At 37.7% G+C, this 288,358-nt stretch overlaps 1 protein-coding gene across 10 annotated transcripts; it reads right to left on the bottom strand.

Moving 5' to 3' along the window:
* Positions 1-71,616: 71,616 nt before the first annotated feature.
* PDLIM5 (PDZ and LIM domain 5) lies at positions 71,617-285,974 on the bottom strand. 10 transcript variants are annotated; one of them, XM_065878295.1, is made up of 16 exons: positions 282,218-282,313; positions 214,212-214,363; positions 166,043-166,085; positions 163,991-164,082; positions 155,487-155,504; positions 155,052-155,224; positions 154,653-154,689; positions 130,459-130,575; positions 128,241-128,387; positions 127,376-127,507; positions 118,394-118,581; positions 86,692-86,866; positions 78,701-78,881; positions 75,950-76,070; positions 73,381-73,496; positions 71,865-71,954 (listed from the first exon to the last, which is right to left on the bottom strand). In XM_065878295.1, the coding sequence occupies exons 1-16, from the start codon at positions 282,311-282,313 to the stop codon at positions 71,865-71,867; spliced, it is 1,878 nt and encodes a 625-aa protein (XP_065734367.1). The 10 variants fall into 10 exon arrangements, with proteins under 10 accessions (XP_065734374.1, XP_065734367.1, XP_065734368.1 ...); XM_065878296.1 differs by lacking the exon at positions 155,487-155,504 and having other exon boundaries at positions 128,241-128,378; XM_065878298.1 differs by lacking the exons at positions 130,459-130,575; positions 155,487-155,504 and having other exon boundaries at positions 128,241-128,378.
* Between the last annotated feature and the right edge of the window lie 2,384 nt (positions 285,975-288,358).

Here is a 288,358-nt window from a genome sequence, read left to right as displayed (position 1 = left end):
TGCCCTGATTGAGAAGCATGAGACTTGGGATAGGAACGTCTCAGCCAGTGCACTCAAGACCTTTGAAAATTCAGATTCTGCTGAACCCTTTGGGCCTGTAAAGGTGGCCCACTCCTCTCCTTTGAAGGCTAATGCCCCTCTCCTTTCTTAAAGAGGATGCAGAAGTCTCCGTCTTGCAAGATACATATACTTCAGAGGATGGGAGAGAGTTCCTGTGAAGGTTCAGGAGTCTGCCTCATCGGTGACATTTTTTAAGGGCATGCAAGGAAACCCCCTCAAAAATAAATGAAAAGTTATTTCATCGTGCGTCTGCCACCACTGAGAAAGAAGCACAGTGCTTTGCAGGCTTTTTCAGGTTTTGGAAAGAGCTCACCAACTCCCTCAGCACCACTGCCCCTTCTTTATATAATACACATCATGTAATGCCCCATTTAGGACCCTGAAATTAAATAGATAGTATATCTTCACAACACACATGTTTAAAAACATTCAGTAAAATCTTCTAATGTAAATGAGAAGAGAATTTATAATAAATTAGTACATATTCCAATATGTAAATACTTTGATTCAACAGCATTATAAGCCATAATTAAGTAATCAGATCCCTAAACCTGTATCTTTCATCACCAATTGTGACAATTACAATGTAGATTGGTACAGCTGTGTAACTCAAATACTGTGACTGATGTCCTCAACTGTGATTTTCTAAAATGGTAAGCAACCCGTGGTAAAATTCCAAACATAAAGTATAATTATTTACCGGGTGTTTACATTTCTGGGGATTAAAAAAAACAACGTAGGGCTTCCCTGGTGGCGCAGTGGTTGAGAGTCTGCCTGCCGATGCAGGGGGACACGGGTTCGTGCCCCGATCCAGGAAGATCCCACATGCCGCGGAGCGGCTGGGCCCGTGAGCCATGGCCGCTGAGCCTGCATGTCCGGAGCCTGTGCTCACAACAGGAGAGGCCACAACAGTGAGAGGCCCACGTACCGCAAAAACAAAACAACAACAAAAAACACAATGTGTATTGAAACCGTGAAAAAAAAACCCTCTGTTTACATATAAAATGGGGTCAGGTTCTAGACTCAGAACAAGTTTTTACCTGCATCAGTGTCCTGCAGGACATTCAAAAGTACAATAATTCTTTATTGTGTAGAACTGTCCTTTCATTGTAGGACAGTAAATGCCAATAGTACTACCAGTCATTGTGATAACCAAAATCGTCCACCTTTTAGGCATCAGCTCCCTTCTCCCTTGATGAGAACCATGGCTCTACTATACACCTCAATTCTCTGGATTCCTTTGCCCCTCCTTACATGCTGACTCCTCAGGGGACCTGTTGAATGCTGGCAACTCCAAATCCACATCTCCAGCCTAGACCTCCCTCAAGCTCAGACTTGTATCATTAACTTTCTGCAGGATATAGGGCCTGGATATCACACCCATACCTCAAACTCAGTATGTCCAAATGGGTTTGCTAACTTTTATCTAAATGTGCTTCTACTCCTGTGGTCTTAATCTGGGGTACTATCATATCCCCAATCACACAAGCTAGCCCTTGCCTGTCTCCTCCAACTTCTCCCTTCCCTTACTCCTGCCTCAACCCAAACACTAAGACTATCCAGTTTTACCTCTTCATTCTACCGGCACTGCAGAAGGTCAGGTCCTCGTACAACGACGACAGCACCATCTTTCAACCAGAGTGCAACAGCAGGACTGTGAAGGTGATCACCTCACTCTCCTGCTTCAGACTCATCAGGCTGTACTAATGCTTCTGTTGATCTAATGCTTGTGTTGATCAGTAATGCCCTGTGTGTGTCTGTTATGGTCCATACTACATTGTATTATAGTTATGTTTTCTATCTCTGTCCCACTAAGCTATCAGCTCCCTGGGGTTAGGGACTGTGTTCTATTCAATCACTATATCCCTAGTGCCCAGCAGTGTGGGACACAGCACAGTCAATAAATATTTACTGAATGAAATATAAGCAAGCATGACAGCGATGATTAACTTAATGTGAGTAAAGTAAGAAATGCCTTGATTATATGAGACACAGATTTTTATGCTGATTGTAAACACTGCCAATAAAATGATCGACTGTCCTCCTTTGGAATTATTTTAGAACAATATAGGTATTTAAATAAACAATATATTTTTGGCTTTAAATGAACAAAAAAAAGTTTGGCCCAATAACTTGATGAGCTTATTTTTCCTGTTTGAACAAAGGAGCTGTTAAAAAACCCTCTTCGAATCATAAGAGGAAAGCAGGTATTCTGCTGTCATTTTTCTCATATATTGAAAAATGGTCATTAAACATCAACCATGTGCCAAGCAGTGTGCCGGAAAATGAGAACGATTAGAAGGCGGGGGGATAACAACGGTGACTAAAATATGGTCTTTTCCTCAGGGTTTTCAAAGCAGGACAAGGGAAAGCGTCACGTAAACAAGACTCACCATGTACTCTGGCGAGAGCAATGACGACATTATGTACAAAGCATTATGAAAGCACTGAGAGTCATGACCACTGTGCTTTCGCAGGAGAGGTGGGCAGCAGGCTTCTTAGATAAACTAAGATTTGAACTGGACTTAGTTATGATTATCAGACAGGGTAGGCAAGGTTAAGCCATGGTAACAGACACCACCAAAATTTCTGTTGATTTAACACAGACAGACGTTTATATCTCACTCACATTACACATCAAGTTCTAGGTAGCAGGGAGCTGCTGCTCAACACGGTCATTAGGTGACCAGGTGACAGAGACTTCATTCTCAACACGTGCCGTCTTGAGAGCTGCAGTAGGGGGGCAGGGTGGGAAGGGATTCAGGACCTCTCATTCTCTTAATTTCTACCAGGAAATGTCTGCCTGACACACAGCACATCTGCTCACAACATATTGGAAAGAGCAAATCACATGACCATGTCTGAATTAAAATGGGAGAGGGAAAGAGTAATCCTACCAAATGCCTAAAAGCAGGAGAAACTGATCATCTGTGAACAGCCCTAGACATTGCCACTTATTATGAGATTATAAAAAGGCAGAACACTCTAGACAGAAGGAATGGCAGGCACACTATCACAGAAGTGCGCTGGGTGCTGTATATGGGCAATGGTATTACGTTTGCTGTTGGCTGGGGTATAGTCTACACAGCTAGAAATATTAGAAAAGAGTGCAAAAAGTAGGTTGAGCTCGTGCTGTTAAGGGGTCATGTTAGCAGGTTAAGGCGTTTAGACTTTTATCCAACAGTAATGGAGAGTACTTTTCAAAAGGTTTCAATCAAACCAGTGTATCCCATGGTAACTGGGAAACATTAAAGAAGTAGTAGAGACTGTTTAGAACTGCTATGCTTAAAAAAACAGACCACACAGGAGAGCAAAAAACCTTTGCATCCTCCATAACCTGCATCCATACACTCTGGACGCAGGACCTTGGGCTGAAGAGGCCCATGATGTAGATCACTGCATTCCGGATAGAGGCTCTGACACTTCCCATCAGGGAGTTATAGGCCCTGAAAACAACAGGGTGCTTTGAATGGTTAATTCACCCTGGAACAGAAAAACCACAATTTGCCCTGTGGCTTAAGGGTAACTAAGGTTTTCTTTTAAAAGTAAAAGTACTTTACTTTTAAAATTAAAAGTAAAAGTACTTTTACTTTTAAAATTAAGAGTAAAAAGTACTTTTACTTTTAAAATTAAGAGTAAAAAGTACTTTTACTTTTAAACTTAAAAGTACTTTTACTTTCAAAATTAAAAAAGTACTTTTTACTTTTAAAATTAAAAGTAAAGTACTTTTAAAATTAAAAGTACTTTTACTTTTTAAATTAAAAGCACTTTTACTTTTTAAATTAAAAGCACTTTTACTTTTTAAATTAAAAGCACTTTTACTTTTTAAATTAAAAGCACTTTTACTTTTTAAATTAAAAGCACTTTTACTTTTTAAATTAAAAGCACTTTTACTTTTTAAATTAAAAGCACTTTTACTTTTTAAATTAAAAGCACTTTTACTTTTTAAATTAAAAGTACTTTTACTTTTTAAATTAAAAGTAAAGCAAATTACTTCTACTTTTAAAATTAAGAGTAAACTCCTTATGTTAAAGATGCCCTAGGGACTGACTAGTAGGTACCCATCATTTAAAATCCTGAGATTATTAGAGTTCCTCTAGAGGATGTGTTGGGCTGTCCCCTACTGTCCAATTAATGGCCTGTTTATTAGAAACTTTTGTGAGGATTCTATATCAAATTCAAAGCTTTTTCCACTCAATCATACAGAGAGGGTCTAAATAAATAAAAAAACACAGGAATAACTAACTTATCTTTCCAACAGACATTGATGAGAGATCTCAGGTTCAAACTCCACTATGGCAATACCACATACAGGCTTTTGCTTTTTCCCCCATCTCAAACCAAGTTTAATAAATCAATTGAGACATATATGTGGATATTAAAATCCGGTCACTCATGCATTTATTCACTTACTCAAACTCTAGCAAGGGTCCATGCTCGATTCCAAGCACAAAATCAAACATGACAAGCATCCTTAATAAATAGATGCTGTAGGGTCCCTAAATGGTGAGTGAAAGTTTCTTATGGGCACAGAGAGTCAGGATTAGGAGTGGGGTCAGCAATTCTTTCTTCTCAAATCTCAGTCCCACCACACTTGACTGGGCCTTGTGTAGAATGAGGCTATATCCAGAAGCTGAAGCTGCTGTTTACGGAAGGGACAGGACACAAGCAGTGCTACTTCGGTACTCAGGTGTCCAAGTGTGTCAGAGCAGAGAAGGAAAGAGCACATTCTGCATTTCTGTACTAACACATGCCATTGGCACATTGTGAACTCCAGGAAATACAGCACCATGTTTTTAAACTTTTTTTTTTTTTTTTGCCGTATGGGGGGCCTCTCACTGTTGTGGCCTCTCCTGTTGCGGAGCACAGGCTCCGGACGCGCAGGTTCAGCTGCCATGGCTCACGGGCCCAGCCGCTCTACGGCACATGGGATCTTCCCGGACCGGGGCACGAACCAGTGTCCCCTGCATCAGCAGGCGGACTCTCAACCACTGCGCAACCAGGGAAGCCGTAAACTTTTTATTTTATATTGGAGTACAGTTGATTAACAATGTTGTGTTAGTTTCAGGTGTACAACAAAGTGATTCAGTTACATATATACATGTATGTATTCTTACAGACTGCTATATTAAAAATAGATAACCAGAGCTTCCCTGGTGGTGCAGTGGTTAAGAATCTGCCTGCCAATGAAGGGGACACGGGTTTGAGCCCTGGTCCGGGAAGATCCCACTTGCCGCAGTGCAACTAAGCCCGTGTGTCGCAACTAAGCCCGTGCACCGCAACTGCTGAGCCTGCACTCTAGAGCTCGCGAGCCACAACTGCTGAAGCCCGCACACCTAGAGCCCGTGCTCCGCAACAAGAGAAGCCACTGCAATGAGAAGCCCGTGCACAGCAACAAAGAGTAGCCCCTGCTCACCGCAACTAGAGAAAGCCCATGCGCAGCAACGAAGACCCAATGCAGCCAAAAATAAATAAATAAATTTGTAAAATGGGTAACCAACAAGGACTTACTGTATAGCACAGGGAACTCTGTTCAAATATTCTTTAACAACCTAATTGGGAAAAGAATTTTTTTTTTGATACCTAGAGGTAATGCAAGCAAAGCCTTGTAGCACAATTCCAGGCAGTGCCATTCACAGAGTATATGGAAATGGTGCTTCCTGAGGTTGTGCAGGGCATAACCTTTATGGTCCTACACAGACCTTCCAGTGGCCTTGTGCAGAAGATCAGAAGGCTGCCACTTAGCAAAGATATTAGCACGGCCATGTTGAGCCTCTCAAGCAGTTTCCAATCAGCATAAATCAAGAAGGGAGCTGGAGTAGAGGTCATGACAAACCTTTTCAACTCAAAAATACGTTCCTGGGCTTCCCTGGTGGTGCAGTGGTTGAGAGTCCGTCTGCCGATGCAGGGTACACGGGTTCGTGCCCCAGTCCGGGAAGATCCCACATGCCGTGGAGCGGCTGGGCCCGTGAGCCATGGCTGCTGAGCCTGTGCGTCCGGAGCCTGTGCTCCACAACGGGAGAGGCCACAACAGTGAGAGGCCCACGTACCACAAAAAAAAAAAAAAAAAAACGTTCCTTTCAAACTCCCAGAAATCACTGCATGAGACATTCAGGGAGCTTGAAGGTCCTGTAACTAGCATACAGAACAAGTTATTGCTGTTAGTTTAACAATTTGGGGCCTAGAGGATCTTGGGTTATAATTTATTAAAAACAAATTTCTTGAGCACCTAATGTGCTAGAGTACTGTGCTATAAATTCCTCAGAGAACCTTCTCAAGAAACATAATAAAAAATCCATGCATTCACCCTGGAAGTTTTGTCTATAATCACAGATTTCCCTCTACGTGGCATCCTATTTTATGCTTCCCTCATTCGGAACAGCAGCCATGTCTGAGGGGGTCGGGCGGCGGAGGGGGGGAGCGCAAACGCACACATTCAGGTTTTTCTTACTCTATTCATATTTTCATTTAAACAGAAATAAACCCTAACGTCCCCATGGACGCTCTTTTTTTCCTGACTACACCCAGCATAAGTGATAAAACAGAAAAGATTTTCTCTCTTTCCTTCCAAATTCCAAGTGGTATTAAAAAGAACAGGTTCCAATAAACATTGGTGGTGTGGCCAGGTTTGGTGGAGGCGTAATCATTGCTTTTGTATTGCAATTTATTGCCTACCTTTAATTTGATGTATCCACAGAATGTTACCGCCAGAAATGTGATGCTGAGAAGGGAGGGACTAATTCAGATACATTTTACCCTCAAAACAACTTTACTGTAGGTATTAAGATTATTTAACACAGGTGTCATCTTCCCTTAAATATTCTTGTTTTGTCCTTGGACTTTGATTACTTACATGAATATAACTCAACCTATGAAAATGCCTCATAGAATTGATTTATTTTCCACATATGTAAAATCTCTATTTTACTTTGAAGTCTAGTTTCAGTGCTACAAACCAATACAACATAAAAACAAGAAGAAAAAAAATCAGGACACTCTGCCAGCAAAGTCAACTTTCCCCTGCAAAATCCAAATATTCCAGGTTCACAGCACACATAAAACCTTTTATACTGTTGCATTGAAAAGGATATTTCCAGTGATTCACCCATCTATTTTTTTTTTAACTTTAAATATCGTAATCCCCTGGATCATGCTTCACACTGGAGCTCCCACCCTGGACATGAAACTGTTAAGCTCCAAGTGACAGATTTTTGTTTTAGAACAAGCAGCTCACTACTCAACAAAATAAATTCCTTTCCTCAGATAGATTGAAGTTTGAAGACTGCCCCTCCCTCCCCAAGACTCAGTCTCTAGATCAAGCTAATGCTGAAGCAGCAGTTTACCTGGTACTCTGACAAAAGTTACATCAGAGGGCCTTTGTTTAAGGTCCTTTCAGAGGTGATAAATGAGAAAGCACTTTAACAGAAATTGATTTAAGCAAACCCTTGGCTCACTGAAAGCTTTTTCTCACAGTATTCTCTCTACTGATGTAAAGTCCAGGTCGACAACTAAGAAAAGACAGCGACACCTTAGAGGCAAAAATGTTTCTGACAATATGATAAAGAGAATATTGAGAATTGAGATTTCCATAAAATTAAAATAGTTTTGCTTGATCTAATGACCAAATGGGACTATTTCAGAATGAATTCTAAGCCATCTGTAGGCTTTCTGTTTTAGTCATATTAGAATTTGTTCACCTTCACGAACATTACTTAAGTCACATATCTATGTAGAGGTAAACCATTCATATATTTATGTGTGAGGTTGTTCGCATTTTTCTTTGTTTGATATAAAGAATATATTTTACTAAGTGTTAGTGCCTGTCACTTAAAAAAAAAGAAATCAGTGCTTATTTCACACCTGGAAAAGTGATCTCTTAGTTTTAAATTGCTTCATGGAAAAACAATTATATTTTGAGTAATATTTCAATTATACTTCCCATGAGGCTGTGGAAGTAAATTCAAGCTCTCGTTACTTCCTAACACCTACTGCCAAGCACAGGTGTAATGAGGAACCGAATATGATAATATCGTACCCAGATATTTAAGGTGAAAAACAGCAGCTGTGTTTCTGGCTTCAACTGTGCTAACATAAACTGCTTTACTGTTTGTGATAAAGCAGAATAGTCAATTTTTTTTTCATACACACACACTGTATTTTATTTTTACAAGAGATAAATAAACTGACACCAAGCATTGTAAATGGATGGCCACAACAAAAGCAACAGTGATTGCAATTACCAAACATGAAAGAATAGTCCATTTAATATAAAAAATAACCACTGTGGTCAGATCAGTTAAAACAGTCAAATCGTTTAACAGTATCATCCACATTTATATTAGCCAAGGTTCCCAAACCTTTAATTATCAAATGTTTCTTTTACCAGTTAATGAAGAAAATTTTCAATATTAAGAGGACCTGGGATGAGTGATAATTGAACAGTAGAAAAAAAACTACTGAGAAATTGACGACTGATGTATAAGAACGGAAAGAGTTACATTACAGTGGATGGTAATTATAGCCTGGTTTAGGCAGCATAAAAATCATAATTTAAATGTTTTCTTCTAATAGAAAACATGTGAATAGGCTGCCGTATTCTTAAGTAAACTAACATAAATATGTTTGTATATTCTTACGAAAAGTAAGTGCTAGTTGTAGCAGGTGAAGGATTCATGGCCAATTTTGCGTTTATCACATCTCCCCTTACAGGAAATGAAAGTGAGTGAGTAAATAAATAAATAAAGCAGAAGGCTGCAAATACGGTCAAAGGCAACTGATGCTTATGAGTACATACTTAACCTTCCTGGCTAGCATTTTACAAGCTTGCCTGTATCATTACAAACTGAAATCACATTTACAGACAATTTTGTCCTAGTATAGTGACAGTCTGATCCTTATTTTGGAGGGTGGCTAGAGACAGGGCAAGCAGGGATAAGAAACCCAGCCCAATTTAATAAAATGTGTATATCTGAGTTCGTTAAGTAAATTTTTATTATTCTCAGATATATAATAGTAAATTTAAACTGGAAGTTAGCGCAATTCTTTGATTAGAATGAGAAGAAAAATGAAGTCGGCTTTCATGAGTAGAAAAAGACAAATTTGTAGTTTAGGGGAGAAAAAAAAAAAACTTTCAACAGGGCCACCGATATGATTGCGCACATCGTGGCCTACACAAGGGTGCCCAGCCCAGGAGGCCAGGGGAGTCGAAATCCAGCAGGCACTCCTCTTGCCAAGCCATATACCCCAGTGGGGCCCTGTGTCTGCCCAGAAAAGGGGTACCTTTTTCTGATGCTTACAAAGGCACCCTTCGGACAAGCATAGGCCCTACTTTAAAGAGAACGCTCAGTTTTTGCTAGGGTTCAGGAAAATAGAAACTCGCATATACTGCTATAGGAATAAAATTAGTAGAAATTGTCTGGAAGGCAATTCAGAAATATGCATAAGCCTTAACATGTTCCACACCCTTTGATCCTTCAAGTCCCATCTTTAGGAATTTAAGGTTCGTAAGGTTAAGGACATATTTTAAGTTTTTGAAAGTATGTCCATAAAATTTTTTAAACACTCCTCCCTTCAAAAGATGGAACCTAATTCCTCTCCTCTTGAAGGCGGACCAGATTTAGTCAAGACTCACTTCTAAGAGAGACAATGTGATAGAAGGGCTGCTATACGAATCTCAAGGCTACATCACAAGAAAAACAGCTTCTGTCTGGCTTTCTATCAGATAAATTGCTTTGGACCAGGAAGTCAGTTGCCATGTTGTAAGAATTCTCAAGCAGCCTGCGGAAGGGCCCACATGGGGAGGAACTGAGGCCTACTGCCCAAACCCAACGCTAACTTGCTGGCCATGAGAGTGAGCCATGAAAGTCAAGCCTTCAGCCTCTGGCAAGGCTTCAGATGATTCTTCAATCAGTGGTGTTGGGAAAGCTGGACAGCCACATGCAAAGAATGAAACTGGACCACAATCTGACAACACACAACAAAAGTCAACTGGGGAATTCCCTGGCAGTCCAGTGGTTAGAACTCAGCGCTTTCACTGACATGGCCCTGGTACAATCCCTGGTCGGGAAACTAACATCCCACAAGCCACATGGTGCAGCCAAAATAAATAAATAAGTAAATTTAAAAAACAAAATCAACTCAAAATGGGTTAAAGATTTGAACATAAGTCCTGAAACCATAAAAATCCTAGAAGAAAAGGTAGGGGGTAAGCTCCTTGACATCAGTCTTAGAAGTGATTTTTTGGATTTGACACCAAAAGCAAAGGCAACAAAAGCAAAAACAAACAAACAGGATTACATCAAACCAAAAAAAGCTTCTGCACAGCAAAGGAAACTATCAATGAAAAGGAAACCTATGAAATGGGAATAAATATTGCAAATCATATCTAATAAAGGGTTAATATCCAAAACATATAAAGAACTCATATAACCCAATAGTAAAGAAACCATTCAATTTAAAAATGGGCAGATAAAGTGACTGGACATTTTTCTAAAAAAGAATACAAATGGCCAACAGGTACATAAAAAGGTATTCAACATCACTAGTCACCAGGGCAAGGCAAATCAAGACCACAATGAGATTACCTCACACCTGTTAGAATGGCTGTCAACAAAAAGACAGGAGATAACAAGTGTTAGTAAAGACGTGCAGAAGAGGAAACCCTTGGGCACTGTTGGTAGGAATGTAAATTGGTGCAGCCACTATGGAAAATAGTATGGAGGATCCTCAAAATTTGAGACTAGAACTACCATATATATGATCTAACAATCCCACTTCTGGGTATATATCTAAAGGACATGAAAACAAGATAGCAGAGAGATATCTGCCCTCCCATGTTCACTGCAGTATTATTCATAATAGCCAAGATATGAAACAACCTAAGCACCTTTCAGTGGATGGATGAATGGATAAAGATGTAGTACATATATACAATGGAGTATTACTCAGCCATAAAGAGGAATGAAATTGGGTCATTTGTAGAGATGTGGATGGACCTAGAGACTGTCATATAGAGTGAAGTAAATTAGAAAGAGAAAAACAAATATCATATATTAACACATATATGGAATCTGAAAGAAAATTGGTATAGACGATCTTATTTACAAAGCAGAAATAGAGACACAGATGTAGAGAACAAACGTATGGATACCAAGGGGGAAAGAGAGGGTGGGATGAATTGGGAGATTGGGATTGACATATACACACTATTGATACTATGTATAAAACAGATAACTAATGAGAACCTACTGTAGAGCACAGGGAACTCTACTCAATGTTCCGTGGTGACCTAAATGGGAAGGAAATCCTAAAAAGAGGGGATATAGGTATACGTATAGCTGATTCACTTTGCTGTACGGTAGAAACTAACACAACATTGTAAACCAACTATACTCAAAAAAAAAAAAGATGCGGTGTATTTTCAATGGAATATTACTCAACCATGAAAAAGAAGGACATCCTGCCATTTGTGACAACATGGATGGATCTTGAGGACATTATGCTGAGTAAAATAAGTCAGACAGAGAAAGACAAATACCATTCTATCTCACATATGGAATCTAAAAAAGCCAAGCTCACAGAAACAGAGATCAGAAAGGTAGTTACTAGGGGCTTGGGGTGGGGGCATTGGGGGCAGGAGAGGAAAGAGTGACGTTGGTCAAAGAGTACAAACTTCCAGTTATAAGATGCATAAGTTCTAGGAATCTAATGTACAGCACAGTGATTGCAGTTAATAATACCATATTGTGTACTTAAAAAAAAGAAAGCCTTCAGATAACTACAACCTCGGCTGACATCTTGACAACAGCCTATGAGAGACCCTGAACTAGACCACCCGGTATGCCTCTAATTCCCGACTCACAGAAAATATGAGGATAATAAACGTTTGTTGTTTTAAGCTATTAACTGTGGGATAATTTATTAATGCAGAAGTAGACGATACAGATATATACAAAGCTTTGACTACACGGATATATATTGTAATGTTATCTTACAAAAAGTAAGAAAAAACTTAAGTGCTCAATATCAAAAAGTGAATAGAGTATTATATGACTACCCATAAAATGAAGTAGGTACATAGCAAAAATTATATTCTAAATAAGATTTACTAAGGGAATATTTTAATATTAAATGAAAAAGTAATTTATAAATCATTAGGCCCAATAGAATTCTATTTTGTAAAAAAATATTTCCATATATTTATATCTCTAAAAAAGACTAAAATAAAATGTTAGCAGCAATTATTTATGAATGGCATCGAATTAAAGTTTTTTTTTCTTTTTTCCCTGCTGGACTCTATTTTTCAAATTTTCTGCAATAAGCATGTTACTTTTGTCAAAAACATTTTTAAAACTCGCGGTGGCAGGGCAAGTTAAATGATTAGAACAGGGGCATCCGGATGCCCCTGATGTTTAAATCCCCTCTACAGTACTCCTTACGCTCAGTCCCTCTACGGTGAGGTGGAAACTTACTGTTCCACCAGATAGCCCATTCCATCATTAAGCAGCTTTGACTAAGTTATTTTTATATGATCTGAAATTAGTTTTCCTATAACTTTCATTCAAAGTTTCTGAGAGATTGTACAATAAATACTGTATGATCTCACTTATATGTGGAATCTAAAAAAACTGAATTCATATTTACAGAGAACAGACTGATGATTGCCAGAGGAGGGCGTGGGGATGTGGGGTGGGCAAAATGGGTGAAGGTGGTCGAAAGGTACAAACTTCCAGTTATAAGACAGATAAGACAGAGGATGGAATGTAGAGCCTGGTGACCACAGCTAACGACACTGTACTGTATATTTGAAAGCTGCTAAGAAAATAGGCCTTAAAAGTTCTCATCACACACCAAAAAATCTGTAACTATGTGTGGGGTGACGATGTTAACTAAACTTATTCTGATAATCATTTTGCAATATATACATATATCAAATCATTATGTTGTACCCCTGAAACAAATACCACATTATGTCAAGTATATATCAATTTTTAAAAGATAGTTACTTAAAATTACAAAGCTAAAAACTAGAAAAACGTTTAATTTCCAAATTATTAGAAAAAACACACTTAAAGCAAACAACTGAGGAAATCTGAATAAGATCGGCAGTTGCATCAATGACAATATCCTGGTTGTGATATTGTACTAGTGTTTTGCAAAACATCACCATTGAGGGAAACTGAGTAAGGGGTACATGAGATTTCTCTGTATTATCTCCTATAAATACATGTGAATCTACAACTATCTCAATTAAATTTGCAATAAAAAACGTTTCTGAGAGAGAACACACCCTCTGTGTGATAATAATTTGTGAAGAATTAAAGGACATTTTTGTCTCTTCTACACATAAACTCTTAGTGAAGCAGAAGATCTTATTAACTTTTGGTCATCTCTTTATATTATCAGTAAATCCGGAGCTTTCTGTCAAATACAAATCATAAAAATTTTCCCAGTTTTGCCACAAGCACTATACCCAGCCTCAACTTAATAAAAATAATTGACATTTGTGCAGAAAAGATTTTTCAAATATTTTGAACAAGTAAAGGATTTTACTGTAGTCATTTAAAAGGATTTAATATTCAGGAAGATGGGTCCTGGGAATCCATACCTTTAATAACACGTTTTTCAGATGATTCTGAACCTCAAATTACACTTTGAAAAACACTGAGATTTTTTAAGAGTTATATAGCCTTGCCTCAGAAAAACACTCAAAAACTTTGCACTCAATTTTAGGGGTTTTGTGGACTTTCTCAAACCCACCATTTGTCCTCTAAATTGATGGTACACTGGTCCATTTTAGGGGTCTTACTTTTCAGCGTAATGTACCTCAACTGCAGATTTTCATCCCTTCCAACATACTCCAACATACTCCATATTGTGGCACACACAGAAAATGATCATTGTTGTAGTGCTAAGCAGATAAGGCTGAGGGCAGGTTGTTCCAGTTTTTCAGACTCCACCCGGCTGCCAACAGGAGCCAATGTTACCACCTACGTGTAACCTGTTTGTGGCACACTTGTAGGACCCACTATTTGGTAATCATTGGCAGAAATCAGGTATTTTGAAGTATAAAACCAAAAAAACTATTTAAAAATATACCATGTTAACTTATGCAAGAATAAAAGATAATGTCTAGATAGGAAGCTAAATTGTTTTTTCGTTTTTTGGTGGAGGGGGATGCCCAATATATGAAAGAGTGGCATGGACTCCTAAATGACCCTTAGATGGGGCATAAAAACCCAAGTGTGAAGCAGTTCGTAGGTATCTTTATTTAGTAAACATTGATCAGTGCCTAATATGCACTAGATATTAAGTGCTTAATAAGCTCCTAAAAGTCAAAGTTTTGAGAAAAGGACAAGATGAAGGAGAAAAATTGGCATGTTTATATGATTTGCGTTTGTAAATGGAGAGTTCGGACTAAAGGAAACAACTGGAGTAATCTCATTAGACAGTTTAGACAGGCGACAGGTATATCATAGATTCAAAATTTTAGGAAATGTTGACCTAAAGAATAGAATAAGAGACTTCTGGTTTAAGGTGGTAGATTGGAAAGAACTCTCCCCTACTGAATATTTAACAAAGTTAGCCATAATAAGTATAAAAAGATTACCTGACATTAAGTGCTCTCTATATGCCAGAGACTGTTTTAAAAGGTTTACTTGTATTAATTGATTTCATCTTAATCTTTTGAGGAAGATATCTGGCAGACTGGGAAGCTAACACCACGGAAGCCACTTTTCTGATCCCAAGTCTCAGGATGAGCAAGTACCTGGGACTTCAAGCCAGGCAGGATGGTCCCAGAGTCCACGCCTGTATGCGCTCCACTAAGGTTGCCTTTCATCGTTTAAAAAAAAAAGGGAAATGCAACAAAAAGAAAAATTCACCAAGCCGCCAAATAAGGAAAGAGGTATAATCTATTGCAATAAGAAACAACTGATTTTGGAATGAAACAAGGATGAAAGACATAGCTTGGCTCGGAATCCAGCCCTCAGCTTTCCAGAAACTATGATGGTGGGTTCACAAAAATCTGAGAATTCCCATAAAAACTTCCAAATATGGAGAAAAGGAAACTGAGTTGGTTTTGTTATCCAATTCCTCTTCTGACTGAGGAACAGTGGAAAGGGACTAAAGGGGAGAAATGGGTGAAACAGAAAGCAATCCAAAGCCCAAGAGAACTCCCCAGTGTGAATGGTATTAAGCCCTAATTGACTGAAGTGAATTCGTGTACAGGATATGTAATAAAATCTCAGAAAAAAAAGCACAAGACCCCACATCATCTGACAGCCTGCATGCTACCCTTCCGTTCCTCACCACTCCTTTAGGGTACAGGAAAAAAAAAAGTGTAAGAGCATGTAGAATCTCAAGCTGTAGGTAGGAACTGGAAAACAACAACAAACAGATACTGTAGAAACAGTTAAGAAATCACTCCCACCTTAGCAGAGCAAATAGAGTGGAGAGTCACTCAGGCATGAACAATGCAAAAAGAAACAGCACAGCAACTCTGCAACTTGCAAACATTAAAATGGCAAGAAACAAGAAAAACCCACCAGTAAAATGAAGCAAAAAGATAGGAACAAACCATTCAAAACACGGGGGGAAAAAAATCAAGCCAGAAAAAAATAAAAATTCCAAACACAGGAGATAACTCTTAAGTGCCTTGCATCATTCACCCTAATAAGAATATCAAAACAATAATAATAAAGAGCTTAAAGATGTGATTATACAACGAAGTGAGATGAAAAGAAGCATGGCAGTTGAAATGATACAAAGTTAATAGCTTGGAAACATAAAGTCAATTCCAAAGTAAGAATAATTGAGAGCTCAGAAACAAAGAGCCCAGGAAAAGAATAGAGCATATATTCACAGATAATATAAGAAAATTTCTCTAAAATGAAGGGAAAAACAATATTTGCAGGATACAGACTCAGGAAAGTTTGATAGAGAAATCTTAAGCTTCACACACAACAGTTAAGTTATGGAGCTTCAGGTCACAGATCAAAAAATATTTACAAATCTAGTCAGAGAGAAAATTAGTCTAGACTCAATTTAACTTATAGCAAAGTTTAATGCTAGAAGGTCAACGAAGCAATGTTTGCCAAGTTCTAAGGAAAAGAAAAGCATGACCCATAATTATTATAGCCAGCACAAATGTTTAAATATAAATGCAACAGGCAGAATTCTCAGAGGTAAAGGAACTTAAGAATACAGCCCTATGAGCCCTTCTGAAAAAAATTACTTGACAATGAAATCCAGCTTCTAAGAATTGAATCAAAATACAGAATATAGAAATAAGAAAGTTGTGATAAGAGCTGATGACAGTAAATTTAAACATAGTATTATTAAGAATGCGTTCTACAGAACAGAATGGTAACATTATAAACCTGGGCAATATAAAACAATAACATAAATGACAAAAGTCAGGATGTGAACGAGGGAAAAGGGGAAAAGGTATTATGAGGGTGCTCACGTTCAAACTTTCATAACCAAGGATCAATTTCTACTATTTAAAAGAATTTTAAAAATATCATGACCCTGTCAACTTTTAAAAGTTATTTGTAAGTTATTTTTTAGACTTAGCACAGTTTTTTAGGAAATACTGTCTCCTGAGGTGTGTATGTACACCGTATGTGTGCATATGTGTATGTATGTACTTAACAATTCATTCTCTTCCATTCTCTTCGCATTCAAGTAAATTTAAATGCTTTTATATTAAAAGTAGCTTCTATAGTATGATCCCAATTTTATAAAAGGATTTCTACATATCTATAAGCATAGAAATATTTTGCAACTGATGTCCACCTAATGTTAATGATGAGTATTTCTGGTGTGGGATTTGGGGTATTTTTTCTTTCATTTTGTACTTTTCTGCATTGTTGAAATTCTTTATAATCAACATTTATTATTTGAAAAAACAGAAGAGAGATGAAGGAAGGGAAATAGGAATTAAAGAAGGAAGAAATATGTAAAGATTGGTTAATCCTGGATGGTAAAAATGTGAAACAACATATTCTTTGTGAATTTTCCTTTCTTAAATTTCCAATAAAAAGTAAAAAAGGGAAGTAGAACTACAGGTAAGATGGAGGTTCTTTGACGCACACACAAAAATCAAAGGATTACATGTACATTTTATTCGGTTGGAATTAACTGATTTTAGAATGTCGGGGACTGAAGACCTAATTCAATCCCCATGTTTTATGTTTTGTTGCTAACCACCTCCCACCTCTCCATGGTTCCCAGAAATACCCCTAGAAAGTTCCAAAACTTTGACCCTAGGCAATTCTTACTTTTAAGGTAGTCAGAATGAAACAAGACAATGTTTTAATTCCTTTGCTGTTGGCTCCGAGTCACCAGACCAATGCAAACTAGCAAAAACATGTTTCTTCTATTATATTAAAATCAAACATAAACAAAAACAAACACAAGGTTCATCAGCGTTTCTCCTCCCCCAGCCTTGCCTGGGTTGAAAGTCACAAGTGGTGTCTGAGAAGACAGTTTTTTCCTCCATTCTCCCTTCCTGGTGATTTGTAAGAAGAACCTCACTGCCCCCTCATGTCAGGGGCAGCCATGAAAATGGTTATTTTAATATCCTTTGGAAAACTCTTGAAAAAACTCAGCTGACAGAACAATTACGCTGAAGCTAATGGTTAAAGTGGAGAGTCACAGAGTCAGGATATAGATAGAGTGAACCACTTCCGGCTTTCTAACATTGCTTTTGACTCTTCACGTGTCCTCTGATATCCTACAGCACCTGCTGAGGTGGTAACTTGCTGCTATGCTAACACGCAGAGGGACTACAAAGACAAACTAAGAAGCCACAACAGCCCTGACTAGATTTTTTGTCTGTAAACAAACTGTCAGTAATAAAGTCATGCTTTGATTTAGTTGAACAACTATTTTCAGGTGAAAATACTTAATTTTAGAAAGTACTAAAAATTGATAACCAGGTACAATGCTATTCTCTGATACTACACATTAGACAATTAAAGATATACAATTGGCACTGTCATGACCAGAGGGGTGAACTTGGGCAAAAATACTCAATTTTATTTCCTACTAAATGTGTGTATTTTCTACATACACCTCTCATTTTCCTTTTAGTGGAAGTTAGTTCACAGCCTGAGACTATAAATAATCCTAAATACATGAAGAGAAATTAAACTGTATTTCAAAGATCCATAGCTTGAGAATCAATGGAGTTCCTCTGAAGAATGGAACTCAGATTAAATGAGAGTGAAGCATGCTAATTATCCCCTTTGAGGATCATTCTTCCACTCATTCATTCAATAAATACAGAATATTGAACACTAGTGAACCTCTGGTTCCTTCTCTCTCCTCTTTTTTCAGTTACAGCTCCTATATGTTCCTTTGGGGAATAACTTCTTCCCCTTTCCCACTCAATCTACTTGGTTCTGTTGGTGTGATTTCCATTCTGTCACATGACCCACAATTGGTCCATAGCATTTCCTATCCCTTTGGCCATAAGGATTGGTTCAAGGATGGCACAGACCCAAAGACAGGCCCATGGGACTCAACTCTGGACTTTTATTGGAAATACTGGCAAAGAAAGAGAACTTTTTCCACTGGGTTGGCTGGATTGAAAAAATGTGAACTTGAGGCCACCAGCAGCCATTTTCCTACCTCAATTTCATTCAGTTAGCTGCTGAGGGCCCTTGAACTTGTAAAGTTAGGCCCCTCCTCCAGTCCTAAGGGATCATGATCGGTGTTTTAAGTAGTCGTCAACCTTGGCTGCACTTTAGAATCACTTGGGAAACTGAAACAAATAAACCTGATGCCTGGGTCACACCCAGAACAGTTGCATCAGAATCCCTGGAGGTAAGACTCAGACACCAGTATTTTTTAAGTCTCCCAAGGTGATTTCAATGTGCCTTGAAATCTGAGACACGCTGGCCTATGTCAATCATGGTAATCCCTTTCCTTTCACTAGGGATTGATCTGCATAGGCATGTGACCCAGTTTTGCCTCATGTGTATAGACTGCAGTTCTAGCCAAAGGGATGTTAGCCACAGCTCACTGCTTCTGAAAAATAAATTTTCTACCCAGGTGAATAGAAGCAAAAGCCTTCTAGCAGGACCTTCTCTTCCTGCCTTGCACCAGTTGAGTGAGGAACAGTGACAGCCAAATTATCGTCATGAGAGAAGATGGTAGACTAGAAAAGAAAAAGAACCAGGGTCCTTGGTGATATAGCCAATTCCTTCTGAAACCTGCAACTGCCCACCTTCACTTTTCCTACTGTGTGAAGAAATCAAATGTCTTTATTGCTTCAGCCACAGCTAGTTGGGTACTCTTATTACTGCTGTTGAAAGTATTCCTAACAAAATTAACTGGTAACTTATTTAAGAAACAGGTTTTAGAAGGGAAGTATGTCAGCAATCGTCAAATATGGCCCAGGTCATAGTCTTTTTATATATCAAGTGTTTACAACATGCGTAAGGTGGAAACCAGAAGCAAATTTGGCAGATTTGTAGAATGCAATGCGAAGAAATATGAAGGCATTTACGCAAGAGGATGGAATCAAAGAGGACTTTTCTGACTCTTGCTTGGCCCTCCAATACGTCTGGCTTTCTGAGTCCCCAACTAAGGATCTGCCTATTTCACCCTTATTTTTAAGATCAATCCAGATTTGAAGCAGACAGTAAGTACTTAAACAACCTTAGCCATAATCTGCCTCCCCCTCTGGTGAAGCAAAATATCAACACTTTCCTTTTTCATCTGCAGCGGGGTCGATGCCCCTGGGTCAAAGCTCTATCCCCACATTTTTCCTACGCGTACCAATTGTATGCTTCTGACTCTCCACTTGCATCACTCTTTGCCAAATAAAATTACAAAAAATGTTAACCTCTTTGTCTGATATTTTACCTCATTGTCCAACCTCTTATACGTCCACGTTTATTTCTACATTTACGTTGAGCTTCCTTGTCTGAGTTTTCCTGCCTGTGCACGCCTTAGGCACGTAACTGGGCTTTTCTCATGCCCCTCTTTTTGAGGAATCTGATACCTAATGTAGTATCCCAGCACACTTCTAGTAAAGAAGTCCTATCTTGATCTTATTAATCATCTTCCCTAGGATAAAATTCTGTCCTTATATCCCTGACCAGGGTCTGATTTCTCCTTCTTATGGTTGGTCCTCTCTTACATAAACTTCCAAGGATCCCCTATCCTGGGTTTTCTGTTACTGGGAATTCATCTCTTCCAGTCTCTCATTTCTTATTGGATCTCTATGCATTATACAGTGCATGAGTAAGTGTAAACCTCTTGCCAAGAACTGTGAAGGGTCTGACATTTTGCTCTACTTGAAAGCTATCAAGTTAGCCTGCCTCCATTTTATGGATACGTGCAGAAGATGTGAGTTTTGAGTTACAGGCAAAGGAATTTATTAATCAATAGCCATAGCCAGAATATTAGCATTTTCTTACATCAGTTCCTCAAGCTCCAGTTCCCACAGGGCAATGCAAAGAGGGCCAGGTAACACTTGCACCAGTGGTTTGCTTTCCAAGAAAGGAGACTTGAACTTGGAGAACTCAAATCTTTTGTGATGGCCAATAAGCATGCCTGCCCTTTGTTCCATAGAAAGACACTATCTGTTCTCCAAGATTGTTCCTTACACAGATATAGTCAAGAAAAGATAGTCCAGAGAAAAAACCATCAGTGATTCTTCTTGTAAGACAAGTAGAAATATGAGAGACACAGAGAGAATTGTTTCCCAGTCCCCCACCATACATCACATATTCAAGTATTTCTCTTTTCTTCTCCCTTAATCAGTATAACCATCATCTGAGACTACTGCAGTAGGACTCTAAATAGTCCTCCTATTTCCACTATCATTCTCTTACAATCCATTCTACACACAATACAGTCAGAATGCTATCCTTAAAATGTAATTCAGACTTTGCCTTAAAATCTCTTTTCCAGTGGAAAAGCTTTTTATAATATCCAACTCCATATGGTTGGCACATGTGTTTGGGCCTCCACCTCTTTCTTTGGCCTCAACTTCTACCACTTTCTCTCTCCTCCACTATGCTCCAGATCCCTGGCCTTCTTGGTTTTCTGACACGTAAGCTTATTCTCTCTGCCTGAATACTCTTGCCCTAGAGTTTTGCAAACTCTGGTTCTTAATAAGGCCTTCCCTGACCCCTAACTTCACTGATTCTGTTTTCAACTGTGGCTGCAGTTAAAGTTATCTACTGAGTGCTTAACTCAGTTATCATTTGTCTAGTTTTATTTGGTTAATTTTAAAATCTGCTAAGACTTTTTAAAAAAAGTTTTCTGTTCAGGTATTTTTAGGTTTGTCTTTTCTTTCCTTAAACATGATTTGTTTTAAAACATAAATTTATACTTAAATTTTGGTGTAAATATGTCTCATATTAACCCTGAACATTTCTATAGGTCTGCTTTTGTTGCCTGTTGTTTCTGCTGGTTCTGCTGATGGTATCTTACTTCTTTGGGTGCTTGATTATCTTTGGCTCTGAACTTTTTTTTACCTTGAAAAATTCTATGTGGGAAATCTTCGAGGCCTGGGATGTAGGTGGGTTTCTCTAGAGGAGATTTGCATTTACTTCTGCCAAGTATACAGGGTACTACCAGTTCTGGAGCACTTTCAGTTATATTCAAGGCTTGCACTTTTGGGGGTTTCCCAGAAGATGTGAATTTTGTCTATAAAATTCTTTTAGGACAGTCTTGTGATTTCAGCTTCTCAGGGATTGCTTTATTATTTTTTTTCCCCCAACACGCTTTGTCTAGTAACATTCATAGCAATTCTTACAGTCCCCTGATGTTGAGGGAATGCAAGAAACAAGAGTTTACCATTAGTTCAGTCTTACATCCTTACACATGTAGCATAACACTTTGATATCCCAGGGCTATTAGGAGTTTACTTTTTAGACTGCCTGGCATTACATTAGAAGGGCTCTGTCTTCTACCCTTCACACTCCACAAGGCCTTGATAAACTAAGCTAGCTTAATTTAGCCTAACAGTTCTGCTTAACTTTCTGGTTACTGCCTTTTACGTGGATTTGGGCTTGATGTTTTTTGTTTGTTTGTTTTTACTATTTTTTCCAGCATTTCTCACATATTTTCAGCAAGAAGGTTAGTATAAATACTTTGATGGCCATATGATAGATGTGGAGCTCAGAGGCTACCATTAGTTCCAAAACATTTATGGAATCCCTTCCCCTTCTCTCTATTCCTATGATTCTGCCCTTGTTTAAGTCATTGCTTCTTACCTGAATTGTTGAAAATCTTTTAAACTGTTTTCTCAGCCTCCAGTCATTCCCATTAATCTCATTTTCTACCCTGCTGACAAATACACTGTAAAACAATGAACTGTCATGTGACTCTTTAAAATATCAATGGCTCCCTGTTTCCTATACAAATCAAACTCTACTCTTGTCCCAACTTGACTTGCTTCATGTTCAAACGCTTTCTTCTCCACACACCAAAGTATGACACTCATCCCTAAATGACCGTATACTTCCATACTTCCATGCCTTTGTTCAAACAACCTATTCTACCTTATGTACTGTTCTCTGCTTGGTAGATTTCTTCTCCCTCTACATAAACCAGGTCTCATATCTTCACTTCTAAGGGCAGCCTCTACTCCTACAGGAAGAACTAACCCTTTTCTTCTACTACTCTACCATATTACATATTAATGGTTTGCATGGTCATTTGTTAGAATAGATTGTGAGGCTGAAATAAGTCAGGGAAATGAATGCTATTTATTTAAAGATTTCTAGCCTTTAATATAGTGCCTGCTACAAAGCCAGTGTTTAACAAATAAATAAATGAAGACAGCTGGTTTGGACTTTCTAAAAGTACAATGTGTACTTTTTTGTTTTAAATTCCCCACCTTCGGCAGTGTATCATAGCACTGCAGAGTTAAAAAGCACTTTAAACGCCATTAGTATGATCACTTTTATGACCATAAAAAACTGAGGTCCAAAATAGTTAAGTGCAAAACTACATGGAAATTCAATGGATGTTTGTTGTGAAAATGAGTACTATTTATTCACTGTTTACTGTATATCATACACAGCCATCATTAAGTGTTTTTATCTCATTTTCCCCATGACCCTATAAATTAGGAATACTTACTTCATTTTGTGCACAGTGTTTATCAGTTGTACCAACTGAACTTTGATCCAAAATAATGCCACAGGTTCAAATTATTGTACCTTTTCATGGCCCCTGGCACCTTCTCCTTCAGCCAGTTCCTGGCTGCCATGTAGAGGAAAAGGTTTTATTGCTTCCTTAACACCTTCTAGTTACTCTAGGCTCTTGATTTTTCTCCCGCAGGGCTGATTTAGAGGCTAGGGCTCGGAGTCTCTGTGCATTTTCTGCTGTTATCAAAATGCTGGCAAATAATGTCCAGAAGCTCTCCCCACACTGAGAGCTGCTTCTTCTTGGAACAATTCCTTTTATATCTATTTTACATGTATTTTAAATATATTTCCTCCCATATCATGTCAACCAAATCTGAACAATTAACTCATTTAAACAAGCATCATCTGATTCAATCCGGATTCCTTCAGTCATAAGTTTTCTAATTCTGTGGGTTTTATCTCATTATACCAAATTCCCCTAGCTATAAGTCTTTTGTCACAGAACAGTTTTCTAGTTGTCTCAGATTCTATATGATTTTCAAAATGGAATCTCATGAGGCTACATTAGTTGGAGGCATTCAGTAAACTAGTTGATTAGGCACTGGGAGCCATTAACTGCAGGAAGCCTTGGTAATTCAACCCGGATTTTGATAACCACATCCTGGTGTTAGTAAAAATACTGTTTTCCTAATTATGGGTATCATGATCATGCCCCAATCAAGAACTAAGAAATCATGGAATTCTTAATAAATGGAGAAGGAATGAGAACATCTTAATAAACGGAGAAGGAATGAGAACAGAAAAACACCACTAGGCAAACATTGTTTTAAGGCAAGAATGAATCATCAATAGATGTCACATTTAGTGAGCAAAAGTACAATGAGCAACAGCATATTTGCATCCTATGAAAGTATCTCCTCATAAGGTATTTCTTAAAAACAACGAAAAAATAATTACTTCATAGTAGAGAAGCCTGGCAGACACCAGATTAACCAAAGGTGCAAAGATCACCAGTAAGAAGATAAACTGATGTTAAATAAACACTGATGTGATGCACCTAGAAGGGCACCACAAAGATACATAACCTGAAGCTAATCATAGGAAATGCCAGACAAACCCAACTTGGGAGACATTCTACTAAATAACTGACCAGAACTCTTCAATAATGTCAAGGTCATGAAATACAAGGACAGACTGAGGAACCGTCACAGACTGGAAGAGAACAAGGAGACATGATAACTACCATAATGTAGAATCCTGGATTGGATTCTGTACAGGTAAAACACGTCCCTGAGAAAATTGGTGAAACCAGTCTGGTTTTGATCACTGCACTACAGTTATACAAGATGCTAACATTAGGGGAAGCTGGGTGAAGGGTATACAGGAACTCTCTGTACTATTAGTGCAACTTTTCTCTAAGTCTCAACTATTCCTAAATGAGAAGTAAAAAGAAATGCAATTTCAACAAATAAGATCTCTGGGCTGTTTCTCCTTTTCAGTTTATCCCAGGACAGAGAAAAAGAAGCTTGGACTGGGCCAGTTTCCTGCACTTCAACTGCCACTAATGGTGCCCTGAGGAGACTCTCCAATCATTTTCCTACAACCAGATCTGAGCCTTCAGTTTTTCCTAAGATCTCTGTGAGCTGTTCAGTATCTTTCTAACAAATGATTTCTTTTTTCTTAAGACTGTCAGAGGTGTTTTTAACTTTGTAAAATCTAAAACTTTACTTAAATAGTTACAAAGCATTATTACACCTAATGAAGTACCTGTCTGTACAAGGTGAATAGATAAAATTGACTCTTGTTTTAGTTTACAATATGCTTATCACTGATAAATACTTGCCTCTTAAGAGCTATGCTCATACTCCCAGCCTCCACTGCTGTCTACTTTCTTCACTCCTGTAGAGCCATCCAGAGTTTGGTTGTGTTGTTTGTAAATAGACAACCTGTACATAGACAAGGTTAGAGCTCACCTCACACTGATGACTTCTTATCCAACCTCCACATAATTTTCTCTTATTTTATTTTGGTTTTAACTTGTACAGTACTTTTATCTTAACTAATACCTTTTTTGTGCTCACGAGCTCTCTAACTCTCCCTCAAATTTCTAAGCACATCTTACTGTATCAACTGGCAGTTCACAGTGCAAATTAATACCCACTTTCAGATCTTCGATTTCTGATTTTTTTAATATCTTTATTGGAGTGTAATTGCTTCACAATGTCGTGTTAGTTTCTGCTGTATAACAAACTGAATCAATATACATATACATATATCCCCATATCCCCTCCCTCTGCGTCTCCCTCCCACCCTCCCTATCCCACCCCTCTAGGTGGTCACAAAGCACCGAGCTGATCTCCCTGTGCTATGCAGCTGCTACCCACTACCTATTTTACATTTGGTAGTATATATAAGTCCATGCCACTCTCTCACTTCATCCCAGCTTACCCTTCCCCCTCCCCATGTCCTCAAGTCCATTCTCTACATCTGCATCTTTACTCCTGTACTGCCCCTAGGTTCATCAGAACCTTTTTTTTTTTTTTTAGGTTCCATATATATGTGTTAGCATACAGTATTTGTTTTTCTCTTTCTGACTTACTTCACTCTGTATGACAGTCTCTAGGTCCATCCACCTCACTACAAATAACTCAATTTCATTTCTTTTTATGGCTGAGTAATATTCCATTGTATGTATGTGCCACATCTTCTTTATCCATTCATCTGTCAATGGACACTTAGGTTGCTTCCATGTCCCGGCTACTGTAAATAATGCTGCAATGAACATTGTTGTACATGACTTTTTGTATTATGGTTTTCTCAGGCTATATGCCCAGTAGTGGGATTGCTGGGTCAAATGGTAGTTCTATTTTTAGTTTTTAAGGAACTTCCATACTGTTCTCCATAGTGGCTATATCAACATACATTCCCACCAACAGTGCAGAAGAGTTCCCTTTTCTCCACATCCTCTCCAGCATTATTGTTTACAGAATTTTTGATGATGGCCATTCTGACCAATGTGAGGTTATAGATACATCATTGCAGTTTTGGTTTACATTTCTCTAATGATTAGTCATTTGAGCATCCTTTCATGTGTTTGTTGGCAATCCGTATATCTTCTTTGGAGAAATGTCTATTTAGGTCTTCTGTTCATTTTGGGATTGGGTTGTTTGTTCTTTTGATATTGACCTACATGAGCTGCTTGTATATTTTGTAGATTAATCCTTTGTCAGGTGCTTCATTTGCAAATATTTTCTCCCATTCAGAGGGTTGTGTTTTCATCTTTGTTTTTGGCTTCCTTTACTGTGCAAAAGCTGTTAAGTTTCATTATATCCCATTTGTTTATTTTTGCTTTTATTTCCATTTTTCTAGGAGGTGGGTCAAAAAGGATCTTGCTGTGATTTATGTTATAGAGTGCTCTGCCTATGTTTCCTCTAAGAGTTTTACAGTGTCTGGTCTTACATTTAGGTCTTTAATCCATTTTGACTTTATTTTTGTGTATGGTATTAGGAAATGTTCTAATTTCATTCCTTTACATGTAGCTGTCCAGTTTTCCCAGCACCACTTATTGCAGAGGCTGTCTTTTTTCTATTATATATTATTGCCTCCTTTATCAAAGATAAACCCATGCACATATAGTCATCTTACCTCTGGACTTTCTATCCTGTTCCATTGATCTATATTTCTGTTTTTGTGCCAGTACCATACTGTCTTGATTACTGTAGCTTTGTAGTACAGTCTGAAGTCAGGAGCCTGATTCCTCCAGCTCTGTTTTTCTTTCTCAAGATTGCTTTGGCTATTCGGGGTCTTTTGTGTTTCCATACAAACTGTGAAATTTTTTGTTCTAGTTCTGTAAAAAATGCCACTGGTAGTTTGATAGGGATTGCAATGAATCTGTAGATTGCTTTGGGTAGTATAGTTATTTTCACAATGTTCATTCTTCCAGTCCAAGGGAACAGTATATCTCTCCATCTGTTTGTATCATCTTAAATTTCTTTCATAAGTGTCGTATAATTTTCTGCATACAGGTCTTTTGTCTCCCTAGGTACATTTATTTCTAGGTATTTTACTCTTTTTGTTGCAGTGGTAAATGGCAGTGTTTTCTTAATCTCTTTCAGATTTATCATTGTTAGTGTATAGAAATGCAAGAGATTTCTCTATTAGTTTTGTATCCTGCTACTCTACCAAATTCATTGATTAGGTCTAGTAGTTTTCTGGTAGCATCTTTAGGATTCTCTATAGTATCATCTCATCTACAAACAGTGAGAGTTTTACTTCTTCTTTTCTGATTTGGATTCCTTTTATTCCTTTTTCATCTCTGATTGCTGTGGCTAAAACTTCCAAAACTATGTTGAATAATAGTGGTGAGAGTGCGCAACCTTGTCTTGTTCCTGATTTTAGAGGAAATGATTTCCATTTTTTACCATCGAGAACAACGTTGGCTGTGGTTTGTCACATATGGCCTTTATTATGTTGAGCTAGGTTCCCTCTAATGCATACTTTCTGGAGAGTTTTTATCATAAATGGGTGTTGAATTTTGTCAAAAGCTTTTCCTCCATCTATTGAGATTATTATATGGTTTTTACCCTTAAATTTTTTACTATGGTGTATCACATTGATTGATTTATGTATATTAAAGAATCCTTGCATTCCTGAGATAAACTCCACTTGATCATGGTGTATGATCCTTTTAATGCTTTGTTGGATTCTGTTTGCTAATATTTTGTTGAGGATTTTTGCAACTATCTTCATCAGTGATAATGGCCTACAGTTTTCTTTTGTGACATCTTTGTCTGGTTTTGGTATCAGGATGGTTGTGGCCTCGTAGAATGAGTTTGGGAGTGTTCCTCCCTCTGCTATATTTTGGAAGAGTTTGAGAAGGATAGGTGTTAGCTCTTCTCTAAAAGTTTGATAGAATTCACCTGTGAAGACATCTGGTCCTGGGCTTTTGTTTCTTGGAAGATTTTTAAGCACAGTCTCAATTTCAGTACTTGTGATTGGTCTGTTTATATTTTCTATTTCTTCCTGGTTCAGTCTCAGAAGCTTGCGCTTTTCTAAGAATTTGTCCATTTCTTCCAGGTTGCCCATTTTATTGGCATAGAGTTGCTTGTAGTAATCTCTCATGATCTTTTGTATTTCTGCAGTGCCAGTTTTTACTTATTTTTTCATTTCTAATTCTATTGATTTGAGTCTTCTCCCTTTTTTTTTCCTGGTGAGTCTGCCTAATGGTTTATTGATTTTGTTTATCTTCTCAAAGAACCAGCTTTTAGTTGTACTGATCTTTGCTATTGTTCCCTTCATTTCTTTTTCATTTATTTCTGATCTGAACTTTATGATTTCTTTCCTTCTGCTAACTTTGGGGTTTTTTTGTTCTTCTTTCTCTTATTACTTTAGGTGTAAGGTTAGGTTGTTTGAGATTTTTCTTGTTTCTTGAGGTAGGATTTCATTGCTATAGACTTCTGTCTTAGAACTGCTTTTGCTGCATCCCATTAGGTTTTGAGTCATTGTGTTTTCACTGTCATTTGTTTCCACATATTTTTTGATTTCCTCTTTGATTTTTGCAGTGATCTCTTGGTTATTTAGTAACGTATTGATTAGCCTCATGTGTATTTTTTACAGTTTTTTCCTGTAATTGATATCTATTCTCATAGCACTGTTTACAGAAAAGATACCTGATATGATTTCAATTTTCTTAAATTTACCAAGGCTTGATTTGTGACCCAAGATATGGTCTATCCTGGAGAATGTTTCATGAGCACTTAAGAACGTATATTCTGTTGTTTTTGGATGGAATGTCCTATAAATATCAATTAAGTCCATCTTGTTTAATGTTCATTTCAAGCTTGTGTTTCCTTATTCTCTTTTTGGATGATCTGTCCTTTGGTGAAAGTGGGGTGTTAAAATCCCCTATTATTGTGTTTCTGTCAATTTCCCTTTTACGGCTGCTAGCATTTGCCTTATGTATTGAGGTGCTCCTATGTTGGGAGCATAAATAATTGTTCTATCTTCATCTTGGATTGATCCCTTGATCATTAAGTAGTGTCCTTCTTTCTCTCTTCTAATAGTCTTTGTTTTAAAGTCCATTTTTTCTGATATGAGAATTGCTACTCCAGCCTTCTTCTGATTTCCATTTGCATGGAATATCTTTTTCCATCCCCTCACTTTCAGTCTGTATGTGTCCCTAGGTCTGAAGTGGGTCTCTTGTAGACAGCATATATACAGGTCTTGTTTTTGTTTCCATTCATCCAGTCTATGTCTTTTGGTGGGAGCGTTGAATCCATTTACATTTAAGGTAATTACCAATATGTATGTTCCTATTACCATTTTCTTAATTGTTCAGGTTTGTTATTATAGGTCTTTTCCTTCTCTTGTGTTTCCTGCCTAGAGAAGTTCCTTTAGCATTTGTTGTAAAGCTGGTTTGGTGGTGCTGAATTCCCTTAGCTTTTGCTTCTCTGTAAAGGTTTTCATTTCTCCGTCGAATCTGAATGAGATCCTTGCTGGGTAGAGTAATCTTGGTTGTAGGTTTTTCCCTTTCATCACTTTAAATATGTCCTGCCACTTCCTTCTGGCTTGCAGAATTTCTGCTGAAAGATCAGCTGTTAACCTTATAGGGATTCCCTTGTATGTTATTTGTTGTTTTTCCCTTGCTGTTTTTAATATGTTTTCTTTGTATTTAATTTTTTTATAGTTTGATTAATATGTGTCTTGGCTTGTTTCTCCTTGGATTTACCCTGTATGGGACTCTGTGTTTCCTGGACTTGACTATTTCCTTTCCCATGGTAGGGAAGTTTTCAACATAATCTCTTCAAATATTTTCTCAGACCCTTTTTTTTCCTCTTCTTCTGGGACACCTATAATTCAAATGTTGTTGCATTTAATGTTGTCCCAGAGGGCTCTGAGACTGTCCTCAATTCTTTTCATTCTTTTTTCTTTATTCTGCTCTGCAGTAGTTATTTCCACTATTTTATTTTTCAGGTCATGTATCCGTTCTTCTGCATAAGTTATTCTGCTATTGATTCCTTCTAGAGAATTTTAAATTTCATTTACTGTGTTGTTCATTGTTGTTTGTTTGCTCTTTAGTTCTTCTAGGTCCTTGTTAAACATTTCTTGTATTTTCTCCATTCTATTCCAAGATTTTGGATCATCTTCACTATCATTACTCTGAATTCTTTTTCAGGTAGCCTGCCTACTTCCTCTTCATTTGTTTGGTCTGGTGGGTTTTTACTTTGCTCCTTCATCTGCTGCATATTACTCTATTCTCATTTTGTTTAACTTACTGTGTTTGGGGTCTCCTTTTTGCAGGCTTCAGGTTCGTAGTTCCCTTTGTTTTTGGTGTGTGGTTCGTTCAGCGGCTTGTGTAGGTATCCTGGTGCAGGGGATTGGTGCCTGTATTCTGGTGGATGAGGCTGGATCTTTCCTTTCTCGTGGGCAGGGCTGTGTCCAGTGGTGTGTTTGGGGATGTCTGTGAACTTAGTATGATTTTAGGCAGCCTCTCTGCTAATGGGTGGGGCTGTGTTCCTGTCTTGCTAATTGTTTGGCATGCGGTGTCCAGCACTGGAGTTTGCTGGCCGTTGAGTGGAGCTGGGTCTTAGCGTTGAGACGGAGATCTCTGGGAGAGCTCTCGCCAATTGATATTACATGGGGCCAGAATGTCTCTGGTGGTTGAATATCCTATACTTGCCTCTCCCACCTTAGAGACTCAGTCCTGACACCAGGCCAGAGCACTAAGACCCTGTCAGCCACACAGCTCAGAAGAAAAGGGAGAAATTTAAAAAATGAAAAAAAAAATTAAAATACAAAAAGAGAGCAACCAAACCGATAAAGAAATCCAATGATAACAAGCGCTAAACACTCAACTAAGATAAACATAAAAATAGCACATCAGTCGCAGACAGCAAACCACATGTCTACAGTAGATCCCAAAGTCCACCACTACAGTTTCGAGATGATTCATTGTCTTTTCATGTATTCCACAGATGCAGGGTACATCAAGTTGACTGTGGGGATTTAAACTGCTGCTCCTGAAGCTGCTGGGAGAGATTTCCCTTTCTCTTCTTTGCACAGCTCCCGGGGTTCAGCTTTAGTTTTGGCCCTACCTCTGTGTGTAGGTCACCGTGAGGCATCTGTTCCTGCCCAGACAGGAGAAGGTTAAATCAGCGAAGAAGGTTAAATCAGCGACCGATTCAGGCTGCTGAATCTCCTTGCTCATTCAGGCTGGGGGAAACGAGGGGCACGGTAGTTATAACTGGAATAAAGGGCAAGCCTGCGGTGCCAGAGGCCGACGTGAGATTACAACAGCCTGAGGCCCGCTGTGTGTTCTCCCAGGCAAGTTGTCCCTGGATCACGGGACCCTGGCAGTGGCGGGCTGCATAGGCTCCCAGGAGGGGAGGTGTGGATTGTGACCCTGTGCTTGCACACAGGCTTTTTGGTGGCTGCAGTAGCAGCCTTAGCATTTCATGCCCATCTCTGGTGTCCACACTGGTAGCCGCAGCTCACGCCCGTCTCTGGAGCTCATTTAGGCGGTGGTCTGAATCCCCTCTCCTCGCGCACTCCAAAACAATGGTCTCTTGCCTCTATAGACAGGTGCAGACTTTCTCCTGGACTCCCTCCTGGCTAGCCGTGGTGCACTAGCCCCCTTCAGGCTGTGTTCACCCAGCCAAACCCCAGTCCTCTCCCTGGGATCTGACCTCTGAGCCCGAGCTTCAGCTCCCAGCCCTGCCCGCCCCGGCGGGTGAGCAGACAAGCCTCTCGGGCTGTTGAGTGCTGGTCAGCACCGATCCTCTGTGCGGGAACCTCTCCGCTTTGCCCTCCGCACCCCTGTGGCTGCGCTCTCCTCCGCGGCTCCGAAGCTTCCCTTCAGCCACTCCCTGTCTCTGCCCGTGAAGGGTCTTCCTAGTGTGTGGAAACATTTCCTCCTTCACGGCTCCCTCCAAGAGGTGTATGTCCTGTCCCTATTCTTTGGTCTGTTTTTTCTTTTTCCCTACCCAGGTACGTGGGGAGTTTCTTGCCTTTTGGGAGGTCTGAGGTCTTCTGCCAGCATTCAATAGGTGTTCTGTAGGGGTTGTTCCACGTGTAGATGTATTTTTGGTGTAGTTGGGGAGGAAGCTGATCTCCATGCCTTACTCCTCCGCCATCTTGAAAGTCCTCCTCGATTTCTGCTTCTTAAAGTGCATTTGTATGCACTCCTATATTGGACCTTGTGAAGTAGATGTGCCTGTTATTTATCCTGGGTTCAGACAAGGAAACTGAGTCCCAGAGATGCTACTTCACCCATTAAAGGAGCAAAAAAAGACTGATAGATCCTGAGCAATGAGCCCTGCAGCTTTGAGACCCAGAGGGCTCCAGTATCATGGGGTGGCGGGGGGCAGTACCGAGAGGGCTGTAGCACCAGAGGGGGCAGCAGCCCCCAGTGTGTGATGGCAGACGTCGGGAGCACATCAAGATGCCCCTTCCCGAGTCCTCCCAGATGTACACTTTGCTGGGAAGGACTCCCAGGAAGCAGAGTACTGGGAGACTCAGTACTTCCAGCAGTGGGGACCTGTGCCTTTCACTTGCTTTCTCAGTGGAAAAACTCGCAGCTTCAGAGTCCTCCCCGTAATTTCTCTTTCCAACACAGAAAATTTTCACAACTGTCCTAGTTCGTATTTTCCAAAATATAAAAATAAAGGAAAAAAGTTTCGTTATTCCAGTGCATTTGCTCTCAAAATATACAGTGATTAGAGAGAGCTATGTCGTTTGGCAGTGACTACTGGACCACCCTTTGGTTTTGTCAGTTCCATTCCTGAAGGCCATGGGAATTCTTGGAGCTCAGCTTTCTGTTTTCACAGCTTTGCCCCAGCACCTGTTCCAAAATCAATTGGAAGGGCTCGACTGGATCCTGATTCTTAATTTTCAGCTCACAAGCAAGAATGTTTAGGATTTAAGGTATAATACTATATTTTACAGTGTAAGAACTGAAGCTTTTATGTGGAATTATACCATAAAACACTTCACAATTTAGTGAAAACAGTATATTTAAACAGGTTTTTGTCCTTACTGAAAGAGGAAAAATAAACACATATGATAACCATGTAGGGAGGGGAAAATACATATTTGTATGAGCTTTTATTATTTTGATTTGTCATTAGATTGTAAACATTTCCCTATGGAATCGTGCAGTGTAAATGCCTTATAAACGTTGTTTTTTATCAATGAAAGAATAGTACTCCAGTATTTTTAGATGTTTGCCCACCTACATGGATCCGTGATACTTTCAATATTATAACTGTGTAGAAAGTCTTCATTAATTCATCAAGAATAAAAATATTAAAGTTCTAGTTCAGTATATACATAAAATAATGCTCAAAATTGTTACCTGAGTATCAGTCAAGTTCGTCTAAAGAGGACTTGTATCAGATGGTCTTGGAAAAGCAAGCTTTTAAAGTACTTTAGGTGATTTGGAGACCAGAAGGGGAAAAAAGAAAAGAATTGTGGGGGGGTGTCTTCTGTCCTTTGGACTAAAAGAACTAAACCACTACAAATGACTTTAAAATAGAAGCTCACTTGTCATCTAGAATTCACTCAACTTAAAAGTGATGTCATGATTATAAGGGATGCCAATTTAGTGGGACACTGGACTTCAGTGGGGCCTCTCTTACTGGGTAGGGAGTGACCAGGAAAGTCATGGGGCTGTTCTGGCCAGGGTTAAGTCAAGGACAATTACGTGGTGAGGAGTCCCGGGTGAGAGGAAGGCTCAACCAAAGCTTGGAGCATCAACTCAAAACAAGGCAGAGAACAAGGATAGGCCTGAAACAACCAGTATAAAGGAGTGGGCACCAAAAACCTACAAGGTGTGCTATGAAATTAAGGACAGGAGAGGGGAGTAAAGAGGTGTGTGAGCGAGAACCTGGGTAAAGTCCCCTGGTGACCTGCAGGGGGAGCTGGGAGCAGCAGTCCCAGGGCCTCCTGCTGGGAATGACCATGGAGGCAAGTGGAGGCTGGGGCTAGGTGGCCAAGAGCGGGGTGCCAATGATATGCGGGGTGCTGGTCACAACTAGACTTCAGAGAGTGTGAGCAAGAGACAAAGTGGACGTTCACATTCAGCTTTTCTGTAAAAGAACAGACTGTCATTCTGTCTCAGCGCTGGGCTCTGAATTGTGCATGGAATGGCCTGTCTGAAATCAACCGTGAGATACAGTCACCTTCGCAGCATTTCCCAAAAGACAGAAGAAATGATAAATTCCATACATGAGAAAGCTCATTAAGAATAAACATATTTATGTTTGTTCACTTTACACAAAGTCTAAGTAACAGATTAAGAACCCTTTTACAGTATTATCATTCTGTATTTTTCCCATTTAAAGTGTGGACTTCTGCGAACTGCCTCTTTAAACCTTATTTTTACTAAATTGTTAATATAAATATCAGTAGAAATGACAGTGGAACACAAACTGTTAGAAAGTTTTTATAAATCGATCTGTGAAAGCTGAAGTTACATCCTAAACTTCTAACTTCTGTGCTTGTAAATTAAATAGCCATGAAGAGCAAACTAGTCATTTCAAACAACTGAAAATCTCTCTTTAGTCACTTGCAGGGTTTGCTTCATCAAGTAAACTGTACATTCTAGAATTGTAACAACAAAAAGAATATGTTATGCTCTTTTTCAGATGCTGTGTTCTGATTTTAATATTATAAGATTTTGTTTAAACATAGAGTGGTAGCCTTAAAGAAATTTGGAAGTCTCTGACATTGTCCAAACTGAGGCCGAGGATCACAGAGCATCTAAACGAATGGTGGTGTTATGACTAGAACCTGAATTTCCCGACTTCCACCCTGGTGCCATTTCCATTAGAACATACTTAGGCAAGTAAAATGAAGCTGATTCAACTTATGCTGAACTTTAAAAAATTATAATAAAATGTAGTTCCAGATTTTGCTAGTAAAATCAATGTAGTTTCCTTTTCTTTTAATTCTCAATCTTACTAGTTTAAAAAAGAAAGTTTTCAATTTGTAATAGTGATTTAAATATAAACTTTATGGATCAAAGCCATATTGTACTGTTAAGTTCATATTTTAGACCCTAGAAATAAGAGTATAGTGGAAGTAAGTATATACTAGAACTATGAAGGAGGAATTCTGCCAATGTCATAAAATTCAATACTGTAAGTTTTCAATTTTAACCAGAAATGTTAAAAAGTAAACAAATAAGAACACATTGAGAAATTATGCTGAAAACATACTAAATGTTTTAAGGGGCAATAAAACTGCCACCATCCAATAAATATTCTTAGAAGCATTAGATCAAGAGCCAATAGTCCCAAGTTCCCACAATTAAAGAAAAACAAATTCTACAGGACAGACTTATGGAATAAAAATGGCTTAGTCATGGGTGAGTAAATAAATGTATTTGATATTCTAAACATTATATCTATCTGCACTATTGTGTACCATAGCAATATAATTGTTGCAAGAAGACAAGTGTTGAAGACAGGATGTTTTAATTCAGGATAAAATTAAGAACTAGGAAAAATCTTCAAATTCCCTAACAAAAACCTAAGAATATGATGCACAGTTTGTTTGCTTTAAACAAAGTTGGAAAGGGAACACATGTTGTGTTCTTAATGAGGTAAAGAAAATGAGAACAGGGAGCCCTCCTGCACTGTTGGTGGGAATGTAAATTGATAACAGACGCTATGGAGAACAGTACAGAGGTTCCTTAAAAAACTACAAATAGAACTACCATATGACCCAGAAATCCCACTACTGAGCATATACCCTGAGAAGACCATAATTCAAAAAGATACATGTACCACAATGATCATTGCAGCTCTGTTTACAATAGCCAGGTCATGGAAGCAACCTAATTGTCCATTGACAGATGATTGGATAAAGAAGATGTGGTACATATATACAATGGAATATTACTCAGCCATAAAAAGAAATGAAATTGAGTTACTTGTAGTGAGGTGGGTGGACCTAGAGTCTGTCATACAGAGTGAAGTAAGTCAGAAAGAGAAAAACAAATACCGTATGCTAACACATATACATGGAATCTAGAAAAATGGTACTGATGAACCTAGTGGTAGAGCAGGAATAAAGATGCATATGTTGAGAACAGACTTGAGGACACAGCGGGGAAGGGGAGGTTGGGACGTAGTGAGAGTAGCACTGACATACATACACTACCAAATACATAATGGATGGCTGGTGGGAAGCAGTCGCATAGCATGGGGAGATCAGCTTGGCGCTTTGTGACCACCTAGAGGCGTGGGATAGGAAGGGTGGGAGGGAGGCTCAAGAGGGAGGGGCTATATGAATATATGTGTGCATATAGCTGATTCACTTTGTTGTACAGCAGAAACAATATTGTGAAGCAATTATACTGCAATAAAGATGTATGAAAAAAATGAAGTCATGTTGTGAAGAATGTAAGTGTAATTTGTGAATCAAAAATGATATTAATTTATGTGATACATTTGTGTAATATTAAAGAGAACATTCATTTTATTCAGATATTTCCTGACAATATGAAAGATTACTCTAACAAATTTAGTGAGTTGTTTCTATCAGAGTTGTTGAATTTCAAAGAAAAGAACTCAGTTAAGGAAGCCTTTATTGTTGGAATACATGTGGAATCTCAGTTTTCTGATAGGTGTTCTCAGAAGGGCATAGGGTATATAGAAATAGAGCCAGCTTCCCATAGAGAATAGACTGGTCATTGCCAAGGGAGAGGGGGTGTGGGAGAGGGATGGAGTAGGAGGTCAGGATTAACAGACGCAAACCGGTATATCTAGAATGGATAAACAAAGTCCTACTGTATAGCACAGGGAAATATATTCAGTATCCTTTGATAAACCATAATGGAAGAGAACATGAAAAAGAATGTATATATATGTATAACTTAGTCACTTTGCTATATAGCAGTAATTAACATTGTAAATCAGCTATGCTTCAATTGAAAACAAACAAACAAAAAAAGAAATAGAGCCAGGTTCTACCATCAGTAGGGGGAAGTCTTACTTTGATAGACTTGTGTTTGTACCCACACAACTTATGTAAGCTATGGAATCAGGCTCTCTGGACTTGAATCCTGAGCTCACCACATGCTAGTGCTGTAACATTTTTTTATTAAAATATTGTTTTCTAGCTACAATTAGAAAATATAACACTTAAATATATTTATTGCTTTTGTCTGCAATTCTTCTAATTACTTCAAAATACAATTCACAATTTATTTAAATAGAATAGAAGAATAAAAGCACTTCAACATCTAGATAGTTGCAGTAATATGGTTGATGCCTCTTCCTTTAAGGGTTTCATTATCTATAAATGTTTTCTTAATGGCCTTGCCAGATGAAGTGAACAGAAATCAGACTTGAGTCTATACAGGATAAGGAATCATTTATAGGAGATCTTCCTCACAAAAAGCTGAGGTGCAAATGAGTCACACCTTCAGGATAAAGTTGAACCACAGGTAAACCAGTGATTGCCTGGATTTGCAGTCCAAGTTCACATAACCTGGGTTGTATAGGAAAATAATTGTGTCTATATTAGCAATGTCCCAAGGATAGTGCGACTATATTACAGCTTAAGGCAGAAAAATAAAGAATTAGTAGAAGTAGAGACAATAATTTAAAAGAGACAGAATGTATAATTCACTAGGAAAATATAAATTTGTATGCAGCTCATAATATAGCTTCAAAATGTATAAAGTAAAATGACAGAATTAAAAGGAGAAATAAAGTCAAAAGGAGAGTTCCATGAGTAATTTGATAGAACAAATGGACCAGAAATGAAGATTAAGGGATTATACAAGCCAGTTAACTAATTTGATCTCGTGGCCATACATATACATATATACAACTAAGAACAACTGCTGAATATATATTTTAAGAATATATGGCACATTTTAAAGTGTTAAGCATATCTTGGCCATAAAGCAAGTCTCAAGAAATTTCAGTTAATTGAAATCATGTAGAGTGGTTCTCAAACCACAAGTTCTAGCAATTATGCTAGAAATAGAGAGCAAAAAAGAAAACTAGAATTCTACAGTTTGGAAGAAATTTACCTCTACATAATTTAAGGGTCAAAGAATAAATCAAATTAGAAAGTAACTTTCAAGCCAAGAGCTAACATCATACTAAACAGTGAAACACTGAAAGCTTCTCCTCTACAATTAAGACAATGATGCTTACTCTCACCACTTTTATTCAACATAGTATTGGAAGACCTAGCCAGAGAAATTAGGCAAGATAAAGAAATAAAAGGCATCTAACTCAGAAAGGAAGAAATAAATTGTCTCTATTGCAGATGACAAAATATATAGAGAAAACCCTAAAGACTCCACTAAAAAACGCATGAGAACTAATAGATGAATTCAGTAAAGCTGCAGGATGCAAAATCAATATACAAAAAAGTTGCATTTCTGTATACTAATAACTAGCAGAACGAGAACAGTCCCATTCACAATTGCATCCAAAAGAGTAAAATACCTAGGAATAAATTTAACCAAGGAGGTAAAAGACTTGTACACTGAGAACCATAAGATACTGATGAAAGAAACTGAAGATGGCACAAATAAATGGAAATATGCTCATAAACTGGAAGAATATTGTTAAAATGTCCATACTACCCAAAACAGTCTACAGATTCAGTGCAATCTCTATCAAAATTCCAATGGAATTTTTCAAAGAAACAGAACAAAAAATTCCATAATTTGTATGGGAGCACAGAAGACTCCAAAGAGCCAAAACAAACTTGAAAAAGAACAAAGGTGGAAGCCTCATGCTTCCCGATTTCAAACTATATTAAAGCAATAATAATCAAAGCAATATGGTGTTGACATAAAAAGAGTCATGAAGATCAGTGTAACAGAATAGACTGCCCAGAAGCAAACCTCCATATGCATGGTCAATTAATTTACCACAAAGAAGCCAAGACTATGCACTGGGAAAAAACTGTCTCTTCAATAAATGATGTTGGGAAATGGACAAACATAAGCAAAAGAAAGACTGGATCCTAGCACACACCATACACAAAAATGAACTCAAGATGGATTAAAGACTCAAATGTAATACATAAAACTCCTAGAAGAAAACATAGGAAATTCCTTGACATCAGTCTTGATGATGTATTTCAGACTGACATCAAAAGCAAAGGAAACAAAATAAAAAACAAACAAGTGGGACTATATCAAATTTAAAAAGATTCTGCACAGCAAAGAAAACAGGTAACAAAATGAAAAGGCAACCTACCAAATGGGAGAAAATACTTGCAAATCATTTATCTGATATGGGGGTTAATATCCAAAATATATGAAGAATTTATAAAACTAAATAGCAGAAAAACCCAAATGATCCAATTAAAAAATGAGCAGAGGGCTTCCCTGGTGGCACAGTGGTTGAGAGTCTGCCTGCCGATGCAGGGGACACTGGTTCGTGCCCCGGTCTGGGAAGATCCCACATGCCGCGAAGCAGCTGGGCCTGTGAGCCATGGCTGCTGAGCCTGCACGTCCGGAGCCTGTGCTCCGCAACAGGAGAGGCCACAACAGTGAGAGGCCCGCATACTGAGGAAAAAAAAAAAAAAAAAAATGAGCAGAAGAACAGAATAGACATTTTTCTAAGGAAGACATACAGATGGTCAACTGGTGCATAAAACGGTGTTCACACCACTAATCATCAGGGAAATGCAAATCAAAACCACAATGAACTATCACCTCACACCTGTTAGAATGGTTATCATCAAAAAGAAAGACACAGCAAGTGTTGACGAGGACATGGAGAAAAGGAGACCCTTGTCCACTGTTGGTGTGAATGTAAAATAGTACAGCCACTATGCAAAACAGTATAAAGTTTCCTCAAAAAATTATAACTAGAACTACCATATGGTCCAGGAATCCCACTTCTGGATATTCCTCTGAAAGGAAAAAAAAACAAAACTAACTTGGAAAGACATCTGCACCTCCACATTCATTGCAGCATTACTTACCATAATGAAGACACTGAAACAATCTAAGTGTCCACTGATGAAGAAAATGTGGTATATATGTACACAATGGAATATTATTCAGCCATAAAAAAAGAAATCCTGCCATTTGTGACAACATGGATGGACCTTGAAGGCATTATGCTAAGTGAAATAAGTCAGAGAGCAAAAGACAAAAACTGTATGACATCACTTATATATGGAATCTTTTATTTTTTTAATTGAAGAATAGTTGATTTACAATGTGTTAGTTTTAGGTGGATGGCAAAGTGATTCAGTTACATATATATTCTTTCATATTCTTTGCCATTGTAAGTTATTACAAGATATTGCATATAGTTCCCTGTGTTATATTATTACAAGATATTGCACATACTTCCCTGTGTTACACAATACGACCTGTTGTTTACTTTATATATAGTAGTGTGTATCTGTTAATCCCAAACTCCTGATTTATCCCTTTCACCTCCTTTTTCCTTTGGTAAGTATAAGTTTGTTTTCTATGTCTGTGAGTCTGTTTTATAAATAAGTTCACTCGTGCCATATTTTAGATTCCACATATAACTGATATAATATGATATTTGTTTGACTTCACCCAGTATGAAAATCTTTAGGTCCATCCATGTTCTTGCAAATGGCATTATTTCATTCTTTCCTATGGCTGAGTAGTATTGCACTGTGCATATATACCACATCTTTGTCCATCCATCAATGGACGCTTAGGTTGCTTCCGTATCTTGCTTATTGTAAATAGTGCTATGAACACTGGGATGCATGTATGTTTTTCGAATTCAAGTTATCTCTGGATATATCCCCACGAGTGGGATTGCAGGATCATATGGTAGCTCTATTTTTAGTTTTTTAAGGAACCTCCATACTGTTCTCCATAGTGGCTGTATCAACTTACATTCCCACCAACAGTGCAAGAGGGTTCCATTTTCTCCACACCCTCCCCAGCATTATTTGTAGACTTTTTCATGATGGCCATTCTGACCAGTGTCAGGTGATATCTCATTGTACTTTTGATTTGCATTTCTCTGATAATTAGTGATGCTGAACATCTTTTCATGTGCCTATTGGCCATCTATATGCCTCCTTTGTCAAAGATTAATTGACTGTAGGTATGTGGTTTGGAATCTTAAAATTTTTTTTAAGAATGCACTTACAGGGATAAAAAGAAAGTATCTTCAATGGAACAATCATGAAAATATTAACTTTCAAATCTTGAAAGTTAAAAGATTAAATAGATAAAACAAGGAAATATAGGGCTTCAAATACGTACCTTAGAAAAAATTACATGAGGTAAAAATTAATGAGGTACCTATGCATCTCAAGAAGTTAGAAAAAACAGCTAAATAAATCCAAAAAAGCCACAGAAAGAGAATAAAAACAAGAGCAGAAATCAATTAAATAGCAACAAGTATATAATTGAGATTTTGATCAATAAAACAGAGAGTCCCTCCCATCAGGACACTTGCACAAGCCTCTTAGATAGCCTCATCCACCAGAGGGCAGACAGCAGAAGCAAGAAGAACTACAATCCTGCAGCCTGTGGAACAAAAACCACATTCACAGAAAGACAAGACGAAAAGGCAAAGGGCTATGTATCAGATGAAGGAACAAGATAAAACCCCAGAAAGACAACTAAATGAAGTGGAGATAGGCAACCTTCCAGAAAAAGAATTCAGAATAATGAGAGTGAAGATGATCCAGGACCTCGTTAAAAGAATGGAGGCAAAGATCGAGAAGATGCAAGAAATGTTTAACAAACACCTAGAAGGATTAAAGAACAAACAAACAGAGATGAATATAATAACTGAAACAAAAAATAGACTAGAAGGAATCAATAGCAGAATAAGTGAGGCAGAAGAATGGATAAGTTACCTGGAAGACAGAATGGTGGAACTCACTGCTGTGGAACAGAAGGAAAAAGAATGAGAAGAAACGAAAACAGCCTAAGAGACCTCTGGGACAACATTAAATGCAACAACATTCTCATTATACAGGTCCCAGAAGAAGAGAGAGAGAAAGGACCTGAGAAAATATGTGAAGAGTTATAGTTGAAAACCTCCTTAACATGGGAAAGGAAATAGCCACTGAAGTCCAGGAAGCACAGAGAGAGTCCCATACAGGATAAACCTAACACAAAGAAAAATTATTGAAAGCAGCAAGGGAAAAATGACAAATAACATACAAGGGAACTCCCATAAGGTTAACAGCTGATTTCTCAGCAGAAACTCTTCAAGCCAGAAGGGAGTGGCAGGACATATTTAAAGTGATAAAAGGGAAGAACGTACAACCAAGATTACTCTACTCATCAAGGATCTCATTCAGACTCCATGCAGAAACCAAAAGTTTTACAGACAAGCAAAAGCTAAGAAAATACAGCACCACCAAACCAGCTCTACAACAAATGCTAAAGGAACTTCTCTAAGTGGGAAACACAAGAGAAGGACCTACAAAAACCCCAAACAATTAAGAAAATGGTAATAAGAACATACATATCAATAATTACCTTAAACGTGAATGGATTAAATGCTACAACCAAAAGACACAGGCTCACTGAATGGATACAAAAACAACACCCATATATATGCTGTCTAAAAGAGACCCACTTCAGACCTAGGGACACATACAGACTGAAAGTAAGGGGATGGAAAAAGATATTCCATGCAAAAGGAAATCAAAAGACAGCTGGAGTAGCAATACTCATATCAGATAAAATAGACTTTAAAATAAAGAGTGTTACAAGAGACAACAAAGGACACTACATAATGATCAAGGGATCAATCCAAGAAGAAGATATAACAATTATAAATATATATGCACCCAACATAGGAGCACCTCAATACATAAGGCAACTGCTAACAGCTATAAAAGAGGAAATCGACAGTAACACAGTAATAGTGGGGGACTTTAACACCTCACTTACACCAAAGGACAGAACATCCAAACAGAAAATTAATAAGGAAACACAAGCTTTAAATAACAAAATAGACCAGATAGATTTAATTGATATTCATAGGACATTCCATCCAAAAACAGCAGATTACACTTTCTTCTCAAGTGCACACGGAACAATCTCCAGGATAGATTGCATCTTGGGTCACAAATCAAGCCTAGGTAAATTTAAGAAAATTGAAATCATATATCTTTTCTGACCACAATGCTATGAGATTAGAAATCAATTACAGGGAAAAATACGTATAAAACACAAACACATGGAGGCTAAACAATACGTTACTAAATAACCAAGAGATCACTGAAGAAATCAAAGAGTAAATCAAAAAATACCTAGAGACAAACGACAATGAAAACACGATGATCGGGCTTCCCTGGCAGCACAGTGGTTGATAGTCTGCCTGCCGATGCAGGGGACATGGGTTCGTGCCCCGGTCCGGGAAGATCCCACATGCCACAGAATGGCTATGCCCATGAGCCATGGCCACTGAGCCTGCGCGTCTGGAGCCTGTGCTCCGCAATGGGAGAGGCCACAACAGTGAGAGGCCCGCGTACCGCAGAACAAAACAAAACAAAACACGATGATCCAAAACCTATGATCCAAAAACTATGGGATGCAGCAAAAGCAGTTCTAAAAGGGAAGATTATAGCTATACAAGCCTACCTCAAGAAACAACAAACATCTCAAATAAACAATCCAACCTTACACCTAAAGGAACTAGAGAAAGAATATCAAACAAAACTCAGTTAGTAGAAGGAAAGAAATCATAAAGATCAGAGCAGAAATAAATGAAATAGAAACAAAGAAAACAATAGCAAAGATCAATAAAACTAAAAGCTGGTTCTTTGAAAAGATAAACAAAATCGATAAAGCATTAGCCAGACTCATCAAGAGGGAGAGGACTCAAATCAATAAAATTAGAAATGGAAAAGGAGAAGTTAGAACAGACACCTCAGAAATACAAAGCATCCTAGGAGACTACTACTATGCCATAAAATGGACAACCTGGAAGAAATGGACAAATTCTTAGAAAGTTATAACCTTCCAAGACTGAGTCAGGAAGAAACAAAATATTAACAGACCAATCACAAGTAATGAAATTGAAACTGTGATTAAAAATCTTCCAACAAACAAAAGTCCAGGACCACATGTCTTCACAGGTGAATTCTATCAAACATTTAGAGAAGAGCTAACACCCATCCTTCTCAAACTCTTCCAAAAAATTGCAGAGGAAGGAACACTCCCAAACTCATTCTATGAAGCCACCATCATCACCCTGATACCAAAACCAAACAACTATACTACAAAAAAAGAAAATTACAGACCAATATCACTGATGAATACAGATGCAAAAACCCTCAACAAAATACTAGCAAACAGAATCCAACAACACATTAAAAGGATCATACACCATGATCAAGTGGGATTTATCCCAGGGATGCAAGGATTCTTCAATATAAGCAAATCAATGTGATACACCATGTTAACAAACTGAAGAATAAAAACCATATGATCATCTCAATAGATGCAGAAAAAGCATTTGACAAAATTCAGCACCGATTTATGATAAAAACTCTCCAGAAAGTGGGCACAGAGGGAACCTACCTCAACATAATAAAGGTCACATATGACGAACCCACAGCAAACATCATTCTCAATGGGGAAAAACTGAAAGCATTTCCTCTAAAGTCAGGAACAAGACAAGGATGTCCACTCTCTCCACTATTATTCAATATGTTTTGCAAGTCCTAGTCATGGCAAACAAAGAAGAAATAAAAGGAATACAAATTGGAAAAGAAGTAAAACTGTCACTGCAGATGACATGATACTATACATAGAGAATCCTAAAGATGCTACCAGAAAACTACTAGAGCTAATCAATGAATTTGGTCAAGTTCCAGGATACAAAATTAATGCACAGCAATCTCTTGCATTCCTATAACTAATGATAAAATCTGAAAGAGAAATTAAGGAAACACTCATTTATTATTGCAACTAAAAGAATAAAATAGCTAGGAATAAACCTACTTAGGGAGACAAAAGACTTGTATGCAGAAAACTGTAAGACAGTGATGAAAGAAATAAAAGATGATACAAACAGATGGAGAGATATACCATGTTCTTGGATTGGAAAAATCAATATAGTGAAAATGGCTATACTCCCCAAAGCAATCTACAGATTCAATGCAATCCCTATCAAGTTACCAATGGCATTTTTTTTTTTTTTTTTTTACAGAACTAGAACAAAAAATCTTAAAGTTTGTATGGAGACACAAAAGTCCCTGAATAGCCAAAGTCGTCTTGAGGAAAAAAAATGGAGCTGGAAGAATCAGACTCCCTGACTTCAGACTATACTACAAAGCTACAGTAATCAAGACAATATGGTACTGGCACAAAAACAGAAATATAGATCAATGGAACAGGATAGAAAGCCAGAGATAAACCCATGTACCTATGGTCAACGAATCTATGGCAAAGGAGGCAAGGATATACAATGGAAAAAAGACAGTCTCTTCAATAAGTTGCGCTGGGAAAACTGGACAGCTACATGTAAAAGAATGAAACTAGAACACTCCCTAACACCATACACAAAAATAAACTCAAAATGGATTAGAGACCTAAATGTAAGACTGGACACTATAAAACTCTTAGAGGAAAACATAGGAAGAACACTCTGACATAAATCACAGCAATATCTTTTTTGATCCACTTCCTACAGTAATGGAAATAAAAACAAAAAGAAACAAATGGAACCTAATGAAACTTAAAAGCTTTTGCATAGCAAAGGAAACCACAAACAAGACGAAGAGACAACCTTCAGAATGGGAGAAAATATTTGCAAACGAATCAATGGACAAAGGATTCATCTACAAAATATATAAACAGCTCATGCAGCTCAATATTAAAAAAAAAAAATCTGATCCAAAAATGGGCAGAAGACCTAGCACTATTTACAATAGCCAGGTTATGGAAGCAACCTAAATGCCCATCGACAGACGAATGGATAAAGAAGAAGTGGTACATATATACAATGGAATATTACTCAGCCATAAAAAGGAAGAAGATTGGGTCATTTGTTGAGATGTTGAGATGAGATCCATGTGGATGGATCTAGAGACTGTCATACAGAGTGAAGTAAGTCAGAAAGAGAAAAACAAATATTGTATATTAACACATATATGTGGAACATAGAAAAATGGTACAGATGAACTGGTCTGCAAGGCAGAAATAGAGACAAAGATGTAGAGAACAAACATATGTACACCAAGTGGGGAAAGCCGCAGGGGGGTGGGGGCGGGATGAACTGGGAGATTGGGATTGACATGTATACACTGATGGGGATAAAATGGATAACTAATAAGAACCTGCTGTATAAAAAAATAAAATAAAATTCAGAAAAAAGTGAGACAAAACACAACTTACATACTATTGGAAATTAAAATGGAATATTACCACATATGCCTCAAACATAAGGAAACTAACGGGGATTAAAAACTTTATGCCAATAATCTAAAAATATAGATGAAATGAATGTATTTATGGAATAATGTAACCTACCAACATCTCAAGAATTACTTGAAACATCCTATAATGCAAAGAAATCAAATATTGACTTTCAAAAAAAAGAAGAGAACACCTAGGCCCAGATGGCTTCACCAGAAACATCTACCAAACATTTAATAAAGAAATCATCCTATCTTACAGAAAGCAGTCCAAAAAAAGAAAAAGAAGAAACACTCTAAGTCATCTTAACATTTTTTCACTAGCAAAAAATCGTAAGAAAATGTAATTTTAAAGACATCATATAAAATAATGATAAAATTATTAGGTCCTAGGTGTATATATATTTATATATATATATATATAAAACACAAGCTATACAGAAACTATACAGAAATCTATAGAATTTTACTGAAAAACTTTCAAAGGTTCCTAAATAAATGGAGGGGTATACAATGTTCATAGACTGGGTTGTATTGACTTGGGTATTGACCCAACAGTAAAACGAGCATGGGAAGGTAAGTGATGAGTAATCCACTGCAGTGTAGTAGTGGTTGGCCCCCATATACCAGCCCTAGATCTATCAGTGAAAGAAAGAAGCTTAACCCTTGGAGCTCAAGCAGAATGCCTTACCAGTGGACCCTAGGACTCTTTTCTGGGACTGAAAACAGGGAGTCTGGAGAGACTCCCGTATCCTTAGGTGATTGGTATCTGGGAGCCGGTGTAGGAGAGGTTGAGTCCACAACGGTGGCTACCAGGAACATATATGGCAAGTTTTCTTGATGACTGCAGAGTTCTTGGAGCCGAGTGGTGGTAGGCTGTCCCGAAGCTTATGCTTTTTTGTGCTGCTAAATAGGCTTAGCAGGTTTAGCCCTGCCCCTTCATAACAAGGAAAAGTCATTTCATAAACTAAAATCTACTTATTGATATTCTCAAAATTATGTTCTTCATACTTCATACTTAAAAAATAATCAAAGTTTTCTAAAAGTAATCATCTTTTTCTAATAAACAATTTCTCTGTGGATAAATATTAGTCAAGGTTCTCCAGAGAAATATTTAGAATAGGACATATTGGAGAGAGAAAAGGTTTATTTTAAGGAATTGGCCCACACGATTATGGGAGCTGTCAAGTCTCAAATCTGTAGGGCAAGCCAGTAGGCTGGAAATTACATAGTCATTCAGTTTCAGTTTTCATCTGTAAAATCGCATTGTTAAAAATAGTACCTATCTCATAGATTTGTAGGAAATAAAAGGGATAATCTATGCAAAGTTCTTTGCACAATGCTAAGCACATAGGAAGTGATTAAAAATCGTTGTTATAATTATTCATGATAAAATTGTGGTTTTGCAATTCTTGAATCAGTTTTGTTCAACCTTTTATTTAGAAGGAATCAGTGGGAAGGAAAGGATGAGGAAGCCCTGTGTCCATAGAAATAATTTGAGCTTACACGGATCAAATGAGTAGGAGGTTGGTAGCAACTATTAAAATTAATTTGTGATTTTTCTATGTAGTAAATTTGAAAAACAACCTTATTATAAAACCCATCTCATAACCACAGTTCAACAATATTCATGTTTCATGTGCAATGCAACATATCACAGACTTTAATTTTCACTTAGTTCATATGTAAATGAATTTATAGAGAACTTTAACATTTATAGCCTCCTTTAAAAATATTTAGCCCCTAAATTTATATTTTTATAGTATTATATGTATTTCTTTTCTATTACATACCTACTGTCTATAAAATACACTGTTTCTATTTGTTGATTTATGCTTTGCAAATATTTTCTCCAAGACTGTGGCTTATCTTCTCATTTTTAAAAAATGGTCTTCGACAAATCTAGGTTTTGTATTTTAATGAAAAAGAATTTATCAATATTTTCCTTTGTGTGTATTTACGTGTGGTATTTTAAAACTCTTATGCTACCTACAAGTGAAACATTTTTGTCTATATTTTATTCTAGCGCTTTTGAAAGTCCACTTTTCACATTTAGATCTTTACACACTTGAAATAAATTTCTGTGTTACATATAAAGTACAAATCCAATTTTCCCTGTACATGGCCAACTAATAGCAGCAGCATTTACTGAAAAGATGATTTTCTCTGGCTGATCTGCAAAGCCGCCTCTGATATGGATCCAATTTTCATGTTCATGGATTTGAATCCGGACCTTCTGTTTGTTTCTATTGATCTGTTTGTCTATCCTTGTGTCAATACTATTCCAATTACTGTTTTAAAACATATTGGTTATACAAAAAGATTTACTGCAAGGAGGCTTAAAATAATTAGATCCTTCAGGGCATTAACAACAACTGAATTGTAAAAAAATCTAACTCACATAATATTTCAGGAATGATCTATTCTGTAAAAGCAATAATCTACATTCACTGTGTGATCACGGGGTTTAACATTCACTTCTCACCGGTGAAAACTCTGGTCATTTAACAATATCTGTTGCACTCCATACCTTTAAGTGCAATGAATGAATGGATGACTGACAACCTCTGGATGTAGAATTTCTGGCATGTTTTTTAGAAACAACTTTATTACTCCATAATTGTCCTTTTGATTGCTAACTCTAAGGTAAAGGTGTGAGAGCCAAGAACTGTCCTTGTCCAAAGCTCAGAGCTTCAAGGAATGGCCTCAGAGGCGTCATTTCTTTTATTCTGGCAATTCACTTCTGCACCGGGGTTCAAGGGATTCTTCTTCATAAATTCCTGAGCATATGTGTATGTGTGTGTTGTGCATGGTTATGTATGTGTGAACGTGTGCGCTGGGGGGAGTGCATTTATCGTTCTCAAATTGTTTTTCTATTCAAGTTTTCAAAACATGCTCATAGACCTCAGCTTTCTGCGCAGAGACAGTGCCAGCTGTCAGCAGAGAACAGAGCTCTCACTGCAGCAGGCAGACCTGTTCTTCAATGAGGAGGAGAAAGGAAATGAAAGGATGTAATAGAACTTTGCCTCAAGGCAAGTGCAGGTGGCTGTTCAGGATCTTTTTAAAACTTTTATGGCAAATTGGCATCTCGTTTTGAATTTATAGGAAACTGATGATCCAAAAGTCAGTTGGGAAAGAAGCAGCAGGAAATGAGTCTTATTCTATGGGAATTTAGAAATAGAAGTGAGTAGGGTGTGCACAGTCTAATTTACAAGGCTAGCCCTAAATATGTCATGATGATTTCTAGTAAGAGTCCAGAAGCAATTTCTGTTGAGGCTCAAAGAGAGGAAAGCAGATTCCGATAAAGACCACAAGGCTGATGGGATACTTGAACCCACTGAAATTGGAATGATGTACATTAAAAATACTTCTGAGGGCATACCCAGCCCTTAAATTCTTGTTGGAATTGAAAGCTGTTTTTCAGAATTTGTATTGCTCTCAGTGACTATTTCTGAACTTACTATTGAGTATAACTTCCGTTTATGAGAATTGTAACATTTCAAGTTAACAAAAATCTTTAAGAAAATAGTGACATACGACGGTAAACCTCTGAAAATCTCCCCAAGTCAAAGAGACTCGTGCTATCAAGGATGCCTGCTCAAGGAAAACAAGTTAACAAGGACTATATCTAACAGTTTAAAGTGTTTACTAGGTACGGGCAGTGACCTGTACTATTGTCCATAAACTTCATGATCCTGAGGTGAGATAATATCTTTCCCACTTGACAGATGAGGAAACTGAGGCTTAGACAAATTAAGTAACTTTCCTAAGACTGTATTTCTAGTAAGTGGTAGAAGTGAATGGGAATTAGGTCTAGTTTGACTCACACCATTTTTTTCTATACCAATTGGGTTGTATGCACCATACAGCAGCTGAGGTAGGCAGATAATAGTCATCCAAAGATGGCCACACCCTCATCCTCAGAACATAGGAACATGGGGTCTACATGGCAAAAGGGAAGCTGAAAATGTAATTAAGTTAAGGATTTTGAAAGGGAGAGATTAGCCTGGATTATGAAGGTGGGCTTGATGTAATCACAAGGGTTCTTATGCATGAGAGAGGGAGGCTGAAGTGTGAGAGTCAGAAGATGTGTCCTGGAAGCAGAGATCACAGTGATGCGATTGTTGGAAGGGGCCGAGAGCCAAGGAATACAGGCAGACTCCAGAAGCTGCACAACACAAGAAATGAATTCCTCCCTAGACTCTCCAGAAGCGTAACGTAGCCCTGCCAAACCCCTGCTTTTAGCCTTCTAAGATCCATTTTGGACTTCAACTGTCATACCAGTATCAATTCTGATGCCTGTGTATTTTTTTCCCCCATAGCATCAAGCAATTCTCCAACACCAGCTGGGGTATCCTACAATTCAACTCGACTCCAACACTACCTAAAGATAGCATTGGATTCTAGAGGTTAAGTGCTCAGTTCTAAATCACTGCACCCCTGCCCCCACTTTAGATGTTGAACAAGTCTAGGTTGTCATCTGTGCTTCTGACTGACCAGCTACAGATCAGAGGTTCCAACCATCCCCTCCTTGCGTTCAATTAACTTGCTAGAGTGGCTCACAGAAAACAGTTTACTTACTAGATTACGGGTTTATTAAAGGAGCATATACCTCAGGAATAGCCAGACAGAAGAGATGTGTAGTAAAAGTATGGAGGGAAGGGCGTGGAGCTTCCATGCCTTCTCTGGGCACAACACTCTCCCCAAATCTTTACGTGTTCACCAAACCAGAAGTTCCCAGAACCCTATCCTTTGGGGGTTTTATGGAGGTTCCATGACAGAGCCATGATTGATTAAATCATTGGCCATTGGTGATTGAATTCAACCCCCAGCTCGTCTCCCCTCCTCAGAGATTAGGGTGAAGGGGGGTGGAACTGAAAGTTTCTACCCTCCAATCACGAGGTTGGTTCCCCTGTCAACCAGCCCCTCCCCCTTAAGTGCTTTCTAAAAGTCACCTCATTAACATAACAAAAGCCATCGCTACTGCTCTCCTCACTTAGGAAATTAAACGTTTTAGGAGGTATGTGCCAGGAATGGGGACAAAGGACAAATATATATTTCTTCTTATATATCATAATATAACAACTTATGACCTTCAGAAATGTAAGGTAATAAAGTTGTACTGTTTTAAACCACTAATTTTGTGATAACTTATTATAGCAGAAAAGGAAAATAATACATTGGCTAAACAGAATGACAATCCGCTCTTGATTAATTCAGAGCCTGAGTCAACGTCTAGAAACACACATACTTAGCCAACGCTTGTTGAATTGATAATGTTTAATCTGTAATCTGGTTTGAAACCCAAAATGTGAGATGTAAAAAGACATTAAGATGCTATGGGTCGTGAAGACCTCGGTTCTAGCGTCCTCCCAAATTTAGGATGATGTTGGGCATCTCTCTGCCAAAGCAGCCAAAGCCTTAGTTTTCAGTGGCTGGTGAGTAGCTCCAGTAACTTCTACTTTATTCTTAATGAGGCCGTGAATGGACACAGACTTCCTAAAAGGAACTACAATGACAATGTAACGTCAACAGTTAAAACTGTTTAGTACAGTTTTAACTGCTCAGCCTGAAAGCCTGTTCTAAACTCTCAATGATGGAGTTCACAATTCATGTCTCAGGCACCTGCTCCCAAGGGCTGAAGATGCTGGGGAGCCACTAGATATCAGGAAGCAGCATGACCACTTGCCACGGGATATTAATTAAGTATTTGTTGAGTATATTATGTGAGTGAACAAGACAGACAAGGTGCCTGTCCACAGAGACCTTATATTCAGACTGGGGAGGCAAAGCTTTGCAGAAGTAAGTATGTCAATGGAATCATGCTAAATGCTGTGATGGAGAACGACAGTGATGGGCCAAATCTAGTCTGGAGACCCAGAGTAAGTCAGTTAACCTGTGGGGGAAGATTAGAGAGTGGTTTTGAAGATGGTTTGAAATTATTAACAACTAGATGAGATCTTATTATATGATGTGATTATAAAGTAAAAGCAAAGTTGTAAAGTCATTTGAACACATGACTACATGAACACACAGGATTATTATTTTAGAAGATATGTTTCTGCTTGAAAGAATTCAAAGGTTTCCCTTAGCCCTGGAATACGGTGCACGCTCCTTGACATGGCCCACGAAGTCCTCCGAGAGCTGTGCCTTGCTTCCTTTCACGGCCCATCTCGTGTGCCTCTATCACACACCACTGCCCGTACCCTTCCTCTTCGTTGATTCCTGTTCTTCCCCCCAAGTTACCAGCTTAGCCACGGCTGCCCCCAGAAGTCTTCTCTGATGCTGAGTCAGGGTCAGATGCCCTGCCCTGTGTGCTTATGGCTCCTTTTATGTTCCCTCTACCTGCACCTACCACCAGGTGCATTAACTTATTTAATGACTTGTGATGCCTCTTGAACATGAATTCTTTGAGGGCAGTGTTCGTGTCTCATTCACTGGGGATGTACACGTATGCATGGCTTAGGTAAATGGAATGGTGATGGGAAGAAAGGAGAACAATGCTCGGAGCCTCTGCATGGATGGTAAAGGTATCTGCCCATGGGGCTGAACTTGGTATTAAAGATAAGAAAGGGAAAATTGCGTCTAAACATGTACCTCCAGAGTCATGCTGCCTAGGTCTGAGTCCCAGGCCCTCTACTTGCCACGTGGTCTGCCTAGGACAACCGATGTAAGGCGTCAAAGCTGCAGGGGAAGCTAGGCCACAACTGGAGTTAAAACTCTGCATACTGCTCCCCAAGGCTTATGCCCTGGTGCAGGGCTGTGTCTGCTTTGAGGAAGTAGTATCTCTGTTACAAAAATGATGCCCACACTCTAAGATGTCAGCTGAATCCCTGTTGGGGGGCTATACAGACATAGGACAGGCACCTTTTCATAACTTCACTGCTCACTGGAGTGCCTTTCTATAATTCACCTACCCTTAGATGCTGCCTTTTGATTTGATACAGTGGCCAGATACAGGCTAGGTTACCAGGTTGAGAACTCATGCAAGTTACCAATCTCAGTAAACCTCAGCTTCTTCAGTATCTACAGTTCATGGGGCTCTTCCAAAGCTTATGTTAGATGATCCACATGAGATACTTAGCACACAGGAGTGTTCAAAACTGGTAGCAATTTTAAGTGTTTAAATCAGTCAGGAACCCACGTCACCATTTTGTTTTTAAAAAAAGCCTTACGGGGCTTCCCTGGAGGCGCAGTGGTTGAGAGTCCACCTGCCGATGCAGGGGACATGGGTTCGTGCCCTGGTCCGGGAAGATCCCACATGCCGCGGAGCGGCTGGGCCCGTGGGCCATGGCCGCTGAGCCTGCACGTCCGGAGCCTGTGCTCCGCAGCGGGAGAGGCCACAGCAGTGAGAGGCCCACGTACCGCAAAAAAAAATAAATAAAAATTTAAAAAGCCTTAGGAAAAGTGCCCTCTCCCAAAAGCCTTGTAGGAGGTGTCAGAAGTTTCAGAGATGCCTTCTTATTTGCCTGTCCTGCTTACATTTCTTGTGCATTATGCCCTTCTAGGCCTACTTGTAAAACTGCAGGATGCCGATTTCCTTACACATAATTCTCACAATGGATATTTAAAATTTATGGCCAAATCTCCCACATGAAGGTGGTCTGGCAGCCATAATTTTTTCCTTCTGTACATAAATGACTATTAACTTGGCGTTTTGCAGACAGGTTTTGATGAACTATGATATTTTGCTTAAAATCATTCCAAGAATAATGTCAGACTTCATAATTGCCTTACCCATGACCACCGGCAAGCAAAATTCACCTCAACAGCACAGCTTATATTAAAAGGAATCAAACTACAACCAGACAGAACTGTGAATTCGGGAACACAGGGCAGACGGCTCCTTTTCCGCAAGGTTTTGGAGTATACTCAGAAGTGGCAGAGCTCAGACTATAAATATGTGTCAATTTCTACAAGCAGAGAAATATGCTATGAGCATGGCTTTTGTAGGCTCTTTCAGATTAAAAAAAAACTTGGCAGATGGCTTAACATGAAAACAAAGCAATAATCAAAATTCAGTCACAGTGGCAATAAAAATATTTCAGTTTGTATTGGAGTGCTGTTTACAACAAATGTTCCCAAATACCAGACTATGTTAAAATGTTCACTCATTCAGAGATCAAGATCGGACAAATTTATATACGTAACACTTCCATATATGCATTTGTTTTTACATGTATATATCAGGACTAGGGACTTACCTGGTGGCACAGTGGTTAGGAATCCGCCTGCCAATGCAGGGGACACGGGTTCAATCCCTGGTCTGGAAAAATCCCACATGCCGCGGAGCAACTAAGCCCGTGAGCCAAAACTGCTGAGCCTGTGCTCTAGAGCCCGCGTGCCGCAACTACTGAGCCCATGAGCCACAACTACTGAGCACATGAGCCACAACTACTGAGCACATGCGCTACAACTACTACTGAAGCCCGTGCACCTAGAGCTCGCACTCCGCAGCGAGTGAAGAGTATCCCCTGCTTGCTGCAGCTGAAGAAAGCCTGCGTGCAGCAACGAAGACCCAATGCAGCCAAAAGTAAACAAATAAATTTATATATGTCAGGGCTAGATTGTCAACAAGCTTTACTTAGGAAAAGTTGTCGGTTATTCTGAGATTGTGTCCTTTCAACTTCTTTGATGTTAAAATGTTCTTTTATGTAATGATTTCCATAAGCAAATGATAGCTGTCAATCTGTGACAAGTATAAAAATTGGCAGCCTCTTGGAAACGTGAATACTACAGAAAATCCAAAGGCGTCAGAATCAAAGACTGACTGTATTTTCTATTTTCCCAGCCACTGGTTTGCTCTGACATAGACAAGGCCGACTTATTCTGTCAAAGAACTGGGGTTGGGGGAAGGGTGCCTAGACCTCCTCCATGTTGTCACAGCCTCAGGGCAAACAGGTTTGCATGGAGAGCCCCAGCCCACCATGAAATCCACTGAGAAGAGTTCTAGAGAAACATATGCATTCATATATGGGTTATAAAGAAACACATATGCAAAGAAAAAATATCTGGCTCCTTATGAAATGTATAGTTCCAATAAGACCTTTGCTCAAAACCTGGTACTCTGTATCATTTTCTATCATTTCGAATAAATGGACTTTCTCACACATATTCAACAGAGAACAGCTCTCATGCCACGCAACCTTGGGTAAAATCGCTTTTCCTAGACAGACCTTTCTGTCCTCAACTGTAAAACAAGGGTTGGATTCAGTTGCTAACGTACCTCCCATCACTAACAAATAATTCTCTGCTCCCCAGAATAGCTTGTTTAGTGGGGAGATTTGAATGGAGGTTGCTGAGTATTAAGGATTAATAGCAGTTGCATAAGTGCCATACGCACCAAATTTAAAGATCTATTTTCATGTATCCCTTTGTCCTTTTTCTTGCTTCTTAAAACTCTTTCATCATGTTCCTCTCCCACTGAGAGGAGAGCCTTCCGTAGCTCTTCATTAGTAAATCAGAGGCCTGGCACTCGAGTGTTCGCAGGACCAGGCAGATGACGCAGATGAGTGGATAGCCAGCCTGCAGGACCACAGGAGCAAACTGAGAAAGAAGTGACAGCAGCCACTTGGCTCCAGCACCTTCCCACCAGGAAGGCTGAAAGCCGCCACATCTTCATAGCGCCAAGACACAATTCTGACTTTTGGGTATATAATCTTTAGAGTTTCAACAGTTGCCAACTAGGTTAAAAAAAATTTTTTTTTAACCTAATGGCCATATAGAGATTGCAACTGGCAGGCAGGCTGCTTGTTTCCAATTTCTGACATAAAGGATAAAAATTCTCATTGTCAATACTCTGTCATGTAGCCCTGACTTCTACTGGTGCCCCAAACATTCTCTTCATTATGTCTTGAAATCAGTAAGTGAGTCCAACACTTCTGACTTACAGACGAGGGCTTAGAACAATACAAGGTCTGATTCTGTCCTTTGCTACCTTGTGAAAAATACTTAAGTATTTTGAACCTCAGTTTCCCTAGCTTTAAAATAAAGTCACTAATTCTTCCCTTCTGGGTTGTTAAATGCCCCGCCCCCCGCCCCGCACCCCTTTCCCTATTCCTTCCAGACTGGAAGTATCTTTGGACACATCTTGGGCCTATTCTCCGCATGCCATTCTCTGGGATTCTGTACAAACGTTAAGGTCTGGCCATCTATACCACTCCCCTATGCCGCCCTTGCAGACCAGCTAAATCTGGAGTGACTTATCGGCCTCATCCTCTCCATAAACATTTGTTTTTTGCAATCAAATATTTTCTTTTGGTCTGTTGTTCCTCTGTCTCACTCTGGATTTAAGAGAAGGTGTTGAAAATAATTCCCACTTTCAAATTATAACCTCAGAAAGATTTAAATTATTTGAAAAGAGAACATGCTCAGAAATTGTAGTTTTCAAATTTTTTTTTTTTTGCGGTATGCGGGCCTCTCACCGTTGTGGAACAACAGGCTCCGGACGCGCAGGCTCAGTGGCCATGGCTCACGGGCCCAGCTGCTTCGCGGCATGTGGGATCTTCCCGGACCGGGGCACGAACCCGTGTCCCCTGCATCGGCAGGTAGACTCTCAACCACTGCGCCACCAGGGAAGCCCGAGAGGTATCTTTTTAACAGGTGCTTTTTTGATACCGACAAGGACCAAATTTCAATAGCCACAACTGGGAACCTGTTCTACTCTGCTGGTTAAACACCAATAATTAGAATGTATTGTCACAGCTGCTTCCTCTTGTCCCCCAAAACATGGTCCTAGTTCTGAACTGCTAATAAGATTCTGCTCTAATTCTGCTCTGGGCTATGTCCAGACTTGATGGTGAAATGCTCTGGCTACACCAATGTACGGTGGAAGCCCCAGGAGTGTTTTTTGTCAAAGCCTTGCTTTAGTGATAAACCCTGCTCTCTAAGGAGATAAGTAATGCTCTCCCGCGGCAATCCATTTCAATATCTGTCCAGCACAGGTTTCTCTGGAGATTTATTTGCACTAAGTCCCCATGATGTCACATAGAGGTGGTGATCTGGAAACACAATTAGAGAAAAGTGTTTGCGGGAATCATTCTGAGGACTGATTGGTCAAGGAGGCTGGTAATGGAGAATGCAACACCAATGAGCCTTTCCTACTTGGGCTAAGCGATCAACTGTCAACGGTTCATAACCTTCTGAAGCTCATAAAATGAGCCATACAAATTGGCACACACACGACGTACCTGGATTCCAGAAGGAACAAATACTTTCCTGAGTATAAAACATTATTCTACGTGTTTAGAGGGAACCATCTGTAAAGATGTGAAAACTTTATTGCCTGGCCAGAAAGCAGTTTGAAGAACAAAGTAAATGCTATCCAGCTGGACAGTCACTCGAGGTGACGGAGCCAGGGGCAGGGAAGAGTAGGGCAGCCAAGGAAGCATTTTTCTTGACACTGCTAAACAAGCCACACCACCAGTTCACAGCTTCCACGGCCGACCAAGTCCCACACCGAGACCGAGTTTAAATCCTCATACTCAACACGCACACATTCATGATTTGTTTGGGGGACTCCCTTTTACCTTTAAGCTGCTGAAAGTTATGTCTGGGGTGGAGATTACGGTGTGATTTCCCCAAAGCTTTGCAGGTTTCTAGAACGGTGATTATCAACACTTTAAGAGAGATAATCAATGAAAAACAAAATACAGGAGTCTCCTACTTTTAATTGCAAGTGAAGTTCCCCAACACCTCTTGTGAGGGGTTATGGGAAGAAGGTAGGTTATATTTCCTTCACCTGTGGATGCAAGTACATCCACTTAACCTCTTGGGCCGTCAGCAACGTAACAGCTGGTCATTTCATCTACTTCCCACTCATCCTGGCCCTGAGGAATTCTAGGGGAAGCCCCTTCTCTGTGCCTAAGAGCCTATTTGAGCAGGGAGTTATGGAAGGCTCATGTCATAGTGTGGCAGCCCTGCGAGAATGAGTTTCCTCCAGGCCCAGAAACAGCAAGAAAGAAGAAAAGGAAAATTGGAGACTACTAAATTTTGTGTTACGGAAATTAGAGGAAGTCCGGACTTGTGAAATTTCATCAAGATGAGAACTACATAATTTCTCTTACAAGCCAAAAATAGAGCGTTCAGGAAGCCCTGCCCTGTAAGCAAATCACAGTAAAAGTCAAAGGTGGTTAGTAACACTACAAACACACTCAGGCCTTCATTCACTTAGACATTGGAATGTGGTCCTCCAGTTGCCAAAGATCCACCTCACAAGTGGAGATGTGCAGAGAGAGAGAGGGAGAGGAGAGAAACATGCCATCCTAAAGGACTCGTTAACTATTTTCCATTAAAGTAAAAGCCCAAGTGCCCCCTGCTAGAGCCTTCCCAACCCCCTCCTCTCCCTCCCCAGACCCCTTTCTCTCCCACTCGCTCCAGCCACTTTGGCTCCTTGCTGTTCTCTGAATGTGCCAAGATTTTTCCTTTGCCTGTAACAACCTTCTTCCAAACATCCATGTGGCCCCCTCCCTCCCTCCCTCCCTCCCTGTCTGGTTCACCAACACCGACCCTGCATTTCCCTCAACCCTTCTTTATTTTGCTTCATTCACTAGCTGATATTCTATAGATTCAATTGTTACCTTGTTCATTGTGCCTCTCCTGATTGAATGTGAGCTTTTGGAGGGAAAACACCTGTGCTAAATCTCAAGCGACTAAGGTGGTGCATGCTAAGTGCTAGGTGCTCCAACACGTTTGTTCCATAAACGAATGTGCGAAAGGATGAATGTGGCACCAACGTATGTGGACCATACTCTTTCAACTCCCTTGCAGAAGTATTTTCTGGGATGAGATTTAATATTTTGCTCTTAGAGCTGACATAAACATGACTTTATACACATGATGGTTTTTCCTACTCATTCCGAGATTGAAAACATGTGCAAGAGACCTTGGGTAACAAAATGGCCCAAGGATCAAACACAAATTCCTTTAAGAATCCAGGGCCAGGAGGCTTCCTCATGACACTTATTTGCATCTTTTAAATCTGAATATACAGACCACATAGCACCTTTCTCTTAATTGCCAGGAAAATAATGTAATACGACCGTTGTTACCAATACAGGGAAATTGTGCACACGTGTAAGGGGGCTATTCTAATTTAAATTATCTGTGCTTTTTGTAAGTTTTATGATTTTCCCTTGCTATTACACTCTATATTGATAGGTGTATCTTCTTGTTCCCTACTATGTCGCATAGCATTAGATGTTATTTTGCTGTTTCCTAGGAGACCATGTTCTTAAAATTGCTTCCAAGTCCCTCTGAAATGGATGGAAATCAAAAAATCAGTCCAAATATCATTGTACCGGAATAAACCAAGAGGCGAGTCATTTCCCAGAGGGTGGGCAGAAAGAGAAAGACACAGAGACAGAGAGAGAAACGGGAAATTAAAAGAGGATGACCCTGACTCAACAGTGAAGAAATATCGTGCTGTCTTGCCTCCAGACAAACCTAAATGTAACCTGGAATCTCCATTGCTCCGTTGAGAACTGCATTTACCTTGGCCTCTGGCCAAGAGGGTTTAGTGGGAAAAGTATTAACGCCTGCAAGGTGGTCTCACAGCAAGGTCCCTGAGGACAGAGGTTCCAGTATAGCTGGGGAAAAGCTGGAGGAACAGGCCGATTCCAACATGGTGGCGTCTGCTGCTAAGTGACGAGGCACTCATCGTATAACAAACCGCAGCTTTAAAATGGGAGAGGGTGGAGGAATGATTGAAATCCCTATGTCCCACAGGTGGATGCGAAGTGAGTGAGCAGCGCTGTCCTCGAAGAACATAATCTACACCTGAACAGGCAGGGGTTTGCTTAGGTTTAAGCCACGGCAACAAATTGTAGCTTTGCAGCTCCCAGAGCAGCTGACCTTGGGCAAGGCCAGCAATGGCGGGCCCGGACTCCCTGCTCTGGGCTCTGTTGTATTATATCTTCAAACAGCACTTAAGTGTTAAACCTTCAGTTCATTTGCACAGCGCAGCTAAGAAAACAGAGCAACTCCCAGACCTCCCTGAGTGGCTGCAGACAACCTTTCCTCTTCCCTCCCCCTCCCAGACCAAGTAGTTTTCAATAGTTTGAAAAGAAAAAAAAAACAACAAGAAGTAACAGCTGCTTGTTAGTTTCCGGGGTGGGGTGGGTGGGGAAGCATTGAAGACAAGGATTATGATTAAAAACAAAACCAAAGAACTATTCTTTAGAAGTCAAAGTCATTGCCAAGAATGTGAATGCATGTGTATCCAGCAGAACAAATCCACCATCCTCAAAGGTGGTTGCATGCCCGCTCTGGAAGCAATTGAGGCGGCCTTTCCGTTAGGCGAATTCCAAACCTTGTTCAGAAGAACCTGAGAAGCCCAGAGTTTCTTTGGTGGGTTTGCAAATCAGAAGTATCTTTCGCTTACACAAAAAAAAAAATCTAGGAAATTAACGCGCCAAATGCTTACCTCCGGGATGTTCTATGTGTTAGCTTCTGGAGATGTGTTGAAAGAGTTACTAAAACAATCAAAATGTAGACTCCACTGATCTAGTTAATTTTTATAGAGAAGGACGGTCTGGTCAGGATTGGACCCAGGCCATTTCCGAGATCAAAGAAGTAATTCGCAATCAACCGGACCAAACACCCAAATCCATTACTCCCGGCTCCGTGCATGCCCTTTTATAACTTACTGCCGCACCCACTCGCTCCCCACTTCCCGTGAACTTTATCTTTAAAGGTTGGGGAAATTAACACTCTTAATATGGAATGAGGACGAAAACCCCTACCACCTGAGATTTAATTTAACTCCTCACTTACTGGCAGGGCTGCACGTTGACTGGGGCATTCAGTGCTTCAGCTCCAGCCAACGGGCAGGTCTGTACGGGATCTGTTGTTATCTGCTCTGCTTTCCACGAGTGCCATAGAAATCCTGGAAAGAAAAAAGGGTGAAAGAAACTTGCAGAATTCCCAGAGTACATCGTGTTTTCCTACGTATCTAAATTTTCAGAAGTCGAAGCATGAGTCTGATTTTAGCCACAAGAGGAAAAGCGAAAACGTTGGGTTCTCTGAAAGCCCCTCACCATTTTGTTTCCGGACGTCTAAGCGAGAGAATCCAGCCTCCGCGTGTGAACAGTGAACCAGCAGTGTCAAGAAAGGCTCGTCAGAACTGCAAATATATTGACCCCCCATCCCAGTCCTACCCAATCAGCGTCTCTGAGGGTGGGCCCAGGAACGCCTTTTAACAAGATCCAAGGTTATTTGCATATTAAAGTGAGAAACAAGGGTCTAGATCTATAACAGGTGCTTCCCAAAGAGTGGTCTTCAGACCGTCAGTATCAGCCTCACCTGGGAACTTGGTAGAAATGCAGATTTTCACCTGCTCCAGACCTACTAAATCAGAAACTGGGGGTAAGGCTCAAAAAATCTAGTTTTGTCAAGCCCTCCAGAAGATTCTGACACACACCAAAGTTTGAAAACCATTGGTTTAAAATGTGAAGGCAGACACGACTAAGGGTATTCACGGTAAAAGAGAAAAGATGAGCTAGTATTTCCCAAATTGTATTATGTAGAATACATAGATGTTTTAAAAATATATTTAAGAAATGCATAGTTAAAACTGTTATTTTTCTTTTTCAAGGTAAGGTTACTCAGTTTAAATGTGCACTGTGAATCTCTGAGATAGTTGATGGCAATTCCCAAATTTATTTGGGAACATTTAAGATTTACGCTATAGCAGTCCATTCAGATATTACATGATATGTCTCATTTTCTGAACATAGGACTAACAATTTGAACCTGTTTTTTGAGTAGTATCTCTTATTGTCTCCTAGAAAAAAGGCTGAATAGATTATAGCTCTGGTATGTTCACATGTACTGTCTTATTTGTGTCTCAACAACTCGCTAAGATATTGGAGAATTATCCTCCAAGATGGTGAAGGGACACACTAGTTAAAAAAAAAAAAAAAAAAAAAAAGCACAGACTCAACCAAATTCTGTAGCTTTTCCAAGGTCAGAAGGTTCCTCAGGGAGGGAACACCAGAGAAGTTGGTCTGCTGGTTAATTGCCCAGGGTGCCCATACATGAGAAGCTCTAAACATCACTGGAAACACTAAACATCTCATGGAGAAAACTGTAATTCCTTAGGGTGATTCTTGGGGAGAGAATTTCATGGGGTTGAATGGGATACTTTAATAAGCAGCACGGAGTCAGGGGTTGAGAGTCCTAAGGGAGACTTTGGAACAACACCAGCTAATCCTGGCGGAGGGCTTCTTTGCTGAGGGGGATGGACGAGTACGGGGCAGAGCCAAGTGGATCAGAGCATGTTAGGAAGTTGATCTCTGTTTCCAGGGATCCTCCGCCTACCCCTTTCTCCGCAACAAAGCGCTCAGCCTTCCCTTTACATAAATGTTGAATAAAAATATTAAAAAAGCAACACTGTTGATTGGGGGGTGATCCAAATTATTAGCCTGCCTGTGGCAACCCTGTAAATAAGTTCGACCTGGGTGTAATCAAGATTCAACTCAGAGAGGCTTGTCAAATGCCAGTGCCTGTATTCCTCCCAAAGTTCCCTCTCTTTACACGCTTGACTCAAATATTTACATACAATTACTGCATTCAGTATAACTGCTCTACTCTGACAACAGCTAAAGCTGGTCTTGAGATAAACTGAACTGTGTTCTTGAACCTGTTCCATTGGTTCCCCATCAGATTAGTGTGAGAGTGAAATTTATTAGCGTAGGCGTGAACTTCATTACAATCATTTCAAGAGATTCTACAGTCATTTTTTCCCTCTTTTTTATTTTCAGAACATTTTGCTACAACCTGGAACTCAAGCAAGCACTGTAACCAAGTCAGGGCTCTCAAAGAAGCTGAGAGTAAAGTGGAATCACACAGAATTCTGCATATAATAACTAATCATTAGAAGTCTAAAAGACACTATTTCATCAACGTTCTTTTAGTTTGAACCAGTTTAGGAGCCTAAACACTTAAGACTTAAGCCAGAGGAGTCCGTTCACATATTTCATAATATGTCTCATTCCGTGAACAAAGGATTAACAACTTGAATGTAAGAAGCAGGTGTGAGCACTCTTGATAGGTCAAAACCTTAACACCACCAAGACAAGCCTCTAATTTCTGGGCACAGTACGTGGCATGCATGAATTTTGTTTCAATATGTTTTCCATAGTGATAGCTTAGCAAGTCACATAGCCATATTCTACCCAGACTTCCATTCCTAGTGGCAGAATTATTTGCTGATGATTGAAAGGTCATGTAAAACAGATGTGAGGGCAGCTGGATTTTCCAGCTATGCTTCAGTGGGCTTAGCAGTGGTGCCTGCCATTACCAAACAGCAGAGAGATTTTATTTCAATTGAGCAAAAAAAGAATCTTAGGCAACCTTGTCAGCATAATTGGATGTATATGCAGTTTCTCACCTTTTCCACCTTCCACTGTTCACTCAGGGCCTGGAACTAACTTCATCACACCGCAAAGGTAACAATGAACTGGGTGTCAACTACCCAGACATGTTTTCCAACATGTTATAAATAGGTTATTATTGACCTCTGAGTGTGGAAGTAATGGAAATTCCATTTCCTACAGCTTTCTCATTTGTTTGGTATCACATTGGGTATTATCTCCACTTCAAACTAACATAACTTACTCTCATTATTCCTATGCTTCTTTGAAAGGAAGCAACACAAAGAACAGCAACTGGTGCATTGCAGAGGGGGCTACTGCATCGCAAATACCCTTGAAGAACAGATGGTCCATTTGCAAACCTCCCAAATATTGACATCTGTGTGGCAGGCAACTGTACAAGTCAGAGATACAGCTTTAAGTTTTACACATTCTATCAAAATTAAGTAATTCCTAAAACTGTCCTTTACTAACTGAATATATGGGAATTCTCCCTTATTAATAAGAGGAACTCTAAGGGACTGTGAATGAAATACTAAATTTTCTCTCTAATCTTTTAAAAAGTCTAAGTCTCAGATTTGCCAGTTAATAACTATGTTGTTAGAGAATAATTTCTCTGAGCCTTCATTTTCTCATCTCTAATACTTGAGTTAAAAATACTTGACTCTCCATTTATTAGAACCTGACAGTGTATTAGTGTACCCTAGTGTGAGAGATGAGATAATATGCCACACAAGTTACAATTAGTATACAACAAATATAAGTTATTATTATAGATCCACTGGACTTGATCTTTCATGGTTTATTGTGAAGGGGAAATTATTAATCTCTTTGCTTTCTATTACTAATATGAAAATAATCCATTTTTTTCTATTTGATAGGGGTTTAGGTTTATACAGAAAAACTTCTATTAACTGAAATTCCAATTAACTAACACGAACTTCCATTTAAGAATATTTTAACCATAGGAAAGCATTAGTACAATAAAATAAACTCATTAAAGAACCTTTTGGCTATATCTTAGGATATATCCAACTAAATCTCTGAAATATTCAGAACTGTTCAATTATACGGTATGTTTAGGTGGTAGATCTTGAAAAAAAAACAATCAGTGCTACGTTATGTTTACTTCACATATTGAAGGTATACTAATTATCAGAGAATTCTGACAATGAAGAGAGAAGTTAGGAGAATTTCTTGTTCTGCTTTCCACTTCATCAAGAATAGGCACTGATGTTCTGGATAATGGAGGTTTCCATTTAGTTGAGAATCTAAAGCTTTATTTTGTACCCAGACATGCCAGTTAACAACTTACTGATTTTCAGTTCCCAATTCACCCTTCAGTACCTGCTCCATGATACCGCACCGGACTCTTCAACCACTTCTCCTCTACAGTGAGCACAGCGTTAGGCTTTGTCAGCTGTCAGCCAGGAAGCTGAAGGAACAGGGCAGAAGTCAGGGGCTTCGCTTCCCGGCTCCAGGTGCTGCACTAGGCTTTGTCTTGCTCCAGCTGCATGGTTCAATCACGGTGCAGATGTGTGGGAACGTCTGGTGGAGCTCTGCCTCAGCTGTGTATCCAGCATGCACGGTCCCTCAATGACCTCACGCCCCTGGCCTGGGCCTGGTGACCGCCTTGCCAAAGCCCCCTCGACGTGGATACTGCCTGTTCCATGTCTCGTGTCCCCAGCAGTACCCCATTGCCCTTTGCACACCTACCTACCGGTCTTAGCTTACCTGTATTCAGAGGGTTGTTTCCTAGTTCTGGGCAACTGAGGACCAGCTCTGGTCCAGAGAACTTCTGTGTCATTGTGAGCTGCAACCACACTTGCTTCAACAAGGTCTGACCTCCAGCCATGGGAAGGGGGCCTCCTTCTAAAGCTGGCCTTCCTTGGTCCTCTCTCTCAGCCCAAGGTTACCCCTTAGAGTTCTCTTTGTATTTTCATACTTATGTTCCTATCATAGCTTAGTAATTCTTTGCACTAAACTTCTCCTGTTAAGTTATTGTGTAATATCTGACTCCTGATGGGACTCAGGCTGACCCACCAGGACTAATCAAACACATTTCCCTTGCAAGCTCTAATTTATACTCTGAACATCTATATTATGTTGATATATTGTTAAAGATCATCTACAACTCCCTGATTCAGGCATAAGAAAACTATAATAGATTCACATCGTTGATTTGTATCTTTTCAGGCATTAGTACTGGGTTCACTTCAGTGCCTCTCATCTTGCTTATTAAGTTCATTTTTATTGGAAGTATTTATAATAGTACCAGAAAAATTAGTAAGCAGTACCATAATAAACAGAGCAGAATAAATGGTTTCAGTTGATAAAGCCATAATTACTTTAACTTATATTTCAAATTTCATACTTGAAAAGCACCATGGATTCTTCTGCTCTTCATTTCATTCAACTAAGGAGGCTTGGGATTGCCAATGTTCTCAAGTAAACAGGGTAGAGAAAATTTCCAGGTTCAGATGATACCGATAGGAGGTTACCTAAGCAAAAACTATTATTTATGCAAAAATTAATATTGGTAGAAGTCACTGGACTTCAGTTTACTTTCCTACTTACCAAGGGAACAGTTTGGCATATCAGTGATACACTAGGGGAAAAAAAAAATCAAAAGACATCTCTAAAGAATACTACAGACTACTAATAAAATACCTTAAACAAACAAACATTGAGTAAGTGCATAGAATAGTACCAGCTGTGTGTGCTTTACAAGCAAAAGAAAAAAAGGGAAAAGGAAAGGAAAAAAATTTTAAAAAGTGTATTTGAACTTAGCAAATGTGACAATTTAGAACATGAAGGTGAAAAAGTAATTTGGAACCCAATTATTAAACAGAAACGTTGCCCTTTGGAAAATGGATGCATTAGAGACCACGTCAATCAATTCATGGAGCTAGCACAGAAGTCATTTTCCTTGGGAGCTCAAGAGAAATTGACAAATTATACTCTGTGAATTCTCAATTGTTTTATTTTTTCCCCTGAGGTCAGTGATCAGTGCTTTTCTCACATGGAAATGTTTTCTTCTTTTACACTAAGCAATGGTTCCAAGCATTCTTGTATATGATTAACACAGTTACAGACACAGGAAAAAAAATTCTTTCTTGGCAAACTTTCACTTAATAGGGCTCCTCCAGTGTTTGGCCATGAGTGCCAATCACTAAACACACCTTGCTTTTCCCCAGCTCTGTGTTTAAGGTGTGGAAGCCACACCCTTCCTATTAATCACTGATGCAATCTTGCTACCTACTCAGTCAGCTTCTAAATCATGGACTAAAGAGTAAAAGTTCAGTAATATAATACCACAGACAATCTATTCTTCATAACATTGACAGTTGAGGGGATCGGACACTTGCCACCAAATACTATCCATATCTGCTTAGTATGATAAACAGACAGGCCTCTTTGACTTTTGGAGGGAAAGGGATTCTTTCACAAACTTCTGGACTTGGTGTTTCCTGAGTTAAATGCTCTCATTCATAAATACAACACAAAACCGTATCAGTCTGAGATTTCTGTTGGGTAGCCATGCGTCCTAGCCCCTTTCCTCTTTAAAATTTTAAATACTGCAAAGGAAGCACTTTCCGTGGGTGGCTCCCACAATGGGGATGAAACCTCCTCTGTGGAATTCTGGCACCTTATTAATTAGTGGTTACGAGTAGGAGCTGCTCTCAGCAACTCCTATTCTGCCATCAGTCAAGTGTGATTCTGTATAAATTCCCACGCAGCACACTATTTCTGGTAATTCTCCCTAATTAACACCAGGCCTGCTAATAATACCTCAGGTCCTGTGTGTTTCTGATATAACCAAGATCTTGTCTGAGAGGACTCAGAAACGGAAACCGCCAACCTAAATTAAGCTTTTGCTGGCAAAAAAGATTTTATAGGTAGTTCTGTAAGAAAACCTTTGATAATCTTACATGGGGGACATTTTGGCCAGAAAACATTGAATGACAGGGAGGCTTGTTCTGGTTTGGGCACTGAATGGGGACTTATTGTGAACACACACTGTTGAGTCTTAAGCCTATAAATCTGGTACTGGATTACTGTTTCTTAAAGAAGGAATGACAGATCTCTTATTTTGTCGGTGCATTTTAATGTGCAATGACGTGATTGATAGAAACCAAACAGCAGCTATTAAAATGTCAGATGCAGACGTGATGTTCTTATAAGTTCGGCTTCTGGAGTTTCATATACTGCGAGCAAATACACTTGAATTTGTCTTTTATTCCAATATACAGCCTGCAACAGAAACATTCCTCTCAAATTTACACAGTTGGAAAAAAATCTGAAAGCAATGAACAGACAAGGAATAGGTGAGCCTACCTAGTTACAGAAGGGTTAGCTAATGAGATCAGAATGAGTTAAAAATGAAGCAGCGTACCCTGGCCAATGAAAGACATGAAAATGTAGATGACAACTGATGTTGTTTGAATGTGATATACGATACAATATAATGCTTGATAGGACAGGTTACTCCAATCAATGATTGCAGCAATAAGTATTTTTAAAAGAAAGACAACTGGAGCTTATCTATTCACAACCATTTACTGTGCACATACCACATGCAGAGCATAAATATGGATTAAAATACAATAAAAGTGACAGTATTTCCAAACATATTGTTTCTGGGACATTTTGATAGGCAAATACCATGAAAGAGGAACTCTCCTGAGAATTATCACATCTCAGCCTATCCTGTGAACATGATTTTTTTTTCCCATGACTTAATGGAAACCACTTGCCACCCAAAAAGAAAAACCAGGAAAGCCTGTCTACATCACTTCATACCTGCACATGAAGGTATTACTATACTGATTATATTTCTCATGTGGTTTTTAATTAGAAAACGTATCCAAAAGCAAAATAGCACAGACATATACAAATTGAAAAATGTAAAGAAACAGAAGATGGAGATGAACACATAAGGCAAATGACACATTGAAAATCCAAAACCTTAAAACATTTGAGGGGTGATGGGGGACAAAATGAAGCCACATTAAATTTGTGTAAAATTATTCAGTGTGTTTTCCCTTCCCTTATGTCTGAAAAGCTTCTTTCAGTAGGAATGACTAAACTCCAAATATCACAAAAATGTTAATATAACTCTAGATTCACACTTGAACAGGGAAGAGGAATTGTTTTCTATAAAAGCGGTCCTTGAAAACGGTACCACGAATGCCTCTTTGTTATAGATCATTTTTAAACATAACGCTGAACTAATTATTTTGAAGATTAAACTCTTATTTCTACTTGTCTTCATACAGTGACCAAATGATCAGGTTTTAGTTTTAGGCTCTAACTGTAATCTGAATCAACAGGAAATATGAATGTTACAAGCATATACAGAGGGCATTATTTTTAGGCTGCTGCTTCAGTGAGCAACATTCCGTCCCTGTAAAATGCTGTACATCTGAACCGATCGCTAACATCTCTGGAAACTGGGGAATTCAAGCAGGGGATGCTTTAGAGTCATGTACTGTGATCTTAATCTGTATTACCCTAAGCACAACATTCCAAAATATACATCTAGAGAGACTAAAAGTAATGCTCTACAATAAAGAGGTAATAATTAAAGAATTGCTACTGACATGGAATATTTATAATCAGAAAAATAAATATTCAGGGAGCTCACCAGAAGATAAAGTGCCAGTTATGAAAGGATTAATGCTGGTGTATTAAATATGGCATTCCCCACTGTAAAATACAGAGGTTCTTCTGGGTTATAAGCAATACTTATTTCACAGGATTAACTGTTTTAGGAACAGACAGAAGAAGGCTTTGCCACAGAAGAGAAGGACAAAGCACAAAGACAAAATGTTAAGTTAGGAAGCGACGTTATCCTTTTAGGGATAAAATTTAGAGAAATGCAACATTATGCTCCATGAATAATATGCAGAAAGAGAAGTGTAATAAAAACGAAGTGCTTAATGTAAGATAACTTTACAAGAAATCCAGGTCAAATAAAATTCTTTGAAGGAAATACCCAAATGCCATTCCAATGCCACTGACTTATCAAATACTATCTTGGCATATAGTCTGTAAAGGCAAAACTAAATAACAACAACAACAACAAATCTCTACCACACCAAAACAAAACCACCAACTTACTTTATGTTGTGTAAAGCAAAGGACTGACACTAAGATAACGTGACAATGCACACAGCCGGCATGTCTTCTACAGGTGGTTTCAGCAGCAATGGGAAATAATGCACAATTCAGTTCCAGCTTTTAGAAAACAAACAACAAAAAACTTCCTGCCTCCCTACAGATGCAGGGTGAGGAGGTAGTTTGGGGTTGCTATTGGTGAACCATTTAGTTTGCCGCTTTGTGTCACCCTTCTCATTCTTTTATCCCCAGTTAATTATTATCTGCACGTTAAGTCTGCTAGACGATAATTAGCAGCTTTCAGGACAGATACCTTGAAAAGTTCTTAGGGAGGTTAAACAAATATTATAGCCTAAAACCCCCTTCTCTAACAAACATGCACACAATGGAAGTGAAGTCGCAAGCGACTGATGGGACAGGCAGGGCTTGGGGCTCAGTCTCAACTATAAAAGCACCCTTCCCCGAAGAAACTTAAATGATAACTCAATGTGATCATGGGCTTTTGTCCATTTTGGTAACAAAGAAAAAAAAAACAACTATCAAATGCCATAATCTCTTCTCTCAAATATCAGTAGGATCCACAATTTTACCACAATTGCTTCTCTGTCTTCCTGTGGTATCTACATAATTTTTTCCCTAAAATGAAAAAACCAAAGAAAGGCTGGTCTGAATAATTAATCACGTTCCTCTCTATACTATCAAACCTCTGTGAATTCCAAACTTCATGATTACATTTGGAAGTGGTTCATTTATTACTGAGAAAGAACTACCAAAAGAAAAAAAAATTAAATTTTTATCACATCCCCAAGCCAATCTTTTATTTTTCCAATGTAGAACTAAAGAAAAAAAATTATTCCGCAAAGAGAAATTTCAAACCTTCATCAGTCAGTAGTATAACTCTGAAACTGATCTAATTGATTCATTGTCCAAAAAGGGGGAATTAAAAAAATTTTTCTGATCTAAGCCTCTGATTTACCATAATTCCCAACAGCATTCTTTTCTCTTTATTCTCTTTAAAGACAGAGAAAACTTTCAGAGTCCAAAGTTATTCAACAAGCTCTTTACCTCAGCATGGGGAAGGGAAAAAAAATAGTTTGACTAATACAGGTGGTGAAACATACACAATGAGTAGAAATGGTCATATTTTAATAAAAGGCAAAAATTTAAAGTTTATAAGCTATATGGTAGCTTTTCTGGGGTGGAGGGGATCAGAGAAAAATATAACATCTCTTTTGGGCATGACACATTTTGATCAAAATCTCATTGGCCTTTCCTACTGGAATGATCAACTGTAAAGACAAAAAAAAAAGTATACGGTTTAAAAAACCCTGACACCTACTATTGATAAAATTCTGTTTTAGTGTTTTAAAGATAAACACTATTTTTTTTTAAAAAAACACCATGTTTCACTTATTAATTAAGTGTAAGGTATTTTTATTGCCTTTTATAGATTTACTCAAAGCTACCTAGTAAGGAAAGAAGGTATAATTATTTCAGCATAGAGGTTGAAGGTTTTTATTCTAAAATTTAATTCTTCACTGATTTATTCTAAGATGAATTTAATAGTCAACCAGGAAACTGGCTTTTATAAAAGTTATTTTATGGGCAGAAAATGCAGGAAAAAAAGTAATAATAAACGCCAAACTGTCTCTTTACTTTATGAAGCCAGATATTTCCTCATAGACTTGGTTTTCAAAGCTTGGAATTTATCCCTTCAGGGCCACTATTATTTTTCAAAACTCCATATAAATATTAAATCTAAAAATTAATCGGTGATTTAAATTCTCCTCTTTCTCTTCAAATTTCTTCTCTTCCCCTGCGCTGTTGACTTTCAAATATTCACGGAGTGAGCATGTTTCTTGCAAAGTGGCTTGTCCTTCTTGGAGAAAAAGGTCTGACCTTCCAAACTTTCACAACATACCTGAAAAAGAAGCATTATTTGAGAGAATATCATTATTTTATCAAGTACGCCTAACAAGGGGAAAATGATTTTTTTACCCAATGGATAACATGACAAAGCACTTTAGTTGGTTGTGTTAGACCCCCTAGCATTTCACGATTACTATTATATTCCATGGAATCTTTCAAAAGCAATGAAGAATGACTTTTTCCTGGAATGCATTCTAATTTATTTAAACTCACTGATCATTATTTTTCTCTGTTGGGAATGACTACTTGGCCCTAGTGAAAAAATTAACACATAAATACGTCACATTAAATATAATTTCTCTTCTCAGATTCTGGTCAATGTTTTAAATCTGTCTCTTGTTGTGGAGAAACAAAGCATTCAGAGAAACAAGCCAAAAAACCCAGCACAGTTGCTTTGCCACCCATTCCCAAGCCCCTAAATATACAGTCACAGAATACCTGAGTTATTTTTAATTCATTTCTTTGTTTCTTAAAATGAAAACCCTAGTCAACATCTGGCTGCTGGAAGTTATGTCGTCAGTTAACTATTCGCACTTATGTCTTATTTTTCCTACTGTCTTTGTTAATTTTAATGCTCCTGAGCAGATCTACCAGAGAATAGGAGGCAGCAAATCTGCTAACAGTTGTGGCTTTTTATAGATTTTGTGAAGTCTAAGAGATGGATGAGGTAAACAAGACAGAGTTCAATGGTAATGTTTGAGGAAATTATTTGACTTCAATTAACAAGCCTTTTCCCCCTCCTACAATGGGTATTAAAAACTATTAGAAATATTAAATATAATTAAAAAAAAACAAACATCTGAACAGAATACTTTATTAGATATTTACTTCTAAATTTAAAAAATATATATCTTAGGTTCACGTTAATCTCTGAATCAATACTCATCATTAAAAATAAAGCCCAAAATAATAAAATATCAAATGAAAGAGGTAAATATACTACTACAAGTTTATTATAGTCTCAAAAAGAAAAGAACATTCATAGACTATTACTAAGGAAGGAAATGGATCAACGTACAGTTTACTTCCAGTGTTAAGTCAGTAATAGATTTTTATAACAGTTTACTTCTATTTTAAGAAGTACCTATGTTTTCATAAATTACTAAAAGCACTCCAATAAAACATAGTTTAAAAAAAGTAAAAGGCTCTTATTTTAAGAAATATATAGCTTCTTCTTATAAACAAAAATGTATCAAAAATAGGATTTTCTCTAAAGGGGTAAACATCATAGTCTATTTGAAATTGCCAAACAATTTCAAAAAGTACCGAAAATTTTAATAAACAATTTTCAAAATCACTGTAAAAATATTTCTAGGTTTGAAGCACTGAAAGATATAAAAACTGTTATTTCAATTTAGTGCTTAGGCTAGAACCAGCCATACTGTGCTCCTTCAATTCGGAAACAAGAGTTTACTTACTGAGCATACAAAGCAAGTGTCGTGCCAGGTGTAGGCCAGAGCTTCCAGGAACATGTCACCAGCTTCTATGGGAAACTCACATCCATGGCATATAGTGCCAAAGAGGGCATAATAATCTGTATTGGGGCAGGGGTAGGGGTAGACACAATTTAAACATGACAAAGCTTTAGAATGATAGGTTTTAGAAAAAAGCAACAAAATGGGAATTAAATGAGATGATGAAGATAAAGCTACTAGTAACTGGAAAATTTTCAGATGGCATAAAATTTGGCTTGAGATACACGCGTAGTATATTTCAGGTTACCCCTGGTAAACGTTATATATGCAACTTAACATCCTCTATTATATTTTTCCATATAATACTCCTCAGTTCTGTCCAACTTCTTAAATGCCCAAATATGCATGAAGAAGAACATTGTTCTCTGATAAGTTATCAATAGCCATAATTGTTTCAATAAAATATAAGAGAACTTCCAGCAACTAGTAACAATAAGACTAGTGAACATAAATGAAGAAGAAATACCTGATATTAGCAAATTTCATAGCACATCTGACTTGGTAAGGAAGAAAAACAAGTCACAGGAAACCTCCATGAAGAAATGCTGTGACTGAGTTTCTGGCTGGACTGTATCACAACAATATTAGCCACTGTTTCTTTTGCTGTATTTTCTTTTCCATTTTATGACTTCATGCTGAAAATCCTTAGCCAGAGAACACCTCTTACTTGACACAGATTAGAGTCATAAAATATCAATATCTTCCTTCTGAAGAAAGTAGCTTTGACAAGATGCCTCTGTATTATCACTAAATTAGAGCTTCCTGGCAATTTTCTTTTCTTTTCTGCAGCTGCTCTTACTATGTGTGTTCACTCATGGTTCACTCTGTGACTTAGGACACTTCCAATCCCACCTGGGCTGGAGGAGAAAGTAGGCTACCACCCGCGGCGTGAGTCACCTTTCCAGCCATCCTCAATACTCCTCAGTGCCAGCTGTTCAACACACACCCACAGAGCCCCACTGTGCGCCAGGCGCTGTTCTAGGCACCGGTTGGGGGCACAGGGGAGAAGACAGACGGGGTTGTTCACCTCATGGGGCTTACAGTCTCATTGGGAGCAGGACGTCATCATTTATTATATTTTAAAAATAAATGATAATAAACAACTTCAGATTGTGACAAAGACCATAAGGGAAAGGAAAGAGTGATGTGAGAATAGTTGGGGGAGGTGTATAACACTACACTCTAGAGGAGGGTTAGGAAAGGCTTCCCTGAGGAGAAAACAGTTGTGCTGTGACTTGAAAAAAAGGGGGGCAGAAATCACCTCAGAAGAGCTGGGGAAGGACATTCCAGTCAGAAGAAATAGCGAGTACAAAAGCCCTGAGGCCGGAAGTATCCAGCAGGTTCAGAAACAACCAAGGGGCCAGGTATGGCTAGAATCCAGGGACAGAAAATCAGGTGGAGGAGATGAGGTTGGCAAAGCTGGACCTAGGGAGGAGTATAGTTTTTACTCTAGTGGAGCCATAGGGGTGTCAAGCACAAGCTGATTCACCTTCACACAAGTATTACCGTGGCTATCTGAGGGTGGGGGGAAGAAGATAAACCACTTTGGCTGGCAATTATAATGCCCAGGCAAAGAGTGAGGGTGAACTGGAGTTCGTGGGGACAGTGGAGGTGAGAGAAATGAATGAATTCCATATCCACTGGGGGTAGAACTGTTAGAATTTACTAATTAGATTGGGCAAAGAAGGGTCAAGTCATGTTGACCAGCCTCAAATTAGAAGCTGACTGCTTCTTTAACTTGACTACTATGGACTATTCCCTTTGTCCAGCGCCACCCTTTGAATTGCAAGGCAGCACAACAATAAAATCCCAGAGTGGCAATGCAGGGGTACTGAGTGGAGGCATAAAAAAGGAAAAATATTTTATTCTTTGAAACGTGTGTGGAGTAGTAATATCTAAGTAAGCATAATATCAATAAATAAGTGCTAAGAAAGCCCACTTATAGTCTTTGGGAAGGAAAAGGAAGTGTTCACAGTTTAGGTAATAGGACAAATGTCGTAGACTGGTCTTTAGAGCCTGTTTTAAAAAAAATAATCTTAACCAAGGGAGCAGTCCAAACCACAATTACCCTCCCATTCAGTGAAAGTAACAAAGGATTTCCAATTTGTTGTCAAAGCAGTGGTCTTCAAGAGCATGTCACTAGTATATTCAAAAGTTGAATATTTCTCATTTTTATAACCACTAAAAGTTCACTAGTGGAGCGTAAGGGGTGGCTTTAAGCTACACGATTTGGTAGGATTTATGTCCAGAAGTTATTCGGGATTCAAGAATAATAGTTTTCTAAATTGCTTACATGGTCATTTCTCTCAATGAAGCTGGGAATATGTTTTGACCAAGTCACATACAAATCTTACATATTTTTTTTGCTATGTATTTAAAGTAACATTAAGCGCTCCTAGAACATCCAGCAAAACTATTTTGCCCAATATTTCCTTTCGGCTTTATAGCACTATAAGGGACAATGTTTTGTCTTCATTCAAAACTTAAGAAACTCCTGGCTTTAGGATCTTACCGGTCTCACAGTAGGGCTCGCCGTCCTCCAAGTGAAAGACATTATTACGAATGGGTTTCCCACAGGCCACACACACAAAACAGGAAACATGCCAAGTTTGTTTCAAAGCATTGATGACTTCCTGTTATAGAAAGGAAATGGACGTAAAGAAAGGTGATGATTATTCTACTAGCTGTACCAATACAGTCCTTTTAGACTGACCCAAAGGAGACATACATGCTTTGTCTTTGCCTAAGCTTTTCATCTAATGAACTAGAGATATTTAAGGACAGACTCACAAATCATCTAAGCTGATGCATCATATAAAATATGCATTTTCACAAATACACATCTATAAACTTACTTAAAGAATGAGTAGTGTTATTTAAACATTATAAACGTGGTGAATCCAAGTAAGCATTTCATAAATGTTTGCTACCCTACATTCTGCTTTCCCTGAAAGGGTGTCAGGAAACATTAACTTGTAAAGATTTCACAGTATTATCTTGAAAATGTCATGGAGGAATGGCAAAACACTTAAAAACTAAAACAAGCCTATACTGTGTCACACGATGGAAGCAACAACTTAATCAGTGCAACCCAATCATGTTTAACACATGGTTAGGATCTTGGAAATCAGCTATGGCTGTACTAAGCACACATTCATATGAGTGTCTAAAATTTGAATCATAAAGCATGGATTCTAGTCAACAATAGTCCTATGGTTACATATACCAAGAATCAAAGACCTGGGCCAGATTTTAATTAGTAAAAGAAGTTCTGGGGAGTTGGATTTGCAAGGAATTGTTTCTTTGAATTGACAGAACTAGATGGAGTCATTAAAAATCATTTTTGGGGCTTCCCTGGTGGCACAGTGGTTGAGAGTCCGCCTGCCGATGCAGGGGACATGGGTTCGTGTCCCGGTCCGGGAAGATCCCACATGGGCCCATGAGCCATGGCCACTGAGCCTGCACGTCCAGAGCCTGTGCTCCGCAACGGGAGAGGCCACAGCAGTGAGAGGCCTGTGTACCGCAAAAAAAAAAAATTATTTTTGAAGAATAGTTAACATTATAGGAATTTACTCTTTCCACAACATTTATCACAAAAAGGAGGATGCTATACATAAAGTATGGTTACAATTTTGTAAACGAATTACTCATAAGGAGCAAACTGGAAGAAAACACATCCTAAGCTTAAGAGGAACTCTCTGGGACTGGTAAATATATAGATCATTTTAATTTTATTCTTTATATGTTTTGTATTTTCTAATTGTTGTAGAGTGAAATATTTTCTTTTCTAATAATAAATATTGTCAAAATAAAAGACAACAAAAAAAGAAGATGATATAGATAAGTTATCGGCCATAGAAAATGCCACATTTCACTACTGAAGGGCTATGGGAAGAAATGGAAGTTATTTATATCCAAAGAGATCACCATGAACATGTACAAGTGGACATTCAACCAAATCATTTCCCAAGGCCTCTAGTATCTACTCAACTCTCTATCCTTGAGACAGATTACTATCCCTTCTTTAACAGGTTATCAAACAACTAAAACACAGTCCAGAAAATCTGTCCCTTTAGTGAAGTTCTGGCCCATGTCTGAAGCAATGAGTTTAAGATTTCCATTTCCTAGAAACTCATTTGGTGCTAAGACTCTTACTTAACTTTATTAATCATTCTAGAACTCATGGAATACATTTATACACTAAAAGAGTATTAATGTATTCTACTTATTAATTATTTGTCATTCGAAAAGGTACAGCCTGAATCACTCTCCTCTTGTCCTCTTCATACATTGTACAAATTAAGAATATAGGAATATTCCAGTAGTATATTTATAATTTTAAAGTGTCTTCAAAGTTTTAGACCCATTTAAAGATGTATTCTAAAATTAAGGCTACTCGGTAATTCATACTAGCTTTTCTCTCAATTGGTATGAATTACAGTTTCATTATTGTATTTTCATATTGAGAATATTAGAACTCAGCAATGTAATTTCCAAATTTTGCATGAGTTTCATATGAGTCCAGGTACCTTGGCTGCTTCTAAAGTAAAATTTCAACTCCTGGTCACCCATAGGAAATGCCTTACCCTTACTTCACAACTGCAAATTGGGTATTCCAGAGTAGGAAATTCATTAATTCATCATTATTTATTATGTATCTGAATCCTAAATTACTCCCTTTTTGTTTAAAAAAAAAAAGGTGTGGCTTGATTATTTTTCTATCACGTGTATACCTCATAAAACTGAGGTTATATTTTTAAACATTATATGCATTCAAGAAAAATATATCATTTATAAGCCTCATGTTTTATATATTTCATGAGATCTGTGCCCTGAGCTTGAACCCTGACAGATGGGGAAGTGCTGCTCTTATAAAAGCGATGGAATTTAATTTAAAACAGTAAAGGTGTCAATTCTGAGAACTCAGATGTGTGTGGTCCTGTGCGACCTCTTCACTCCTGAGCAAACAGGGTCCTGCTGAGGTAGCACACCCACAGTAAATTATTTTTTCCCCACAGTGGCTAGACTTTCACCAGACAAGCCAGCACTTAGTAAGACAAAACCAAAGACAACTTAACCCCATGAGTCTGATAGACTTCTACAGAGGTCTATTTAGTTTTGTTTTGCAAAAATAAATAGTGATGAAAGCAGAGAGGGGATCAAGCAAGAAGAAAATAGAGAGCAAAAATGACAGAAGGGTTTCATATCAAAAAATTGTTCTGCTTGAAAACTCACTCGGAGTGAAAAGGTTTCCAATACTTACTCCAAGGATCTTCCTCTGGCATCGACCACATACAGGTGCAAAGAATCTCTCATAGCAGAGCTCACAATACAGGGCTCCCTGCTCCTCTACGAATCCAATGTAGGCCATCGTATTTTTGCAGTGAGCACAGTTAAATTCTTCTGGGTGCCAAGATTTCCCCAGTGCCACTAGGAATGGTCCCCTGCCAAAACAAAAGAGATCAAGTTGGCTTAGGAATAAAGGTTTCTAGTTAGCCTGAAGAGGACCTCTTGTACGCAATGTCCAAACAATTAAATACTTGCTCAACTGTCCTTCGCAGGGGTGCTGGAAATTTACATAGGAACTCTGCTCCTTGAAGTGAAAAGGACAGGAGAGAGGAATAAGCACTGAAGGGATTCCTTCAAGAAAGGCCATCTCTGCCCCCTGGTTTTCTGCATTCAAGGGATTTGGTAGTTAGGGTTTTTGAGCTGCAATGAGTGAGTGCATCATGATTACGACTGAGAATGAGAATATTAACTGTGACGGAAAATGAAGTAACCAGGAAAAATATATATGGGCTAGGCAGAAAGGAGAGCTTGAAATTTCCATAAAATAAAAAAAAGGAAAAAAATCTCAATTTGGTAATGTCAGCATCTTAAAAACAGTAACAATTATTACTGGAAAAAACATTCTAGTCAATTTCTCTTCCCCATACATTGTTTCTTATACTTATTTCTCAACTTTGTTAGACACACCAAATCCTCCCCCTCCAAAATGACTACAGAAATTATAAACTGGGTATTAGAGACGGTTTGAAGCTACTTAGAAAGGTTTTATTTAATTCAAACATGACTGATTTTTAATGTACATTTGTATCAAGGTAAGAAATGTTTGTAAAGTGATTTTTTTCCATTAAATACTATACAGCCATGAACTGATAAGATGGGTTTGGTTTGCTTGACAGGAATCCATTATGAAGATTTATCTAGTCATGAAGCCTGCGGAGATTAACCTTTCTAGCCTCTGCAACATACTTTTCAGTAGCTACATCACACTAATTTTTATTCATAGAGTGGCTTTACCTCCAAGGCACTTTTACAGTTATCTAATTTGTCCATGCAACATTCCTGTGAGACAGACCAGGACAGTTATTATGAACCCAGTTTAACAGATGGAGAAGCTGAGATACAGAATGTTCACAAGGTATGACATATATCATAAAATCACTGATTGAATGAAGGCCAGAAGCTGAATTTCCTGATTTCTATTACACTGCGCTAGTCAAATGATATTCTGTCTCTGATCACACTACCATCAATTATCATCACTGAGTAACCACAGGGTATCTAATTCTTAGTAAGCATAGGATATCTGACTTTTAGATAGATTATTAGTGGGAAAAGTCACAGTAACGAGCATCACAAAGTCGAAACATTTTTTAGCCTTTGACAACAACAGAAACCTTGATATTCAGTAACTATCTTCCATTGGGAAATTCTTTGCAAATACACTGTCATTTTTCTCAGAACCAGCACTTACCTGACTCTGCAAGAGTCAGGTAAGTAGAAAGGCCCTTGATGAATAATTAAAATGTGTTCTGTGGGAATAAGAGGGTATTTTTTACCTACTTTCTGTTAACTTGTTTCTTATTACTAATATGATACCATTTTGTATAAGCTAGTGCATGCAACTCTCTTAACATTTGAGAAAAGTAGTTTATTATTATTATTAAACTTTAGGGTACCATTCTTGTTACCACTAACAAGGAATGCCTTTGTTAACTAATTCCTGCCAGGAAAAAAAAAGGGCTACAGATCACTTATTCTGTAACCAAATATTTTGGTAGGCTGTCCCTCAACTTGTAACTGGTTTATAAACTACAGTCCTACTCAAGAGTTCATTTCATTTTCTCAGTATATACCTGGCAAGTAGTTTACTTTCAAAGATAAGCCAAAGAGTCACAATGCTCAAAGCCAGACAAAGTTTTAGGAGAGCACTTAGCTTTTCCACCAGGTAGGTATCTCGTTATGTAGGCCTGAAAAATCTGCCAGGCTAAATTTACTGTGTAAATTTAGAGTATGGTAGAACTTTAGGGTTTTATGCTATGATTTGCCTGGACATTAAAGCAGGTTCTAAACTATTTACGAGGGTGAATTTATCAGGGCACATCTTCAGCTCATCCACAAGGGTGGATAGCCCCTGAGGCCAGTATCCTTATTGACTCTTCAGTTTGCAAAAGAAGTCAATTCAATCTCAATTTCCACTTTCTGTTAAAGCAGAAGTGTCAGTATGCACTTGGAAGAAAGAGTTTTCCTCCTGAAACATGCCCATCAGTGCTACCAAATATTTAACAAACTTCATCTGAGAAAAAAAAAAGACATTTAAGAACAGCTGATTGCATTTTCTAGACTTTCTAAAATATGTGTTGAGATCAACTCAGAGAACCCTGTTCTGTGAATCGGAGCAGACTGGGCCTGCCCCGTCCCACAGGATAATTCCTTTAATGATGGGTGCTAAGTGTGACACCATCAGTCTGCACTGACACTTGTGAAAGGAAACAGCTCCATGAAACCCACCCCTGCTCTTTCTGGAAGTTCCGGTTGAGAGTGCTGTTCGTTAGATCACACATGGCTGTTTTTACATGGATTCCTTGGAGAAGTTCCTTTCAGGTTTTTGTAACAAGAACGGTTTTGCTTTTTCTGGGCAAGAGATTTTATTTTTTTATCTCACTGAACAGTAATTTGCAAAATTAATTTTATTTGTTTTGTCAGCTGCTAGAAGGCTTACAGCCAAATTCAGTCTAACCATAGGCAAGTATATATGTCATTACTGTCCAGACAAAATGACAAATTTTTCTCCAGGCTTCATTTTTAATAGTCCCATCCATGATTTTCATTCTTCTTTTGCTCCCTTTTGTAATTTAGAAGGTTTTCTTATATTTCATATATTCTTAAAAAGTCTTTTTGAAAGCTTTCTGGGATAGAGTCCACTATACATAAATAAATAAATAACCCACTGAAAGGGTATTTTGAGGTATTTACTTAAGTTTCTTTGTCACATTTGAATAGTGAACAATCTTAACGACAGTAAAGAAATTCTCTCTGCACCTTTAAAAAGTGATTTGAGGGCTTCCCTGGTGGCGCGGTGGTTGAGAGTCCGCCTGCCGATGCAGGGGACACGGGTTCGTGCCCCGGTCTGGGAGGATCCCACAAGCCGCGCAGCGGCTGGGCCCATGAGCCATGGCCGCTGAGTCTGCGCGTCCAGGGCCTGTGCTCCGCAGCAGGAGAGGCCACAACAGTGAGAGGCCCGTGTACCGCAAATAAAGCAAAAAAAAAAAAAAGTAAAAAAGTGAGTTGACAGTGACCTGTGCTCCTGCCAGCCTTCCTTTCTTACATAAACAGGCTCTGTGCAGATACTCCTCGGCTGAACTGAAAGAGCATCTTCCCCATCAATGCCACTGAAGTTATGTATAAACAATAAAATCTATATATAACAGAGTCCTGTCTTGTCTGTGTCAGCAGAGACTAAGTTAACAAATTCATTAACACAGGATGCACAGAATACGCTCTTCTTATCCCAGGTAGGATTGGGTTTCCGTCTGGGAACTGCAAGGCAGGCTTGTTTAACTGCACAGTGGAATGAAGCATTCAGCTCCCTCTCAGAGCCCTCTGCATCCATGAACCTCCCTGAATCCCTGCTGACGGACCAGTGAAGGAAGGGGAGACAGCTGAAGCACTGATTGGCTGAGAGAGCAGAGCTATGGCGTGGAACTTTTCACCCTGTTCATTTTCTGTGAGACTGATGCCAAAAAGAAAAATTATTAATAATGGAAGGAAAGGTAGGGAAGGATGCTAAGGGAATAATTCAGAGAAAAAGAACAGCTTAGTCAGAAAGGTGAAAAGAACTGCTAATTTCAACAGGCACAGCTAATAGGGATTTAGGTTGAAAATCAAACGCTTCTTTCTTTTTTTTTTTTTTTGACTACCACAATAGGTTTATTGAACATCCACCATTCTCATACAGATACAAAATTAAAGAAATAGAAAAAAAAACCTTTTCCTGCTGATGAGAACTCTTAGGATTTACTCCCTTAACTTTCAAAGGTAACATACAGCATACAGCCTTGTTGATTCAAACATAACAAGCATACAGCCTTGTTGATTCAAAGGCTTACTTCTTGCTTCCCTTTGTTATTTAATTCTTAACAGTAACCCTCACTGATAGAACTTAACTCTATAAATAGATGGAGAAAACATCAGAGAAGTTAGGCAACTTCTCTGAGATGATGTGGATCATGAACTGGAAAGCTAGAATCCTCCAGGGCCCAGCCACTGCAGGTTAAAATTTTTTATTTAACCAGAAGTTAAGTGCATCAAAAGAAGTTAAAAAGAAAGTTAAAAAAAATCAAAATAAGTTAATTAACGAAAGTTAAAAATAAAGCCACATAAAAAATAACTCACATGCTCAAAAATAAATACGGAATCTGATAGTTGGCTACAGGGGTCACTGAAGCAGAAGATGTGACATATCATACCAGATCCATATGCATATAAGTATTGAAATCACCAAAATGAATTCCCATTATTAAAGATTTTCCTGAGGCAGGATTAATTTTTGAACTTTACAACTATGACAATTTAGAGCCCTATAGCTATTTCATGACTTTTCCTCAGTGCCGTGATTCAGGACTCCTTACTATGGCTATAAGGGCAGTACATATATATTACTTATATTAGCAGGGTACTATGTACTGCTCATGACACTTACATTACTGCATTATGGTTATCTATTTCAGGTCTCCAGATGATAAAATACATGAAATCAGGGACTGCCTCTTAACATTTATATACTATGGTGCCAGTATGGCAACTTGCACTTGTTTTCTTTTTTTAATATATTTTTAAAAATTACTAAACAAAGTATTGCCGAAATAATACAATTTAGGCAAAACATCCATAATCTTTTCAAGATTCAAATAAACCAAAGAACTATAAACATTAGATGAAAATAAAATGATCTATGGAGTTTTAAGCTAAAAATATGTTCAATAAGAGACAATCAGTTCAGTACTAACATTCAGTGATCCAGGTTTCTGAGATTTTCCAAAAACAATGAACTTTTCTAAAATAAAAATAAAATAAAACATAAAATTTGCCTTAGTTTGCCTTTACTTAAAAATATTTTTGAAAATTTGAAACATTTAGAAAATAAATATAAAACAATATAAATTATAAACAAATAATGTAAATTACACTGTGGAAAACCAAACAACAATATAAATTATAAAATAATCTTAAACTTCTCAGGTTCTGCCAGGTTACAATATTCTATACTGAAAGTATCAAGCCTACAACTGCAGCTTGTTTTTAAAACAGGTGTCCAAGAGAATGTCACCTGACCTAACGCCTCCTTGCTTTGGTAAGTGATGCTGACACTGAGGCCAAGAACTAGAATTATGCTTTGACTAGCTCTCTGAACTGACCACAATCTATTCAAGCTGCTTTAGCATTTGAGCACCAAGCAAATGTGCTATGTTAATTACTGTTATAGGATCTTGACATGAGCTAATACCTGTTCCTGTTAACTTCTCCGGTAAATGAAGCTCTAATGCTTAACTGATAACAAGTGCAGAGATAATCCAGAGTAGTATAAAATTTAACAGATGAGGGGGCAGTAAGTGGTGGCCATTCATGTTTTTAACGTAATATTTATTTTACTTGGCAGAAGACTGTGCATTAAAAACTGAAACCATGGCAGTTAGGGGTGGGGAATGTAATTTCTATTTTGATCTTCATATATTCTCCATACTAAGTTTTTCAGATGTGCTGGCAGTGGTGATAGCAGGATATCACAGAATTTTATAATCAGACAACAAGAATCAGAAACTGATATGGCTTGACATTTTGTTAATCCATCCAGTAATCACTTGCTTATTACAACAGGACACAAACAGCAGTGACTCATGTCTCCATAAAGGGTGTTTTTCTCCAGACTAAAGAATCCCCACAAACCAGTCTACATAACCAAAGTACCATAACTTACAGAAACAATGTTACAAGTCAAAACTTATTTTTATTAATATTAACCTTAAAAACATAACCCTATATAGAGTTAGTAATTAAAAACATTGCTTTATTTATTGAGACAAAGCAGTACCACACTAGATTCTATAATAGTTTAAATATTTCTGTTAAGACCCTATAGTAGTACTTTAAAAAACATGTCTCTAACCAAATTGATACTATGATCTGAAGGGTGAGTGGGTCTACAGTCATGTATGATCTGTTCAGGTCAAACACTCTTCGAATGGCTTTTGTGTGTCGGATACTGTGCTAGACTCTGGAAACTTCTACTGATTTTCTGCTTCTCCCCATAAACCATTATTACCCCTCCCACTGCTGCTGGCTAATTCTTATACAGCAGGTGCTCACTGTGGAAAATACAAACTAAGGGAAAAATAACAGCTTACAAAATATCATGATTTCATTTCTGTAAAACAACATCTGTCCTTATGTGTGCGTGTTTTAAAAGTGTGAACTAAAATACTAATAGTGGTTACCTTGGGATGTGGAATTATGTATGAACTTCTTTTTTCGCTTTCTGTTTTTCTATATTTTGGAAATGTCACAATGAACGCAGACTACCTTTAAAAGGCAAAAGCTATTTTTCAAAAAATCATGTACTCTGTGCTGTGCTCTTGACACATTTATTATTTAATAGTGAATTAAGGAGAAGAATATTTATAATTGGTTCTTAAATAAGATATTGAGACTCCCTGTGCTCCATTTTAAGTAGTAACTAGAAACATTATCCTAAGCAATAATCATGTAAGAGAGGAGGGGAAAATGCAAGTAAGTCTTAACCTTTTTCAGCTTTAGAGGCGCTGTTGTTTCAACTATTACAAAACAAGGTAAACTAAAAATGAGGAGAGAGCTTGAGCAGTCATTTCAAGTAATCATCTGTTACTGCCAACAAGACAACTCACAGAGGCAACAGGCTCCTCTGGTGGGATCCCTGCATTAACATTCACACCTAAACCTCATAACATTCTTCTTCCTTTTTTTTTTTTAGATGTCGGGGGTAGGAGTTTATTAATTTATTTTTGCTGTGTTGGGTCTTCGTTTCTGTGCGAGGGCTTTCTCCAGTTGTGGCAAGCGGGGGCCACTCTTCATCGCGGTGCGCGGGCCTCTCACTATCGCGGCCTCTCTTGTTGCGGAGCACAGGCTCCAGACGTGCAGGCTCAGTAGTTGTGGCTCACGGGCCTAGTTGCTCCGCGGCATGTGGGATCCCCCCAGACCAGGGCTCAAACCCGTGTCCCCTGCATTAGCAGGCAGATTCTCAACCACTGCGCCACCAGGGAAGCCCCCCCCATAACGTTTTAAAAGTCACTTGTTCAGAAACGCTGAGGTTTATAAGTGCCAGTGTAATACACTCACTTAAGAGCTTACTTTTAGCCTTTTCTGCTTATCAGAATTAAAGAAACAATAAAACACATTGGGATAAAAAATATTTTAAAGAAGCAGATTATGACCTAATCTAAAATGTAAAGCATTTATGAATAGATCTGAAGGTAATTATATCCTTTAGAGCTTAGGTATTCAAAAATCCAATCTTCTTTTCTCAAGGACTCAAAGTTCTTTATTTTACATCATTAGTTATTTTTCATCTAAATGAAAGTCCTCACTTTTATAATTTGTGAAATAATGGAGTTCTTTGGGGTCCCTTTGAGTCTTAATATTTTATTATTCTCTGAAAAGCCACATTAATCATTATTTTCCCTTAGATCTGATAGGAATTAATAACTGACTAGATTGGTATTTTTAGTTTTATTATCACAGAGCCCAGAATTACTTTTTATTAAAATAGATTCTAACAAATGTATATATATTCATTTGTGTCTACTTCAATACTATTATATAGAAATACAGCAAGAATATTTTCACTAATAAAATTTCTAATCTTCCAGAATATTAAAAAAAAATCCATATTGGTATTAAGTCCTTTCAAGAAAAAATTAAAATCAAATAACCAACCTGATGACCTGGTTGCAGTGGGCACACATCGGAGTTCGTTTCCCTGCGGGAATGTGCTCGGCCCTTTGCACCAAAGTGTCCTCATCACTGGGCTGGGGCTGCCTTTCGGCTGAGTTGGCTGATGCCACTGCTCCTGTGGATGTCCCACTGCTTGCGACTCTTCCGGTAGAAGGTGCTAGGAGTTAAAACAGAAGAATCAGAATGACAACAAGCCAAATATAAACTTTTCCTAATAATCAGATAATAACATTACTTTAAAAAATAATCTATCCACTCACTTCTTCACTCATTCACTCACACTTATGGAGAGGTTACGGACCACACACTGGACTGCGACTACAGAGTTAAAAAAGAAAAACTCAAGGATTACAACCCAGTGAAAGAGTTATGACAGATGACCGCAGAGGGTTTTGTAGGAAAAGCAGAGTCACCTCTGCTTCCAAGAGGAGATATGGTTAATGTTGAATATTGATGTTGAAATATTTCTAGTCATCCAGACATCTCTGCGAACCATTAATTAGATTTAACTCAAAATATGTCATAGCACATTAAAGATTTCAATGTGTTGAAGATAAAAGCAAAAATGAACTCCCTATATTCTGTCTCTTCCTGTACTGCCTAAGTAGACTGTGAAATCCGTCACCCGGTCATATAAGGCAGATACATAAGAAGCATCCTAGGGCCTTCCTCTCCCTCCTCTGTGGTTATAATGGGTCCTGCTGACTTTACATCACAAATGGTTCTTGATTTTGCCCCCTCGTCTCCATTCCTACAATACTGTCCTGGTTCATGTCCTCAAAGTCTCCCACCTGGACTAACCACCAAATGCCTTGTCCTCCTTAAATTCGTACTCCCACTGCCACCGAGGACTGAAATCTTATCTGATCACAGCTCTGCATAAACCATTTCAAGGATCTCATTCTTCTCTGACCACTGAGCGTAGTCCAATCTTCTAAGCACCACATACAGGTCCCTCCAGTGGTCTCTGCCTGCCGAACAGCCTCATCTGTCACCACCCTCTGCCTTTCTCTTCATGCTACAGTGAATACAAAACTGGCTCACTTCCCCCTGTGAATGGGGCTATCTGTTCACAGCCTGTCCTCACCTCACTTCTCTACCATTCTTCCTATTCACCTACTAACCATCACTCATTAAGATGCAGCCCAGTCTGACTGGTGTGAGGTGATACCTCATTGTAGTTTTGATTTGCATTTCTCTACAATAAATGCTGGAGAGGGTGTGGAGAAAAGGGAACCCTCTTGCACTGTTGGTGGGAATGTAAATTGATACAGCCACTGTGGAGAACAGTATGAAGGTTCCTTAAAAAAACTACAAATAGAACTACCGTATGACCCAGCAATCCCACTACTGGGCATATACCCTGAGAAAACCATAATTCAAAAAGGGTCATGTACCACAGTGTTCACTGCAGATCTATTTACAATAGCCAGGACATGGAAGCAACCTAAGTGTCCATCAACAGATGAATGGATAAAGAAGATGTGGCACATATATACAATGGAATATTACTCAGCCATAAAAAGAAATGAAATTGAGTTATTTGTAGTGAGGTGGATGGACCTAGAGTCTGTCATACAGAGTGAAGTAAGTCAGAAAGAGAAAAACAAGTACCATATGCTAACACATATATATGGAATCTTAAAAAAAAAAAAAAGTGGTTCTGAAGAACCTAGGAGCAGGAGAGGAATAAAGACGCAGACGTAGAGAATGGACTTGAGGACACGGGGAGGGGGAAGGGTAAGCTGGGAGGAAGTGAGAGAGTGGCACGGACATACATACACTACCAAACGTAGAATAGATAGCTAGTGGGAAGCAGCCGCATAGCACAGGGAGATCAACTGGGTGCTTTGTGACCACCTAGAGGGGTGGGATGGGGAGGGTGGGAGGGAGACGCAAGAGGGAAGAGATATGGGAACATATGTATAACTGATTCACTTCGTTATACAGCAGAAACTAACACACCATTGTAAAGCAATTATACTCCAATAAAGATGTTAAAAAAAAAAAAAAAAAGATGCAGCCCAGGAGTCAGCTGCTCCACAACTCCCCCCTGAACTATCTCTCCCTGCTTCCCCTTCCACATAATCCAGATTAAAGTCTTTTTCCCATGTTCCCGTAATTTTCCGAATGACTAGATTATTGCCTCTACTGCATATATTTGTGTCTTTTCTTCCCCAACTAGAGAGTAAGCTCCCTGAGGGCAGGAACTATGTCTTATTCTTCACCATAGCAACTAATACAGTGTCTGGAATGAATAAATGAATGAATGAATGAGTAAAGTGGAATCAATACATAAATGAACAACAGCAAAAACTGCGAAGGACTAAAACCAATAGGCCTGCTACTTACCCACAGGTGATTAAAGTGTAGTGGAAGAGAAAAGGCATATATTCTAATGGTTGACAAGGAACAACTTTTAAGAAAAGCATATAAATAATATAAATTGTGTGTGTATGTATGTGTGTGTGGTATGTATGTGGTACGTATGTACGTGTGCATGTGTGCTGACGGGATTCACATTAAAGGCATGGTTAGAACTGGATAAGGTTAATTAGCATACTTGAAAGGCTATTTCTCCCTCACGAGAATAAAGCCTGTTTGCAATGATGTGCAACTGTAGATCCAGAAACCCTGCATTTATAAACTCCTAGCACATCTCCTCCAGCACCCTGCTTGGCACGTGAGCTGTGAAATGGCACTTTACAGGCCAGGGAGCTCGACTAGTGCCCATGTTTCAAGTGAGTCAACTGGATTAGGAACACGTTTTCACTCTCTTAGACTCACACTTCCTCTTACAGAAATGCAAAAGAAAGTTACTGTAATGTTTGCTTTGTCTACTCTCTTCCTAATTCCCTCACTGGCTTGCATAGCACAGTGCTCCTTCAATTTCTAGATCCAGGCCTGACTGCTCTTGGAGAAATGCAGATATGCATTTTCACTGCCGCAAATCTTGTTCTTATCTTTAAATTCCAGACAGGCAACATGGATTTCATCTGCTTGTGCACATTACCAGCTCATCCTCACTATTCCTGTATGTCTGCATCCTCCCACTTACTCAGGCATGGCCCTCTGGCTCTGCTGTCCCTGTCAGCCCCCAGACCCTAAGAACTGTTCCCTTGGAAATGTTTCCAAGGTCTGTCCCTTAATCCAAACCCATGCTCCAGCATTTGAGTCCTGGCCTTGAACCCCTCAAGTCTGGACGATTACAAGTCTCCTAACCAGTCTGTCTTCAGTCTCTTTTTCAGCCTACTCTGCTGGATTATTTTTCCAAATACACTACTCTGATCCTATTTTCTTGCTTATAAAGCTTCCCTAACTCTTCCCTGCAAACTCTATGCATTCCTGACAGTCCCGTCCCTGCATGAGCTCACTCCAATCTTCTTTACAACCTTGTTTTTTATGTTCACCCACATCCCCGCCATTATCATCTAACTCGGTGATCTTTATTTACCATTTAACTTGTGCCGTCCCTATTTGAAGGCACTATTCTCAAATCCTTACAACAGCCTTATGATTTAGGCATGATTAGTACCACACTTTTACTCTAGCTGAGGCAAAGAGAGGTTAAGAAAGCGGCCCAAGGTCACACAGCAAATTAAGGGCAACCCTAAAGCCAGGCGGTCTGGCTCCAGAGTCTGTGCTCTTAAACACTACGCTATCGTCTACTCACTGTCCCCTGGACATGCCGTGACAGGCCCTGCTTCTATGAGGCACAGTCGATGAAATGTCCCTTTCTCCATGACTACTCATGGATTTCCCATTCTGTAAGGCTCATGGAAATTGCATCTTCTTCCCCAGTATTCCCTGATTATCCCAGTCAGAAGTGTTCTCTTGTCCCTCTTAACTTCTTTAACACCTCCACCTATGTAATATATTTGCTATTTATCAATATCCTGTAAAATTTTTCCTTCCTAAATCAATGATAAACTCTGTAAAATGACAGCTTCCTTCTATTAACTTCTTTCTACCCATTACCAGAAAACTGCCTTAAAAATAGAAGGCAGGGCTCCCCTGGTGGCGCAGTGGTTGAGAGTCCGCCTGCCGATGCAGGGGACGCGGGTTCGTGCCCCGGTCCGGGAAGATCCCACATGCCGCGGAACGGCTGGGCCCGTGAGCCATGGCCGCTGAGCCCGCACGTCCGGAGCCTGTGCTCCGCAATGGGAGGGGCCACAACAGTGAAAGGCCCGCGTACCGCAAAAAAAAAAAAAAAAGAAGGCGGCAAAAAATTAATATTTAATCAAGTAAATGAAAAAGGAAAGGTTCCGAATCACTTTCATTTTGTCTTTTTAAAGAACACAATTGAGATAGCTATTTTTAAAATATGGATTAGGTTCAGGATTTCAAACAGTGGGAAAGTTACCAACTGAAAAATCTGAAAATCAGACCTCAAAGAGAGTCAAACCCTTTCATCTGCCATATGCCTTTATTTCATCACATCTATGCATAAGCCCTAAAGTACTGAGTCACTGAGACATTTTTAGCAATAAAAGAGTGTAGTAATTCCCCATCAGTCATTGTAAAATGGGACAGAATCCATCTGGCCCATGCTTCAAGGAGAAGGTACATGGGAACTAACTTATTTAACACGAGAAGCCATTCTTAAACATGAAACATGTGACTGTGTCTTAAACACATATAAAGAGGCTCTGAGCTCACTGCTGTTCCTTCCTTGGGAGGAAGAAAAGCCTTGCTTTTTGTTACTGCCCCATTTTAACCACTTTGGATAAGATAGAAATTCTCACATCTCCGTTTTGTTGCTGTGTTGCTGGTACATTGGTCCTCACACAAAGCTACACAAGCCTTGTTAATTTTTACCAAGCCCTGAACGTTTCCAAGGAACAGTTATTTCCCTTATGAATAAAGTGCTGTTTCATTTCTTCAGACTGAATTTCTCACTACTCTAGCACAGGAGTGGGCAACTTTTGAGCTGTCAAGTGCCCACTCCCTGGCTTCTGCTCCCTTGGCTTATTGGGGAGAGGGAGGTGTAAGAAGGTGAAGTTTTGGAAAAGGGGAAGCACCACAAAATGAGCCCAGCTTCCTTTATAATTCTGTATAAAACTGCACTACCGGCTTCCCTGGTGGCGCAGTGGTTGAGACTCCGCCTGCCGATGCAGGGGACGCGGGTTCATGGCCCGGTCTGGGAGGATCCCACATGCCACGGAGCAGCTGGGCCCATGAGCCATGGCCGCTGAGCCTGCGCATCCGGGGCCTGTGCTCCGCAGCGGGAGAGGCCACAGCAGTGAGAGGCCCGCGTACCGCAAAAAAACAAAAAAAAAAAAACAAAAAAAACCCCTGCACTACCACACAGACAAAAACAGTCTTCCACAGGGAGTACAGATACCAAAATATTTCAAATTTATTGAACCTGCCATAAAAATAAATTTTATGTAGAAAAAAATATACATCTCTTTAGAGATAGCAGTTTAAAGACCTCAATCTACTTATCTGTAATAAAACCAGATTTTTCTTTTAAGTTCTAATAGAGGTATTAAATGGGAGCATTGAATTAGCCCTATTTCATAATCTAGGAACCTAAGTCACAAAAATTTAAGTGACTTATTCAAACTGAATAATGAGTAAGTCAGTGAAGTGTCACAATGAGAACATGAAGCGGAGGTTAGTTCTTGACTCAAGTTTTCCTTTTTAATCTTAATCTTGGACATCTTCCATTAAATTAGGCTTCTTTCATGGCTGATCTCTATCCCAATGGAACCACATTTAAAAGTTAATGTTTTTTCTTTTGTATTAAATATATTTCAGCATCATAAAACTCATCGAGAAATTTAAAGCCAGTAGCTACTCTCCAAACTAAGTGTTAGTGAGATATCTTTTATTAACTTTAGAATGATAATTTATGAGTCTTAAAGGTTTGGAATGACATACATTCATACTTATTCTAAGCTTTTGTTTTTAGCACTATGATAGTCAAACCTAAGATTACAAAGATTATCATTAAATAAGTTAAAATAAATTAGTGGGAAACCTAGCAGCACACTAGAATACTTTCTCAGTATATAATATGTAAAGTTGTCAAATTAATCAAGTAAAATTTAACCAACGCACAATATGTCGAGTTGCTAGTTTTTAAAATATTTGTCATAGCGATATATCTGAGAATTCTAAGGGGCAATACTTTTTTAAAAAGCGAACAGACCACTGACTTATTAACCATGAAATTTAATTTACTACAAAGAAATAAGGTCATTTCTTTTGGACTATAGACTATAAATTGGTGATAAAGAATTTTAAAGAATTGAACCACGTGATATTCATTAATTTAGTAGAACATGTACCTCCTGTTATTGGGGACATTTTTGTGGTATATCACTTGGAAAGATAAAGTGAAAACTCTTTACTCTAGAAAGACCTTAATTGCATTTTTCCCCAAGCAGATGATTCAAGTTTGCATCATTTAGCAAATTAGTTAACACAAGTTTTACGCAATCTTATCCTGAGGTTTAATTTTCTTTTCTAACCATTCTAAGGCCCTAACTATGTGATTTTCAAGTTTATCCAAGTAACTTCTCAGTAATGTGCCACATAAATGTATTACTGGGGATTTGTAGAGTATTATGTTATAAAGACTATGTAACATATAAGGAATTAGAAATTATCTAATTATTTACTATGTGCTTCAAATATAGCTGAGCTCACTAAAAGGCCCTTGTTTATATACATAAAGTTTCCAGAGAGAAAACAAAGATTAAGACCATTAGAATTCCAGGTAGTACAATGTGTGAATTCTCTGAAAACAGATGTTTTCCAACTATATTAAGAATAAGGTGGGTTAGGGACTGCCCTGGCAGTCCAGTGGTTAAGACTCCACACTTCCACTGCAGGGAGCATGGGTTCACTCCCTGGTCAGGGAACTAAGATTCCCGTATGCTGCAAAATAAATAAATAAATACAGAGGTGTTAAGATAAGAATAAGGTGGGTCATATGATATTTTTTAAAAAACAGCTGTTAACTCTAAACCAATGTTGTTAAAAAAAAAAAAAAGAGTAGTGAAGATTATAATGTATATTTAAATATCTGGCCAGGCTGTACCTGAACAGGCATGAAATTCATCAGTTAACTCTCTGGTTCAAGTCAAATTATTCAACTACCAGCAAAATATTCTTATTACTGGCATATACTAGGTGAAAAAACACTACGTTACGTCAAGCCTTACTTGGAAACTTAACATAAGTCAAATGGGGCTGGGGGATGATATCCCCCTAAACAAACAGATGCCGCTGAGCGTCTTCCAAGGAAGGTTTTACTCTTACTAGATGTAGTGCTTTTGAATTGCTGAACATATCATTCAGTAGGAGAGCAAGTTGGTGTTGAAAGATGAAGTGCCCACGACAATATGAGAAATATATAACCTGATGACTTCTTACAACGTCCAGAGCACGTCCCAGTTCAAGCCATCATTGTCTCCTGCTTGGATAACTTATTGCAGTGACTGCCTGAAGATCCTGCTCTACCCTTCCAAGGACATAGAGGCCAGGAAAAACTAAATCAGGTCACGCTGCTCCTCTGCTAAAAACCCTCCAACAACTCCCTTCGAAGTCAGAACTAAAACCAGAGGTCCTGTAGAATCGGACTCCCGCAACCTCTCTGGCCTGATCTGCCACTTTTCCTTTGCTCACGAGCTACAGGGCACACTGTCTTCCTTACTATTTCTCTAAATGGCCAGTATGCTTCTAATTCAGGGCCTTTGTAGTTTCTAGTCCCTCTGCCTGGAAATCTTTTCCCCAGCTGCTTGCATGGCTTGCTCCCTCATTTCCTTCCTGTTCTCTGCTCAGAGGCCATTTTACCAAGGTGGCTTTCTCTCACCACCCTACATAAAACAGCAACCCTCTCCCTCCAAACCAGCATTCTCTATACTCCTTAACTGGTTTATCATCCCCATCTAACATATTTTATATTCTTCTTATTGCTCTTTATCTCTCTCTCCACACCTTGAGGCCAGGGACACTGTCTGTTTCGTTCATTGCTGTATCTCTGGCACCTAGAACAGTCCCCAGCATGTTGCTTAACAAATCTTTGTTTAGAGAATGAATGACTCTGGCACCAAAATTACTGTCTTCCCACTGAAAGGAACCAGACTCCTTAGAGAAACTGCTGATTCTAGGATTGGGACAAACAATGAACATGGAAAGTCCAGAATATCTTGTCGAAGTAGAAAGCAAGAACGCTATCAAAGAACTAGAGTTGTATCAAATGGACTTAAAGAAGCAGATGAGACAGCCTGAGCATTAATAATAATAATAACTACAAAGGATTGAAATACTTCAAATAAGTTAACATGAACTCACAATGATCCTGGAATGTAAAAAAACCACATTGATCATCTTTAGAGGATGCTACGGAAACAATTCATTATTTTAAAAACCCATAAAATTGAATAAAGAGGAAAAAAATCAAGCTTTACAACGTATCACCTGATAACCAATCATGTTTCGACTATATTCGCTCACTCCCCTGCCGTCTCTGAACTGTCCTGAAGCAAATTCAAGATTTATCATTTAATCCATAATATTTCAACATCATTTCTAAGAGTACTCTTTTTAAAAATCTACCCATAATACCATTATCACACCTAAAATAAAACAAAAATCTCCTTATCATTATCAAATAACCAATTTTCCAATTTACTTCTGATTAACCTCTGTATTAGTTTTCTCTCGCTGCTGTAACAAATTACTAAAACCGCATCGACTTAAAAACAGCACAAGTGTATTATTTTACAGTTTTCCTACACTGATATTACCGGGCCAAAGTCAAGGCGTTGGCAGGGCTGAGTTTCTTCCTGAAAGCTCTAGGGAAAATCCATTTCCTTGCTTTTCTCCAGCTTCTAGAGCTGCCCAAATACCATGGTTCATCCACCATCTCAAAGCCAGCAGGTTGAGTCCTTCTCATGCTACAGCACTCTAACTCTCTCTTTGCTTCCCTCTTCCAGTTTTAAAGGCCCTCGTGATTACAATGGGCCCACCAGGATAATATTCCTATTTTAAAGTCAGGTGATAAACAATCGTAATTCCATCTGCATCCCTAATTCCCCTTCGACATGCAATATAACATATTCACAGGCTCTGGATATTAGGATATGGACATCTTTGGGGGGGCATTATTCGGCTTACCACACACACCCCAACACAATATTAATCAGGATCCAAATAAGGAAGGTCCATATACTACATTTGGTGTATGTCTCCTAAATCGTTTAGTCTGTAATCCTTTCCATCTCCCCACTCCTTGCAATATACATGTAGAAGAAACTAAGTCTCTAGTTACACGTTTATGTGTGTATTTGAACTTTTTTTATAGTAAAAAGTTAAAGAAAAATTTTATACATATTAAACTGAATTGTTTCATCTTTACAACAACAATATAAGGTAATATTATTACTGTTTGATGGGTCAGGAATACAAAGCTCAGAAAGGATAAGTGATTTGCCCAAAGACATGTACAGCAATAAAATGAAGCAAATATTTTTTGAATAACTACTATATACCAAATAATGCGCTAGGCTTAACTGCCGCAAATAAGACAGATAGGATTTCTGCCCTCATGGAGTTTAAAGAAGGTTACAGACCAGTAATTAGTCAATTATGTTATAGTGGGGTTAGTGCTAGGATGATGGAAAGATAATCAGTTTAATTACAGATATCCATTCAGTCAAGCGTATACCTGCAGCCTACGGTGTGGCAGGTACTATGTTATACGCAGGTACCCAGTAGAGTAGGTGTACATGTTTCGTCCTTTCCCTCACAGAGCTCAAGCCTTTTTTTTTTTTTTTGAGTTGGAGGTGCTCGTGGTTCATCTAAGTGTAGACAGTCTACTGAATATATGAACTCAGGAAAAAGATCTGAGCTAGAAGAATGATTCAAGAGTTAGCATACTGATGACAACTGAGGCTGTGGGAATAAATGAAATTGTTCAGGGGAAGAGTGGCATGAAATAGAAAAGCTCCGAAGGTACAGGACAAATGACGGAAATACTTTGGGAACAGAGAGAGAGGTAGGAGAAAACCCAGGAGAGTGCATCATGGAAGCCAAAGAAGCAGAGTAGAGAACATGGGATCCAAAACCAATTCTATCTGACTCCAAAGCCTATGTCCCTAAGCACTCGTTCACCAAATATTTATTATGTGCTTACTGTGTGCCAAGCTCTTTGCCAGGCACTACCTTGACCCAAGAAAATATGAAGGCAGATCTTCTTGACTGTGATCTAAATGTGGAAGTACTAACTTCTAGACCAGTTTAGAAGGAGGGGATAATGATAATGATGATTATCTTCTGCTATTTTAATTTTCCTAATAAGGCTGCTATGGTAAACTTAGGAATAATGTATGAAAGCATTATTTTTTTATTTGCCCTGGTATGCCTAACATCTTAGATTATCACTTTTAAGTCCTTCATGTACCTGTAAAAGATAAGTTTATGGGCTTCCCTGGTGGCGCAGTGGTTGAGAGTCTGCCTACCGATGCCGGGGACTGATTCTGATCCCACATGCTACGGAGCAGCTGGGCCCGTGAGCCATGGCCACTGAGCCTGCGCGTCCGGAGCCTGTGCTCCGCAATGGGAGAGGCCACAACAGTGAGAGGCCTGCGTACCGCAAAAATATATATATATATATATAAGTTTATTACAGAGATCTAACTTTATTTTCCTCGACCTGGCTGTCCATCCTTTTCAGCCATTATAATTAATGGCTTCAAAGTTCTTAAAATATAACATATGGCTATAAAGCTAATTCTTTATGTTTTGAGAAACATTTCAGAGAATTTATATAAACTGCTTCAGAAAGGGAAATATAATTATAGATCTAATGCTTTTGCTAAAGACAAAGAGGTCTGTAGCATTAAATGTTGAATCCATTTTTGTTGTACAAACTATATGGATGTAAATATTTCAACTACTATATTTGAATTAAGAGGAAGCAACAGAGAAAGTTATAGCAGTAAATCTATGGATAACCATAAAATATGTTTTAAGAATCCTGTAATATTTCATTCTCATTAAGTCAGAAATAAGGCTGAAATTAAGAATCTTAACATTCTCCCTCAAAAGAAAAAGGACAGATGTTTACAGCCTGGACCGAGAAGTCATATGTGAGGTTTTATGGTGTGAAAAACAACTGGCTCTACCACAAGGGATATTCCTGTTATAAACACTGAGGCTAATGGTGTCCTCATATAAATAACTGGGCTACATCACAGTGACACTCTGGCACTCTTGGGGAGATACAGCATTATAATTCAACATCTCAGAGAATATGTTCACGAAGGTATGGTAGAAATTTTACACATAATAAATTGGGTAGCAGTGATGGCAACACACTTGCATATTATCACGGGCAGCAAGCGCGTTCTTCTCTGTCCTGTCCCCAGCCGCCTCAAATAGATGGTGGCCATGAGAAGCATAGAATCTGTGCGTTTTGTCTGTCAAGCCCCTTACGTTGAAAGCATAAACAACAGTCTACTCTTCATAATCCAGGCATGAAATCATATCCAGTAGAAATAGAAAAGGTTTAATGTTAAGCCAAGATCTAGGACCAGAGGAAAATACATTCTAGAGAGGTTTGTACAACTTTTGTTAAGTGAAATCAAAAAAATTTTTAATTCAATGATTAAAAGCAAAATTGGACAGATTAAACTATTATCATTTCCCTAAGCAGTGGAGAATGCTGGTATGTACACCATAAAGAATTGGAACAGGTGCACCCAAGCCTCAAAGTATCGAATATTTCCGCAACTTCAGGAGGTTTGTTTCTTCCATTAGCAACCAGCCTTTCAACTCTTAAGAACGCAGATTAAACCAGATCTCGCGTGTCTTAATTAAAGTGAGTGTGGGGACTTGGATTAGGTTTTCTCTTCTTTTTCAATTTTTTGCTTCACACATCATTAAAATTCGGGATACAAAGACTTGCCTTTATCACCCTACTAACTAACCTTACATAGAAAACTTTCATTTGGTCAGAGTTACAACTAAAAGAAACACAGTCTGTACCTTGTAAATAAAGATAACAGATCTTTAAAAAATATCTGTTTTTGCCAACATTCTATTAAAAACCAACAAATTATTTATCACTTACAGAGTTTTCTAAATCATCTCAATACCACTGTTCCAATATCGAATTTTATAATGGGAAGACAAGACCATGCTCTAATCAGGGGCACTCAATGTGCTTCATGCTAAGAGAGAGGCATGGGGGAGGGAGAGAGAGGGAGGGGAGGGGGGGAAATAAAGAAACAAAACAAAATCAGATAAAATAGTTAAAAAACCCCACAAATCTGAGACATGATTCATGACCTCAGGCGTACTAAAGAGGATCACTGGTAAACTCATACAGACTGTGTAAGCTAAGAATTTATTTAAAATATTAAATTTGTAGAATTTTACTCATATTTGAATGAGAAAACCATAAGGACATATATTAAAATTATTTATACTCACATTATATCTAGAGTTCTCACATATTTTATTGCCAAAGTAACATGAAATCCAAATGGGCTTGGCTTTTTACCATTTTCCCACCAATGTTCACCTATTCATTTAAGTGAGAAAGCAACCTAGTCTTAGAAATAAAGGAGAAAGTGACCTCAGACTTGAGTGCTCATATAAATAGGATTCTTTTAAGGTAGGCAAAACAACTGAAGCAGAAAGGGAAAGAAAATTTAAGAAGAGCTCCCCATGTCAAACAATACCAAATATGTCTCTAATGATGAATACAAGTTACTGGAAAATGTAAAACCTGGGATACTCCTTACGTTTCCATGACTACTATTAATTCTCTAAGGTATCTTTCTCAATTAAAGTCATTAGATCTCTAAAATAAACAAAATTATATTATCATTATCCAAAGTTATGCTTGAATTTCATATCTTTTAAAAGCAGAGAACATTGCTCAGCTATTTTATGCTGGAGGGAGCAGTATCTCTAGCATAATGACTGACATTAAGAGACACTTGGGCTCCTCGTTCTTCTAATTTCTAGTGTGAACTTCGAAGTTCCATCATTTGGGGACTTAGTTTCCTCATCTGTAAAACAGCAAAAATAATAACTACCTCAAAGTGTGAGAGGGTTAAATAAGGTACTATAAGTGTTTACTTATAGTTCCTTGAATGTGTAAGAAATGCTTCATAAATGTCAATTATTTTATACTCTGACATAAGATCTTAACATGGTTAAAAGAAATAAAGTATCCACTCATTCAAGAGCTACCTAGCGAGCACATTCAACGTTTTAGATCTAGGAACTCTTCTGGTATGAAAGATACACCCAAGAATAAGATACCTGCCCCCAAAGAATTTATCTTCTTATGGGTGATGTTCTCAATCAAAGTGAACAGAGTGCTTTAGGATTAGTGCCTGTCAAGACTGCTCATGACCCCCAATAAAGTGTGCATCTACTATGCAGAATTAGCAAGCATAGTTTTACTTATTCCTGTGGTTTAAACCTAGGGTTGGTAATTTTTTTTCTGTAAATGGCTAGAGAGTAAATATATTAGGCTTTGTGGGCCATACGGTTTATGTTGCAACTACTCAACTCTGCCACTGGAGCACCAAAGGAGCCACAGACAACACGTAATTGAGCATGTCTGTGCTCTAATAAAACTTTATTTACAAAGACAGGTGTGTAATAATAAGAAGTAATAATTCTTTCTTTAAAAATTTTATCAAAGTAGAGCTGATTTACAATGTTGTGTTAATTTCTGCTGTATAGCAAAATGACTCAGTTATGCATATATATTCTTTTTCATATTCTTTTCCATTATGGTTTATCACAGGGTATTGAACATAGTTCCCTGTGCTATACAGTAGGACCTTGCTGTTTATCCAACTTATATGTAATAGTTTGCATCTGCTAATCCCAAACTCCCAATCCTTTCCTCCCCCTATGCCCCCTCCCCCTTGGCAACCACAAGTCTGTTCTCTATGTCTGTGAGACTATTTCTGTTCCATAGATATGTTCATTTGTGTCATATTTTAGATTCCACATATAAGTGATATCATATGGCATTTGTCTTTCTCTCTTCTGACTTAAGGAAGTAATAATTCTTTATGAAAAGCATATGTGAATAAATCCAGGTATCTTCCCTTACAAAAGATTTAATATTTTAATCCCAGGATGAGACGAAAATGGGGAGAAAGAAGAGCTTTCAACACAGAGCACTTGCATCAGAGCTGGGAAGGTTCCAACATGGGAAAGAATTCCAATAAGAGGACATTTAAAAGAGAAAAAAAAAAAGAGGGCAGTTCATGGCTGCTACTTTTATTTTTTCCTATATCAGAGCCATAATTCTAAACAAAAATATATTTGTTACATAAAGAGATAGAGCATATTTATATGCTTCACACCATGGTTTTGACAATGGACAGCTCCAGTCAGGCCTTTATGGCAAGTGGACTGTTTAGTTTAATGATGTCAAAATGCAGGGGAGCAGATGGCAATAAAACATTATTAGAAGAGATGAAACATACGCAACTGGTAGCAGTTTACTTATTCATATCAAAATTTAAAAATGGAACCAATAAATGTATCCATCTTAGCTAAGCAAATCTAGTTATCTTGATTTATTACTGCAGCCTAAAGCCTACAATGAAATTTGGGATGGTTGTAGAAACAGTAATTTCCTTTCTCACCCCTATCTTCTTTAGGCTTCAAATAAAATATAGAATTTATATCCACTTATAACTGAGATGCACATCACTCAGTCTTTGATCTAATCAGATCTCACAAATACATTCGAGTCTTCCTTGAAAAAAACAAAGAATACATCAGATCTCCCCAAAGCTCTGTCCATAGTGAACAAAGAAGCTTTTGCTTATTGCTAAAATGTAGCATACACCAGAGGGAGGGTATGATAAAGGGTCATATTAACTAGAATCTTAGCTAAATTTTTAAAATGTAATTGAGATGCAATGAAAATGTTACTTGAAACATATCTTAGTAATTGCTAGTTACCTAGTTTATCCGCCCTATGCAATCTTTTCTAGACTATCCCAAAGAGAGTTAGTTCTCCCTAAATATATTCACTGATTTTATCCTGTCATACAGAAAACTGCACTATTTAGTCAAAATAACTGGGTTCAAATCACGATAGGACTCTGAACAATTCTTTTGACATTTCTCAGACTCTGCCACCTCATTGGGAAAATGATGCCCATTTAAAATTTTAATGACATTCTCTTACTGTACACTCTGAATAAAAAGATACTTTTAAAAGCTGAAAGTATTACAAAAACATAATTTTTTTTTTTACTACTAATCAATGATACCCACCATTTTACTGTTAAAAGAGGATATCTGTTCCCTTTGAGTCTACCAACTACAGTCTTGAGTTCCAAATGGCCAAACGATGAGTACTCCACAGACAGGATGCAACAGAAACTAAAGTTAACTAAATATTCATTTTGAAAGCAAGTTTGTGCCTTTTTCCCTTTTTCATTTGACCAAAATAAATTTACTGTGTTACTAAAAGATCTTCCAATGATCCCAACTTTTCTATTTATAGCTTACTTGCACTGTGCTTCTTCAAAACACAATTCATATTTTAAAAAAGAATCACCAATTTTTACAAGTCTCACTGTCAATTATGAGCCGTTGTCTTCACTACGTATATTAAAATTGCTCCATAAAGAAAAAAGCAATTCACTAATAAAAAGCCTATATACATAATACAGGTATCCCTGGCACTGTCCTAAAATGCTATAAGAACTGCTGATGAAAACAGAAAAAGGAAAAATTTCAGCACAGCTAGACAACACTAACTGCTGTGAAAGAAAACATAACAAAGCTTTTCATTTTCAATGGCCCTATGAAATAAGGTCACACTGCTTTCTATAGAAAATGGTGATTAAAGTATTAGCCAAGACTCTATAGCGCCATGATTTTCTGAGTAAGAAATTACAAGTTTTTATTAAAAATTTATCATAATGTTAACACATTGAAGTATTATTACAAATGCTCTCAAAATCAACATATTTTGAAAGTGGGAAAGAAGGAAAAAGCCTGTAATTAATGAAAAAAAACCCTGAAAGCCTATTTACGGACTTAAAGCTTTCAGAACTACATACAAATAACAACATGAGTATTTAATTTTTGATCAGTGAGAGTCTACAGAATTTTTCTTCTTTTGTCTTGGAAGAAACCTCTTTTCCATCTCATAATGTTTATTTCCAGGACAACATGTAGTATAATACATGTGCTTCCTGAAAAGGTAAGCAATTCGGCGAGGATCATGCCAAAGCTACCAGTCTCATACCTGCCACGATAAAGAACTGAAAGAGTCAACATTTACAAAATGCTGACTTAGGGGAAATCAATGCACTCACCTGAGGAAATGCTGCAAAAACAGGCTATGTTATAAAAGTAAACTTTAAGTTATTTCTCAAGTACAATACAAAATGCAATCTACTCAGATTTATATTTTGTAACTACACACATTAAACAAAGCTGTATTCAACCAAATTTTTGTGCCATAGTCTGACTTAGAACGAAGTATAGTTTCTTCAAGCCAAGTACAATCCTCTACCAGACTTTAACAGAGGATACGTGAATACTCCATAAGGGATAAAGTTCCCTAGGGAGGCAATGGTTAGAACTTGCCTCCCCCGCAGATTTAAGTGTAAGTACTTTGTATTCTCTTGGAATTCTCTCGGTTCGCACCGGGTAACGTTCATTATTACCCCTACACTGGATAACCTCAACAACCTCTCAATATTCTGCAGGACTCCAGTCTTAATCTCTACACTGAAGTCATCATAATCTTTCAAACACATTAACACTATCATGATCTTTTAATCATGCAAATCTGACTGTGTCACTTTCCAACTTAGGAATCTTTCGGCATCAATCCACCACTCTCTTACTTTCAAAGCCCCTTCTGACCAGCCCCATTAACCCATCCAGCTTTCTTTCCAGCCACTGGAATATATCCATCCTGGATATATTGCCCTTCTACCAAGAAGGCAAGTTCTCTGACAGCTTTTGCATATGTTGTTCTCTCTCCATCTTGGCCTCTTCCTAAAAATATTCAAGGAACACTGATTTCATACAATTTTACTTTATGCACAAACATGAACACTGTGTTCTTGCATAAAATACGACTCCACTATAAACAAATACTTACTACACCTCGAGACTGTATCACTGGAACATCACTGGCCTCTTTCTCCCCTTTCCATTGATCCAGACCTCCACGCCTTCTGGACCTTGTTATCAGATTTAACTCTTTGTATTTACCTTGAGGTTTGTTTTTTTTTTAATTGATTTCTGTTACTGGCATTTTGCATCCAAGTTAATTTGTCCATAGTGACAAGGCGGGTAAATATCCCTAATATTTCCTCTGCATTCCACTGCTTGGTTCCTTACATGCCATTAAGTTTCCAAATTTTTTGAGAAAAAAATTCCTGTGATACAGCTTTGGACCTATTACTATTTTTTTTTTAATTACTGGAAAATAAAAATAAGAGTACTAGTTACAGTATTGCTAATGTTCACAACTTTTAAGGTTTCTGGGATTTTAATGCTTCAAGGACAGTGGAGTCCCCTTCTCCTTTACCAATGTGTATAGTTCTTGATGGCAACCATTGGCAGACAGCACGTCCACCTTTGTTCAAAGACTGTTGCGGGAATTTCAGGTCTGATAGGAGGAAAGAACAAAGCCTGGGGAATTCCTCAAATCATGTGAAGATGTCCAAAATAAGACAAACTAACCTATCCACCCACTCACTCACTGACATTTACTGAGGGCCTATAAATGGTGCCAGCTACTGGGTAAGTGCCATAAGACAAAGATTAGTAAGACTTGGTCCCTGTCCTTAAGGGGATCTAAAAACAGTGGTAAAATACACATATGTAAACGACCAAAATGAACATGATGAATGTTATAACAAAACAATCATCAAATTTTTGTAGGAACACAGAGGAAGAATAGGCAACTATTTAGAAGGCTCAAGAAAGGTTCACAAAGGACGTGACATCTGGGCTTAAAGAGTGAAGAGAGAATTTCAGGGGTGAAAGGGTGGAAAAGCATTTCAAATAAAAGGAGCCTCTTGTACAAAGCTCAGAGGTGTGTGCCTGAGGAATGGTATGAACTCATGAGCCTGAGTGTGGCTGGGCTGGAGGGACCACGAGGAATGACATGACACCGTGTGGCTGGAGGAGAGGCTGGCACGAGGATGTGAGGGGACGGTAAGCCCTGTTAAGAAGCCACATTTAATATGTGGGCGGCAGAGCGCCCAAAACATTTTCAAGCAGGGAAGTCACATGAGGAGAACTGTTTTATTGGATGGTAACAGTGTAAGTTATTAATACTATCATTAAAAGGAATAAAGGGCTAGAAACTTAACCTTTCTTGAGTACCCTCTATGGACAAAGCACTTCAATATATTTATATCATTTGAGCTTCCCAACAATGCTCTAGTGGACTTTCTGGACACTTATTTTACAAGAAATCGAAGGCTCAGAATCCTCCATCTGGGGAACATTTCTGGCTTTCTGAAATTCCTGCCCCAGAGGGCAGGGGTACCTATTCTTTACGCCCCTCCAATCAACAAACTGTGATGAACAATAGGCCTGGAGGAGCTTCAAGATGGCAGAAGGGTAAGACGCAGAGATCACCTTCCTCCCCACAGATAGATCAGAAATACATCTACACGTGGAACAGCTCCTACAGAACACCTACTGAACGCTGGCAGAAGACCTCAGACCTCCCAAAAGGCAAGAAACTCCCCGCGTACCTGGGTAGGGCAAAAGAAAAAAGAAAAAACAGAGACAAAAGGGTAGGGACGGGACCCGCACCAGTGGGAGGGAGCTGTGAAGGAGGAAAAGTTTCCACACACTACGAAGCCCCTTCGTGGGCGGAGACTGCAGGTGACAGAGGGGGAAAGCTTCGGGGCTGCGGTGGAGATCACAGCAACAGGGGTGCGGAGGGCAAAGTGGGGAGATTCCCTCACAGAGGATCAGGGCCGACCAGCACCCACCAGCCCGAGAGGCTTGTGTGCTCACCCGCCGGGGCGGGCGGGGCTGGGAGCTGAGGCTCGGGCTTCGGTCAGAGCGCAGGGAGAGGACTGGGGTTGGCGGTGTGAACACAGCCTGCAGGGGGTTAGTGCGCCACGGCTAGCCGGGAGGGAGTCCGGGGAAAAGTCTGGACCTGCCGAAGAGGCAAGAGACTTTTTCTTACCTCTTTGTTTCCCGGTGCGTGAGGAGAGGGGATTAAGAGAGCTGCTTAAAGGAGCTCCAGAGACGGGCGCGAGCCGCGGCTAAAAGCGCGGACCCCAGAGACGGGCATGAAACGCTAAGGCTGCTGCTGCCACCACCAAGCCTGTGGGCGAGCACAGGTCACTATCCCCAACTCCCCTCCCGGGAGCCTGTGCAGCCCGCCACTGCCAGGGTCCCGGGATCCACGGACAACTTCCCCGGGAGAACGCACGGCGCGCCTCCGGCTGGTGCAACATCACACCGGCCTCCGCTGCCGCAAGCTCGCCCAGCATCCGTACCCCTCCCTCCCCCCAACCTGAGTGAGCCAGAGCCCCCGAATCAGCTGCTCCTCTAACCCCATCCTGTCTGAGCGAAGAACAAGACACCCTCAGGTGACCTACACGCAGCGGGTCCAAATCCAAAGACGAACCCCGGGAGCTGTGCGAACAAAGAAGAGAACGGGAAATCTCTCCCAGCAGCCTCAGAAGCAGTGGATTAAATCTATATAATCAACATGATGTACCTGCATCTGTGGAATACCTGAATAGACAACAAATCATCCCAAATTGAGGATATGAACTTTGGGAGCAATGATATATATATATATATATATATATATTTTTCCCCCCTTTTTCTCTTTTTGTGAGTGTGTATGTGTATGCTTCTGTGTGTGATTTTGTCTGTATAGCTTTGCTTTTACCATTTGTCCTAGAGTTCTGTCTGTTTTTCTTTGTTTGTTTCTTGTTTTTGTTTTTTTTAAAGTAGATGTTGGGGTAGGAGTTTATTAATTAATTTTTGGCTGTGTTGGGTCTTCGTTTCTGTGCGAGGGCTTTCTCTAGTAGTGGCAAGCGGGGGCCACTCTTCATTGCGGCGCGCGGGCCTCTCAATATCGCGGCCTCTCCTGTTGCAGAGCACAGGCTCCAGACGTGCAGGCTCAGTAGTTGTGGCTCACAGGCCTAGTTGCTCCGCAGCACATGGGATTCTCCCAGACCAGGGCTCGAACCCATGTCCCCTGCATTAGCAGGCAGACTCTCAACCACTGTGCCACCAGGGAAGCCCTGTTTTTTTTTTTTAGTATAGGTTTTAGCATTTGTTATCATTGGTGGATTTGATTTTTGGTTTGGTTGCTCTGTTCTTTCTTTTTTTTTAATTACTTCAATCCTTCCTTCCTTCCTTCCTTCCTCCCTTCCTTTTTCTTTCTCCCTTTTATTCTGAGCCGTCTTGGTGCTCTGGCTGGGCATCAGGGCTGTGCCTCTGAGGTGGAAGAGCCAAGTTCAGGACATTGGTCCACCAGAGACCTCCCAGCTCCACGTAATTTCAAACAGCGAAAATCACCCAGAGATCTCCATGTCAATGCCAAGACCCAGCTCCACTCAACGACCAGCAAGCTACAGTGCTGCATACCCTATGCCAAACAACTAGCAAGACAGGAACAAAACCCCACCCATTAGCAGAGACGATGCTTAAAATCATAAGGTCACAGACACCCCAAAACACACCACCAGACGTGGACCTGCCCACCAGAAAGACAAGATCCACCACATCCAGCAGAACACAGGCACTAGTCCCCTCCACCAGGAAGCCTACACAACCCACTGAACCAACCTTAGCCACCGGGGGCAGACACCAAAAACAATGGGAACTACGAACCTGAAGCCTGCAAAAAGGAGACCCGAAACACGGCAAGTTAAGCAAAATGAGAAGACAGAGAAACACACAAGAGATGAAGGAGCAAGGGAAAAACCCACCAGACCAAACAAATGAAGAGGAAATAGGCAGTCTACTTGAAAAAGAATTCAGAGTAATGATAGTAAAGATGATCCAAAATCTTCAAAATAGAATGGAGAAAACACAAGAAACATTTAACAAGGACCTAGAGGAACTAAAGAGAAAACAAACAATGACAAACAACACAATAAATGAAATTTAAAAACTCTAGAAGGAATCAATAGCAGAATAACTGAGGCAGAAGAACGGATAAGTGACCTAGAAGATAAAAGAGTGGAAATAACGACTGCAGAGTAGAATAAAGAAAAAAGAATGAAAAGAATTGAGAACAGTCTCAGAGACCTCTGGGACAACATTAAACACACCAACATTCGAATTATTGGGGTCCCAGAAGAAGAAGAGAAAAAGAAAGGGACTGAGAAAATATTTGAAGAGATTATAGTTGAAAACTTCCCTAATATGGAAAAGGAAATAGTCAAGTCCAGGAAGTGCAGAGAGTACCATACAGGATAAATCCAAGGAGAAACACACCAAGACACATATTAATCAAACAATCAGAAATTAAATACAAAGAAAAAAATATTAAAAGCAGCAAGGGAAAAACAACAAATAACATACAAGGGAATCCCCATAAGATTAACAACTGATCTTTCAGCAGAAACTCTTCAAGCCAGAAGGGAGTGGCAGGACATATTTAACATGATGAAAGGGAAAAACCTACAACAAAGATTACTCTACCAAGCAAGGATTTCATTCAGATTTGAGGGAGAAATTAAAACCTTTACAGACAAGCAATAGCTAGGAGAATTCAGAACCACCAAACCAGCTTTACAACAAATGCTAAAGGAACTTCTCTAGGTAGAAAACACAAGAGAAGGAAAAGACCTACAATAACAAACCCAAAACAATTAAGAAAATGGTAATAGGAACATACATATCCATAATTACCTTAAATGTAAATGCTCCAACCAAAAGACACAGACTGGCTGAATGGATACAAAAACAAAACCCATATATATACTGTCTACAAGAGACCCACTTCAGACCTAGGAAGACATACAGACTGAAAGTGAGGGGAGGAAAAAGATATTCCATTCAAATGGAAATCAAAAGAAAGCTGGAGTAGCAATTCTCTATCAGACAAAATAGACTTTGAAACAAAGACTATTATAAGAGACAAAGAAGGACACTACATAATTATCAAGGGATCAATCCAAGAAGAAGATATAACAATTGTAAATATTTATACACCCAACATATGAGCACCTCAATACATAAGGCAAATGCTAGCAGCCATAAAAGGGGAAATCGACAGTAATGCAATCATAGTAGGGGACTTTAACACTGCACTTTCAGCAATGGACAAATCATCCAAAATGAAAATAAATGGAAACACAAGCTTTAAATGATACATTAAACCAGATGGACTTAATTGATATTTATAGGACATTCCATCCAAAAACAACAGAATGCACTTTCTTCTCAAGTGATCATGGAACATTCTCCAGGATAGATCATATCTTGGGTCACAAATCAAGCCTTGGTAAATTTAAGAAAATTGTAATTGTATCAAGTATCTTTTCCGACCACAACGCTATGAGACTAGATATCAATTACAGGAAAAAAATCTGTAAAAAATACAAACACATGGAGGCTAAACAATACACTACTTAATAACCAAGAGATCACTGAGGAAATCAAAAAATACTTAGAAACAAATGACAATGAAAATACAATGACCCAAAACCTATGGGATGCAGCAAAAGCAGTTCTAAGAGGGAAGTTTATAGCAATACAATCCTACCTTAAGAAACAAGAAACATCTCAAATAAACAACCTAACCTTACACCTAAAGCAATTAGAGAAAGAACAAAATAACCCCAAAGTTAGCAGAAAGAAAGAAATCATAAAGATCAGATCAGAAATAAATAAAAAAGAAATGAAGGAAACAATAGCAAAGATCTATAAAACTAAAAGCTGGTTCTTTGAGAAGATAAACAAAATTGATAAACCATTTGCCAGACTCATCAAGAAAAAAGAGAGAAGACTCAAATCAATAGAATTAGAAATGAAAAAGGAGAAGTAATAAGTGACACTGCAGAAATACAAAGGATCATGAGAGATTATTACAAGCAACTATATGCCAATAAAATGGACAAGCTGGAAGAAACGGACAAATTTTTAGAAAAGCACAACCTCCGAGACTGATCCAGGAAGAAATACAGAATATAAACAGACCAATCACAAGCAGTGAAATTGAAACTGATTAAAAATCATCCAACAGGGCTTCCCAGGTGGCGCAGTGGTTGAGAATCCACCTGCCGATGCAGGGGACACGGGTTCGTGCCCCAGTGTGGGAAGATCCCACATGCCGCGGAGTGGCTAGGCCTGTGAGCCACAATTACTGAACCTGCGTGTCTGGAGCCTGTGCTCCACAACGAGGGGCCGTGATAGCGAGAGGTCCGTGCACCATGATGAAGAGTGGCCCCCACTTGCTGCAACTAGAGAAAGCCCTCTCACAGAAACGAAGACCCAACACAGTCATAAATAAACTAAAATTTTTTTTAAAATTAAAAAAAAATTATCCAGCAAACAAAACCCCAGGACCAGATGGCTTCACAGGCGAATTCTATCAAACATTTAGAGAAGAGCTAACACCTATCCTTCTCAAACTCTTCCAAAATATAGCAGAGGAAGGAACACTCCCAAACTCATTCTACACGGCCACCATCACCCTGATACCAAACCAGACAAAGATGTCACAAAGAAAGAAAACTACAGGCCAATATCACTGATGAACACAGATGCAAAAATCCTCAACAAAATACTAGCAAACAGAATCCAACAGCACATTAAAGTATCATACACCATGATCAACTGCGGTTTATCCCAGGAATGCAAGGATTCTTCAATATATGCAAATCAGTCAATGTGATAAACCACATTAACAAACTGAAGGAGAAAAGCCGTATGATCAACTCAAGAGATGCAGCAAGAACTCCTGACAAAATTCAACACCCATTTATGATAAAAACCCTCCAGAAAGTAGGCACAGAGGGAACTTACCTCAACATAATAAAGGCCATATATGACAAATCCACAGCCAACATCGTCCTCAATGGTGAAAAACTGAAAGCATTTCCACTAAGATCAGGAACAAGACAAGTTTGCCCACTCTCATCACTATTATTCAGCATTGTTTTGGAAGTTTTAGCCACATCAAAGAGAAGAAAAAGAAACAAAAGGAATCCAAATCAGAAAAGAAGAAGTAAAGCTGTCACTGTTTGTAGATGACATGATACTATACATAGAGAATCCTAAAGATGCTACTAGAAAACTACTGGAACTAAACAATAAATTTGGTAAAGTAGGATATAAAATTAATGCACAGAAATCTCTTGCATTCCTATACACTAATGATGAAAAATCTGAAAGTGAAATTAAGGAAACACTCCCATTTACCATTGCAACAAAAAGAAGAAAATACCTAGGAATAAACCTACCTAAGGAGACAAAAGACCTGTATGCAGAAAATTATAAGACACTGATGAAAGAAATTAAAGATGATACAAACAGGGCTTCCCTGGTGGCGCAGTTGAGAGTTCCCTGGTTGAGAGTCCGCCTGCCGATGCAGGGGACACGGGTTTGTGCCCCGGTCCAGGAAGATCTCAAACGCCGTGGAGCGGCTAGGCCCGTGAGCCATGGCCGCTGAGCCTGCGCGTCCGGAGCCTGTGCTCCGCAACAGGAGAGGCCACAACAGTGAGAGGCCTGCGTACCACAAAAAAAAAAAAAAAAAAAAAAGATGATACAAACAGATGGAGAGATATACCATGTTCTTGGATTGGAAGAATCAACATTGTGAAAATGACTATACTACCCAAAGCAATCTACAGATTCAATACAATCCCTGTCAAACTACCACTGGCTTTTTTGACAGAAGTAGAACAAAAAATTTCACAGTTTTTATGGAAACACAAAAGACCCTGCATAGCCAAAGCAGTCTTGAGGGAAAAAAACAGAGCTGGTGGAATCAGGCTCCCTGACTTCAGACTATACTACAAAGCTACAGTAATCATGACAGTATGATACTGGCACAAAAACAGAAATACAGATCAATGGAACAGGATAGAAATCCCAGAGATAAACCCACGCACATATGGTCACCTTACCTTTGATAAAGGAGGCAAGAATATACAATGGAGAAAAGACAGCCTTTTCAATAAGTGGTGCTGGGAAAACTGGACAGCTACATGTAAAATAATGACATTAGAACACTCTCTACCACCATACACAAAAATAAACTGAAAATGGATTAAAGACCTAAATGTAAGGCCAGACACTATTAAACTCTTAGAGGAAAACATAGGCAGAACACTCTATGACAAAAATCACAGCAAGATCCTTCTTGACCCACCTCCTAGAGAAAAGGAAATAAAAAGAAAAATAAACAAATGGGACCTAATGAAACTTAAAAGCCTTTGCACAGCAAAGGAAACCATAAACAAGACGAAAAGACAACTCTCAGAATGGGAGAAAATATTTGCAAATGAAGCAACTGACAAAGGATTAATCTCCAAAACATACAAGCAACTCATGCAGCTCAACATCAAAAAAACAACCCAATCCAAAAATGGGCAGAAGACCTAAACAGACATTTCTCCAAAGAAGATATACAGATTGCTGACAAACACATGAAAGAATGCTCAACATCATTAATCATTAGAGAAATGCAAATCAAAACTACAATGAGATATCATCTCATACCATTCAGAATGGCCATCATCAAAAAATGTACAAACAATAAATGCTGGAGAGGGTGTGGAGAAAAGGGAACCCTCATACACTCTTGGTGGGAATGTAAATTGATATAGGCACTATGGAGAACAGTATGGAGGTTCCTTTAAAAACTACAAATAGAACTACCATATGACCCAGCACTCCCACTACTGGGCATATACCCTGAGAAAACCATACTTCAAAAAGAGTCATGTACCACAATGTTCATTGCAGCTCTATTTACAATAGCCAGGACATGGAAGCAACCTAAGTGTCCACCAACAGATGAATGGATAAAGAAGATGTGGCACATATATGCAATGGAATATTACTCAGCCATAAAAAGAAATGAAATTGAGTTATTTGTAGTGAGGTGGATGGACCTAGAGTCTGTCATACAGAGTGAAGTCAGTCAGAAAGAGAAAAACCAATACTGCATGCTAACACATGTATAAGGAATGTAAAAAAAAAAAAAAAGGTCATGAAGAACCTAGGGGCAGGATGGGAATAGAGATGCAGACCTACTACAGAATGGACTTGAGGACTCGGGGAGGGGGAAGGGTATGCTGGGAGAAAGTGAGAGAGTGGCATGGACATATATACAGTACCAAATGTAAAACAGATAGCTAGGGGGAAGCAGCCGCATAGCACAGGGAGATCAGCTCGGTGCTTTGTGGCCACCTACAGGGGTGGGATAGAGAGGGTGGGAGGGAAGGAATCGCAAGAGGGAAGAGATGTGGGGATATATGTATATGTATAGCTGATTCACTTTGTTATAAAGCAGAAACTAACACACCATTGTAAAGCAATTATACTCCAATAAAGATGTTAAAGAAAATAAAAAGTAAAAATAAATAAAAATAAATAAAAGGTTAAAAAAATGACAAAAAAAAACAACAGTAGGCCTGATCTAGCAAAGCACTGCTTATATTCTAATGAATTGGTCATTCTCATTTAGTTTATATAATTAAAGTTAGAAAACTGATGTGCATCGAACATATAGTCCTTCATAACTTTAAGACTGGATTTGTGAAAAAACATCTGACTATATTTGCTAAGATAGTAATATTTTATATATATACTTGTGTCAAATGAATTAAATTTACCTAAGCTGGTATCTATAACCTAAACAGAATCTAGAAAAAATATTATATAGCAAATTAGGGCACCTACATAAACACAGGAACATATTTTTAAACTTATATGATTAAATTTATGAACTTTTTAAGAATATCTATCTAACTACTTATTGTATATAATATGAAGATTTTGAGCATTAAAAAACCTATTAGACATACAAATATAGTGAATTAAAATATTAGTATAAAAGTATAAATCCTCAATTCTGAAAAATATCAAGAAGAACCTCACCTTTTATGTATTTTTCTAGATCAAGTAAACAAGTAGACATTTCTCAAGGGACTACTGCATCTGAATTATGGAAGTATTAGCAAAACACAGGGCAAGTAGGCAGGGGTATTGCTAGCTTACTTAAAAACTCAAGCATGGATTCTCACTTCTTTTGTATCTTGATACTTTCATGCAGACTATGAACTTCTTAACACGTTGCATCTGAAAATATTTCTCTCTTTGTCAGTCACCGGCAAGCTTGTGCATGTGTGGTGGTGTACGTTAAAACCACATGCCCGAGAAAAAGAAGACGATCCAGTCTAAACCATAACGCTGTTACATATTCACCTAGTTCCTATTTACCAACTGGTATTACGTTACTGTCTTCTTGAAAGACTTCTGGATACACAGGTTATACTACACCACAAGTGAAATGATCTAAGATTTAAAGTCAGAATTTCAATGGAGGTAATAGAAACCCCGACAGGTTCAGAATACTCTAGTAGGTCTTCAAATTTCAATTAGCCCCTTCAATGCAGTCTTTTTTTTTTTTTCGGTTATCATTTCAAAACTAAATTAGTCATCCCAAATACACAAAAGTATGACTAAAATACTTACTTAAGTAAGTGACTTTCAAGCTTTTTCTTAACTATAAAAAACAATAAGAAATACACTTTACCTGCTGTTCATTTTACCTGCTGATCCAAAATATATGCTAGTACGTGTGTATAGATATACACTTACATACATATATATAATCTAAAACCTCATTTTCATAACATGATACCTACCCTTAATATGTTAAGATACTTCATATAGTAGAATATTCTGATATTTTCTATTCAATTTCATTTTCTAATGAAAATGCTGGCTATGATTCATTAAACTTTCATAATCAACTAAGCAGGCCACAGACTGCATTTTAGTGATTCTAATCCCATCCTTCCCACTCAACTGTAGGAATTACTTTAAAATGACATTATTAGTGGGGCTTCCCTGGTGGCGCAGTGGTTGAGAATCTGCCTGCCAATGCAGGGGACACGGGTTCGATCCCTGGATCTGGGAAGATCCCACATGCCGCGGAGCAACTAAGCCTTGCACCACAACTACTGAGCCCACGTGCTGCAACTACTGAAGCCCGCGCGCCTAGAGCCCACACTCCGCAACAAGAGAAGCCCCCGCTCGCCACAACTAGAGAAAGCCCGCACACAGCAACGAAGACGCAACACAGCCAAAAATAAATAAATTAAATAAATAAATTTTAAAAAAGAAAGAAATGTCTTAAAAATAAATAAAATAAAAATGACATCATTAGTGATAGGCACTCTTGGATGATGGTAGAAGGGTGGGAGGAATAAAAAATCTTTTTTGTCCTCCTACTTTACCCACACTAGAGCACAGGTGTGAATTATCAAGAGAAAGACTCCTGAAGTTCTCAATGTGAGAAGCACTGCCGCCTGCTTAGCACTTCATCTGAGTCCACACTAGTGCAATGACTTGCCTTTGTAGCTTTTGCACCCTTTGGTCGGAACTGTCCTTTTCACGGGTGAGTTGTGAAGAACATAAGAACCCATCATGTGACAGTTACCACCTTCTGAATCAAAATAACTTTTCCCATTTGCATTAGGAAGCCCTTGAAACTATTTATCAAAGGCTAAGAGTAGATTCTGGGGGTGTTGTTTTGTTTTGGGTTTTTTTGAAATATGGTATACTGTTAGGTAGAGTAGAATATAAGAACTTGAGTGACTGGGAATTCTGTATTTATTTTTACAATTTTTACAAAATAGCATAAAATAAGTAACTTTTACATAACATCAGTGCCAGTTTGTGGCACCCAGAGCAAGATAAACAGCAGGAGTTCTGCAAATATTTTCTGATTTGAGCTAAGTATCGTGATGTAATTCAACTAAGACTTCACAATGGCAAAACATTTTCTTTCAATAATAATTAATGCTTTACGTTATATAATGTACAATTTTCTATCCTGTTCTAGTCTTGCTCAAATTAGATTCAGCTATACCTTCTGTAAAAAGATTAATATTTTAAATGCTAACCATGTGAATCATGATTATAGTTATTTACCTGCTTTATTAAATTAGACTGAGAGAAAGAAGGATTCGATCGCCCTCTTGTGGTAATTTTGCTGTAGTGTATCCTCCAGGAGTTCCACGTCAACTGGAATTTTTTCTTTTTACTCTAGTCAGAGTGGTCTTCTGTCCATAGTTTCTGAATTTCCAAAGGCACTACATATACTTTCTGTCCTTCACAGTACATATACTTTGTAGCCTCCCTTCAGTTTCTACCTCTGAAATTTAGCCTTTTCCTTGCTCTTTCAGGAAACATTCTCCTGTTCCCTTCCAATTACCATACCAAAAATTTTTTTTATGAAAGTTGCTTCCAGTATTCTAATCACATACGAAATAATTACAGCAACTCTCCATCGACATAGATAAGCTTTAAGTAAATGGAAATAATTAAAAATGTGTGGGGCTAAGGTGTCAGCATTTTTTCCAAGAGGACAGGTGCTGAGTCAATTAATAGTCCAGAAAGTTCAGAGGCTAATGATATTAGTCTAAATAGTTTAAGTTTTCAAAAGTAATAAAATAGCCTTTTCTTTAAAATAGTCTAGATCGTATGCAGTAGCCTTTCCTCTTTCTCCCACAGCACAAAGCTTTGAGCTTCTTTGCAAAATTAGTAATGGTAATTCAAGAATATACAAAATGACACTACGAAGTATTTTTAACTATATAAAAAATTCATGATTTCTTAAAGATAATTTACAATAAGTGAAGTTAGTATTAATGTATTTAAATGTTATAGAAAATACAAAGATGGATTCCTAATTAATTACAAGTTCACTTTTTCCACTCTTGCGAACTGTAAAAAAAAAAAAAGTTCTTAAATAATAAATGACCGGACTTCCCTGGTGGCACAGTGGTTAAGAATCCACCTGCCAATGTAGGTGACACGGGTTCGATTCCTGGTCCCGGAAGATCCCACATGCCGCGGAGCAACTAAGCCCGTGAGCCACAACTACTGAGCCCGCGTGCTGCAACTACTGAAGCCTGCGTGCCTAGAGCCCGTGCTCTGCAACAAGAGAAGCCCGCACACTGCAACGAAGAGTTAGCCCCGCTCGCTTGCCTGGGCGCAGCAACAAAGACCCAATGCAGCCAAAAACAAGCAAAATAAAAAATTAAGAAAAAAATAATAAATGACCTATTTTTAAAGCTATCATATTTTTCAAAGCAGCCCCTTGTGTATTCAATCAATACTCATCCCAAAACTGATGAGGGAAGACTAGAAATACATAGGGGATTAGGTTAAAAATGTTCCTTCTTTGCAGAGGAACCAGAACTTTCAAAAGCAGGGTAGCATGGCATGTTTCAGTAACTGAAGATACTCTACTAAAACCACAGCACAGATTATAAATTGGGAGCAGCAGGAAATGAACTTGAAAAGTTAGCAGGGGTCAGAGTGGCAAAGGTCTTAATGATTAGTGAAGGAGGGGAAAACAGTCCAGCACCTGAAGCAGGAGAGTGACATGGGCAAGTGAGAGCTTTAGAAGATCACTTGCAGTAAGGAGGACAGACTGACAGGGTGAGAAGGAGATGGGGAAATTAGTTAGGAGCTGTTTGTAAAAACCAGGGCCCAAACCAAACCAATGGCTGTGACCACAAAGAGGAGAAAAGAGATTTGAGAAATGCTAAGATGTGGAATCATTAGGTATTAGTTACTGTGGGAACATGGGGGTGGAGGCGGGACTCTCAAGCTTCCATTCTAGCTTTGGCGCCTGGGTGACTGTGACATCTCCAGAGACAGGTACGATATTTTCAGACACACTGCATTTGAGGTGCCACCTGGAAACAGTAAGGAGGTCAACAAGTTTGAGGGTACGGAGATCAGGAGAGAGAGGACTGTAAATTATCAGTGGCTGGGTAGTAAAAGGAACCTGGACAAGAGATCATTCAGGGAGAGTGTAAAGAGTGTAAAGAGGTAAGACTGAGGGTGGCATCAGCAACATTTAAGTATAGTCCCATCTTCCTCTTACGAGAGGTACTTTTGTCCTATGACCATAACCTTCATTCATGTTGCAAGAAGCATTTAGTCTCCTTCCATTTTGCAGATCAGAAAACTGAGGGTCAAGGTTAAGTGACTTTATTTAAAGCTCTTTATCTGTAGAAGTGAATGAAAACTCAGGTTTCCAGATGGAGCCCAAGGACAGGAAGTAAAAGACCTTTCTTCAATAATTGTTTGACGGCAGCAAGTATTTCTGTTGTTATTTTGTATACATGATCAAAACTAAAACGTTGTATTTCCAAGGCTAACCTTCCAGCAACACAGTTTGTTAATAAGACCCCAAATTTACAATTGAACCCATGCCTCCTGGGTAATCTATGAAACCAGGCAACGCTCTCAATTCTATAATTATAAATAGCAAGTGGCAACACACACAGAGAATGTTTATGAGACATTTCAGAGAGGAAAATAGCTGTACCTACTTTTCCCAGTCCTTTGTAAATCTTAGATCGTTGAGAATGGGTTTCACCAGTGAATTCTATCACATATCCCAGAACACATTTTCATAATTATACTTAAATGCAAAAAGCAAGAGATTTCTTGGGCGTAGTACCTGCTTGGTTGGGCCGTTGCCAGCTTGGTGACTTGATGCCGCCGGTGGAACCTAGAGGCTTGAAGGCGGCAGCAGTGGTGAGCCCGGCCACCCCTGGTCTGGCCGAGCCTGGGATTCCCGGCCCCTCAGGCGTGCTCCCAGCTGCAGCTGCTGCGGCGGCCAGCGGCTGAGAGGGCTCCTGGGCGCTGCTGGAGAGAAAAGAAGGAAACATTTCTGGTGATGCGCTAGCGATCTAACTTAGCAATGATTCGTTCTTTCCTCAATTTATTAAATCTCTAAGGAAAACAAAAATACATATATACACTCCCAAACGTAAAATAGATAGCCAGTGGGAAGCAGCCACATAGCACAGGGAGATGAGCTCGGTGCTTTGTGACCACCTAGAGGGGTGGGATAGGGAGGGTGGGAGGGAGGGAGACGCAAGAGGGAGGGGATATGGGGATATATGTTTATGTATAGCTCATTCATTTCGTTATACAGCAGAAACTAACACACCATTGTAAAGCACTTATACTCCAATAAAGATGTTTTAAAAAACTAATTAATTAACTGATATTTTAAAAAGAAAAACTCTAATACCATGACTGAGGGGCTGCCTTTTTTTTAAAACAGAAAAAAAGAAAAAGGGAAGGAAAGGAGTCAGACTGCAGTTCTTTCAATGCTTTGGAAATTCTCTTTAAAAAGTTCTACCATGAGAAATGAGGCACTGAAAAACTTATACAGCCAATCCTTTTAAATAAGAAGCTAATTTCCTCTATCTCAACATTTCAGAAGGGTCATCTAGATTAAAACAATTAATTATTGGAGACTCCCTGATAATTTCTATGAAATGGCACAGATGCTGTTTTCCTCTTCTCCACATTCTTCTAGTATTTTATGAACCAAGCTTCCCTGACACCTTACCAGTCACTCTTTTCACTCACACACTCAGTCACTCATTCATGCAATAAATACTTAAGCACCTACTATATTCCAGACATTGTGTTACACAGTGGTAAACAAAAGACAACATCCACCGCCTAACGCAACATCCAGTGTTCTGTGTTCAGGATTACAGGAAAACAAGAAACAAGTCTACCGTTGTCTTCTTTCAGTCAGAGCTATTTGCTTAACAGGTGGAACAGGTGGTTCCAGTTTGATTTAGAAGATCATACGGCTTTTATTATCCCAGTCATTTGTTATTTATACTTATATATCATCATTTCAAAAAAAAATTTTAGGTAGTTCAAATTATAAAATATGCTCTTTGGAATGATGCAATACTATAAGTTTCTCTCAAGTGAAGTATAATAATAACAACAGTGACAACAACAACAATACATACATCCTACTAACTTTTCAATAGAAATTTAGCTAGCGCTTGCTAGAAGTTCCACGCACAGAAACTCAATTCCTTCAATACCTGAAATCAAAAGCTAGAGGAATAGATCAATAAAGATAGGATATTATAGAAATGACTTTAGTAAAATAAATAGCCTTAATTATACTGTTAGGTTGAAATTTCAATGCAATTTCAAATGCAATCGTGCCCACTATACTACCAAATGACCAAGATTACCTAATTTTCGCAATGCCTCTTGAACCCTGGGAAACACCTAACAGAGCAGGCCTGAGGCTGCCTGTCCTTAGGAAGGCCCGCTGCAAGGCTGCCCTTTGACTGGCTTTTGGCAACTTGGCTGGTAAACAGTTCCCTATGGTCATATAAAAGTTTCTCTGAAAGATAAACAGTGGCGGGCTTCCCTGGTGGCACAGTGGTTGAGAGTCCGCCTGCCGATGCAGGGGACGCGGGTTCGTGCCCCGGTCCAGGAAGATCCCACATGACGCGGAGCGGCTGGGCCCGTGAGCCATGGCCGCTGAGCCTGCGCGTCCAGAGCCTGCGCTCCGCAACGGGAGAGGCCACAACAGTGAGAGGCCCGCGTACCGCAAAAAAAAAAAAAAAAAAAAAAAAATATATATATATATATATAAACAGTGGCTCATTGTGCCTAAACTATACCAACAATGTGGTTTATGATAAACCCCTGCTTTCCTTTTGAGAGTCTGGAGTTTGGGTATGAACAAGGCACAGCCCCAATTAAATATGTCTTAGGTACTTAGTTTCTAAAGAGCTTCTCTGGTAGAGAACACTTTGCACGTCTTCTCATAACTCACTGCTCTAGGAATCCACACATCCTGTATGACCTCACTGGGACAGGACTTTTGGAAACTTGAGCCTGCTTTCTTCTGGACTTGGCCCTATGCACCTTTCTCCTTGCTGATTCTGCTTTGTACTCTTTCAGTGTAATAACTCTCCGTCAGGAGCACTACGATGGACTGAGTTCTGTCAAGTCCTCTAGTGAGTCATCACACCTTGGGGTGGGTTCTGGGCACCTCTGACACTAAATAGTTTTGAAAAATTATATTAGAGCTATTTTAACTTTCTTGAAATACTGTTCCCTATTACTGTCCCCTCAAATTCAAGTGTAGTAGAGCCATCACCTTCTCCCAACATTTCTAATCAGTTTAATGAAAAACTCACATCTGCTTGATGTTAAAACATACTATACTATGAAGAAGAATAAGCACTTTAATAATTTTTATCATAAATAAAAAGTGAAGGACGGCTTACTTAATGGTAGTGCTGAATACAATTCTCAGTAAAGATGACACACTAAATAATATTAATAGAAACAGGGCTTAAATGTTATAGGTCAGTCCTTATAAAAGATTTGTGAGGGACAGGTTATTTTACTTCTCTAAGCCTCAGTTACCTAAACTTTAAATGGGGATAATGCTTTGCTCATAAGAATTCCAGGGACTTAATTAAGATATTTATGTACAAAGTACTTAACCATACTCTAGGACACAGAATCTGAGCTTAACATATGAAAAAGATAATTAATGTATTCAAATAATAAAGACTTATTTTCAATATTTTTACACATTACAAATTATTTTTGAAAGTAATAGAGAAGTATAGACCATTTTAATTCTAGGGTTAATTACTCATGAGGATTTGAAAAATAAAAACAACGAATAATCCATATAGCCACAATTCTGAAAAGAGAATTTATGACCAAGCAATACTAGAATTTACAGATGAAACACAGAATCTGAAAATAATAATAAAACCCAAATCATCATTTAATGTGTAATAACCTGAAATAGTTAAAATTTAATTACAGGAGAGTTGCCAACTTACTTAGAAGAAAGTGACCAGGATGACAGGAAATCAATGCCAAGCCTAGTGAAGTTAGGTTGAGGGAACTGGTTAACTGGCCCATGGTATGAAAGAAACTCAGAAGAAGCATAAGACTAATGCTCAAATATCTGACGTATGGATTCACTCTATACGGCTATGCTCTCTCTGTTTGCTGAATGTTGAGTCGAATCTATGGTGAGATAGACTAGGTTCAATAAAAGGAAGCATTTCCTAATATGAAAAATCATCCAAAGGAAACACTTTCCATGAGAGGTTTGTTTCCAGAAGGCACTTCACAAAAGATGGAGATGCTGTAGACCAGATCCAACCATTTAGAGAGTAGAGGACTAAGTTACACGCCAGCCTGACATTTGAAGCCTTCTAAGATAGAGCTACAATCTATCTGTTCAGTCATATCTCCTACCACTCTGCTACACAAACTATATTCTTGCCATAGCTCCTTTCTGTCCACAGCTCTACATCTTTGCCAGGCTCTACATGGAAGGTGCTCCCCCACTCTCCCTCTGCACCTGTCCAAACCTTACCCATAATTAGCAATAGGAGTAGTAGCACAATAATACCCATCATGCATTGTGCACTACGCTAAGCAATTAACATATTTTATTTAATCACTCAGTCTTCTAGAAGTAAAGACACCCCTTGCTTCAATGCATGGCAGATATTAGCGGCATGGCATAAAGCTACATTTCAATTTGTAATAGCTACGGTTTTTCTTAATTAATAGTAACTTCTTTATGTATCGTCTCCTCTACTACATTAAAAACTATTTGAGGTTGGTGCATTTATTGTGACCTTGATATGTTACTTAAACTTGGTAAATTTCCTCATTTGTAAAATGAGATTAAAATACTTTTAGGAACACTCTTACACTGCTGGTAGGAATGTAAATTGGAGCAGCCACTACGGAGAACAGTATGGAGGCTCCTACAAACAGTTACCATATGATCTAGCAATCCCACTCCTGGGCATATATCTGGAAAAGACGAAAACTCTAAAGATACGTGCACCCCAATGTTCATAGCAGCACTATTTACAATAGCCAAGGCATAGAAGAAACCTACGTGTCCATCGACAGATGAATAGATAAAATAGGTGGCGTATACATACATACATACACACACACACATTGGAATATTACTCAGCCATAAAAAGAATGAAATACTGCCATTTGCAGCAACATGGATGTACCTGGAGATTATCATGCTAAGTGAAGTAAGTCAGACAAAGAAATACAAATATATGATAACACTTATATGTGGAATCTAAAAAAAAGATGCAAATGAACTTATTTACAAAACAGAAACAGACTCACTGACTTAGAGAATGAACTTATAGTTACGAGGGGGGATGTGTGTGGGGGGAGGGATAGACTGGGAGTTTGGGATTGACATGTACACACTGCTATATTTAAAAACAGATAACCAACAAGGACCTACTGCATAGCACAGGGAATGGTGCTCAATACTCTGTAATAACCTAAATGGGAAAAGAATTTGAAAAAGAATAGATACATGTATTTGTATAAGTGAATCACTTTGCTGTACACCTGAAACTACCACATTGTTAATCAACTGTACTCCAATATAAAATAAAAATTTTAAAAGAATGGAAAAAATGCCATTTGAAGCAACAAAAATGGACCTAGAGATTATCATACTAAGTGAAGTCAGACAGAGAGGGGCAAATATCATGTGCTATCACTCGTGTGGAATCTAAAAAAAAGATGCAAATGAACTTATTTACAAAACAGAAATAGACTACACCGACATAGAAAACAAACTTATGGTTAACAAAGGGGAAAAGGGCAGGGGGGATAAATTAGGAGTTTGGGATTAACAGATACACACTACTACATATAAAATAAACAACTAGGACCTACTGTATGGCAGTAGAGATAATACCTGTAACACAGGTAAGGTATTGAGCGCAGGGCCGAGCAGAGTACATACTCAAGAAACGCTATCATCTTGTAATATCTAGCTAGGATATCCAGGAGTAAATACATGCATCAAATAAACATCCTCCATCTGTACTAATCATTCTGCTCCTAAATGTAGTTTGTAGACAGTTCTGGTCCAGGATTTTGAGACCAGGTACAATCCTGCTTCCTCAATTTTAAATAACACAATATTTCTTAAAATTCCCATGGACTATAATTCATAAGCAATAAAAAGTTTCCATTTTTTTATTGTATCCTTTGTACATAGTCTTGTATATATTCTCTCCCAAAAGGCCTAAGATGTTTACATCTTAAACAGTACTCTTTAGATACAAAGAGTGTGCAGATTATAAAGAATTTATAAAAATCTGAGTTATAAGCAAGAAAGTTCTTCCATTTACATTTATAGTCAGGATTGGTCAGTAAAGTTAATCTCTGGGGAAACAGAGCTCTATCAACTTAAAATATTTAATGTAGTAATGGGAAGATATTAGGTTTTATCTAGACAATCACATATTGGAATATATGATGTATAGGTCTCTAAAAATCCCATGTCTTTTTTTCTAATTTTTAACTGTTAGCTACTATTTAAAGAAAATACATAAACATTAGGTATCGTATACTAAAGATTAAAAAATTAGTAAAGCCACTGGCTATGTAATTTTATATTTGGGGAAAAAATGTTATCAGTAATCACTAACAGCAAAATATTTCAAATTGATGACTAATTTATTAATATAATATGTCATGAATACTTAGATTGGTATCTTATTTCTGAAGTAATGACTCACATATATTTTTTCTAACTTTAAATTGTTTAAGGTATACCTAAATTCTAAACAAAATTAAAATGCTTTCTGAAAGATTCTAGTGAGGAAATCAAAGCAAATCCGTAAATACTGTTGGCTAATACCACAGAAGCTAACAATCAAATATGGTTATTTTCACTAGTCTGCCAAATAAACAAGCACTGAAATAAAATGTTAAATTAATATGACTTCCATCTCAAGAATACTAAAGATTCTGTTTCATATTTAAAAAACTGAAAATGGAGAAAAACATACTGACAGAGCAATGGTTTCTTTTCAAAACTGAGCTAATGAGGACAAAAGAAAAAGGAAGAGAAGTTAACTTTCAGTGTCAGCAACCTGATTTATCTTGAGTTTACATTCTTTTCCCACATTTGTTTAACTATTACAACAAATCAATTTCAGCTGCAGATTGGGAACAGTTGGAAATTTCAAGTCTATTTTCAAAGGAAAATCTCTGTTCAAAGAATAATCTGGAGGTAACTTTTACTCTAATTACACATTTAAATGTTTTTTAAAAAGCCAGCTGTACATTGCAGGTTTAATTATCAGTGTTTAAACTACACAGTTTTTAGCTAAAGTTTTACAAAAATTGATATACATAGATTCTGAAGTAGTAGAAAAGGAGTATTTCTGGAAGGTCATAATTATAAACAACTTTTAATTTCAATAGAATTCTCCTGTCAGAACTCTATGAAAGGACCTAGATGTATAGAGCAGTCATGAGTCTCCTTTGTTCCAGAATCCTATTTACAAGAAAATTTTTTGTATTTTCCTAAGCAAAATTCTTTAAGTTAGATGTTTTGTATCAAAATTCAACATGTTAAATATACTATAATAGAAAGGTACAATTCTGGTATTATACTACACTTTATTATAATTTTAAAGATTACTGTTATAGAAAAGCAAACATCAGAGATAAAATACCTCTGACATTAACCCAACTGCTCTTTTGGTACTCCTCTCACTGAAGTGGCAAGGGTCTCCTCAGGAAACCCTGCACTCCAGCTTTGCAGAATGCCAACTAGCTTACCTTGTTGAGAACCATTTTCCTTTCCCAAATATCGAAACATATTTAGTTTGTGCCTATTGCTGTTAATAAAAAGTAATGTAAATGACTACTAACACTTCCTCTAGAAGTGGGTGCATGGATAAATATTCAGTTAGTCCATAAGTACAGGCATACCTTTTTTTCAAAAACAAAAAGTTTATTTAAACAATAAGACACCTGACTTGAAGGAAAAACTATCTAGGATTCATTTCTTTTAGAGTAAATTTTCCTGCTTACAGATTGCCTTACATGTACCAACTACATACAAAAAAGTTATAAAACTGTCCTCAGTTTTACAAGCATTAAAATTCTCCAATCAAACAAGGTATGCCAGGATTTTTATGTTGTTCTTTTTCTGTTAAAACAGGGAGAACAAAATAACTTACTGGAATATAAAGCTAAAAGCTGAATGAGCATGGTACTAATGGAGAAAGGGAGTATTTTCTCATAATCAGCATCTTTCCCTATCCCATCTCCATTTGATGTCAATCAATGCTTAGAGCATTCCATTAGGTTCTCAAAGGAACCTTTTATTCCAAGAGTAGTTAGTAACCTGTCTTTGTACAGACTTAGCCCTGACAATGTAATATTTCTGCTCATTTAACAATCACAATTCCACAAATATAAAATAATTTCGGGTATATTTTTTCTTAGAGCAAAATGTACAATGACCTCTTGTACATTTTGCTGTTTGTCCCCCTGTTTAAACATCTCCCTTAAAAGTAATCCAGAATTATACAGGGACACCTCATTTTATCACACTTTACTGTGCTTTGCACACATTGCATTTTTTTTTTTTTTTTACAACTTGAAGGTTTGTGGCAACCCTGCAACAAGCAAGTCTATTGGCATCATTTTTCCAAAAGCATTTGCTGCTAACTTAGTGTCTCTGTGCCATATTTTGGTAATCCTTACAATATTTCAAACTTTTTCATTATTATTACATTTGTTAATGGTGATTGGTGATCAGTGATCTTTCATGTTACTACTGCAAAAAGATTATGACCCACTGAAGGCTCAGATGATGGTTAGCATTTTTAAGCAATAAAATATTTTTAAATTAAGGTATATACATTAACTTTAGACATAATGCTATTGCACACTTAACAGAATACAATATAGTGTGAACATAACTTTTATATAAATGTACTGGGAAACCAAAAAATTTGTGACTCACCTTATTGCATTATTTACCTTATTGCAATGTTTTGGAACCAAACCCATAATATCTCCGAGGTATGCTTGTAATTAAGTATAATGAGAATATCCATAACAGTGGATAGGACACAAACACATGATCAACAGGCAGCCTGTGTCATATCATGCTTTTACGAATTATAGTCATAGTTGTACCCTCTGTCATTAATTTTATGTTCTGTCAGAAATAATATAGTCATTTCATTAAGATTATACCTTCAGTAAATACTTAAGATATTTTTATTTTTATGTTATACCTAATAATTTTTGCATAATTGTTAAGTTTAGGAGAAAAATTCATTTTTGTGTTTCAGTATTTCCCAGATATGGAGAAAATTAAGTTGTTTGCCCACATAAAATCTTCATATCTACGAGCTATAAGATAGTAGGCAATCAAAACCAATTATTTTATTATTCTTTTTCATTTTTTCAAAAGGTATAAAGGTATGTTTTATTAAACATTTAACTCTTCTCATATAGCAACATCCATGCAATAAAAAACAGGGTTCTACTCTAAGTTAAATACTTGTACTATTACTTGTAATTTCATACCAAATATCAAATGTGCTAATAAAAGATGTCACAAAGGATTAAAAGGCAAGTTAATAATCATACAAAATAACATGCTTGTGCATTATCACTGCATTGAAATTACTAATTTAAAACTGGACGCAAATCAGCTCTAGGATTTTCTCATCTGGGCTGTTAATATGACACTTCAGTGTTAGAGAAAGCAGTACCTTCCACAGCAAACCACCCCTTGTGACATCCGCCCTCCCAGTACCTGGTTTTCTTAACATGGACAGAGCCAGTTGATTTTCTCGAGGGCTGGAGATACGAAAAAGCTAAAGGCTTGGGAACAGGGCTGATGCAAAGTGCATCCAGGAGTGAGTGATATTTTTCAGGACTGGAGAGCCTGGTGAGCATTCAGAAAGAGTTTTAAGTTGAAAAATCACACTACCAAGTGCAGAAAGTACGTAGTTTTTACAGTTTATGATTTGAAACATTTCCAAAGAAAGAGAGAGATAGGGACAGAGACAGAACAAAGAAGTGGAAAGAGGAGGAAGAGAAAAGTCTATTATATTATTCTACTCATTAATACAGAATTGATTAAATTTTCACCAAAACTGATCAAGGCAATCTTTTGGAAAGCATTTAAAGCTATGAAGACTACTGTAACTTACGTGAAAACAAAACCCCACAACAATAAAAAGGTTTTTACTATTTTTATAGGAGAATGGGATATTAGAATAGTTAGGCTTTAGATCAACCTCAAACATAACCAGTTAGTGGGAGAAGGTAAAACCAAGAGAAACTTAAAATACCTATTTATACTTGACTCTGTTTCAGATATAAAGATTAAAAATGATAAAAAGTCATAAGGCACACAAAATGCAACAATCCACACAACTGACAAATATCATAGATAAATGGTGGTAATGAAAAGAGATAAAAGGATAATTTAAAGAAAAATCAGTAATAAACGCTGTGGGATATATCCGCAACCTAGAAAAAATGTCCCCAATACAATTAAGATCTCATAATAGGGCTGTGACTATTTCAAATGGGTAAGTTTTCTTGGAGGTGTGTTGTAAGACAGTAAAAAGTGTTGAGTTCACATGAGACGCACATTGTACATGTAGTTCTACCTGGTTTTTGCAGCAAGAACAGCAGACACAGTAGCGGCCGCACTGCTCAGAACGGCAGCACTATATCTAGCAGGAGAAGACAAGGTAGACAAGTTTCGAGACCCTTCCAAAGAACTTGTCGCCACATTTCTTGTGGAGCTGCTTAAATTGATCAGTAGAGAAAGAAAAACAGAGGAGAAGAACAAAAAGGAAAGTGAGAAGAGGTAGCATAATAAAGATAAGATAGCAGCCATGCTATATTAATATTTAGATTTTATAAAGGTGTGACATGTCACAAGTGTAAAAGGAGCTTGGGTCCTTTATTTACTGTTGCTAGGATTTCTCTCAGAAATTCAAATCTGATACATAATCCTCCATAAAACTGATGTTCTGAACATACAAACTTTCTTTGAATGTTTTTAAGTTCACTGTCTCTAATCCTATTTATAATGAAATCAGTAAAACAACACACATTTGAAGACTGATTTGTCAACAACTAAGTAGAAGCTAAATCCAAATATGAAGTGTGAATTTCCGTAAGCAGAGAAAGAAGGAAGGTTATGTTAATTTTTTCAAAAAAGTCTCTACATAAACAGTTTTACCTTAGAGATGATATACACCCAGAGCCTCACATTTTAATGAGACCTGTGTTTTCAAGAGAAGCAGGTACAACCAGCTGCCTATTCAAAAGCAGCAATATGTATTAATATGGACAAGAAATAACTTTAAAATACTGAGAGTAAAACTATTTGGGGATGGCAAGCACCTTTGTAAAATAAACAGTAGTTACAGTGAATATGACTAAAAGATCACCTTCTCTGCTGACACTGCATTTCTATTTTCAATTAGCCCTGTAAAGATTCAAAAATGCTGGTATGAAATTTTATCTTCAGAATTCTTATTACTTAAAATAATAATTAGTTTCCTTTGGTCTTTTAGAAAAGGTCGTACACCTAGACAGGACTTAACACTCCATCATTAGGACTGTAATGATTTTCAAGTCTGGTTATCAAATTGGAATTTGAGAATTTCTTTCTTATTAAGTGAAAAGAAAGTCTAAAATGCATGGGGTGAAATCTGTGTCTCCTTCATTATGAGTGCAACTTCTTAATGAACATCCTCACTACACTACGATCACCTTTTCCAAAATTTGGTGACAATGGCCACCTCCAAAACAAAGTAATTATGTACCAAACTCAACCCAGGCTAATGAGAGCTCAGATGTCTAAAACTGTGAGGGGTGACATAAGTCTCTTCTCCCTGTCAGAAGAATCTGATAATCCATTATTCCTAGTTCCACTGGCTACAATTTTACAAACCATTAGAAGACAAATTTAAAAAACAGTGGCAAGCCATTATATATATATATATATATATATTTTATATATATATATATATATATATATATATATATATATACACACACACACACACAGAATTAAGTATAATTTTTTGGTAAGTCTATAATTTAACTGAACTCTATGGCTATGTTTTAACTGTTGTGAATGGCTAGAAGATAAAGAATGGGGGCTGAGAAAGAGAAAAGAAAGATGTTATCAGTGCCAGAGCAGGGGAATATGAGTGTCATGCCAAGTGGAAGAATAAAGTTATCAATGACACAACTTTGAGTTTCTCAATTACTCTGCATCTTTGAGGCAATGGCTACTATTTGAGGGAAGTAATGGTGAATAATAACGAGAAACTGAAGTCTATAAAAAAGTCAGCTAAAAAAATTAATCAGCTAAATTATCCTTCTTCCGTAAAAAGAAAAGGAAACTAATGAATTTCTTTTATCATATTGTATCACAAATAATAATATAAAAAGACTCAGTTATCAGCAGAGTCCAGCAAAATCTCACAAGAAGAATTAACCAGGATACCTTTAGAATATCTGGGCAACTGGAACACATAATCTCTATCACTCTTTTTTTAGAGGGGAATGCTCTAATTCAGTAAAGCAGACTTATGTCAAACTTAAGGAAGCTGACTTTCCAAATCACAGTGAATAAACAAAAGGCACAGATTTCCTGACACTAAAACTTAGAATCTAAACAAAAAATTAAAGATGTAAAAGCGGTGTAAAGCAGTGCTCCAAAGCTGAGGCCAAGCTTTGTCTATATATTAGTGATGTCAGTTCTGTAATCTATGATCACTTTTTCCATTTTAGTCAAACAGTTTTAGTATTTCAATTTCACCACCAGCATTAAAATTTAGACATACCAAGAGGAAAAAACTCTACCTAGGATACGTAGTTACTTTAGAAAGTGTGGCTACTTGGCTACCAATATGTAAAACCTGAGGAGTTGCAGGTGGGTGAGGTCCACTCTCAGGTAGATCTTCCAGAGAACTGTCAAACCTGAGTTTTCAGAAGTAAAATAAAGGCAGAGGAAATATTAATGAAAAGTATAGACATTTATCATGTATACTACCTTAAAAGTACATTGGTTCATTGTACAATGTACAAAAATCTAGTACATTGCTAGATTTTTTAACTTCGTATCTGCATAAGATTAAAACTAATACCAAACACCCTCACCATCACCAAATATGGGCTGTTTTTTCCCCTAATTTTTTAACATGGCGACTTTCATGTGATGAAAGATCATGCTTACAGGGGAAGAAAGGTGGATGGGAATTTCCATCACTGACTATGTATTTTGCATGCTTCAGGGAAACTTAGGCTCCAAGAAATTAATTGCCCAATATCATATACCTAGTAAGACTCAGATGGAATTTAAAGCAAGTCTATCTGTACTATTTCCACTACGTTGTGCTTTCCAGCATCTTGTGGGGCTGAATAGTGCAATACACAGAAGCAACTAGGAATTCCCCTCAAGTCAGAATGACGTATTTGCAGATCCGATATTATATGGATATTGTTTATCTTGATGTAAAGAAAATATTTTATCTAGTCACACAACAAATGTTTACATGCAATTGTGTTGTTTGAATATTATTCACTTTGTTCTTCTGATGTCTCTACCAGTTTTCGTTTTGAATGCCAGAATTAAATTTTAAAACTATTACCAGGTAAAGAAAAGATGAAAAATTCAGTGTTAGGTCTGAAAGAAGAAAGCACCAAGTATAACACTTTTGGAAGCAAAAGATAAACAGGGAAAACATAAAATTACCCATTATTTTTTAAAAAGCCGGTGGATAAAAAAATAGAATGGGTCAGTCATGTCACCTTCAAATGGAAAATGTAGCACTAAGATAAAGAAATAGAAAAGAAGGGGTTATATTCCCATTTTTTATTTAGCATTGGTCATACCTTTACCAGAGTGTTGAAAAAAATGTAGACAACTTAAGAAAAATGTTAAGGTAGAAGTAAAACATCATTTAAGAGGCAGAGTAAAAAAAGTTAAACAAATAAGAAATATAAGTACTATAACAGGGGTCAGCAAACTGTGGCTCTCAGGTCAGCCTGCTTCCTATCTGTGTATGGCCTGGGAACTAAGAATGGCTTTCATATTTTTAAGTGTTTTTTTTTTTTATTAATTTATTTAATTTATTTTTTATTTTTGGCTGCGTTGGGTCTTTGTTGCTGCGCGTGGGCTTTCTCTAGTTGTGGAGAGCGGGAGCTACTCTTTGTTGCGGTGCGCGGGCTTCTCACTGTGGTGGCTTCTCTTGTTGCGGAGCACAGGCTCTAGGCATGTGGGCTTCAGTAGTTGTGGCTCGTGGGCTTCAGCAGTTGTGGCACGTGGGCTCTAGAGCACAGGCTTAGTAGTTGTGGCGCACGGGCTTAGTTGCTCCGCGGCATGTGGGATCTCCTCAGACCAGGGATCTAACCCATGTCCCCTGCATTGGCAGGCAGATTCTTAACCACTGCGCCACCAGGGAAGTCCCTTAAGTGGTTTTAAAGAAATAAAAAGGAGAATATTTCACGACACATAAAAATCTGTATTAAATTGAAATTTCAGCATCCATAAATACATTTTATAGAACAGAGCCAGGTTTGTTCACTTACATATGTCTCGGCTACTTTCTTAAAACATGGAGAGTTGGGTAGTTGCAACAGACCATGTGACCCACAAAATTTATTATATTTACTATCTGGCTTTTTTACAGGAAAAGCTTGCTGCCTCCTGTCACAGAGAATAATGTTTCCATACAGCTACCAGAGTGAACTTTTAACACACAAATCTGATCCTGTCTGGTTCTTAGATACTTCCAGCACTGCTCTAAGGACAGCTGTGATCCTGGGCTCCCTACTCGCCAGCCTTTTTTATGGAGCTTTCTCTTTGGCTTGCTCCAGTCCAACTGGTCTTCCATCTCTTCTTAAACAGGCCAAACTTCTTCTCACCTCAAGGCCTCTGCGGAGTCTATTCTCACTTTCTATACCCACCTCTCTGCCACACCTTTACTATGCTAATTCTTAAGTATCCTTCTGGCCTCAGTTTAAATATCACCTCCTCAGGGAGGCTTCCCTGATTCCCCACCTTAAGGTTGCCCACATCATATACTTTCATACTACCCTGTACTTTTTCTTCACAGAATTTGTTATTATTACAATTATACAATTTGTGTGTTTATTTGTTTGAATCTGGACTCCCTCGCTAGAGTAGAAGCTCCCTGAGGTCAGGGACAGTTATGTTTACTGGTATAACAAAGTGCTTACCACACAGTAAACAACAAGTATTTGCTGAATAAATGCATGAAAGAAATCTATTGTTTTCAAATACAGACTCACTCACAATACACATGTATTTCTCAGAACATATTTGTACCTTCTAGAGACTGCTTCCCAATTCAGGTGAAACAGGTATTACTGCTTAAGAATTGATATGAGATCAACCTCAAAGAAGTGACTAGAACTCCAAAAATACCTTTTAAAATGTCCTTGAAAATATAAAGAAGTATCAGTATCTTGGAAAAAAGAAAATACAGTTATAAAGAATTATCAATACCTATATATTAATATATAATGAGGACAGGTAAGAAAAAAGAGTCAATTGGAGAAGTTGAGTTTTCCAACACCTCCACAAACTAGGTTGATTGGAAAAGTGAATGCCACTTGAGAATAAAGTTCATATAATTCATGAGATACCTTTGAAAGCCAGATCTCCAAGTTTCCAAACAAATGCACTTGGGAGGTTTCCCATGTGTTACACACACACTGATTATCTATTCCTTTGCTTAGCCAATACTAGACTTAAGAAAATCTAAAATTACCTCATTTAATATGGAACAGACATCAATATCTATTCTCATTGTCATTCCCTAATATTTATTCTTTTTAGGGTTGGAAGAAGCTCTGATTAATAGCACCTCTGCAGCAGCCAGACTTTCTGCTTTGTCTGTTACTTGAGTTTCCATTTCTCACCAGAGAGAGGTATGAAGACTTCCCAGATATATCTGGAGAGTTGGGCTTGCAGCCTTTTGGCCTGCTTTTCTTAGGAAAAATGAACAAAAAGCTATTTGTGCATTATCTCTCTCTGCAGTTGTGCCTTTCTTGGCATAATCTCCACACTCTTTGTACGCTTTTCCGTGGGGAAATCGGGGACCCACGTTAGCTATCTGCCCAGGCAAAGCAGGCGTGAGGTTGCCCACCTTATTAACTTACCAACCTGACCATCCTGCAGGAACAGCGTGAGGAACTCTCTATCCACCAGTCCTGACAACTGTCAAAGAGCAACATCCTTATGCTGTGGACTCTAGCTCCTGCCTTTTTCTCAGGGGCCTCAATTAATCAATCTCTGTTTCTCTCACTTTTTCCAGTTCCCCACTGCAGGCTTTATGGAAAGCATCCCCATTCAAAAATGCTCTTAAAACAACAACAACAAAAGTACCTTCACCTTCTATTTTCCCACTCACCTTAGCATTCAAACTCTGTGAAATAACCATTTACTCACGTAGTCTCCATTTCCTCACCTGTCTGCCCCTCTTCCACTGCCTCACTGGGGCTCACTTCCCAACCCCTAGAAAGCCATATCCTTGCTGAGGTCACAAGTGACCTCTCTGGGGCTAAATTCAATTGACAATTTGCATTCCTCATTTTCTTTTTATTGTGGTAAAAAACACAACATAAAATTTATCATCTTAGCTATAACGAAAAACAATCTGAAAAAGAATATGTACAACTGAATCACTTTGTTGTACACCTGAAACTTGAACACAACACTGTAAATCAACTATAATTCAATTAAAAAAAACTTACCATCTTCACCATTTTTAAAGGTACAGTTCAGTAGTGTTAAGTATAGTCACTGTTGTGAAACAGATCTCCAGAACTTTTTCATCCTGCAAATCTGAAACTCTATACCCATTAAATAACAACTCCCCTTCTCTCCTTCCCCCAGCTCCTGGTAACCACCATTCTGCTTTCTGTTTCTATGAATCTGACCACTGTAGATACCCCACATAGGTGGAAACATACTGTTTCGTCTTTTGGGGTTCATTCCTCATTTCACTTAGTCTCAGCAGAGGACCCAATTGACAACGCCTTCTCTTCCTCCGTCTTCTGTGCTCTGACCCTATCTCTACACTTGCCTATTTCTAGCACTATTTCATTGGCTATTCCTGGTGGCAGGATGGTAAAACACAGCATCAGTAATAGAATTCCAAAATGTTACTTTGGCTCATCCATATTTTGATGGAATGACATCCAAACTATGTAAAGATAAATTCTTCCCAAGGGCTAAGCTTGAGAAAGAATGCAGAAACTTTCCTTTGCACTATGAAAACTTCAAGTCTCCAGCTACAAACTTCAGGGCTTTCTCACTTTCCACATCAATGTCACAAAATAATCAAAGAAAGGGACTTATTGCATCCCTACATGGCAGGTTTTCAATAAGAGAAATTCAGATATCTTAAAATATGCATTTTATAGCAGGTAAAGGAGGAAAATGACAACAGGTTGTTGTTGGTATTTTCACTCTTCCACAAAGCAAACATTCACGGAATAATACTGCTAAGCAGAAAGTGGAATATACCAGGATCGTGGCTGTATTTTGTGCTTTTGGGGTTCACTGGTATAGCAAAGCTATTTATTTTAGCCAAGGAAACTGCTTGCCGTCAGGGAAAATGGGTATCTTCCACTGGCTTCCTGACAATAAATACGTTGAGTGCGTTCACTTGTAACTACAATCTCCCCTTTGGAAAATTAAAAAAAACTAAACCTCAGTGGGAAATTTCTGATGCTTTTAATCACAAGCTAAATTTACTAATTAACTCCAACAGCCTTTGTTTCTTTAGCAGCCTAAAAACGTTATTTGAGCCTGCTAATTCTACAGGTATTATAAATGGCATCTTGAAGAGAATATAAAAATCAGCAAGTAGGCGCCTCCTTGATTTGCACATGGAGGGGACGAGGGGACTAAGTGTAGAGGTTAAAAGAAGATTATGAAGTAAATAATATCACCTCACTAAATAAAATGAGGTTTATTTTTTGTGAGAGCAAAAGAAAAGGACTGGCTCAGAGAAACTTCTCTTGGAGCTTTCTAATTTACCGATGCAAAGAAAAGAGGGAAACCTAAAGGGAGATCCTGAAGGAACTGGAACTTACTTGTTATGGGGAAAGAATTTGCTCTTTGTCGTTATATCCCATTTTCTTCAGCGCCTTTCAAACTCTGCCTTTCAAACTCACGCATTTCTCTGCTCTTGCCTTCCCGTAATGGATCTTACGTTATTAAATGTTATTAAATGTCCAGTCTTAATATGATGTGAACTCTTTAGTTATCTATACTATATCTATAGCTATACTATCTATAGTTATCTATACTATCTATACTATACTATCTATACTATACTATTCCTTGATCTCTTCAGAGAAAATGTAGTATGGGGTCTAAAGATAAGATAGGTAAAGAATGAGCATATATTTATACTATATCTATAAAAAATACCAATATACTATAAAGATTTTAAGGTGTAACACCAACTTAAAAATCACTTGTAACAATCCCCTGATAAAAGTATGAGTCCCTCAGTAACAGCAGCGTCCTTACCACTAACCTTAGCCCCTCTCACTGTGCATCATCAGTGTCATCACTGGATCATTCCTATTAGTGATCTCAGTGATTTCTACTAGTTAGGAATAGCTTCTTCTATGGGGCAAAAATCTGCCATTTTCTAGTAGTAATGTAATCTTAACATTACAAAAAGAATTGATATATGATAAAAGTATTTTTCCAAATTCAGATTAAAAGGATGTATTATTCAACAGTGTTGAGTCAATCTGTTACCTATTTGAAAATATAAATAAATCTGTCTGAATGCCTAGTGTTCAACAGCCACCATTGTGAGTCCTTGGGGAAGCCACGTGTCTTGAGAAAGCTGCCACAGCACCCCATGCCCAGCAAGAATGTCCTTCCAACATTAGACAACAAAAGCCAAGGGCCACATGTTTTCTGGCTAAATATTCTGGATCACACGTGCTGAGCTCTCCCATTCAATCACTCATTGCGTCCACTCATTCGTTCAACAACAAAATATCTGAAGTCCCACTTTACCCAGACATATTGCCCACCTGAAGCTCCTCTCATGAAGCTTACAGTCTAGTGTCCACTTCCCTCTAACAGACCACGAGGATCAGTCCCATCATACTTTCCATCCCTGTCTACCTGCCACAACCAGAAGTACAGACCCCTTGAGTCGTCCATCACCTCCTGAACTCTTATTTCCTTACTGTTTTGTGTATCTCCTAATCTGGTCTATTTTCCATCCCTCTCAGCCCTCACAAACCCTCTACACCACTCTGTACCTTCCTTGTAGTCCCTTCAAACAGAAGTCCCTTTTCTCTCACACTGCATGTGTTTATAAACCTGGAGATAGATGTCCTTCTCATTACTGTTTCTGACACCCTCAATCATCTTTGATCCTGCACAATGCCAAGTCCTTGGAGGCCTGTGTCACCAGACGACACCACTGACTCTGCACCCAGTCACTGTCTTGTCTCGACCTCGCCCACCGTTTGCTTGAGCCCCCGGCTCACTGTCTTCCTCTTTACCCCAGTCCAACAATCTTTCTTGATGACTTCAATGTTCTCATGCTGAATCACTGAATGACCAGACTGCTAAATTCTATGACTTCTTCACTTCAAGGATAATCCCTCTACAGTTAAGTTTTAGGCCTGGAATACCCTGGCCATGCACTCCAACATTCAAAACCTTTGCTTTTTCATCAACAAGTATAACATGTCTAAAATCTGGATTTTAAGCCCCTTTTTTCCTAACTCACTCACTCCTCTACCTCTTGATGTCCTTAGCTTTTTTACTGTACTGACGTGACTCATCAATTTCACTGACTCTTACCAACTGAATTAATTCTTACCAAACGCACTGACTCAGCAATTTTCCATTATCCATCACCAATCTCCCCCACCCACGATTCCTACACTCCTGTTAGTTCTTCCTCTAAAATATAAACCCATCCAATTCTCTGCATCTCTATTAGGAACTTCATGGCCTAAGCCACTACCAACTCTTGCCTGAAATAAGAAAATACACAGAACTAGCCTCCTGCTTTCATTATTTCTCCCTTAAAATCAAGTTTCCATAGTATTCAGAGTGATCTTTTAAAACCATACCTCAGATGTTACTTCCATGATTAAAATCCTATATCTGGCTTCCTATTTAACTGAGGTAAGAATCTAAACCCCTTAACATGACCTACAAGGCAGTACGTGACCTGCCCCCTGACTACTTCTTCACTCAATTGCCTGTCACTCTCCACTGCCATCTATGAGGCCTGAGACTGAGGGAGAATGTTTGTGGAAGGAGACACAGCTGTGGATTCAGGTCAAGGAACTAGCTCATATTATCAGCGAAAAACAGGCCCTCATATAACTGCCTCTGACCCAAAGACAGCTTAAATGTCCCATGATGTTCCAGTTGATTTTCTTGGGATTATCTATATAATTGTCAGAGATGAATGCCACAGATTAAACACATATGCCACATGAGCGTTTACTAGCACAGAACAGAAGTATGACTTGCCTTATAATTTTAGAGGCCATATGACATGACAAACTCATATTGGGTTCATTTTCTTCTAAAACCCCTAGTTTTTCAAGTATTAGTTTTTGGTAACCTTATCCCAACCCCACCCCTGCATATGTCCCAGAAGAGCAAATGATGTGATCCAAACTGCACATAACCATATGAAATTTCTTTCGTGTTTTTTAAAACTAGATTTGGTCCATTTTCCTACATGCCCAATATATTTTTGAAGGAGGATCTGGTTATGAAACATGAATGATATACCTCCCTGCTTCATGTCACCCACAAATTTAGGCAGCAAGCCGTAGAGGTCCTCATCCAAGGCGCTGATTCATCTTTAAACAACAGCCTTTGGTTAAACTCCTTCAATCTGTTATGAATCTAAAAACTTGATAATCATTAGCCTCATTTTATTATTAAATTAAATGGGATCTGAAAAGTTTTTCTTTGATAATCTGTTAAAATTAACATTTCCTCCAATCTATCCAAAATGTGTTAGTTGGGTGATTTGTTTCTTGAGAACTTAATTCTCGGTCTTGGCAATCCTGCCCTCCTTTTCTCAGTGCTCACTAGCTGGCTTTTAAGAATGCCTTCTAGACTTTTTTTCAGGTGACCTCAAGCTCAAACTAGTTTATAGTTTAGAAGCTGACCTTTTTTCTTTTTGAAAATCAGCACTATATTTCCTGTTCCCAGTCTTCTACTTACCCATTCTCCAGACTTAAAAAAAGAAAAATTGTGTTACTTCGCAAATCTCATCTGTAAGTTCTCTAAATACTTACGCTATAAATCATTAAGAAAAAGAGACTCCAGGGAGCTCATTAAGAACAACTTTCTACCTGGGGCTTCAATTTCCTCCAGAAGGTAAATAAACCTAAACTTCTTCAGTATTTATCTCTGGGTTTGAGTGACTTTTGTTTGCTTGTTAAGATCTTTCAACAACCAGCATTTATTATTTTAATAATCCGTGACATACCTTTTTTTTTTAAACTTTTTTTTATCTCTTTAATTAACGTTGCCTGGTTGTTTTTATCTTTTACACTTAAATGACTGTTATGTGTATGTATATTTTCTTAACATGCATGTGGTACTGCTTCAATATCCCTGCTAGTATCACTGCTAACAGATTTGCTGATTTTAACAAGAGATATTTGATTCCATTGCTGTAAGCAAAGGATAAGTTTGAGTACACCAAGTTTGTTTAAAAGTTTCACTTCTTTGTATTAAAACCTCATGTTCACCCATTATCTAAACAGTGATATACAACTGCCTGAAGGCATTAGAATCTTTCAGAAATTTATCCTCAAATATTTTTCCTATCCACGAATTACGAGGATATTTATGAGCATATTGGGATACATAAAGTATGTGAAAAGATAAAATACATAGGTACCACTAACTCAAAAATTGATGAGGAGTTATCCTAGCTTTAACATATTCTTCTGTTCAAAGAAATGAATACAGACTCTTCAGAAGTAATTGATTAGGTGAACCTGGGAGATGAATGCCTATATCTAAGGTGGACAAAGAAGCAGCACTCAATGTACAACTGTTAATAGACAGAGAAATACAAAAGAGAAAACATGGACAATTGAGACCGCTTTTAAGATTAATGTAATTTGAAAATAGAGTTCTTTAATTTGACTAAGAAGAAAATTAGGACGTCTAGATGTCCATACCTGTCATATGCTTTATGCTACACTATGTAATATACTATTTCAATTTTCTTTTATAAAATCATACCATCATAATAAACACACCTTCACATAAAGGTAGAAAAACTTGGGCTTCTGAAATTTTCAACATGACTGAAATACGTAAAACTGAATAGTGGGAAAAGATAGAAAATTAAGCCTTCCACCATGGGGAAGACTGTCTATTATCATTACCCCTAATTAATCCTTTTAAGCTGTAATTTCTTTTGAATTAAAAAAGTAAGCTGCAGGAGGTATCTTCAATATTGAGTATTAGTTAAGAAAATAAGTTCCTTTTTTTCTGGTTTAATTCAATAAAGTAATTTTGTTGTTAAATGTACCTCTCTAAAGGTGAAGAGAAAAGAATTTATTCAAACAGCATCATAAGAGAAGCACTGCTGGCCTGATGAAACTTCTAAAGAACTTAGTGCATATTCTGGACTATGAAAGTCAATTTTTGCTTATTATGAATATGGATTTTTATGAAAAAAACTTCATAAATGCTAGTCTTCCCAGTTTAATTTGGTAAAAGTACCCAAGTAATTCCATAATTAAACAGAGAATTAAACAATTTGTGTGTGAAAATACAGAGTAGATAGGAACTATGTTTCTCGCTTCAATCATTTTATAAGTACTTTTCCCACAAGAAACGCAAGTGTAGTAATTACTTATGTTCAATAGATGGCGACCTTTACATTATAGTTACCAAACCAGTATTAGCCTAGGACAGTGTAATCCAACAGTAGAAAATGAAAGGAGATAAATTACAAATACCATATTTTGCAACAGACAATAATTATTGTTTGGTTATATACCCATTTTTTTGAACCTGTGGTCTTTTTTCCAGGTTGGTGAAATACTTTGCAGGAATGCATATGATAATATAGGCTAAGTGATTCTATCTAGCTGTAAATGTTTTATTTTTACTTTTTAAGATTAGACTATGCTGTGAAAGCCTTGGTATTCTGTGTTGGGGGGCAAATCTGATTGTTAATTCCTACCTCATGAAGATATGTGAGAATATAAGCCTAGGGAATGATTCCTGATTTCTCTGCATAGCTTACAGAGGAGAGCTTTAGGTAATTTACTCAAATGACATGTGTCCTAATAAGGATAGGCAACACGAGTCCAGTATATTTGTGAAACAGCAATAAGGAAGACATGGCAGGTCAGCAAACTGTGTTTCTTCATTCATCTATTTTATGTGGATCCTGTGAATATCTGCGAACAAGCTAAAATGTTTAAAACCTTGCTGTAAAAAGAGTGTTTGGAAGCACTTACGTAGGTTCTGCTTTCTAAACTTTCAATGAATGTACAAAGGCGATAAGATTCTGTTCAAGAAGCAACTTAACATCTGTACCGATGGCCTTCAGCTGCAAATCGCCTTAGTGCGATTTGTGCCAGTGGACAGCCTAGAAGAGGATAGTTTTTTCCTATAACTGCTTCAGTTTTGGGTAATGTAACTTGTGACTGGAGTTTGTACTGTTTTCCAACTAAAGGGAGAGGCAGTCACTCCTCCCTTGAGGATTATATTTTAAGTCTTTGAAAACTGGGAAAGCACATCATACATTATAATTCTTAATCATAATATGTGAAAAATCAGAACCCACCATTCCTTGAATGAGAGAAAAGAAAGACTATTAAAAGTATGTTTTGATCATGATAATTTTAGGCATCTTTTTGCTAAACTAAAATGCTGCTTTATATATTTATATAAACCTATACAAGCATAAAAAATTTGAAACTGCCTATTAGCTAAATATTGTACTATAGAAAATAGAAACTGAGAAAATAGTGAGCTCAAGAAAATCACACTTTAACTTAAAATAAATTGTATGGTGCTTGGCACAATGATATATTTTAGGTATATATGCTTTTAAAAGACTTATTTTTAAATGAAATTTTCTATGGCATCCCATAATTCTCTATACTGGTAGGCCACATATCACTATTAGCTTTCAGTATTAATATCTAACTAATAATATGGCAGCTGTTTCTTTTTTATTTCTTAAGATTTTTAGAAATTTCGTGTAATATCTGAAACATTTATATTAACATATTTCCATATAAATAACCCAAAGAAAGTTTAGTATTAGTTGTTTTGCTTGTTTGTTTGTTTTTCTATACTGCAGGTTCTTATTAGTCGTCAGGTTTTGTTTTGTTTTGTTTTGTTTTTTTGTGGTACGCAGGCCTCTCACTGTTGTGGCCTCTCCCATTGAGGAGCATAGGCTCCAGACGCGCAGGCTCAGCCACCATGGCTCACGGGCCCAGCCGCTCCACCAGCATGTGGGATCTCCCCGGAACGGGACATGAACCCGTATTCCCTGCAGCGGCAGGCGGACTCTCAACCACTGCGCCACCAGGGAAGCCCTAGTCATCAGTTTTATACACATCAGTGAATACATGTCAATCCCAATCACCCAATACAGCACACCACCATCCCCACCCCACTGCAGTTTTCCCCCCTTGGTGTCCATACGTTTGTTCTCTACATCTGTGTCTCAACTTCTGCCCTGCAAACCAGTTCATCTGCACCATTTTTCTAGGTTCCACACACATGCGTTAATATATGATATTTGTTTTTCTCTTTCTGACTTACTTCACTCTGTATGACAGTCTCTAGATCCATCCACATCTCAACAAATGATTCGATTTTGTTCCTTTTTATGGCTGAGTAATATTCCATTGCATATATGTACCACACCTTCTTTATCCACTCACCTGGCAATGGGCATTTAGCTTGCTTCCATGACCTGACTATTATAAATAGTGCTGCAATGAACACTGGGGTGCATGTGTCTTTTTGAATTATGGTTTTCTCTGGGTATATGCCCCGTAGTGGGATTGCTGGATCATATGGTAATTCTATTTTTAGTTTTTTAAGGAACATCCATACTGTTCTCCATAGTGGCTGTATCAATTTACATTCCCACCAACAGTGCAAGAGGGTGCCCTTTTCTCCACACCCTCTCCAGCATTTGTTGTTTGTAGATTTTCTGATGATGCCCATTCTAACTGGTGTGAGGTGATACCTCATTGTAGTTTTGATTTGCATTTCTCTAAGAATTAGTGATGTTGAACACTTTTCATGTACTTCTTGGCCATCTGTATGTCTTCTTTGGAGAAATATCTATTTAGGTCTTCTGCCCATTTTGCATTGGGTTGTTTGTTTTTTTAATATTGAGCTGCATGAGCTGTTTATATATTTTGGAGATTAATCCTCTGTCCAATGATTCATTTGCAAATATTTTCTCCCATTCTGAGGGCTGTCTTTTTGTCTTGCTTATAGTTTCCTTTGCTGTGCAAAAGCTTTTAAGTTTCGTTAGGTCCCATTTGTTTATTTTTGGTTTTATCTCCATTACGCTAGGAGGTGGATCAAAAAAGATCTTGCTGTGATTTATGTCAAAGAGTGTTCTTCCTATGTTCTCCTTGAAGAGTTTTATAGTGTCCGGTCTTACATTTAGGTCTTGAATCCATTTTGAGTTTACTTTTGTGTATGGTGTTAGGGAGTGTTCTAATTTCATTCTTTTACATGTAGCTGTCCAGTTTTCCCAGCACCACTTATTGAAGACACTTGTCTTTCCTCCATTGTATATCCCTGCCTCCTTTGTCATAGATTAGTTGACCATAGGTGAATGGGATTATCTCTGGGCTTTCTATCTTGTTCCATTGATCTGTGTTTCTGTTTTTGTGACAGTACCATATTGTCTTGATTACTAGAGCTTTGTAGTATAGTCTGAAGTCAGGGAGTCTGATTCCTCCAGCTCCGTTTTTTTCCCTCAAGACTGCTTTGGGTATTCAGGGTCTTTTGTGTCTCCATACAAGTTTTAAGATGATTTGTTCTAAAATGTAAAAAATGCCATTGGTAATTTCATAGGGATTGCACTGAATCTGTAGATTGCTTTGGATAGTAGAGTCATTTTCACAGTATTGATTATTCCAATCCAAGAACATGGTATATCTCTCCACCTGTTTGTATCATCTTTAATTTCTTTCATCAGTGTCTTATAGTTTTCTGCATACAGGTCTTTTGTCTCCCTCGGTAGGTTTATTCCTAGATATTTTATTCTTTTTGTTGCAATAGTAAATGGGAGTGTTTCCATAATTTCTCTTTCAGACTTTTCATCATTAGTGTATAGGAATGAAAGAGATTACTGTGCATTAATTTTGTATCCTGTAACTTTACCAAATTCATTGATTAGCTCTAGTAGTTTACTGGTGGCATTTTTAGGATTCTCTATGTATAGTATCATGTCATCGTCAAACTGACAGTTTTACTTCTTCTTTTCCAATCTGTATTCCTTTTATTTCTTTTACTTCTCTGATTGCTGTGGCTAGGACTTCCAAAACTATGTTGAATAATAGTGGTGAGAGTGGACATCCTAGTCTCATTCTTGATCTTAGAGGAAATGCTTTCAGTTTTTCCCCATTGAGAATGATGTTTGCTGTGGGTTTGTCATATATGGCCTTTATTATGTTGAGGTAGGTTCCCTCTATGCCCACTTTCTGGAGAGTTTTTATCATAAATGGGTGTTGAATTTTGTGAAAATCTTGTTCTGCATCTGTTGAGATGATCATATGGTTTTCATTCTTCAATTTGTTAATATGGTGTATCACATTGAACGATTTGCATATATTGAAGAATCCTTGCATCCCTGGGATAAATCCCACTGGATCATGGTGTATGATCCTATTATTGTGTTGTTGGATTCTGTTTGCTAGTATTTTGTTGAGGATTTTTACATCTATGTTCATCAGTGATATTGGTCTGTAATTTTCTTTTTTTGTAGTATCTTTGTCTGGTTTTGGTATCAGGGTGTTGGTGGCCTCATAAAATGAGTTTGGGAGTGTTCCTTTCTCTGCAATTTCCTGGAAGAGTTTTTTTTTTTGGCGGTACACAGGCCTCTCACTGTTGTGGCCTCTCCCGTTGCGGAGCACAAGCTCTGGAAGCACAGGCTCAGCGGCCATGGCTCATGGGCCCAGCTGCTCTGCAGCATGTGGGATCTTCCCAGACCGGGGCACAAACCCGTGTCCCCTACGTCGGCAGGCAGACTCCCAACCACTGCGCCACCAGGGAAGCCCTGGAAGAGTTTGAGAAGGATGGGTGTTAGCTCTTCTCTAAATATTTGATAGAATTCACTTGTGAAGCCATCTGGTCCTGGACTTTTGTTTGTTGGAAGATGTTTAATCACAGTTTCAATTTCATTACTTGTGATTGGTCTGTTCATATTTTCTGTTTCTTCCTGATTCAGTCTTGGAAGCTTATACCTTTCTAAGAATTTGTCCATTTCTTCCAGGTTGTCCATTTTATTAGCATAGAGTTGCTTGTAGTAGTCTCTTAGGGTGCTTTGTATTTCTGAGGTGTCTGTTCTAATTTCTCCTTTTTCATTTCTAATTTTATTGATTTGAGTCCTCTCCTTCTTTTTCTTGAGGAGTCTGGCTAAAGGTTTATCAATTCTGTTTATCTTCTCAAAGAACCAGCTTTTAGTTTTATTGATCTTTGCTACTGTTTTCTTTGTTTCTATTTCATTTATTTCTGCTCTGATCTTTATGATTTCTTTCCTTCTGCTAACTTTGGGTTTTGTTTGTTCTTCTTTCTCTAGTTCCTTTAGGTGTAAGGTTAGATTGTTTGAGATTTCTCTTGTTTATTGAGGTAGGCTTGTATAGCAAAAAATTTCTCTCCTAGAACTGCTTTTGCTGCATCCCACAGGTTTTGGATTGTCGTGTTTTCATTGTCATTTGTCTCTAGGTATTTTTTGACTTCCTCTTTGATTTCTTCAGTGATCTCTTGGTTATTTAGGAACGTATTGTTTAGCCTCCATGTGTTTGTGTTTTTTACGCTTTTTTCCCTGTAATTCATTTCTAATCTCATAGCGTTGTGGTCAGAAAAGATGCTTGATATGATTTCAATTTTCCTAAATTTACTGAGGCTTGATTTGTGACCCAAGATGTGATCTATCCTGGAGAATGTTCTGTGCGCACTTGAGAAGAAAGTGTAATCTGCTGTTCTTGGATGGAATGTCCTATAAATATCAATTAAATCTATCTGGTCTATTGTGTCATTTAAAGTTTCTATTTCCTTATTTATTTTCATTTTGGATGATCTGTCCATTGTTGTAAGTGAGGTGTTAAAGTCCCCCACTATTACTGTGTTACTGTCGATTTCCTCTTTTATAGCTGTTAGCAGTTATCTTAGGTATTGAGGTGCTCCTATGTTGGGTGCATATATATTTATAATTGTTATATCTTCTTCGATTGATCTCTTGATCATTATGTAGTGTCCTTCCTTGTGTCTTGTAACATTCTTTATTTTAATGTCTATTTTATCTGATATGAGTATATCTGCTCCAGCTTTCTTTTGATTTCCATTTGCATGGAATATCCTTTTCCATCCCCTCACTTTCAGTCTGTATGTGTCCCTAGGTCTGAAGTCGGTCTCTTGTAGACAGCATATATATGGATCTTGTTTTTGTATCCATTCAGCAAGCCTGTGTCTTTTGGTTGGAGCATTTAATCCATTCACGTTTAAGCTAATTATCGATATGTATGTTCCTATGACCATTTTCTTAATTCTTTTGGGTTTGTTTTTGTAGGTCCTTTTCTTCTCTTGTGTTTCCCACTTAGAGAAGTTCCTTTAGCATTTGTTGTACAGCTGGTTTGGTGGTGCTGAATTCTCTTAGCTTTTGTTTGTCTGTAAAGCTTTTGATTTCTCCATCGAATCTGAATGAGATCCTTGCCGGGTAGAGTAATCTTGGTTGTAGGTTCTTCCCTTTCATCGCTTTAAGTATATCATGCCATTCCCTTCTGGCTTGTAGAGTTTCTGCTGAGAAATCAGCGGTTAACCTTATGGGAGTTCCCTTGTACGTTATTTTTCGGTTTTCCCTTCCTGCTTTCAGTAATTTGTCTTTAATTTTTGCCAATTTGATTGCTATGTGTCTTGCCGTGTTTCTCCTTGGGTTTATCCTGTATGGGACTTGCTGCGCTTCCTGGACTTGGGTGGCTATTTCCTTTCCCATGTTAGGGAAGTTTTCAACTCTCATCTCTTCAAATATTTTCTCTGGTCCTTTCTCTCTCTCTTCTCCTTCTGGGACCCCTATAATGCGAATGTTGTTGCGTTTAATGTTGTCCCAGAGGTGTCTTAGGCTGTCTTCAATTCTTTTCTTTTTTTTTTTTTTTATTCTGTTTCGCAGTAGTGAATTTCACCATTCTGTCTTCCAGGTCACTTATCCATTCTTCTGCCTCAGTTATTCTGCTATGGATTCCTTCTAGTGTAGTTTTCATTTCAGTTGTTGTGTTGTTCATCTCTGTTTGTTTGTTCTTTAATTCTTCTAGGTGTTTGTTAAACATTTCTTGCATCTTCTCGATCTTTGCCTCCATTCTTTTTCCGAGGTCCTGGATCATCTTCACTCTCATTATTCTGAATTCTTTTTCTGGAAGGTTGCCTATCTCCACGTCATTTAGTTGTTTTTCTGGGGTTTTATCCTGTTCCTTCATCTGGTACATAGCCCTCTGCCTTTTCATCTTGTCTATCTTTCTGTGAATGTGGTTTTTGTTCCACAGGCTGCAGGATTGTAGTTCTTCTTGCTTCTGCTCTCTGCCCTCTGGTGGATGACTCACCAGTTAAGAAGATTGCAGAATGGGTCTCATCAATGCTGGTAGGAAAATCCATCCAGTCAGGTCAGGGGTTCTATGTTCTCTTGGATGGGTCAGCAGCTGTAACTTTCAGAGTTTTCCATAGTCCAGCCAACTCCAAATGACTCTAAGCCTGAGGGTCTACAAGCTGCAGGAACAGCTGTTTCTTTTTAATCAATGTTTTATATTAGACTCTTAACTTTAAATGTTTCCTTAGTAATGATAAAAATTTCTGTTGGTTGTTCCAATCACAGCACTAAGCATTTCATTTGCCTGTTTCTAAAATTAGTCAGGTATTGTCACCTCACAGGAGTCACTGAGCTATTCATGTCAAAACAGACCAAAAACACAAAGGAAGATGAATTAAGGAACAAATGGCAAACGGTCATTTAATTAAAAAAAAATATATCTTGCACGACTACTCAACAGATAATACCAAGGGAAAAGCATCAACTTTTGTCAGTTAGATTGTCCAGAGCACAGTTCTCCTTTCAAGTAGCTTAGGTATGATTCCACTTTACCTTCAGTATAGATATTAATACCTTGATATTTTTATGAAATTTTGACCTTATGTTGAATTTTTATTAGATTAAAAGTTACATAGGCCATATTGTAAACAATCTCCCTAAAATTTAACAATTAGGGAATTGGAGAAATATGCAATTATATACAGTTGGTACCATTAGTAAGTGCTAATTAGAACCAAATATGGGGGTGGGGGGTGGTGAAGACTACAACAACTTGTGTTAAAAGAGCTTATACTCTAGTTAAGTATACAGGACATAGAGACAAATACCTGTCACCAAATTAGAAAAGGACACACCACAACAGAGGTAACAATGCTACTTTCAACTGGGTCTAAGTCAGTGACTCTATTGCAGAATAACTTTTTCTTAAATGCTCATCTGCCAAAATGAATATTAATACAGAAAGGTAGCTGGTGTGTATTGTGGACTGAATTGTGTCCCTCCCCCATATGCATGTTGAAGCCCTAACCCTTAATGCAATAGTATTTTTGAGACAGGGCTTATAAAGAGGTAATTAAGGTTAAAAGAGGTCATAACGGTTGAGGCCCTAATCCAAAATGACTGGTGTCCTTGAAGGAGGGGAACAGACAGACACCAGAGCTCTTGGAGGAAAGGCCATGTGAGGACACAGCAAGAATGTGGCCATCTGCAAGCTAGACAGGCCTCACCAGAAACCTACCCCTGCGAGCACCTCAGTCTTAGACGTCTAGCTTCTAGGGCTGGGAGAAAATAAATTTCTGTTGTTTAAGCCATCAAGTTTGGGTATCTTGTTACGGCAGCCTCAGCTGACTAATATAGAATATTTGTAATTTAAGAAGCAGTTCACTAGACATGAAGCTTACACTCCTAACACCCACCTTCAAACTGATTTTGTATATTTATATACAGCTGACCCTTGAAGAACACGGGTTTGAACTGCACTGGTCCACTTACACGTGGATTTTTTTCACTAAATGCGTACTATAGTATTACACGACCCATGCTTGGTTGAATCCACGCGTGTGGAACCACAGAGAGGGAGGGCCGACTATAAAGTTACATGTGGATTTTTGACTGTACGGGGGTTGGTGCCCCTAACCCCCACTGTGTTCAGGGGGCAACTGTATTTACATACATAAATATTTATATTTTTATGGTATATTTACATATCTCTGTGTATAAACGTCTAGAAAGAAGTAGCATGCCTGTTAGAATGCCTTTTCCTCCCAATTTATATTACACGGAGACTCTGGTATTCAAGGAGCTCGTACTCCAGTTGGGAGATTTAGGACATGCAGACAAGTATCCACAGTACAAATTAGAAACGGAGGTGCCAGGCAGTGGTAAAAATGGCACAACTGCTACTTCAGAAGTGAGGCTCTTTCCGCCGTGGGGCTGGGGCTGGGGCTGGGGGCGGGGTTGGGGTAGGTGTTGGGGTGGGGCTGGGGGTGGGGTGGGGTTGGGGCTGGGGAGGGGGTGGGGGGTGGGGCTGGGGTAGGTGTTGGGGTGGGGTTGGAGGTGGAGTGCTGCGGGAAAGGATGTGCAGGCGACGGGCTCAGGAGACAGCAGAGGAGCTGGGATGAGGGAGCATCTGTGCTCGGCCCGCATTCTCTGGGGCCCAGCACTGGCCGTTCAGGCAGATGACGCTCGATCCCATGGGATTACTCAGAGCGCTGCAAGACGGCTGGTCCCCCTGGTCCCCCAGTAGCGCCCTCCTGACCCTGTAAGATCTGTAATATCCCCTTACACATTTCCAAAGGCCACTCAGCAGCAGCGTCTCCCGCAGGAGAGAAGAACTAGAGGTAAACTTTTAAAGACGTGAAGGAAATGGCAGAGGTGCTCAAATAAAACGTATTACATGACCCATTAAATGACTAACACATGTGATTCTAAAAATGGCATATGGAAAATTACTGCTACAGAACTTATCCTGCCACTCACCAGTTACAAGATCTTATCACATTTGTTCAGAGTTAATCTTAATTTTCTGTCTTGAAGCTTCTTCTTTCATTCATTCATTCATTCATAGAGCCCTGATTATATTTGATTTCTTTCTTTTTTCTTTCTTTTTTTTTGCCAGTACACTTGCTTTATTGCAAGGATAAAGAACAAAACCCTACAAACACCAAGGTAGGAAACAAAAGTTATTTATAATAGAAATACCTTTACCTACTCATTACTCCCAGGGTGCTTCTGATGGAATCGACAAACATCCTTTACTCGAGGGAAAGAAAAGTGTCTTTCTTTTGACTTCCATACACGTTTCAGGCTACCCTAAACTGATCTTTCACTTTAATGATCTCCCTAAATGGTGTCTGTGATCTGGTTTCAAAATGTAGAAGGGATGAGAAGTGTCCCAGACAGAGAGAATGATGAGAAGGTGAAGACAAGGCCCACGCTGAAGAGAATGGATACAACTGAGGTCCAAACCAGGACCTAACTGAGCCAGCAAGGTCCTCCCCAGTCAGCCGGCCTGACAGCGACCAGGCTTCCTCTCCACCCTCCCCCCGACCCTCAGTTCACTGCATGTGGGCAGCTACTCACGGAGACTGCGGCCTTGGAGGAGGGGGTGGGTGGCTGGAGCTGTGGTGACATGTGAAAACCAAGACAGGTTTTTATAGAGAAGACTAAATTGTCAAATTCATCACTAAATTATGAAGAGAGCATTGTATGTTACATTTCTACACGTGAAAGTTTTGTTTTTGAGTGACTTCATGTGTGTTTAAGGGGCATTCTGTTCCCTACAAATATGTTACCAACATCTACTACATTTCTAGGACTTCAGTGGGTCTCAATGGGAAAAGCATTAAGTTGATCATTATGCCCAGGGCTGGCACTAACTAGGTGGGTATACTTTATTTAGCAAGTTGATAACCTCCCCGATTCTTCATTTTCTAATTTTACTTGAAGGTGGTTAGATATGATAACTAGACAACTTCCCATTTAAAATGCTGCGGACAGTACTGGGAACGTGTATTATTTGCCTCTACGCATTAAGCGTTGTGTTTTTGGATCATGCTTCCCTTCACATGCCACATTTGGGCCACGCTGTCCTTTTGGTTCTGTGAACCCGCCATGCTCCTTTCCACTTCGGGATTCCCACATTTGTTTCCTCTGCCTTGAGCACTCACCCCAAGCCATCACACGGTTGACCCCTTTTCCTCCCTCAGGTGATGGCATAAAGGTCATCTCCTCAGAAATCCATACAATCTAAGTAATCCCACCCTACCTAAGCCAAACTTCCTCTATATTAACTTATTTTATTATCTTGATAACACAATTATCTTAGATTATCTTGTTTATATATTGATATGCTATTCTTCTGAATTCCTAGCACACATCAGTCCCTGGAATTTAAGCATTCAGTAATTATTCATGTGAAAGAATGAATGCAGGCAACAAATGAATATTTATAAGATTTTAAATACACGTCAGCAACACAACTACTGCAAAATTATTCGTCTTGGGAAATCGACTCATCCTATATTTCAGAAAAAAAAAATGAATAAAAGAAGGGACTGCTACTCTCTTTCTTAACACCACAGTTTTTATTAAACAAGCTCTCTAGGACGTTTTTTACCTGAGTCTTCCTAAAGGGCATAATGATGTATAAAAGGAGTAGGTTTCTGTTTCCACAGATAATTGTTTTTCAAGTAGCAAAAAGACTGACTGTGTGGGAGACATTCTATCTTCTGGCTGGTAAAATATTATACGAAAAAAACTGTTGAAAATTCTGAAGAGTAACTTTCTAATTTTACATGAAAAACAAGCCTGTGATAAAGAAAGTCTGTATAAGAGAGACAAACAAAAACAAGCTATAAATTAGGTCACTAGACTTACAACAATATTTTTGCAAGAAGTTTTTATCATTTTTGGCTAGCTTTTAAGCTTGGACTATAAGATGTCCCAGGAGGCGAAATGAGCACAGGAATTTATCCTCTGACAGGGTCAAATGGAATGTCCTTTGCGATCCTGGCTGAACATTTACCCTCATGTTCAAATGTGGACCATTCCATTTATTTAAATCTATGCTTTCAGTAAGACATCAAGTATTTTATCTTTAATTAGGCAAGGCATTAAACTCCTATTTTCAACTGCACCTATTTCAAGTTATAAAGCTCTACATACATGCATACATACATTCTCTTGTCTTTATTAAGGAAAAATTCTTTTATTTACCTAAAACGCTCTTTCTTTCTCTCAACTCTGAAGTTATTCTAGAAATTTGGTTCTTGGTGTAAAATACCATGTTTACTCTACCCAGACCATTTATTTTCATGAGAATTTGATTCTTCTTTCAAGCATCATCTTTTGAGATCAATGAAGAATTAAAGGGTATAGGAAAAGCTGGTGTAAGTAAATAGATTTTCTCACAGAGGCCAGAGACACAGTGGTAACTGGGATTGATAACAGAAACATAAAATCATAAGGAGCATCTGAAAAAGTACTGATAAAATTAAAAGAAAGACATCGTAATATATTATATAGTAAAAATGAACATAGATAAATCCTAGAATTATTTTAAAAAATATATTTGGCATGCCAAATTTTAAATAGTAATCACTAACTGAAATTAATGTTAGTTTCTCAAAATTATCAGGCAGTTTTCCTACTCTACAGTGACATTAAAATCAAGAAAACCTGGAAAAATAAAAACGGAACCTTGAATGCAAGCAAAGATGCTTCAGTAATAATTTTCACACAAAGCCTCATTCTATGTTGTGCGCCAGTCTAACTGATCTTACTTGTTACTCATATAAGACATTATGTAAAATAATGAAACAATGCAGGAAAAAAAATATGGATCTTTGTCATATTCCACACTCACATTTTAGCAACCTCACAAAATTAAAAACGTTGTCCAAATTAAATGTCAGAAGAATTATTTATTTTACCAAAGTGATAATGTACGTCTTGAAAGGCTTGTTACTAGCTTCAAGGAAACAGAAAACAACTACAAAGCTAAGTTAAAGGCAACTTTATTACAATACTTTTCCAAACTTCAAAATGCATTTATTATTGAATTTAATCTAATATATAATACATTATATTACAAGACAGAAAGCATTTCTGGTCAGATATTTAGCTTGCATGTAAAGCCCAAAACAGAGCTTCCTTGGAACAGCAATAATGCATAATAGTTTATATCACTAAGTAAAATATTTCTCTGATGTTGCATAAAGAATCATTCATATTGCAATTTATTTTATGTTCATTTCCCCTGATTTAGAAATAAAGCAAAGCTATCTTTTCTTCAACTTACTAGCTTATACCTAGAAGTTGTCTATATCCTAAACACATCCACCAGCTTAGAAATAATTGCTTTGGTAGAAAACAGGATTTTTAAAACTAACGAAACCAAACGAACACTATTATTTCCCCATTGCAAACAGGGGCAGAATTCTCTTCTTTCCTTTTTTGGGAGCCAAATCTGGGCCCTCCTGCTCTTCAGACAGTCATCCTCAATAGTTTCTGCTTTACAAAAATACCCAAATCTGTAATGAACTCTATTCTAACAAAGTCATCTCTTTTATCTTGCCTCCTCATATTTGCTTACTTAGAAGCGTTTACAGCCCACTTTGAACATTACGTAATAATGAACTTTACAATAAAGTAACCTTGGGAAATGCAGTAACATAAAGGAAGTATTTTCCAAATTAGACAAGGACATTATTTGCTCATCCACCTCTACTTCAACCAACCAACCAGATTCCACTTACGAAAAGAATTCCTTTTCCAAGGTTACTCCTATAATAACAATAAAAACAGATGTTAATCCACTGAATCAATCTGGCTCCTTACTTCACTCTCTCGGTTTAACATTTGTGAGCTACCAACTAGCACAAAACGTGTTCATCCTGCTTGTTTTCACAATGGCAGGAAGTGGTTAGAGAAGTATAGAAAAGATTCTATTTTGTCTTTCATAAGGCAAATTTAAAACGGATTTTGCTATGAAGTTGGAGGAAAAGAAAAAGGGAACGAAAAGGCATGTGCTGGCTGCTCTTGGGGCAAGGTTCATAAATCACTGTACGTTAAGAGCGCGTGCTGAAACTTCATGGTGCCAGTCACGTAATTTTGTGTATTTGGGACTAAAGACGTGAAGGGGTGTCTTTTCCCTGCGGAAATAAAAAGAAAAGAAAGAAGAAAAGAGAGTGATAGAAGAGTCACAAGAAAGAGAAAGAAAAGGTTTCTACACTTAGATCACCATGCAGAAAACGTGCCTTCCAAAAGCTTAATTTCACAGAGCTGTTTTGTTTAACAGCGAAGATTTCAAGGGTAGAGCATGTTTAGAAGTACAGAAATTAATCTCTAGAGCCCTCTTGGAAACGTCCATTTTTTTTCCCCAAACAAAGCGACTGCAAGACAACACATGAACTCATTCACAAACATCTGTAGTGTTAGCAAAGCACCCCCAGATATACCCTTCTGCCCACTCACTTCAATATTGAAGAAAACAAGGCGCAGACAAAAAATCCAGACAGCATCAACTAATTTAAAAATCTGTAAGTTGTACATTTCAGTCCCACAAAAGGCACCAAAGTTAAGCTTAGCTCCTAGGTGCAAAGACAAAATGCCATACCACTCACTTGAAAAGGTGAAAAAACACAAATTGAGACCATTCATAAAAGGAAAGCATTCAATTTACCAAAAGAAAGGACAACTTACTTTGCCTTCTTTGTATTATCAGTTTCAGATTCTTTCACTGAAATAAAATAAGCAATATCCAATGTCAGTTTGCTTTTTTTTTAACTTTAAAATCACTTAAGCAATTACCTGTATCGATTAGTACCAAATGGTCAAGTTACACAGAGCCGCTAAAAAAGTTCCTTATCACGTTGGCATTGGCTATACGCTATAGTCAGTACTATGACTACTACTACTGCTACACTTTTCAATAACTCTCCTGGGCTGGCTGCTTATTTACAGTACCACTATGCATGGCATAATGTAAAAGAAAACTGTCTCAGGAAAATTACTATTTTCCAATAACTGTCCATCAGTCTAAATGCCACTCTCTGTGGCAGAGAAATAGTCATCCATTAGAACCCCTAGGTATTCACTTACTACGTTCAGTCCCAGTGATCTGGGCTAGGATTCGGAAAGAGCGAGACTGAGTCGTTCCAGTCCTTGGACGCCAGTCTTCAGTATCTTCAATCAGTCTCTTCTTACTGGCATCACTGTGAGTAGGTATGTGATAAAACTCTGTATAACGATCCATAATGTGTTTTCTTGGTGGGCTAGGGTTCAAAAGGGAAAAAAAAGGATTAAAATATTTATAATTATGTTAAGGATAAAATAACTTCTCCCATATTATTTATAACTTATACATTTAATCCTCAATGTTCCTTTTGTGTATTTTGCTTTTTCAAGTATACTCAGTAACAATTTTTCTTAAAAAAAGAGAGTAGACTAGGTTATTTTTTTAAATTAGTTTAAAAAAAGGTACTTATATGCTAATATAAAATAATAGTATAGATGGCTATTCAACAGAAAGGTTACCGTTTGGGTAGGATTTTCCTTTTAATTGACAGAAGAAGGCAGCAGAAGAGAGATTTCAACATGAAGAAAAGGAAAAGAAAAGAATAAGAAAAGAAGGAAAATAACAAGAAATTGCAAAGTCCACAGTAATTAAAATCAAACAATTCAAAATTACTGGTATAGTTCATCTTATGGCTAACGAAGCAGATATGGACTACATCCACAACCACTGTTAAATACCCGTATGCTGCTAAAATATGCTGGCTTTCACAAAATTAAATGATCATTTCTTCACCGGGCCCAGGAGCCATGAATGGTTTAGTACAGGCTAAACCAACAATTCCAAACACAATTTTGAAAAGGGTCAGAACTTATTTTCTACAGTGTTCTCATTTATGTGTACAGATAACCCTAACCCTAAATAAAGCTGGGTGCAGGATCACTGCTGCAAAGAGCTGTGGTCTATCAGAAACCAACAAAATATTTATCAAAAGACCAAGATATGAATTGTGGCTCTATGACTTTTGACTAGTCAATCTCACTGAGCCTCAGTTTTTTCATTTATAAGAATATCACATATAAAGTAGCACTGTTCTCAGGATTAAATGAAATAATATATGTGAAAGGGATGTGTAAATTACGGAGTTCAAGAACTTTGAGTTTGCTACGACTATTCATTTTTCTATTAAGAAAGCATAAATACCAATGTTACGGAATTTACAATGTACATTATTTAAACACTTTAACCTAAGATCTAGGTAACTTTATAAATACTCCTCCCTTCTCAATCCCGCCCCCCAAATAGGATAAATGCAAACTAAATTATGAGTTTCGTTTCAGAAGAGAAGAAGGACTAGCAGACAAGTGGCACAAGATCCAAGCAGAGAAAGTACCCTAAGAGTGCCAGATGTGTGTGGCAACACCTGCTAGGTTAACTTACTGCTAAAAAATCACATTGCTATCAGAATGCCACGTGACTGCTGTCATTGTAATAGGGATACCATCAAAAACTGTCTCAGTACACTAGAACAGTTTGTGCCCAGTGACATGGTAGAATTAACGTTAACACTAGCTTTGCAGTCAGACAGGTAGTAGTTCTAAGCATACATCCTCCATTCAGTGTGTATTTTATGCAAGTCATTTAACTTCTCCAAGTCTCGATTTTTACCACCTGAGAAATGGGGATTGCATCTACTTTAAAGGGTTGTTTTGAGGAATAAATAAGGTAGGTAAAGTATGTAAAAGTGCTTTCCACACTAACACAAAGTAACATAATGTGTTCTTTTATGATTATTAGAAAAACTATTTGCAATGCATGTTCTAAGACTACAAGTCATCATATATGTAAAGAACAGAATCAATAGTATTTACACATAATACTAATAATAGTATTTTAATACTATTTAATGGTATATTTAGTAGCATATTTTAATAGTAATTCAAATTATTATTTATGATAAAATTTTAATATTCCAGGAGTGAAATACCTAAAATAGCTTTTACTGATATTGAACAAAACCTCCTAACCCTTTTTAAAATAGACATAATTTTCTTTAATTACAAAATAATAGACATACGCTATTTCATAAATACACTGTCTCTGGCAGATTCCCAAACAGACAACACTTTATCTTATGCAATTACTTGAAAAACTTTATATTTAAGCTACTAAACTTATAGTTTTAAATTTCTCTATAGTCAGTAAGTGTTTACTCTTAAATGGTGCCAATTTCAGCTATAAGACTATTTTATCCTCTATAAAAGGTTTGGACTATAAAAATACAAAAAAATAGTGTTAAGCTAAGACACCAAGATTAATAAAATGTCACCACTTAAGAATATTTTTTAGCCACAACACACTTGTGAAAAGTACAGTGCGTCTTAGACTCTTTTGTGACATTCACCACAGCTTAAGGTCTGTGTCAAGTGATAGAAAGTTTCTAAACGTTTACTGCCTTTGAAACTCTCATGACTACGATTAAAGAAGGGAATAATCTCAATAATTTGATTTTTTGAAATGTATTTGGGATAGAATATAAATTCAACTATCAAGAGCAAACAATTTATTTCAAAATACAGACATTCAAAATTAGCAAATTTATTCAAAATTTTAAAAAATATTAAACACGGGAGGCCCCAACCATATCTCTAACTCCAGTATATACTGTCTATAATAATAATCTATCTTTCTGAAGGTTTAGCTTTCTAGCATGGAAAACAAGTTTCCTAGGCTCCTAATATATTTGAAAATTCTAAGCAATGAGAAGAGACTAACAAAATTTGGTGATGGTGTTAAGTTGAAAGCCAGATGAAAAGTTGCAGAGAGACAATGATAAAAATTAGAAAAGAAACCACTGATGAGGTACTTACACAGTGCCAGGGTTACTGAAGGAGGAATAACACACACACAGAAAGATGTGATAGAGTAGAGAAGACAGTGATGTTCCCAGGATGATGGGCAACAAAGATGAGGCCAAAAAAAAAAAGGAAGAAGAAAAAATGAAATAACAAAATTCAAAAAAATGAAGACATTACACCAAACATCATGCTTCAAAATAATCATGTAAATGCAGACAAACAAAAATGAACAAGTGTTAGTCAAAATTCTGTTACACTGTTATTATTTGGAGAACAGTTTTATCTGTATTTGTTTGTTTCCAAAAAACACTGAAAAATATTTTATATATTAATGCTAGTTGAAGTCTCAAGTTACTAATACCAAGAAAGATTCACTATTTAAAATTTTTTTCTAGGTTTTTATAAAATTTATTTTAGAGTGAATCCAAATTCCTACCATGGTTCCTAATAAAAGGCAGAGATTAAAATATAAATAAGATGTAAGATATAGAAACAGATCATTTTAGAATCACTTTTAAAATCAGAGCAGACGAAGAGAAAATCTTTCAGTCTCACATAAGATAAGAAGTATACATTACTAATAGCAAGTGTAATCTCACATAAATTATCCTGAGCCATACACTATAAAGGAATAATATGCTATATGAAAATTTTCTCTTATTTTTTAAAATGAAGTGATTATGATGAAAAATATATGAAGCAGTGGGTCATAAATAATAGTCTATTACTCAATTTTCATACTCTCCCCTGTCCATCATTACCACCGCCCTTATTCAGAAGCAAATTCCAGGAAGTTTAGAGCTCACTTGTAGGAACTCCAGAGTTCTGTGTTATCAGCAACCTAATTATTGCCCAGAAAGGCATGTTTGATATGATAAAAGAACTAGGTTAATAACACCTAAAGAGGAAAGACATAATTCATTCATATAGCCTATTAAGCATAAAATCATTAAAAACAAATATATTCACATTCTATTATGTATAGAGACGATGAAAGTATAAAATGCTATACAGCTTCTCTATGCGTTGCTGAATCAATCCTACCACAATGATGTTTAGTCAGAGTAACTAATTACTCATTATAAACGCAGTGAGAAAAGCTGCCTACCAGTTTGAATACTAAGACTGTGCATTGTAGCTAAGCGGTATTTCCACACATCAAAGTCAGTTTCATTAACTCAATAAAGGGCTGAGTTTTGCTGAGTGGGGGTGAGATGCAGGATTAAGTTAATCTCAGTAATTTATGGGCATTTAGTCTTCTCTAAACCATAATGCAAAGCATTCTCTCCTCTGCCTTGCTATTTTAAATAGTAGGGAAACAGTTTTTCAAAATAACCTCCTCTGAATAACCTCAGAATAAAATCTTAGATATATATTTAAACATTTTAAAATTTAGGGAAGAAGTTTTATGTCAAAATGAAGTTGGGGGGAAATATTCTATGATGTGGTAAGGGGTAGCCAGCAGAGGGTTGATTAGTTAAAACCTAAAGATGCCAATTTTAATACTTTGAACAGATATTTTCATGAATTTTAGAAAATGTGCCCAAGTGGAATAGCCCAACATACACCACAGTGGCATTTGTGCCAACGTGACAAGTCAGATGACGTGGCTTTTCACCCTAGCTACGCCACCCACTTCCTCTGTGCCTGGACAAGCTGCAATCCCCAAGAAGCCTCCTTTTCCTCAATGGTGAAATGGATTACAATTTCTTCATCTTTCAGAATTCTTGTAAGGGTGTATGTTTTTGTATTTGAAAGCACTCTGAAAACTATACAAATACAGATTTGTTGTTAGAATAGATCCTCCAGCGACTCAACATAGAAAAAGTATTATCAAACCCAACTGTAGTTTATGCACATTATTCACTCATGTAGCCTCAATTCACTCAACTTATCCTCAAGTCTATAACCATGAAAAACAAATACTAATTCAAAGTAACAGAAATAAGCCCAGGGCACAAACAGGTGACAGAACCAAATATTTGGCAAGACACACCAAAATTTGGCTTCAAAAAACCCTAGGCTTGAATCTTAGCTCTATCACTTGAGAATTCAATCACATACTGCGTTTCAAAACATCTAGCACAATGCTTAGTAATAATGAAAAAATTAATGAATCTTAATCTGCATTTTAAAAAATGTATATTTAACCTAAATGCTTACATTTATTTTTCCAAGTCCCATTTTTTTCCCCTTTATAAGTCAAATTGTTACACTGGAATCTAGTAACTAGTGGAAATCTTTGTGTACAGAATTTAACTTTAAATAGACCAACAATAAATCAGGGCTTGGGGGTGTTTCTCTAGTGCATTGTGCAATATTCTTATGTGTCTATAACATGAAACTCTTCAATTAGTGAGATCGTAGCCACACTGGAATAAAGTTGCTCTAATAATTCAATAGTTAATCCCTCCAGTGTGTCTAAGATAGATATTCCATATTTCCAATTCTACTCTAGAGTATGATGATAAGGAAATTTCAGCACATGCTCAGAATAATCATAACATAAAATTAATTTAAGTTCTTACCTAATGTGATTTTTATCTATTTTTAAAGCTAGTAATCACCAGGTTTATCATCAATACCAACAGACACAAAAGCAAGGTTTTGAAGTTATACCACAGTAATTTTCAATGCCTATGCCAACTACCTGTGACACTTAACAAGCTGGTACTTAACTCTCTTAACAAATTCCAAGGTGCACAGAATTTTTATCATCCAGTGACACACAACTGCATATATAGAGTTCTCAAACTTTTAGTAACACTGGCTGAAAAATCGAAATGGTTCTTAAAGATTTTACCTGGGAAATATTGGGTTTTGATATGAATTTGGAAAACAACTCAGTTTTATATGTACTATTCACTAGTGGTACATATGTTTATGCTTTACATTCTATCTTTATCTTTGTATTCTGATAGTCTTGACTGATACAAATTACCCCGAACATTACCTCTTTTAAACCATTACACAGCAAACCCCACATATATTTTCTGATAAAAGTTAAACACTACTATTTACTACCATAAAGGAATTCACCACAACACAGCAATGCAAAACCAAACTTATTGAAAAGGCTAAATGTGGTTATTCTAAATTACAGCTATTTTGCAAAATTTAGCCTAATTTTGCAAAAATCGGGCATTCATGCTGTTTACTCATATATAAGTCACCATATTTTCTCTCCAGTAATGTGGATACTAACTCTGTCACTTTTGTTTTCTGTAAAGAGAAAAGCATTTAAAAAGATTACTATCATATCATGTTTTGTATCTTCCAAGGCCAGGTTCTTCAAAATCCCACATAAGAACTGTTAGAAGAAACTGCAGTCCAATGAAATTAAAATTAATTAAGGATGCATGAGAGACTTACCTCTTGAAAGCAGTGGCACATTATAATGCAAGGGCATATGGAAAGGGAAAAGGTAAATCAGTTAAACTACTTGATGTAAAATAGACTCCTTTCCAGTTTGGAATATAAAGTTCCATTTTGCTCTAAGTAGAGTAAGGAGAGTAATTAAGAAGACAGTAAGCCAAAACTAAAAATTCATATATGTACAAGATGGACTAAAAATTTCTTAGAAGTACCTTGTTCATTATTATTTATAAGAAGGAATAGGAATGTTAACGTAGTATTATTAAGAAATATTATAAAGATAGCAACACAATCGTTAGATTTCATACCATTAGGATGAATAACTATTTCTCAGTAATGATGCATAATTCATAAGCACTTATTTGTGTCTTACGTTTATTAATCCTAGATAAATTTGGGTGGGTTGCCTATAAATCACTTAAAAACTAATAGTCCTCCTGCTTTGAAGAAAAAGATAACTTATGCATTTAACTTCACATCCTCCTAAACTCCTAAATTTTTGGTTACTGGCATGTATTAGTTTTAAAATAAAAAGTAATTCATAAAAAGTAACAACTCTCTCTTAAAAAAAAAGGAACAACCCTCAACTGTGAAAGAGTTTTGCTTAAGATCTTTTGTCACACTATAAAAATGTGGAAAATTCAATAATCACATAATTAGTAAAAACGCTGACAGTGATTTCAGGAAAATAGTTTGACACCGGATGCAGGAAATTCATCAATATCACAAAACACCTGCTCTTCAAAATGACACATCACCGACTAGTAAATAGTAAAATGTGTGATTTATTTTCGATTTTTCTGCTCTAAATGTAGTAAGAGAAAGAGCACTGCAAATATGTCTCAGAACTTCATAGATACTTTGTTTTCAAGTTTTCATCGTGCTAACGTATCTGGACAACATCTGAAATTAAGCTATTTTTAAATGCAATCAATTTACGAATGCAAAGCAGTAATCTGCTTGTTAATGATGCAAAATATGTAATAATCCCTTCTGTCCTGAACCTTGTGCAGCGCTGAACGCCAGGCATGTGCTCGATAACCACATGTCAACTGATTAAGAAGCCACTGTAGAGACCCTGTAACCATACCTCTGCCTACAGCTTCAGTTGGAAAATAATAAGTTTTAAATCATTTCAAGTTTGATCACCAAAGCTGTACTCATAAAACACAATTTCAGCTTGGTATTTTCACATGTTTTCAATGTAGTACCTTTCCGTAACCTCAATTTGCTTTTATCTCTACAAGTTTCCATTAAGAAGGCTTTCTTATAAAATTTCAAGAAATGTTACCAAGGAGAAAAGATTTTAACTCAAATACTTCCTTCAAAGGACTTTTTTCTACTGAGCCTGGAATTTAACAAACACAATAAACTTCTGCTTTTAGTTTTCTGTGGGGCTAGCATTTGACAGGCAGCATCTGTTTTTTCAAGGTACTATTTTGATTACTCTAAAATCTATTGTCTTAAAAAAGACATACCAAAAAATATATAACCAAACGCATCTCAACACTACATACTACTTCTCTTCCTCACATGAAAGAAGAGATAACTTAGGACACTAGTTTTTCTCAATTTATACATCGAAACTTTCAAAAGCCATCCACCACCACAAAACCGCATGTAGGGCCCAGTAGCTGTCCTTCCAGACCTGCCCCTTCCTCTCAGCAACAGCCTGGAACCCTGCCACCTTCTTTTTCAAAGCCCCCAAGTTGCCATGGCAGCAGTGCTATGAAAGCACAGCCCCTTCATTACATGAATTAACATTCAGAAGGGATTATCTCAGAAAGGACCTATCTACACAATTATTTTAATTATATTTTCCTGGGAACCGGCATTGGTAAAAACAATCACGCATGCAAATTATTTCCTTTTGTTTTCCTTTTAAAAGACACTTTTGTCACAATAAATCTGATCAAAATGATTTTACAAAAATGACTTTGGCTTAAAGTACGGTCACTGGATTCCAAAAAGAATAAAATAACCGTCTATAAATGGAGGCTGTTGAGAACAGACTTCAACCAGTTTTTTAAAAATCTGTACCATAAAGGGGGGAAAATTATTATAAGGAATGGATTTTCAAAAAATTCTGCTAACATTATATATTTAGTGTCCACTGCTTTAAATTTTAGAAATATTTTTACAGTGAAATATCCTCTAATTTGCTTCTGATATTTTTTAAGCATCCTTTAATGTTACTGTCCTCTCATTACTGTTTGATTTTAAAGACTAAATTCCAGCATAAGTTTATCTGAAAAGAATGTTGCTTAGCTAGCTGACCTAAGCTAATGCATCATACATAGACATGAGTCAAAACTAAATTTGTTTTCTGTCTTAAAACTACTTCCTAGAAAAAAAGCTTCTTACAGACTTCTCATTTCCTCTCTTTAGCATGAGATACATAAGCTGACACAACTGCAACCACTCTGTTTCAACTTTTGGTGGCTCATAAAAGGATGGAAAAATTGAGGAAGAAAGATTCAAGGTTTGCCTTGCATTATAAGGGCCAGCTGCTCCACGTTGTGCCAGGACTTGGAGAAAAAGAGTTACAGAGTCTGTTACATGGTTCATAACAGGTCAAAATGCATAATTAGGTCTGGATTAACCTATGATCGCCTTGCAGAAAGTGTTGTATTGTATGTAACATAACGCTACATGTTAATGAAGCAAATGAAACTTCATCTCCCTCCCTTCAAAGAACAGCTGATTTTGGGGGGGATGGAAATTAAGTTTTGCTTGGAAATTGCCTGAAAGAAGAGTTTTGATAAGAGCAGAAAGCACCCTTGGCCACCTACCCATTTTGCTGTTTACTGTCACCCTGGGATCCTCTTCTCTGTCCCTCCGCTAGCTCCTGGGCAGTCTCGGCACACACGCTGGTGACTGTGGGCTGCCGTGGGACATTAACTGCAGGTTTACCAGCGCTCAGTGCAGATGACCGCTGGTCAGCACTAACACTGGCATTAGCATGCGGTCCAGATGCAGCGAATGGGGGAGGAGTGACAGCGGCCCCGGGTGCAGGGGAAGCATGTGATGAAGTGGTCGCATGGGCTGGGGTGAAGGCGGACGATGGTGATGGGATGGATGTGACTTTTGGTGAAGACACAGAACCAAAGGGTCGTGGTGCCTTATTGTAGGCCATGTTGGTTGTGGAAGTGGCTTTGGACACAGCAGGAGATGGAATGGGCACAGGTTTAACTACTTCTTTAGGTTCTCCCTATGTAAAATAAAAATAAACATACACAAAAACAGGCCAAAGACATGCAAAATAGATCCACTGAAAAGAACACACAGCTAGTTTGTAAAAAGACAAACACAATCATGTTAGCAGGCCAAACTTCACACGTTTTCAGATAAAAACAATGAGTTGATATAACACAGTATGCATGCCAACTGGTCCCAGCATGCATAACGCGGACGCACATACTGAGTAGATTTTTTTTTTTAATAAAAATGAAAGGAGTTCAAAATATTTAGGAAATAGATTAGAAAAGTTATCAAAAAGCCTAAAGGCCAAAATAAGTACCAATTCAGACATATTCCAAAGGAAAATTTTCTAAATACCCCACAATAAATAAAACATCTCTAACCAAAATATTTATTTTAAAATATCCAGTCTCAATTATAATTCCATCTTTCAAACCTGTTTAATTACTCTCCAGAGTACAATTATTTGATTCATGCAGAAGCAGCAGCACATTTCTAACTCAATTAAAAACAAAACAAAACAAAACAACTGAAGGAATGTTCATTTTCATCTGACTCAGAAATGTGCACATTCTAATTATTTTGAATCAAGAAATCACTCCTTAAAAAAAAACTCAACAAAAAAAGCAAACAAAACAAAATCAATCCTTTCCCTTTCCTGTAATCCACCTGTTGTTTCTCTCTCTGGAATGTTGTGAGATATCACTAAAGATGGAATAAATTTCTTCCCTTTTCTAAAATAAATATTTAATATTTAGTAGTTACATGAGGGGAAAAAAAAGATCTTAGATGTTTCTTCACTGCCATCAGTCAAAGAAAAAAAACAACAACTAAGAAAGCTCAATTCCTCCTAAAATTAACAGAATTTGTGTTTACAAACCCCTATCCCAGAGTAAGTATGAAGTTAAAAACAAAAAACAAAAAACAACAGCTTAAGCTTCTATGACATTCAAGAATAAGTCCCTACCATCCCCAAAGAAAAACAATCAAAATTCCTTAAAAAGCATACAATGGTGGCTCTATTATGTTTAATTTGAAGGAAAAAAAAGTAATCTAAATTAATGTTACAGAAATAATAAAGCTAACTGCGGGGCATAAAGTACCTTCATGCCTCTGGGAATCAATATAAACAAATTCAATGGAAAGGCACAAGTAAAATTAAGGAGGAAACCCCTAAAAGCGCAAAACCAGATTACATGAATAATGGCTTGGGACAATTTCAGGATATATATGAGAAAAAAAGGGCACTTGCCAATAACCTAATCCAAGAATACTCTGAAAATGTAATTTAAAAACTCATTAATATTACTAATAAAATGTTATTAAAGACTTACTGTGATATTCATCTTTTTAGATTATGTGAATAGAGATAGGCAAATTAAAAGTGAAGGCAAGAAATCTGGATATGAGTTATTGATAACATACGACATTGGAAATAATGTTTAAATGATGAGGAATAATTTCAGATGATAATTCTGTATGTGTTGATTTCCACTTTCCCTCATCATCTTTAAAGAAGAACTGTGCGGAGAACTGCATCGAAACTATAAATTGTCAGTATGACTGGAGACAGGAACGCAAGTTACAGTGGTTCAAGAGGGACAGTCAAATAATATCCTAGTGATGCTAGATTAGAAACACACCTTTTGAACAGGAACCGGCTCAGGCTTGGGTGTAGCAGATGCTCTGAGGAAAAAAAAGAAAAAGGAAAAAAACATGAATTTGTGCAAACTTCTTACTAATGGAATTTTTATTATTATATACCTCAATATAGTAAATCATCAGAATTTACAGTTTCATAATTCATGGTTTTACTATTCACAATCTAATTAGTTCATGCAGCTCAAATGCTGTAAGATCCAATACCTCATATACTAGGTATTCATTAGTGTATGAATACCCACTCTACCCACTCAAATGAGGAAAGACAAACACCGGTCCTGTTTGCTAACGCATCCATGTTTAACCTTTAAATTAAGGCTATTCCCTACCAAAAAGGGTAAGGTAAAATAAACATGACTTTCTGATCCCTGCATGGCTCCTGAAACAAATAATCTGCATCTCTATCTCCAATAGTATCTGCCTTTTCTCCTATCATCCATGAATATGCCCAGAGGACATTGGATGTTTTTGTGAAGATACTGAATAAATTCTGGTTGAACTGGGTCACTGAAGGCATATTAATTTTGTATTTATATTCTTCAGTGCACGTTACTGTATCTGTTCTACTAAAACCAAACTAAGTTCTTCCACTAGGCTATAATTTCAGTGAATGCAATGACCACGCCCCGCTTGTGTCTATATCAGCACTGCACCTGGCATGTAATAGGTCATCAGTAATGAGTGTAGAAAGGAGAGAACAGGGAAGAAGGACAAAAATCCATGCACAGAACTATTCTCATATTCAAATATATTATTCTTAATCTATGCTTTTTTGCATTATTACTGTCCCTTTGGTTATCATGGACTAATAATAACGATAATTGATTTGGAGTGAGTATGTCATATAATCATGACAAATAACCAAAGTAGCAACTATCATTATCCCCATTCTTCACATGAGAAACTCCAAAATTAAAGTAAATTACTTCTAGGATGGCACTAAGGCCAACGGTCCTTATATATTACAATACACTAGCTGTAGTCAAGGACAGTAACTAAATGATTGGAGAGCTTCTAATGATTTAAAGGCTATTTTCCCAGAATTAAGGTACATGTTATGTTTAGTAATGTCAGAAGCAGTATGACTCCTCTTACAACACATAAGCCTGAGGATAAGACAGCAAGTGTAGAATTCAAGAAATGTAACCATAGTAGGTAAATAATAAGTGATAATTTTAAGATGCAAACCATGAGATCATTTTACTTACAGAGAAGCTAACACAGGATATTTGGTCTCCATGATCATAACCTAGTAATGAACTCTGATCAACATTTTTAGCAGCAACTGAATTTCCCAATAACAACTAATTTGGTTAGCCAGGGCAGGCACAGACTGAATAATTGGCTAACCTAATGAGAGACCACAATGGATGCTAACATTTGGTTAGTGCCATGTAGAATTACCCTCTGCAGTTGTACAACTTTCCACGTGTGGTCTCAATCAGACAATTTCTCTTTTAGCTTATAGGGTTATTATGACAAGCAAAGGAAACAGGTTCAAATACAGAACAGTGGAATCTTCCTTTCATTGAAATTTCACAGTAAGATGTAATCACAAAGGATCTACTCATTAAAACTACCCAAGACATGATTGAAAGTTTGCCATGGGACTTCCCTGGTGGCACAGTAGTTAAGAATCTGCCTGCCAATGCAGGGGACACGGGTTCGAGCCCTGGTCTGGGAAGATCCCACATGCTGCAGAGCAGCTAAGCCTGTGCACCACAACTACTGAGCCTGTGCTCTAGAGCCTGGGAGCCACAACTACGGAGCCCACGTGCCACAACAACTGAAGCACGTGCGCCTAGAGCCCGTGCTCCACAACAAGAGAAGCCACCGCAATGAGAAGCCTGCGCACCGCAACAAAGAGTAGCCCCTGCTCGCCACAACTAAAGAAAAGCCCGCACGGCAACAAAGACCCAACGCAGCCAAAAAAAAAAGAAAGCTTGCCATAATAGAGAAGACAATATTCTTTTTCCATCTGGACACTTAAAGGTACATGGAGCTCTTCTAGCAACACAAAAACAAGTTATACAAAAGACGGATGTTTAACAGTCACTAGGTTTCCAAACAGAAGAAAACGCACATATCCTACGTCTATGAAAACAAACCCCTTAGTTTTTTCTGTTAGTTCTTATTTAAACAGGTTAGCAACAAAAACAACGAAAGCCCCAGAATGGTTAGTTTTCATTAACTTTAGAGCCCAACCTCTTAGTTTGTTGAGAACGCATAATGAGTCTTAACATATTTTATGGAATGAAAGTTCTACAAAAATACTTCTTAAAATATGAATTCACAAAAAAATTTTAAATTGGATCTTGAATATCTGCCCTGCTTGCCTTCTGATAAAGTCCCGTAAGTGCAATGACATGAAATAAGACAAGCAGTCAAAGAGGGACAACCTGTCCTCAAAATTCCAGGATTGAATCCACTACATGTTAGAAACACAAGCATCATTTTGTAGGTGGAAAAAAGAAAAAAAAGATGGCTTATAAGTAAATGTCAAATGGAAGAGTGAACACTAGACGCAAGAAAAATTAGTTCTGGTTTAACTATTTAAATAACTACCAAATGAGTCCTAGAATCATTAAAACTTAGAAGGTTCCTTAGAGTTACTCTATCACATGCCAATCAGATACATGTCTGACCCCTGTTTGAATATATATAGGAGTTCACAGTTTAAGACATGTAATTTTTGAATCCTGTTTAAAATGGCCTTCATTGTAATGTGTTATTTTGCTTTTTTGGAATAAACAGAAGAAGTCAACTGGTCCACATTAAAAATATTTGGAAAAGCATTTTTAACACACAAAATACGTATACAAATCTATAACATACATTATTTACATTTTAAAAGATCAGTAGGGTACATAAATCTCATATTTAAGTGTGATTACATATTCTTACAACACAAACTATTGTTGCTTGGGAAATTTAGAATACATGACAATTGAAATCTGAATAATGAACAGCAATCACACCAGCTTTTTAAATATCAAACTTTACTAATTATCACAAAACAACAAAATAAAAAGATACAACACCTTTTATTTTCAAAGTGTCAAGATTTTTAAAAAATATTAATGCATAATGTTTGTGAGAATACTCTGTTGCTGGAAGAATTATATATTATTACAGCTCTTTTGGAAAATAATTTGGCATTTATTTATAAAAGGCTTGAAGAAAGCTCATACCCTTTGACTTATTAAATCAATTTCTGGGAGTCTATCATAAGGAACTAACCTAAAAGAGGAAAAAGACTTTATGTAAAAATATACTCATTCCCTACAGTATAACTTATAATAGTGAAAAATAGGAAACAAGCAATTAAATATACAATGAGGAAATGGTTAACTGTAATATAACCAAATGATGAAACATTATGCAATGATTAAAAATCATTTTGAGAAAGAATTCTGAATTGCATGATAACATACTTACTTTACAATATTAAGTAAAAAAAGAGAAATATAAAATAGCATATAGAGCATGATCAATGCATGGAAAAACGTGGTTGGAAACACACCAACATTTAGTAGAAGCTCTCTATGAATGATATTTGTTTTCTTCTCTTTCGTGTGTTTTCCATATTTTATGCACTGTACACGTGCTATTTTTATAATAAGTAAGACTATTTCTCAAAGCATGCTTCACAGAAAACTACTTTCTAAAACACAACCCCGCCCCACCCCCCAAAACAAAGGTTCTGTTATCAAAGATATCTAGAAAACTTGAAGTTAAAGTTACGTAAGCATTGTTAAAGTTACGTAAAGGGACTACTCAAAGTCTTTAAATGCCCAGGAAGAAAATACTGTGGATCATGGTCCACACCCATTTGGAGTTTAGAATACTCATTTATGGAACTCGTTTTCAGAATATTCATTTGCTCAGGAAACCTTTCTCAAGGTTGGAGTTAGGAAAGGGAAAAACCCTCTGAGAAATGCTATTTTAAAGAAACAGTAAAGAGAGTAAATCTCTGTCAGCCTGAAAAGTTTTAAGTCTCCTCCAGGTGGCTACAATTAAGGGAGAGAAACACTACAGTCCGCAAAATCCTGGAAATCTTTTGTCATACAGAATATCGCTCTTACTGAGATGGTGCTTTCATGGACTTGGTTAAACAAGATACCCAAAGCCTCTGAGCATAATTTAATCGATGTTTAACGAGGAAAATCTCATTTCCTTCACCAAACTGAAATATGTATTTCCTACATTTCCTGAGGAGAAAATCCTAATATATGAATAAGGAAAGCTAGTTCTCAAAATTAAAATTTTTATAGTTGTCTTTCTTTTTTTTAGAACAATACTGGATTGAGCATCTGCTCCTTTAGTTTAGAAATGTGATAGATTACTTAAAAGCAAGTAATTTTATAAAGACTTTAAAATAAAGTTTTAAAACCTGATGTATAATTATTAAAAATTATGGCTACATTTTTCTGTTCAAATCCTGGGAAATACACAATGGGATAATAGATTTCCCTTTCAACCGCAGCGAGCGACACAAGTCACTTTTGTGCAGTGTGGTGTGTTTCAAACCAGAAGAGATCCTGGCAATGGCTTGGTGCCACGGGTCCAACAGTCTTCTTATTGTTCTCTCTTCCCTTAGTGCGAAGCCCCTGTATGGGAGTAAGCCACGATGGCGGGAGGCTAGTGCCCTGGCCCGGTACTATCCTCAGCTCATGGAATTCAAAGAACAAAGCCGTCAGTGTGGCTAGAGCAATCTATTTTGAAAGCTGATTGACTTTTGTGAGAGCAGTATCCAAAATAAAAATCCCTGATGCATTACAACCAGTTTCAGAACTTCTGGCTGAACAGTTGAAAGGAGTTCTAAATTACAATGTTGTATTCAAAACTGGAATTGTGGTGCCCTGGTTAGAATAATGCATAGGAAAAATAATACCATAAATAAGCGACAGATCTATTAAAGATTAGATTCAAAGGAATCATGAAAAACTGCATTGTTCAAACGCTCAATGAATTTTCTAATACTGCTGTATAAAGTAATACGTTTTTAGCTAATAAAAGTTGCCAGTGAATGTTCACATTAGTGTTTAAGAATGAGGAATTATGCAACAACTGGAGTGATAAAGATTACTCACATTACTCATTATGTCTTGGTGAAGCCTTCAACCATATCTAATACACTTAACTCATAAACAATCATACAGAAAAGAGGAGGATTTTTAGTTCATCTTCCGTGAGATGAGCTCTATCTAAGTTTCCCACAGCATGGCCATCTTTGGGCTCACTGACCCCGGGACCCATAAACACTAGGGCACATCATTAATCACTTTAATTGCAAAGTTGTCAATTTACAATAACAAAGCAACTCCAGAGGGGAAAAAAGTGAGCACTCAAGTGTGTAGAGGGATGTCTCTTTAAACCATTTCCCTATATTTAATTGTACTTCTAGTCAGCCGGCTTTCCTAAAAACTCAAACCTTAAACATTTAAATCATTTATGGCAATGCATCAGTGGTTTTTTCCAAATGATCTGAGAACACGTAAAGATTATTTTTTCTACAAACATAAGTACAAAATAGTACTTAATATCAGCATGTTATAACACCTTTTAGCTTATAGAAGATTATATTCACCACATACACATGCATTCATACACAGTCTCATTTTCTTTCTCTCTCTTTGCATTTTCTCTATTTTACTATGGGTACTAAGTAAAGTATATTTTTTCCTCTAGAGAGTAAGAAATAACCCAAAGTTGGACAGACTTTGAAGAGTGGGAGAAAGAAGGTAAAAAGAGAGAAGCAAAGGAACTGCTGGAGCCCATCTGAGTACCCAGGACCCCCTCTGCTGGGGCTTGGCTTGAAATTGGGTGTGGCTCAGAGAAATCCAGAACAGGCAGTTAGCACTTGATAATTACCTCCCTAGGTAAGGGAAAGGGCTTTTGTTGTAAAAATCCTTTTCAGGTGGTCACAGGAGTTGATGGGGCTTGAGAAGAAATTTTCAGCAACCAGTTCTAAATGAAGCCACAAAGGGAGAGAGGGTGAGGAAGGAAGGAAAGGACTTCTACTGAGCTTCCCTAACCCACATGGTTACAGTATTATCAAGGAGGAAAAAACGGGGATGGCGGGGAGGGGAGAGAAGGGAGCATTAGGCTAAACTTAAAATGATAACATATTTCCCATTATTTGAACAATGAGAGGATCGGTGTCAGCATTCAGCTACCATTTATTGGGGTCAGTCATACTAGGAGCTCAATACTGAATTAAAGGCCTTATATACAATTCTTAAGTTTCAGAAATAAAGTCTAGAAATGTTAAATAACTTGGACCACTAAAAAGTTTAATGCCAATTTCTACATTATCCTCCCTCTAATATATCATCTCACTTAGCAGAAGCCAACAAATTAACAAATATTTCTTCATCTCATGATATGCTACTTTATTTTCTATGGTTGAAGTACTGTTCCAAGTTTGGGAACACGGTGGTAAAAACAAGCCAAAGAAGGTCCTTGCCCAGAGTCTACATTTTAATGGAGGCGGCAGATAGTAAGTCAATAAGTAAGGTAGTTTTATAAAGTGATAAATCCAAAATTTCCCATTATTCTACTTGATTCTAGATACAAGAAATGTTTTTTTACCCTACGTTTATTTCCAAAAGAACATTTTTATTGGGGAAGAAAGTTTCATTTGTCTGTCGTGCCTCATGTCCACACTCCCAATAACCTCAGCCTCATTTAAGGAAAAAAAATGCATTTTTCTAACTAGTATTTATAAAATAATTTCTATAAAAAAGAATGTTGAAGAAATTATATAATATTTTAGATGTGTTCAAGGTTACATAAAAGGAATTTCAAAGTTCAGGATAATTCATACTTATTATAAGTAAAATTCTTTTAGAGTGAAAATACCATTTCAATAAAGGGTTTTATACAAGGAGGCTATTTTTGTATGCCCCATTGTTAAGAAATGGCAAACTTTACCGCAAAGGGCCAGACAGTCAATCTTTTAGACTTTGTGGGTCACAGGATGTAGATTCAACTACTCAGCTCTGCCATTATAGCTAGGAAGACAATCCAGACAAAATATGAGTGAGCATGACTGTGTTCCAATAAAGCTTTATTTATAAACACAGGAAGGGGGATAGATTTGTCCTGTAGGTCATAGTTCGCCAACCCCTCGTTTAGATTATTTTATGGTTTTGACTGTAACAAACATTCTAGGAAATATCTTACATGACCATGGCTCTTTTGGAGTCTAAACCTCATAACCATTCTGCATAATGGAAAACCTCAGATTACAATTTGTTCAGCCACTGATTGCCATAAGAAACAAGAGTTGAGCTTCCATTATTCCTTCTGTGGTTGCAGGACACTACCTTTCAATCCCTCTTAACTCCTCTACCTCCAACTTGCATACTACTTGCCGTTAAATGATCCATCTAAACTTCCAAACCACCCATTCAAATAACATTCACACCACAGGGCACTGATACTGAAGCTTGGTAAAGGGACAGGTGTAATATTATTGGATTAAGGATGACATTTTAAGCACTATTTTTAACTCTGCACCTCAGTTCCTTTACTAATACATGATAAAGGCTACTAAAAACCTCTCTCACCTTCTGCTTCTACATATTATAAAAGCAACTATTAGTAATTTTTTTAATTCTAAAAGAACTAAAAAGGATGCGCCATACATTCTGTAAGAGAAACTGAGAAGTATAATTTCCTTCTTTCCCACTAAAACCCTATTCTTTATTTCATATCAGACATAGATTATAATACTTTTAGGATTAATATAAACAAGCAATCTATAACAGAGTTGCATTCTCTCAAAACCTACTACGTTTATACCTTCCTTAGGGCACGATGATAATTCTATTTAATATATCTTCTCTTCCAACTCATCTGGTAGAGAAAAAAACATTATCAACATAGTACTATCAACATAATACTTCATTATTAATAAGAAACTAATAGATTTGCAAAGCAAATAATCTGCCTGTGAAAAATTAGCAGTTCCATTTATACATCTACATTTTTCTGGTTCTTTCATGACATTATTAAAATGCCCTTGAACAACAAATGTGGTTAAAATTCACATTAAGAGAGTAGGCATCAATAACAAACCATATGCATAATTGGCTTTTCCCAGATATCTAGCAATGCATGGTAAGAGTCAGATACTGAAGAGTAGGATAAAAGGTAAGTAGGTACGACTCACACCCTGATGTTTGTCTACTTATTTTTTCCTTCCTTTTAGGAAAAGCTCAGAGCCTTAAAGAGACAGACAGATCCTCCTACCTTTCATATTCAGGGTTTCTCTTATCAAGGTCTTCCTTGATAGAGGAATACTTTGACAAACAGCTGTTTGACAAACAGCTAATGAAGGTTGCAAGTCTAGGTTACCAACAAAATAAAATAGCTACTCTACAGTTTCTTTGCTAGTATGAGGACAGTAATTCTTCCCCTGTAGAATTATTTTGAGGATGGAATGAGGTCATGTATGTAACACACCTCACTGTGATTGGCACAAAGTAAGCAGTAACAGACTACTTTTCTACCCCTTATGTAGAAGATACGACCCTGGAGTTCTGGAAATTATTCTCTGTTTCTGATTATATACTGTTATAACCAAACCAAATTATCTACCAGGATAGGTTTCAAGAGAAAACAACAGAAACAACAACAAACTAGAAATTATTGAGAAAATATCACTTATTGAGTACGTACCAAATGGCAATCATTTCATTTGGCCCATTCTGTAAATTATCTCATTTATTCTTCCTGAGCAAGTAGTATTGTGCTCATTTTAATTACAGGAAGCAGAAGCTCAAATAGGTTAAATAATTTGACAACTTAGAATTTGAAAATGGCAGAGGCAAGATTTGAACCCAAGTCCTCCAGATACTTTAAATGCAACTCTAACACTCTGCCTTCTAAAAATAATATCAAAGTGAAAGTCATAAAAGTAACTTTGGTAAAGAACTTCAGAGATCTAGAAATGCTTTCAAACAATGAATGACTATTAATTTTCTATTAACTAATAACTATTCATTTTTCAATCGTGTTACTTATAGAATGTCATTTTTGGATTAATTCATGTAAAAACTGAAGTTACTCATGGTAATACATACATATATGTGTACATATGTAGTTAACATATAGATATACATAGAGAGAGGATATATATGTGGACATCTATCTACCTATCTGATTCTCGGATCTATAGAAAGTACACATTTTACAGCATGAACAATATACACATAAGTAAGAGTTTAAGTACTTCAGGAATTCCCAGTTAAAGGTTTATAAACATGCAAAAACAAAGAAACAAGCGCCTTAAGTCCATTCTTCCTTATTGTTCCAGAGAAGAGGAATATTTTTCCCCATAGTAATAGGAATTCTTTAATAACTTCATTTTCCAGCAGGATGGGGCTGGAGGTTCCTTAATGAACATCACCTATGGCGTTAAACTAGGTGTTCTGGTCAAAATAGCAGCCAGCTTCTGAAGTTAGCGGCCATGCAGATCCCAAGATACCACATCATGAGATCTTCTTGTGGGTATGTGTCGAGAACCTCATGTTTATATCTCGTCTTCCTAACGATCTTGAGAAAAAAAAGGACCGTTGTAGTCCCCATTACAGCTATTGATGGTGATATGTTACCAATAACCCAGAATGAGTAAGACTGCTGGTCTGATGTGTGCCCTGTGATACAGGGGTGTATACCGCACATGTAAGATTACAGAAATAACCATGATGCTTCCTTTTCAATTTGGTTTAGCTACATACATTCATATATACCTAGTCACTGAATAATACATTTTAATAGGGTTCAATTCTTTTTGAATCAGCCTATACTTTTATAAACAAACACACACCCTTACGTTATGGTCAGACTCTAACTCCTGTTAACCCTCCAGATCTATTATAATTAGTATGGGCTTCTCTATTACCATAAATTATTTTAACCAAGCACTTCTCATTCCTGACCAATATGTGTTACACCTAATGCCACTTCAAGTTCAAGGACAATACTTGTACTATATATTTTCCTTAAATTAATTTATTTTGTTTATTTATTAATTAATTCCACAAATATTCATTGAACCCCTAACGGAACAGGCTCTGATGTAGGAGGTTCATCAACAGTAATGAATAACAGACAAAACCCCTACTTTGAAGGTGCTTACATTCTACTTGGAAGAGGCAGATTAAAAACAAACAAGCGTGCTCGCTTCGGCAGCACATATACTAAAAACAAACAAGCAAAGAATGTCACATGGTAATGAGTGTAATGGAGTATAATAAAGCAAGACAGGGGCAGAGATACATTATTTTATATGAAGAAGTCAGAGAAGGCCTCTATAATATGAAATCTGAGCAGAGACCTGAAGAAGAGAATTCCAGGCAGACCAAATAGCAAGTATGAAGTCTCAGAGGCAGGAATGTGCCAACGAGCTAGAATGGGAGTAAAAGCAAAAACAACAGTGACAGATGAAGCCAGAAAGCTAACTGGGAGCCAGGACACATAAGCTACTCCATGCCACTATACGGTCTTTGTCTTTCCCTCCTCTAAGTGAGAGGGAAACATATTTCTCTCTTTTCTTTTTTTTTTTGCGATACGCGGGCCTCTCACTGCTGCGGCCTCTCCCGCTGTGAAGCACAGGCTCCGGACGTGCAGGCTCAGCGGCCATGGCTCACGGGCCCAGCCGCTCTGCGGCATAAGGGATCCTCCCAGACCGGGGCACGAACCCGTGTCCCCTGCATCGGCAGGCGGACTCTCAACCACTGCGCCACCAGGGAAGCCCCGGAAACATATTTCTAAATACAGTACTTCATCTTGTAAGAAAGTTTAACCCAAACCTCAAATTACAGAGCAGTAAATCTAAATACAGTGTTGACCAATAAATTAGCCTATAAATATGTTTGAACTGTATAAGCCTACTTACTAACAAAAGGAAGGGAAGAGAGAGGGACTAAAACTTGCCCCAAATCTTAAATATATCAAGACAAATAGAATACAAATGGAAAATAGCAAAATATCTAATTTGTCCTTCAAACATCCAAAGGGTAAGAAAATGCTCTTTGAGGCTCATTTTTATATGCTCTGTCCTATGCTAATATTGAAGGCACAATTTTGGCACTAACTTTTTCCAGATACATCTTTTTCTATTCTTGTCTAGGCTAAGCACATTCAATTGCAAAATTTTTTGGTAAAGTGGGTATTTTTAGGTAATTCAATAAAATTCAAGGGGACAAGCATTCCAACATTTAGCACAGCCTTATTAGGAAAACAAAGTCAGTCTGCTGTCTTGTGGAAAGCACAGAAATGAAAACTTTTCATTCTTTGTAGTCTAAACTTAGGTTTTTCCATTTATTTATTTAACTCTTAAAAAATAACTTGGGGGTGGGTTTAGGTCTTTTAAAAATCTGGAGTACTCAGAGTCTAGGAATTTAAAAATTAGTGATCAAATGTGGCTATTTTAGCCATAGATAAGCCAAGTCTGTCCTTGTTTAATAACTTTAAGATGAGCTGTAAATTTCACATTTATCAGTTCAGAAGTAGAATCATCTTCATCACTGAGTCTTATTAAATTAATTCAAAGTATTCTATATAATAATATCTAAATCTGAAAAAAGAAAATTTGAAGCAAGTGTTCATATATTTGTCATTTAAGAAAATTCTTATATTATTTGTGATTAACTTCACATTTATGCTATCACACATAAAGGGCTGAAACACATTCAATTGTTTCTTTAAGAAACTATTTCTGTTTATAGAGACAAAAATTTGTTTATAAAATGACAGTATTACTTATATTTCTGATTGATAATTCAATGGATTTTGTTGTAAAATTTAAGCTATATTAGAATTCCAAAGTTTTCCAATGTTAACAAAATATTTTTTTAAACAAAGAGACAATATAAAACGTTATATTCTCTAATACCTCTGTCATTACAGGAAGAAAATCTGAAACTAGCAAATTAGAAACACATTCTGCCTATTTTACCAAAAAGCATGCTTGTTATCTTGAGAGAATTAATTCCCTCCACCACAGTGTGAATCTAATATATTAGAAAATGACCCTAGAATAGTGTTTCTCAACAATACACAACTCAAAACATGTGTGGCTCATCATGCACGTTCAACAACACCCAAACTGTTCTACATCTTTCAATGGGACAAATCCACTGATCCAAAGCATGACAATTGTGGCTATGTCAAATTGCTACAAAATTTCTAAATGCTTATTCTCAATTTCAGTACTTATCTCATCGTAGACCAGGGACAAACAGTTCAAACTGGCACCACACTTCAGGGACTGCAAACTTAGTAGCACCGAAGTAGACTACTATTTTCAAAGTTTTCCTCACAATACACAGTCAGAGATATATTTTATATCATGACCTACATGGTACAAATCTGAACCAATAAAAACATATTTTCACGTGCAATCCATTATTATGTTTTGTTCTAGTCCATTTTATTTACAAAACAAAAAAAGGAGGTTAGGGCAGATGCTGGCCCTGACTCCATAAACTGAATGCATAATAAGCCTCAGTTTGATAAAGAGTAATCTTGATGGGGGGCAGGGGGTGGGCAGAGAACTCAGAAGGGTTTGGAAGCTTGATAGGTCATATAATAAACATGATGGCTGCCTAACAGTGGTCACACAAAAATTCTCACTGAACTGAAACAGCCCATTCACAAAACAATATTAAGCTGGTTTTAATTTGTGAGAAGTATTGCATTCAATAATACCCTTAAAGGCACAAAATAAACAAATGTAGCAACAACAATAATTAACACAAAGTTCTGGCTAGTACATGTCTTAAAGCTCCATCTCACCAAATCTGCTTCTGACAGAATTATAATTACTGAGAAGAACAGAAGTGCTGACCATAGGTTACTACACGTATTGTTCCAACAATGACATCCTCCAGCAAGTACTTAAAAACTGCAGTGGATAATGAACATTTTCCCTATTTGAAAATGTGTGAAAATTTAGAGAAGCCAAACACTAATACTTAACTCTTAAGACAAATAATCTGAAATGTATTTGATTCTTTAGTGAAAGAAAAACAGAACCTCTAATGTGATGTTTCCCTTAAGCTCGTGCTAAGCATCCCCTAAAACATCTCTAGAGAACAGAAATAGGAGATTCTTGTCCTATTTACTTCCTCTTTTCAAAAATTCACAGAAGGACCTGAGACCTCACAAAAGATTAGAACCAGTTCAGAGACAAACACACAGTGTGCTCTATACTGTGATCCGTAAAAAACTCTTCACAATAAATGAATATGCATTTATGTAACTCTGACACCAAAGTTCCTGATTCCTTTCAAGATAACAATGCTTCTTTTCTTCCATAACTATTCTGATATTTAACTCTTTTGGCTGCTTTTTCTAAAATGTTCTTGCTGAACACCGACCATGAGAGGTGTCTAACTGGAATGGGCTGTCCAGTGGTGATGTTCACACAGGACCTATAATACTGTTGCAGGGATTCTTTCATAGAAGACAAGACCAATTGGCCACAAGGTCCCTTCAAGCTCAGGGGAATACAAACACCTCTATAACACAGCTTGTATCATACAGTGTTCTTGTTCTTTCTGAAAATCTGTCAATATTAGCTAATTCTTTTATTTCCCTTAGGTATATATGACAGGGGTGAGACTCAGGACAGACTGGCAAATAACCTCGACACTAATACTGGCCTCAAAGACAAGCCAACCATAGGTAAATTAAAAAAATTCTTTGCCTGGGGACCTCTCTGGTGGTCCAGTGGTTAAGAATCCGCCTTCCAATGCAGGGGACACAGGTTCGATCCCTGGTCGGGGAACTAAGATCCCACAGGCCACAGGGCAACTAAGCCCGCATGCCACAACTACTGAGCACATGAGCCACAACTAGAGAGCCCACGTGCCACAACTTGAGAGCCCACATGCCACAACAAGGAGCCCACATGCCGCAACAAAGAGCCCGCACACCGCAACGAAGATCCCATGTGCCGCAACGAAAGATCCCACGTGCCACAACTAAGACCTGATGCAGCCAAAAATAAAATAAATAAATATTTTTTTAAAAAATAGAAATTCTTAGCCTGGTCACTTTGATGAGCAATGTAGTCCCTAGAATGTCCAGTATCTCACAGAGTTGAGAAGCAGATTTCTCTGAGTCAAGTCCTAGTGTAAGCAGGTAGTGTAGGGAGTCCCCAGAGAAAGAGAACCAGGCATGGTTTTTGACGTAAGAGAAGCCATCTTGGCCTAAGCCATTTTGTGATCTAAGTCTGGCCACAATGTTTGCCTTTGAAGGGTCTCAGTAATTAATGATCTTAAGGAAATTGAGGGAATGCAGGAACAAAGGGAAAGCAGTCAAGAAACACTAGTTCAGTGATAAAATGGAGTCCTAGCTCCTCCTCAAGGGATATACATAACCATGTGATCCATATCTTTGAACTTTGCAGGCACTAAGGCCCCCACCCAGGTGGAGGATGCCAAAACCGCAGACTGGTCAGAACCTAAGGAATGATGATGTTGACCTTTTCCGACCCTTGTGACTTCAATCCACTAAAGCTTGCACTCTGTGAACCGCTTCCCCAATTCTACGTTGAATTCTTCTCCGTTCAAACCCCTTCATGAATATGTCTGTATCCTTAGCTTAAAGGGTCCCCGATTTTGCTGTTTGAGAGACACTGTTGTGGGAAAGATCCCCAGTGTTCTCCTTACTGGCTGCAAGTAATAAATCCTCCTTCTGATCTTTGGCTTGGTTGTGTCTTTTGGCTCCACACCCACCACTAGGCAAACCCAGTTTTCAAGAAACACTAGTTCCTCCGTTCACTAGTTGTTCGACCTAGAACAAGAGTTACTTAGGCGTTCTCTCTTAGTTTCTTCACATGTAAGATAAGAATAATAACAATATTAATCCATCACAAATCCATCTTACAGGGCCATTGTGAAAACAAAAGGAAAAATGTAAGGTTCTCAGAATAGTGCTTGCCACATAAATATACACTACTAGAATGTCAGCCATGATATTTATCATTCTCCATGACATGAAAGCTGAACATAAATGGCAACTATAATCTTTCAGGCTCTAGGCTTTTGTAAGAGAAGAGAAGAGTCTAACATTAAACACAATATAGTTTTGTGAAAGCCACTTCACAGGTTCCATTTCAGAAAACGTCAGTTCTTGGCCACCATAATCATGGGAAAGTAATTGGGGGAGTTTTGGCGGCAATGGGAAATGGCAGAGATAACTCAGTTACAAATCATCCATAAGATACAGAATCACCCCTAAACACCCAGAACTGGTTTTCTAAACAGTTCTTTCACCTAACAATGCAGGACTCGGCGCTGGCTACATTCGTTTCTGAAACGTTAGATGGAGGAGAAAGGTGAGGTCAATGACTCTCCTTTTCTGAATTGCCCTCAGGCACTTCCCTGAATCCAAGGTACAAGGACAACACCTAGGCTCACCAAAGCAGGCAGTTATGTGCAACTGCCCGCAGAAGTCATGTATGGGGGACAGTGTGGGCCTTGGATGCCTCTGAAACCATCACAGTGATTAGCAATGGAGTTTGCATAGATAAAAAACTATCACAGACTGGCCAGAGAACAAGCTGTTTCCAATCCCCACAAAGAAATCCAGCATATTAAACTTTCTCCAAAAGTGCTGCCAAGTACTGAAGTTCTATGAAAAAAAAAAAATTCTGATGACACAAACACCAAAGCCAAAAATATGTATGTTATGTTTCCTTCATTTTCATTTGCATCAATGGTTACAACCCAAAGGCCCAGTCATACATGGCAAAAAAATACATAAAAATTACAGATCAGAGTTAGCAGCGGTGTTCACAGGCCACACCCAAGGCTGTGGATAAGCTGCAGACCTCAATTAATGTTGGGATCCATATTTAAGGAAATTAAACGCGCATTATAACCTTTGTTCCCATTTTGATATGCACAACATCTAAGGGTTTGGCTGCTTTCACACATGGCCTTGCTTTTAGCTGTCTGTCACATAAAATTGCAATTTAGCACCTCACTGATCTCCTGTTTTCTAGGGAAACCTACCCCAAAGCAAACACTGGCATATGCTTATGGCTTTGGTGCTCCTATGAAAACAAAACGTGGCACGACTCACTGTGCTCTGGTTGAATTATGTGTCTTACGTTAGTTCTGAAAAAGGAGACTAGCAGTTTTATGTGCTGGAATATTGATGTGTATGGCTGTAAGAAACCAGTTATTTAGTAGGAACGTTTGTTGAGGTACAGCAGACTTGTAAAAATAGCACTAGACAGAAGGTCCAGTTGAGATCATTACAGTTTTTCGTTTCAGAATAACCAATAATATTTGCTGTATCTTAGATATTTGTATAGCCTATATTTGATAAAGCTGGATATTCAGAAAACTAGGCCAGTTTCTGAAACTTGACAAAATTCTCAGAAAAGGCTTGAGAAATCAAAGACTCACACAGATCTTAACTGGTCATCTAGACTGACTTTCCTTAATATCAACATCAAAATCATAATGAAATCTTCATTTTTTCAGGCTGCCTGAGAGACAAACAATAACAACTTAGTCAATGTCAAATTATCACAATTTCCTACTAGTCTAATCAAAAGTTCTCATTCTATAATATAAATTTATTTTCTTTAGTTCACCAAAAATACGGAGCATGGATATCTATATACAGACTCAATATCATTGTTATATATGAAATGCTTTAGACAAAAAAAAAAAAATTCATCATAACTACTTGGATAGGAAATCCAACACATGTTGTTATTAAAAACACTCATAAAGGTCAATATCCACTTATATAAATTAATTCTCATTAAATTTTTTACTATCCAAAAAAAGGTCATTTAATAGAAAAATAGAGAACTGATTTACTTATGATCTCACCTAGAATAAAAGTAAAGTAGCAAATCAAACCTGAAAGTCCAAATTTTTATTTCCAAGCTAGGTTAGGAACATAATCCTTCGTTATGCTTAAATGTGTTTCAAGGTCCAATATATAAAACAAATTAAAAAAGTACAGCTTCTCTAGTTGAACTGAAAGTATAAGCAGAAAATTCAGAAAGCACCCCACTGGCCTCCTGGTACCACCACTGTAGCACAGTTTGGTACAGACGAATCCCCTTATACAGAGACAGGAAAAGTCAAGTTCAGGAAGAATAGGCTGACTACTATTTCATTGCCTTTTACATTATACTTGAAATCTTAGTCTTTTCTTTGCTTCAGTTTTCTCATTTGAGAAGTGGGTATAATATTTCCTACTCATCTACCTCACCATTACAAGATGAGAGCATAGTATCAAGAAAATTAAAAGCATGAATTTTATTTGGAGCCAAGCAAGACTTACTGTTGAGATCTTCACAACAGTAAGTTAGTCCAAGTTAATTAACTTCTCTAAATTTGTTTCCTCATCTGTAAAAAAGGTTACTACTTATCTCACTGGGTTATTCTGAGGATTAAATGATGTAATATATGTAAATTGTCTAGCACTATACCTTAACTTGTAGTAAACAAAAAAATAGCCTAGAATATGTATGGCGTTTCCACGTATTTATAAAATAAATCTACTTAACATTAAAATCATCATACGGTACTTTTATGGGCAAGTTCAGTATAAGCAATATGTCCCACTACTCTGGCACTTGACCAGTGGCTGAAATGAAAGATTCAAATGAAAACGTTTATACACGAAAGATAAAAGTTAAAAGCAGAAGGATTCTTCACATTAGTTAGTATTCAATTCTACTAGGTCACGATTCTATAATATCTCCTAAGGAGAAATAACTTTTGACAAATTTACATACGTTGGAGAATATATATATATATATATATATATATATATATATATATATATATATATAAAACAGAGGCATTTTAGTATGTATTATGACAATGTTTTTTTTTTAAATGACGAAATCTGCTTGCAGATTTGATAATGCTAGTCCCTTCCTTAAAACTGTTTGTGTTCTCTGAATCACTATGCTGTACACCCAAAACTAATATAATACCTTAAATCAACTATTCAATTTTTATTTTATTTTATTTATTTATTTTTTGGCTGCTCCATGCAGCTTGCAGGATCTTAGCTCCCTGACCAGGGATCAAACCTGGGGTCGCAGCAGTGAAAGTGCCGAATCCTAACCACTAGACTGCCAGGGAATCCCCTATACTTTAATTTTTTAAAAAGCTATTTGTGTTCTTATACCACATGCATTTGTCCAAATTATAATTAATTATGTTACTATATGTTGATTATCTCCTTTATTAGCTAGTGTAGCAGGTCCATGATAGCAGGACCATATCTCTCTCGTTCACCTCTATATTCCTGAAAAAAATGCACTATCTGTGTATGTGTATGTATATAGTCGGACTAGAAGAGCACATCCCAAAATATGTTTGTCTTCTCTGGATGGCATATGAATTTCTTATTTTCTGTATCTTCCAAATATTCTTCAAGAAAGGTGTAACTATTTTACAAATAGGAAGAAGCCACAAAATATTTTTTTAAAGTTAAAAGTGCTTGAAATAAAAAATAATAGAGAACAAGGAACACAACAGCATTAATCTGAAAGCCATTTCAACTGAAATGATTTTGTAATCTCTTGATTGAAGATGGCCTCCTAAAGGGATTAAGGCATGTCCCTTTACTCACATAAAGGGACAGAGAAAAGCAATTAAGTAGCTTTAAGTAATAAAACAATGAACACTGTATAAAGACAGAAAGATAAGAGAGAAGTCCAATAACAAAAGGGAAGATGCACGTCTCATTCCTAGCAAAGACATTATCTGTACAGACAACACAGTAGAACAATATAAATATATGAAGAATGTGAAAGAAGAGTTTTTTCATAAAATGTATTTTTGGAAAATATTCTCCCATTTCCCACAAGCTTACTTAATCCAGTCATCCTCCAATACCAATTTATATATACTCTCTGAAATGCTATATATATATGGAAATGAAGGCCTGCAATCACCGGCCCAGCACACTAAGCTAATCCACAGAGTGAGGGGGCCATGGCTCATACATTCCTTTAGGGCCCACAATACCTGGAATTGGTCTCTGTGGGACACTGTCAACCCTCTTGTTGAATTCTGATACACTGAAATTTCCCAAACTTTGGCTCAGCACTGAATACTTATATTGTCCTAAGAATGAAAAGATTGAATATAGATTTTTTTTTAATTTACTGTTAAATAATCCTCCTAAAGTGATGATCTTGACAAAACTGGAAGAGAAACAGAACTAGAAGGTAAAATTCTCACCTACCTAAAGAGGAAGTCAGTGAATAATAACTAAAACTGATGATTCAAGAGTTAGCAGATGATTATTATTTAGAAATACAAAGGTAAATACCCGGAGAAATAATTGGTTGCCTCTGATAGAAGAGACCAGGTAAGTGGAGGTGCAAAAAAGGGACTGCTGAGGAGCTTTTTTTGTATATAAAGCTTTTAATTTCGTATACTATTTGCATAAAACATTTTGATTTAAAAAAAGCTCTTTTTTTTTTTTTTTTTTTTTTTTTTTTTGCGGTACACGGGCCTCTCACTGTTGTGGCCTCTCCCGTTGCGGAGCACAGGCTCCGGACGCGCAGGCTCAGCGGCCATGGCTCACGGACCCAGCCGCTCCGCGGCATGTGGGATCCTCCCGGACCGGGGCACTAACCCGTGTCCCCTGCATCGGCAGGCGGACTCCCAACCACTGCGCCACCAGGGAAGCCCAAAGCTAACTTTTAAGAAGTGCATTTGGTGATTCAAAATATAAAATAAGGTAGAAACATGAGGGATATATATAAAGAGAGAATTTACGCCTAATAATTTCAAATATCATATAAGAAAATTAGATTTACTAAAAAACAAAGCAAAACAAAGGAGACCCATATCTACCAACACACAACTTCACTACATCTCTAGCCACTCCCCTCCTGCTCTGGAAGCACTTCAAACCAGACCACCTAAAGTTACCCAACCCTGCCTTGCCGTTTCCAGGCTCTATAACCATGTCACAGATGGGCCTGATGTTTCTCTGATGGGCCTTTTTTCCCAACTGCCTCTATATGAAACTAGATCAGTCCCTTTTTAGCCAATTTCAAATACCACTATTTTATGAAGCAAAATCTGAGGGACAAAAATCTTTTCCTTCTCTGTGTTCTTATATCTTTTTGCTTAGGGAAAGTTTCTTATTCTGACTTACATAATACTAGTATACATTAAAATGAGATTTTTACCTATAGTAAACTTTGCTATATATTAAGAGATTTTTATACCTTATTTTAATTCACTTAGTCAACAAATGCTCTACTGAAGTCATAGAATGCATAATCAGAAGTTAATTTTAATACTGTCTCTTTATGTAACTCCTATTTAGAAGACACTGGGCTGGCCAAAAGTTCGTTCCGGTTTTCCATAAGATGCTACAGAAAACCTGAACAAAATTTTTGGCCAACCTAATATTTACAGTTAGCATTTAGTCTGTTCTCATTTTTATTTTAAAAACAGACCCTAAATCTCAGATATAATCCACTTCATAATATTAGTTTAAAAACATCTTTTGAACAATAATTTCATTTTCTCCCTATTTTTTCCAACCACAAGAATGTTGCCCACATTTCTTTAAACAAATCTCTCAGCCACTCAACCTGACAACTTGAGGATATTTTTAAATTATACCAGAGTATATGTTACACTGTCAAGAAACAGTTGCCACTAAATGGAATATATGACTTATAAAGGAGACTGAGCTCCTCATATCTGAAAATAGTCAACTGCGATGATAAAAGAAGTTTTATCATCAACTTCTTTGATGATAAAAAAGAATCATCAAAGTATCCATTTTCCAACAGCAGTAAAACACACATCTATGTCCACATCATCTGAGCGAGAGAAGCACGCTCTTGTTGGCCAACAGGTAGCTTCTGAGAATTGACTGAGCAAGCTTTAAAATCATTAGGCAGAGCCAAAAATCCTACCATATTTAAGTGAACTTTACTATACAATATCTTTGCCTATTTATCATATAAGAAATAATCAGTTCATCAATAGTCAAAAAGTCAATCAGTCCTTCTTCAGCGAATGAATATCATTTCCTAAAGCAAAAGGAAAGGAAGCTTCTTCCACTCCTCCATTTCTTCTTAGAGAACAATTTATATTCAGCTCCACCAGAAGACTTTTCCTTCTGAGCTGACCTCAGTCGTTTTCAGTTTTTCCCTTATGGGTCATATACTGGCCATAGAGGCTGGTTAGGTAAACCACTGTGTTACCTGGATTTAATTCCTCATGTGTACGCATATTTTAGCATCTCTTGTGTGTCAAGACTCTGTTATAGGTTTGTAGGAGATATCACAGAGCAGGATAAGAAATGAATCCTTCCTTCAAGGATCTTACCATTTACTGGGGGAGATGAAATAAACAAGCAGTAAGGGCCAGTAAATACATGGGCTGTGGAGTGAGAGAGACTTCACTCTCGAATCAGTCTCTGGGATGGAACCCAGTAATCTGCCTCGAGCTTTTTAAGTTCAATAAAGTTTCAGGGCCTTGATTTTGGAGGATCTAAGGGATGCCCCTTGATTTACTGCACACTCATAAATTCACTAGGATCCTGTTTTAGTACAAGCAGTTTACGGGGCCCTGTGTAAACAGTAAATCCAGTAGTCTTCACTCAGATTTACCAATTTTTCTCTCCTAAGCATTTGGCAGAATGGTTGGCATGAAAGAGGTACACAATAAGTTTAGCAAATAAATGCTAATTAGTAAATGAAATAGCTTCACTAGGAAAGAAACCTGTGGATTTAACTAGGGACAGATCAGCCAGAAAACTCTGAGATGAGAATGATCTTTTCCAGCAGAAGCATTAAAATGATTCTGCAGCCTCATAGCGATGCTTCCACACCGCCCTTGGCTTTACATTGTGATATATTGTAGGACAATCCTCTCACTTTATTCTTCAAAATTTTCTAAACTCTTCTTGAGTGTTTGCTCTTCCATTTGAATTTTTAAATAGGCAATGTTTAAAGTTCAAGCTTCTATTCTTTGGGGGCGTTTTTTGGCATTTCTCCTTCTCTTGGTTCTTTCTATACCTATTTAATTTTATTCTGATAAGGACCCTGACTTCATAGTTCAGGTAGAGTGTAATTTCATAAAAGGTTACACACTATTTTCATGGACTTCTTTCTAGTAATGCTTGTGCAAATAAAATGCTGAAATATTATAATGGGTAATTTTTAATATGAGAATAATAAAAAAAATCATTAATTACAAATATCAGAACTATTATTCCCTTTTGCCCCTCAAGTAGGGAGAGCTGCTGTTGGACATGGCAGAATTTCAAAATTAGAGTTTTAGAATTCCAAACTTTGAGGGTTCCAAAATTAGATGTGTATGGAGCTGCAAGTCATCAATGCTTAAGTCAATCTCTAGTGTCTCTGATGGATATTTTGAAGTGGGCCAACTAAGCTAAAATGCCACTGAAGATAATACACCAAAGTTATTCTGAGAAGTGATAAGCTCCAGCCAAAGCCACATTGTTTCCTTCATCCTTCAGTGTGTGACAACAGATAGAGCTTAAAATAATTTTACAAGGACGGCAGTACATGTTAAATGCTTGCTAACCAGTCTTTTATTGTAAATTCCTCCTCTTCTGTGATTCATTTAGTCTTTACATATTAGAAAGTGATTGAAAGATTTCTACTAAATAGATAATGCATAAATCTTTCTGAAATGTCTTAGTTTTGAATCCAAAAAGTGAGAATAAAATGTATTTCATATAGAAATATAATTCATATGCAATCATAGATTAGGATAAAAATGGTACTTAAGACTACAGAGATGTCTTAAATCAAGCCTTATAAATAAGTAAACTAAGAAAATGTGTTCAGATGATAATTCTATTGAATCATTAGATAACTCTATAATATTATATTATTATAAAATCAATATGTGTATGTTTGTGTGTATGCCAGATATTGTACCACTGACTTCAGCAAGGAAGCATATAAATAGAAGCTTTATATTCTGCAAACCATTTGAAAGATATGAGGTACTGGTATCACTGTCATTTTCCTGAAGATTTATGCTCCTGAAGATTTCCTGAAGAATTTTAGAATCATGGTATTCTAGACTTCAAGCCTTCTGATCATGCTACAATTTACCAATCTCCATTTTCCTAACAGTTGTGAAGAACTTGGCCCAGGGATGTTTAATAAATGGTTAAGAATAAATGAGTAAAGTAGCTGGCAAAACACCCCTTCTTCAATAATAAAGAGGCCACCTCTGACGACCAGGGCAAGTAAACATGGCTTAGAAAAGTGACTGCTTCGTTCAGTGTGCCGAAAGAGAGGGTGCTCCAATAGGTTATAACTTTTCTACAATGCTAACTTCAGAGAAGAGAACCAGAAAATAGATAGTGAGTCAAAGTCAATCTAAATTTAGTAGCACAGAAGCACTTTGGCCACCACAGGGCATTTGTGCAGGGTGTGGTGTGTGGGGGGGGGTGTGAAGGAATGGGTGGGTAGAGATAGGCGACAGGAGGGGGCTAAGCTGACAGTCATTTAGATTTCAGCGGTCCCTAAGAGCACCAGAATGTCACACTAAAGATGCATCTGTTAACCTAAGGGTAGGATATCACAGAGGGAGAGCCAGGTTGGGTTCAAAGCACGGTGCTGCCCTTTACTAAAGGGATGGTCTCAGGCAAGTTACCTAATCCTTTTGTGCTTTACTTGGCTTGTATATAAATTACTGAATAAGAATATCATTTACTTCACAGAAAAGATGCTGTGAGTGTTATATGAGTTCATATATATAAATCAGTTAGAACAACGGTTTAGCTATTATTAATTACGTGACAGGTGTTCCAGTACCTGGCTCTTGTCCTGATCTTCACCACCTCCCTATGCACCCAGGAGCAAGGTGTACCTCAGACAATGAATGTTATTAGAAAAGTTCATTCAAGAACTGATCTATCATACAGATAAAATACCAAACTCTCAGACTATTATGAAAGGTTAATGTGCTGAATACCCAGAATTCAGTTCAAACTAGAAAAATTTTTTAAAAAAACAAAAACCCTCAAGATGCCTGTGACATGGTCATACGCCAAAAGCAGAAGAGGATGCATCTTCTGAAGCCTGAGGAAAATTTGCAAGCACTGGAATAAAGGTCAGCTTAAATTCTTATGCGCATCAAGGATGGCCTCTCACACTCCATGACACTGCAAATGACACAGAAGAGTAGGGGGACAGGAAGGTGCCTACTTTCTACTCTGCTAGCAATTTTTTTAATCAAAAACTTTTTCATTACAGCATGCCGCTACCTACAACTGCATCTTTGGCACCTTATAATAAATGCTGCTTATAAAAAGATTCTGAACTCCTAGAAATGTTTAATCATGCACTTTCTAATACAGAAATCAAGTAAATGTTACCCAGATAAACTTCAGCTCTGTCTGACAATGATGTTCATATTCCTTCCATTGTACCATGTAGTCTCCTTCAGCTAGAGAGAATAACTCATTTATCCAGGAGATTCAGATAGTAATAATTTGCTATAGCCAAGACATTTTCTCAGGTTTTAACTAAATTTTCCCAGCTCCAAATTATCATATATATAGGTTCAAAACATTTTTGCTAGAGGCAGTAGTTACTTTCAAGAATAACGACTTCAATATTTTGGACTATTCAGATGCCAAATCTCTAAGTAACTTCAGTCATTCTTATGGTTTAATCAATGAGGCATAGAAGATTTCTAGATCTTTCTGAAAAAGTTGACAATAGAAGCAAAGAGCGTGAATCCTTATTTCTAGTACAGTCTCCAATCAGGACTCCTGATTTCGAGTACAGTTTCCAATATAGAGAATATTTTTTATGCATTCTCTTCTTCTAAAAGAAAAATTTTAAACTAAAGAAATATAAATATGTTAAGGTATCAGTTCCAACTGTCAGAGCTCATGTCCATCAAGGGCCTTTTCTGAGAACACATACAAACAGGTAACCTAACAAGAGAATGAGAATGCATGTGGAGGGAGGGGAGGGGAGGAAATAAGGAGTATAGAAATCATTTAGCAACTAACTATATGCTCCGTATAAAATCTCCTCACTGTACATAAGAATATGAGGCTTCAGGCATTATACTGGCCCAAACAGAATACAAAAGCATGCAAATGAAGGAAAACTAACTCTGCATACAGTGTCCTAAACTTTAGGACAGAGAGCAAATATGCAGAAAATGGATGTTTTCTGCAAATAATCATTTGTGGAAACCAAGAATGCAGGAAACGAAGAAGAGTAGCCAAATAAAGCAAAACATGAATTAGAAGATAAAGTGACCATCACTGTGTTCTCAGCACCTTAGATGACTTTCAGCTCCCAGAAATACTGCCAAGGCAATGGAACATTCAGGATTGGGTAAAATATTTGTTAGTCATCAGGTACTCATTTATATAAGGAAGAAACTGAGACAGAATAGGAAGTTTGGCCCGCCGGAGGACATCCAATCACCGCTGGCAAGGTAACTGCATAGCAAAAGTGGTGAGCTGAGAAAGACCAATTTTTCTGTGAACTGTACTAGGCTTAGAGGGAAGTGGGTGTGCCTTGAAGATTAGATGAATTCCTAACATGTTTTTAAAGCAGAATACTCTGAGTGACTCACAGGGAGTAAACAGGCACTTTATATCTGATGTCTTTCAGTTCACCCCTTTATTTCCTCTCTTATCTTCCCTTAGAAGACTGTCACAAAAACAGCCCAATTCCTTATCTCTTCCCAAGTTGAGAATTCGGTTTATATGAACTGTTTCTACTTAATCTGCTAAAACAAAGTTATCATCCCTCAGATTTCCTATTTCAGCCCTCTAAAGGGGCAAGGCAGAGTGAAAGCATCAGTCCATCTTACTCCTATCTTCCTGCTAGTAAATGAAGTTATGTTCAATGTTAAGTTTCTCCCTCCTAGTTGTAAAGCCGTCTTCATTAAAATGTCATGACAAACGGATTTCAAAAGAAGCAGTAAGCCCGGGCTCTCCCGGATTAAGTAACCTTGGGTTCAAATCCTGAATCAGCCATTGATGAGTAACTGTGCAAATTACTCAGAATTCCATTTCTTCATCTTAAAACACACACACACACACACAAAGTACTCTGGTACACAAAGGAAAAAGAATATGAAGAACAAAGGGTGCAGCAGACAGCAAAAAGACCAGGGCAAGACTAGAATCTGACAAAGATCAGACGCCTTAGAAGACTGGCACCCTAAGTGACCAGAAGGCAGATACATCAACCGTGCTGATGATGAGAGATGTGATGATGAGGACAGGAACGGGCTTTTCGGGAATAAAGAGAGTGGACAAATGAAAGATTGCTGAATAGCACTGCACTTCGCAGGAGTGAGAAGCGGTGTCGACACTGATCTGTATCCCAACAAAAATAGCCCTTAGTGACTCTGGTAGAGAAAATCTCTACTGTGTTTGCAGAAGTATAGACACCTACAAAAAGTACTAGTGAACCACAAAGAAGGCCCAGCAACCAAGCTGAGGAAGCTTGCAAGGGACTTTTAATTTCACTTTGGGGCAGTAGATGGTGATAAAATAAATCAGTCAGACCTCCTATCTCGTGCAATCTACATAATTACAGTCAGTTCAGTACACATGGTTTGACACTTTAAGAAGGCAAAGTGTGGTAGGAAGAATAATGGCCCAAATGGACATCCCAAAGACGTGCCTATCCTAATCTCCAGACCTGTAAACAATGTTAAATTACGTGGCAATAGGGAATTAAGGTACCCTTAAAGTGGAATTAAAGCTGCTAATCAGATGACCTCAAAATAAGGAGATTATCCTGGATTATTCAGGGGGCCCAATGTAATGACAAGCGTCCTTAAATATGGAAGAGGAAGGCCGAAGAGTCAGTGTTAGAATGATGTGAGGTGAGATACTCTGTGGTCTTTGTCGCCTTGGAAGATGGAAATGGGAGCCAAAGAAAGCAGGCAGCCCCTAGAAGGTGGAAAAAGCAAGAGAACATCCTTGCCCCTAGAGCCTCTAGAACGCTGGCAACCCTGCCAACACCATAATTTTAGCTCAGTGAGACCCATTTTGGACTTTTGACCTCCAGAATTGTAAGATAATGAATTTGTGGGCTTTTTTCAGCCACTAAGTCTGTGGTAATTTGTTACAGCTTCAATAGGAAACTAATAAACAAATCATTTTTGGAAGACTTCTATGAAAATGTTACAGTAAACATTTTAAAGAATTGAGGTATTTAATGTCAATTTATCTAGAAAATTCAGTTATTCAGAATTAGCTATGCCTTGAGGTTTGGGGGGGTAACTGAAGTTTTACCACTAACTTTTGATAAATGCTGTTTCCTTAAGCCTAAAATCACTAACAGTAACTGTAAAACTAGATGTTACGATGCTAATTGAGATAACCACATCATAACCCAGATGCAATTTCTAATACTTTAAATCCATTACATATTTAGATTTGAAAAAGGAATGGCCTGTTGCCAAAAGGAATGTTACGGTTGAATATATATTAAGTAAAAAGTATATGTGTGTGTGTGTGTGTGTGTGTGTGTATAAAATATCCTAAAATATTCAAGTTTAAAAATTTGACATCCCTGATGCTTGCATATCTCTTACCATAGATTAAATTTAGTTTTATGTTTTAAAAGTTACTTCAAATTATATATGGGATGTTAAATAATCAAGAACACCTACACATGTTTCAAAACATCTTCTATTAATAACAGAAATTTTTATTTATATTTAATATCAGATTAAATATTAAACCCATTAATGTATTTCCTAAAGAGTAAGGGTACAGAAAACAACACATCTGGAACCTTTTCAGAGCAAATTCCAAAAGATTTCCAAATACAGGCAGACCTCGTCTTGCTTTATTGCACTTTGTTTTTTACAAATGGAAGGTTTGTCGCAACCCTGCATCCAGTGAGTCTATTGGTGCCTTTTTCCAACAGCATTTGCTCCCTTCGAGTCTCTGCATCACATTTTGGTAATTTCTCACAGTATTTCAAACTTTTTCACTATTATTATATTTGTCATGGTGATCTGTGACCAATGATCTTTTACTACTATGGCTTGCTGAAAGCTCAGAGGATGGTTAGCATATTTTAGCAATAAAGTATTTTTTAATTAAGGTATGTACATTGTTGGACGTGATGCTATTACACACGTAACGGACTACGGCATAGTGTAAACTAAGTTTTATATGCACTGAAAAACCAAAAATTTCATATGCCTCACTTTATTGCAATATTCACTTTATTGCAGTGGTCTGGAACCAAACCCACAGTATTGCCAAGGTATGCCTGTAGCTTTTGTTTGATATCAATTTAAAGAAAAAGTAAATGCAGAGAGGAAAACTATTACTTACATATACTTCTCTAAGTGGAGTTTATCTTCTTTTTCTACATTGTTACATCCACTTAGAAATGTGGGTGTGTACACATGGGTGTCTATGTATGTGTGAAGGAGGGGGTGAGGATGTTTAAATGGGGTGTGGTAGGAACAAACCATTTTCTACTCCAGGAAAAGATTAATAGCAGGAGCAGTATGAGTAATGCAATATCACTTGGGTCAGAATATTTTTAAAAATCTATCACTCCGGCTTCCCTGGTGGCGCAGTGGTTAAGAATCCACCTGCCAATGCAGGGGACACAGGTTCGAGCCCTGGTCTGGAAAGATCCCGCATGCCGCAGAGCAACTAAACCCGTGCGCCACAACTACTGAGCCTTCAAGCCACAACTACTGAGCCCGCGTCCCACAACTACTGACACCCACGTGCCTAGAGCCCGTGCTCCACAGCAAGAGAAGCCACCGCAGTGAGAAGCCTGCACACAGCAACGAAGAGTAGCCCCCACTCGCTGCAGCTAGAGAAAGCCCGCGTGCAGCAATGAAGATCCAACGCAGCCAAGAATAAATTAATTAGTTAATAAATTAATTTTTAAAGAATCCATCACTCCATTCAACTCTGTGATAATATACTCTGCCTGAAGCAAGCATCATAAATGCTAATGGTCAAAAACTTTGCAGCTATTATTGTACTATCTATACAAAAGTAGAAAACAAATATTTACAAATACTACTCAGTTGGGCCTATCACTTCACAGCGTTTCGCATTATCTAAACAACAGTTCTATTCAAGACAGATTATGTTAAGACTACAGTCTAAAAGTTTTTATAAAATACCAAAAATTAAGACATATTTCAAAAAATACTGTTTTCTAAAGTATCTATTTTTGAAAATTTCTCAGTTGTCAGGAATTTAATAGGATAAGAGAAGACAATACTGAAAAAAAAAATCAGTCCTTTCACCAGAAAAATAGATGAAAAATATAGCCAAGCACCATGACCTTATTATCAAATAGGCTTACACAACAAGAATAACAAGAATAAGTAAGTGAAAAACAAACAAGAATAAGTAAGAACGACTAGACTGGGGCAGTTTGTTTTATACGGCATCCAGTATTCTCAGTAAACATCTACTTTAAAAGTGCAGGGCTTCCTTGGTGGCGCAGTGGTTGAGAGTCCGCCTGCCGATGCAGGGCACACGGGTTCGTGCCCCGGTCCAGGAAGATCCCACATGCCGCAGAGCAGCTGGGCCCGTGAGCCATGGCCGCTGAGCCTGCGCATCCGCTGAGCCTGCGCATTCATTTCAGTAAAATGAAAGATGGTCATGTTTTCCATCTAGGAAATATTACTTAGAATTGGAACATAGGGCTCTTAAAAAGAAACAGTGACCTCCAACCTTAACAAGAATGTCTCCTTAGGAAGAAGCTAGCGCTCACAACATGCTAAGAGTACAATAATCCAATATTATGACCTGAGCAACATTCTTTCTTGTAATTTTTACCTTTTTGATATGTGTGTCAGGCACTGGGTAAGAGAAATGATCTTTAAAAAAAACAAACCATAAAACCAAAGTGTGCTGAGGGAGATACCACAAACAGGCAAAGCAAATATTATCTAGGCTTTAAAAAATACCATATATGTACATGGATAATGAACGATGCTCATGTATTAAAATTTTAATTTAAAGAAGCAAGCTCTGGGAATTCTCTGGCAGTCCAGTGGTTAGGAATCCACACTTTCACTGCCGGGGGCCCGGGTTCAATCCCTGGTCAGAGAACTAAGATCCCACAAGCCGTGTGGGGCAGCCAAAAAAAAAAGAAGCAAGCTCCATCATTTGTGATACAGAGAACTGTTTAAAAAGTATAGCTTTTATTAGTAAAGAGGGCGAAATAAGCCTTAAAAATTCACAGACATTGGAATTATAGTTTTTAAAAATTAATACGCTTAATTTAGGCAAGCTAATTTTTTAAACTGAAGTACAGTTGATTTAGCAAACTACTTATTAAATGCTCAGGTTTAATTTTTTGACTAATCTATCTACTCTACAAAATAGGGATTCCTAATCTATGGGTAAATAAACTGAGGTTTTAAGAGCGGAAGTAACTTGCTCATAGCCCTGGAGCTAGTAAGTGATGAAGTCAGGGTTAGAGCTCTGAGGTTGCTGATTGGTCCCGCTGAACCAGAAAAACCAGTCTATGTTGCCTCTTCTCTGCTGTAGTTACCCATGGCACAGTAACTCCAGTTTTTATCAAGAGAATTCATCAATGAATCTTACACTTATACGTCCCAAAACAGACACTAGGCAACAAGCAGAAAAAACTTACCAAGCGTGAATTCATTCCTAATTAAATAAAAGACTAGCTATCATACAGGTAATACTTCAAAACAGATCATCTAAGAACAGAGCAGAGGGCTTCCCTGGTGGCTCAGTGGTTGAGAGTCCGTCTGCCAATGCAGGGTACGCGGGTTCGTGCCCCGGTCCGGGAAGATCCCACATGCCGCGGAGCGGCTGGGCCCGTGAGCCATGGCCGCTGGGCCTGCACGTCCGGAGGTTATGGAGAGGTACAGCTTCTGCTCATAACGGATTTACCCCTCACTCACTCAGAGCCGCCCTGGAAAACTGGGGTAATAAGAGTATGTACCTGTAGTGGATTGAATGGTGGTCCTCAAAAAGATATGTCCATGTCCTTATACCCAGACCCTGTGAATGCTACCTATTTAGAAAAGGGGTCTTTGAAGATATAACTAAGTTAAAGATCTGGCGATGAGATCATCCTGAGGAGACCCTATAGCCAATGACAAATCTCCATGTAAGAGACAGAAGAGGAGAAGACACAGACAGTAAGTCTTCTACGCCCCTAAAAATAGCTACATAATGGCTCAATGAGGGGCCCAGCTCTGACCTTGGAGAAGCTAGGGAACTGTAGACCTCATCAGCCCAGATGAATCCCTCAAATCACTTAAGAAATACAAACAGAAGATGAACCATACAAATAACCATGGCTTTCCCAGAAGTTTGTATCATTCTGATGGCCCCTCTCACAGTGACTTGAATTACAGGTTCTGCACTTATCTGACCTGTCATACACCTCGTTAAGGCAGGGACTGTGTGTGTCTCTCTCTTTTTTTTCTTTTCTGTAACTGCACAGTAATTAATGTAGCCTCACACCAATTAAAAACCTGACAAATATTTGTTAAAACAATGAGGAAATAAGCATTACTAACGGGAGAGAAGAGAGAAGAGAGAAAAACTAAACAGAAGGAACAGAATCAAGTTCTAAATGGGAGAAAGAAGCAATAAGCAAGGAGGCAGAAAGACCGGAATCAGTATAGCTGCTCACCAGAAAGTTACCCAAGCAGTTTTGGAACTTTCTTCCTCACCAGCAGCAGAACTCTCACCACCTCTGTCCAGCCCGGGCCTTCACTAGCTCCCACCTGCACCTGTGAACGGTCTCCTGACTGGCACCCTCCTCTCCAGGCCCTACACATCCTGCACGCAGTCCAAACGCCTGGGATCCTGACCCCGCAGCTGAGTGCAGGCACAGTTTGCCTTATCTTCGATAGAAGAATAACCGCATGCAAGCCTCGCAGGGTTCTCGAAAGGATTAAATGAGTTATGCGTAAAGCATTTAAAAGGATGCCTGACATACAGTACCTACTCAATAAATATTAGCTATTATTTTTAAACCTGTTATTGCCAATAACTCTCCCACAGTTTCCCACTGACGAAGAACCAAAATTCAAAATGTGACTTATGGCAGCTGAGCACCTTTTAGAATAACCCGAACCCTCTGAGCCCTCTAACCATGTCCTACTCCTCCTGTTCTCTCAAAAACTACGTTTCAGGGCTTCCCTGGTGGCACAGGGGTTGAGAGTCCGCCTGCCGATGCAGGAGAACACGGGTTCGTGCCCCGGTCCGGGAAGATCCCACATACCAGGAGCGGCTGGGCCCGTGAGCCATGGCCGCTGAGCCTGCGCATCCGAAGCATGTGCTCCACAACGGGAGAGGCCACAACAGTGAGAGGCCCGCGTACCGCAAAAACAAACAAACAAACAAACAAAAAACTACGTTTCAGCCATAGTGGACTACTGGCAAGTTCTCAGAGCAGGGTGTGCCGCCCTCTCTACCTAGAATGCCCCTCTCTCTTCCTACTGCTGACCCCCTGGCAAGCCCCGATTCTAAATTCAAGCTTCGACTCATGCCTTAGCTCATGGAATATCTTCTCTGCCTCCTTCTGACTCCTTCCTCTACATCCCAGATGCTACTTGTACACACCTGCATTCTGACCATCACTTACCTGTACTATAGAAATGTCTGCTTCTTCCCATTAGGGGCTTCTTGAACTAAGAGATGCATTTACTCTACTTAGTCCCTGATCCTAGCATAGTCACTGCCCATATATTTAACTATAGTTAAACATACGCTTTCAGAAGAAAGGAGGAAAGGGAGGGAGGAAAAGAGGGTGCTCTCTCTCCCATACATCATGGCCTCAGTGGCCCCAAGATTCCCCGACATTTCTCCATTCTCATAAATGTCCTCTTTAGTCAACACATTCAGTCAGCAGCCTAAAGTTTTCTACACTACAAAGTTCCTTTCACTACACTACAAAGGAACTGGGGGTATGAATTTGGTATTATATATAGATACACACGCATAAGCACAAGTTACAGAAAACTCAGTTCATCTTGTCCCTCATGCACACCTTGCTGAAGTTTGTACAGTCCTTTTAACCTCCAGGACAGCTCATCTCATTTGATTCCTGGGAAAACGGAGTTCTTTTTGTACTAACTTATAACTTGCCCTGTATTTTAATCATGGAATCACCCTGAACTAGGATCTCTCTTCTCTGGGGTCCCGGCAAACTTTCTCACTGCCCTTAGTCTAAACAATTCTTCCTTTTCAGAATTTGAAACTTCAGGTGCTTGAACAATGCTACTCTGTTCCTTCCTGCCATCACCATTCATTTTACTTATTTCTGTAGCTCAATTACATAAGGTTTATTCAAGCACCAGACATGTATAATTTGGGGAGGACATTTTGACACCTTAGAGTCAAGAGGAGGGATTTTAAGGCTCCAAAGAAAGAAAGAAATGCAGGAAGATAAGCAACTTAAAGAAAGTAGGAGAAAAGATTAGAGAAAAGAGGAAACATGTTGGTTTGTTTAACAGTTACGATATTTCCTATAAACCAATTTACCACTAAATCCAGCATTATTTCCCACTCTCGGCTTAAAATACCGATGAGAGACCTAAGAGAACATTGTAATTAGACCACAAAACACATGAGAAAAGAGCAGAGCCAGGTGAAAGGTGCTGGGGTGCAGAGGTTCAGCTCATAGGCTGACCTCAGCTCCTCTGCTGTACAACTCCAACGCAGTGTCACGACTGTCACAGAGTGGTCACCGTATTTTTTACACAGATCAGAAAGAAATTTTGAAATACAAAAAGAGACAAATTGTGTAGGTGAACTAACGGCTCCACAGGTTGACAGCTGGAGTTGCTTCAAACTCTAAAATACTGTGAACCTACAAAGTCTGTTCCCTATACTTGAACTTAGCCATGCATTTTAATTCAACTGAAAAACTGTTCCACAGATGAAGATATTATTAAAGCTGCTTTAATTTACCCAGAAAATGTATACATTGGAGCTGCTAAAGGAATGAATGAGGTAATATTACCGCTAGAATATTTTGTGAGCTTCTAAAAAAGCAAATTTTTCAAAGAGCGTTGACTCCTTGCTAGTATTTTCCATGGAATTTGAAATTTACTGGAATATCAAACAAAGTTAATGGCAAAAATGCTTATTTTGTGCTGTATTTGGAAAAGCAAAATGAACTTTTAGACAACATGTATTACGATGACTGTACAATAAAAATATTTTTTAAATTCCTTTGTTTAAAGAGACAGTGTAACATTGTAGAAAAATCATTATATTAGGAGGGAAACAGATCTGAGCTTGACTTCTGGCTTACTTACAAGTTGTGTGACTTTGAAGTATTTACTTAACTTTCCTGTAAAGTACAGTGATAATATCAATATCTGCCACAGCTGTGAAGATTAAATGACTAAAGTATACAAAGTTCCTAGCTTAGTAACTTGTTGGAGTAAAACTTTAAAAGTCCAGTTTCTTTTTCTTTAATATGTTTTACTTGCTAAATTCCTACTGTGTACTAAGAAACATGACTGAAATAGCATTCCTAGGAACTTTTTTTAAGTGTTTGGTATTTTATTTTTAAATTCTAGAGTGCTTTATAATTTTCAAGTTTCACACACGTGACTTCATATAATCCCATAATAACCCTTTTTTAAATCCCCTACCCTATATTGCCCCTCCCCTCTTCCCTCGCCCCACTGGCAAACTTGTGGTTACAAGTTTGTTCTCTGTATCTGTGAGTCTATTTCTTTTTTGTTTTTTTTACTACTTCATTGTATTTTTTTGGATTCCACATATAAGTGATATCATACAGTATTTGTTTTTCTCTGTCTGACTTATTCCACTTAGCATAATGCCCTCCAAGTCCATCCGTGTTGCTGCAAATGGCAAGATTTCATTCCTTTTTGTGACTGAGTAGTATTCCATTATGTATATATACCACATCTTCTTTATCCAGTTATCAGTCGATGAACACTTAGGTTGCTACCATACCTTGGCAATTGTAAATAATGCTGCTATGAACACTGACATCCCTAGCAACTTTAACACTTTTTCCATCAGATATCTCAGAAGAAAAACTATTATCTAAAGTCCTTGGGAACATGAATATTGCTATAACCCATATAAGCTTCTTTAAAGGGAAAATAAAAATGAACACTTTTCTGCATAATACTAAAATAATTCAACTGTAAATATTATATAGCAATAAAAATTACACATAAAAATCAAAAACATCACAGCAAACTTTCAATAAAGGGACAATTCACTTTGATCCCTTGGACGTAACTCTTTGCCTTACTAAAGTGAAGAGGTTCTCATTAGAAAATGAAATCTAGCTGATTCACTTTGTTATAAAGCAGAAACTAACACACCATTGTAAAGCAATTATACCCCAATAAAGATGTTAAAAAAAAAAAAAAAAAAAGAAAATGAAATCTACGTGAACGTTACAGAATCTATGAAATCTATAAAAGAGATGTTCTATATTTCAGTGTGTCAAAGAGATTAAAATCCTAGTTTGAAAGAGGCAGTTAACTAGTTTAGCTTTCAAATACAAAAATACTTTTCTTAATTTTAAGAATAACTTAGTGACCAGACATATCCTCAGGATAACAAAAACATTCTGGACTAATAAATAATCCACTATTTCAAAACACAGTCTATATAACAAAATTCCAATAAAACAAAAGAATCTGGAAAGCCCCTCGTATTCATTGTAACAGGATGAATTACACAGGAAAACAGTGCCATAAAATAAACTTCAGCCACAACAGTCAAGATAAAGGCAGACTCAATTGTAAGGGAGGTCACTGAACTCAAGATTATCATCTATGGATTTTTCTAGTAATGTAGAAATGAACTCCTGCTGTATTATACGAGAAATTAAAATTCATACATACAAAAAACAGATGAATGAAAGACTTTTTCATATGCTTTAAATTTCAGAGCAAATGTTAATAGGGATCATAGCTGATAAAAGAAATTATTAGGACTAGTAACATTTAGAAATCTATTTATAAAGCTGGTTTACTAGGAAAATACAGCCTTTGAAATACATGAAAGAAAAAGTAAGCTGCAAAGTTCAACAGTATAAATACTCTGCTGCTTGTGCTCTGCACAGCCCTTCACTCTTGTTTACTTTCCAACTCATATAAAGCCTAAGCTATTTCAGCCTTTGAGACCCTAATAGCAACAACAGCCGCTGGAAACAGTTGGGAGTGACCTGAATTTCAATCCTTTCAAAAGCTCTCAATGCAATGGACAACATGTTTATTTTGAATTCCAAGGAGACTGCTGCCATTCAAAACAGAAGAATGACCAGTCTGTCACTCTACCTCACTAATAACTCCTCGTAAATTATTTCTAAATTTGTTACGCAAAAGTAAAAAAATTACTGTATTTTTAAAAGTTGCAGTCTGTACTACTCAAGGCAATAACTATTTACTGAGTATCTTCTATGTCCAAGCCACGGTGATAGGCACTGGAGCGTGTAAAAATAGAATATTATTTCTTCCCTTCAAAAGTTGGGCATGATATTCTTTCCACTTAGGGTGCATGTTACATCTTTCTCAGCTATTCCTTTTTATACAAGGAAATAACTGTATGCTTCTCCTCTTAAACTCTGAAATTAGCTTTTTTTCTTAAAATGATACTGAAGGTAAATTTGGTAGAATCCTATGTTGTGGAACCATGGGTCTTTTTAATCTGCTATAAGCCAATGTGACCAGGAGAATCTTCTCCTGTTACTCTACTCCTTCAAAGGTCCTGCAGTTTGTGTCTTTCTGTCTTTGTTTCCCTCCCCATCCTGATGCGGTCTCTCCTCAGTCTCGCCTTCCCTGTGGATGTCTCTGCTCCCCTGTCTCTCTACTTCCAGATGGCTTAAATGTTTTTTGCCAGTGGTTCCCAATCTGTGAACCACACTTGAAGCAGCTGGAGGTAATGGGCACACAGTTCTAAGTTTTCACAAATGATTCATGAATTCATCTATGTACTAAACACTAAAGTCTGCTTAAATCATGTATTATATATTTGGATTTTTAAATAAATGTAGATTCTTATATATAAACGTAAAAAAACTTCCTCTTCATTTAAAACTGCAATACAATATTTACAAAATCTGCAGTTACTTTAAAAATAATTGTTATCCTAACATGGTGGGGGAAGGGTTGCCCATGAAATATTTGACATTGAAAATAAAAGGTCCTTATTTAAGGTCAGAAACCACTGCTCCACCCTGTGAGCTCCTACAGGGCAGGTGTGAGGACTTCCTTTCCTTCCCCAGTGACCAGCACAGCAACTGTTCAATTAGATGGACCTTAAACCTTTCTGTTTAAGATATAGGCATTAGGGCTAGGAGCTGTGTCTCTCCCCACCAACCCACCCTGAGGCCATGCTAATTTATTCTATTCTATTCATAGTGTGCTTGGAGATCTATGCAAATTGTACTGAACAGGTGGTTAGAGATGGGCGTGGGAGGTTCAGCAAGGAAAGAGTCTTTCTGATCTGGTAACAGGGTGGATGGCAGGCACTTCACCAAGACTAGCGCAGCAAGAGATGCAAATTGGTGACACGCAGTGTGGAGCTCAGTTTTGACCATGTTGAGCTTGAGGAATCTGTGAGACGTCCAAGTGTCAGTTTCAGTGACATGACAGCGGCAGAAGCCAGGCTCCAGTGAGAAGAGGAACGAGGGGAAGATGAAAGGAGAACGGAGCCTGGGTCCAGCAGGCTGAGCACCTGAGCTGTCTTCGGTTCTTCCCTCTTCCCTCATATCCACACCATTATTGTGGCTTTCAGAACTCCTGTTCACAAGTTCTCATTTCTCCCATTTCTCCTCTGTTTTCCACTCCAAGCCCGCAAATAGCCACGTTACTGTAATACTTGCCTGACCAGTCTCCCTGCCTCGCCTCTCCACCTTCTTCCAAGCTATCTCACTAAATATTATCCAGATAATGTCACTTTTCTGATCAAAACTTTTAATATCTCAGTGTCTAAGACTCTGCAAAGCACTATTTGAATCTAACTTTTATTCTTATCTCCATTTCCAACTGGTCCACATACTCCTCCCTACAGGTGCCTGGGGACTGTCTACCTCCATCTTAGATGGCCTTCTCATCAAAGCCTAGCCCAAGAAGCAGCACCTCCAAGAAGCCTTTCCGTTTCAATGAGATCTTGCCCTCTTTGAAGCTCTGTTGCACTTTCTGTGTCTTCTTATCTCAATGAATGTCCTAATAAATAGATATAAGTTCCTTAAAGGCAGAAATCATAAATCACTCTCTTTATATCTACCCCTTATGGCTTCTGGTCATAAGGTAAATCTAGAGAAGTCCGATGTTCAAAAATTTGGAACATTATGAGATTTTCCAACTAATTAAGTAATGATAGTGTTGATGAGAAGTTACAAGAGAAAATTATTTCTAAAAGTATCATAACACAGTTCAAAAGTTAGCAATTTAACTAATTTAAATTACTTTAAAGGGAATACACATGATTTTGGATGGGAGAGCGACAGAAAAAACACTTGTTTTGTTTGTTTGTCTTTCTGGCTTAACCCACAGTAAAGGAGAATTACACCTGCATTTTTTCCTCTAAGGAGAACTAGAGGAATCAGCAGAAGAAGACTAGGTATGTACTGGTTTCTCTTCGCTGCCATAAATTACTGGTTGAGAGTTTTTAACCAAAGCAGTAGTTAGCTGGCACTCAGCATAATGTTTGCATCCCCTCATGCTTTTAAAAAGCTTTAATTACAACTGTATGATCAAAAACCACTCACTTGACTAAACAATCCTTTCTTCTAACATTTGCATAATCATCTTTCTGACTTTCCAAGATAACTACCTACCCGACTGCCCTCTCATTTTCTCCCTATTTCCCTCCAGTCACACCCATTTTGTTGCTAAGAAACAAAATAAATATAACCTCCTGGAAGTAACTTTACAATGGATACTATATTAATACTTACTTATACTGGAGAAGTAGGAAGAAAGAAGAGAAAACTTATCTCTGTTATACCCTAGGTTCTTTACATTTGTTATTTAATCTTTACAAGAGCCTTAGAAGGCAGTTATTACTATGCCCCTTTACAAATGGTTAACGGAAACTCACTTATGTAACTTGCCTAAGCTAGACAAGTGGTAGAATCAAGGTTTGCACCAAGTTTGCCTAATTTCAAAGTCAGTTTTATTACCATTCCCCTTCTTTATATCTCTATTTCATGGCTTCGTTTAAAAATTCTGCACAGATGAGGGCTTCCCTGGTGGCGCAGTGGTTGAGAGTCCGCCTGCCGATGCAGGGGACACAGGTTTGTGCCCCGGTCCAGGAAGATCCCACATGCCGCGAGCAGCTAGGCCCGTGAGCCATGGCTGCTGAGCCTGCGCGTCCGGAGCCTGTGCTCCTCAATGGGAGTGGTCACAACAGTGAGAGGCCCGAGTACCGCAAAAAAAAAAAAAAAAAAAAAAAAATTCTGCACAGATGAAATGTTCTACAAATTAAAATTTTACAATAAAGCTTTAAACATGTCTTTAAATATATTATTTCCTAGGATTTTTTTCCCAAAGGATTATAACTGAAGTAATTTTTCCTTCAGAAAAATAAATAAGACTTTTATGTTAAATAATAAAAGTTAAAAATAAAAGGGACTTCCCTGGTGGCACAGTGGTTAAGAATCCACCTGCCAATGCAGGGGACACGGGTTCATGCCCTGGTCAGGGAAGATCTCACATGCTGCGGAGCAACTAAGCCCATGTACCACAACTACTGAGCCTGCGCTCTAGAGTCCGTGAGCCGCAACTACTGAGCCCGCGTGCCACAACTACTGAAGCCTGCGTGCCTAGAGCCTGTGGTCTGCAACAAGAGAAGCCACCGCAATGAGAAGCCTGTGCACTGCAACGAAGAGTAGCCCTGGCTCGCAGCAACTACAGAGAAAGCCTGCGCGCAGCAATGAAGACCCAACTCAGCCAAAATTTAAATACATAAATTTATATAGAATAACTGCGCACTTTCAAGAGGGAAAGTTCAGGGAAGAATTAAAAAATGCAAAATACACCCTGATGAAACCATATTCAAATTGCTACAGACTATCAAACAAGATGTACTAATTTGAGCCTTCAAGTTCATTTTCAGCAATCTTTATCCCTACCGAATTGAAGAAAAAGACACAGAAGAGAAATACTTCTCTTCCATGTCTGTTGATGGATTTGTTGGTTGACTGTTTTGGTATCTTTTCCTGTCAGTGTCATATTGAGCAAAAAGTCTTAAAAACGTATTTTTTTAAATTGCTGAATCCTTAGTTACTCATGGGATGCATACACAGAAGCCTGCTGAAGAACAAAGTCTTCAAACTTTAATACAGTAATAATTTAGCAAATATAGTCAACAGGCTTATAAACTTGGGAGGGAAAAATAAAAGATGATATTCTAACTTAGGACAGGCAACCATATATACAAGTCAGTATCCAAATGAATGCTCCTATCTAGTGACCCGTGAACCTATTTAGCCTCCTTTTTCTCTTTTACTTTTATTCTAACCTATAGGGTCTACGAAGCACATAGAAAACAATTTAGGCATAATATTTATTACAGAATACCAACAGGTGAGTGTGAAAACAGAGACACTGTTGCTTACAAGTGAAAGAGTCAAAGAGTTACCCCTACTGAATTACTATCCTGTCTTATCAAACTTTATTAGGAGACTATAGTCACTAAGTCCTAGCTATAAGAAAGTGGGGAAGGAAATAGTCTTTGAACTGACCTGGGTTTGTTATGCAAGTCACATAAACCCTCAAAACCATAAATTAATCATCTGAAAAATGGGTATATTAACTCCTTTCTCAATGGACTGATAGAAGGAATAAATGTATATGTGAAAAGACTTGCACAGGGCTTCCCTGGTGGCACAGTGGTTGAGAGTCTGCCTGCCGATACAGGGGACACGGGTTCGTGCCCCGGTCCGGGAGGATCCCACATGCCGCGGAGCGGCTGGGCCCATGAGCCATGGCTGCTGAGCCTGCGCGTCCGGAGCCTGTGCTCCAAAACGGGAGAGGCCACGACAGTGAGAGGCCCGCGTACCGCAAAAAAAAAAAAAAAAAAAAAAAGACTTGCACAAAAGAGATGTCAATGCCTGCTTGTCCTCATCCCCTTTCCTAAGCAGCACTTCTAATTTTAATGATGAGGGAGAGGGAGGATTAATCAGACAGTCCTTCTGGAAGAGAATTAAAAAATGAAACTAAAACCAACACAAACGATCAAACAAACGAACAGTAAAACCTATATTGCAGAAAACACATTCAAAAAGTATGTGAAATACCGGGGGAAAAAGGAACCTGAGGTGGGATAATGTGCAACTCCAATTAAATGAAAAGGTAATCGAACTAAATGTCTTTTAATTCACACGAATTGAAACATCCCAGATAGAGAACTGAAAACTTGGATTTAAAAAAAGTACTTTTTAGTATCTTGCCTCTGTGCTAATAGTGAAAGAAAGAGCAGAGGTGAGCTCATTAAAGTTAACAGCAACAGGATTTTAAGCAATCCATTAAAATGAAACAAAAGATGGCTAATAGCTTCAGTCTGGTACCACAGCTACTTCTTTTCTTTTTGTAACTCAATGTGCCTATTAAACTATTCCAGTCTGTCATTCATTAGTAGTAGTTACCGGACCTCTGACAAGTTTTCTGCTGTTTGAAGGATGAGGAAGAAGGGGGAGGCGGAGAGTACATCAATATTTTTCAAAACTCAATCCTTCTAGATCTTTCACTTCCAATCATAACAAGTTATACACTAAATGAAATTTAAGGAACCAAAGTAAATAAGTAAATAAACCCACAGATATGCCACTACTGATCATGTAAAAAACAAGGAAGATTAGAAAAGTTATATATATTCTCTGTGATTCTGAAAGGATTAATTTTAAAATATAAAATAAGGACAAGTATATAAAGTATTTTTTCATGATTAAGTTCTGTTTGAATATCCAGCTGACCTACCTTTCACCTTGAAGTCGGCAGGGTAGTACAAGTCACTTTGCTAACCTGGCATAGTTTAAGATAACTCCAGTGAAGAAAGTCCAATTTCCTGATTCTCTCAGCCAAAACCAGCAAACTGAAGTTAGTCTGATCTAATAGCAAACTTTAGGGAACTTATCCATTTACAGCTAAAAAACCAGAACAAGAACCAGAATTTAAGGGAACTTAGAAATCACTCATGACCTCATTTTATAGTCAAGAAAATTAAGGCCCAGAAGTTTAGCACCTTACCCCAATTCATACAGTAAGTCAGTAGCAAGTTTATCTACGTTATGCAAAGAATTAATGAAATAAAATGAAATAGTTAAAAATCTTATTCATAGACTCCAACTCTAATATAGTTCATAGAGTTATTTGACATCAAAGCTTCAGAAAGTAGTCTTCTTCTATTATTAGTTGAAATAATGTAATTGTTAAAATGATCCACTTTGACGTGGATCAAAAGCATAGGCAAAAAGCACTTGATATTTAAAAACAAGCACACTACTATTTGCCTGTTCTCCCAAGAGGAAAAATAATTTCAAATAGAATTTTTCATTGTCCAGTTGTAGCACTCTTAGAATCAGTGCCAGTTTCAGGGGGAAAAAAATATTTTCCAATCTTTTCCAATGATAAAAGAAATCAAAATGAAATCTTCCACACCTCTATATTCATTAGATACTAGAATATAGTGAGTCAAGTCTTATTTTTTTAGGATATCAATGAGAGAGCATATGTTTGCTTTATTACATACCCCCAAATAAGACAAGATTGAAAAAAAAAGTTCCAAAATAACCTTACGTAAGCAAGTATCTTTATCTTACCTTTTCTTATCTAAACCTTATTTTAGGATTTTGAGGTTGGGCTTAAACAAGAGGTCAATTAAATATATATATATAATGAACAAATATATAACAATAATACTTAATACAAAAAAAATTCACAAAACAAAATTTCAAAAACAAAGATGGGGGACTTCCCTGGTGGCACAGCGGTTAAGAATCTGCCTGCCAATGCAGGCGACACGAGTTCGAGCCCTGATCCGGGAAGATCTCACATGCCACAGAGCAACTAAGCCCGTGCGCAACAACTACTGAGCCTGCGCTCTAGAGCCCATAAGCCACAACTACTGAGCCCACGTGCCACAACTACTGAAGCCTGCACACCTAGAGGCCATACTCTGCAATAAGAGAAGCTACTGCAATGAGAAGCCCGTGCACTGCAACAAAGAGTAGCCCCTGCTCGCCGCAACTAGAAAAAGCCCACGCACAGCAACGAAGACCCAACGCAGCCAAAAATAAATAATTAATTAATTAACTAGTTAATTTTTAAAAGATGGGTTTCCTCTGTCATAGTCTCCTGCTGGGGGTTCTTGGGTGGAGATCAGCAGAAGTGGTAATCGTCCAGTATTTCTACCGCACTAGAAGAAAAAGGCAGTGCCGTGGCTATCAAGACTGGGGTGAGGCTTGGTCTGCTCTTCCTTCTAGCCCCTTTCCAATAATGAAACCACCTCTCTCCCAAATCCTGCTGTAGAGCTGGCCAAGCAGCTATAACTCTTCAAGGCTTTCTCACAACTTTCTACAGGCCCAGGAAAATTTAAAGTCGATTACAAATATTGCAGTGACGCATGGGTCCTACAAGTACTGTCTCATCTCCACTCACTTCCTGCTCTCTCTCTGACCTCACTTCTGACCTTGCTGCATTCACCCCCTCTGCTCCGGGCCCACTGGCCTCCTGACAGGACCACTGCACCAGCTCTTCCCTCTGCCTGGGACTCGTGACCCAGATATCCAATAACCTTCTCACTGAGGCTCTCCCGACCACTCTATTTTATTTTATTTATTTTTTTTGCAGTACGCGGGCCTCTCACTGTTGCGGCCTCTCCCGTTGCGGAGCACAGTCTCCAGACGCGCAGGCTCAGCGACCATGGCTCACGGGCCCAGCTTCTCCGCGGCATGTGGGATCTTCCCGGCCCAGGGCACGAACCCGTGTCCCCTGCATCAGCAGGCGGACTCTCAACCACTGCGCCACCAGGGAAGCCCCTGACCACTCTATTTTAAATTGCAATTTCCTACCCCTGCATTCCCTATGTCCCTTACATGCTTTATTTTTCCCCAAGGCACTTACCACCTCCATGTGATACACTATACATTTTTACTTACTTGTTTGTTTATTTATTTATTTATGGCTGTGCCGCGGCTTGTGGGATCTTAGTTCCCTGACGGGATCCAACCTGGGCCTCAGTAGTGAAAGCACCTAACCACCGGACAGACAGGGAATTCCCATTACTTAACTTGTTTATTGTCTGCCTCTGCTCACTAAAAGGTCAGCACCAAGGAGGCAGGGATTTTGTTTGTTTTGCTCACTGCTGAATATCTCCAGCATCTACAACAGTGCCTGGCACATAGCAGTAGCTCAAAAAGCATTTGTGGAATAAATAAATGATGCCAAGTTTGAGAAATAATGCTGGTGCCCATCAAATATTTATTAGACACTAAAAGCACAAAACTATACAAGATGCCAAATACAAATAGTGCAAAAAACAAGGTCTTTGCTTTCAAGGAGTCTAGTTGGTGAAACACAGAGTAATTAGTTAATTACATAGGCAGTATTAGGTATGACTATTAACCAGTTAGGTTTATTTGAATATGATTCATGGAATCTGCCTTGTCATGCCTGGTTATACCTAGTGTACAATTAAACGCTGAGTCGAATGGTATAAACTTGTCATAAGAGTTTAGAGGGGAAAAAAATGAATAAGTTGCAATAGTAAGAAAAGACCATGGGTAGATGATGAGGTTTGATATAGGATTTGTGGAGGTGGAGGTATGTATTGGCAGTGAAAAGGTGGGTGGGCATTCCAGATGAAGCAAATTTCATGAGAGGACAAAAAAGGCATGTGAGGGACAGTAAGAAACCTACCTTAAATGGAAAAATGGTATTCGCTGACGAGTAGTGATGATCTGGGGAGGACAATTTTTCTTTTTTTTAAACTTTTGGCTGCACCAGGCGGCATATATCCCTGACTAGGGATCGAACTATCGCTCCCTGAACTGGGAGCACAGAGTCTTAACCATTGGACTGCCAGGGAAGTCCTAGCGGGAGGACAATCTGATGGTGCCTGGGTCACAGAGAGCCTAATCCTCTGAGCAAAGGACTCCAGTCTGGAAGGAATCTCACAGCACGTGCTATTGGTGCCCAGCTTGGGTCCTGTGGAACCCTTCGACTGGTTTGGTACATCCAGTCCCAAAGGTGCTCCCTGCATTGCTAATGGTTCATACCAGCAACTTTCTGTGGAAGTAACAGAAGCTACCTCCTAGACCTCTTCTGCACTCCTGCACACACACATATTTCCAGGACAGCTGGTGGTCAATAAGTAACGAATGAAGGGGAGAGGGGACAAAAGCCCAGTTCCCTTGCCTCAAGGCAAGACAGACTCTATGGTACAATTTTGTTCCAAAGTTCCCTCCTGGGTCAAGCTGAGGCTAGACATCCAATGAAACCAAACCCTTCCTCATCTCAGTTTCTTCTTCTTCCCAATCCCACTTGACTTATTCCCTTTTAAGTAACATGTGAAAGAACTCTCTTGATACATCATTTGCACATGAATGCCATCTCAGATTCTGTTTCTAGGGAAACTGGACTAAGACAAGTCTGTAAAGGAAAATACCTAGATATTCATGAAGAAAACAGTTACACAGAGAAAATACTGTTGTGGGTCACTCAGTTTGGAAGAAGAACGCTCAGCAGTTTGGCTGGTGACAGATGGAATAAAGAGGGTAAGGTGACTGGAGGCCAATTAAGGGTGCTGTTGTTCAAACTCAGAAATAAGTGGAAGAAAAAATATTTGCTCTGATATAAGAAAGAGAGAACTTAAGAAGGAAATGGCTTTGGTATAGGGAAGAATTGATGATAACTCTTCAAAGTTTTATTTCTTCCATAAAAAACAAAAAGTCTTTCTTCAGTAGTACTGTCAGTGTTATACCATGAATTCTCTTAAATGCAAATCTCTTTTAGGCTGACATTACCTAACACAAGAAATGTTCAAAACCTTAAGGAGAATAACAATGAATAACAACAGGACTCTAAAATTCTCTCTCATAGTTTGAGTCTCTGAATATCCATATTCAGAAATACGAAGATAAGATTAAGTAGTATCTCCAAATGTTTATAACAAGTTGGTTTGTTAGATTTTGTATTCAAGTAGCTTAAAAGAATCTGTATTAGAGTCAGTAGCAGATTACTTAAATTGCAAATTCATCCAAACAGGGTAACATCTGGTTTTCATCTACTCTTATGGAACCAGAAGTGCTGTCAATAGAAAATAAGATACTGAGTCCTAGGTTGTAAAATAGGGAGCACAATGTGAAAACAAGTAGGCTACTATGAAAGAAATGATACACAGCCCAGAAGGAAAGATTATACCCTACATAAACTTTCACTTTAGAATTTGAGAAACAGCCCAACATCATCTGTATATGTTTTGCTTTGTTGATATCTCAGACAAGTTAAGCTTCTTGACTTCTTGGTTCCCTTTCAAAATTCATACTTAGCAAAAAATGTCTATCAGTAAAAATGACTATTTTCACTTAATTAGTAACAATTTTTGTGTTACATGTCTAAATATACAGAACAGAAAGGATACTATCGAAACAGGACTTTTTAGCAAGGTTATTTTTCTCATTGATTACTTTTCTATGCATTAAAATGTATAGCTAATAGCTTTCAAATTTTAAATACACATGACCTTTGATTCAACAGTTCCACTGAAAGCAATTTCACACACAGACACACACACACTCCCCCAAAAGAGAACTGGTCAGAAAGTCATGCTACAACAAAGTAAATCTATAAGTCTAAGTTTTTCTAAATTTTTCCTATTCAGTTTTATGACCAAATTGATACTCTTCCAGACAAGTAGATATAATTTGCCCTGTATATATCCTTTAAATACTCCCAGGAGAGACTCCAAGAAAAAAAAGGTTTCTTAGCTAAAAGTGTTAGGAAGGTATGGCATGTTGTTCCCCTCTTAAAGATTTATAATAAAGACAACAATTTATGGAAGCCTATGAGATGTTTTTGGGGAAAATGGCGTTTTCCAAATTTTATAGACCAGAGAACACTTATGTAATTATCAAAAGCAAGCCTTGCTTAAAACCCTCCATGACCACCTGGTAAATGATAGCTACTTCCTTATAAACCTAAAGGTTCAGAGCCATCATTCAATCACCCTCCCTCTATCCCCTCTTTCTCCTCCCTTCCCCTCAACCCAAGACACTGCAGTGGTTCTAACTTCATATTTCATAATAATCATAGAAAACTTATTTATATATAATTCTTGGTCCTTACTTCTAGATATTCTGATTCCTATCACAACTTTTTTTTTTTTTTTTTTTTTTACCGGTACGCGGGCCTCTCACTGTTGTGGCCTCTCCTGTTGCGGAGCACAGGCTCCGGACGCGCAGGCTCAATGGCCATGACTCATGGGCCCAGCCGCTCCGCGGCATGCGGGATCCTCCCGGACCGGGGCACGAACCCGTGTCCCCTGCATCGGCAGGCGGGACTCTCAACCACTGCGCCACCAGGGAAGCTCTATCACTATTTTTAACAAGCAATCCAGGTGATCTCAATACAGTTCAAATGTTGGGATGCTGAAAAGATCTGATATAGTACAATCAATGAGATGATTATTTTAAAATTGAAGCCAAACTGATTTCAGAAAATTTGGACTTCAAATGAGTATATTAAAATTCTGTTTTTCTACCCAGGGAAAGAAAGGGAAAAGGACATACTAAGAAAAGCCAAATCATATCTTAAAAGAATACTCCCAATATACTGCCCAGAATATTAAGGCTAAGAGTTTTACCCGTAACAAGAATTCTTAGGCTGCATTCCATTGAGAAATTTCAGGAGTTCTTAAACTCTCTGAAACTGCACACACAATCTTTATGCGTATGTGAATACACGCCTTATAATCCGAAGCTTGCACCAATTCTCATACTGCTCAATTACCCAATTTAAAAGCCATTCTAGTTTTTATTTATCCACCTGAAACAATGGCAACAGAAACTGCTTCTTAGTTAACACCATGAATCAGACACACGAAAACACATTCCTCAGTGTTGTCTTCTCTCTCAGAGCCAAACAAAAAGCAATTTACCTTTGCAGAGTCATATTCAAAGAGCCTGTACAACCCTTAATCTTGTTCTGGGCTTCAAGATGAGTCATGCCATGTGCACTTATTCCATCAATGCTGAGAACCACATCACCTATTCTTACGTTTGCCTGGGATGCTTTGCCGCCATCTTTTAGCTGTAAAAAATATATTTCATTAGAATTGTCACTCTTTAAAAATAAACACAGATGAAAATTATACTTTTGTTATATCAAAAGAGAAGAACATTAATATACTATTAGACAAAGTAATACAAATTATCTTGCTTAACAGGTAAAGTTAAAATTCAAATGACTTTCATACTTATTTCCTTAAATTCTTATTTGTTTTCTAAAAAACTGAACTAATTGTCTGAGAAAAGGTCCCTGATAAGTTCTCCATTTCTTTACTGTATAACAGTAGTGTGTGATTGTTACAAATAAGGAAGAGAAGTAGGCAACGCAACTACATTTTAGCAGAAAAAAAAAAGAAAGTAATATGAATAGGGTATTTAATACTCTTTTAGAAATAACTTTTAAAACTCTTTAAACAGCTGTATTTTTGTTTGAGCACAAAGAGTAATACAGATGGAGGATCTACTGAACTATTCTTCCTGTTGAGTCCAATTCATATCCAGCATTTGAGGGACTGAATTCTTTAAGATCACAGGCCCAAATATCTTTTACGCTGGCTGTGCTTCCTGCTCCAGGCATTTAGAATGAGGGGACGAAAACCAGTTGTGTCTGAGACTGTCAGACTCCTTTGTGTACCACGATCTTTAATCCCCAATCTTTTTTCCCTTTTTACAAAATTTTCTACATGTTTACATTTAGTTTGATCTCCTTCAAACTTCATGTGTATCTATTTCATTGCTCCAAAAGGAGCAAACAAATATAAAATGACAGTAAAATGAAAGACGATACAATTTTAATAGATACTCAGAAACATGGAACAAGTACGAATCAAAAGGAACCATTCTAATTAAAATGACAAGCTTTTCAGTAAGTACAAGCAAATCACAATGAATACTGGGCTGTTGGAAGACAGGTGAGACTAGGCCCAAAAAAGAAAGAAAGAAAACAACCACTATTTCTCTAATACTTAAAAGTGTAGATTTTATGCAGGGATGATGAAAAACATCTGGAAAAGGATAGTGGTAATGACTGCACAACACTGAAAATGTACTTGATGCAATTAATGAATTGTGCAATTAAAAATGGTTAAAATGTCTAATTTTTTTTTTTTTTTTTTTGCTGTACGCCGGCCTCTCACTGCCACGGCCTCTCAGGTTGCAGAGCACAGGCTCCGGACGCGCAGGCCCAGCGGCCATGGCTCACGGGCCCAGCCTTTCCGCAGCATGTGGGATCCTCCCAGACAGGGGCATGAACCCGTGTCCCCTGCATCGGCAGACGGACCCTCAACCACTGCGCCACCAGGGAAGCCCAAAATGTCAAATTTTTATATTTTACCACAATTTTTTAAAAACTAACAAAAACTAAATATTTTAGAGAACATTTTACTAAAATTACTTTTTGATTAAAAGAAAAACATCCCTCAGCAAACTGAACAAAGGCTGAGTGCTAGAATTCATAATCTGGAAGCAAAGCAATAAATACAACTGGATATTGTATGCTCAGATAGGTTTTGATTACCATCAGTTGTCAAATCCTTTCCTTAAAAATAATAAGCAAGGCAGATCAATCCTAGTGTACAAGAACAACTCTTTGGATCTAAAATCAAGAAAACAGTATTGACTGCTAGATCCATCCAGGCAGCACCCATGTCTGCGCTTCTCCCCAACTACCCTTAAGCTAGAAGTGTGCCTGACACTATAGACCTTCATAATATATACTGAATGAACGGATGCCACGTATTTATTATTTAACACTGGCAAAATCTATGGTTTGTTTTAAAGTGCAAAACTAGGAAGAACTAAAATTTTAAATAATTTGAAATTTATCTCATTTAACACATAACTATCAAATGATGGACATAGTTCTTGAAATTAGTAAGAAAAAATATCTATTTGAGCAAGAATATGTAAAATCTAACAGACACAAAGTGTAAAATAAAAGATTTCAAACCTTTCAAATGAAATATTCTCTATTATATACATAGTACATAGAGTTGACCCTTGAGCAACGTGAGTTTGAACTGCATGGGTCCACTTACATGCAGATTTTTTTCAACAGTGAATGGTATAGTACTACATGATATGCATGTTTATATACGGAGGAACCAAACTATATGTATGGAGGACAGACTATAAATTACAGGCGGATTTTCAACTTCGCAGAGGGCCAGTGCCTCTAATCTCCAAGTGTTCAAGGGTCAAGTGTAGTGACTCCGTTTTCATCTTTGTACTAATGTGAACAAACAAAACAACTCCTCTCAGCTGCCCAGATATTTAAAGGTAAGAAAAATTAATGCAATGTTGACAATAAAGAAATAAATTTCCAGAGTAATAAAATAGATTAAAATTTAATGCATATCAAACTTATCAACATAGCTATATTACACACATGTGTATGTATATACATACATATAGACACACTTTTCATTATATATTATATGACTGATGAAGTAATACCAAAATTCAATGAAAATTAAATAAAGTTAATCTGAATTCCAGGATCACTGGATCAAGAAGAAAAAAATTAAGATAGAACTTTATTAAGTATATTTTAAAATACTGTATAGACAGATATATTTATTAAAATATTAAAGTAATGTATGCGTGTGGTGGAAGAAAAAAGTCTTTAAAAATAATTATATCTACATTAAATATTATGGTTTTACTGTATTAAATAACAGGTTTACTGTATTAAACAGTCCTGTATTAAATAACAGGACTTCCCTGCTGGTGCAGTGGTTAAGAATCCACCTGCCAGTGCAGGGGACACGGGTTTGAGCCCGGTCCGGGAAGATCCCACACGCCACGGAGCAACCAAGCCTGCGCACAACAACTACTGAGCCTGCGCTCTGGAGCCCGTGAACCACAACTACTGAGCCCGCGTGCCACAACTACTGAAGCCCGTGCGCCACAACTACTGAGCCTGTGCTCTAGAGCCCACGAGCCACAACCACTGAGCCCATGTGCCACAACTACTGAAGCCCACGCACCTAGAGCCTGTGCTCTGCAACAAGAGAAGCCACCGCAATGAGAAGTCCACGCACTGCAACGAAGAGTTGCCCCCGCTCATCACAACTAGAGAAAGCCCGCCTGCAGCAACGAAGACCCAACGCAGCCAAAAAATAAAAATTAATTAATAATAGGTGTGGACTGTCTTAATAATTAGTATTTCTTTTTTTATTAATATAAATATTAAAGAAATAATTTAATTTAATAACAAATACTAACTGTTCGTCTCTCCTGCACAGAAGTAAATTGTTCAAACTGTGAAGGACATTTACAAAGAAAACAACTCCTAAAGCTAGCAATGCCACCCATTTTCCATGGGACTTACTTGTAGGGTTTTATAAAGATTATGTGAGATAACAGCTTAATAAATGTTAGCTATTATTATTATTATTCTCCTGACCTCAGATTACTAATCCAAGAAATGTGGAGGTTGTACAGGATGAGGTCAAAGGCTTTCTAAGGTCCCTTCCAGTCTTAAAAGTTTTATCTATCTGTGAACTGTCTATACAAAGGTATAACTCTAATCCTAAAATAAGAGTCGTATCTGAATGGTAGGGCAAAGGGACATCTATTCCCTACTAAAACAAATGAATGGAAATTTGAATCCTGATAATAAGACAAAAAATAAACATAATTTATCCTACATTTTGTTTTAGCCAAGAAGGGCATCCAAAAAAAAAAAAAAATTTTTTTTTAACCAGAAATAGAACACAGCTAAATTACCTACCTTGCCATTCTTCATATAAGGTAGCCTTAAAATAGAAACACTGAAACCTAAGGGCATTTGCTCAAAATGTACCCAACTAAAGCAATTTAAATACTCCCAGTCCAGTAATATAAAGGTAATGAGCAATTAAGAAAATAATCTAATATTACTCAGCCATAAAAAGAAAAACAAAATTGAGTTATTTGTAGTGAGGTGGTTGGACCTAGAGTCTGTCATACAGAGTGAAGTAAGTCAGAAAGAGAAAAACAAATACCGTATGCTAACACATATATATGGAATCTTAAAAAAAAAAAAAAAGTTTCTGAAGAACCTAGGGGCAGGACAGGAATAAAGATGCAGATGTAGAGAATGGACTTGAGGACACAGGGAGGGGGAAAGGTAAGATGGGATGAAGTGAGAGAGTGGCATGGGCATATATACACTACCAAATGTAAAATAGATAGCTAGTGGGAAGCAGCTGCATAGCACAGGGAGGTCAGCTTGGTGCTTTGTAACCACCTAGAGGGGTGTGATAGGGAGGGTGGGAGGGAGATGCAAGAGGGAGGGGATACGGGGATATATGTATACATATAGCTGATTCACTTTGTTATAAAGCAGAAACTAATACACCATTATAAAGCAATTATATTCCAATAAAGATGTTTTAAAAAAAAGAGAAAATAATCAAATCAAATGTCATACACTAGATAAAACTTACTCCTTTGTTGCAGCTGCCTACTCGATTCTGAGAGCCTATGATCTCAAGATGTTCAAATCCAACTTCTCAGAATTACCTATCTTTTTAGGCTTGCTTTTACTCTGCCACCCTTATTTTCAAAACATGGAGCATAGAAATCATATAGCCCCTGTGTTCTGCCGTTTCCTTGAGCACCACATCTAGGGAAATTACTAAATTGTGTTGATTCTTCCTTTTGTCTCCCATGCTAGTCCATACCCTGATCATCTGTCACTTTGATCTTGCCTGCTTCCTACAGTAAGAGTTTTCTAAAGACCTCCTTACTGCCAAACTCTGCATGTTCCTTGCTCTTTCCTCCATCTTACTGTATTTCCATAATGGTGACCCTACTACCACTTCACACTGAGGAGTTCCATCATGTCCACTATTTATAAAATGAGGGTGAAAAACTTCAAATATTTTCTGCTTCCTACAGTGTAGAATAAAGCTGAAGCCTGAAATAGAAGCAATCTATAACTAGTCATCAAGCTGTTTCCAACTTCAAAGTAAGCGCCATAAGGTCAGGGATCATATTTTATACTATGTTCTCAAGAGCCTCGAAGATTGTAGGTACTAGAAAAACAGATGATTAAACCACAGTAAATAAGAAATCAATAAATCTATCCATCAGTTTAATATGTGAAATTCTGGTATAAATATACTTAATTCACCAAAGAGAAAAATAGATAATCTGAAAATGAGAATCTTCAGTTAAACATTAGGCTGAGCTAACCTAAGAAAGGTCAAAAATCAAACTGTATTTTCAATAGAACAAAGTAAATCCATTGTGGATAGTTAGTTAATATATTTTTCCTAGGATTTCCAAAGAGGTGTCACAACTCCCCTTGGTACTTTATCTAACAAGTATTAGGAAGAGTTTAATTGTATTTAATCTCAACCCTTCCTCAATCAGTTATCAGAAATGTAAACAAATGCTCATCGCCATCTGTACAATCTTTCATGTTATTTAAACTGTCAAACAAACTCCTTTTTGTCTACAGTTTTTTTGAGCTTACTAATATTAATCATCTTGGATTTTTGACATTAACATCTTTTCTAAATCTCTAACCATCTTTATTATTCAATACTCAGGCTTTCTACTCACTATTTAAAGTGCAGAAAGAGCCTAAACGAACGCCAGTGGGAAAGGCCCAATGCACAGAAACAAATGTAAAGCTTGTTAAAGGTGGCATCTCATTGAAAACTCCTATGAGCTTTCATTTATTCCCAGAACTACTTCCTCAAGGCATCCACTCAATAGAAAGATAAATTGTTTGCCTTAATTGGGTAGGATGTATCACTCTTAGGAATTGTGAGCAGCTAAGAAAAGACTAAAAGGTCACTCATTATTTGCATAGTTCATTTTTTCCTTTGTTTTTTCAAGCCTAAATAGTCTGCATTTGTTTGAAGCAGTAATAACCTTCTGTCATCAGTAAATCTTGTACATACTATATGACAGCCATAAATGTGTGTGTATCTCATAAATGCACAATGTGTAGGAAGGAAGCAGTCATGGGAGGCTCCTGAGTCAGCTTCATTATAAATCAAACTAATCACAAGCAAATGCTTCTCCTTTGATCTTTAAATACATTTTTCAGTACTGTTGTCCAGTTTTCCATAAACTTAACTGTAGTTGTATGCTTCTTTAAAAACACTGCTTTGTGGTCTCACTTAAGTTGCAAGCAGACATGGCTGCAGATGTGAGAACTACCTCTGAACTTCTGTTTACTGATGCAGAAACCAGGACAACTGTATGCCCTTCAAGAGAATGGTCTCTTTACAGAGCCTCCCCATTGACTTAGATAAGAAAGGATCTAATATCAACCACCTGTTATCAGACTACGCCATCAATTCACATAGGCTGGACATCTACCTCAAGCACCTAAGGGCAGAGAAGACAACTTTTCAAACTGACCAGTCAGACCTGATTTTTCCCTTCCCTCCTTAAAGGAAGACCAAACATCCCTCTTCTCTTCCCTCTGCTTCTCTAAGCCTCAACTTTCTCTTCACTTACCAAAAGACCTTGATATGCCACCAAATCAGAACCCCGGCTCCCCGTATCCTCCTTCCCTGCTTACCACTATTCAAGTCTGAATTTTCCAAACTCCATACCCACAGAATGGTGGCCTCAAGATCACCACTTTCCAGGACAGTCTGGCCACTGTACCAAAAGGCCAAAGGATAAGAATCAATAAGGTGGGCTTCCCTGGTGGCGCAGTGGTTGAGAGTCCGCCTGCCAATGCAGGGGACACGGGTTTGTGCCTCGGTCCGGGAGGATCCCACATGCCGCAGAGCGGCTGGGCCCGTGAACCATGGCCACTGAGCCTGCGCGTCCGGAGTCTGTGCTCCGCAACGGGAGAGGCCACAGTACTGAGAGGCCCGCGTACAGCAAAAAAAAAAAAAAAAGAAAGAAAGAATCAATAAGGTGATATTGGTGAAGAAATCTTGAGCTGGGGGTCAGGGAAGGGCAGGAAGGAAAGAAAACAAAAGAACACATGACAAGGGAGGGCACTGGGAAGAAGGCAGAATAGGGAACCAAGGCCATGAGCAAAGAAAGGGTCATGAGATGTCCCTGGTTTGGGGTCCAGGCCTTCTCTCTGGGTGTGTTGTACATCACCGTGCACGTGCACAAAATAATGGAAATATTTAACAGAACATCAAGATAGTAACTAATTATAGAAGCAAGAAGATCTTACACTTTAATTGAATAACTAAAATAACCTAAATGACTATAACTAATAACTATGATGTAGAGCCAATTAACTCACAGTAATATTTATGTATGTCATCAAACATGTCATTATCTTTATTGGACTCAAGTAAAATTTATAACTAAACTCCCAAATGCTTATTAGCCTCTATACAAATGTGCGGATCCAACAGTATTTCTTCTTAAAACTTTTTAACAAAAGAGGAAAGTAGTACTATGTCTTTATAAAACTGCATTGAAAGTAAAATACCATCTCAAGATAGCATACCACTTAGACGACGATCTCAAAGACACACTGAAGAGAAAATCTGTCTTATCCATAAAGAAGTAAACTACTTGGGATTCATAAGGGGTTATAGCTATCCCTGTTAAACTAACCCTGCCCCATAGCTATTACCTCTTAAGAGGCATATCATAGAAGCAAACCAATCATTGAACTCATAGCAAAAACCAAACAAAATCAAAGGAAGCAGTATAGAGCTTTCATTTTTAAAAGTTAGAACCCAGTATGGCAGATATCATTTTAAGTAAGTCTAACTGCTTAAGCTTTCTGTCTAAAATGAACATTTAACACAGCTGCTATACTGTCTGCAGCCTTTTCATAAAAAGGCAAAATGTTTAGTCAGAGCAGTGACTCCAACACTATCTTAGAATTCCCTAATGAAATGTATCCTTCCAAATCATAGGGAACTCTCAGTATGCACATAGAAACCTCTATCTGTCTTCCCTTGGAAATAAGCCAGCAGTTCCAAACCTCAGAAAACAGGTGCCAGCAAAAGAAATATTTTTTGAAAATATATGTGCCCAAGAACATTAGAGATCATTTTATAATATAGATAACATTGTATTAGTCAGATGTTTACTGAGAACAATTTATGCTGGTTCAAAAGAACTGGTATTAATCCGATTAATAAGATCAAGATTGGTATTAATCCTATTATATGCTACAGGTAACAAATAGAAGACAGGTACCTATATAATAAGCCACTGCCAACATCCAGTTTTCAACCTTCTGCATATTTTCAACAAATATGGAATGCTTGGGAATGTGTGACCCTAACGCCACGGGTATGACAGGAATGCCATCAGGCTTAGTAAATGTAAAAAAGGAACATATAAATATGACAGCTACAGAAAGAAACACTAACAGAAATTTCCCATGTCCAAAAACCATGGGAACTAAACCATGGGAAAAGAAAAGCTATTGTTTTTCTAACAGTGCCGTTACCAAAATTCAGAGAAATACATATACTAAAAAAATTATATCCATCTGACCAACAGGATCTTCGTGAGGCAGAGGAAAGCACAGAGAAAAATCTCATTTTAAAAAATACCTAATTAATGGGCAAACTTTAATTTTGCTTTAAAATATATTTTCTAGTAGTACCTACTGTAGAATAAAAAATCTCAATCCAGTTATGAGGCTATGGTCAAAAGTATCGAGACGTTTATCTCCCACATACTTCCCAGAATACTGTGAATATGATTTTTTTGCACTACCACCCCCCAAAAATACCTAAGACTAAATAAGCATTATTCCAAAAGAGAGAACTCACAGAACTTGTTTTCCTGCCAAATGATGAATGCTACTCAATTACCAAGAAATATCACAAATGAAGAAAAATGGTCAGAGTTTTCAGCCACCAAAATGAGCCGAAGAACACTGAGAAGTACTAAATTTTTTCCAAACATATCCTTCAAGGCTCTTTTCAAATCCCAATTTATTTACTACCACTCCAGTGCTTATTAATCTGCCCTATGTTACTACACTCAACACTTAAAGGTGTTCTGTCTTGCACTGTTTATTATTATATAATGTTGGCACCTCCACTGGCCTACAAATGCAACTCAACTAATACAAAATGTCAATCTCTGGCCTGGATGTCTAATGTGAATGTGCCCCTTTAAAACTGGAGGCTACTTTGAATTCATTTGAACACCTTTTTTGTGAAATAAACTGACTTGGCTTTCTATAGGTCAGAATAGGGAGATAAAACAAGCAATCACTGATGTCTCTCAGTGAGTACGTTTGTAAAATCCTGACTCATGGGCACTGGTTACTTTAACTATGGGCCTTATTTTTTAGCTTATGAGTCAAACAGTAATCAATTTTACCCAAAAGTCTGAGAATACACCTTATATGGTAGCAACGAAGAGAATACCTCAAAGTATGTGTCATTATGCCTTACAAAACCAAACGGAAGTGAGGGTGATTACTCCTCTTTCCTTATGTAGCCACTGAGCTACCTAGTTCAAAACATATGTTGCTCTGCTAATATGTTTGTTCTAGTAGTCTAAACGTATTTCCTTGATGAGTCCTACTTAATTGAAACATCTTTATTCTTCTCTACCAGTGACCTAATAAAATAGAAACACGCCTTCTTAAACTGCAATTCACTATTAAGATGCCACATAACATTTTCTTTCAGTTAATCCATATGTGTTTAAGCCCAGAGATTTAATGTGCTCTGTAGTCCATGTGTGAATATAATTCTACCAGAAATGTGAAAAGTATGGCGGTTTGCTAAAAAAAAAAAGAACACATCCACAAACATCTCAAAATCAAACAAATTTGTTACTTACAGAGAAACTAGTGTTTCTATATAGTCCATTCTATAATAAGGAAAATGGTAAGAAATGTCAGAGAGCTATACAGGTTCAAAATGAATTAGTCAACTCTAGTTTACCTGAGAACAGATTAACACTGAAATTCACACATTTCAACCCTCCCTCCTCTTAAGGTTCTTTTCAATGATGAGATGAATCCCCCTCAAAATTGTATGCAAATTGTGTGCAAGTATACATGTATTTTCCACTGAGTTGGTCCACAGCTTTCCCCAAATTCTCAAAGGCATCTCTAACCAAAAGAAATGTTACGAACTAATGATTTAGTGAAATCTTAGAACACTGTTTCTCAAAGTGTGGTTCCTAAACCACCAGTGCCAGCATACTTCAATGACAGGGGAAACAAATCACAAGCCCTTCAAAACCCACATGCTAAAGATGTTTCAAAACAAAAACAAAAATCTGTTAGCATCAAGAAAATTTAAGAACTCAGAACAGAATTAATATTTATTCAAAGTGGTGCAAAATCATGACTTACATGCTAACGGCAGATAAGTATAACTTAAAAAAGCGGGGACTCGCTTTTAAACTTTTTAAATCTTCATAGCATAAATCACTAACATCTAATAAGGGTCTCTATTCCAATGAGGCACTACATTCAATACGGAATTCTGAAAACAGGCATGGCCCTTCCCCTCATCTACCGTTTTCTACTATTTAACTTTTCCCACCTGTATTGCAACTCTTCAGAAAGCAGTGCTCCTCAAACTATCTGTGGTGGAGGATACCATCTGTGGGGAAAGATTTCCCCCCATTGGCCTTTACCAATTCTTCTGTAATCTACAATAAATTACTGAAAAAACAAAATTTAAAGAAGCCACTCAAATTATAAGACCAAATTCTTTATCATCAGATTCAATAGACATAAAATTACTCTGTCAAAAGACAAAAATTTCTAGATACTTACTCTTCACTTCTATCCTTATTTCATCTCAAACTGCAACTGACAGTTTGCTGATCTGAAGACCAGCAAGGATGCTCCTTCTAGGCAAGGACTACATCTTTTATTTCTCTTTAGGTTCATTGTACAAAGACTTAAACATAATAAACAATAAACATGTGATGAATCACCACACTGGAAATTAAAGGTATTTAGTAAATAGGCTATTATTTAATAATTTAACCCATTTCCTTTTTTTTTTTGCTCTTATGTTAAACAAAGTGATGAATAATACTGTACATTTATTTTGGCACACTTATCTGACTTTTTCTTTAGGAATTATTCTAAAAAGGTATGCACATTTAAATTTTTGATCCACGACACTAGATTGCCGGCAAGAATATTTGCAGCCATTTACAATCCTGCAAACTGTGTATGAGAATGTCCGTTATCCACACCCTTGCGACCCTTAGTTTTATAAAAGAAACCTGAGGGTAATTCTAGCTCCACCACTAACAAATCCTGTGACCTTGGGCAAGTCATTTACCCCTCTGGCCTCATTCTGCTCAGCTGTACAGGAGAGTTGGATCAAATGTTCTAGGGTCCCTTTCAACTCTAAACCATAATAAATATTTACACAGACTTCACAACCTCTCATTATAGTCATTACAATCAGTATCCGTTACTCAGGCACTAAAATGAATTTTGTATTATTCTCCAATTACTTCATACATATTACTCTTATTTCTTCATTACAAAACACTAAAATGGCAAACATGGGTGCTTTTCAAAAACCTGAAACTGTATCAACATTAGAAACTCAAAAGGTTGGATTTTGGAGCTAATTAGGAGAGAAGAGAATCTAGCTTATCTACTTTTTCAGATCCCAAATGAGTTTTTCTTTTAGAATGAATTAGCCTAAATGACAAGACTCTTCTTTCCACTGGTAGCAGCTGAGCCCTCTGGCATTTAATGCTGAGTTATGCCTTCATTCATACCGAGTGAGTACGTATGGACCAGATGCTAATGACTATAAGAATAAATTATTAGGCTAGTGGGGAAACCAAATACTCATTTATTCCATCATTTAACAAATACTTGCCAGGTGTCTATTATGTGCCAGGCTACTCTAGACACCGTGATACAACAAACAAAATGAATCCACGCCCTCATGGAACTTTACTTCAATCAACTGGAAAGAGAAAATCAACATATAAACATGCAGATAACTAACTAAATGTCAGGCATATAATAAAGGGCATAGTAAGCGACAATAAGTAACTTCAGAAGAATCTAAGTCCACAAGTTGCTTCCACATCAACTCATGTGGGTGTTCTTCACGTTATCATTGCTTAGAACAGACTGCTTACATTTACAACTATTACTCCTGGATACCAAGAAATCCATGCTTGTCAATTCCTGGTTCCTTTCAGTGCTGTTTCTACCATGCCCTTTCTCTCATCCCTTAAAGAAGAAGGGTAAGTCTTCACTCCATTCCCATCTCTGGAAGTGTGATCTCAGTTTCCTTTGTACATCTGTAGCCTTTAAGAACTAAGACTCATCAAAACTTGGACCCAAGGATTTAACACTTGCTGTACATGGAATTATTTTATTTATCCCGCTTGGGATTTGTTGAGGGGGAATAAGAAAACAAACAAACAAAAAACCCCTGGGAATCCTTTCCTTCCAGCTCTCTTTCTTTAGGTCAGAACTACTACCAATACCCTTTTATGGGTCTCCTATGCCTTTTCCTGCCATCCCAGGTTTATTTTTCCAGCCCAGGAATCCAGCCTGCAAAGCTGGCTTTTATTGAGATGGCACCAATTGTTGGTAGATCACGTCTAGCACTCGGGTCTCTAGTCACAAAACACTGATTTAGCCTAGATGTTTACTCCCTCCACAGAAAGCAAACACGTCATCACAAACAGCAGCTAGACATGAAAAGGAAATGTTCTTACGTCAGTGCCACTATTTTTTTTTTTTTTCCTTTTTTAAACTAAAAGAGACTGGAGCAACACTGAAGAATTCTTGTTTCAGTGTGACTGGTGTACCATATGTGTCTGAGCTCTGGGCAACATGGGACTTGGCAGGGGGCAGGGTGCTGACAGCCGTCAGGGAAAGTCTATTAAGCAATGTCACTGTTTCCAGTTGTGCAATGCCTGCACAGAGGTGGGAGTCAGGGAGTGGAAGGGGCCAAGATTTTGGTTCCCTGGTAGAATACGCCTGAAGCATATCGTCTGCTGTTTCATCTTCACCCTGTTTCCCACTTACTACACCAGCACTTCGATGAATCAAACCACCTCTTCCCTTCAGAGTAAGAGCCCAGGGTCACTTAACTATAAGGATAGGACTAAAGCCATTATTGTTAAAGAAAGCAAGAATTTACTGGCAGAGGTTACAGGTAAGTCTAGTCTCAGAGCTTTTCTTGTATAAATCAAAAATATCAGTACTACCAACTATTGATCACTCTTGAATGATGAAAGACCAATGTCTTACTTAAGTCTTTGAGTTAAGGTGTTGAGTTGGCCAAAAAGTTCCTTCGGTTTTTAAAGTAAAAATAAAAGACACATTTTTCATTTTTACCAAGAACTTTATTGAACAATGTATTCACCCTTTTGTTCCATTACCTTCTGCCATTTTTCAGGCAACCTCATAATTCCATCTTCACAAAACTGTTCAGCTTTTTGAGCAAAGAACTGTTCCAGGTGCCTTTTACATTCTTCCAGGGAGTTGAAATTTTTTCCATTGAGAGAATTTTGTAAAGACCAAAATAAATAGAAATATGAAGGTGCAATGTCTGGTGAATATGGCAGATGAATCAGAACTTCCCAGCAAAGCTGTAACAGTTTTTGCCTGGTCATCAAAGGAACATGTGGTCTTGCGTTATCCTGATGGAAGATTATGCGTTTTCTGTTGACTAATTCCAGACGTTTTCTGTCTAGTGCTGCTTTCAGTTGGTCTAATTGGGAGCAGTACTTGTTGGAATTAATCATTTGGTTTTCCAGAAAAAGCTCAGAATAGAGGACTCCCTTCCAATCCCACCACAATCACAACATCCCATTCTTCGGATGAAGACCGGCCTTTGGTGTGGTTGGTGGTGGTTCATTTCGCTTGCCGCACAATCTCTTTCATTCCACGTTACTGTTCAGTTTCCACATTTCATCGCCCATCACAATTTGTTTAAAAAAAAAAGTTTTCATTACGTTTAAGTAGAGAATCGCATGGGGAAATATGGTCAAGAAGGCCTTTTCCTCTTAACTTACGTGGAACACAAACATCAAAGTGATTCATATAACCAAGCTGGTGCAAATGATTTTGAACACTTGATTTGGGTATTTTGAGTATGTCGGCTATCTCTCGCATGGTGTAACATTGTTTTCAGTTAATGTCTCGATTTGATCGCTATCAACTTCAAGTGGTCTACCCGACCGTGGAGATCGTCCAGCGAGAAATCTCCAGCATTAAACTTCACAAACCACTTTTCACACGTTCAATCGGTCACAGCACCTTCTCCATAAGCTGCATAAATCTTTTTTTGCGTTTCACTTGAATTTTAACCTTCCTTGAAATAATAAAGCATAATATGCCACAAATGTTGCTTTTTTTCTTCCATCTTCACTATGGAAATGGCTACACAAAAATTCACCAGTTTTGATAAGTTTTTTTAAAAAATGCATGCTGAGCACTTGATCCTATAAATGTCAATTAACTCCATCTTGTTTAATGTATCATTTAAAGCTTGTGTTTCCTTATTTATTTTCATTTTGGATGTTCTGTCCATTGGTGAAAGCGGGGTGTTAAAAGTCCCCTACTATGATTGTGTTACTGTTGATTTCCCCTTTTATGGCTGTTAGTATTTGCCTTATGCACTGAGGTGCTCCTATGTTGGGTGCATAAATATTTACAATTGTTATATCGTCTTCGATCGATCCCTTGATTCCTTATGCAGTGTCCCTCTTTGTCTCTTGTAATAGTCTTTATTTTAAAGTCTATTTTGTCTGATATGAGAATTGCTACTTCTCCAGGATAGATCATATCTTAGGTCACAAATCAAGCCTTGGTAAATTTAAGAAAATTGAAATCGTATCAAGTATCTTTTCCGACCACAATGCTATGAGACTAGATATCAATTACAGGAAAAGATCTGTAAAAAATACAAACACATGGAGGATACACAATATACTACTTAATAATGAAGTGACCACTGAAGAAACCAAAGAGGAAATCAAAAAATACCTAGAAACAAATGACAATGAAGACACGACGACCCAAAACCTATGGGATGAAGCAAAAGCAGTTTTAAGAGGGAAGTTTATAGCAATACAATCCTACCTTAAGAAACAGGAAACATCTCAAATAAACAACCTAACCTTGCACCTAAAGCAATTCGAGAAAGAAGAACAAAAAACCCCAAAGTTAGCAGAAGGAAAGAAATCATAAAGATCAGATCAGAAATAAATGAAAAAGAAATGAAGGAAACGCTAGCAAAGAACAATAAACCTAAAAGCTGGTTCTTTGAGAAGATAAACAAAATTGATAAACCATTAGCCAGACTCACCAAGAAAAAAAGGGAGAGGACTCAAATCAATAGAATTAGAAATGAAAACGGAGAAGTAACAACTGACACTGCAGAAATATAAAGGATCATGAGAGATTACTACAAGCAACTCTATGCCAATTAAATGGACAACCTGGAAGAAATGGACAAATTCTTAGAAATGCACAACCTGCCAAGACTGAATCAGGAAGAAATAGAAAATATGAACAGACCAATCACAAGCACTGAAATTGAAACTGTGATTAAAAACCTTCCAACAAACAAAAGCCCAGGACCAGATGGCTTCACAGACGAATTCTACCAAACATTTAGAGAAGAGCTAACACCTATCCTTCCCAAACTCTTCCAAAATATAGCAGAGGGAGGAATAATCCCAAACTCATTCTACGAGGCCACCATCACCCTGATACCAAAACCAGACAAGGATGTCACAAAGAAAGAAAACTACAGGCCAATATCACTGATGAACATAGATGTAAAAATCCTCAACAAAATACTAGCAAACAGAATCCAACAGCACATTAAAAGGATCATATACCATGATCAAGTGGAGTTTATTCCAGGAATGCAAGGATTCTTCAATATACGCAAATCTATCAATGTGATAAACCATATTAACAAATTGAAGGAGAAAAACCATATGATCATCTCAATAGATGCAGAGAAAGCTTTTGACAAAATTCGACACCCATTTATGATAAAAACCCTGCAGAAAGTAGGCATAGAGGGAACTTTCCTCAACATAGTAAAGGCCATATATGACAAACCCACAGCCAACATCATCCTCAATGGTGAAAAACTGAAAGCATTTCCACTAAGATCAGGAACAAGACAAGTTTGCCCACTCTCACCACTCTTATTCAACATAGTTTTGGAAGTTTTAGCCACAGCAATCAGAGAAGAAAAAGAAATATAAGGAATCCAAATTGGAAAAGAAGAAGTAAAGCTGTCACTGTTTGCAGATGACATGATACTGTACATAAAGAATCCTAAAGATGCTACCAGAAAACTACTAGAGCTAATCAATGAATTTGGTAAAGTTGCAGGATACAAAATTAATGCACAAAAATCTCTGGCATTCTTATACACTAATGATGAAAAGTCTGAAAGTGAAATTAAGAAAACACTCCCATTTACCACTGCAACAAAAAGAATAAAATATCTAGGAATAAACCTACCTAAGGAGACTAAAGACCTGTATGTAGAAAATTATAAGACGCTGATGAAAGAAATTAAAGATGATACAAATAGATGGAGAGATATACAATGTTCTTGGATTGGAAGAATCAACATTGTGAAAATGACTCTACTACCCAAAGCAATCTACAGATTCAATGCAATCCCTAACAAACTACCACTGGCATTTTTCACAGAACTAGAACAAAATATTTCACAATTTGTATGGAAACACAAAAGACCCCGAATAGCCAAAGCAATCTTGAGAACAAAAAGTGGAGCTGGAGGAATCAGGCTCCTTGACTTCAGACTATACTACAAAGCTACAGTAATCAAGACAGTATGGTACTGGCACAAAAACAGAAATATAGATCAATGGAACAGGATAGAAAGCCCAGAGATAAACCCACGCACACATGGTCACCTTATCTTTGATAAAGGAGGCAAGAATATACAGTGGAGAAAAGACAGCCTCTTGAATAAGTGGTGCTGGGATAACTGGACAGGGTACATGTAAAAGTATGAAATTAGAACACTCCCTAACACCATACACAAAAATAAGCTTAAAATGGATTAAAGACCTAAATGTAAGGCCAGACACTATCAAACTCTTAGAGGAAAACATAGGCAGAACACTCTATGACATAAATCACAGCAAGATCCTTTTTGATCCACCTCCTAGTGAAATGGAAATAAAAACAAAAATAAACAAAAATAAACAAATGGGACCTAATGAAACTTTAAAGCTTTTGCTCAGCAAAGGAAACCATAAACAAGACCAAAAGACACCCCTCAGAATGGGAGAAAATATTTGCAAATGAAGCAACTGACAAAGGATTAATCTCCAACATTTACAAGCAGCTCATGCACCTCAATAACAAAAAAACAAACAACCCAATCCAAAAATGGGCAGAAGACCTAAATAGACATTTCTCCAAAGAAGATATACAGATTGCCAACAAACACATGAAAGAATGCTCAACATCATTATCATTAGAGAAATGCAAATCAAAACTACAATGAGATATCATCGCACACCAGTCAGAATGGCCATCATCAAAAAATCTAGGAACAATAAATGCTGGAGAGGGTGTGGAGAAAAGGGAACACTCTTGCATGTTGGTGGGAATGTAAATTGATACAGCCACTATGGAGAACAGTATGGAGGTTCCTTAAAAAACTCCAAATAAAACTTCCATATGACCCAGCAATCCCACTACTGGGCATATACCCTGAGAAAACCATAATTCAGAAAGAGTCATGTACCAAAATGTTCACTGAAGCTCTATTTACAATAGCCAGGATATGCAAGTGACCTAAGTGCCCATCAACAGACGAATGGATAGAGAAGATGTGATACATATATACAATGGAATATTACTCATCCATAAAAAGAAACGAAATTGAGTTATTTATAGTGAGGTGGATGGACCTAGAGTCTGTCATACAGAGTGAAGTAAGTCAGAAAGAGAAAAACAAATACCGTATGCTAACACATATATATGGAATCTAAGAAAAAAAAAAAAAGGTCATGAAATTCCTAGGGGTAAGACAGGAATAAAGACACAGACCTACTAGAGAATTGACTTGAGGATATGGGGAGGTCGAAGGGTAAGCTGTGACAAAGTGAGAGAGTGGCATGGACATATATATACTACCAAACGTAAAATAGCTAGTGGGAAGCAGCCGCATAGCACAGGGAGATCAGCTCGGTGCTTTGTGACCACCTAGAGGGGTGGGATAGGGAGGGTAGGAGGGAGGGAGACACCAGAGGGAAGAGATATGGGAACATATGTATATGTATGACTGATTCACTTTGTTATACAGCAGAAACTAACAGAAACTAACACACTATTGTAAAGCAATTATACTCCAGTAAAGATGTTAAAAAAATGCATGCTGATATGACAGCTGTCACAATACAATCTAACAAAATTTTTCTGAATAAAATTAAAGGCAACTAAGCACTACAGGAGCCATCTTTCAGAAAAAACAAACGAACTTTTTTGGCCAACCCAGTAGTTGATATAAATTCCATTCTTTCAGTGAATGGTTATTGAGTACCTGATTATACCAGTGAATAAGGTACCTTGCATGCATGTATGTGTGTGTGTGTGTGTGAGAGAGATTGGGGGGGGAATGTGGCGGAGAGGGGCAGGAAAGGGGAGGTAACAGAGTTATATTTTTAATTGTTAGAAGTATGTGAAATTAACATAATATTTATAAGACTATCATTTATTGAGTACTCATCACATGCCAGGCACTATACTAGACACTTGTTGACTTTCTCTTTTTACAAAACCTTCCATTTCCATATGCAAAACGACAAAGATCAGATAACAAATGAAAAATACCACATTTGCTCTTCCATCTCATGGGTTAACATATTGCCTTAAAATTTCTTCGATATATGCAAACATCTATTCAAAAAGTTAAACATTAAGAATACATTTCCAAGAAAATATATCTGGCAAACCCCTGGTTAGGTTAGGTATTATTCTCTGCTAACAATTATTGTAAGCCATTTCCCCAACTTCCAAGTAAGATGGAAAATAGCACACCATATTACAATATTATTTGAGTTAGAAAACTCTTACTCCGACGTAAAAGCCTGTAACTAGTCTGTAAGTTCTCCAGCAACACTGTTCAACATTATAGACATAAACTAGAAACCAATGTGCTCACATGTAACGTCTAATAGCTCAGAAACACTCAGGTAAGAAACATATTCCTTGCAACAGGCACACTTCATGGACTAAAAATTGTTCTGGCACAAAACCAATGGAATAGAAACATACATTTTTACTGAGAATTCTCCGAAGAGTTACAGCAAGTTTCAAGGGTAAATATTTTTTCAGTAAGTATTGTGGGGTTTTGTTTTTGTTGTTGTTATATTTCATTTTGTTTGGAAGCAACAAGGGAGGAAGGAGAGACAGTAGGCATTTTGCCCTACCAAGGTGATTTGCAAACCAAAAACTTTTCTCCTTAAAGCAATGTAAAACACACAAAAACCTCAAAAACTGGCAGACATGACCCAGCCCCAGTTGAAATGGATGTTTTAGTATATTTATTTTCTTCACTCAAAATCTAAAACTATATTTACGTATTTAAGTAAATGAATGAAATCTTTCTTGATTTTCACTTGATAATTACTCCACAATCATAAAAAAAATCAGCAACAATTTTTTGGAATCATTTGAGAAGGACAGGTATTATTAGCAAGGATGTAGAGAAAAGGTAACCCTCCTGCACTGCTGGTTGGAATGTAAAGTGGTGCAGCCACTATGGAGGTTTCTAGAAAAATTAAAAATATAACTATAATACAATCCAGTAATTCCACTTCTGAGAATTTATCCAAAGAAAATGGGAACACTAATTTGAAAAGATATATGCACCCCCATGTTCACTGCTGAAAAGTGAAAAGACTGAGCGTATATGATAGTGGACTAGAATTACTGTGTTTTACAAAGCAGTGATTCCCATACTCAGCTGATCAAAATCTCTCAGGACACTTTTTTAAAGTATAGGTGATGGGGACTCATTACAAGAGATTCTCATCTAGAAAGTCTGAGTGAGAACCCAGGAATCTAATAATCCTCTAGGCAGGAACGAGGGTCCATGGGTACAGGTTCCAGAAAGAAAGATTTCAATTCTCAGCACAGATAAGGGATTGAAAACATTCAGAACATTCCCGAAATGAAATGGTTTCCTTGCAAAGTAATCAGATTCCTATTCCTGGGTATGTCTAAGCAGAAGGCAGACAGCCACATGCCATGGGTACTGCACAGGAGATACATGAATCTGAAAATGAAAACTAGAATAAGTACACAATAAATTATTGGTGAGTAAACAGCCAGATGCAAGAAACCATTACATAATTTTAGTCACACATTGTAAATGGTCTTTCTCCATGAGAGTAATAAAATCATGAAGTTCTGATTCTCATTACACATCAGTTATCTCAATCAGATTGCAAAAATTTTTTGTTTTACCATAGCAAGTGCTAGAAAATGAAAACTGAGTTTCAATCTAGCTAGCGTTCAGAGAAGCTTAATTTATATTATCAAAATAACTAATAAGCATAGCTTCAAAATAATTTAAAAAGAAGTAGAGTAACTTTCTTTTAAACTGTGATGACACTGGTAAATGGAAGAAACAAGAGAGGAGGACGTTTCCTAGGTCAGAAAGAATTGATTATTCAGGGTACTATAAATTATCTCTACACTGAATATTTAAATTGTCCCATAAAGATGTAACAGTAATCACTCCAAATAGGAATAAAAAGATGCTGTGTGAGCTAAACGCAGTCGATTTCCCTATCATTCGGTATAGAATAAATATAAACTCTCATATTAAGTAACTAGATGTCAGAGAGTCAAAATCACAACCTGCAGTTTAGGAGCTCACAGAAACAAGTAAAAGAGTAAAACCATAAGAGGGGCAGAACTCTGAGTGGTCTGGAGTTACATGTTCTAATGACATTTCTTGAGTGTTTGATAGATAAGAAGCAAGTCTCAGAGAGCAAAGCTGGTACAGGTAGGAAGATGTTTGGGCCTTTTAAAACAGGACTATTATCAGATTTTGAATGGTTTAATTGGTAAGAAAAGAATTTCTTCTGGTGGCCAAGTGACAGATACAAACACCTAGCAGGAGAAACTTGGCAGATCTCTAAAATAAATTCACATCTGACCTGGACAATATTACTGCTATTTTTGTCCCAACGTGAACTTACACCATCAAAAACATCTTCCTTCTACATGATGAAAGGCTACTATGAAACAATACTATTTTGGGAGAGATCAGTGAAAAATACCCATCTTAATTAAAAATTCTACCAGCTAAAGAAAGGTTAAGGAATCCTCTTGTAGCAATAATTTAAATACTGAATTAATATTCAAGAAAGTTATTTTTAAAAGGAAGTACACCCACACTGAATGCATCTGTCCTGAGCTTGTTCAGCTATTTAAGAAAAGAAGTGGCGGGGGAAGGGAGATAGTTTGGACTACATAATCTAAGGTGTCTTGCCACTAACAATATAATTTTCTATGTCTGTTTGTGACCATTGGCTCCATAGGGAGATGGGAAATAATTGAATAATTTCAGAAATACCCAACATCTGATACATCTAATACCTCTGATCTTGAAAACAAAAAGATAGCCACTATCACTAACTTCTGTTTGTTGATTTAAAAATCAACAACAAAACTTTCAAAATGGTAAAGTAGGAAGGAAGAAATTGGACTACGTGCCCATCCTGCAAAATACTTGGCTGGTACTTACACCAGTGACAACACCCACACAGCTATCTATTTCTACATGCTGCCTGGTACAGGCTTGATGCTGATAATACAGAAGAGGAGGAGAGTTCATTCATTTAACCTCAGAAAGACACGATAAAGCACTAGCATTCCTAATCTATAAGTGAGGAAACTAAGACAGAGAGTTACTAGTCTAAGGTCACAGAGCTAGGAAGTCACACTGCTGAGGCTGGAACCCAGGCAGTGTGATTTCAAGGTCCATCCTGTGACCCCAGCTGGGCTGCTCTCCCAGCCAGCACATCATCTGTCACTCTCCCTCCTGAGATAACACACTGCACCCTCCAGCCAAATGTACATGTTTTACTCTTCACAGTTTATTCCCTTAAATCCCATCTATCTGTCCCTCCAATTTAGATAAACTAGGCTGGATAAAGCAGGAAGGAAATCTCTCTCCCTTAAAGTTTAGCTCTAAACCATTACCCTGATTAACTCTCAGGTATCCAAAAATAGGTATCCATACATCACACAAGTTAAAAAAAATTCCTCAGTCAAAATTTCTAACCATGCAGACCAAAAAAGAAGGGAAACTGAGGAAGCTGAAGATGAGAAGGCAGGAGGGGAAAGAGGGAAGAGAAAGTAAAGGAAGAGACGGAAAGTGGCAGAAAAGACAGGACCCCCTCCACCCAATCTCCTTTCCTCATTTTAAAATCAGTTCTTTTACTGAGCTAATCTTACTCCAAAATCCAACTCATAGGCTCACCTAGCGGGGAGACAAGGTAGCCTGCCCAGTTTCTACCTTCCAAGATGGGGCAGTACCATAGTTCCTCCCAACATTTTAATTTTGGTAGGAGGATCTTCCCTAAGATGCCGCTGATGAATGATGACAGAAGCCTCTCTCAGAGGAGGCTGGTGAGGTACGAGTATGATTGATCAATGAAATATAATTGATCAATGAAATAATACCGAGCACACCTCCTCAAAGCATCTGTGAAGAGCCAGTTATTTTTCTAAATCTCCAATCTGTTTCAGACCAATACCTTAATAAAAATAAAACAAAAAAATTATCTGAAAAATTAATTTTAAAAGTTTATAAAATAAAAGTCTCATATTTCTACTATTAGATTCAACAGACATAAAATCACTGGGTCACCAGGGGGAAAGGGGTGGAGGGATAAATTGGGAGACTGGGATTGACATATACACACTACTATATGCAAAATAGATAATTAATAAGGACCTACTGTGTAGCACAGGGAATGCTACTCAATACTCTGTAATGGCCCATATGGAAGACAATCTAAAAAAGAGTGGATATATGTATATGTATAATTGATTCACTTTGCTGTACACCTGAAACTAACACAACATTTTAAATCAACTATACTCCAATAAAAAATTTTTAAAAATAAGATAAAATAAAATTACTGGGTCAAAATGCTATAAAAATGTCTAAATACTCTCAATTTCTGAACTTACGTTATCACAAACTGACAACTCTCTGGACAACACTTCAAATAACACTGTATTAGAACATCAAAGACCAATTTCTGTGCCTTAAATATCATGATATTTTAAGAGTTAAAATAATTTTTTTAGAAATTTAGAAAAATATTTTTTTCTAAGTGTCAACAGGAATTACCAGAAGGGATTAGACAACGTGATTATGGGCAACTTTACAATATTTCTTCTTTATACTCTATATTTTTAAAATTAGTAGAAGTAAATAAAATTTTAAAAAACAAATATCATTTCAGTTGCTATAACTTGTTTTATGATACATAAAAGCCTGAATACCCAAAACATCATTTCTGCCTTTTTATCTTTTTAGACTTTTTGTGTGTTCCTCCTCTCTTTACTCAGCCTTCAATTCCCCCAGTGTAAAAAGAAAAAGGTATGTGTAACTTATGTAAAATTTCCTGAGGCTGCATATTATGGGTATAGATCCCCTAGCTTGGAAGATCTATTAAAATGTTAACTGTGTTTACACATGTCCCTTTGGCTAAAAATTAATGAAAGAATTCACAGATGTTAATAAAATTCACAACTTTTCAAATACTCTTACAAGGTTTTAGATGCTCTGAAAGGAGCTGCTTTTGCTGACAGGCACAGTAACTTGTTCAGAAAAAAAATTATACTCTGAAAAAAATTATACTGTCAGGTGTGAAGAGTCACCATTGGCAAAGTGATACCACGTTTGGATTCTCTACTATGTACAAAGTTTTAATATTAAAAGAATCTGCCCCCAAAGAAAATATATACAGCTCTTAAAACATATGAAAAGTAGATAAATGCTAAAATTATTTTTCACCTATCAGAGACCTATAAATGTGATAACTGTGTGTTGCCAGGATGTGGGGAAATACACACTTTCATACAATATTGGTGGGCAGTTTGGCAATACACGTGTTAAAATGACAAGTGTGTATGTGTATACAGGCAAAACCTTGGAGATACTGTGGTTTCGGTTCCAGACCACCACAATAAAACAAATATCGCAATACAGCAAGTCACATGAATTTTCTGGTTTCCCAGTGCATATAGAAGTTACGGTTACACTACACTGTAGTCTATGAAGTGTGCAATAGCTTTATGGCTAAAAAGTGTAGTTACCGTTATGTAAAATACTTTACTGCTAAAGAATGCTAACCGTCATCTGAACCTTCAGTGAGCTGTAATCTTTTTGCTGGGGGAAGGTCTTGCCTCTGTTGATGCTGCCAACCGACTGGGTGGTGGTTGCTGGGAACCTGCGGTGGCGTGGCAACTTCTTGAAATAGGACCACAGTGACGTTTGGCCCACTGACTGACTCTTCCTTGTACTTGAACACTTAGAGGTCATTGTAGGGTTCCTGATAGGCCTCATTTCAATATTGTTGTGTCTCAGGGAATAGGGAGGCCCAAGGAGAGGGAGAGAGATGGGGGAACAGCAGGTTGGTGGAGCTGACAGAACACACACAGCATTTGTGGATTAAGTTTGCTGTTCTGCATGGATGCAGGCTATGACACCCCAAAACCACTATAATAGTAACACCAAAGATGATCACAGATCACCATAACAAATATAGCAATAACGAAAAAGTTTGAAATATTGTGAGAATTACCGAAATGTGACACAGAGACACAAAGCAAGCAAATGCAGCTGGAAAAACAGCACCAATAGACTTGCTGGACTCAGGGTTGCCACAAACTTCAATTTATAAAAAATGAAGTACCTGCAAACCACAGTAAAGTGAAGTGCAATAAAATGAAGTACTCCTGTATATACTTTTCTTTTTTACGTCTTTATTGGGGTATAATTGCTTTACAATGGTGTGTTAGTTTCTGCTTTATAACAAAGTGAGTCAGTTATACATATACATATGTTCCCATATCTCTTCCCTCTTGCGTACTCCTCCCTCCCACCCTCCCTATCCAACCAGTCTAGGTGGTCACAAAGCACTGAGCTGATCTCCCTGTGCTATGCGGCTGCTTCCCACTAGCTATCTATTTTACATTTGGCAGCGTATGTATATCCATGCCACTCTCTCACTTTGTCACAGCTTACCCTTCACCCTACCCATATCCTCAAGTCCATTCCCTACTAGGTCTGTCTTTTCCTGTCTTACCCCTAGGTTCTTCATGACATTTTTTTCCCCTTAAATTCCATATATATGTGTTAGCATACAGTATTTGTGTTTCTCCTCTGACTTACTTCACTCTGTATGACAGACTCTAGGTCCATCCACTTCACTACAAATAACTCAATTTTGCTTCTTCTTATGGCTGAGTAATATTCCATTGTATATATGTGCCACAACTTCTTTATCCATTCATCCAATGATGGACACTTAGGTTGTTTCCATCTCCTGGCTATTGTAAATAGAGCTGGAATGAATATTTTGGTACATGACTCTTTTTGAATTATGGTTTTCTCAGGGTATATGCCCAGTAGTGGGATTGCTGGGTCATATGGTAATTCTATTTGCAGTTTTTTAAGGAACCTCCATACTGTTCTCCATAGTGGCTGTACCAATTCACATTCCCATCAGCGGTGCAAGAGTGTTCCCTTTTCTGCACACCCTTTCCAGCATTTATTGTTCCTAGATTTTTTGATGATGGCCATTCTGACCGGTGTGAGATGATATCTCATTGTAGTTTTGATTTGCATTTCTCTAATGATTAATGATGTTGAGCATTCTTTCATGTGTTTGTTGGCAATTTGTATATCTTCTTTGGAGAAATGTCTATTTAGGTCTTCTGCCCATGTTTGGATTGGGTTGTTTTTTTGATATTGAGCTGCATGAGCTTCCTGTAAATTTTGGAGATGAATCCTTTGTCAGTTGCTTTATTTGCAAATATTTTTTCCCTTTCTGAGGGGTGTCTTTCGGTCTTCTTTATGGTTTCCTCAGTTGTGCAAAAGTTTTTAAGTTTCATTAGGTCCCATTTGTTTATTTTTGTTTTTATTTCCATTTCACTAGGAGGTGGGTCAAAAAGGATCTTGCTGTGATTTATGTCATAGTGTTCTGCCTATGTTTTCCTCTAAGAGTTTGATAGTGTCTGGCCTTACATTTAGGTCTTTAATGCATTTTAAGCTTATTTTTGGGTAGGGAGTGATCTAATCTCATACTTCTATATGTAGCTGTCCAGTTTTCCCAGCACCATTTGTTGAAGAGGCTGTCCTTTCTCCACTGTACATTCCTGCCTCCTTTATCAAAGATAAGGTGACCATGTGTGCGTGGGTTTATCTCTGGGCTTTCTATCCTGTTCCATTGATCTATATTTCTGTTTTTGTGCCAGTACCATATTGTCTTGATTACTGTAGCTTTGTAGTATAGTCTGAAGTCAAGGAGCCTGATTCCTCCAGCTCCTTTTTTCGTTCTCAAGATTGCTTTGGCTATTCGGGGTCTTTTGTGTTTCCATACAAATTGTGAAAGTTTTTGTTCTAGTTCTATGAAAAATGCCAATGGTAGTTTGAGAGGGATTGCATTGAATCTGTAGATTGCTTTGGGTAGTACAATCATTTTCACAATGTTTCTTCTTCCAATCCAAGAACATGGTGTATCTCTCCGTCTATTTGTATCATCTTTAATTTCTTTCATCAGTGTCTTATAATTTTCTGCATACAGGTCTTTTGTCTCCTTAGGTAGGTTTATTCCTAGATATTTTATTCTTTTTGTTGCACTGGTAAATGGGAGTGTTTTCTTGATTTCACTTTCAGATTTTTCATCATTAGTGTATAAGAATGCCAGAAATTTCTGTGCATTAATTTTGTATCCTGCTACTTTACCAAATTCATTGATTAGCTCTAGTAGTTTTCTAGTAGCATCTTTAGGATTCTTTATGTATAGTATCATGTCATCGGCAAACAGTGACAGCTTTACTTCTTCTTTTCCGATTTGGATTCCTTTTATTTCCTTTTCTTCTCCGATTGCTGTGGCTAAAACTTCCAAAACTATGTTGAATAAGAGTGGTGAGTGTGGGCAACCTTGTCTTCCTCCTGATCTTGGTGGAAATGCTTTCAGTTTTTCACCATTGAGGACGATGTTGGCTGTGGGTTTGTCATATATGGCCTTTACTATGTTGAGGAAAGTTCCCTCTATGCCTACTTTCTGCAGGGTTTTTATCATTAATGGGTGTTGAATTTTGTCAAAAGCTTTCTCTGCATCTATTGAGATGACCATCTCAATGGTCATTTGGTAGTATATATATGTCAATTCTCCTTCAGTTTTTTAATATGATGTATAACATTCATTGATTTGCGTATATTGAAGAATCCTTGCATCCCTGGAATAAACCTCACTTGATCATGGTGAACGATCCTTTTAATGTGCTGTTGGATTCTGTTTGCTGGTATTTTGTTGAGGATTTTTGCATCTATGTTCATCAGTGATATTGGCCTGTAGTTTTCTTTCTTTGTGACATCCTTGTCTGGTTTTGGTATCAGGGTGATGGTGGCCTCGAAGATTGAGTTTGGGAGTGTTCCTTCCTCTGCTATATTTTGGAAGAGTTTGAGAAGGACAGGTGTTAGCTCTTCTCCAAATGTTTGATAGAATTCGTCTGTGAAGCCATCTGGTCCTGAGCTTTTGTTTGTTGGAAGATTTTAAATCACAGTTTCAATTCCAGTGCTTGTGATTGGTCTGTTCATATTTTCTATTTCTTCCTGATTCAGTCTTGGCAGGTTGTGCATTTCTAAGAATTTGTCCATTTCTTCCAGGTTGTCCATTTTATTGGCATAGAGTTGCTTGTAGTAATCTCTCATGATCTTTTGTATTTCTGCAGTGTCAGTTGTTACTTCTCCTTTTTCATTTCTAATTTTATTAATTTGAGTCTTCTCCCTTTTTTCTTGATGAGTCTGGTTAATGGTTTATCAATTTTGTTCATCTTCTCAACGAACCAGCTTTTAGTTTTCTTGACCTTTGCTATTGTTTCCTTCATTTCTTTTTCATTTATTTCTGATCTGATCTTTATGATTTCTTTCCTTCTGCTAACTTTGGGGGTTTTTTGTTCTTCTTTCTCTAATTGCTTTAGGTAAAAGGTTAGGTTGTTTATTCGAGAAGCTTCCTGTATTTTGTGTATTCCTAAGAGGCTTTGTTCAGCTGGGTACAGTTTTCTGTGTTCATAGAGTGTTTCTCCCAGGCTAAATCACACACAAGCAAATGCAAAATTCGGTTCACATTACTGTTCAAAATTGTTTCCTGATATATCGATTGTGTTGGAAAAAATTCATGTTTTCAAAACATGATAGCAGAACTGATGGTATAGTTGATAAGTTATGGAACATCTACATAGTGAAATTCTTTGCAATTGCAAAAAAAAAGAGAAATTATTTGTCAATTACCTCAATAAAGCTGAAAAAATGAGGAAGCTTTTAAGCAATGATAAAGCACGATCTATACATAGAACAAATGATGTTAAAAAAAAAAGACAGGGCACAGAACAGTGTGAGCAAAATGTTACCATTTGTATAAGAAAGGGGGAAATAAACACAAATTCACGTATGTCTCTATGTACATAAAAAGAATTCTGCGGCTTCCCTGGTGGTGCAGTGGTTGGGAGTCTGCCTGCCAATGCAGGGGACACGGGTTCGTGCCCCAGTCTGGGAAGGTCCCACATGCTGCGCAGCAGCTGGGCCCGTGAGCCATGGCCGCTGAGCCTGCGCGTCCGGAGCCTGTGCTCTCCAGTGGGAGAGGCCACAACAGTGAGAGGCCCACGTACCGTAAAAAAAAAAAAAAAAATCTGAAAGGATACTCAAAAAATTACTAATCGCAGTTACTGATCTGGAGGATAGGCACACAGGAGACAGAGATAAGGGGTTACAGAGGTAAGAGGTTACTCATTTGGACCTGGGCGGAGCAGACATTTAAGAGATTATTTACTATATATGTTTGTTACATGGTTTCTTATCTGAACCTTACAAATGTATTACATATTCAACAAGTATATAAATAAATGAATGAAAGTTTAAGTGTATTCTCAAGAAAGGAGAAGAGAAGACATAAATAATTACTTCTTCTCTCCATTTTATGTTTCATCTCCCGTAACAGAATACAGACCTGTGATCACAGCAGTAAATAATAATAAAATATAATCTAGTCGAATATATTATATTAGATAAAAATAATAATTTATTACATGCCTCTTGACCATAAGAAATGTCTTCTATAGAGAGAAGCTTCACTTTTTCTAGAAATGTCTATTAACACAAAATATACTTGATGAACAGGTGGTGTAATCAATCTTCTCTTGAATAAGAATAGAATGTCTTCATGAAAGAATAGAACAGAATTTCTTTTACCTACTAAGTAGACCAGAGTGCCCAACGCAAAGAATCCCATGAAATCATTTGTAGTAAAAACCTATGGGCAAGGGGACTTCCCTGGTGGCGCAGTGGTTGAGAGTCCGCCTGCTGATGCAGGGGACACGGGTTCGTGCCCCGGTCCGGGAAGATCCCACATGCCGCAGAGCGGCTGGGCCCATGAGCCATGGCCGCTGAGCCTGCGTGTCCGGAGCCTGTGCTCCTCAATGGGAGAGGCCACAGCAGTGAGAGACTTGCGTACCACAAAAAAAAAAAAAAAAAAAAAAAAACCTATGGGCAGGGACTTCCCTGGAGGTCCAGTGGTTAAGACTTCACCTTCCAATGCAGGAGGTGTGGGTTCAGGGAACTAAGATCCCACATGCCTCCTGGCCAAAAAACCAAACAAAACCAAAGCAATATTGTAACAAATTCAATAAAGACTTTAAAAATGGTCCACATCAAAAAAAAGAAAAAAAAAACTTAAAAAAAAAAAACCCAAAACCTATGGGCAAAGTATCTTCTCCTGAAATTTATATCATTAACAGCTTTTTTTTTTTTTTTTGCTGTACGCAGGCCTCTCACTGTTGTGGCCTCTCCCGTTGCGGAGCACAGGCTCTGGACGCGCAGGCTCAGCGGCCATGGCTCGTGGGCCTAGCCGCTCTGCGGCATGTGGGATCTTCCTGGACTGGGGCACAAACCCATGTCCCCTGCATCGGCAGGCAGACTCTCAACCACTGTGCCATCAGGGAAGCCCCCATTAACAGCTTTTAAAGCTATTGTTTTTGCTGACAGGCTAAATGAGGGTAAAATATTAGTTATAATCATAAGGTCACATAATTAAGTGCAAAGAGCTTTGATCAAAAATATAATTACTCTGTGAAAAGTCACACAATAAGGAGTGAAGAACCTATTTCCAAAGCAGCTATAAGAGGGGGGAAAGACCCTCAAAACTTTATGTATTATTCAGAGATCTTCCCTCCTCCTTCAGTTTCCCCTTCCTCATCTTACAATGGCTACATGCACGTACTCATTCATTCTGTACACATCCATTATACACCAAGGAGGCAATGGGAAATAGGCAATATAGTGGTGAACAAGAAAAATGCAGGTTCCGCTTTGGTGAGTTAGTACAGAAAGTAGACATTAATTAAATAATTAGCATTATTACAGCACTTAAATATAATTCTCGTAAGTGTACTACCTTTTTTTTAATGCAAGGTATTAAGAGAGCAAATAATACAGCTATCTCAACCAGTCTAGGGGTCAACCAGGTTACTCAGGAAGTCCAGGGGTTAGCCAGGCAGAAAGAATTTCAAAAAGAAGATCAGTATGTGTGAAGATCCTGAGTTGGAAATGCACCACTACAATAGTAAAATATATAAAAAGTCAATGAAATATTAAAAACACAAAAGTGTCTCTGTTAAATATATTTAATATTTAGCCATGAGCAAAAGACCTCTGAAATCACTCATGGGAATACTCAATTTTAAATTTACAACTGAATTTAAGTGAGGAATAAATGTAACTCTAATATCTCTCTGCAGGTACAATATAAATGAACCTGCTTTTTTTTTAAAAAACATCTTTATTGGAGTATAATTGCTTTACAATGTTGTGTTAGTTTCTGCTATATAAGAAAGTGAATCAGCTATATGTATACATATATCCCCATATCCCCTCCCTCTTGTGTCTCCCTCCCACCTTCCCTATCCCACCCCTCTAGGCAGTCACAAAGCACAGAGCTGATCTCCCTGGGCTATGTGGCTGCTTCTCACTAGCTATCTATTTTACATTTGGTGGTATATATATGTCAATGCCACTGACATGTATGTCTGAATCTTTGTTCTTGTACTGCCCCTAGGTTCTTCAAAACCATTTTTTTTTTAGATTCCATATGTATGTGTTAGCATACAGGATTTGTTTTTCACTTTCCGACTTATATCACTCTGTATGACAGACTCTAGGTCCATCTACCTCACTACAAATAACTCAATTTCGTTTCTTTTTATGGCTGAGTAATATTACATTGTATATATGTGTCACATCTTCTTTATCCATTCATCTGTTGGTGCACACTTAGGTCACTTCCATGTCCTGGCTATTGTAAATAGTGCTGCAATGAACATTGTGGTACATGACTCCTTGTGAATTATGGTTTTCTCAGGGTATATGCCCACTAGTGGGATTGCTGGGTTGTATGGTAGTTCTATTTTTAGTTTTTAAAGGAACCTCCATACTGTTCTCCATAGTGGCTGTGTCAACTTACATCCCTACCAACAGTGCAAGAGGGTTCCTTTTTCTCCACACCCTGTCCAGCATTTATTGTTTCTAGATTTTTTGATGATGGCCATTCTGACTGGTGTGAGGTGATACTTCATTGTAATTTTGATTTGCATTTCTCTAATGATTACTGATGTTGAGCATCCTTTCATGTGTTTGCTGCCAATCTGTATATCTTCTTTGGAGAAATGTCTATTTAGGTCTTCTGCCCATTTTTGGATTGGGTTGTTTGTTTCTCTGATATTGAGCTGCATGAGTTGCTTGTAAATTTTGGAGATTAATCCTTCATCAGTTGCTTCGTTTGCAAATATTTTCTCCCATTCTGAGGGTTGTCTTTTCATCTTGTTTATGTTTTCCTTTGCTGTGCAAAAGCTTTTAAGTTTCATTAGGTCCTTTATTTCCATTTCTCTAGAGATGGGTCAAAAAGGATCTTGCTGTAATTTATGTCATAGTGTGTTCTGCTTATGTTCTCCTCTAAGAGTTTTACAGTGTCTGGCCTTACATTCAGGTCTTTAATCCAATTTGAGTTTATTTTTGTGTATGGTGTTAGGGAGTGTCCTAATTTCATTCTTTTACATATAGCTGTCCAGTTTTCAGAGCACCACTTATTGAAGAGGCTGTCTTTTCTCCATGATATATTCTTGCCTCCTTTATCAAAGATAAGGTGACCATGTGTGCGTGGGTTTATCTCTGGGCTTTCTATCCTGTTCCATTGATCTATATTTCTGTTTTTGTGCCAGTACCATACTGTCTTGATTACTGTAGCTTTGTAGTATAGTCTGAAGTCAAGGAGCCTGATTCCTCCAGCTCCGTTTTTCTTTCTCAAGACTTCTTTGGCTATTCGGGGTCTTTTGTGTTTCCTGCTTTTTATTTTTATTTATTTTTTCATTGTTTCCTCACACACAATTAATCATTCAGCAATTTTTGATTTTTTAATGTAATACTTATTGAAGTAAAGCACACACAGAGAAAAGTGCACTAAACATTAGTATGTAACTATATAGATGATATTTTACAAAGTAATGACACCAGAGTAATTAAAACCTAGGTGGGAAAACAGCACATGAAGCAACCTCAGAACCTGTTTTTTAAAGCACACACATTTGATTTCCCAGTGCTTAGCAATGACCTCAAAGGCCAGGTCACTCCTCATTTGGATTACTGGCTGAACATCTAGGTTTAGCTAAGCAGTTCTCCAAGGATTCTCCAATAACAGATATAACAATGAATGTAGTTTTTCCTCTCAGACTATCTAGCAAGTTAAAACTCTGTTACAGCTTGTAGCTCTACACTCAGTCTGGCAGCTCTGAAAAGTATTGGTGGCAAACAGTGATCTGAAATCTATGATTTGAAACTGGACAATGGCACACTAGATACACATTCTCCTATGTTACAATAACATATATAGTTAACATGAAAGAGATGCCCACTTTATTAAATGAAGCTGTTTCACGATCTCTACATAACTCTTTGTGACGCTACATAGACAAGTTACACTACAAGTAAGATTGAAGCCTGAACTCCAGAATAATTCACCAAGATGCATTTCCCACTTTATCTCTCTAATAGGAATGCCAAAATCCTCATTAACAAATGAGCACAGTCAATTTACTTTTCCAAAATGAATTTTGATCATATAATTGGAAATCATATTTCTATCATGATCATACCGTGTTTTATATAGTTCATCGGGTATAAACTCTTCCTTTACTTTTTTACCTCTATTAGGATACTGGTATTAAGTGTCTGAATTATTATTTTCACTTCTTTAAATAAGAGGTAGTCATTACTAGCAGGATAAAAAATTATCTTCTCAACTTTAAAATACTAAGCAGAAAGATTTTATTGACAGTAAATATTTTATTGTTAAGACATGCCCTCACAATGCTCAGCAGTATCACTAGGAACACAAAAACATAACAGAAAAGTGTTAATTAAATTAAATCCACTGACAATACCTTCCTTAGAGGGAAATAATACATATGACAAAGAATCATACATAAAGCAGTCTTCCAAAAAAAGAAACCTACATAAGAGGATAGTCTTAAGCAATTCTTAAATCACAGCTCACTAATTTAGTATGAGTTTGAAAGTGTCCCACCTGCTAGGCATAAATCTTCTGAAATCAGAAAGACTCAAATGTTAATGCCTTTTTATTTACTACCATCAATGAAAATTTACAGAGGAACTATATACTACAGTGAGAGAGATAATTTTAGATAAATCTGGTTTTTCTGGAACTACCTGAATTTGTAGGCTGTTATCTATTTATGCTCTAGTTTTCAGGATTAAGTCAACTGGAAACTGAAATTGGCAGTGAGTGGTCAGTTAGTTTCGTTTCTCCTTTATTAGGTCAAATGTGCATCCAGCAAGCCATCAGCCCAGCCATGTTCTTGGGCACCAGTGTGCTTGCTGGCCAAAGCAACCCCCACTAACTCAACTTGCTGCATGAGTGCTGTTCAAGTTGCAGAAATACCTCCCCAGACTTTCCTTGGGAAACAGCTTGTACTGATCTTCACAAAAATGTCCTCTTACATATTCATCAATTCAGTAAGACTTCTACAAGAATTCTAATAGAATAGTCCTTTCTGTTTTTACATACAAAGCAACTAACATATTTACTTACTAATTTCAATTTAACATTCAAAAGATTCTAATTTTAAAAAATTTCCTAGACAGTTGGTTATATGAAATTTATGTCTTCACTGCTTGATGGACAAATCTGTAAGCCTAGAGGCGATAGACAAATAACTACAATACTAAACCTTTTTTTTTAAATAACTAAGCTCCATTTTAATTTTGGCATGCTACTTAACAGAAGACGTTGTAAAGGTCAACTTAGAACACAAACTTAATTGAACCATATTTACAGTTTACTGCAACTTAATGGAAAATCTTTTTAAAAATCTGAAGCTAAAGTTTAACAAAACATTTTATTCTGTAATTCTAAACAGTAAAACCAGACCAGGCTCATACAGTTGTATCATTTGAGATTACAAAACCCTGAAACAAACAAAAAATTATTTTTACATATATGTTGATGATATCTAGATTCCCAAACCTAACTATGATCTCTCACTTAATGCTAGAAGTTAGGTGTACAATCACACCAATAAACTTTTCAAGTTGAAATTAGCATTAATATGAAAGATACACTGTAGAATATAAATAATATAGACCAGAAATCTGATTTGACCTATGCGTAGTTTAACTAGTCAGTATTGATGCCAGGCACAGTGGTAGGTTCTGAAATTCAAAGATGAATATATAAAATGTACTGCATGCTTAGAATAAATTTACACTCTGGAGTTGAAACTGAGAAAGACTTCATTGAGGAGGGCCACACTGGCTTCAACTTTAAAAGATGTGTGGGAATTTCCAGATATACAGAGCTCAAAAGCACCAAGAAATGTAGCTATAAAAATCTCATCAATATGTAAGAAACATGTATCAGAAGGAGAAAAAAAGCTGCAATGCCCCCAGAGACATGAAAGTTAGTCAAGAAATAGCATGGTCAGGGCTTCCCTGGTGGCGCAGTGGTTGGGAGTCCACCTGCCGAGGCAGGGGACACGGGTTCGTGCCCTGGTCTGGGAGGATCCCACATGCCACGGAGCGGCTGGGCCCGTGAGCCATGGCCGCTGAGCCTGCACATCCGGAGCCTGTGCTCCGCAACGGGAGAGGCCACGACAGTGAGAGGCCCGCGTATCCCAAAAAAATAATAATAATAAAAATACACTACGGTAAGTTCAAGAAGTCAAACACCAAAGAGCACATATTGTATGATTCCATTCATATGAAATATTCAGAATAGGTAAATGTAAGAGACAGAAAGCAGATTGGTAGTTGCCAGAGGCTCAGGGGAAGAGAAAACGGAGAGTAACTGCTTAATGGGGATGGGATTTCCTCTTGGGGTGATGAAATGTTTTGAAACTAGATAAATTAAAGATGGTAGTTACACAACACTGTGAATGTACTAAACTGCAACTGAATTGCTCAGCTTAACATGGTTACTTTTGTTAAGTGAATTTCACTTCAATTAAAAAAAGAAAACTTGAACAGTGCATCACATGTTGAAGACTCTAGTAATTTATCTTGATTTTTAAAAAAAGATACTATACACCTATTAGAATGGCTAAAATTAATACTGATCAGACCAAGTGTTGATGAGGATGCACAGAAACTGAACTCTCACACACTGCTAATGGGAATGTAAAATGGTACAACCACTTAGGAAAACTGTTCGGCAATTTCTAAAACAGTTAGGCAAATACCTTCCATATAATTTAGCCATTTCACTCCTAGGTACTTAACCAAGAAAAACGACAGCACACGTCTTTACAAAGACTTGTACGTGAATGTTCACTGCAGCCTTCTTCATAAATTAATAGTCAAAAATGAGAAATAACCTGAATACCCATCAACAGGTAAATAAACAAACAATGCTATATCTACACAAAGGAATACTACTCAGTAATATAAGGTAATGATCTACTGTTAGCTACAGCATGCATGAATCCCAAAATAATTGTTGAGTGAAAAAAACTCACACCAAAAAAAAAAAAGTACATACGATATAGTTCTATTTATATAAAATTCTAGAAAATACAAACTAATCCACAGTAACAGAGTGACAGAAAGCATATCAGTGGTTGCTTGGGATGAGGGGACAGCGGGGAGGTGGGAGAGTGGAAGGAAGGGACTACAAGAGCTCCCAGGAAACTTCTGGGAGTGATTAATATGTTCATTCTCTTGATTGTGGTGAGTAGTTTTAGGGGTGTATAGATTATGTCCAAAGTTATCAAATTGTACACTTTAAATATGAGCACTATATTGCATGTCAACTAAACATCAATAAAGCTAAAAATTTAGGCTACAAAACATATATAGTGATTCCATTTCTGCATTTAAAAAATAAATATTTATACGAACAGTTTTCTTGGTAGTATATATTTCCTACTAGGATTATAAGGTATTTTTTATTTCCATCATGGAAACTCAAAGACATATTTGGGGACTTCCCTGGTGGTACAGTGGTTAAGACTGTGTGCTCCCAATGCACGGGCCCCGGGTTCAATCCCTGGTCAGGGAACTAGATCCCACATGCATGCCATAACTAAGAGTTCGCATGCCACAACTAAGGAGCCCGCCTGCTGCAACTAAGGAGCCGGCCTGCTGCAACTAGGAGCCCACATGCCGAAACTAAGGAGCCGGTGAGCTGCAACTAAGGAGCCAGCAAGCTGCAACTAAGGAGCCCATGAGCCGCAACTAAGGAGACGGCCGGCTGCAACTAAGACCCAGTGTGACCAAATATAAATAAATAAATAAATAAATAAAAATTTTTAAAAAGATGTACTTGAATATTGTCTGTAATTCAACCAAAAAAACCCTAAACTTCTACTAGGTAAGAAAGCTTAGTTCAACATAAAAGTCAGTTAATTCCAACACACTGTGCTATAAAAATCTGGAGTGCCTTTTAATCTACAAAATACATATAGGAAACTCTGCTTCATACATTTAATTTGGTCCTATTATCTCTCAACCATTGGGAAATGGCGGGGGGGGGGGAAAGCACCTCTTAAAACTAAATAGCTCCTCTGAAATTAGTTCAGGATCTTAAAGCTGAAAAAAGTATACTTATATTGATAATTATGTAATTATTTTTATAGCAGCATACTTTAAAAGTAGGTGAAAGATCTCCATGTTACTATAAAAATGATATTCCTTCCCTTATCTGATTCTGGCATAAGAAATCTCTAACTTAAATGAGATAGAGATGATGAAATGGATATTCATCCTACCAATGCTATGAAAAAATAAAGCTCAGTTTATACATGTCATTTGTAAAGATTATGAGCCTTGGTTGTCACTGAAAACTTGTGAAGGCATAAAGGAATAGCGATATAATATGCAAGTAATGTATTCCGCAAGTTAGCCAAACACTGAAGATACATTCTGAAGAGATTATTCAATATCCAATTTGTTCTCAGTTCAAAAAGAAAAGGAAATTGTCCCAGGATTTACGTATGAACTAGCAACAGTAAAAGGTGCATTATTTAATATAATCATATTAACTCGAAAATATCCAAATCAGTGTCAGAGCTAAGAAGTTATGAAAGAAAATGATTTAATCAAACACCTGAATAGCTCAAGAGCTTGAAAGTGGGTTAAGTTTCTCGTCTCAAATGCAAATGCTAGAGGCCAATAAATCAACGCCAGAATCCATTTCTGGCTTTTATTCTGAATAAGGTGATGATCACTGCATTTTCTACAATGAGCAAGTGACCACACCCCTAAATCAAAATATCAAGGATCTCTGTTAGTGAACACAAACAAGGGTCACACTAGCATGTAAAAATTTCCACTGGGAATAAATAGTGCTGCTTTGTGACTGAGATAGAGAATAAAGAGCTTCTGACAGATAAAGCTGTATAAAAAACAACAGTACACGGTCATTTAATATTTCAGTACAAAATTTATATTCACATATAATACAAAAAGAACCAAACATAGAACTGAAAGGTATATTAAGAATCCACTCTTACCTTCTGGGTAGAACCCAAATTAATTTACTGAATTACTTAACACTGCAACACTGGCTATTCAGTAAAATGCTAGTCTAAAAGAATCATTTACCATCTTGCATCATCACTTCTTGAATCATCTCTCAGTTTTTCATATCGGGATCATATGATAAGCAGACCAGACACATTTTTTTTCAATCCTAAATTGGCTTCTGCTGCCATTTACCATTTGCACAATTATCAGAAACACTGACTTATTTTAATAGCAGCTTACATAAAATAGGATTATAAATAGCAAACTAAAGAGAAATTCTAGAACGACAATACATGCAATATACAAAAGAAATTAATTTTGACCATTTACTCCTTTGGGTCATCTCACTAATTTTTGATCCACTGTTATATGGAAGGACATGTTCAGAAATTTTAAGTACTACAGATAAATAACATATAGCATATGGGATTGTAATTCTGGCTACTTTATTTATAAATCTTTAAATAAACATTTTTAGAGGTATAATGTATTAGTTATATATTTTTAATTTCGAGAAAAACTGAATGGAAAGCATATTTGCAGATGTCAAAGTTTCAAAAATTTTAAAAAAATCTAGAATCATTCAAGTCTTATTTTACATAGAATCGAATATACAAAAAAAATTCATAAACAGAGTTTATAATATTTTACAGTCCTTGTTGACAAAAATGTTTAGGTTGTTTTCAGATTATTTTTAATTGGAAATTTGCATATAACTCACCAAAACACTCATTAATAAGATTACTTACTCTTTATATTTAACTTTTTCTGTTATTAACAGCCACATAAAGATATGTGTAGGGCAAAAATAAATAAATAAGCAAACATTCATTTAAAAAATCTGGATATAAAGATAATGACTTCAGGGCTTCCCTGGTGGCGCAGTGGTCGAGAATCTGCCTGCCAATGCAGGGGACACGGGTTCGAGCTCTGGTCTGGGAAGATCCCACATGCCGCGGAGCAACTGGGCCCGTGAGCCACAATTACTGAGCCTGCGCGTCTGAAGCCTGTGCTCCGCAACAAGAGAGGCCGCGATAGTGAGAGGCCCGTGCTCCGCGATGAAGAGTGGCCCCCACTTGCCAGAACTAGAGAAAGCCCTTGCACAGAAACGAAGACCCAACACAGCCATAAATAAATAAATAAAATTATTTCAAAAACATTGATGCATAAATTATGTACATCAATAATAGATACCTATATGTAGTGGCCTGGAAACATATCCATGATACATATTAAAGAACAAAAGGAAGGGCTTCCCTGGTGGCACAGTGGTTAAGAATCCGCCTGCCAATGCAGGGTACACGGGTTCATGCCCTGGTCCGGGAAGATCCCACGTGCCGCGGAGCAACTAAGCCAGTGCGCCACAACTACTGAGCCTGCGCTCTAGAGCCCGTGACCCACAACTACTGAATCCTGGGCACCTAGAGCCCGTGTTCCGCAACAAGAGAAGCCACCGCAATGAGAAGCCCGTGCACTGCAACGAAGAGTAACCCCTGCTCACCGCAACTAGAGAAAGCCCGTGCACAGCAACAAAGACCCAACGCAGCCAAAAATAAATACATAAAATAAATAAATTTATATATAAAAAAAGAACAAAAGGAAAGTTGCAGAACAACATGTATTAGTGGGGGAGAGTGGTGCACATTGGAATAGACAAATAAAGAGTAAAAAGTCAGAAAGAATACATCTGGTTAAGAAAGGAGGCTGGAAAAGTCTGTGGAAATTTTACTTTATACTTTGTATACTTTATATTATTTGAATATTTTACAACTTCATTAAACTTTAATTTTTAGATAAAGATACTTGTTTTAAAAGATATTACCAGATAATAGGCAATACTCTTGACATTCTACACCTAATTAGTAAGGTTCATATTATGACCAAAACCATAAAAGCAACAAATTTTAACTGCCTGATAATCAAACTGTAGAATGACTTCACCGTTTACATGATATTTATCATTCACATACAAGTGCGTGTCTAAAGTATATATAATTTACATGCATATGCATTCATAGGAATGCATCTCATGTAACCTAATACCATCAAACATTCCCAATCAGCCTGTCAAATTCTAGAACCAGGGACACAGTGTCCCAGACTGAAGTGTGCTTGGTTCACAGCTGCTAGGATAATTACTTGTCTCGATCATCCATTCTATTCCCCCCATGACTAAGAGGAGCCCACATACTATCTGAGACGGAAGAACTACTTGCATTTCATCAACAGAAGAAAATACATGTTTATGACCATTCCAAAAGGGGCATCTTCTGAACTGCCTCACTCTCAGTGGGTGGTGTGCAAAGTAATTCTTCGGGCAAAACTACTTTCCATGAAAGGAGATGAGCTGTACTCTGTGTTGACCTCACTTCCTTAGTACTCTTACTCCACCTTAACTCACGGAGAAATAACTGCCCCTGAGGCAAATCCTTTATGGCATTCACTTTAGTAAAGGGCAAAGCATTTTACGATGACGGAAACAGCTCAATAAAGAAGGCGGTGGTAAGGGGGAATGCAAAACACGTGCTCACCAGAAGGCCTCAAAAACACCTACTAGCTAAACTGAACTTGCCATGGCTGAAGAACTGACTCAAAAAGTACAAACACTGTAAAATGTGTTAAGTGTTTCATTTTACAGATGTACAGATTCAGGTTCAGAGAAAGGTTTTGCTTGCTTATATATTTTACCTGGAAATGAAATTTTTGTACTAAAAAAATAACAAGAGTTTTTTTTATGGCTACTTATAATACACATTTAATGGCAAAGATATGATTTAAAAGTGACACTGCAGTTTTTCAAAGGTATAAGTAAGTTTTTTTTAAGGATGGCACTGATTTTTAAAAATTATATCTCCCTTTCTAAAGGACTTTGGGCAAGAGCGACTAAAAAGTTAACACCTCTGAAAGAAAACAAAGATCGCCTCAATAAAATGAAGGTAATAGGAATTTCTGGAAAACCTGAACGAATATGAATCTTGCAAGTCAAATAAGCACCATTAAAGAAAAAACAGTTCCCTGGCTATTTGTAGACAAAAATTGTTTCAATTCAAGAATAGTATCAATTACTCCAAGATAAAATACTTTCCTCAAACATTAAACACTCATGTAAAATCGACGGATAAGTTGACTTCACACACAAAGCCACCATTCCGGAAGCTGGAAGCCATCGACAACAAATGCCCGCAGTGAAGGATGCACTCACCGGTGGAACAGGTTAATTCAGCATCTTAATACAAACACGCAACTTGAAGGTTTTGTGAAAGAGGCTGGGGGAACCTAGAAATTCAGTGTACTGTTATTAAGAGCCGCAGGTAATTCTGATACAGGTGGGCCAATTAACACGGTTCCAGAGACTCCCCTACACCCTCTGTAGTTTCTTAAGAAACACACACAGCCATCTGCAAGTATTCAAAGGAAAGTGAATACTCCCACCACAGCTCGGAATAACTCCCGTGGAGTACCAGCAGGCTAAATTCAGCAAGGAGAAACCCAGCAACTTTTTGGACACGTGCATGTGCCATCGTCTAAGGGGTGTACCTTTTAAGGAACGGCCAGGCTGCAAGAGATCAGAAAGCTGCAAACAACTTACAGAATCCAAACTGTAAGAACTTATCTGGATTCGATGTTTTCTTCAATTTCCTGTTTGGGAGGAGAATGGTCTTGAATCACATGATTCCTGATGAAATGTTAATTTCAAATTACATTGAAATATATGCTTTTTTCTCATAATCCCTCCATCCCAGCTAGTCAAGTTCAACAACAGTTGAAGTTCACTGACAAAATCTGTATCTGGCGTGTACTAATAGCCTTTAGTAACAAAGGCTCTGGCGTGAAGATAAAACAAAATGTTTCTTACGAAGCAAAGTTAGGATTATGTTCGGCTGCACATACCGGAAAAGCCTTCTACGGTGGTTTTAGTAAAAAAGAAATTGTTATTTTCTTCACGTAAAGACAGGTGTAAAGGTAGCAGTCCAAGGCAGTTCCACACATCCTTGTCGCAGGCTCCTCAGTCTTTCTCCTCAGCCACCCACATACATAGATTTCATCTACTTTTTAATTGTCACAAATGGTAATAAGAAAGTCCAAGCACCATGACCACTTTCCTGACAAGGAGAAGAAGACAACCAATAGGGAATGGGGGGCACCTCACTCAGGCAAACAGAAACATACCCTAGCAAACATCCACTTAGACTGCACTGCAGTGAGTCTACAAAGGCAAATCTCTTACCTGGGCACACTGCCACCCCAAAAAGAATTTATAGTAAGGAAAAGTGTTGATCAAAAGTACTAAATAAGCAAATTGCAGTGTCTGTCACCCAAAAGTTTCTTATGAGAAAAGTCATGTCAGCATTTCCCTCTAGAGAGCTTACCATGAGGTCTAACATACCAAGCTATCCTACTCACAACAGATCTTTCTTTTATCTCCTACAGCCTTAATGCTGTGAGTATAGCGTTTTTATCTGGAAGCTACATGTAAACCTTACCCTAATTTATCAAAAGCAAAAGGATCCTTACTGAATAGTATCCTTTATTATTTGGTAGTATTTCCAAGTACAAAAAAATGTAAAGACTATTCTAAGGAAAGAAATTCTAGTGCTAAGGTAGATACTTACAGGTAGTAACCTACAGATCTACTCTGAGTGGTTGGAGCATAAGAAATACAACTAATATCATGGTGGCACAACTTAGATGTGTAGGATTCATCTGAGAGGTGAATCTAAGGGATCTTGAGAAGCACAATGACTCCCCAGTTCTGGCTTCCTGACCTTGAGGAAAACCTTTGAGAGCGCCTATAATCCTTTGCAGAGATTTTTAATCCATTCACCTTTTACCACACAGATGTCACATGATTTATGTTTTTTAAGATAGAATAGCCACTGGTGGTGATAATATTCCTTAAGCATAAGAGGTATGCACTAGTTCACCTCACTTTAACCACATAATTTCCCAACTGCATATATATTACATTGGTCATGCAATGTGTGAAACAAATGCTTTTATTTGTAGAATATTTTATTATATCACTTGATGACATAGTTCTAGCACAATAATAATATATAACCAAAAGAAGACATACTGCAGTTGTAATCCTAGAGTGCTATTATAACTAAACAAATAAGCCTAAGAGAAATAAACTTGGAAACTAGCAAAGATGGACGAACAAGAGACAAATAGAGTTTGGCCAGATTCAAAGAGATAAAGGTAGAGATTTGTACTTTCTTCTGTCCTTCTGTCAAGTAACAGATGCCCATTAAGGCATGTATTCACCTTGTGATTCTGTTCTCAAAACATTAGCTTCTCTTTCCCTTTCACTCCTTTCCTTCAGAGCACCCCACCTTTTAACAGCAGAGGCACTTCTGGTGGAGGGAAGACCCCATCTGACTAATGACATGTGGTTTCCACAAAGCTACTCATGACAACTTACCATCCAACAGCCGCATATGGGTACAACCTTCTCATGTCTAGATAAATAACAGATATACGAGTCTTGTCCTGTACATAATATCACACAATTATAACTAATCTCTCCCCAAAACTTAAACGGCACTCTTTCATCTTCTAACAAAGCTCTTTCATGCTCTGCTGAAATTCACTTTTTTTTTTTAAGTCTGTATCCCCCATGTGACTGTCATGTCTCCAAGGAAATGAAATACATCTTATGCATTTTTGTATCCCCAGAGCCTATCAAAATTCACCAAATGAATGAAATGTAAATACACTGAATTTCCCTATTACAGAAAAAGGAACTCCACTGAGAACAAATTGTGTTAGAAAACATATACAGATGCTTTCCAGTTATTGTTTTGTTAGTTAGAATTCTATGAAAACTTTTAAAAAAGGCAATGAATCCTTACTTCCAAGTACTTATTAAAGATTATATTACTAAGATGGAAAAAATGACAATATGAACTCAGAACTTATTCTTCAAATTAAAAATAAATTACATTCCTTTCATTTACATATTTTTCAACTTCATTCCCAGAAAGTTCTGTAGCAAATTATCCAAATTTATAATGAGAATGTTGCTTAGTGATTTGAAATAAATTATCTGAGTTTAAACTACATAACTAATGAAGAGCATGAGAAGCCAGAACATCTGATTTCAGATCCAGTACCTTTTCCTTATGGCATAAGACACATGTTCTGACTGCCAGAGCAACACCAAGCTCTACCCACCACCAGTCCCTCCCATAAGGAAGCTTGCAAAAGCCTCTTAGACAGCCTCATCCACCAGAGGGCAGACAGGAGAAGAAAGAACTACAATCCTGCAGCCTGTGGAACGAAAACCACATTCACAGAAGGGAGACAAAATGAAAAGGCAGATAACTATGTACAAGATGAAGGAACAAGATAAAACCCCAGAAAAACAACTGAATGAAGTGGAGATAGGCAACCTTCCAGAAAAAGAATTCAGAATGATAGTGAAGATGATCCACGATCTCAGAAAAAGAATGCAGGCAAAGATTGAGAAGAGGCAAGAAATGTGTAACAAAGACCTAGAAGAATTAAAGAACAAACACCTAGAAGCACTAAAGAACAAACAAACAGAAATCAACAATATAATAACTGAAATGAAAAAAACATTAGAAGGAATCAATAGCAGAAGAACTGAGGCAGAAGAATGGATAAGTAACCTGGAAGACAGAATGGTAGAATTTACTGACACAGAGCAGAATAAAGAAAAAAGAATGAAAAGAAATGAAGATATCCTAAGAGACCTCTGGGACAACATTAAACACACCACCATTTGCATTATAGGGGTCCGAAAAGGAGAAGAGAGAGAGAAAGGACCCAAGAGAATATTTGACGAGATTATAGTCGAAAACTTCTCTAACATGGGAAAGGAAATAGCCACCCAAGTCTGGGAAGCGCAAAGAGTCCCAGGCAGGATAAACCCAAAGAGAAACACACAGAGACACATAGTAATCAAATTGACAAAAATTAAAAACAAAGAAAAATTATTAAAAGCAACAAGGGAAAAATGACAAATAACATACAAGGGAACACCCGTAAGGTTAACAGTTGATTTCTTAGCAGAAACTCTACAAGCCAGAAGGGAGTGGCATGATATATTTAAAGTGATGAAAGGGAAGAACCAATAACCAAGATTACTCTACCCAGAAAGGATCTCATTCAGATTTGACAGAGAAATCAAAAGCTTTACAGACAAGCAAAAGCTAAGAGAATTCAGCATCACAAAACCAGCTCTACAACAACAAATGCTAAAGGAACTTCTCGAAGTGGGAAACACAAAAGAAGAAAAGGACCTACAAAAACAAACCCCAAACAATTAAGAAAATGACCATAGGAACATACATATCAATAATTACCTTAAAAGTCAATGGAATAAATGCTCCAAGCAAAAGACACAGGCTTGCTGAATGGATACAAAAACAACACCCATATATATATGCTGTTTACAAGAGACCCACTTCAGACCTAGGGACACATACAGACTGAAAGTGAGGGGAAAGAAAACGATATTCCATGCAAATGGAAATCAAAAGAAAGCTGGAGTAGCAATTCTCTATCAGACAAAATAAACTTTAAAGACTATTATAAGAGACAAAGAAGGACCCTACATAATGATCAAGGCATCAATCCAAGAAGAAGATATAACAATTATAAATATTTATGCACTCAACATAGGAGCACCTCAGTACATAAGGCAAATGCTAACAGCCATAAAAGGGAAAATCAACAGTAACACAAGAATAGTAGGGGACTTTAACACCCCACTTTCACCAATGGACAGATCATCCAAAATGAAAATAAATAAGGAAACACAAGCTTTAAATGACACATTAAACAGATGGACTTAACTGATATTTATAGGACATTTCATCTGAAAAGAGCAGATTACACTTTCTTCTCAAGTGCACAAGGAACATTCTCCAGGATAGATCACATCTTGGATCACAATTCAAGCCTCAGTAAATTTAAGAAAATCAAAATCATATCAAGCATCTTTTCCGACCACAATGCTATGAGATTTGAAATCAATTACAGGGGAAAAAAAGGTAAAAAACACAAACTCATGGAGGCTAACAATACATTACTAAATAACCAAGAGATCACTGAAGAAATCAAAGAGGAAATCAAAAAATACCTAGAGACAAATGATAATGAAAACACGACGATCCAAAACCTATGAGATGCAGCAAAAGCTGTTCTAAGAGGGAAGTTTATAGCAATAAAATCCTACCTCAACAAACAAGAAAAATCTCAAATAAACAATCTAACCTTACACCTCAAGGAACTAGAGAAAGAAGAAGAAACAAAACCCAAAGTTAGATGAAGGAAAGAAATCATAAAGGTCAGAGCAGAAATAAATGAAATAGAAACAAAGAAAACAATAGCAAAGATCAAGAAAACTAAAAGCTGGTTCTTTGAGAAGATAAACAAAATTGATAAACCTTTAGCCAGACTCATCAAGAAAAAGAGAGAGAGGACCAACTCAATAAAATCAGAAATGAAAAAGGAGAAGTTACAGTGGACACCACAGAAATACAAAGCATCATAAGAGACTATTACAAGCAACTGTATGCCAATAAAATGGACAACCTGGAAGAAATGGACAAATTCTTAGAAATGCATAACCTGCCGAGACTGAACCAGGAAGAAATAGAAAACATGAACAGACCAATCGCAAGCACTGAAATTGAAACTGTGATTAAAAATCTTCCAACAGGGCTTCCCTGGTGGCGCAGTGGTTGAGAGTCTGCCTGCCGTTGCAGGGGACACAGGTTCGTGCCCCGGTCCAGGAAGATCCCACATGCCGCGGAGTGGCTGGGCCCGTGAGCCACGGCCACTGAGCCTGCGCATCTGGAGCCTGTGCTCCGCAACGAGAGAGGCCACAGCAGTGAGAGGCCCGCGTACTGAAAAAAAAAAAAAAAAAAAAATCTTCCAACAAACAAAAGCCCAGGACCAGATGGCTTCACAGGTGAATTCTATCAAAGGTTTAGAGAAGAGCTAACACCTATCCTTCTCAAACTCTTCCAAAAAATTGCAGAGGAAGGAACTCCCAAACTCATTCTATGAGACCACCATCACCCTTATATGAAAACCAGACAACAATACTACAAAAAAAGAGAATTACAGACCAATATCACTGATGAATACAGATGTAAAGATCCTCAACAAAATACTAGCAAACAGAATCCAACAACACTTTAAAAGGACCATACATCATGATCAAGTGGGGTTTATCCCATGGATGCAAGGATTCTTCAATATACACAAATCATTCAATGTGATACACCATATTAACAAATTGAAGAATAAAAACCATATGATCATCTCAATAGATGTACGAAAATCTGTTGACAAAATTCAACACCCATTTATGATAAAAACTCTCCAGAAAGTGGGCATAGAGGGAACTTGCCTAAACATAACAAAGGTCATATATGACAAACCCACAGCAAACATCATTCTCAATGGTGAAAAACTGAAAGCATTATCTCTAAGAGCAGGAACAAGACTAGGATGTCCACTCTCACCACTATTATTCAACACAGTTTTGGAAGTCCTAGCCACAGCAATCAGAGAAGGAAAAGAAATAAAAGGAATACAAATTGGAAAAGAAGAAGTAAAACTGTCACTGTTTGCAGATGAGATGAAACTATACATAGAGAATTCTAAAGATGCCACCAGAAAACTAGTAGAGCTAATCAATGAATTTGGTAAAGTTGCAGGATACAAAAGTAATGCACAGAAATCTCTTGCACTCCTATACACTAACAATGAAAGATCAGAAAGAGAAATTAAGGAAACAATCCCATTCACCACGGCAACAAAAAGAATAAAATACCTAGGACTAAACCTACCTAAGGAGGTAAAAGACCTGTACTCAGGAAACTATTAAGACACTGATGAAAGAAATCCAAGATGGTATAAACAGATGGAGAGATATACCATGTTCTTTGATTAGAAGAATGAATATTGTGAAAACGACTCTACTACACAAAGCAATCTACAGATTCAATACAATCCCTCTCAAATTACCAGTGGCATGTTTTTACAGAACTAGAAGTAAAAAAAAAACTACTTCTAGCCAGACAGCCAGACTGAACTTCACTGTCACCTGGTACAGTCATCAACCCTCAGTAAGGAGGATTGGCTCCAGGACCCCCTGCGGATACCAAAATTCAGGGATGCTTGAGTCCCTTATATAAAATGGCATAGTATTTGCATATAACGTAAGTACATCCTCCATATACTTTAAATCATCTCTAGAATACTTATAATAGTCATCTCTATAATAATCATCTACTTATAATATCTAATGTAAATGCTATGTAAATAGTTGTAAATACAATGTAAATGCCATGTAAATAGCTGCCAGCATAGAAAATTCAAATTTAGCTTTTTGGAACTTCCTGGAATTTTCCGAAAATTTTCGATTCGGTTGAATCCACAGATGCAGAATCTGCAGATATGGAACGCCCAGATATATGGGCTGACTGTACACTAAATACTACACTAAACCATATTCTACTGGTCACAGTAAGCTTCTTTAACTTCTTATGTGCCTGACTTGCTATCAAAAGTGAAATATACATAAAAATTAGTAGGCAGAAATCAAATATTTTAAATGTATACTTACCATAAAAAATGATCATTTGGTTAATAACTTTTCATTGATTTTAAGGAGGTTCATAGAAGACTACACTAAAATAAAATTTTACAAATCCATGAAACCACAGGCTAAATTTTCTTAAATTTTTTGTTTCGTTACATTTCATCTATTCCAGGCCATTTTTTAAAACCACTTTAATATGAAAAACTAGAAGTCACGGTTCTTTTCCTCCAAATTTAAACTAAAAAAAAATCAACTATATACATGAAGACGTCAAAAAGGCAAATTCCAAAAAAAGAAGTGTCTCTCAAATAACGCATGCTACTTTTAATGCTTTAAGAATAGTTAAACACAAAAAAGAAAGTAAATAGTCAGTAAGGTTACAGAGTGCATCTCCAGGCTAGACTACATGCCAAAATTCACTAACTCATATTAACTTAAATTGCCTTTTACTGGATCAAGAATCTTTAAAACTATTCCCTAGATTCCAAGATACAGCAAGTAGGGCTGGCTCTACTTAGAGCAGCTCTAGTCAAAGGCCACCCAAGATATGCCAAAGGCAATATGGCCAGAAAAGCTTGGATAACTGCCAACAGTTATTCTATCCAGGTCTCTGAAACTTGAAACCTCCTTTCTACCACCCACCCCTCATCCTACCTCCATCCAACAAATACCTAATAATATCATGCACAAACTTTTGAAGAGATAGGGAACTGGCAAAAGGATATGTGTTGATGCCTGAACTAAATACCTAAAATCATTTGATATCTACCTCTCGCTAAATTTTAGCAACCATTATACCCATAATAACAGCAAAAATAGTTTATTAATATTTATATTGCATGCACTCTTTGCCAGGTATGCTAAGTACTTAAAAAATATGAACTCAATCTTCACAGTAATCTTACAATATAAGTACACTACTAATTAATCTCATTTTACAAATGAGAAAGGAGAGACCCAGAGAAGCTTTGTAATTTGGTCAAGGTCACACAGCAAGAAAGTGTAAGTACTGGGGTTTGAACACACAATGACTGGCTCCAGAGTCCATACTCTTACACACTATGATATCCTGCCTCTCTATCCCTATACTTGTTATATCTCTTCTAAACTATCAATATAAAACCTCAAAATATTTAAGTATGGAGAAACACAGTAAAACAAGATACAACCAAAAAAAAGAGATGATAAAAGTCTTTATATATTGATGATGGAAGAAAATCCAAGATGAACTGTTACATGAAGAATGTTGGTAAAGTGTCTGTTTTTAAGGATACTCAGGAAAATGTCCACAGTTTTCTGAGTAGCTGGATTTCAGGTTTGGTGAGGTGTTTTGTTTTGGTTTCAGCTTTTTTTGTCATTGTTTCCTATGCATTTTGAACTAGAATGTGTATGTGTGTGTGTGTGTGTGTGTGTGTATATATATATATATATATATATATAATTTTTTTTTTTTTTTTTTTTTTTGTGGTACGCGGGCCTCTCACTGTTGTGGCCTCTCCCGTTGTGGAGCACAGGCTCCGGACGCGCAGGCCCAGCAGCCATGGCCCACGGGCACAGCCGCTCCGCGGCATGTGGGATCCTCCCGGACCGGGGCACGAACCCATGTCCCCTGCATCGGCAGGCGGACTCTCAACCACTGCGCCACCAGGGAAGCCCTATATATATATAATTTTTATAATCGAAAGTAAAAATTTTTTTCCTCTTGAAAATTAGATTGTAATAAATTACTACTTACAAAAAAGATGACAATGACAAAGAACAACCTTTAATTAAAATATAACAATTCTTCAAAACAATTCTACAGACTATATTTTTAGGCAGAAAGAAGTGGGAAGAGGTTTGAGTTACCTAAAAAACAAAGTGACACTCTTATCCACCTACACTAAAATGTTCAAAATATCAGAATTACAAATAACATCCAATCAGAAATAACATGTGCTACAAAACTATAGAGGAAACAAGGGGGAATGATTCTAGACCATCAGAACTGAAATACGACACTGGCTTCCTCACGCACGTGTAAGCTTTGTATGCACGTTGCACCAATATATGAAGAATCAAGCTTCAGAGTGTTAATCAGTTAACACTAAATTGTCAAGTGCATTCATACGTCATACTCATGAGATATGTAGGCATATTTACAACATTTTTCAGTTTAGATATGATGCAAATTTAAGAGTTACTATTTAATAGTTTAAAAGACCTGGGAGTATATATATATATATATATTTATATATTATATATAAATACAATATTTGTGATATATACATGTGTTTGAAGAGAAAACAGAACTGAATTGCCTTAGAGTTACTGAACTGGGAGGTGGTTTGCCAATTCTGACAAACTTTCCACTGTCTTTAAATATAGAGGCTATATTCCCTGGTAAATCTGTTCAATTTCATTAAGAAATCATGTTACCATAACTATACCAATCCTTGAAGTTAAATTTTAGTTCCCACAATTTCAAGTAAAAGTTAGTAATTTGCTGTCTACTCATTCCTGTCTAAATGCTATTACTATATCTCTGGCACTTCAAGAAAAAATAAATCTTTCTTTTAGAATGTATATTTGTAACACATAAGAAATAGCAAAGGCTTATAAGCTGGTCATTTTCTATTGATCAAATAAAAGTCATATCAATTCGTGTAGTCCTGTAGTGGTAAATATATTTAAACTGTTGTGCAACAGATCTCCAGAACTTTTTCATGTTGTAAAACTGAAACTCTATACCCATTAAACAACTCCCCATCTCCCTCTCCCCCTAGGCCCTTTAACCACCATTCTACTTTTCTGCTATTGTTTTTAATTTTTATTTTCCTCTTTAAAGAAAAACTATGACTTTGTTGAGGTTAAAATAAAATTAACATCAATGCAAATAATAATCACCATTTCTGGCGAAGGCCAAATCTGACCATGAAACTCAAGTCTATTGCATTTGCCAAAATGTGAATTATCAAAACCAGACAAGCACAAGACCTAATTATTTAAACAGCCTGCTAAATCAACTTCCAAATGTTGCTGAGGAAAACACTTGCTTCACAAAGTTCACTGAAAAATCAGTCTTAAATTGTTACCAACTCTAGAAAAACAAATTACCTTGATTACGTTTGGAGCTTTACCGTTAGATTAGAAAGTAGCTCTCCATTAGAATAAAACTGTCCTTTACACAGCAATCTCCTTTGATGAGAAAATTTCTGTTTATAACACTTCTTGTCCCTGCTTCAGGCAAATTCAAAGGCAGGGCTTCACTGACGGAAAAGGTAATACAACTGATTACAGAATTTTTCACTGGGATAACAGATAATTGTCCAGCAATAATAAAACTTAAAGCTTAAAAAAAGATGAAGGCTAACGGTGATAATAAAATAAACACTTTGGGAAAACTGCCCTTCCCCAAGAAAATATTTAGCTATTTTTATTTTAAATTTCAACAGAACACAGTCTTGTGACTGTACAGAAGTGAAGACAACTGGACAATAATTACCAGTCCACCTGAGAAGCTAGCTGACTTCAAAAGGTCATTCCTGCCAGGTGTAATGAAATGTTTTAATGATCATCCATTGTAATGAGACCAAAGCTTCCCAGGAAATGTTTCTGGAAGTAAAACTTAAAAGGCAATTTCAAATATTATTTGACCAATCCCTAAATAGACTGAATCATTTTACATACTAATATGCCTTTAATAATCTGCCTGTTACTTTAGTAATTACCCAACAGATATCAAAATTTCTCGATCTCTATTATAAAACTGAAAAATAAGGGTAAAACCAAAATCTTGGAGAAAAGACAAAAATAATTTTTTGTTTCACCTTATCTTTCCAACTAAATATTCTTGGAAGGGTGACAGCAATGAAATTAGTGAGCAGTCACCACTCCACAAAAGTTACCATCACTGAACTATGTATTAAATCTGACACCACTTCTCATTACTAGTTACTCTTCCTACATATAAACAACAGTACTAAGGATACAAATACCAATATTTACAACCTTTTAAGCCTCAAATACATTAACAATTAGTATCAATCCTGAATAAAATAACACTGCAGTCAGCAGACTTCTCAGACTTCAGAGAAATATTTTCTGTGTACCACAGTACTGTTTTCCAAAAACAAACCAAAAAAACCCCCCAAAAAACCCAAACCTATCACTTTGTTGATAAGGTCTTATTTTAAACTAGCGGCAAAATGCTTCTGTCCTATCAACTAAACTGCTGTAGATTTTAATACAATTAATCTTAGGAAATAACTACCTTCAACGTTCTAAAATCATCTTCTACCACTCTCCCCCTTAGTCTACTCCAGCCACTCAAGTCTTGCTGTTCCTGAAACATGCAAAGCAAATGTTCATCTCATGGTCTTTACCCTTTGCCCAAAATACTCTCCCCGCCGCCCCACTTCATCCAAGTCTCTGTTCAATGTCACCTTATCTATGAGGCCTTATTTGCACACCTTCTATAAATCAGTAACTCACATTCAACTACCACTACCTTTCCCCATACTCCTTTGCTTTGCCCCAAACTATTTATCACCAACTATTTTTATTTATTTATTGTCACTTCTTCACTTCCCTAAAGTTTAAGTCTGGGAAGGCAGACTTTGTTTTATTCACACCACTGTATCCCCAGGGCCTAGGACAGTGCCTGGCATATAACAACATTCAGTAAATATCTGTGGAGTAAGTATAAATAAGTCAATGAAGAAACAGCAATGATTTATTTATACTGATTTGTATGGCTAAAATTCAGAGTAGTTAAATTTTATATTTCATAAAATTCATAAGGCTTGCAAATAGTATGACCACATACAGAGATCTGCTAACTTTGTCTATAGGTGGCTACACTGCCTATAGATGGTCAAGCACCCATCCCAGGTCCAGTTGGCTATGGCCAGAAAAGCAAGAGGGCAAGGTAAGGATCACAGAGACCAATACACAAAGGCTGATGCACCAAAACTGGAAAGAGATGGTACAAATGGCAGACATATTGCTAAGTTTGCCTAGTCTACATTCCACTTATATATTCTCTCTTATAATCAAATCTATCCTTCACTGGAGGAGAAAATTGTTCCCTAGAGCGACTGTCTCTCACCAGCAATACAGCTTACCATGCCTCTTTAGAAGAACTAAAAAAACAAAAAACTATAGTGAATGGCAATCACTAAGGGAAGAATGTCGAATTGGAGGTTATTACCGGTGTAAACCCTCCTTTCAGATCTTTTTGAGAGTTTATGCCAGATCATGACAGATGGAAGAAGGAAATGGGCTATTCATTCAACAAATATTTATTATATACCTTCTAAAAAGATGTTACATGAAATAATTCAAACTGCAGTGTGTGTATGTTGTGTATGTGTGTGCGTGTGCATGTGTATGTCTGTGTGTGTACTGAGAAGGATGCTTCTAAAGAATCTTCTATAAAAACCTATGAAAAAGAAAACCAGAATTAATTTGGAAGATGACACTATCTAAGAAGTGAGGGATCTAGAAATATATAGTGTCAAAACTGCTTCAACTAGATATTACTAGTAAATAGTTATTACTGTAAGATGACCTCTGTTATTAGGTAAACTTCACTGAGTTCTTACTATGTGCCAGGCACTTTACAGGTGTTTATTTATTCAATGCAACAAACCTATGATGTAAATATTATTTTTCCCCCATTTGACAGTTAAGGACCTGGGGCATAGTCGAGTAATTTGTCCAGATATATATAGCTGGTAAATTACAGAGCCAGGATTCACACGCAGACATTGTGCTCCAGAGCTTGCACTGGTAACAACTGCACTAAACAGCATGCAGAATACTGTCCATCTTAAAATGGTATATTGGGAGAAAAACTAAACCTCCAAGGACTGTGGTAAAAAAAATTAATAAAAAATACAATACTACTATATTAGCTTTGGTAATAAAACACAGTCATGGACGTTTGACCATTCATCATGATATAATCATAACTGCCTGCAGTGTTTTTCTTTAGGCTGGAAATTAATTACTATTAGATTACTTTAAATCTTAAGATAAAGTTGTTCAGAAAACGTTATCTAGACTGACAGTTCTTTTACACTAGTAGTATTATTTTGTCATACTTAATGTAACACAGATATTCCTAAGTTGGCTGTAAAGTGTTGTTTTGCAAATATACCCCAAAACTCATAGGAAACTCATTCATTCCTTGAATTTATAAAAGGTTGACCTTAAATATGAAGTATGAAGTTACATCATTTGCTAAAGCATTATGATTTATTATTACAGACCTAGAGCTACATGATATTGACAACACTTTTATCCATTAACAATGTATTTAAGGCATGAAAATCTGAATTTACTGAAGTGTCAACTGTCAGCCTTTTCTTATGAGATGTTAATCCTGTTCAAGTGACCTCTCTGAAAGGTTCAGAAATGAAAAACATTAAATCTCATAAACTCCCTCCACTTGAAATAATAAAGGGGCCACAAAACATAACTTTTGGCATGGGGCACATTAACCAACCAGCAGGCTAGAACATTCTTTTTAAAAATAGACACTATTAAAATCTTTTCCAGCTCAACATATCTGACCTAGAATAAACACCCTAACTCACTTTATCTCTGAGGCAGACTCTTGAAAAAGTGTTACCAGCATAATTTGTATACAACTCCTGAAGATGTATGCAACATTTCCTTATTAAAGTAGAAACGGTCATAACATCACAAGGAACTGAAAACAGAAGCCATCTGGGAAACAAGCCGCTTCTTACAGTGATAATAAAACTTAAAAGAACACAAAAGAGAAAAACTGTAATCAGTGTGCAAATAACAATGAGAAAATAATAATGTATGTGTTACAACTTATAATTAACTTTTCCAAACAAACATATTAAAATGAGTATCTTACTTCCAAGTAGCCACCTTGGAAGGTTATATGGTTAGTCCTTTGCTCAAAATATTTTTGGAATTCTTCCCCTGAAATTTCTATCAAAACCAATTTAAAAACACACCAGCTTGCAGATACGCTAAAATCACAGTAATAGTAACCCACTCTTCCTAGCTCAGCTCTCATCCAGAGGCATCAGAATCCTTCTCAAACCCCCAGTTGTCCCACCATCACCCCCAATGTCATCTCCTCACTCCCTTAAGCCTCCTTATCTCTTATTCTGACACTTGGCTTCCCTCCCGTCCCCCATCTCATTCCACTTGCCTCCTCGCTCCCTGCACTCCTGCCACTCCTTTTCTCCTCCTTGAACACGCCAAGCTCTTTCTTGCCTCCAGGCCTCTTGATGCCTGCAGTGCTGTTCTCCTTCCTCTTCCCATGACTGGCTTCTTATCCTTAAGTCAATGTTGCTTCCTCAGTCAGAAGGGCCTGTCCTGACGGCCCAACTTAAGGTAAAACCCTTCCCCCATATACCGTTCCCCCAATTATTCCCTAGCACATCACCTTATTAAATTACATTGCTTATTTATCTATACACTTGTGAGTTAACAGCCCCTCTTACTAGAATATAAGGTTCATAACAATAATGACTTAGTTTTGTGTACTTTCAGTGCCTAGACCAGGACTGAGCACACAGTAGGTGCTCGATAGTGATACTGAATAAATGGCTCCATGCCCAGATGTAGGAACAGTAAATTCTGTCTACCACTGCTACTTCTATCTCCTCTATGGATTCTATAGACACTAGTTGAGAAGTTCCCCACCATCCTAACTAGGCTGTATGATCAAAGCGCTTATTACTATCATCTTTGACCAAGTCTCATTACATATATGTCCTCTCCTACTTCCAAGCTCCTTCTTATATTCCATACCATGTTCCATGTACCTGTTTGTCAGAAAACAGAGAACCACCCTCTCTATCCAAGCCTAATACACAGTAAGAGACTAACAAATATGTGTTAACTAACACCTTCTCTTAGGGCTCTGGCATGAGTCATTCAGGAGAAGGGCAGCGTCAGAAGACAATACCAAGAGGACGTACTCTGCTGTACCAAGAATTTACCCATCTCTCCTAAAAGATAATAAATAATAATAATAAAATCTCCAAGGACTAAGCTTGAACACACCTCACGTGTTTCTTGAATTCCTTCCCATGAAGTCCCTTTATCTTTCATGCAAACAGCACACACATACACAAACACCTGCCCCTCTCAGGCTCTCCTAACTTCCATATATGTCCAGACAAGCCTGAGTTTGCATGTCTACAAAGCACAGGCCAGTTTTAATTTCCTTTCACTTTTTAAACAAAAGACACACATATTGTAAAAACTGCAAACAGTATAATAGTATACAGAGAAAACAGTAAAAATTCTATCAAGCCCAGTGCCCAGGGCAGTTCTAAACCCTGCACTGTCTGGTCACAAAAATCAGTTTCCTTATTTAGTAACTATACTTCTGCATTGGTCTTAATGTATGAAGTGTTAGGTTCAGTTCTGGGAGTCACACATAAAGAGACATTTAAAAACTGAACTACTTTTAAAGGCAAATGCTCAGGGGTGTGAAGAGAGGCAACCATCAAGAAAGAAACACTTGAAGAAATGGCTTCCAACAGAAGACCCACAAGACTTAAAAGGAAATACAAGTCAGTCACCTACTGGAAAGGCTGTAACGTGTGCGAGGGCTATCCTTTGTTATGCGTGACACTAAAGGATAGAAGGAGAACTACTGGGTCAACTACAGAGAAAACAAACTCGCTGACACACAGGAAGACTCGGTACCTAGGGAGGCAGAGGGCTATTACATTAAGTAACACAGGGGGCGTTTCCTAGAAACCAACCCTGACTAGGATTAAAAACAAAGAAAACCAAAATGTCTCATCAGTTAATTATAACTATTAATCATTTTCATTAACGAAACAATTCTAGAAGAAACGACTATAACTGCAACCCAGCTTCCCATTCATCCCCATCATCATTACAATCATCAGTCAACAGTTATTGAACATGTACGGGGAATTTTAATATGATCTTGAGTAAATAAGACCCAGAGTTGTAGCGGTTTTTTTCCTGGTGAGAGAGGTTCATGATTTAACAAAGTATATGACCTATTTGTATGTTCTTAAACTGTACCACCGTGAAACATAATATGAAGACCAAAAATTTGGCCTTAAAAAGACTATATGCAGTTCCTTTTAACATAAATTGTACCACTTTATCTTAACAATGAGGTATGAAACAAAACCAACTATACTTGTTATATACTTGGTTATATACTGGTTAAAGTTACTAAAGATTCCTCCAGAAGTCTTTGGTAAATTTAACATTCATTATTAAATTTTATAGTATTAAAATATTATAAGTAATGTGCCAACTTCAAAGTGTTCTAAAGATACTTTCAGCATCATAAATAGAACTGAAGCTTGATATCATATATTATTAACACTGACATTTATTTCCAAAAAGGATTTGACCTATGTTGACTGAACCCTGAAAAAAGTGAAAAGACCAGTAGTTGGAGAAAAGCAGATCTGTCACATTATTTAGTCAGTGGCAGTTCCACTGCAATTTAGCCTTAATCTTTTTGAAGAAGTGATCTAAATAACAAAAGATCCATACGAAAAATATTTTTAAGAAATAAAAGCTACATAATGTTCCCAAACATTAGTGTACAAAACGGGATTCGATGGTACACGAGAAACATCCATAAGGCATGTGAGAATCCCTAAACATCCTGAATTCAAAGTCTGGGCCTAGAAGGCACATTTTTAAAATCTCACTTATGATGTTAATGATTAGTTTAGAAACTAGTCATAGTTTTAAAAGTAATCTCAGTCACTCCCATTTACACAAGTCTTTGATTCTCTCTTTAATAAACACATACAAACTCGGTTGTCAGTAGTAAAAACTGTCACCTGTTCCCAGAAAACAGAGTATACTGGTTTAAAAGCATTACAGTATTACTACTCAGTCTGTCTGGTATCACATCCTAAGCCTAACCAATTACTAGCTGTGTAACTTTGAGCATCTTATTTAACTGCTCTGTCTCTCTGTTTCTTCACCTGCAAATCAGAGGTTTTAAATCATACTTCCTCAGAGGGTCACTATGAGGATTAAATAATCGAACATGTGTAAAATATCTACATCAGGGCCTAGACAATAACAGGGGCTCAATAAATGTCAGTGTATTGTCATTATTATTATTTAATATAGGAAAGAAAGGAGACCCAAGTGAGTTGGAGCCGTCAAGCATTTCAAAGAGCACCTAGTATATGAATGTGCCCTGAGGGATGGGTAGGGCTAATGGTACTGTGCGTGAAGCATAGAGACCAAGGACTTAAGGGTTCCAAACAGGCATTCTGGACTATAAACTCAGTTCTGTCAAGTGGGCCTGACGGGATTAATATATTAAATGCAGGATTTTAGAATTCCTGCCTCGGCAACGTGCCACCCTGAAGATGAGGAAACAGCCTAGGAGGGAACAAGCCATTGATGAAGTTTGGAAACACCTCTGTCTGCTAAGCTATCAAAGTGTCACTCTGAGAATTAGATACGAACTAGAATCTTCCAGAATGAATAAAGGTACATATAAACAGAAATGCCTAGTATAAAAAGATCAAAGGAACCATTCATAGAATATTTGGAAGTCAGTAGCATGGAGATTCTTCAAGAGAATGTCCAAAGTCATGAGAATTACATGTATAACAATGCTTGTATTTATTTACAAACTTCTTTCTCCAGAACATCCCTAAGGGTTGCTAGTTAAGGAACAAAGCATTTGCTTTCTAAAGGATATTTGTCCTCCAGTATGTTTTCTCAAGAAGAAAACACTTTCAGAACATATCTACAATCTCCTCTGGCTAGCATTACACAACCTTAGTAAATGTTTAAGTTTTACCATCTCTAAAAGTTAATATCTCAGAAATCATTTGAGAAATACTGGTCTAATACTGTAACTGGATTCTCAATGGAACCAAATCACAACACTCAAGCCCCTATGGAATCAACCGTAAATGGGATTCGGTTGTTAATGTCATTAAAAAAAAAAAAAAAAAAAACTTCCTCTTTTGGTAAATCAAAATTTACCCAAGATAATTATAATGAAGAACAGTGGTCATTGTTAAATCACTTTTTGAATCCTAGGAAAAAGTGTTTAACAAGTCACAGAATTCAAATAACAAACGGTGCAACTTACTATCTAGTTCCAAACACTTCTCATCATATTAAAAATTTTACAGCATAGTAAAGGGCAATTCCTCCTTCCCTCAACTTTAAGCACATAAAATACAAACATCCCTGGCATTCTGACTCTTCTTGTCACCAAGGTTACCAACACTTACGCTCTCTGCTGCTTCCACCCAGGTAAAATGAAGAAATATATCGTGCCACACGTTAGGATGCCTTCACAATGCCTGACTCACTATGCTATGGAACACTGGAAACCGTTGTGACTTGTTATGCTCCACTGGCTAATAACAGTTGATATGAAAACAGTGAGGTTCCTAAGGGTGAATTTTACTATGTCCAGGGACCAAGCCAAATACCTCATTATGGTCAGTCTCTTTGTCACATCCCTAAGGGGAGCTAGAGAAGAGTAGGATTTAAAATTCCACAATATATCAGGCTGCTGGAGAAACTCCAAAGAAAACAACCTGAAGTCTATTAAATGTGATTTGCTTAATTTTTCAGAAAGTTTATGACAGGGCACTATGCCAAAAACTATTCCACAAAAAACAAAAAAACCTTTCACCATGTAATTGGAAGTCATATGTTAACAGAGAGAGGAAATCCGTTTGGAAATAGGCAACAAATGATAGAGGATAATTATTAACCAAAGCTCTAAATGAAAAAATTCAAATAAATAGCATCCCCCCAGAAGTTAAAAAATCATTTAAAGAAGGTCAGCACATCTTTATTTTGTACATTCTCATGCAAAATGGAAAAAAAAAAAGAGCCACTTAAAAACATACAGAATCCTCTGTAGAATACCTGTGATTAAGCCCTGTAAAAAAGGAGAAAGATGGAAATAGGCCCATCTGACTGGAAAAGATGAAAGTTTGTCCAAACGTGTGCTAGCACAGGTATGAGGAAACTGGCTTTCTCGTTGTGGGTAGGAGTGTCTCTATAGAGATATTTGGCAATATCAATCAAAATTACAATTGCATACAACTCTTTGACTCAGCAATTCCATTTCTAGGAATCTATCTCACAGGTATGCTCATATATATGCCATATACAGATAGATATAGTTATTGATGCAAAAATTACACTACAGTGTTACTAAAAGAAAAAGATTAGAAACAACCTAACAACCTAATTGTCCATCAATAGGAACTGGTTAAATAAATTATGATAAATCCAAATACAATGCAGCTGTACAAAAAGAATGAGGATATATTTACTGACTTGGGGTTAAGTGAAAAAAGCAAAATGCCAAAAAAAAAAGCAGATTTTTAAGGACACTATTTGTGTTGGAAAGGGGGATGATGAGGATATACGTGTATTTTCACACATCTGTATAGATTATCCCGGAGAGTATACACAGGAAACTGCTAACACTGGTTGCTTCCAGGCAGAGGAAATGAATGACGGGACAACAGGAGGCTCTTTCCTCTAAACGCTATTGAGTCATTTGGCTTTCAACGCATATGAATATCTTACCTAAAGAAAAGCATAAATTAACCAAACTTTAGAAGGGGGAAAAGGGTGAAGGGTGAAGATTTCTTGAGTACCAAATCTGACCCAGTAAACAACTGTTCCCATTGTGACCTTTTTAAAACTGCCTCTTTCTTTTTCTCTTTCAATCTAACTTGTTCTTTCCCTCCCATCAAGTCCCCAGTTCATTTTACTCTCCTCCATTTAGGCTGGACAAGGACATCTGCTGCAACTGCTCAGCCCTGCCGGGTGGACTAAATGCCAGTGAGGTTGATGAACTTTGTTCCAGTAATTATCACACAAAATGGGTAACAAACTCAGCTGTAAAAGAAATCTGAGTATTTACAGAAGGATAGATAACTCCACTTATGCAACAAGAAAGAAATGATAATAAGGTGACAGAAGATGGGGAAGTGAAGATTTGAGAGATTCCATTTTAATACTATAAAAAATTCTTCCAAGCCTGACTTTAAACATTCATTCAATACTGTCTGCTCTGTCCATACCTAAATATTTTATTACCTTTAAAAAAAAGAGTATCTATGCTATAAAAGTGATTTTCCCACTCTGTAATTTAAAAAACAAACCTGAATTCCCAGCAGGGCTATACAGTGGCTCTGCACCCAGAATACCTAAATTAGGGGTCACCACACCATGGTCACTGCTCATTACTTTCTTAAACTAATGTTTTCTTTTCATTCCCAACATTATGTCACTTATTTGCAAATCTATACATATATTAACATTTCACATGTGAGGATCTTGTTTTGTCAAGTTTTATATCGTATACTCAATATTTCTACATTTCAAAAATTCAAACAAAGGCCTAGAGTCTCGCCTCCTAAAGCTGAAACATAATTATCTCTTATAAGATGCCAAACAGGGGCTTCCCTGTTGGTGCAGTGGTTAAGAATCCGCCCGCCAATGCAGGAGACACGGGTTCAAGCCCTGGTCCAGGAAGTTCCCACATCCAGCAGAGCAACTAAGCCCGTACGCCAAAACTACTGAGCCTGTGCTCTAGAGCCTGCGAGCCACAACTGTTGAGCCTGAGTGCCACAACTACTGAGCCTGCACACCTACAGCCCATACTCTGCAATAAGAGAAGACACCGCAATGAGAAGCCCGTGCACCGCAAGGAAGAGTAGCCCCCGTTTGCCGCAACTAGAGAAAAGCCCCACGCAGCAACAAAAACCCAACGCAGCCAAAAATAAAATAAATAAATTTTAAAAAATAATAATAAGATGCCAAAGAAACAACCTCTTTTTATCTGGAGCAATGTTTGCTCCTAGATTAACTAGCTCATATCGTATTTCTCCTCCATGCAGTTGTAACTGGGGGAAAAGGCCATGACCAGTCTTGCAGTGCATGGGAACCTGGGTAAGAGCTACTGCAAACAGGATATTTCAGACAGAGACTAACTGTATATTCAGATTAACTATATATTCACACTGCAGCCTAACCAACAATCATCACAAGCTCTTTGCATTGAAAGTTCTCAGAAATGACTGAAAACAAGTCTATAGACTTTGGTTATTCTGAGTTTAAGTAGGCAAATATTAGACCTAACTCATGAGTAGGTGAATAGCTTGTATGAAAATCTCCCTTACTTAGGTCTAAAGTGCTATTCTTACTTCACCCAATCTCTACAATATTGTTTCTTCCATCAGATACAAAAATCCTGCATACCAGTAAAATTCCTGTTAACCAATAACTTTCCAAAATGCCCAATATTCATTAAAAACTAAAAAAAAAAAAAAAAAAAAAGCCTTTTTTTCCTCAAACTATTAACTTACAATAAAACATACTGATAAAGATTTTCATTTCTTTACAAATAACAAACCAGAAAAAAACCTTCAGAATTATCTTGAGATTCTTGACCCTCCGGACCACAAATGACAGAAAACTGCCACATGGGGAAAGACAGGTCTCTGAGCCCCCCACAAAAGGTGATTAATATTTTAAAAGCAGAGGGTGAACATACATGTGAAATGTACATTATGCAGTTAAACAAGCTAAATTATCAACTTTCTCACTTGGCATAATAACAGGGTAGTTGGAAGGGAATGTAAAAGAAAATACTCAACAGCTTAAAATTAACAATGGGCCCATTTATTCAAGGGAGGATGGTTCTCCCATTTCAGCTTGAGGACTGAAAGTCTCTTTCTGCCTGCCTCTAGGAGGGAAACTCTGCAGCTGGCCTGTCTGGAGAATCACTCAGCTATATTCACAGCTTCACTCAGACTCAAGCAATGGCAGGAAAAGTCTTCCTCTTCACTTTGAACTGAAAACCAACACAGAGAAATACTGACTTTGAGGTGTTCAGATTTCATTCTTCAAGGACCAGTTCAATTAATTTCTCCTGTAGGAAGCCAAACCTCTACCCCTAAACAGATATGAAAGGTCTGTGCCCACTGAAACTGAGAAACACTTATCTGTATCTCTGTCATTCCATCAAATATTGTCTTGTGACAGTTCTTATGACATTGTCTAGTACTGTATTTATTTTTCTCCCCAACCTTTGTACTCCCCAATGCTTTGTCTCTTCTTCAATGGCTTCTAGGAAGTATCCTTTTAATTACTGAATGAATAAATTCACAGCAAAGTGTTTTCACGGCTCTTTCTCTGTTCTATGTAATACTCCTAAACAGGACTCCATACTCCAGGAAATGGTACATTTCTTCTGCTTTTCAAATCCAACTAAAATCTTGTCTGACCTGGTAACAAATGATCCTCCCCTAACTGTTGAGAATCTAAATCTCTATTATTTGGGTATTAAAATGCCTGACCTGATTTTATCTGCTAAAGAAACACCATAGATGTGTTTGAGAATTGGGAGATCAACTTCAGGAAATCCAAATACTGACAGCTAAGGGAAAAATTCTAATGTCATACATCAGAAAATAACACAAGGAGAGTATTTCAATTTTAGGATGCTGTACTTAAAATGTTATTCACAAATACACTATCTTTCTTGTAATTCCATCATGAGGGTCAGCAACTTGCCAAAATATGGCCTTGAATTGTGCAACAAGTCTCCTATTTCTTCTTATAAAATATATTGGCAAAGACCAACAAACCCACACTGCTACAATAAAACCCATCCTCACATACCATGGCTTCAAGGCAATTCCATAAATACAGGGTCATAAAAAGACAGCCTGCAAACTCCAGTAGCCAACACACCACTTTAAGGATAGGAAATTGAAGACAATGACATGGGATCAGGCAATTACAGCAATTTGAGGATCTTTTCAAAAAGTTTGCAACAATCACCTACTAGAAATCACCTAGAATCACCTAGAAACCCACCTACTAAAAAAGTATGCAAAACTCATACAGAAGAGATGGGGAACAAAATCTGAGAGTAATGTTAAAATTTTACAGTTTGTATGCTTTACGAAGCAAGTCATAATCCATATATTCCTATGCTGGTAACGAAATCTCAAGAAAACAGAATGTTCAAGTCCCAGCCAATGGCTTATTTATCTCAAATACATTTGATATCACAGAGTTCCAATATTATAAGGAAGCGCAAAGAGCCCTTTGGAGTTCATCATAATAATACATGACCAGGGGAAATACTGTACACGTTTGAACTATATATAGATGCAGGTTCCTAGCGAAGCACAAACCTGTAAGTTTATTTTTCTTTATCAATTCCAACAGACTGTAAGTAAAAAAATATATAACTGCTATGTTCCCTAAAATTATGGGGGATTTGATGTTTCAAGTCTCTAAGTTTTTCTTTTTAATTTCATATTATTGTAAAAGATAACAACTGAGAGAATACCATGCCAGACCTTGTTAAGAATTCCACATACATTATTAAAATAAGAGAATCACTAAATTACATATTTTAAGGCATGCTTTCAGGTTTTAATTGCCTCTTGATACTACTAATTAAATAATCTGGTGACCACTGAAATATATCCCAATAATTTTACATAATTAAGGCAGAATAAATATAACCAGAGAACTAATTAAGATGAGGTATAACATTAATAATCTTACTGCCACAATATGGATTAGTTATTAGGCACCCATCTTTATTAGGCAATGTTTCTGGGCCTGTTTAAACTGAACCACACAAGGGGTTAAAAATAACTACAATGAAAGGCCAACAGCCTAGCTGCACAGTTGCACCAACATTCCCTCTCCTCGCCAATCCAGAATGAATTGCATGCCCCACTGCACAAGGCCCAAAAAGGTCACAGGAGATGGCAGAGACTTTTGTAAGAGAACAGAAATAACTCAGCAGCTTTGTTACCGTAGTCTCTTTTAATCAGTGTGTTCAAAATCCTTTAATTAACACTCTGTCTACACAAGGAAAGCATTTCTTCTGTGCCAGGAGAGGGCACATATGTATGTACACAGTGTTCTGTTGTGTCAGCATCACAACATGGAACTCAGATTGTCTGCCAGGAAACTGAAGCACAGAGAACTTTTTTAAAGGTATGGTACCACAACATTTACATACTCCATCTGCACTTCTACAATCAAACAACAAAGTGTGTTGCATGAGGTGTTAATTTGTTTCTACACTTTTTTTGCAGCAAAAAATGGAAGCATTTAAACCATAATTTTCTTTAGTCCATTATCATAAACTAGGATATTCAAAATTAATCTAAAATAATGTAAACAGAATGCGAAAACAGACAATATTCAAATATTCTTCCTTTCTTCATGATGGCTCTTCAGTAGGAGGCAAAAAGATACTGCCCCCCTCAAACAGGAATAAATCACAAGACACATTTTCACACAGATGCTTTACATTTAAAATTTCATCCAACCAGGCAAAGTCTTAAAACTTTCAGGCTGGATTACATACATGTGTTTCCTTGTAAAATCTGAGTAACTGGAATCAAGATGGAATTTGATAAAGATAACTATTTTAAAAATCCATAGCCAAGAAACAAGGAAAACTTCATTAGTAAACTGGGATTGAAGTATTTTAATAGAGATACGTAATTGTTACAAACTTATTTTTAATCTTTCAAAATCGAGTTGGATATACATACTGTAAGAAGCAGTGTGTGTGTGTGTGTGTGTGTGTGTGTGTGTGTGTATATACACACACATATATAATTAAATAATAAGTACATATATAATTAAACCAAAAGGTAACTCTCTAAATATCTAACTAGAGAAGCAATCTACCTAAATTTATGATAAAGCTTACTGGGGAGGAAGCAGAGCATTAACTGCTTGAAAGCCAGTTCTTCCACACCAGCCATGGGAGCTCACAGCACAGTTCTTTACAATGAGAATAAAACCACTACTTCACAGGTTGGTGTGAGAATTAACTGAGATGAAGTAAAGAACTTGGCAAAAACCCAAAAGTTTGCTGGTAATGCTGTTGGGGGAATAGATTTTTTTATGTATTACACAAAAGTACAAACTGGCATAACCTATCAAAATTATACATATATAATTATGTATATATGATATCCACTGAAGCATTACTTGTAATAGCAATACTGGCAACAGTATAAATGCCCTTCAATAGGGGATTACTTAAATAAATTTTACTTCCCTACAAAAGAATTCTATACATCTGTTATTAAAAAAAAAAGAAAAAGAAAAAAACTCTAGTAACAGGGAAAGCTAAGGTAAATTGTTGAGAAAAAAAGTAACGTGTGGAACAGTGTGTATTAAGATGCTACCATGTAAGTAAAAGGGGAATAGATATTCATATTTATTTGAATACACAAAAAACCCTCTGAAATGTTATACAAGTAATTAATAGCAATAATTACCTACTGGAGATGAAAGTGAAACAATGCCTGACACCCAGTCAAACCTCAATAAATGAAAGCTATAATTACTCCCTTCATCAGTGTCATTATCATCATGAAAACATATCATTAAAATATATACACAGAATACATTCAAACTAAATCCATGAGGTAAATAGCCAAATCTTAAGCATTCAAAGGCTGACTATCTAGTTGGCCATCCAAGCCCTTCGTTTTCTCTTCATAGGTAAGTAGCTTTTGGCCATTTTACTGTAGACTAACCCCTCACCAGAGAACGAGCTGAGGAAATAACACCAAAAACAGTCATTTTATTCAATATTGATCAACAGTTTCTAATAAACATCTTTTGGAGCTGAAAGGGACCGTGAAAATCCCAGTGTAAACTTCTATTACATATGAAGAAACTAAGGTCCAGAGAACTCCCCAAATTAGCCACAGTTCAAAGATTTGGAGTCTGTCCCCCCAGTTAAATGCTTTCAATTTTATTATTAAGATGGGGGAAAATAAGCTTAATTGAAATCAATTATCCTTGCTAAATTCCCTCCCCAGCCCATCCTTTACTATACATAACTAAGTTTGCTGAGATCATATTCCATAAGCAATTTTATTAAGTAGAGCGCAGGTCATCCAGAGAATTCAACAACTCAGCCGTGATGTTTCTAGGACTATGCATTGAATGAATATCCACAATAAAATCTGTAAAGTTTGCTTACGCTAGAGATTGTCAGAGGCATGTTGAAATCCTTGCCACCTTGTAGCCGGAAACCCCAAGGAGCTGGGCCAACCAAGGACACACTGTAGTTGCTCATGGTTCTAATGGCTCAAAGTCCAATGCCCAAAAATGAAAGAAACTGTGAAAGAAAATTAGATGGTTAACAAAAACGTTTATTTTAAAACCCATTTCATATTTCAACTAAATGATCTTCAGTATTTTGTTTTGGGGGGAAGAGGGGATATGCAAAATAAGTCATATTAAGTTCTCATTTCAGTCAAAGAAAAGGAATCTATGAGCTAATACATATTCTCTAAGCTCATGCCAATTTCCATAGTCTAAAAATTCCATATCAGAGTATATTTCTAGACATTTGATCAGTTTTACAACTTGCTACACTACAATTTGTGGCTTCTTGCATACAAACTTTAATTCAAAGTACTTTACAACACTTCATTTTATACAAAAAAAGAACAAAACTTTATTTCAGGTTTAATTCAAAATGATTTTCTCTGTCCTTCTGCCTGCAGTTAGCAAGAGTCCTTCAATTTCACTAACTTAAATTCTAAGTTATCCTAACATATGAAAAGAACTACAAATCGTTAGACTCTCATTCATGCTTTCCAAACTCTAAATTCTTTAAAACGAGAAGTTGTTTTTTAATGCATAAAACTATTCTCTCCAATTATCAAGTACAACTTGTATTTCCTCTTCTGGGGACATGTTATTTTCCACGCAAAGAAATTATTTACATTTTCTTCAGACAGGCAATGATGGGCAATACTCTAGCACAATGATATTTCAATCAGAACGTGCTTTTTGTTTTATATACACACCTCGTCAGGCAAAGTGGAGTGAGCATTTACCACACAGTGTATAAGTCTGACTAAACATGGTAGGAATAAAAGGTGAATCTTAATGCATAAAAGATTAGAGCTTTAGAAAAGAACCAGCGCTTCAGTGCTTTCTTTCTTCTGTGTTTTGCTGGAAGGGCGCTCATGACTCTCATGGTAGTACTTCTATATAACAAAAAAAAAACTAAAGAAAAAATAGTGTGACTCGGAGTTTGGTGTTGGTTGTTATGGTGGTTATGTGTGAGTGGGAGAAACTGGGAGGAATGGAGGTCTTCTAAAATGTAATACTAAGACACCTATTATTTCCCTCTTTAAACATAATGTAACAGATGTGTAATAATTTTAAAACCACATTTTTTTAAAAAAAGCTGTTTCAGACACACTTCCTTGGAAAATCTGTGCTATTCAGCCAAATCATCACCTATTATCTGTCTTAAAATATTATTCCATTTTTTTAACCCATTGAAAATTTCTGTTCCATCACACCAAATTAACAGTGGCAGATGTAGATATGAGAATCACTGGGTATACTAAAAGCAAGCAGATTCCATCATCTCATATGGGGAAAATGAGGCAAAACTTTCATATAAGTCCAGTTCTTAAAGAAAAATCAGTAAAAATCTGCCCTGCATCTGCCCAGAAACAAAATGGGCTTTTCCACTGGCATAGTAGTTCACTGAACTACTAGCCAATAATACATTACGTCAATACTGATGCAACAAACACTAAAAAGATGAAAAGGCCAAACCAGAGATCAAGCTATTTGATATATGTGAAAAACAAATAGTAAGGAGCCACATAGTCTAATTGCTTTCTCACTGTAATAAAAGTTTCAGAGAACTTGTAGAGAAAGACTGGATAATGGCACACAATATAAATCAAAAGTGTGTAAAGCCAACAGATATTTCACAGGCAGCCTACCCCTCCTTCTTTTTCAATCTTTAACTTTTTGTCAAGGGAAGAATTTGAAAGTTAGGTTCCACTTCCTCTAATCCCAATGTTCCCTACAAGAAAATGTGTTTAATTCATATATCAACCGATGTACCTGCAGCTTCCTTTACTTGTGAGTTCCCTTCTTGATTTCTCCCATTTGTTATTAAAATCTCTAGCACTGGCAAGGTCACAGCCACACTACATAACCAGCATCAGTTCATTTCTAGTGTCGTTTCCCTTCCAGTACTCTCCCTTTGCTAGCTTCACGTGCCTTAAAATATTCTGAAACCAAAGCAACTGTTAATACTATTGGCCTTTTCCAGGTCTGGTAATATTAGTGCCCAAACTCTTCCTTAAATACCAAGCAGGCAGGAAATATTGAGCAGCCTTTCTGCTTTCAAGCACGTAGAAAATGTTGGCACTTCTGTACCGTGCTGGATTGTCTTTTAGGGGAAAGTCCAAACAATGTTTTCGCTCTAGTACTTAGGCAGGAAGCCTGGCATTTCCCACACTCCTAGCCCAGCTTCTTCGGTGGGTGGGAGAAGGGAAAGAACTCATGATGAATTTCTCCGAGAAGGGTCTGAAATTAAAGCTGTAGCTTGAGATCCTCTTCTTCCCCAGATTGAGCGACTGTGATGGTAGAGTGGAAGAACTAAAGCCACAGGCACCGGGTGAATGTAGCCGACGAGACAGTTTTCCAGCAGAGAGGTTCACGCCTAGCCCTGTTTGCCAAATAAGGTTCCCAAGCCGGCTGCTCCCTAGGCAGGCGGCTTCCAACGTCCCCGTGGTCAGGAAGGCAGACTTGGGAGAGGCTCTGGCGATCACACCCGAGACCTACCCTGCCCAGCGCAGCCACAAATTTTCTTTCCAAGGACTGCCCTGTCCATACGCCCTTCCTTTTTCCACTTACTGTCAAACGAACGGGACCACAGTCTTTTAAAAAAAGCCCCACCAAGTACGCGAGCACTAATAAATCTGGCGTTCATGACAGGTTTCTTAAACAAGCTTTATTTCTGGACGCACGGAAGTTGTCCCCTAACAGGTTACACAATCCTAAATATTCGGGGGGAAATAAATGCTTCTCAGTAGCGTGAGAGCAAATAAAAAATCAGCACGCCGTTCCCGTTTAGACCCGCTTCCTCCCCACACCCCCGGGAGACTCGCGCAGGACGCGAGTGTCTCGGGACGCCTAGGTGCGTGCCCGGCGACGCCGCCGCTCTCGTCCCAATCCGCCCGAGCTCCAGTGCCCGTCCTCTGGTCTGGGGCCCGCTCCCACGCCGCTCTCCCACCTCCGCTGATCGGCGTCCGGCAAACACCTGAGCAGCCACCCGGCGCGAGGCGCGCCCCCTCCTCTCCACTAGCTGGGCTTCCCTCCACGCGCTCTGCGTACGGCGACCCCTTCTTTCCCTCCTCCCTATCGGGGATCCGAGACGCGCATCGCCGGCGGGCGGCCACTCACCTCGGATCCCGCGCGGCGATGCCTCCGCCTCAGACGAGCGCTGACAAGTGACTCGTGGTGTGTACGCCGTCCCCACGGCCTCCGGGAACTTCCGCCTCCTGGCTCCCCAACCCCACAGGCCCCGCCCCCGAGCCAAGGCACGCCCCCTCCTCCCCGGCCACGCCCCCGGGCCGAGCAGGGGTGAGAGGCGCTGGGAGAAGGGTGCTGCGGAGCCTAACGAGCGGGCTTGCTTCGGCGAGCTGAAGCCGCTGCGGTAAAACAATTGCGCTACAGACTTTCGGTGGCAGTAGTCTTAGGGGGTTTTGAGCAGTACCTGGCAAAAGTCCGCTCCCCCTGCCTGTTTTATAGTGGATGCGTTTCTCTCTAAAGAAACTTTGAATTGGCGAGCAGTTGCTTTGGCTAAAATAGGAGAGGGCTTTGGATAAATTCCTATCTATGCAAGTTCAGCAGCCACTGCCTGGTTTTTTGGGTGAGCTTTATGTGCCCTGAAAAGTGAAGACGCTTAAAGTTTACTTGTCAGAAAGGGAAAATCAGTAACTTTAATATCTAGAAGTTAAATCTTCTTATCAAACCAGAAGACCGTGATAAACAGCAGCGACCAAAAGTGGTTCAACCATTATAGCCTCAGCTTATTTTTCTAAATCCAGATCAATAGTTCACTTCGCAGTTTCTGTAAAGTTGCTTGATTTAGCCCAAGGAATTTATTCATGAGCAAATTTGAATAATGTTCAGTGAACATACAGAAAGTAACTTGTAGGCTTCTTTTAAAGAGTGAATTGGCTTATAAAATGTGAAAAGGACAATTCTTAACCAAGGGACACGTAAAGCAAGGCTCATGGGGTCCGTGAGTCTCCTAGAAGTGCAAACAAAATTCTAGAGAAGACCCAAAACTATGCTCTGTCCAAACCCGTAGCCACTAGTCACGTGTGGCTATTGAGCATTTGAAATGTGTCTACTGCGGCTGAAGCACTGAATTTTTTGTTTTATGTAAGTTTAATTTAAATTTAAAACCTGAAGTAGGATAACATGCTTCCATTAAACACAAACTTTATTGTTTGGGAAGGACTAGATTTCACTTTACCACTGAAAATGTAGTGCCCAAATTGAGCTATAGTTGAAGTAGATTTTGAAGACTTATAATGAAAAATATAATGTAAAATGTCGTTAATAATTTTACATTGATTACATGTTGAAATGACAAAATTTTTTTTATTTGGTTAAACATATAATTAAAATTAATTTTGCCTGTTTTTTAATGTGGGTAAGGAGACATTATTTTATTTTATGTGCAGTAACCATTGCTGTCTTTTTTTTGAAATTTTGAATTTTATTTTATTGATTTTTTTATACAGCGGGCTCTTATTAGTTATCCATTTTATACATATTAGTGTATATATCTCAATCCCAATCTCCCAATTCATCACACGACCACCCCTCGACACCCACCACTTTCCCCCCTGTGTCCATACGTTTGTTCTCTGCATCTGTGTCTCAATTTCTGCCATGCAAACCGGTTCATCTATACCATTTTTCTAGGTTCCACATACATGCGTTAATATATGATATTTGCTTTTCTCTTTCTGACTTACTTCACTCTGTATCACAGTCACTAGGTCCATCCACGTCTTTACAAATGACCCAATTTCGTTCCTTTCTATGGCTGAGTAATACTCCATTGTATATATGTACCACACCTTCTTTATCCATTGGTCTGTCGATGGGCATTTAGGTTGCTTCCATGTCCTGGCTATTGTAAATAGTGCTGCAATGAACATTGGGGTGCATGTGTCTGTTTGAATTATGGTTTTCTCTGGGTATATGCCCAGTAGTGGGACTGCTCGGTCATATGGTAATTCTATTTTTAGTTTTTTAAGGAACCTCCATACTGTTCTCCATAGTGGCTGTATCAATTTACATTCCCACCAACAATGCAAGAGGGTTCCCTTTTCTCCACACCCTCTCCAACATTTGTTGGTTGTAGCTTTTCTGATGATGCCCATTCTAACTGGTGTGAAGTGATACCTCATTGTAGTTTTGATTTGCATTTCTCCAATGATTAATGATGTTGAGCAGCTTTTCATGTGCTTCTTGGCCATCTGTATGTCTTCTCTGGAGAAATGTCTATTTAGGTCTTCTGCGCATTTTTGGATTGAGTTGTTTGTTTCTTTAATATTGAGCTGCATGTTTATATATTTTGGAGATTAATCCTTTGTCCATTGATTCGTTTGCAAATATTTTCTCCCATTCTGAGGGTTGTCTTTTCGACTTGTTTATTGTTTCCTTTGCTGTGCAAAAGCTTTGAAGTTTCATTAGGTCCCATTTGTTTATTTTTATTTCCATTACTCTAGGAGGTGAATCAAAAAATATCTTGTTGTGATTTATGTCAAAGAGTGTTCTTCCTATGTTTTCCTCGAACAGTTTTATAGTGTCCGATCTTATATTTAGGTCTCGAATCCATTTTCAGTTTATTTTTGTATATGGTGTTAGGGAGTGTTCTAATTTCATTCTTTTATATGTAGCTGTCCAATTTTCCCAGCACCACTTATTGAAGAGACTGACTTTTCTCCATTGTATATCCCTGCCTCCTTTGTCATAGATTAGTTGACCATAGGGGCGTGGGATTATCTCTGGGCTTTCTATCTTGTTCCATTGATCTGTGTTTCTGTTTTTGTGCCAGTACCATATTGTCTTCATTAATATAGCTTTGTAGTATAGTCTGAAGTCAGGGAGTCTGATTCCTCCAGCTCCATTTTTTTCCCCTCAAGACCACTGTGGCTCTTCAGGGTCTTTTGTGTCTCCACACAAATTTTAAGATTTTTTGTTCTAATTCTGTAAAAAAAAAAAAAAAAAGCCATTGGTAATTTAATAGGGATTGCATTGAATCTGAAGATTGCTT

Source organism: Phocoena phocoena, chromosome 5 (assembly GCF_963924675.1).
Source record: "Phocoena phocoena chromosome 5, mPhoPho1.1, whole genome shotgun sequence".
In the NCBI taxonomy this organism is placed as follows: Eukaryota; Metazoa; Chordata; class Mammalia; order Artiodactyla; family Phocoenidae; genus Phocoena; species Phocoena phocoena.
Note: the sequence above shows the minus strand (reverse complement) of the source record. Positions and strands in the feature narration are given on the sequence as shown.

Coding starts and splice junctions, on each gene's coding strand:
- PDLIM5 (XM_065878295.1), bottom strand. CDS start 282,313: ATGAGCAACTACAGTGTGTCCTTGGTTGGCCCAGCTCCTTGGGGTTTC. Junction 130,576..154,652: donor GATAATACAAAGAAGGCAAA/GTAAGTTGTCCT, acceptor CTGAAAACTCAG/GTTTGACAGTTCTCTGGAAG. Junction 78,882..86,691: donor CACTGCAACCAGGTCATCAG/GTTGGTTATTTG, acceptor TTGTTTTGGCAG/GGGACCATTCCTAGTGGCAC.